The sequence below is a fragment of the Nelumbo nucifera genome, chromosome 2 (assembly GCF_055504915.1).
Source record: "Nelumbo nucifera cultivar China Antique chromosome 2, China Antique-T2T, whole genome shotgun sequence".
In the NCBI taxonomy this organism is placed as follows: Eukaryota; Viridiplantae; Streptophyta; class Magnoliopsida; order Proteales; family Nelumbonaceae; genus Nelumbo; species Nelumbo nucifera.
The window spans coordinates 32,513,929-32,772,368 of record NC_142650.1 but is presented as its reverse complement, the minus strand read 5'-3'; the positions used below and the strand labels follow the sequence as shown (position 1 = coordinate 32,772,368).

At 38.3% G+C, this 258,440-nt stretch overlaps 5 protein-coding genes and 1 pseudogene across 12 annotated transcripts; 4 read left to right on the top strand and 2 right to left on the bottom strand.

Moving 5' to 3' along the window:
• Window positions 1–37,491: 37,491 nt before the first annotated feature.
• LOC104603287 (uncharacterized) lies at window positions 37,492–43,122 on the top strand. The gene is made up of 5 exons (XM_010267282.3): window positions 37,492–38,889; window positions 41,447–41,504; window positions 41,651–41,734; window positions 41,913–42,054; window positions 42,592–43,122. Exons 1-5 carry the CDS (start codon window positions 38,415–38,417, stop codon window positions 42,973–42,975), a joined length of 1,143 nt encoding a protein of 380 aa, XP_010265584.1. The 5' UTR covers window positions 37,492–38,414; the 3' UTR covers window positions 42,976–43,122.
• A 3,785-nt stretch (window positions 43,123–46,907) lies between these two features.
• LOC104603288 (putative WRKY transcription factor 32) lies at window positions 46,908–59,471 on the bottom strand. The gene is made up of 4 exons (XM_010267283.3): window positions 58,886–59,471; window positions 49,430–50,124; window positions 49,187–49,345; window positions 46,908–47,548 (listed from the first exon to the last, which is right to left on the bottom strand). Exons 1-4 carry the CDS (start codon window positions 59,312–59,314, stop codon window positions 47,191–47,193), a joined length of 1,641 nt encoding a protein of 546 aa, XP_010265585.1. The 5' UTR covers window positions 59,315–59,471; the 3' UTR covers window positions 46,908–47,190.
• A 16,291-nt stretch (window positions 59,472–75,762) lies between these two features.
• LOC104603289 (U1 small nuclear ribonucleoprotein C-like) lies at window positions 75,763–89,419 on the top strand. 6 transcript variants are annotated; one of them, XM_010267286.2, is made up of 7 exons: window positions 75,763–75,936; window positions 76,043–76,080; window positions 78,709–78,772; window positions 78,890–78,932; window positions 82,766–82,807; window positions 82,876–83,158; window positions 88,912–89,419. In XM_010267286.2, exons 3-7 carry the CDS (start codon window positions 78,765–78,767, stop codon window positions 89,247–89,249), a joined length of 714 nt encoding a protein of 237 aa, XP_010265588.1. In that variant the 5' UTR covers window positions 75,763–75,936; window positions 76,043–76,080; window positions 78,709–78,764; the 3' UTR covers window positions 89,250–89,419. The 6 variants fall into 6 exon arrangements, with proteins under 6 accessions (XP_010265588.1, XP_088755524.1, XP_010265586.2 ...); XM_010267285.2 differs by having other exon boundaries at window positions 75,797–75,936; window positions 78,715–78,772; XM_019198757.2 differs by lacking the exon at window positions 78,890–78,932 and having other exon boundaries at window positions 75,797–75,936; window positions 78,715–78,772; window positions 82,777–82,807.
• Window positions 89,420–99,051: 9,632 nt separating this feature from the next.
• On the bottom strand, window positions 99,052–204,327 carry NRPC1 (nuclear RNA polymerase C1). The gene is made up of 28 exons (XM_010267287.3): window positions 204,104–204,327; window positions 196,799–196,871; window positions 196,564–196,693; window positions 195,612–195,761; window positions 195,046–195,223; window positions 192,247–192,449; window positions 192,002–192,114; window positions 191,751–191,850; window positions 179,148–179,363; window positions 178,905–179,053; window positions 178,674–178,815; window positions 178,436–178,576; window positions 175,076–175,264; window positions 170,070–170,265; window positions 151,597–151,690; window positions 148,125–148,359; window positions 145,567–145,758; window positions 127,421–127,519; window positions 123,481–123,684; window positions 123,111–123,386; window positions 122,377–122,524; window positions 112,885–113,036; window positions 103,506–103,661; window positions 103,298–103,411; window positions 103,079–103,149; window positions 101,298–101,502; window positions 100,956–101,158; window positions 99,052–99,624 (listed from the first exon to the last, which is right to left on the bottom strand). The coding sequence occupies exons 2-28, from the start codon at window positions 196,867–196,869 to the stop codon at window positions 99,573–99,575; spliced, it is 4,179 nt and encodes a 1,392-aa protein (XP_010265589.1). The 5' UTR covers window positions 196,870–196,871; window positions 204,104–204,327; the 3' UTR covers window positions 99,052–99,572.
• Window positions 204,328–212,293: 7,966 nt separating this feature from the next.
• Window positions 212,294–232,631, top strand: LOC104603291 (26S proteasome non-ATPase regulatory subunit 12 homolog A-like). 3 transcript variants are annotated; one of them, XM_088899111.1, is made up of 7 exons: window positions 212,294–212,825; window positions 228,225–228,406; window positions 229,207–229,300; window positions 230,260–230,363; window positions 231,767–232,051; window positions 232,158–232,311; window positions 232,411–232,631. In XM_088899111.1, exons 4-7 carry the CDS (start codon window positions 230,332–230,334, stop codon window positions 232,510–232,512), a joined length of 573 nt encoding a protein of 190 aa, XP_088755237.1. In that variant the 5' UTR covers window positions 212,294–212,825; window positions 228,225–228,406; window positions 229,207–229,300; window positions 230,260–230,331; the 3' UTR covers window positions 232,513–232,631. The 3 variants fall into 3 exon arrangements, 1 of the variants encoding a protein (XP_088755237.1); XR_016082986.1 differs by having other exon boundaries at window positions 212,295–212,825; window positions 229,207–230,363; window positions 231,767–231,870; window positions 231,993–232,051; window positions 232,158–232,504; XR_016082985.1 differs by having other exon boundaries at window positions 212,295–212,825; window positions 229,207–230,363; window positions 231,767–232,032; window positions 232,158–232,504.
• Window positions 232,632–251,539: 18,908 nt separating this feature from the next.
• LOC104603412 (putative disease resistance RPP13-like protein 1 pseudogene) lies at window positions 251,540–252,782 on the top strand (annotated as a pseudogene).
• The last annotated feature ends 5,658 nt before the right edge of the window (window positions 252,783–258,440 follow it).

The window sequence follows — 258,440 nt, the reverse complement described above, 5'->3', positions numbered from 1 at the left end:
GTCTCTCCTCATTGTAACTAACTGGTTTGTCTTCACCCTAACCCGACCCTCCAATTCTTGCATCGAATCAAATCTGATCTGACCCAACTTATGATATGCAATGTTGAAACTCGCCCGAATCGTATAGGATTCAACAAAATACTGACCCGATTTTCACCCGCAGTTTTTTAATTGTATATTTCATAAAACCGGTAAGTGTGGAAAATCTTGTTGATAATAATATATTCAAAAATTTTAATAAGTATATATATTTTTTTATTTTTTATTTTTTTATTATTAATCGAATGTAGATTGTAAAACAAAATTTAATTACATAAACACATACTCTAAATATGTGATAAATACCTCTATTCGATTTCAACATATCCATATGTATACTACGGGGTTCAACGGAAGCCTCATCACCTCCTCTCCTCCGGAAGTCGGTTCAATGACTTCCCGGTGTGGTGATCAATAACGAGCTAGCTCTGGGTCGTGAGAGCTTTCGGTTCAAAAAACACCATCAGCAGCCTCTATGTATTTGTCGTCAATTGGGGCCAAAGGTGATGGAAAAACTGACTCAACCCATGCTTATTGATGTAACCGTTTCTGGTCACGTACCAATTTTTGTGATGTATCAATTTTTTTTGACTAAGTACCTTGTCCTTTGATCTACTCCCAGGCGGCCTGTGACTCAGAGGATGATGGAGCTCCGTGGTGGCGAACTGCTTGGTGATGAGCTACTTGGTGGCGAACTGCTTGGTGGCGAACTCCCTGGTGGCGAACTGCTTGGTGGCGAACTCCCTGGTGGAGAACTGCCTGGTGGCGAGCTCCCTGGTGGCGAACTCCCTAGTGGTGAACTCCCTGGTGGCGAACTGCCTGGTGGCGAGCTCCCTGGTGGCGAACTCCCTAGTGGTGAACTCCCTGGTGGCGAACTGCCTCGTGGCGAGCTCCTTGGTGGAGAGCTACTTGGTGGTGAGCTCCCTAGTGGAGAGCTACTTGATGGCGAACTCCCTGGGGGAGAACTGCCAGGTGGACTCGTCATTTGACCTGCTCCTAGGCGGCTTGCAACTCAGAGGATGGTGGAGCTCCCTGGTGCAGCGCAACCCGACTGCCCTCTGCATGAGGTGATCTCCTCTCCTTTGTAGGCGGCGGGAGCTGAGGGACCTGCGAGAACTGAACCAGAGGACCTAGGGGTATTTTCCCAGTGGGGACTCTCCGATGCCTAAGTTAGCATTCTGATTACAGAAAGCTTGAAGAGAAATGAGAGAACTAGAGAGCAGGGGTTACCATCATTTTCCCTCCCCCCCCCACCTCGGCTTTGGGGGTCGGAGTCCTTATATAGTGGTGTCATCGCGGGTTAGGTGGGTGAAAAGCCTTCAAACGGTAAGACTTGTCACATCCCGTCAGAACCAGGGTATGGTGGTGAACTCCTCAAGGTTGTCAGGCTGGCGCTTGTGTCAGGCGGCCAAGTCGGCGCCTGTGTCAATCGGCGGGTTGGTGTCTGGGCCAGGTTGCCAGGTCGGCGCCTGTGTCAGTCGGCGGGTCGGTATCTAGGCTAGGTTGTCAGGTCGGAGATCTTCCTGCGATACGCCAAACTACTCTTCTGTACCGAGCTACCCTACAAGTGGCGAGCTGCCCGGGGGAGCTATGCCAAGCTCCTTGGGCTATGCCGAGTCTGCTTGTGGCGAGCTTTGCCGAGCTGCCTGGCTCCTTGGTGGCGAACTCCTTGGAGAGCTACCTAGCTCCTTGGTGAGCTCTTTGGTGAGCTACCGAGCTCCTTGGTGAGATCCTTGGTGAGCTACCGAGCTCGCGGGGTAGGCCGTTATGGTTCATCGGTGGGCATCTTATGGGTTGCCAGGTCGGCCAGGTCAGATCATGTGCCGGGCTGATCCAGGTCGCGCAGGCCGCGCCAGGCAGCGCACAGGCCGCGTGCAGGCCGCGCGCCAGGCCGGCCGGGACACCAACTTGGTAAGTTGTTGGCTGAGTATCGCCTAGTTGTCACGAGGTGCCACGTGTCACAATTTTACTGGAGGGCCAAATCTGCCCTCATCACCTATCGTCCATTCCTAGAAAGCCCTCATAGAGGCCGTCGATCCCCTCCATTACACTTGGACACCAAAGAGGAGCGGCAGTGAATCCAGATCTCCTTCAAATCAAAGGAGCTTCCACTGAAGTCGCAGTCGTTGCATCCCACCAATCTAATGCCAACCTATTTTGGCCAGTAAACCAAGGTCCATTAAGCAAGACCCATTCTGCCTCCTTCGACGGGAAGATGCTTCTCTCCCCCTCTCTTCTTTGGTTTATAGCACCGAAGCTTGGCTAAGCCCCAGCCGCCATCGCTTTTTTGTAAGAAAAGTTCAATCGACGACCAGCAGCCCGACCACCTCACAGGCAAGGATTAAAGTGAAAGTAGGGGGGATGATTCCTGAGAAGTGACTCGGTGTTAAGCAAAACCGTGGTTCTGGTTGATGAGGAACGGCTATAGATGTTTTTGAGTCCTAAAATAGGTTTTGTCATCTTGTCACTGTCAGTCAAGGACATTACTTTCTTTACCATATGTCGGGGATTTGTCTTAATCCCCTCTACTGCCTTTTCTTATGTCTAACATGTGCCTTCTCACATGCTCCTCCATTAGAGCTACGACCTGTGCTCTTCTTCTTCTTCTTCTTCATTTCGTTCATCTGCACTGCTGTCTCGATAGATATTTTTCTTAATCGTAGAGAATCATTTACTTTTTTTGCAAGCTTGGTGACCAAATCGATGTATCTGGGCGCACCTCAGGGGGTCTTCCTGGTGGGATGAAGGAAAGTCAAATTCGATCTATCTCTAAAATATCACCATCAAAATTGTTCATTGGTTGGGTTTTATTTTGAAATTTGAGGAATAGTGGAGAGAAAATTCAACATTTTGTTTCTTTCCATTAGCAATTAACGACAATGTCAATTTTTAGAAACAGTAAGGGTACTTTAAGAAAATATGTAAACAGTAAGGGTACAGTTTGTCAATTTTGTCAACAATAGGGGTAGTTTAAGAGATTTACCCTAAAATAATTTCATTTTTTGTCAATTCTAAATTATGTATTTCATTTTCATTATCAATAAAAGTAATTCTTGTTTATTACCCTTAATTTTTTAATTTGATTAATAAAAATATCATAAATGTGGGTCTAATTTTTTCTATATTTTTGTAATTTTTATATTTATTTCTATTTAAAAAAATTATTAACTAACTATGACTTCATAGGTTGATAAATTTAATTCGGATGGTTGAATTTCTTAACCACCACTTGGATAAATAATGGTTTTGTTTTTTATTCTATTTTAAAATATATGCATTTATATTGTTAAAAATATTGACATATATAGATCTAATTAGTAGCATTTAATAGTGAAAATAACTTAAATATAGGATTTAATAACAGAAAATGAGAATTAATACCTTAAGTATAAGAATTAATGAGAGGGATTAAATGAGATGAAAAGTAATAATTAAAGTAATATTTTCAATCCTTACAATTAGGGATGGACTAAATACATAAATACGAATGCTTAGTAGCTAGCCATTGAATCTGGCATTAAAGTTGTAATAAAATGACTTTTATACCATTTCTAAAACAAAGAAATAGAGGGTAATTTTAATCCAAAAAAAAAACTTTCACTCTCGACACTTTTATATATAGTATAGAGAGGAGGTGGTCCAATGGAGCTCATGTAGGGGAACATTCTTGACCATAGGATTGGGATCATATGGGATTAATGCTAATGGTGGGACCATGTAATGTAAATTCCAATTTTGTAACTCTTTAAATAGGCATCCTCATTATCATTGTAACCAAGGTTCAAAATATCAACACGCCTAATACGTCGGTAAGGGTGTATTGGGTGATACCGATAGCCGTTTTTTGTTTTTTTTTTGTTCAAAACCGGTTCAGGGGCCGGTTTAAGGCTCCTCTACCCCCTGAATCAATCAGAACCCCAATAAACCCCCTATAGGGGTGTATCAGGAAGCCACCAACATGATACGTATCGACCAATACGGATCGATACGTATCGATACTTTGAACCTTGATTGTAACTAACTAGTTTGTCTTCACCCTAACTTGACCTTCCAATTCTTGAATCGAACCCGAATCTAACCCAACTAATAACTTGACCTTCGGTTCGATTGTATATTCTATAACACATTTTGAAAATTAAGCAGTCAAATTTATTAATTTGAGTTGAAATTTGGTTTATGGGCTTTAAGGTGTCACTCCTCCATGGGTAAAAGAATCAAAACAAACATAAAAGGAAACCATAAACTTAATAAGATTATAGAGTTAGGGTCATATGAACAAAATTAAAAGAAAACGATATATGCAATGGAATCATAACCCATTAGGGCCACAATGGCAAAACCCAAACCTGGCTCAAGTTAAAGCACCAAAACATTGACCTGACCCTACACATGAATAAGTCCCACCCATTGGCATCCCTGCATGTAACTATAAGTGTCGGGAATTGAACCTATGTTTTAATGGAATTGGGATTTCCTTCCAACAAAAAACTATTTCAACATGATATGTGTCCGCACATGTCATACATGGTGGGTTTCATTCTTATGGCAAGATGTGCAAACATAGTTATCAGCAAAATAATCAATACATACAAATGACAAAAATGGTTGATCACACTCCATTCCAAGAGTGAGAATCCAATGCCCCATGAATGATATGGATGGTCACTAACAATTTCCAATTCTCCATCTCCCTAAGGGACTACTGAGGTTCCTCGGAGGAGGCTTTTTAATAAGATGTTCCTTTTATTGAGGTTGCTTGCATTTGCCCTTTGGTTTTCCAAGTGTTTGTTATCCCCCATGGTTGGGCTTTTCCCTAGGTTAGGTCTTGTTTGTTGTATTTTCTACTTCCCTTTAGTGGCTTTTTGTGTGATTTTTTCGTCTTTCAGCTTTCTTTTAGGGTGCTTTGTCTTATGGCTGTAGTGTAGTATTTATGTAGTTGGGTTGTTTTATTTGTTCATCTTCAGTGTCTTGTTTGTGTCTGGTGTCCTATTTTGTCTAGTTGTTTTTTGGATTTCTACTCTCATGGACAACTTCTTTGAGCCCCAACAAGCCTTTGAACACGTAGCTCGGGATGAAGTTGATCTAGGAGTGGACCTCTTAGGTGTTAAGAGAAAGCTTACACTTTCTAGCTAGATTTGAGGAATGGAGGTACTATAGGATTGGGGGACTATTTCCAAAGATGTTTTCTAATTCCAAGATCTCCATCGTGTGTTGGTGGTATTTGAAATATGACCTTGGAAGATGTTAAAATTCTTCTTTGAGAGATGTTATTTTTGAGCTCTATTCTAGGAGTTGTTTATCTTTGATAATGTGAATAGAATGAACTTTAATATGTCTTTGATCAATGGGTTTTCATCAAAAGAATGGAATGTTGGTCAAGTACCTTTCTATCTCTCTTACGAATGTTGAATTTGGGTATAAATTCATGATTTGCTTTTTGATTTTATGGATACTTATGTGGGTTTAGCCATTGTGGAGAAGATTGGCTTAGTTTGTGTAGTTCAAGATAAATATTACTTTGTATTAAGGTGCAAATTTCTCTTGATCAACCTTTGAAATTTGGGAATTTTTTGTCCCTAATGTTTGGGTTGTTTTTTGTTATGAGTGTAAGAAAGTGTATTTACATAAATACGTTAATCCAATATTATAAGTCCAAGCCAATTACCCACTTAGGCAAAGTTATTTGCACTAATTTAGGAATTAGAACTATCTAGAATAAAGTTAAAAGGGCAAAATGGGTAAAGGCTAAATATAAGAAGATTAAAAAAATAGAGGTCCAAAACACTATAAATAGGGATGGCAATTTTCTTGTAAAACCGGGGTCCCACCTCATCTTAAATGGAGTGGGTTTTCCCCAATCTTAGGCGAGGATAGGGAAATATTTTTGTCCCAAATCAGGAATGGGGCAGGCATGGGGTTTGCATATAATTCCCCAAACCTGCCTTGAACCCAATGGTTAATTATTAAAATATTCATAGGTTTAATATTAATTTTTAAAACACCCTTAAATTTCCCCCAAAGTCTAAAAAACCTAGGATCCCATAATCACATTTCTAAAATACTTTCAAATTCTTATAATCCTATTTCTAAAATACCCCTAAAATTTAATGTATTTTTAGGTAGTTTCCTCAGGGTGGAGAAAATTTGGGTTTCCCCATTCTCAATAGAGGAAGGGTACCCCGCGTTGAACCCATTCCGCCACTGGGGTGGGTGGGATGGGATAGGGGATTTTGGCTATGGGGCGGGGAGGGGAGGGGGTGCCCTGCCCCAAACTTGGCCTGTTGTCATTCCTAATTATAAGTAGGGCCTTACACCCATATGGGGACCCATTAACAATATACCCATCAAAACCCATTCGGGAGGAAACCCATATTTTCTTTTTCCTCTCTCTCTCTCTCTTGTTTGATCTCATACCACCTCTCTTTCTCCCTCTATAGACACTGCCATTCCCTTCCGAATCTTCAGAGTCAGATCGCCACCACCACCACCTCATTGGATCCAATTAGGTTATATAGAACCTTTGTTTAAGCTTCAATCTTTGTAGGAGGTTCTTTAAAAAAAATTATTTTGTCAACATCCATTCTAATTTCTCATCACGATTTTTGTCAACTTCTCAATTAGCTCTTATGAAACTCTTTGAGACTACCATAGGTAATATATCTAGTCATTGTTGATTTGATCAGATCTATTAGAGAGTCGTCAGAATTGCAACTCAACCTTATCAACAACATAGTAACCACTATTAACTCATGAGAACTTGTTGCTTGTTGAGTTTCTTGTTAAATTTTTTGACTCAATGAGAGACTTTGAAAGCAATGCATGAGAAAACATGCCATTTGCATTTGAGGTTTTCTAATCCTATTTATTTCTCATTAAATAACCTTTTTAGCAAATCTAACCCATCAAAGTTTCTTTTGTAGTTTTGATATCTGCGTGTTGAAGCTTCTTTCTGATGGAGGAACAACAAAAGAAACCTATACTCATCATTGTGGGGCTTTCATTCTTTTTGAGACATACAAATCTTTAGATTTCACTACTGGATCAGGTTCTTCAAGAAGCCAGAGCACTAGATTTCATTTCTTTTTCTTAACTACAAACTTCATTATTTTTAATATATAGATCTAGGTAAGAGAAACACCTATTTCTATTTGTCATTGGAATTTTCTTTGTCCTTTGAGATGAAAGTGTACAAATGCGTTTTGAGGCATTTGATTAGCAATTTGCAAGTAGTATGTTGCCGATCTATGAGGCATTCTGATTATTTTAAGTATTTTCATTGTTGATCTCCGAGTAACTACCTTATGTCTATTATCACTGTGGAAGGGTTGGTCACCATTTTCGGAACTATAGTTTGGGGTAGGCCTGTAAACGGATCGAATTCGAATCGAATATGTCTAGATTCGAATTCAAAATCGATTATAAAAAACAATATTCGATGAATATCAAATGTTTCAATTCGAATTCGAATTCGAATTCGATTATTCAATCAAATATTCGAATCGATTTGAATTCGACCAGCATGAGGCCTAAAATCTTAAATGTCTGAGTTTGAAAAGAAAAGTAGGTGATTAGCTTGAGAAAAGAGGCAGAGGATTGACGGCGGTAGAGTGTGTGACGGCGGCAGTCGTGGGTTCTCGACGGTGTAAATGCGATGATAGTGAGCAATGTTGGCCGGTGATGTTGGACTGCTGCAGTACAACGACCGATGATGCTGGACAGTTGAGGCCTTGAGGCGTTGAGTTTGAGTTTGAGCAGTGGCGAAGGAGGGAGATGGTTGTGGCCGGTGACCAGTGCTTGACTGCTATCAGATGCTGCCATCGGGGCTCACAGATTGCAAAGATTGGGAATAAAAAAGAGAGGAAGAGAGGAGGAGTGCGAATAGAAAAGACGGAGGGAGAGAGAGAGAGGAAGAGAAGAGGAGGAAGAAAAATGAAATTAAAACTTAAAAAAGAGGGACATGAAAGGACAAGTGAGAGAGGGGGGGGGAGAGGCCCAAGAAGGCGAGAGGGGAGGGGAAGCGTCATCGAGAAGAGAGAGAGAGAGGAGAGGCCCAAGAGGGGAGGGGAAGGGTCAATGCCTCAATGGTCATCGAGAAGAGAGAGAGAGAGAGGAGAGGCCCAAGAGGGGAGGGGAAGGGTCAATGCCTCAATGGTCATCGAGAAGAGAGAGATAGAGAGGGGAGAGGCACGAGAGGTTAGAGAGGGGAAGGGTCATCGAATGACCACTCGAGTAGGTTAGGTGTAGCCTTGTAGGTGACATCATTGCATGTCAGCTTAGGGACATGACCCCTCTTTAAACTTTAAATGTATACAATTATTATTAATATATATTAATGTATATAATTAATCAAATTCGAATTTTAATCGAATCAGATCAATCCAACGGGAATTCAAATTCAAATTCGATTCGATTACATCAAATATCGAATTTGAAGTCGAATAATGGAATACCATTTACATACACCTCTAATTTGGGGCCATGGCTAATAACTAATGATTTAAATGTCCTTCTTAGGTCAAGAATAACAAAGCTCAACCTAAGGTTGGTGGTGATGGTTTGGTCGAGGAGTCTAGGGTGGTGAGTCTAGAGTCAGTAGGTTAGACAGGAAACATAGTTTAGAGAAGGTTATTCTAATGGTAATGGCGGTGTGGAGTACTCTAGGGTCAGAGGGCAGGTTGGAGATGCTAGGAGGGAACTAATGGTAATATGCTAGATTTGGTAATGAAGGGGCTTGACAATGACATGGAAAAGTTGAAAGTTGAACTAGACTCTTACAATTGTAGACAAGGATAGATATGGCTCATAATAGGTTAAATACCCCCAAGGAAAAGGTCAAAAAGTTTTCCTCAAGAAAGAGACAACGTGTGGATTTAGGCTTTTGGGTTCAAGATGAGTGAAACTTCCGGTATTAAATTGAGTGAGGTGTTTCTGAATGAAAATGGGTTCGATTATGGAGGAACTTTTTACATAAGTATTAGACTCCTTTTTGCTTCTTGCCTTTTTTTTGTTTGTTGGTTTAATTTGTTTTTCTTGTCTTAGTTGTTGAGGGGGAGGATTTTTAGCTTTTAGAAGGGGGACCTTGACTGATAGAGTTGCTCAAGTGAGTTTATTTTGTTAATTTTTGTCTATTATAGGCGGTGGTGGCTGGCCTTGAATGGTCACAAAGAGGCCAAATGAGGATTTGTAGATGGAACTGTTAGGGGTGTAGCCGACCACCGATAGTTCATGTTCTTCAGGATTTGATTTCTATATGGAACCCAAATAATTTTTTTAAGTGAAACTAAAATCCCTAGTGATAAGGCTTCTCGCCTAAGTAGGTTGTTAAAGTATCCTCATTTGGTTATTGTTTCCCTTGAAGGTCTTATAGGTAGTCTACTTGTCTTTTGGAAAATTAGTCTCGATGTTTCAGTTGTTTTGAAGGTTAATTTTTGTCCCCCCATTTTTCTTCGTGGCACCTTCTTTGTTTGTATGGTGAACTAGATAGAAGTAAGTGGAATCTTTTTTTGGAAGTAGGTTTATGATTGGTTCTCCTGTTGAAGTCATCCCTTTGTAATTATTGGTGATTTGAATAAAGTTGGTCTTTCAAAGATGCTAGTAGGTCTAAAGTGTTGTAGTCTTTTGTTACCTTGGTTAGGAATCTTAAGCTTCAAGAGGTTTAGCCTTATAAGGGAGGGTTTATATGACGGAAGTTTGTTTGTAGTAGGGATAATTTCTTTGGATCAAGTTTTGGTGTCCCTATATTGGCTCTTCTTTTTGTTGGAATTAGGGGTGTAAGCGGATTGAATTTGAATCGGGTCAGGCAATATTTGAATTTGAATCTGATTAAAAAATTTGATATCTGACGGATATTGAAGATTAATATTCGAATTTGAATCCAATTAAATATTCGAATATTTGATTCGATTCGGAATTCGACTAGTTAATTATTTTAGGTAATTAATAAATATATAAAATAAATATTTTATTTATATAAATATATAAATTATTTATAATTCAATTATGATATATAAATTACATAAAACATTTAAAAAAATTATGTATTATATATAAGAATTAAATAATCAGTCGAATTCGGATATTTATCGAATTGAATCAAGTCATATCCGAATTCGACCGATTAGGTATTCAAATTATCCGAATTCGATTTGATTATGTCAAATCTCAAATTTGAAATCGGATTTTCGAATACCATTGACACCCCTAATTGGAATGGATGGTCTTAACCAAGAAAGGGGGTGAATCGGGTATAGCTTAAAAAATCCCTCAAAAACCAAATCTAAGCCTTCTTCAAAGAATGAAACTAAATGTAATGTAATGGAATGGAAGGCTTACAATGTGTGTGTGTGCACTATGATTAAAACAGTTGAACAATAAAATTCAATAAATAAACAAGCAGCTGCTTTAAATCAGTTACGAGAACAATGTAATGCAGTTATACAAAGTATATGAACAACAAATTCAAATAACCACAACAAATAAATGTTGCTTAATAAATTAAAAAATGTTGGGTCAATTGATCAATTGTAACAAATCTATGACTTTTTACAGCAAAAGTGTTAGTTGTAAGGGTGAAATTTGATTAGGAGACAATTGAAATAAGATTTGGAATTGAAAGTATTCTAAACAAATAATGGGGATCACTTATGGTTTTGGTTTTTAGGATGGAAGGGTAAATGGTGTCGAGTTTGGAAAATATTGGTATCATTACAAGGTCTTATTTTTTGATTTGATGTGAAATAAGGTTCTAGGTTAGAAATGTTCCATATGGAGGATTAAAATCGACTCAAGATTTGGGTTTTAGGACAGAAGGGTAAATGGTGTCAAATTCTGACGATCTTGGTATCACTAGACTTAGAATTCTGAGATCTATATATCTATGGGGTTGGATTTCAAGTTTGATGTAAAATAAGGTTTGGGATAAAAAATATTCTAAACAAAGGGTTAGGATTGGCTTTAGGTTTCAAGATGGAGAGGAAAACAATGTTAGATTTGGATGATCTTGGTATCATTGGATTTGGAATTTTGGATTCTAAGTATATAATGGATCGGGCTGGTTTAATTTAAACGTCCAAATTTTGTAAAATTCCAGGCAAGGTTTTTAAAATCGGACTGGATAGGGAACCGTTCAAGGGTCCAGTTCCCAGGTCGAACGGTTCAACCGTCTGGTTCAAATAGACAACCCACTCTGACAGAAAAAATAAAAAACAAAAAAAAATTAAAAAACCCAAAAAAACAGCCAAAAACCATTTTCAGGGTGGAAAGTTCGATGGACTAACTGCTCGGGTCATTAGTTCATTGACCAAATCGATGGTTTTTTGCCAAAACGCGGTTTTAGGGTTAAACGGAACTGGTTAGGTGACCGATTCCCGATTTTTCTGGTCCGATTGTCTGATTTTGAAAACATTGATTCTAGATATGCCTCTAGATTGATTGAGAGTTAGTTGAGTCATAGTTGAAGTTCAAAGTGCTATACAGAGATAAAAAAAATAGTAAAGGGTGCAAAAATGATATGTTTATTGGGGGTTAATGTAAGACAATGGGTTTATATAAGTGCATTAACCCAGCTGACCCGACATGAACTCAAGCTAGACCGAACTGGTTTAGATTAATGAAACATTTAATTTAAGCTTTCTAGAATAATAATTGAAGGGTAAAATAGGCAAATAACAAAATATAGAGGAGTCTAGAATATAATGGTCCAAACACTACAAATAGGGCCAGATACCCACATGGGGACCCAATTAACAATACACTCACTTTATCCATTATGGAGTGATGAGAAACCCAAATTCTCTCTCTCTCTCTCTCTCTCTTCTTTAAAGTCACTGGCTTCTCTCTCATCACTAGACTTGGCAAAAAGTTGACGCAACCCATGAACCCGACCCAATCCAACCTGAAAAAACAGGGTTAGGGTCTCATATTTAGTTACCTGAATATGAGAATGTCCCAACCTGACCCAACCCAGAAAAAACTAGGTTGGGTTGGTTGGGTCATTGGTCAACCCACTGACCCGATTGTCAAGTCTAATTGGGACTACTTATGCATTGTTAGAAGTTTCCACTCTTTATTTTTTTTTCTATTTAGTCTTTACTCTTTATTGTTTACTCTTTAAATTCTTAAATGTTCAAGTTTTTTTATTTTATATTTGGAATTTTAAGGTTATTTCTTTAAATTTTGGCATTTTCATGTAGTTTTTCTTTATTTTTTTTTAAATTTCAGTTATTTTTTTGGGATGACCCGAAGTAACCCATGGATCAACCCTAATCCGAACATTTAAAGTTAGGGTCTAGCATTTTACAACTCGACCCACAATCAACACGAAGCATCTTGACCCAACCCGAACCCGACCCACCCAACCCAATTGCCAGGTCTACTCATAACCATTTTCCTTCGAAATTTTGAAGTCAAACCATTAAACTTTTGTTTTTTGTATTGCGAGTATTAAAGTATCTTATTCATCTTTTCCAACTTTCCTAAAGTTATCTAGTTTGCTTCTCCTTTAAGGTTTTAAATTTTATAGGCATAGTCTTCCGCCCAAAATATATTTTTGGATGTGATTCATAATTTGGTTAATAAGCGAGATAGACTTGTTTCTAAGCTAGGCAGCTATTATTGTTTATCATATTTGTTGTTCAGAAATGATACTATATTTCATGGGATTAGGTGGCTTCTTGATAAGGCCTCAAGCAAAATTTTTTCTTTTTTATGAATGTATGTGTGTAGGAAAGTCCTTGACTGGTGATGTTTTTCCTATTATGGTTTCTCTGAATTCTAGTCCTAAGTTAGTAAGAGGTCTAGATAATTATGGAATTTTTTGGTAGCTGCAAGAGGATGCGAATATGCAATGGAGACTATGTTGGAGATGGAACTGAAGGCCAATATGGCTGCCATTTTGTTCGTAAGGAGTCATGATCTTTCAAGTTTTAGAATTTTGAACAGACTCTTTGCTTGTTGTAAATATGTTGAATGAAGACTTAGAATCAGTACCTTGGTCTGTGTGGCACTTGATGGACTTTATTTATTTGTATTCTCAAGATTGTAAAGTTTGTTTTTCTTCTATTCATAGGGTTATGAACAACTTGGCCCTTGAAATGGCCTCTAGGGCCAAATCTTTTGTGGAGGAGAGGTGTTGGGTGAATTCTCCTCCCCCTTTTGTGTGAACTTTCTTGTCCTCTTTTGTTCCTCTAATATAATATCTCTCTTTATTAAAAAAAAATCATGTTGGAACAATTTTTTTGGGAGGAAATCTATACTCAGATTTGAAATATAGCAGAATTTAAACTTTCAAGTCCACATCCTAATTTGGTGATGTAAAAATTGGTTTGTGCATTAGGTTGTGTTTGGTTGAAGTGCAAATTTATTTACATTCATGCAAAATTTTGATAGTATGGGTAAATTTGGTGCAAATTCTGATTTTCTTTTGTTTTAAATTTTATCTTATTTTGTTTTATTGCAGTATAAATGAAGTAAAATAAGACCCGAAGCAAAATAAAGTAAACCCCAAGACGAAATTAAACAAGAATTTGAATTATTTTCATTTGCAATCCTATGCATTTATACTAGTGCAAATAAAATTGCACTGGAAAAAAAAAAAAAAACTTAAGGTTATGATCGTTGAAGTGAGAATGATGAAATTATATCAGGTTAATTTGTGGGATTTGATATTTGAATTATTGATTTCTAACACAAAACAAATGGAAGAATTGTTCATGAGCACAAACAATCAAACCAAATAACTTCATAATTATTCCTAGCTCAGCCTAAAAATTTCCAGGGTAGGTTTTATTATTAGTCCCATTCCAGGTCTATGTCAGGCCCAGAAATTGTGGGCTAGGCCTGGGGCCAATACTTCTGGCCCATAATCACTCCATGCAGTCTAAAAATCCAAACAGAAACAAAGAGAAAGAAACTCACAGATACCCACATGACACTAGAATTGTACACTGGGAACATCTCTCCATAAATGGTAATATGTAAATATGGAAGATGTTCTCAATGTACTGCTAGAGTGAGGCATGGGTAGGAGATCCGAACTGAAGAGAAAGGTATACCACCAAATGGAAAATCACGGTAAATACGCTAGCAACTGACTTGCAATTGTGACCCAATTTCCTACTCACTTTCACTACCCATGCCCTATCCACCGTAGATTGCAACTGTACATCTCACAATACAAGATGGGGATGTGTGACTACAATTCAAGGTGGATAGAATTATGGCGAGAAATCCGGATTGCTTGCAATTGCCTTGCAACGTAAATGTAATCTACGGAAGATGGTATCTCAAAGTAACTTCTTGAAATTCTGTCTTTGATAAACCAATCTAGATCTAGAGATGGAAGTCTTGAAGTTATCGAGGAACGTTCATCTATATGTATTCTATAAAGGAAAATCTATGATATTGAAAAGACATGGTATTAGAAGAGCTTTGACCAATGAAAGCATCCCATGAATTTTGATGAATATCACCTGGTTGGTCATATCTTCTATGATACCGGTTGATTAGCTGTTAAGTTTTTCTGGTATCATGATAGAAAGAGGAGTGTGTTGTGGCCAAGGGTCACGTAACCTTCTCACCTCTCCTATCTCATACATGTGAAATATTTATTTTTTAAAATTTGTAAATGTAAATAATAGATATCTCCCATCAAAGTTTAGGGACCTTTTTGACTATCACCATCGTCATCATCTAAGCCTTGCCCCAACTATATTGATGGGCTACATGAATCCTGTTTTGTCATTCTATTTTGTTCAGTGCCACATCCATCGTTAAATTAAGGATATCAAATCATTTCTTACTATTTCTAGGGGTGAGCATTATTCAGTTAAAACCGAAAAACCAAACCGAAATTTTCGGTTTTGGTTTTTGGTTATTTCGGTTTGATTTTTTTGGTTTTGTAAAATTTTGGTTTCAGTTTCAGTTTTCAGGTTTAGAAATTCGGTTAACGAAAAAAACCAAATTATATATATAATAAATATATTATATTGTATTATATTATGTATTAAAATATATGATTTATTATATACATTGTATAATATATATTTTTAATATATAATATATATTAAAATATACATTGCAATATATATAGTGTTGAAATTTGGTTTTAACTGAAATAACCGAAAACCGAATCAGAAATTCTGGTTTCGGTTCGATTTTTCATCTAAAATTTTGGTTTATTTGGCTTGATTTTTAACCAAATAAACCATTTTCTAGGGGTGGCAACGAGCCAAGCTTTTCATGAGTTGCTTGAGCTCAGCTCGTGAAAAGCTCGGCTTGGCTCGGTTTCAGCTGAGCTCGAGCTCGAGAGGCTCGCGAATATATAAATATATATATATATAATAAAAATATTATAATTCTTAATTTTTTAAATATAAAATAAAAATTTTTATATACAATTTTTGTTTTTATAAAATATTTAAAAAATATATAATAAAATATTTTATAAAATATAAAGCAAGCCAAGCTCGAGCTCAAAGTTCGGGCTCGAACCGAGCTTGAGCCTTGTAGAATAGTCTCGATCCTGATACTATTCGGCTCATCTCGGCTCGAATCCACCCCTACCATTTGCTCACCCCTAACTACTTCTACCCAAATCTTTTTTTTTTTTGTCTGCCTCTATCTCTTTTAACCCCTTCAATTTGACCTAGCCTGTTTTAGATATTGGAATCATATCTTCCTTTGTTTAGGTAAAACCTATTAATAGGCTGCCTTGAAAAGTGACAACCATTTACTATTCATGACCCCAAATGTCTGTTGTATAGATCTACTATAAATTTCAGATTTCAGACGCTTATGTTCACTCTTGATTGGTTACATAGCATGTTGTATAGATCATTGTTTGTAGTAGATCTAAAGTGTGCAAAACTGATGCAGAATTTGGAACCTTACACAGTTGGCACTCCAACACTCTTGTATCTGAACATGTACCTCTCAAGCTCAACTTTTTCAGGTATTGATTTTGCAAATATGATGATCCGCTGCATTAACAATAAGGTGTGCAAATACACTTTCATGCCAAAGGGACTTCAACTTGAATGTTAATGGCCAGATTAAACCCATCTTAAGTTTTAGTGGGCCCAGGTTGGGCAAGGTCGTTTGTGTTTGATGATGCGCATTTTGGCAGCTCCTCGGCTGGCAGGTGACTCGGATGCTTGGTTGAACAATTCCTACCTGGAATGTGGCTTGGATGCCTAGCTAAATGGTTCTTACCTGGAAGGTGGCTTAGACGCCTAGCTGAATGGTGACGAGCTAGAGAGGTGGCTTTGATGCCTAGCTAAATGGTGATGAGCTGGAGAGGTGGCTCTGATGCCTAGCTAAATGGTGATGAGCTGGAGAGGTGGCTCTGATGCCTAACTGAATGGTGACGAGCTGGAGAGATGGCTCTGTTGCCTAGCTGAATGGTGACGAGCTGGAGATGTGGCTTTGTTGCCTAACTGAATTGTGACGAGCTGGAGAGATGGCTCTGACACCTAACTGAGTGGTGACGAGCTGGAGAGGTGGCTCTGTTGCCTAGCTTAATGGTGACGAGCTGGAGAGTTGGCTCTGTTGCCTAGCTGAATGGTGACAAGCTTAAGAGGTGGCTCTGATGCCTAACTGAGTGGTGACAAGCTGGAGAGGTAGCTCTGTTGCCTAGCTAAATGGTGACGAGCTGGAGAGGTGGCTCTGATGCCAAACTGAGTGGTGACGAGCTGGAGAGGTGACTCTGATGTTTAGTTGAGTGGTGACGAGCTGGAGAGGTGGCTCTAATGCCTAGTTTAATGGTAACGAGTTAGAGAGGTGGCTCTGATGCGACTTGCAAGAAAATAATGTCAGAATGCTCGGTTTTCTTTACCCGGGGTGGGCACTCCGATGCTTAAGTTAGCGAATTGGAGATTTTAAGATAGCCAAATGTGAGAGAGATGGAGAGCTGCGAGAACTAAATTGCACATCTACCTGGGTTTCAGGGGCTGATGCCCTTATATAGTTGGATTGCCATGGGTCTCGCGAAACGCTCCCGGAATCCTCAGCCAACGACGTAGGGGTCCGTTCCGCTTCAGAATGAGGAAAACGTGCCAATTAATAAGGCTTGTCGTTTCCCTCCGATTCGGACGGGATGAAGATAAGGCCTACGATTACGCGTCATGATCCTGAAGAGTTCGGAAACAACTGGCAAGCTTCTAGAGAGGTAGGTCGCTAGGTTGGCGACAGAGGCAGATCGCTAGGTCGGCGGTAGAGGCAGGTCACCAGGTCGGCGGCAAAAGTAGGTCACCAAGTCGAGGGCAGAGGTAGGCTGCCAGGTCAGCAACAGAAGTAGGTCGCCAGGTCAGCGGCAAAGGCAGGTCACCAGCTGAGACCCCATTTTGGCTAAGGCAAGTTGTCGCCTAGGTGATGCCGGGATGTATTCCAGCTGTTCTGATATGTAATGTGTCAATGATGTCAGTGGAGGGCCAAATCTGCCCTCATCAGTGTTGAAACCGGATTTAAGTCCAACATGAACTTGGATGGGTTTGGGTGAGCTCAACCCAGTTCTATGTGTAAGCACTAGCCAAAAATAAGGGACAAAGGCAAAAGTAGTAAGAGAGCCATGGTATGACAACTCAATATTCCGGTTGTATGCATATTTGTATGGTTGTGTGCCTTGTTCACAAAACTATGAAGCATCCTCAATTTAATCTACTTTTCACAACCCATATAAAAAGGAAAATTCTATAAAACAATTGTGAGGTCAACTATGTTGTATGAAACAGAGTGTTGAGCAGCCAAAAAAATATGTCTAGAAAATGAATGTGGCAAAATATAAATACTAAGATAGATGAGTGGAAAAACCAAAAAGGATAGAAATAGGAATTGAATTATTCATAAAAACCTAGAAGTAGCTCAATAAGTGATAACATGAAAGAGAGAGAGAGAGAGAGAGGGCAGGGAGGGAGGGAGGGAGGGAGGGAGAAAGTAGATAAGATGGTTTTGGGCACATGTATTGCATAAAAGATCACCCACTGGGTTGGTTAAAAGTGATTTATTACACATTAAAGGGATTAGAAGAAACTTGGAGTAAACCAAAAAGGATATGGGTATAAGTAGTAAAAAATGATGTAAACATTAAATAATTTAATAGTGGTTATGAGTTTAAATAGAATGTATTAACAAAACAGGATTCATGTAGTTGATCCATGTAGCTGGGATAAGGCATGGATGATGATGGTGGTATCTATCCTAAGGAATCGAATCGACCATATTGTTTTGGTTCTGAGTTTAGTTTTGTATCTTGATTAAAATAGGGTTGGGACCGGTTCATTCTGTTTTGCACCGATTAAGATTTGAACCTATTATATAATTAATAATATATAAAGGTAACCTCATTTTCTTATAATTTTTTTGTTATATTTTGATTCTTTTTTTCAGCTTTATTATATTTTGTACTGACATATAAACGGATAATTTATTATTTACTTTCATTTTTATAAGAAATGTCTCAAATTGTGTCAAGTATAATTGAGTTTAATCATTATCCCTATTAATAATGGGCTCAATTCTGATCTATTTTATAATTAATAATAGGTTCGGGGCTGATCCACCCTTTACCTAACCAGATCCGACCAATAGACAGCTGTACGTACATGCATCCATTTAATGCCGCCGGCCGCCGGGTTTCATAAAGATAAAGGACAGCGTGGATTTAGACTCGTGTACGAGCCCAAGTTAAGGGCCCAAGAAATTAATGAAGCCCACTTGTGGCCCAAAACCAATCCTAACATCTCCAATATCATTGGCTAATGCCCACTCATGCTGACACAGTGCCCCTATTCACCATAGATTTCTCACAAATAATTGTACCAAATGAGCAGAACTCCAGAGGAGAAATCCAGCCTTAGACAAAGGTGGAAAATACTTTTTTCTTGGCTTTGTACTTGAAGGCTGAAGCACTAGTAAAAAATTAGTCATCTTTTGAAGGGTTAACCAGCCAACCGACCACAGAGTCAAGTAATATGAAGGCAAGAGGGCCAGCTTTCTGGTGGGTGACAACTGAGAAGTGTCGAGAGTGGTTGGCTCTTGACAGGAGCCCTTGAGAGCCTTCTTAAATGCTAAGTGTACAATTAACGGAATTGTACTACTTTAGGTGCATTGGATTCATGGCGTGAAGGATTTGTGGGATGAGTTGATGGGTACCCATCTGCAATTGAAGTGGAAATGGACATTGAAACCAGAAAAAAAGGCAAAAGCTTGGGCTGGGGAAAGAGGACCCTTGACCACTTTGGGACTCCTCTTACTTGACCTTTGTTTTTAGGGTGATCAGATCCACCATTCAATGTATCTCAGCTTGAAGACTCACTGGGCCATAGAACGTCTCAAAATTGAAACAAATACTTAGACCTTTGAAGGCTTGAATCAGATTGTCAAGGATTACACTTAATGGGATTTATCCAAGGTTTAAAGTATCAGAAACACTAAATCTATCGATAAGACAAATTTAAGAAACATATTAGGATACGCCTTCAATAGCATAGATATGGACGAAAAGTTAAGATACACGTGGAAACATTATAAATACTCCAATAAATCATAAATATACATCAATAATACTAAATATAGGGCCTAAATGAATTATAAACAAAAAAATCACATACTTTACTGATTTTTATGAAAAAAAATATATCATAGTCAACATACGGAAAGGGTATTCTCTAATAAGGTTATAACTACAAAATATAAGCTTAATAATCATTTAATGAAACATTTTCTATAATTTTTTAAACAATTGTTTATTTCTTATTCAAACAATTATTTTGTCTTTATTACAAAAATTATAACAAATATTAAAAAATAAAATGTAATAGAAAATTAATTTAATGGATGTGATAGATCATCCATAGATTTACAACATGGTAAATATTATGGTTAGGTCACACTAAAAATTAGAAAAAAAAATAAATATTACAAAAAATAAAAAATAATAATTATTTTACAATAAATTTCAATAGATTTATGAATTAAAAATTAGAAAAAATAAATATTTATCCTTTTACAAAAATATATATTTTTATTCCAAAAATAAAAAAAATAAAAATGAATGTTTTAGAAATTTCAATAGATCTATGGATATAGTAGATCACCCATAGATCTATGACACAATTATTCTTCATGGGAAATATTACACCAAAAAATATAAAATTTTATTTTTTGTTGTTATTTTATAGTTTTCCTAAATTTTCTTCAAAAAATTAAATAGATGTATTTAAATCACAAAAATATAGGGTTTTCAACATAAGGAGAGTATTATGTTTGTGTGTGTGTGTGTATATATATATATAAAGCATTTCCAAGCATTACAAAAACACAGAACATTGTAACATACTATCAAATAAATTGAAAAAATTTTAAAAATGTTGAATTTTGGAGGTTGTTTTGGTTTTTTATTTAAAGATTTTTCAATCCAATAATGTGTATAGATGATTTGGTGAGTTTGGGAGAGAGAAAGCTTTTGGAAAGAGTTAGAAGCATGTTTTTTCAAACGTTTTTAATTCGTTTTTTGCCTATAGGGAATTGTACTGTATTGACCGATGCACCCCAATACAGCTATGGTAAAGTCTTGATACAAGTCTGATATGCCCCCGATACACCTTGATACGGTCACGATACGGGGTTGGCATGACAAATAGACACGATACAAGTGATTTTGTAACATTTCCCATGCCGACCCCTTAACGATACAATATGTATCATCCGATATGGGTCAATACATCGCAAAAATTTGAACCTTGGATTTATGTAATCATTGGTCATGATCTTTTTAATGCCTGATTATGCTTATTTGGATGTTAGAACTTGCATTTGATTAATAATAATTATGTGTATATATTAGATATTATATATAATTATATAAAGTTTATAACTGATAATTTTAATATTTTATATTTAAATGCATTTATTAGTTTTTCAGAACTTATTGTTTAAATGTGCCATTTGTTAAAATGTCCCTTGTAGTTTCATGAATTTACTAAAACCTACCCTATAATTTACGTTTTATTAAAACACCCCCTATAATTTGTAACCAATTCACTTAGTCAACCTTCCATTAGATGGAAGTGAAAAATAACAATTTTGACCTTAATATCCCCTCAAACAAATTTAATATATGGAAAACAAAAATAGAAATACCATTCTTGTCCCTAATAAAATATAAGCAACAACTTTATTCGGCAAAATTTGTTGTCTATTTGAACAAGGAAAACATGCCATTGATGACGAATAACCCTAGATGCCATTGTTCTCTCTTCTTCATTCTACTAAAGTCAAACATTTTTTGATAGATCTGAAAATCAAACCTTGTTTCTTTTTAGAAGTTTGATATGAAGTTTTAAGGGTATTTTGAGAATAAAACAAACATGGGCCCATGCCCCTTAAACATTTTCCATTTTATTTATATTGTCAAGTTACCATTTTTAGACAGAAATACAAAGAATTTTTAACAGAAGGTTGATTAAGGGTGTTTTAGTAAAACCAAAACTAGAAGACAGGTTTTAGTAAACCCATGAAACTGTTGTTATCTTAAGTACAATAAGACGGATGCAAATTAAATTCCAATCCAGTCTGAGTTTGACATATTGGCGGATGCAGATCTGATTAAATTACAGCCCTATAACGAAGCAGTAAGTCATAAGGACCCTGAACCCAATTCAAAATTTCCCATCAAAATAATACTTAGATTTTTATACACAGAAAGGGAAATAGAGTTTAGGAGAGGAATTGAGACTGAGGAGGGTAAAACTTACTGAAGTTTCCTAATTCCACAATTATATTAAGTTTTTAGGAGAGGATTCCGGATTCTAGAGGATTTTAAGCTTTCAATTTTGTGTATGCATATTTGCAAAGTTCTTTGGGGCGAGATGTCATTTCAACCCGCTGAACCGGGCTTCATCTCCACCTCGGCGATTCTGAAGGATTGCAGGTTCCCTTTTAGGACCTGGTACTCACTCAAATCGATGCAATCCACTCCCTTTAGCATCTGCCATTTTTCTCAGATTCCACCTCTTATCATGGCCGTCAAAGAACAATAATCTCTCCTTTAAGCACCCATTTCCTCATTCCATCAAAATGCTAATTGTAATCAATTGTGTCATTTTAGTTTTTAGGCTTTATTTGAGATCAAATGGGTGGAGAATTTTTGAAAGTTAGGCTCAGTTTGGTAGGAGCACATATGATTGGTGAGTGCAAAATCTTATATTTTGTATTATTTTATATGAATTTATATTGTATATATTTGCATTTGTACTCTTTTCAAACTGAGCCTTACTTTTTTATCCTTTTACAATGAAAATTTTGTTCTCTTTTCTATTTACATAAAAACAAATTAGGAGAGCCAGGTACAATAATATTTTTTTTCTCTCTCTCTCTCTCTTCGAGTTGAATTATGGTGCATCTGCATCAAGGTTTTTAAAACCCAACTGGACAACAAACCATTTAGGGTTCGGTTCTTGGGTTGAATGGTTGGACCATTCGAAGCAAATGGACGGTTCGTTATGGCAAAAGAAATAAAAAAAAAATGGCCAAAACCGCTGGGCGGTTCAAATGGTTTGAACAGTTCGACTGCCTGATTCAATAGTTTGCTGACCAAATCAACGATTTTTGGCCAAAAAGACAATTCTAGAATAAAACGAGACCGATTAGGTGACTGGTTCCCGATTTTTTCAGTCCGACCATTTGATCTAGTCCAACTTTGAAAACCATGATCTGTATAATAAATCTAGGTCTTAACCAATTAGGTGTTAAAGATTTTTACTTTTCATTGATTCACATTTTACAAATTATACTTTTACATTTAACAAAGTGTACTCACCCTTAACAAGATGTGAATCGAATATATCATTGGTCCAAGTACTTTACTGCGTGGTGCAGCAAATGCACCATAGATTTTACCTTTTTTTTTTCCTCTTTATAATTTGCAGTAATAACAATTTGAACTGTTTCAGTCTCGAAAATTTCATATCCATTTCACATAAACAGAGCAAAAACAAAACTTAGGGCTGCAGTAGTATCTGATTGTGTAATTCGAATTCTATTCTGTTAAGGGTAATTCGAATTCAACCTGCTTATAATCTAATTCGACACTTAAAATTTATACTATAACTATTAATTAAGTTGGTTTGAATGTTGTATTTTCACTAAATTGTTATAAGGTTCATGTTTCATATAAAAAAAGTTTTATATAAGTATTTTTTTTAATTTATTTTGGTCATAAAATATAATATTAAAGTCATTTTTACTTCATTTGATTTACTATAATATAACATTTTGATTATTTTTAGTCTAATTTATTTATACAATTTAATATTCAATTATAATCTAAATCCAATTCAAATTCATTAGGTATCCGATGGATATGATCTGATTCGGATTCAAATATAAACGAATCAAATATCTATCTACCTATATCGTCTGATTCAATTCGATCCATTTGCAGCCCTAACAAAACTGTTTTGGTCATTGGATCGCGTCAAATTGTGTGATTATCCAATTCGATTGTTTGACTTGCTCAAATAAACTATAATAAAAATAAAAAAATATATTAAATAATTCTAGATTGCCTTTTAAAACTATTTTATATAAAAAAAGGCTTAAGACAACTGAATGGTAGAAATTACAGTGAGTATTAAAACATATTGACCAAGTCAATATTAATGAGAATTGGGCATCCCAACAACCAATTGGGGTGGCAGTTTCTGATTCTAACAGCCCAACTGTCGATCCAATCCGAGTCTGACAACACTGATTCTGCCATTGTTGAGCTTTGTTTGGCATCGTCATTGCTAGGAGATGGGTATCAAATGTAGAGCAAACTAGAGTAATAGGATTTCAACAGCCTACCCACCCATTGATAATTATATTTATGATATTGAAGACATGTGAATGATTCTCATAAATCAATTTGCAACCAAGTAGAGCTTGGATTGGCCAACATCCATTGACCAAAAGCTGCCGATGGATGAAGGTTTTAGAAGTCAGATTAAGGGGACCAATGTAATTTGTTTATTTGCTAAGAAAGGCTATATTAGAAAATAGAAATTCCCGTAAACAATGAAAGTTATGCAGCTCTTGTATCCTTTACCCAACAAACTTGGTGGGCCCCATGATTCTAAGATAAAGTTGGGCATATGGGTCCCACCTTATCGGTAGGACAAAGAAAATTAAGTGTTCATTAACTCTTTGTTTACTAGCAAATTTTATTAGAAAAATTAAATATAGTGATAATCTAAAAATACCTCCTCATTTTTGGGTTTATTAACCAATCCGAGTACATTAAATTACAGTATAAGCTGGGTTCCGATTGAAAAGATTCAACTTAACTGATTGACCAATCGACTTTATGCATTTATCTTCCTTTTTTCAATTATTCACTAAATCACTAGTCATTTGGTGGAAACTTAGGACTTGTTCATCCCGAATTAGTCTCTGGGTACACTAACTCTCGTGTTCTTTTATGATGATTTTGTTTCTTCTATTATTATTTTCACCTTTGCCCCAATTATTTATCCATATTATTTTGTCAGGAGCATTAATCTGATTAATTTTGTACCTTTTCTCAAGTGACAAAAAAATTAACTTGAGGGAAATTAAGTTTATTTACCGTGAGACCCACACGATTTTTCAAACAAATATGGAAAGAGTGACCAACTCCACTCTTCCCCAACTAACCGATAAACAAACGAGGTCTTAAAGATAGAAATTGAGAGGTGTTATAGTTATTTCATAGAAGCTGTTAATTTCCCTGATATCTGACACCGACAGGGGTCTCTAGAGGAATCGAATTGAGGGTGAGAGTTCCAGAGAATTGGGCAAAAATGATGGAGAATTTCAGATGATAACCCAAATTATTAAAATAAAGAAAAAGAAAGAAAGAAGGTGTGGCATGCATGCATTTGTACAACCAAAAGAGTCCGATTAACAAAAAGAATTAAAAAAAATAATAAGTATGATGTTACTTTCTTTTTCATTTTATTAATATGTAGAGAAATAACTTTGACAAGTTGGTTCAACTTCATATATAAGCCATTTCTAATGCCTTTCGCATTGTTATTGTCTTATTGATGCATGGAGTTTGTATGGATTAACATGTCGGTGTCATATAAGGAGAGCCATGAGTAAACAGCACAGGCTGTCCAACATAAACAGCCAAATTCTTTCCACGTACATGTCTTTACTATTTAATGCAATTACATGCTTTGGCTTCCCATCCAATCATCCAGACCACCATAAAAAACATTAGTCCATTTAATTTTCTCTTCCCCTATTCTCTCAATTTATATTACATTTGATCAACATGGACATCTAGAAACTGCCCAATTTTGTGTCAATGGATCGGCTTTAACATGGGCTATATACTCAATCCAAACTTAACTTGATTACACTCTTAACTCAATCCCAATTAACCCAATCCCATAAATTTTGAGAGTTAATGAAATTTTGATTTTCATTTAGTAAGATATTTATATTCTTTTTTTTTAGATTTATATAGGGTTTACAAAAAAATTATTTTCCTTGGGCCATTTATATGAGTAATGATGAGGGCGGATTTGGCCCTCCAATGACATTATGACACATGGCACCTCATGACAATTAGGTGCAGTCCGGCACTTCACAGGTAGTTTGGCACCTGGTCAGCCCGGCATCTCACAGGCAGCTCGGCACCTCACAGGCAGATCGGCACCTGGTCAGCCCGACACCTCACAGGCAGCTCGACACCTGGTCATCCCGGCACCTCACAGGCAGCTCGGCACCTGGTCAGCCTAGCACCTCACAGGCAGCTCGACACCTAGTCAGCCCAGCACCTCACAGGCAGCTCGACACCTCACAGGCAGCTCGACACCTAGTCAGCCTGGCACCTCACAGACAGCCTGCCACCAGGCAGCCTGGCACCTTACGGGCAGCTCGCCTCCTAGTCAGACCGACCACCGCATGGAAACCCCGAGGATCTCATCATCGTACTCCGTGTCTTCCGAGATCGTACCTTGTAACGGCTATATTATCTCACCCACTCCCTGATTCAAGCGGAAATGGGCAACCTTACCGGTTGGTGGCATTATCCCCAACTAACACGGAAACAGATTCCATCACAGCGGGGATCCAGGAACTACTCCACCAAACCTGCGAGGAATCCAGTATATAAAGACCTCACCCCCCAGGGGCGAAGGAGATGCATAATCTCTGCTCTCTAGCTCTCTCATAATCTATTATCATCTTCAAGCTCACTACTAAGTGCTAACATAACCATCGGACTGTCCTCACCGGGTAAGCCACCCCAGGTTCTCTGATTCATCTCTTGCAGGTTCCTTAGTTCCCGTCGTTGTTGGTAGCCAGATCATCTCCTACAGGGAGCAACCGGATTGCGCTACATCATTTGGTGCCGTCTGTGGGAATCGTTACTAAAAGCCTTTTATCTCCATTTCAAAAATCTCAAGCTCAGAATCAAATCCATGGCTTCCTCTAGCAGCGCCGGACAAAACAACGAAGTGAACATCTCCGGGGGACAACCTTAGTTCCCGTCTGTCTGGATAAGTCAGTTCACCATACCGCTCTCCGCGGGTGGGATCCCTGCACTGACTATGCCTCAGGCAACTGTGCCCGTGAACACCCCACTTCCCCTTGTAATGGGTGCGACTCTTGCTGAACCAGCTATGGTTCCCCCTGGAGTCGGACAGAGCCAACTGAATGACCTGGTACACTGTGTGCGGGCTATTTAAGCCCAAATGCAGCATGTCCAATAGTTTCAACATTACCACCAACAGGTTCTGCACCACATCTACCAGTAGCAGTTCCCATCACTGTAGCAAAATCAACAGCCAACCCCGCCTCAGTGTCCGATCACACCAAGCAAGCCTCACCGTCAGAACAATCGTCCTCCTCGCCGGGGAGAGACTTCTCAGGTCTCATCCCACAGTAGGAGGGAAAGGCAAGTTGCTCCTCCCGCATAGCAGCAAGTAAACAGGTCGGGAGATACTCGATCCACCAGAGCTAGTCCACCTCGGCCCTCGCAACCTAAAGGTTCACTTGCAGGAAACCAGTTCGAGGTCCTGGTCGTGGACTCCAGACAAGGCCTTTCTGTCCACAGTAGCCAGCGTCAGCAGTCCGAATCACTTCAAGCCAAGACACTATCTGACAGCACGGAAGTCAGCATCACCGATGTGGAACCAGTCAAGAAGCAGCGAAGGCGACGTGCTAAGGCACCTCGAACAGTGGATCCGAGCCAACTCGCAGGACCTAAACGACCTGGGCAGCCTAAAGGTAAGGCAGAGGTAAGATCGGAAATCACAAAAACCGCTCCCCTCCTCTTTGCACCATCTCCTTGTCCTCCAAGCTCCTAGCCACTCCGATGCCGAAGGACTTCAGGGTGCCTCCGCTGGACAAGTATGATGGGTCGTTCGACCCAAATGATCATGTAGACTCTTTCCAGTCCCAGATGCACCTCGCTGGGGTTGACAAAACTTGCATGTGCGTTGCTTTCTCTATGACCTTCAAAGGGGTAGCTCGCACGTGGTACACAAAACTCGCGCCTGGTACAGTTAAGAGTTGGGCGCAGCTCATGCAAATGTTCACCTTGCACTTCATCACCAGCAAGAAGTGTCTGAGGTCACAAGAAAGCCTCCTCAGCATAGTCCAGAGGGAAGGAGAGTCGATTCGAAGCTACATCAAGTGCTTTTCAACGACACCTGTTTGCTGATCCCAGACTTAGATCTCGCTGTGAGGCTCGCGGCAGCAAAGAAGGGCATCACCCACAAGGAATTCAAGTGGCATGTGGTGGCAAACAAGCCTAAAGAAATCACCGAATTCCTCAAGCTCACCGATCAGTTCATCGGGACTGAAGAAGAGATGAACCAAAAGACTAAAGCCCCGACGGAGAAAAGAAAGAGGGAAGACCTTCGAACAATGGCGGCAGTAAAAGAAGGAAAGCAAGTACCTCAGGCCTGGACCATCAACAATTTAAGACGATACTACCTGTGATTGCCGAACTCGGCACCACATAAGACCCAGTCGCCTCTTCGGCATGGGCGAACTAAGTCCCAACCGCCTCTTCGGCATGGGCGAACTAAGTCCCAACCGCCTCTTCGGCATGGGCACCTAAGACCCAGTCGCCTCTTCGGCATGGGCGAACTAAGTCCCAGTCGCCTCTTTGGCATGGGCATGTAAGTCCCAGTCGCCTCTTCGGCATGGGCATGTAAGTCCCAGTCGCCTCTTCGACATGGGCATGTAAGTCCCAGTTGCCTCTTCAGCATGGGCGAGCTAAGTCCTAGTTGCCTCTTCGGCATGGGCATGTAAGTCCCAGTCGCCTCTTCGGCATGGGCGAGCTAAGTCCCAGTCGCCTCTTCGGCATGGGCACCTAAGTTCCAGTCGCCTCTTCGGCATGGGCATGTAAGTCCAGTCGCCTCTTCGGCATGGGCACCTAACTCCCAGTCGCCTCTTCGGCATGAGCACCTAAGACCCAGTCGCCTCTTCGGCATGGGCGTGCTAAGTCCCAATCGCCTCTTTTGCATGGGCACCTAAGTCCTAGTCGCCTCTTCGGCATGGGCATGTAAGTCCCAGTTGCCTCTTCGACATGGGCACCTAAGTCCAGTCGCCTCTTCGGCATGGGCATGTAAGTTGCCTCTTCGGCATGGGCGAGCTAAGTCCCAGTCGCCTCTTCGGCATGGGCATGTAAGTCCCAGTTGCCTCTTCGGCATGGGCGAGCTAAGTCCCAGTCGCTTCTTCAGCATGGGCACCTAAGTCCCAATCGCCTCTTCAGCATGAGCACCTAAGACCTAGTCGCCTCTTCGGCATGGGCGAACTAGTCCCAGTTGCCTCTTTGGCAAGGGCTAAAATACCACATAAGACCTAGTCGCCTCTTCGGCATGGGCGAACTAGTCCCAATCGCCTCCTTGGCAAGGGCTAAAATACCACATAAGACCCAGTTGCCTCTTCGGCATAGGCAAAATCCAGGAGTGGACTGCGAGTCACTCCCAAAGCCTAAGGAATTGAATCAATGCTTACGAGGTCATCGAATTCCAGACCAAAAGGAGAAATCTACTCCCTTCGTCGAGTTACTTTCAGCTCAGGAGTGGGAGGCAAATGATGAGGGCGAATTTGGCCCTCCAATGACATTATGACACATGGCACCTCATGACAACTAGGTGCAGCCCAACACTTCACAGGCAGCTCGGGCACCTGGTCAGCCCAGCACCTCACAGGCAGCTTGGCACCTAGGCAGCTCGACACCTCATAGGCAGCTTGGCACCTGGTCAACCCGGCACCTCACAGGCAGCTCGACACCTGGTCAGCCTGGCACCTCACAGGCAGTTCGCCACTAGTCAGCTCGCCACCAGGTAGCCTGGCACCTTACGGGCAGCTCGCCTCCTAGTCAGACTGACCACCGCATGGAAACCCCGAGGATCTCGTCACCGTACTCCACGTCTTCCGGGATCGTACCTTGTAACGACTATATTAGCTCACTCACTCCCCGATTCAAGCGGAAATGGGCAACCTTACCGGTTGGTGGCGTTATCCCCAACTAACACGGAAACATATCCCATCACAGCGGGGATCCAGGAACTACTCCACCAAACACGCAAGGACTCCAGTATATAAAGACCTCACCCCCAGGGACGAAGGAGATGCATAATCTCTGATCTCTAGCTCTCTCACAATCTATTATCATCTTCAAGCTCACTACTAAGTGCTAACTTAATCATCGGAGTGTCTTCGCCAAGTAAGCCACCCCGGGTTCTCTGATTCATCTCTTGTAGGTTCCTCAGTTCCCGTCGTTACTGGTAGCCAGATCATCTCCTACAGGGAGCAGCTGGATTGTGCTACATCAAGTAAGTAATACCCATCTCCCATGTGAATAATTAACTTTGTGAAAATTAATAACATTTGGTGGAGACAAAATTGTCACTTTTAATAATTTTCACAAAATGGACAATAAAGCGAAGGAAGATGGAAAAGTATTTCTCCCAAGTCCTAATCGCCCTTTTTCTATAAATCAAACCACTTTTCATTAGAATAACAAAAGCACTTCTAGAACAGACAAATACCGAATGAATACGACACACTGACAAAGTGACAATAATTGGACTGGATTCTTGTATAGATAAGGATTTAAGATGCATTTGGCACCCCTGATTTTAAAGATTTATATCCTTCTCACAGTTAAAAACTCAGTATTCGTAGGGGCATTTTAACTGAAAAAGAAGATAAATCTTTAAAATAAAGAATGCCAAATCTAGCCTTAATTTATTATCATAAAGATTATTACTAAGACAGCAAACAATGTCCATTTGTCCCAATTCAAGGGTGACCCAAATTAGATCCATCCATATTGAATTCCATTTGATTTAAATTTGGATTTTGGTGCATCCGGTTCGATGCAATCCATTTGCAGTCCTAATTTTTTTTCCAAAGAAATACCTCAAAATTGCATTCTGGGTAAAAGCTACGGTTTTTGTATGTTGAAATTGGAATAGCATATTAGGTTCCCCATATAAGATAAGAATTCCCTTTCTTAGATAATGGCCAAACAGAATTATTCTATTTCACTGTATGGAAACATTTTCTTTAAGAGTGATTCTTATTTTTCCTGAGTTCAAGATTTAAAATATTAATAATATCATTTTTGTACAATTTTAATAAATAAATATAACGAAATACCTTAAAAATAATTAAGCATTAAACAGAATGGAATGATGAAACGAGATTCATATAACCGACCCCATATGATTGGGATAAAACTTGGATGATGATGATGCTATTTTTCTCAAATACCCACTAAACTACTACCCCAGAAATTTTCATTTTTTTCATGATAAGGATTGGACGATGATTATGCTTTTCTTGCATTTTACTGAAAACAAAGGTGAAGCGTCTTGTCCATGGAATTGTTCATAAGAATAGCTTAAATGGTTATATATATAAAATTAAAGTTAAATCACTATAGGGAGACAGGTGCTCTAAATTCTTTCACTTTTGTTCTCCAAATGCAGACGAAATAAATTGGATGGCTAATAAGCCAAATGGGGATTGGACCACTGTTGCACAAGAAATCAATTTTAAGTTACAGATTTCCGCAGGAAGCTCTTTCAAGCTCTAAGACTGAGAGATTGCTTATCATGAGTTCTCCAATCACTGCCCAATTACCCAAAATAAGTAACTTCTATTAAAGAGGTTGTGTTCTCTACTAGAGCATGTGAAGTCCTTGGGCTTTATGAGATGATGACTCTGTTCTATCAATTTGTTGGGAAAATTTGTGAGGAGCTCATGAATTTCATCCCAAATATGTCAAAGTCAAAGTGAATAGAGAACCAGAAAGTTCATCAGTTAAAGTTTTATCAATAAATCAATGTTTTAAGAGTCAGCCCAGACCAGACGGCCCATAAAAATTGGGAATCGGTGGCCTTTTTGGATCCTGATTAAATGATGGTTTTGGCGGATAGACAGACAAACCGACCGATTAACCGGTAAAATCGAGAGACCGAAAGAGCATTCCATCATCCATGTTTTACTCCGGTTCGAGTCTTGAAACACTGGTAGAACTCCGGTTCGAGTAAATACTGTCAAATAACCAAAAGCTCACCGACTCAACAATTTGGTTGAATCCAATATCATTGTCATATTCATCTAATTAGTATATGAAGAGAAAAATGTTCATGGACAGTTATATACAGTCCACCCCAATTTTGATCTTATCCACTGAAAACAGCTTCAAACTTTAGACCTATAAGATTATGAATGTGAGTAATAAAAATGTAGCAAAAAATGCTATCCAGGACATGCATATTAGTGATAAAGTTGCCATCACCCAATAAGTTTGTTGTACACAAACAAAAACAAAATGAAAAAGGTGTATTTATTATCAAAATGAGCATGGCAAGGCTTATAATCATTTTTTTTTTCTAACTCAAACTTTATTTCATGTGTAAAGAGCAATATTTTTAAAACTGGATCGAACCGGATGGTTGGATTGGAAAAACCAGGAACGGTCACTTGACCAGTTCCATCTATCCTAAAATCACTATTTACCCCAAAACCATTGATTTAGTCAACAAACCACTGACTCAGGCAGTCGAATCGTTTGACCTGGGAATGGTTTTTGGCCATTTTTTAGGATTTTTTTTAAATTTTTAATTTTTTATCAGTGGGCCGTCTGTTCGGTCCAAACAATCAAACCATTTGACCTGAAAACCAGACTAGAACGAGATCCCAAGGGATGGCAGAGACCATACTAGATACATGAAATTTTTTTTTCCAGAGATCTCCAAATTGGCGAAGAGATCTACATACCTATTTCCTTCCCTTACGACATGCTTATATAATCGACTTGACTGGTCCTTCCTCCTCATTCTATATAGATTGTGCTTCACACTTTAAATCTCATTTGTCTCAACTACATGCAGGGGCGGAGCCAAGTATGGGGGGCTTGGCCTCCCCAAGATTTGAATTAAAATTGTAAAGGATCATTCTCTAAGCTCCTCCAATTCTAATTTAAAAAAAATATATTTATTTTTCCTTTAAAAAATCTTAATAAATTCAAATCTTCTCAGACCAATTTTCTCCAAACCCTAATTCTTCTCACACTGGCTGCACGCATCCACTACAATCATGAAAGTTTATCATTTGCAAGTCATCTAATTCTTTTAAACCTAAAAAGAGGACTTAGGCAAGGCCATCCTCCCCTTTCTCAACTGTGACAAGTTGTCAAAGGAAAAATGAGGTATTAGTTCATGACATTAGATTAGTTTGGAGTAAAATAACAATATGAGTAAGTAATATTTTTTTTTTCTTTTTTTTTGCTAATGTCTTACTGATTTTCTCTCTTGCTTTTCTTATCAAACCATGTCTCTCTATCTCTACAACCCCAATTTATCACATGAACATATGGTTAAACTCTAGTTACATTTATGACTCCCAAACAATATTGTTTGAGATTTCTAGTGGGGGCTTCAAGGAAACTAAACATCACAATAAGGCCTGAAAGGAGTTTTATCAATGTTTTTAAAATCGGATTGGACAGTCAGACCAGAAAAATTGGGAATTGGTCACTAGCCTGTTCATGGGCTGGGTGGCCCGATGGCCCGGTCCGGCCCAGCCCCCAGACGGGCTTGAACGAGTATATGGGCCTGCGGGCTTAACCTCGGGTTAAAAAGCCCAGCTCGCAATAAATTCGAACCGGGCTCAGGATTTGTCAAAATAGCTCGGCCCGGCCCGACCTATAATTAAACCTAAGTAAAAACCCTAGTCAGTTCGAGTACCCCTCTTTTTTTCACTTCTTTGTCTCTTTCCTTTCTTTTTTCCAGACGAACCCTTCTTCTCCAATCTCCACATCCTCCACACTCCACAGTTCTCATCCTCACACTCTCAGGCAACCACAACCGGCGAGGCGGTGAACGTTCGCCGGCGCAACAACTCCAGCGGCGGCGGTGAGCTCTCTCTCTCCCTCCCTCTCTCTCTCTCTCTCTCTTTCTCTCTCTCTCTCTGACGCGAACTGATCATTGTCAAAATCACAGGTCAGGCTCACAGCTCACAGACCACAGTCACCAACTCACCGTGAACTCTCCGGCGAATACAATCACCGGCGGCAGCGATGAGCTCTCTTTACCACTTTATTCTATTACAATGTTTAGTCGGTGGCAGCAAAAAATCCGACGGCAAGCATGTTTGTCTTCTTCCTCTTCTTCTTCTTCCACTTGTTAAACGAGAAAGACAGAGAAACAACACTAATCAGTTATCAGAAAAGCAATCCTTTTCCTCTTCTTCTTCTAATTTCTTTTATTAGGTCGGGCTTCGGGCTCGGGCTCGAGCTTCGGGCTTTTTATCAGGGCCGGGCTCGGGCCCAAGTTGTAGGCCCGTTGGTCGGACCGGGCTCGGGCTCGGGCCTAACATTTTTCCGTTAATGAAGAGTAAAAGGCCGGCCCGGCCTGGCCCATGAATAGGTCTATTGGTCACTGTTTTATCTCAGAATCGTCTTTTGGCCAAAAACCATTGATTTGGTCATTAAATCATTGACCTGCACGGTCAAACCGTCTAACAATTTTTGACCATTTTATATATATATATTTTTTTATTTTTGTCAAAAGCCGTTCGTTTGATCGGACCGTTCGACCTAAGAACCGGACCCTGAATGGTTCGTTGTCTTAAAAACCTTTACTTGTACTGTAGCAAGGAAAATTGTGAGGATTTGCCGAGTTTAAAATAGGCCATTTCTCAATGTTAGTGTCAGTTATATGTGGCCTTAAAAGGGATAGACTGGGTACAGTACTAACCTTTGGCATTTTCTTTCACATGTGTAGCTGCTGTTAAACTTGAACTTGCATTTGAACACTTGCCAACTCAAGATTTTACCATTTGCATTCCCATCATCAAATTTGGCTGAAGACTACTCAATGAACCAGAAGTATTATGGGTCAAGGTGCTAAAATCCAAATATCTTGGCACAATGACTTCTATAATGCAAGAGTAAAAGCCAAAACCACCTCTATATGTAGAAAAAGTACATTACTTTGGCTAGATTTGCTCAGAAAGAAGGCTTGCTGGATTGTTAGTAGTGGACAAAACATTGGGATGAGTCAAACCATTTTGTGAATTTTGAATTCGATTTGGCCAATTCATGCAAAAATTTAAGGATCCAGATCAATCGTTCAAATTTAGCAGGCTATGCCAGAGAGTAGAAACCATTATTGGGTCAAGTGGGGAAGCTCCATAGAGCCCGTTTAGTCAGAGAATGCGGAGCGATTATGTAGATAGAAGAAGAATACCCTTTGGCATTTTTTGGTTATTGTGAGAAACTACAATAGAATGAACGTATGGACAAAAGGCTAAGTATATATAATTAATTATAAATTTATTTTATTCTGTTATGCCTTACCATGCATTTTCTTTGCCATAGAATTGGAATATTATTGTGGGGCCCACCTATCTTCAAATTTGTATGCTTAGCATTGAAGTACAAAGAGGGAACTTCTGAAAACGACCCCACATATTTATGCAATGTGGATGGATCCTACAGCCTATCTGAACCGTTCATCAAATGGGGCGCCCTTTTGATCAGCCATATGATCACTTCCTTTTGCTTAGCTTGTGGTAAGGTGTCTAAGCCACAATTTATTTTGATAATATATTAAATAGCATTTATTACCAAAAACCAAAAGGCCCTATACTATAGGATACCCATGTGGAAGTTTCGTATAGATCATTTCTTTGCTAAAAAAAAAACCCATTTTTCTTTCCCTTATGCACTAGAATGAACCCCTGGTGACTGGGGTGCAGTTTATGTAGGAAATGTAAATCAATGGTTCAAGGAGGAATCATCACCAAAAACAAATCCATAAGGCTCTACTTTTTTTGCATTGTAATTTTATTTGTACTGGTACAAATGTATGAGTGCAAATAAAAATTATGAAAAATTTAATCAATTTATGTTTCGTTTTTTTTTTTTTTTTAATTTTACTTCATTTGTACTGCAAAAACAAAACAAGGTAAAATTTGAAACAAAAATAAATTAGAATTTGCACTCGAATCATTTGCATTCACAGGACAAAATGAATATATATATATATCATCAAGGAAGAACCCAAATTTGGATTTAATTGCAATGCTTGGGACAACTTGTGAGTCTAATTTGATTATGAAATATAGCACAGCATATTAAAGCCATTTTAGTTCATTTTTCAAGGATTTTATTTCATTCTCCTACGGAAATAAATTTCCTCCCACTGTGTAATTAAATTAGGATATTTATAAAATAAAGAAAATAGTAGGACTGCAATTGGATTGAGCTCTAATCAAATAGTTCGAGCTCAAATTCGATTAGGCTTGATTTGAGTTCGATTTTAATCGAATTCGAACTCAACCAATAAAAGGTTTGGCTGGAAAGTTCACGAGCTTAGCTCGATTAACACATACATACATATTATAAAAAATATCATACATATAAAATATATAAACATATTTGTTTTCAAGCTTTTGATCCGAATTCGAATTCATTGAATATTTAATCGAATCGAGCTTGAGCCAAAAAATATAGTTCGAATCGAACTTGAACTCAAACTCAAACTTAATAGTATTTTAGTCGAACCGAGCCAAGACATGCCAAAATTCAGCTCAGCTCAGCTCAGCTCAATTGCAGCCCTAGAAAATGATATGTCATACATGAAAACTTGCTTTGTGTTTTGAAACCCTTCGAGGAAGATTTCGTTCAACAACTCAGGTCCAACTACAAACCATTTGTCCAAGACAGGCAAGAGGAATGAGGGAGCATAATCCCAGCACCAGGGAGGATCAAGATGATCTCCAACATAAGGGATGTTTGGTATGAAGGTGTTGTGATTTTGTTCGGTGTCCACCATCAACGGCCACATCTGCATTTCAAGTAAAACACAAACCAAATATGTTTGGTTGAGGTTATAATTGCCACACTTAGCTTCACAAACACAACCAGCTGAAACATCAAAATAGATGTTTTCTCCAACAGCTATGTTGCCAATACCTAATCAACATTCATCCATGCCAAACATGTTTTAAGATGAAATAGAAATTGTGTATGGGGTATGGTGTGTCTACTTCGAACCCAGGTTTCCTACTCACTTTCATTGCATATCATTACTTTGACAATCAACGCGTGCCCTATCAACTTAATTTCGATGTTCTCCATATCCAGATTGATCTAATCAAAACTAATCTGGGTGTAGACATTTTGTTAAATGAGCCTGGTCCAATGCTGATTTTGAGATAAATAAAAAAAACGCTTTTTGTAGCATCATCCTTCACACCATTAGATTGATGATTTTTTGACCAAGTCAATGGATTTTTCTAATCCATCATCTGGTTTAGGGTAAAATGAACCATCACGGATTAATCGATACGACTGTCTGGTTCAATGCCTGGATTACAAAATTTAGATCAAAAGGCTTTGACGGTTCGATGAAAACAACTGAGTGTTAAATTTTATGTAAATGACACGTCACATGGGTATAGGTATGGGATTTGTTCTTCACGGAGTGATCCTCATACCGACCTCACAATATAGCCCAAACAAATGAATTTGGATGAATTCACCATACAGAGCATACATCATGCACCTCACAACCGTGTATTGGAAATATCTCCCCGTAAATATCAAGTGAGATATTATTCCCCATCTACAACTATAATGTCTCGCGGACGGTGATGTGGGGCGTGCTCTGCGGGGAGCCAATGTGTGAATTATGCCCAAACAGCTCAGTCCAAAGTTTTGCATCGCAGAGAGCATCATTCGATGGAAGAAAAAGCGGCGGCCTTTCCCTCCTTCCCCTCCCTTCTCAAACGTGTTAAAAATATCGCCAACGGCTAGCTTTCCGCTTTAATTAACACCAACAGGGGTATGTTCGAGAATACAAAACAACTCCTGGGGTAAAATTGGGAACATAATAGTAAAAAATTTACTCGAAGACTCTAAGGAGAGAGAGAGAGTTCAGATTCCCCGACTACAGACAGAATGGTCTTATTTCGCGTCTTCTCGGGGAAGCCATCAAGCTAAGAGATTAGAGAGACCTAACTCTCGAGTCTCGACAAGAATATTACTGTACCTTGACTGGACACAGCCGGTCGATTACCTGCTCCGTTTGTTTCTCTCGGTCACCCTGTTTATAAATTCTTTCGACCCACTCACTCTCTCTCTCTCTCTCCTTCTCTCATTTGCTTCCTTGTTTCTTCTCCACTTGCCTCTGCTGCTCTCAATCCGTAGATCGAGCATTTTCCTCACTGTTCTCTTCTTCGGGCCAGGTTCTTGATCGATCTATTCTCGTTGGTTTTGGTTTGAGGATCGGAAGGGTTTTGTTGTGTTTTGTAGCGATTTCAGTCCACTTTCGGGGTTTATTAGGGCAAACGAGGGGTTTTGCAGAAAAATGGCAGCTTTTCGCGTCGAGGACTGAAAAGAGACAGCTTTAGATGGATGTTTTCAGCTACAGAGCTTCGGTCTTGGCAATGTAGTACGATATCCCTGGGTTTCTATAGTTTTCTGAAGCTGGTTTAAATGGTTCTTTGTCAGTGAGGCGTCTCAGTGGCTTGAATTAGCTCTAGGTTTTGGTCAAAGTTGGAGGAATTTCGCTTGCTTGATATGGATGTATTTTCTAGGGTTTTGGTTTAGCGGACTTTAAGTAGCAGTGGATAATGGAGCTCTCAGGGCCGTTGATTTAATCTTAGGCTCATTTGGTCAAAGGAGCTGCAATACTGGCGATTTCTGTAGTCTGTGAGTCTAAAGTGAGGATTTTCGCTGGATTTGTGTCCGAGATGGTGAATGGTGATTTCTAGCAGTTGAATTGGACCTAAATCTCTCAAAAGTGGAGAAATCCGGAGATTTTTCAAGCGAAAAGCTGAGATCTGAGGAGAATAAGGGAGTTCTTTCCATGTCGGGAGCTCCGAGAGTCAGGTCGATGAATGTAGCAGATTCGGATGCGCGGCCGGTCCTTGGACCTACGGGAAACAAGACAGGGTCGTTGGTTACACGGAAGCCAGTTTCCAAGCCTTTAAGGAAAGTGGAGAAATCACCCGAGGTTGCAAATGGGGAGAAGAAAACTCCGTCGTCTCCTGTTGCACCTTCACCACCTAAGCTCCAGTCTGCCAGCGTTCCGTCGATTTTGCGGAGACATGAATTCTTGCACTCGAACTTGTCGCTTAATGCGTCTTGCTCTTCCGATGCTTCTTCTGATTCGGTGTATAGTCGAGCTTCTACTGGGAGGATAATTAGAACAAGTAGTACCACAAGCCGGAGGAAGCGCTCCATTTCAAGGCCAGAAAAGGTTGCTCCTGATAGCGTCTCAGATTCTTCATCTGAGAGCATACAAACCAAAAGGAGGTGTGCTTGGGTGACACCAAATACCGGTACGTGCTTGTTTCTCTGTTCCAAGGTTTTTCCAAAGTTATCTTTACTTTTAAAACTTAATCTAGTTTATATATATATAATTTGATTTTCGTTACTAAAACTATAGTGGTAAGCTTTACCAAACGGCATATAGCCCGTTATTTTCTGTTTTCGATAACGTTTTTTTCTATACCTTGAACGGGTGGTTTCTTGCAAATCAAGTTTGGGAAATGTCAAAAGTTTTTTTGACAAAGTAGCAGATTTAGCTTCTCTCAATTTTTGAATCACGAAACACAATTATAACTCCAGGAATAGTAATGGTTGATCGGCAAAGAATCTAGTAAAGTGGGAAATATAAAAGTTGAAGTTGTGTTGGTTGATTATTTCTCTCCTTACTTCTGCTATGCTTATTTATGGATGCATTATTATTTAATAGCCTAAAATTCCACTATGTTTAACTTTTTTCTGGCTTTATAGCAATGAAATAACTTTATTTTTCCAATCCACTTGACATGTGCCCACCGGGCATTACTATCAGATTGCAGTTTTAGGGCAATGCTGTTTGTCTTGCATCTGTTGTGCCATGGAAAGGCACTATATGAGAACCTAGTTCCCTGTTATCCAATAAACTAACAAAAATGAAAAAGTTGTAAGAAACTTGGGGATGAAATAAACTATTGTGCTTTCTTTTGAGCTGGAAGTTTTTTGCTTCTATATATGGTTAGGTGCCCTCTCTCATTCTCTTACAGACTCTTTTTACAAATTTGGGCTAGTGGGAACTGGGAATTGGACCTGCAGAAATCAGTGTTTCCAGAGAGAATTTGCTAGATATTAGGAAATAGAAAAAGTTTGGCCCAAAGATGTTCTTCTTTTTATCATCCTTTAGAATGATCACACTTTAGGGATATATAGGAAGTATTGGATTTCGACTTCACTTTATGTACCTTGAAGTGGAAATACCAAATTTTGGATAATTCTAATATTTTTTGGTTTCTTATTTTCATATGTTCCTTCTATTAACTATTATCTGCCAAATCTTTTCAGTAAAATTGGTACCCAAGAAACAAAAGAAACATATACCTTATGACACTCCTTTTTCACCTTCTCATGTCAATAACACACACCTTATCCTTAAATGACAAACTTTAGTAAAACAAACTGGGAGGATGCCAGCTTGCTGAGTTGGTGAAGTCTAATATACAGGGGATGGCTTTCCAATTTAATCACTACACTTTGAAGATGACTTATTAGTTACTGTATGAGGCTGCTTCCATTTTGTTTTTCATTTGTGGTTCTGCTCAACATTGGAGAAAGAAGGTTCATATACTTCTGAAATTCTTGCCTCAGTTAATTGGTATGTAATTCTTGAGGATTTTCCTTTTTCAAGTGTGGAAGTCTTTATATATTCATTACACTATAATACTTCATAGTAAGTATTAAGTAATACATTTTGATTGAAAGTTGAAACTGATTACTCATTCCTTAGCTTAATGATTTAGAAGCATCATCTGGGTGGCTGGGCCAAACAATTGTGCCATGGCAAATAAACCGCTTCATGTCTAAGAAAACCTTGGTCCATTTCTACTCCGGGGAATTGGTGTTGTTATTATATTGACCAACATATTTGGTTACTGATTTCTTACATCACTAATAGGTAAAGTGAACAAATTTTGGTAATACAATTATTCTGTCCTAATAATGTGGATTTATGATGAATTCTATGGAAAAGTTTTATTCATTCAAGAAGTAGAGGATGCTAGACCTTTGGAGGACCTGGCAAGTTTCTTCTGTATCCAGTCAAGTACAGAATCTTGTAATCATACTTTGTGTTTTTGATGTGGGATTGGAATATGTTTCTTCCCTATGAGTATCTCGTATTCATCTTATAATTATCCCTGCACAAGCTCCATCGAGAGAAACCATCCAATGTGTCAGACTCAGGTTTATAGTTGCCTGTTAATTCACCTATCCTAAACTTCTGTTGTCAGATCTTGATCTGACATTTAGTATTTTCTGTATAGTCCTAAGAAACCTGGTTTTCTGTATAGTCCCATTACCCCATCAAAACTGTTTTATTTTTTATTTTTGATCAATAACATCATCTTAATTAAATTAAGAGAAGAGAGAGAAAAGAATACAAAGGGAGATAAAATAACTTAGCTCCCCAAAAACAGAAAACACAGGGAATGCAAAGAAAATTAAAAACTAGCCCAAAAAACAGCCTCCCTATTCACTCCTTGCTTGGCCAACCCATCCGCAAATGAGTTGGCACTCCTCTTCACCCAGCTGTACTGAATCTCAATGTCCCTACCCAGCCATAAGAACTGTTTTTTCTCATTGTTAAAGTTCCATCAAAACTGTTTTATTACTTTTCATTCTTGGAAAGCTTCACTGCCTAATCCGTATTGGGGTCCTAGCTCTTTTTCTTTCTTTTTTTTTTCTGTGTTTCGTTCTCTGGGGCCATTTGATGATTTCAGTCTCTTTTGCAACTCTAATTATTCTTCTATTATTTATGAAGTTACTGATCTAATGATACAAATGTTTGTTGGCCTAATGGTTTTCATTTATCTAAAGCAGACCCTTGCTATGCTGCTTTTCATGATGAAGAATGGGGAGTTCCAGTTCATGATGACAAGTACATCACCAAAACCAACCTTCTTTTCATTATTAGGGGTTTCCTTTATCCTGAAGGAAAAACTATTTATCAACCAGTTTCTTAGGATATTTTTTTGGTAATGCAGTTTCTTGGGATATTCATGTTCTTGAGTTGACAACATGCAGGAAACTGTTTGAGTTCCTCGTCCTATCGGGTGCTTTGGCTGAACTTCCATGGCCTGTCATTTTAAGCAAGAGACACATTTTTAGGTACTGAAACTACTTGATTTGATGAAAACCTTAATGCTCACAATGATCTGATTAATGGGCTCATCTTCTGGACCATCTGCCTCATTATTTTCTGTCCGTACTTGATCATCTGGGCAGATGGTCAATGATATCACTCTGCACTTGCATCACATTTCTCTCCTAACATATGTATATGCAGGGAAGTCTTTGCAGATTTTGATCCAGTTGCTGTCTCAAAATTGAATGAGAAGAAAATCACAACACCAGGAGGTACGGCCATCTCCTTATTATCAGAGTTAAAGCTGCGTGCCATCATCGAGAATGCACGCCAAATATGCAAGGTAGACTTTCATTTTTGTTTTTCACTATTTATCCCCCCTCCCCCTCCCGAACTATAATTAAAGTAGATATGCCTTTCTGGTTTGGTGGGTTAATCCGAGAATTGTTTTGATGATAATGATGGACCGACTGATGGTGGTAGCTGTTCAAAAACCTACCCTACCCCTGCTTTTTATATGTAGATGACTTACTATTAATCATCTGCATCTCCCAAGCCAACATCAACTGTTTTGATGATTCTAAGCATCAGAACGGCAGACATGTTGTGGGACTGTTTTCCATATTTCCTTTTCCTGACCAATCAATAAAGTGATATAACTGGGATGTCCGGCTATAACTAGGTAAAGAGTTGTTAAAACTGTGGTCCTTTCTCCTTGGTACCAGCTAGACCACATGTATGACCTAGCTAGGCTAAATAGTAAGTCTGCCCTTTCCGATGTCTTCCTTACAAGTATTCCTCTTATTTCAATAGTTGGAACGGTTCCACAGTTCTAACCATCGTCACCACAGCTAACTTCAAGTGAGCTTTTCCTTTGCAGGTTATTGATGAATTTGGGTCATTCAACAACTATATCTGGAGCTTTGTCAACCACAAGCCTATAATTAGCAAGTTCCGGTACCCCCGCCAAGTTCCGGTGAAGACTCCGAAAGCAGATGTGATAAGCAAGGACCTGGTTAGACGGGGTTTCCGGAGCGTGGGACCAACTGTCATCTACTCGTTCATGCAAGTTGCAGGAATAACAAACGACCATCTCATAAATTGCTTCAGATACCAAGAATGTATCGACGCAACGGCAGCGATCGAAGACGAAGGTAGCAAAGCTAAGGCCGAAGAGAAGAAGACCGAGGACATAATAAACTTAGAATTGGGAAAGGCCATTGATGAGTTGAATGTCTCGGAAGGGGTTGCCTTGCAGGTTTAACATCGTTCTTGTACACCATACCATTAACAGGTAGTTGGGCTGCTCTTTCATGAGATGGGTGGTGGTTTGTGTATAAAGAAATTATGAATTCTTGTATGAATCTTTGTTTGTAGATTATAAAAAAGAGAATTTGGTTGTCGGTGATCACGGTGGCGTCGGGGACTTCGGAGGGGGAGAAAGCCAGAAAAGGGAAGCCCAATGAGAGCTGATGGATCATGGATGAAGGGATGTAAACTTGTTTCTTGTACAGTGAAAGGTTACCTAACGTAACCATCATATTTCGCACTTAAAAAAAGCCTTTCCCTGTTTTGGCTGGGCCAGGTTTCACTGTCCGAGGGGAGCAGGAAAAAAAATTGTCCTTGAATTTATCACCATCCGATTTATGACCAGAGAGAGTTAGTGGCCTGGTAGGGCCTCTGGGCTGGGACCATCCGATGACCTCATGTACAGGCGTTGAACAGCTAATGTTGGTTGAGTGCATCATTCCGGTCACTATTTTTATTTACTTGTTTTTTTATATATAATATAAGTTTGATGAGACCCGTCTGACTCACAACTGAGTGTCATTAGTCTCAAGCTATATTATTAGTAAACAAACCTATATGTTAGGCGCGAACTCTATTTAAACTCAGCCAAATTAAGCTTTTTATGAACCGAGCTCAAAAAAACTCGATTCATATCCACCCCAACTCATACATTGAATTGAAACAATTTATTTATTTATTTATTGAAGAACCCCAACTTTTAAGTGCAACAACCAAATACGTTGAACTTTTAAAAATCCATTCCCAATTCCAGCACCAGCACCGTTAATGTTAATGTTAACTAATATTACGATGAATGATAAAATTATCAAATTATCCATTCTAAATTTGTTAAACTGGTTTGGGGGAATGATCAAATCCCAATGCAAAGTCGGTCTAATTTGAGAGTTCGCATCTCCGTCCCACCATCTGTCGCCCCACAACGTGCCACTGCCACATATTCAGTCGCACGTGGTGGGGCGTTCCCGCGTGTGAGGCTAACGGGACGGGTGTCAACTGGTTTCGTTGCCTCAAAATGAGCCCAAAGACCTCTCTATTTCAACATTCCTGCCCCCCTAACCTCAAATCGTGCTTGACCCGTTCTACTCCCATCCGCCCGAGTTCGGATCCAACTCCCTCTCCGAAGTCCAGAAGTCTCTGAAGCTGACCGGCGGTGGTAATGGACGGGGTAGTTAAGGCTCACTAATTCCTTGATGGCTTGAGTCGCTTGACCATTGTCCCCGCTTACGTCTGAACCGAATCTGCATTGCTTCACCGTCTTCTCACCAACTCTGTCACAACTCACAAACAAGTTGAATTCATCATTGTTCAAAGAGAGACAGGGACGACCTGGTGAACATAGAAACATGGCTCGTAAGATGATGGGTTTGATGGGGTGCATGCTTGTTGTAGTAGCTTTGTTTCAGAGTGCAGCTGCACAGACAACACATACCATCGGAGGCAGCACTGGTTGTCCGTCTTCCAACAGTTTCTACACCTGGGCTGCCAACCAGAATTTCTCCGTTGGCGAAACTCTGGATAAGGATTCTTCAAAATCCAATCCTTCTATGAATTCATTCTGTGCGTGCTGGTGCTGGACAAGAGCACATGCGCAATCAATTTTTGAACCCACCTCTGTTTTCCAAAGAAATCATTTGTTTTCCATTGAATCCAGCCTGAATTTAAATCTAAAGCAGATGGGCTTTCACCGGCAACAAATTCATCTAGAATTAATCGTTATCCTAATTTATGCTTTTTATGTTCCCCAGAGTTCGATTTCTCCAGCTCGCACGACGTGGCCCAAGTGACAAAAGCTAATTATGACTCCTGCACCAAGACACCTATCGGTTCCATCATTTCAACCAGTCCACGCGAAGATTCTTCCTAATGCTTCAGGCGACCACTACATCTGCACTGTTAGCAACCACTACATCGTTAGTGCCGCTTCTACTACCACCGATGGCACCAACAACTCCACTACACCTACTGCAACCTCTTCACCGCCCCCCACCAAGCTCTGCTTCATCTCTTGCCGTAGGCGGCTTCTCTGCCGTACTATTGTCCAATGCCATCGCTTTCTTACACTAGATGCATATGCGGATGCCCATACTGCGGAGCAGATCTTCTCTGTTCTTCCTTGTGTTTCTGTTTTCATCGCTTCCGTCGGCCGGTTGTCGTGTCTGCTCTAGAGACTTCTGGATTCCGAAGAGAGAATTGGATCTGAGCTCGAGCGGAGAGGAGTAAACAGGGTTAGGCACGATTGGTTGAGGTGACCAGAGCGATCGCCGGTGCAGGAGATGGGGGCGGAGATTCGAGCTCGGGCTAGAACGGGGTCATAGACTCCGATTTGAAGTTCAGGGGGAGGGAATATGGGAGAAGCTCGAAATTTGCCCTTTTGAGATCGTTTCGGGGCTAACGGGGGCTAACGGACGGGTTAACGTCCGTCCCGTTAGCCTCACACGGGGAACGCCCCACCGCGTGCGACTGGACAAGTGTCAGACGTACGTTGTGTGGGGCGAGGCGTAGTGGGGCGGAGATGCGAACTCCTAATTTGAGTGTCGATTTTAGAATGTGTAGCAATTGTCGGTCACACTTGAACATTCAATTGGGACCCTTTTACTTTGAACTGTGGAATTTTTCTTTTTTTTTTTAATTTTTGAAAACCCGGAAATTGGTGGCGCCATCGTGTCACATGGTAGTTCTACAGTGGAAAAACCCGTGCAGCATTCAGGCCAAGGTAGGCCAGGACAAGCCTTTGAACGCTTAGAGACTAGGAGTTGCTCGATGGGATGGCTCCATCAATGTCAGTAGCATTGGATCATGACCTCAAATCTAATAACCGGGACATTCTCCTGACTCAGACCGGTCCATGGGAGGCGCCGCTTACGTGCTAAAGGGGGACAACCATAATGCAAGGCGACCATGCATCGATGAGGTGACTTGGCACCAATGTGAAGGGTCTCCTGTATGCTGATGATGATAAGCACCTATGTGTCATGATGATAGGCAACCGCTTGGGCCGAAACACACCCGTGTGCTAGGGGCAACGGGATAGCTCAATCAGCTTGGGCAAGGGGCTAACGAGGTGAAGGGTCATGTTTGAGCCAGGCCCACATGTTAAGTCTCCCTTGAGTGTCGATGGCGCAATGCCGGTCTAACACTGTCCCATGAGCAAGTGTGCACCCATGAGGAACCCAGGTAGTCGTGTTAATCGTTAACCAGGGCCGCCCCGCAAGGGGATGATGGTCTAGGAGTGCCAAGGTTAGGCACCCAAGGAGATCGACCACCCCTTCTCAAAGAGTACGTTAAGCTTTTGATGATCTGCCTGAAGATGACATCAATTCTCCTAAAAATCTTATAGGCGAAAATGACAGTGATGTCCCTAACGTAAGCCTATCAAGCATGGGCAAAGCTCTGCACCAATTTAGAGGAAAAGAAATGGCAGGTGTCTGGCACATACATGGGTGGTATAATCATGAGGATAAATGGAACAGGAATTGTGGTGGACTCTTCCTATTAATATTATTTATCTGACGGTTGTCGGTGTATGGTCTCACAGACGCCACACGCCACGGTCTCCCCTCCCGATACAAACTTACAGAGACCGGGAAAGCGGCAACACCTCATCCTCATGCCCATCGATTTGTCCTATCCTTTCTACTAGAATACATACCAATCCCCAAGAAAAGCACAATTATATAACCATGTAGGAAAAGTTCTAGTGAAAAAGAAAAAGCAGCAAAGAGCAGTAAATGAAGATTTTTTATTTTTCCCACAGCACCAGAAAATAAAATACAAAGATATCACACCGTATAAACATATTCTCCACTCTGATGAGATATTACAGGTGCTGATTATTATTGACCTGCAATATTTATAATGGCATTTATCCGGTAGCAAATCAATATGTCAACTTTCAACCTTAAGTAACTCCGTCATTATTTGAACCCTGGCAATCCTATAAATGTCATGATGCTTTTAGCTCGATTCAAACAAGCTAAGAGAATGTACAAGACCGGATATACATAATTGTTTACATAAAAGACTAAGCTAAAAGCCTAAAACAAAGATGAAAGAACACTCGTAAAAAAGAAATGGGTAAGGGAACCAAAATTTCATCAAACCAGAAAGCCATTAAGGTGACACAGGTGCAGGAGAAAGGTGCATATCTAGTTTCCCTGATTACCTGGCTTCAGCAGGGCTTCAATTCAATTCCAATGCTTAAAAGAGTTCGAGCTGATTCTAATGCTTTCTCACCCCCGAGTTCTAATGCCTTTTCTCCAATCAAATCACTGTCTATGTCCATTGACCACTGGGTTGAAGCTCTTTGATTTGGTAAAGCTTCAGACTTCTTTATTTGTGCACTATTCATGGCAGCTGCTGCAGCAATAAGAAGGGCAGCACTTGGTGGGCCATGGCGTTTCTTTGGTACTGGCATGTCGTGATCGTGTTTTCCCTCGTATGTTATTATGATAGCACTTGTGTCATCTGTAGCCCTCTCTACATGCTTCCGCACAGGGCACCCAGCAGATGTGCATTTGTAGTAGCTCCTGAAAATTTATCATAGGAAAGGGCAGTAAAAATAGAGTGAATTGCAAGATACTGTCTACTTATGTCAAAGCATGGATGTTCAAACGTCAAAAACAGTTCTCTTCTAATCAATTTCTGTAACCACCAGCCAAATAGAGTGTGGTTTGAACTTCAGGCGTGCGGAGACTTTGCCAGCAAAGAAACAACACTGGTACAGGGATAATCCGACATGAACCATTTTGTCTATTTCAGCTCTAGAATATAGATCCTAAAAAGCAAAGACTTAACAAAAATTTGCTAAAAAATGACTATATTTTATGTCATAGAGTTTACCTTTTTTTTATCAATAACTGTGGATTGAATTAATATTAAAAATATGAGAAAATTACAGGGCAAGGGGGCTAAACAATCTTAGCTCCCAAGAACCACCATTAAACATCAAAAGAACAAAAATTACAAGACAGCCCAGAAAATAGAATGTCTGTTCACCCCTTGTCTAGCTAGACCATCTGCCAAAGAATTTGCACTTCTTTTTACCCATTTGTATTGGATTTCCATGTCCTTAGTCAGCCACTTGAATTTCCACTTTTCATTACTGTAATTCCAAAGTCTAAAACTATCCTCTTTCAGCCAGTTTACCACCACTCCAGAATGTCATAGAGTTTACCTAAACCAGTGTTCTTTCTTCCCTTCCATCATAAACCAACATAAAAGCAAGGATGGTTTTTGAGGAAGGTACAGTTGCCCCTTAAACAATATATGCTCAGAAAAATATCAAAAGATCTTCAATTCATAAGAGCAATTGACTATTGCCCCTTTAACAAAATATGCTAACCAAGAGTTTGTATGTGTATACAAACAAATACAAGGGGAATGATTTGGGCACATTCCAGTGAAAAGAGAAAAACACCCCTATTTCTAGTGACAAACGTTTAAGACACAAGGGTGCTTTTCCTGATGAAAATTTAAATTGGGATGATGCACAAATCACACCCCTAATTTAAAGCACTAAGCATTATATCTATAAAAGGGTCTGTTTTTCCTTTTAGGAAAAAGGAGCTCTATGCTCTTGACAATGATAAACATGCAATAAAATTTTTCATAGAAAAGAAGAAAAAGAAAATCCAAGGTATTCAAAGACCAATTAGTATGACGCTCTTATGGTGCATAATGCATTCAAGGTTCATGCAATCCACTTTACATGATTACATCCAAGGTAATGTGCTTGGCTCCCATGCATGCGACAGATTTAAGGCACATTCCCTGGATAACTGAGTGCATGGCGCACATTTAGGTGATAGTACTATAGCACTTCTATTAATTGGCACTGATTCACATTGCAAACATGCAGGGAAGAGGGATCACCATCCAGTGGCTCCATCAAGAAACCACTGGCATGGTAGATTGATAGCACCAAATTAGGAGAGGAGTTATGTACATTCCTGACAATGGCAGTAAGTAGTTAGACCTGGCAAGGTTTAAACTGAAAACAGAAACATTTCATGACAGCATATTATATATAGTAATAATCTTAACCCCGTATTATGTGATAAGATCATTTACCCCACAATGGCAAGTAAAATTCTTGGATTTACATAAAATAGGAAAACAAACCATTAAAAATTTATTCAAAGACTAAAAAATGTATTAAAGCATACCTTGGGTAAGGATTTCCCTTTACCATTTTCTGACCATATTTGCGCCACCGGTAGCCATCGCCTGAGATCCCTACATCACCAGCTGCTTGCACAACTATCTTAGGCTCTTTCACTGTCTTAAACAGTGGAGTTGAGTATGCTGCACCAGTGTCCTTTATCCTGCTTTGACCCAAAAAATTAAACAAAAAAAGGAAAATAAAAGGTAATTAATTTGGAGGGACCAAATCTCTTGAAATTACTTGCCTCCGTTTAGCATCCTGTTCATCTACATGCTCTCCCTCAGCCTTCATGTCATCTCTTCCATTAGAAGCACTTGAAATGGGTCTTTTCTTTTCAGGTGTTGGCACTATTGCCTCTCTGAGTTCTTTTTTAGGTGTAGATGGATCCGACTCTAGTTTTTTGACTGGATTGTCTATGGTTTCACTCTCTCCAACAGGACTAGCAGATGATACAAACCTCCGTGCTTTGGTGCATCTAATCTTCCGAGGTGGATCGTGGTTATGCCGACCTTTATAAATAATTTCAGTCACAAAGCCAGTATGATCACAGCGCTCAACCTTCTTCTTAGCATGACAATTAGAATATGTGCATCTGTAATAGCTTCGAGAACTCTCAGTACTCTTCACCTGCTTCTGCCCATACTTCCGCCAATTATAGCCATCACTAGTGGGTGTCTTCGTAACCATATGAGAAGATTTAGTTTTCCGATCTGAGTTCTGGCAGTCCAGTTCCGATGTACAGATATCAGTTTCTTGCGGCAAGGGTGGAACTTTTTGTTCTTGTGGAGCTGGACTTGGTTCAGATGGCATGGACTGTGGAACAGAAGTTGGTGATAACTCTGCAGAAGATGATGGATGCACAATTTGAAGCTGCTTCTGAGCTTGAGCTTGAGCAGTTACACTTGCCAAGGCTTCTTGATGGGACATCCCAAATTGTCCCTAAGGGAAAAAGGAATAAATATGAAATGCATTAAAAACTAGAGACCAAAGACATTTCAATGTAAGAGGATTTCTTTTTTAGAGAAAGAGTAACTTCATTATATTCCCAGCAAGACGTACATGAGAGGATGTACAGATTGGCATGGTTATGTACAAGATGGCACCCAGCCCGGCATCAAAAAGTTACTCAAGCATGGCATCGTTCTTACAAAAAATACCTCTCAATCCTAGATTTGCCTAGAATGTTAGCTATGAAAATTATTTCTCCTGGTATCCATTTCACCTGGGCAATCAGCTGAGCTAATGTTTCTCTGATTTCATTAAGAAGTTTGCTAGTCTCTATGGTCCATTACCAAGTTTTTTGGCACCATTAGATTATGTTCCTAAAATTTCCTTTAACTACTATGAGATTTGAATATGCTTTGCTGCGAGGAGATCCATTAACAGAGTCTAACTTCAGCTTCTGCAGAATTTTAATATTACATATAGTCTAGTCTTGATCTCAACCATGAGTTTTACTCATTTGGACCATACTTATCCATCAAAATACAAAATAATGAGAGACAATTTGCTTGCTTCATGATTCTGAACTCATCAAAAACTTAAGATATAAATTTTCTTCTATGCTTAACAAATTACAACTACATGAACAATATATATATATATGGATATTTAAGACATAATTGTCAAGGCAATGCCTAGGTGACAAGGCACCCATGGAGGGTCACCTCGCTTAAGCACCTACCTGTTTTCTACATGGCACTATAAAATATTTTATATTTTTATTTTTTAAATTATAATTTTTTTAATTATAATAATAAAACAGACATTTTTTTGGAAAAAGGTAATGTAATTTATTCAACACATAAAAGAGAGATACAACAAGACCCAGACCACTAATACTGCCTGGGCACAAGTCAAATTACAAGCTCATCCATGATTTAGAACAAGACAAAAGAGATACATTCTGGTTTTTAAATTCCTCATTCACCGACACCCAGGAACATAGCTTGCCCACAGCACTCTGCACTACTTCATCTGGGCCTTTAAATTTACCAAAGAAGATTCTGTTATTTCTTTCAGTCCAAATGGACCATAACACAGCTGCCAGAATGGTACTCCAAACAAGCTTTCCTTTCTTGCTGAGACCCTCAACTCTCCAACACATCAGCAGCTCCTTCATAAATTTTGCAATAGTCCAGCTAATCTTCAAAACCTTAAGAAAATGCCCACAGACCAAAGAAGAAATTGGACAGTGGATACACAAGTGCTCTGTAGTGTCTGCAAGATTTCCACACATAACACAAGAGAGATCCAGAATCTAAATACCACGTCTCTCCAGGTTAGTCTTGGTCAGACATTTATCAAGAGCCATTGTCCAGACCAGGAAATTGATCTTGGAGGGACTAGTTGGATTCCAAATTTGCCTGACAGGGAAGTTCTCCTGACCTAATCTGCACAGCTTAAGAAACAGGGATTTAACTGAGAAGCTACCGTCTGCATTCCACTTCCAAACCTGTTCATCCTCTAAACTCAAATCAATCATCTAATTTTGAAGCAGCACCAACAACACCACATACTCTTCCTCCTCCCAATCAAACAAACTTCTCCTACAAAGAGGAGTCCAAATAGCAGAGTACACCAGAAATGCTACAGCTTTTAGCTACTGAAGAATCTTGATTCACAGAAATTTGGAATAGAAGGGGAAAAGCATCAGCCAAGGGACCCTCTGAACACCAGGGATCCTTCCAAAATTTGATTCTATCCCCCTTACCAACCTTAAATCTGATCTCATCCAGGAAGAAAGGAATGTTCTTCGAGATACCTGCCCGGAGAGATCTACCCCCATTTAGATTAGGCTCCTTAGGTCTCCAATCACCCCATTCCACTCCGTACTTTGCCGCAATAAGGCTTCTCCACCATGCATTCCTCTCAGAAGCAAATCTCCATAGCCATTTACTAAGAAGGGCAGAATTAAATCCCTTCAACTTTCTTATTCCCAGCCCACCAACTTCCTTAGGGAGGCACACTTGCTCCCACTTTACAATGTGAATCTTCTTTTCATCTTCCCAACCCCTCCATAAGAAATTCCTTTGGAGTTGCTCCAACCTATTTGCAATTTTGTTTGGGATGGGGAAAAGAGAAAGGAAATAAATATGGATGTTGGAAAGAGTGCTCTTAATCAATGTAACCCTACCTCCAAACGATAAATATTTTGCCTTCCAAGAGGCCAGTTTCTTCTCCATTCCCTCAATAATTGAGCACCAGGTTGAGGAGGAAGAGTATTTAGCCCCAAGAAGCAGCCCCAAATACTTTACCGGGAGGAAATTAGTTTGACAAGCCATCACTTTTGCACATTCTTCTAAATTTGAAACATGGCCCACTGGGATGATCTGACTTTTACTCAGGTTAACTTTGAGACCAGACACCACTTCAAACCAACTCAGAATCCCAAGCACTAATTCCAATTGAGTCATAGAAGCATCAACAAAACATAAGGTATCATCTGCAAATTGGAGGATATTGACTTTCTCCTTTCCAGGGGAGATTGAAAACCTATTCCATAAACCAAATTCTGCAGCCTTCTTGCTAAAAAGTGTGAGAATTTCCATGACACAGATAAACAGCAAAGGGGACAAAGGATCTCCCTGCCTCAGACCCCTAGAACTACCAAAAAACCCTGTAGAATGACCATTAATTATGATTGAAAATTTTGGGGTCTTAATACAAAATCTGATCCAATTTCTCCATTTCTATCCAAAATTCATTCTATCCAACACACGATCCAAACAATTCTAGTTGATGAAGTCATATGCTTTCTCAATATCAAGTTTACAAATCACACCCGGGGTTCCCTCTCTTCTTCTGGAATCAATTAGCTCATTGGCAATTAGAATTGAGTCTACTATCTGCCTCCCTGGAACAAATGCACTTTGGTTATTAGAGACTTCATTTTTTTGGTTTATATACTAAATTATTCATTTTTTGGGTTTATATACTAGTTTCTTTTTATTATTTCTTAGGGTTCAATCAACACACATGTTGGTGTATGTTGCTGTCTTGAACCCTTAGAGACTTCAAAACCCAAACTAATAAACAAGGAAGAACTTAAAATTTTGTCCAACCCACACTTCTTCACACTTACTCATTCTTGTAAATATATCCAGTTCTTTTTTTTTTCAATAAATTTACTTGTTACCGATCAAATAATATGTTGATTTTCTATGTTTTAACATGAAGCTCATACTTTTTAATGAAGATTATTGATAATTACTGATGAAAGGTTATTGGTTGCCATAGAACTTAGGAAATTACTATAGGATTCAAGGTTCTTATTAAAAAAAAAAACTAGGCACCCCCCCCCCCCAATTGCCTAACATTGCTTTTACGCCTTGAAAACTATGATTTCAAAAGTTATGTTTTATAATACTCACATATATGTTATAAGACATAATATATGTTATATCTTATATACAAAACAACACATATATTGTGGGCTGGGCCTAAAGTATTGAACCATGGCTGGGCTAGAAATGGTCACCCATAAGGTCAAATGTTGTAATAGGAAATGGGAGCAAAGACCCATTTTAACCCCAATGATACTCCAAATCCATACTAAAACAACCATTCTGCCTTTCTTTTTCTTTTGTTTTCTTGGTTGAGAGTGGATGGCTCCCTTTTTCTGATCAGCAAAAAATTTTAAAATTGTATTATCCAACCACCCATAGACACAGTGAACAATGATTCAAAACCCCGGATGGAGAGAATTACAATAATGCCCAAAACATCTGCTGCCTATAGACCCTTTGCTTTGCTAATGTGTTAGCCAATCCATTTGCAGTCCTTACCCAAACAAAAGTAGCATTCAAATCTTTTGACAGGTTATCTACTTCCCCAAGGCATGCCTATAAATCAAAGACACGCGGTGTCTAGAAGTAGTCCAGGATACAACCAACTTTGAATCCCCTACAACTTTCAAATTCTTGAAGTTAGACTGCTTAGCAAAACTTAGGGAAGTAGACAGTCATCACTCATCAGCTCAGCCTTGAGTGAATCTCCAACTCCTATAGGTCCCAAAAACATAGAAATCACCTTGCCTAAAGAGTCTCCGAAAACACCTCCAATACCTGCCCTCCCTGGGTTTCCCATGGAGCTTCCAACAAAATTTAGTTTTATTTGGTTACATGATGGGGCTTTCCATTCCATTACCACCTTTTCTTTCTCTTTAGAAGACTTTGACACTTCATTTCATGCCCTTGTTATATCATTCACTGAAAACATTTGGGAAAGTTCAAGTGTTTTTATCCAATGTGCAATCTTCATCTTTATAGTTTCAATGACTTCCTTGCCCTGCATTTTTCTTTGAAGATTCTTCCATTTCTTTCCTCCCAAATAGTCAATCCATACCAACTCTCTTTCTTGGCTACCTTAGGAAATTTGAATTGAAGAGGCTCACTACATGCTTGCAATATGCAATAGCCAGCCTCTTTCCAAGGGAAACCTCTAAAGCCATTTTCCTAGAGTTAAGTTCCCTACTCCAAGCCCCCCCCCCCTAGTCCTTTAGTTTACTAACTTGTTCCCATTTCACTAGATGAACTCTCTTCTCATCCCTAGGCTCCCAAAGGAAACCCCTCATGAGTTTCTCTAACTATCTTGCTATCTTAGTTGGAATCCAAAAGGTGGAGAGGAAATAGATAGACAAGTTTGCCAAAGTTGCTTTAATTAGAGTTATTCTCCCACCTTTTGTCGAATTCCCACCCAAGAGGATCCCTAGATACTCCATTTGCCATTTCCTTATCTCACACCCTATAATCCCTGCTAGTACACTCAGATCTTCCTCTTCCATATTAATCCCTCCCATTTAACCCAACTTACTTATATCACCACACCACTTGTAAATTGAAACAGCAATTTAGGGACCACACAAGTACATGAGCTGTAGTAGAAGCATTAACAAAAATCCTAACATTGCATACAGGACATAGTCTTGTAGCATGGGAGCATTGGTGCCAAATTTCAAACAGATTTTCCATCAGATTAAGGAATCCTCTGGATTGCCCATGTAGTCACTTCCCCAATCCAAAGTCAGCTCTAACCTAATTTTTGACTTTTAAGAGTCCAAAAGAAACAGGGCCTTTTATTTGTGTCATTTAGCAACATACATTTGGCTCGAATTTACCCTAATAGGTTGGAAATCTTTTTTGGGCAACCTTGGTCCCTCAAATCTACCATGCGAAAACTCTTTTGCATAGCTTCATTCACTTGTGTTGCTGTTTGAATTTTCTTATTTATATTTTTTATGTTTGTAATCAGATCCTTCCACATAAATTTCTGTTATTCATATTACTTCTGTGATCTTGTTATTGATCCAACTGCTGGGGGGGACATTCGATAATAACCAAGGTTATCATATTCAGTTATGCTTGCAATATGGGAACCATAATCGTCAAGGTGTCACCTAGGCAAAACCTTCCTCCTCTTACTCTCTTCATATTAATACAAAAGGGGCCCCAACTCTTGTTCCTTTTTTTTCTTTTCATTACTCTCTCTTAAATCTTTTATTAGTATAAAATTATAGCCTTTTTCAGCTGCTAAAAAAATATTTTGACATAAAATTCCCCTATAAAATACTAATTGTATTATAATATTGCTTTTGAGATATTAAAAGTTATCATCATCATCTAAGCCTTGTCCCAACTATATGGGGCTGGCTACACGATCCTATTTCACCAGTCCATTCTGTTCAGTGCCATTTATCAATCATTAAAATGCAATTTTACAGTTTTACTTTTTTTATCAATAATTTGCCAAGTACTTAGATGAATTCCAGGGTTATATGGTAAATAGTATTGCTACTTTTTCCAATTTATAGCATATTATTTGGTGTAATGAGTTGTTATGTATTGAGATGAGATCCATTGTTGTATAGTAAATAGCACGGCAATCTTTCCAATTTATAGCATGTTATTGGTATATAAGACTAGGGAATTAACCTAGAATTTATTTTTTTTCCTTGTCAAATTCATTACCTAGGCAAAACCTAGACCTAGGTTGGGAAGTGGGCATCTAGGCTCCTAGGTGACTAGGCACTCCTTTGTTTCCTAGAATCACATATACACCTTGCCAATTATGATGGGAACCTCCGGAAATAATAGGGGGACATATTTAATTGCACTTGCAACATCTAAGAAGTAGAAGCGTAGAGAGTTTATTTACTTACTCATACAGCCATTCTTTTGAAAAAGAAAATCCACTACTGCTTCTTTATCAAGATTTCATTGTGCCCAACAGCCACCGTACACTAGCGGTTACTAGGGGTGTAAGTGAAACGAGCCTACTTGCAAGCTACTCATGCTTAGCCGGCTAAATACTTGAACTCAACTCACAAATAATCGAGTTTGAGTCGAGATCAAGCATGTCAAGTTCAAGCTCCATACTACCCAGCTTGAGTGGCTCATAAGCCTAATAGAGTATATAATAAGACACTAATTTTTTAATGTATTTTTATTTATAATATAAATAACTAAATAGCCTTATAATTGACATTCCTGATATATTTTTATTTATAATATTTAAATATTAATTTATTTATAATCATGTGGAGTCATGTCGATACTCAAGTATGTCAAGTATCAACTCAAGTTGATTTCAAGTATGAAACTCAAAACTTTGATCGAGCTCGAGTCGAGCTGAGGTTGAGTAGCCTAATATTCGACTCAACAGCTCAATTACACCCCTAATTGCCACATCTGGAAACTTGGATTGAGACATATAAGCCATACAAAATTCAAGTTGCACTTTTTAACTCTCATGTCAAGAGTGATTAGTTGGGTTATAAGAAATTCACTTTTATAATAATAATAAAAAAAGAAATTTCATTAAATATAAAAAAGATCAAATCATTACAAATCTAATGATGATGAGAGATCACCTAAGAAGCAATACAAAGAAGAACAAAATCATACAAATATCAATACCCCTCATCTTCCAATTCTAAAACTGACCAAAAACCTGTCCCAAAGGACTCTTTTCAAACATCCATGGAATCTGGTAAAATCAAAATCCAATCCAGCAACCAATTACCAATCACTGCACAAAGATTTTCCTTGCTTTTTGCTTTTCCTTTCAATCAGTTCCTTTCCTTCCAAACCTCCCAGCATATTCCAAATGGAACAGAACTCCAAAAGATTTTTACTTCTTTACTTCCATGAAGAACTCCCAACATACCCCATAAAACTATTCTAAAAAACCTGAAGAAGATATCACAGATGAATTTTGAATGAGAACAGCCAAAACAAAGATGCAGAATATCTTGTTTGCATCAAACAAATAGCATCTATTGGAAAACAAAAACCTCTACTTTTTAAATGGTCCTGCATAAAAATACTGTTCAGAGCTACTAACCATGTGAAAGCTTCCACTCTTGGAGGAACCAGATTATCCCACACACCTTTATGTTTGACTGTTCAACCTGACTTCTTGCCAAAACCCTGTAAAATGATTTAACCGTGAACCTGTCATTCCTACTCTCTTTCCATCATCTCAAGTTTGACCCATCAATTTTGATTTCCACCAATTGAAGTTTCAAAATCAATGGCAAACATTCCTCCACCTCTCTATCTAAAAAGTATCTTCTAAAGATCAGACACCAAACAACCAACCCATTTCTCACTTCATAGCATTGGGAAATGGTAATACTTTGCTTACTTAACCTGTAAAGCCTTGGACATATCTCACACAACGCACCTGCCAAAATCAACCTCCCAGAACTTGATAAATGCCCCATCCACAACCTTAAAAGATGTTAGACTGGGAACTGCCCTATCCCTGCCTTAATTGGGTGATAAGAAATTCATTGAGTTCAATAGTCAGTCTCTACTGATTAACACCCAAAGACTAAATCATGAATGTAGTTAAACCACGTTATTGACATAATCAATGTGATCCTCAACATGTCATGATCGTGGAGCCAGTCTGGAGACACTCATCCATGTCAATGGCAACTTCATGGAACATAGCTTAGACCACTATTTAACACTGAGATCTATATGGGCAAGAAACCTCATAGCAGAAGGATTAGGCCACTATTCCATGATGAGAATAAACATTAAATTCAGAAGAAAAAGGAGAAAATCTAAACAAATACTAACATAAATCAATCAAGTTTCATTCATAACTTCCCTGCAAAAAAAAAAAAAAAAAAAAAAAAAAAACAAAACAAAACAAATTCTAAAAAACCAGAATCAATAGCTCTTTGCGTGATCCTCCCACATCATAAATAAGCAGCTTGCATAAAGACAAGACCCAATCTACAAATAAAACTAATAAAGCATTTCAGAAAGTTCAAAGCTCACTACAATCCCCATTTGTCACTCATATCATATCTCTTTAAGTCCAGAATTAACTCAACAAACTGATGAAACAAAATACTTAGCCACATCAAAGAAAAGAGATAAACTACTTTACCATCTTTCGCATGAAAATGCATAAGTTTGGAACCAATTTCATTCCTGTCCATATTTTATACGCCATCTCCAAAACCCACCATATTGTAACGACACTTACCCAGTTCAAACGAATATCTGACTAGATGAATAAACAACATAACTTTACCAACTCATGCAGAGGGTGAAAACACATAGAAACACCAACTTAGAATAAGAAAACGAATACCCAATATTAAAACGATTTATACAACTTGAATTCTCAGTAAAGTAGTGTAACAGCTAACAAGTGGTAATTCACAAGAAAATCCCACAACCTTGAACCCCGCTGGATCCAGTGACACTGGCGAGCAGACCATCGGAAACCCTGTCGGATCGACAGGAACAGTAGGAACCATTGGATTGGATGAAGCTGCCGTCGAATTCGCCGTGGGGGAAGCCATCGCACCGGCGAGCAGCTGAGAGAAAGTACGACAACCAGGGCCATGAGCCTTCTCAGACGATGGAACCGGCGGTGGTACCACTAGGGTTTCTGACTGAGAACTCTGGCCTCTGAGCTCAACTTCGAGCGAAGAAGAATCAGGAACAGATACACAAGGCAGTGACTCCTGTAACTTGGGAAGAGGCTTCTCTTCTTCTAACTCTTCGTCTTCTTCTTCTTCTTCGTCTACTTTCGATCCTTCTTCTTCTTCTTCTCTCACTCTCTTTTCTTCTTTTGGAGCTCCGAGGCTCTTATCATCCGCCATGAAAGCTCTGCGATTTGCAGGAGAACAAAACGGGTTTCGGACGGTTTCAATGTCCGAAACGAGTTTCGTGCATGGAAACCGGTTTTCGTCCTTTGTCTCGGCTTCGAGAGAAGAGATGGAAGGGGTTTTAAAAGGGAGAAAGAGATAACATCTTCTTTGACTGATATTGACCAGGTGGTTTTAGGCTTTTAGCTGCAACTGGCACCGTTACCATTTCCGTTATTTTCCGGCCGAAGATCACCGCTCTTTCACATAACGTCTCCCCTGACGGCGTAGTTAAGCCGTCTGTTAGCCGCTTTGACAAAGGCATTAGTAACTTCTTTTAAAATTTTTTTATAGGGCAAAGACATAATTAAGGCTCCATTTGTTTGCACTTTGAATTTATTTATACTAGCAGTAGCACAAGTTGTGAAAAAATACAAATAAAAAATAGTACAATATGTAATTATTCTACATTACTACTTCATCTTTAACATGAATAAAACAAATAATGTCCAAAACAAAATAAAATCATATTTTATTCTCAATTCATTTGCACTTTCATAACCTTATCCTAATACAAATAAAATTAAGATAAATTTTTTAAATTACCTCTGTTATTTAAATAATCAATTATTATACTCTTACAACGCCTCTGTTATTTTAAACAATTGATTAAATCTATCCTTAGTATTAGTATTGTTAATATTCTAACAAAACTGTACGCACTTGACACTATATGACATATATTTTTTAAAACCAATTCTACCCTTGATCACTCTCCTTTCTTCTTCTTCTCCTCCTTTGTCACCTTCCAGCAAACCGAACTAGCTCGATTCTTAACCAACGGCGACGATAACTCCCTCCATCTCTCGTCTCTCTCTTCTTCTTTCCCTTCATTCTCTCTCCCTTGTTTCAGCACCGCCGCTGCGGACACCTCCACCTCTAGTCCCTCCCTCTCTCTCTCTCCTTCTTCTTCCCCTTCATTCTCTCTCCCCTGTGTACTCCTAGTCCTTACAAGAACCAAAAGTGTCGATATTGGAATTCCTAAGGTATCTCGACCACAGGCCTCCATTGTCTCTCTCCATGTGCAACGGCGCCCATGTGCTAGAATTCTTGAGGTATCTCGAGTCTCGACCAATTCGGGAAGACCAAAGTCCACACCTAAATGTGCCCCTTCTTCGGCCACCAGAATCCCCCTGCACCGTGTCCATGCCCACTTCGTCAAGACGTCTCCAAGCTGCCTTTGAGGAGAATGGTGGAAAGCCCAAAGCCAATTCTGGCCCAAGAGGAGAATCCATTCAAGCCATAGAGGTGGTTGAAAGAACGGCGTTTTTTCACCTGAAAATTCATTCAAATACCCAGTGTTTCAGGCTGGACTCAGGGTCTGCCTTTTGAACTGCTCCATTAGATCCTCGAACATCCAATCCAGACATCTACAGCTAATTCCAGTGGCCACATCGTCCGGCAATTTTCTAATCGCATACGTCCTCTTCTGATGAACTGGATTCCTCCTCAATGTCACTATGGAGGGAAGTTGTCTCTACAGAGGAGAAATTTGTATTTCGTGTTCCATTGCAGAGGAGAAGTTGCCAAACAGAGAGGGGCCGAGATGGGAGGACCCAAGAGTTTAACCCATAAAAGAGATGGACCGATCCACAGAATTGGATCCTTTCCTTTCATTTGATTCGGCAGATGATTGTGCAATGACCGTTTCGTCTGAGATCAATATAAGTTACTAGGTAGCCGTTTAGGGTTTCTGGCTTTCCGTTGTCATTTAGGTTTCTAGGTAATCGTGAGGTTCGTGAGTTGCAAGCCAAGGCAAGGGCGATCAGCTATGAGAAGAAGAAGTGGAAGCTCCCGCAACAGAGGAGAAGAAAAAAGCCAGATGTCCAGTTTTGAGTATCTCTCAGATCTGATTTTCTTGTATATCTGAGAGACTCGAAAGTTCTAGAACTGCTCAGAGATCTCTACCCTTCTCGGCCTTTTTCTCCTCTGTCAGCTTTTTCTTTTCACTGCACAAATAAATGTCGTAGGCGAAGGGGATCTGCTCCGTTTCTATTTTCGCACGTAAATTTAAATTAAAGGGCAAAACGGACATTTTGACCCTTCCATCAATATTTAATAGTGTTAGACAATAATCAAACATTAGGAGTATACTTAGTCAATTAGCTAAATCATAAGGGTAGTTTAAGAAATTTATCCATAAAATTACATTACCATCACGATTAATAATCATCAGTTACCACACCTATAATTTTTTAATATGATCTAATAGGTGTGTATGTGCCATCACTCAAGCTGTGGAGCTTTTTTGCTTAGTGATTGGTAGAGGTGGCCACAAGTCAAGCTTTTAATGAGTGAAAAGTTCAATTTGGCTTGTTCTATGTCAAGTTTCGAGCCAATCAAACAAACAAACAAACATACATATGTGCGTACGTACGTATGTACATACATACAAACATGTGTGCATTATACATATAAAAAATATTATATATAATATTTTTATTTTTATGTATAATAATAACTAACTTTTATAATTCTTACATTTTTATATGTCAAATAAAAATTAAAATTTTATATATTATAAAATGTTTGGCTCACAATCAAGTTCAAACCAAGTCAAGCTCGAATTTAGAAGCTTTTGATTCGAGCCAAATTCAAGCTCAAGTCTCTAGCTTGAATTGAGCTCGAGCTCAAGCCTCATAATTTACTAGTGAGTCGATCTCAAATAGTCAAATATTGGGCTTAGCTCGACTTGAATCCACCCCTAGGTGTGTGGCACATGCGTTTTGACCACAAAAACACGAGGGCAATCAAGTTGGGCCTGTTGCTATTGATGCCCAAGCCAAATGGACTCCCATAACAGTTCTAGCCTCTACGAGATTAGGAGACCACTAGGTTGTATTTAAGGTCTCATTTAGGAGGGCGTTAGCATTTACTAATCCACTTTGAAAAAGCTACTAAAAAGACTACTTTCACCAAAAAGTTGATTTTTCAGCTCATAAGCTTTTTTGGCTTTATACCAAACATGGTTCAATGTATTAGTCGTATGTCCTAAACCAATCTAGTGATAATGTAAAATGCCAATCTTGCACTATTTCATAATTTCATACTTTAATATAAATTGGGCATTTTTCATTCATGTCTTTTTGCTTATAATTACATGAATAGTCCATAGTATTTTTGTTGAGTTGGTATAAGTGTGCGAGGAATTTGAGATATGTCTATCATTGGTACAAAATTCTAAAATAGTTCATAGTTATAGGATTATCAAGAGGGCTTTGATAATCGAAGATGACTAGCACATATTATGATTGCCTTAAGAGGTGACAAATCTCAAGTCGCTTGTATGGAGACACCAAAGCAAATATATGGATGCTTGTTAAAGAACAAATTTATTGAACCTGACCCACTAATAGAACAATCGCATGGAATCAATTGCCAATAATTGTTTCTATCATCACAACTATGTAGATGATCCTTAGACTTGAGGCATCATGGATATCTTGTGTATGAGATGCTATATTTTGATTGTGCATGTTGGACAATATATGCCCTTAGCTCTAATCGGACTGATATACATAAATATTTATTTATAAATGAATAAAGTACACTATTGTTTCATGTTGATATTGATATGTTTTCTGTGAATTATTCCTTAAATTAGATATTTGTGAGACCTATGTTAGTTTAGAATGTTCTTAACCATTGTATAGACTTGGGAAGTTTATTCTGTCAATACTGACACTAGTATGCTGCCAAACAGTTGGAGCAGCTTGCCTCAACTGCTAGAGTTAGACCCTAAGCACAGGCAATGTGTGTTTAGAAGAAACACTAAACGTGGACTGATTTCTAGTTGTACCCTAGACCTTGGAGATAGATGGGCAAAACTAAAAAGTTACATATAACCTCAAACTAGATTATGATACTGCACTAGGTGTTGTACTGGGTTGTCTTTGATGTGCCAATCAGTGAGACCCATCAAGGGTCAACACCTGGGCATGTTGGGGCAGTTTGGGAGTTCACCTAAGTAGGTGATCATAGTGATAGGATCGGCCCCTTTATCGGACAAAGTGAATATCAAGGTATGCACTCTCTCTTATAGAAATCTAAACTGTTGGCAGTGGATTTCAAATGTATTTGAAATCTTTTTTTTTGCAAAATGTACTTATATGTTATATACTACTATTTTATGAAAAATGTTTTAATCCTAGGATCCATCTGAGCAGAGAGTGTGGCACTACACCTTGCAGCCAGGGGAGAGGTCCTTCCCTGTCAAGTAATAATTTGATCATTATGGGCCGAAAGGTTAAGTATAAGAGACCATTATAAGGTTAATTACCTGATGGGTTTTAGCTCACTTAAGTCCATTATCCTTGGGTCTTCATACGATGGCTGAATCTAAGGATCATTTAGATGTAAATGTTGGGCCCATACTGAGCCCATGCTGATTGGCTAAAGGGTTCACTGTTCTGAATAGTGAATTTGGCCTAGCCTCTTACAGAGGTGGGGCCGAACCCTTATGGATTTGAATGAAACCTCTGTGGGATCCCATGCCATACAATATCAAGCCTAAAGTGGTCGTGCAACACCTAGGGTTGTGAGCCTTTGAAGTAAATGGGCCTAAGGCCCATGATTAATATGATTAATTAAGTTATGTCATGTGCTTTTACGATGAATCTGAGTTTGGTAATAGGTATAGAGCACCTATCCTCTTAAGAGTATAAGGCTTATCTCTTAGTAGAGTCCAATTTAGATAATCTCCTAATTTGATTAAGAGAGTGCTCCATAAGGAGATAAAAAGAAGAAGAAGGCGAGCCAAACTTGAACACCTATCTCTCTTGTCTTCTCATTTTCTCTCTTGTCTCCCAAGAAATCCTCGAATGACCTAGGTTTTTAAGAACTGATTTTGATTAGTTTTCTTCTTTGTTAAATTTCAGGCTCAATTACCCCACTCGATCCAAACAAGTTGAATAGTAGATTTGTTGAAAAATAAGTGTTGTTGAATCGGTTCTCTATACACTATGTCATCTTCAGTTGGAGAACGGTTTTGGGTTTGACATTGGGCGTGAACTACCACATTGGGAGCTACGATTTGTGGTCTCCATATCAGATATAATCTCCCTTCATTTTGGTTTAAAATCTGGTACAATTTAATGCAATAACGTCCCTGAAATTTCATATTTAAATTTACTAGAAAATCGGTTCTCGAGAAAGTTAGAAAATTTTTTGAAATTTCGGAAAGCCATCTTGCATAGTTTGGCCATCCATCTAATGGATTCTAACCCTATTCCAACAGTGCAAACACTTATGTCTCCTTAACTAAGGGATTTAAGCATGCACATGTTGACTATAGTGTCTTATACATGGAAGTGTGCAAATGCACAAAATGGAATCTATCACTCTCTATGAGGGAGAATTTCTTGTGTGACTAAAATTGATGTGACTCAATAAGTCTTTGAACAAGCAGAATGATTTATAGAAAGAGTTCCAATTGTCACCATATGAGTTGTCATCAATTTAATGGGACATATGATTGAGCCAATGGAATTTAACATATTCAGCATGATCTTTGCTATTTTGGGGCATTATATGATAAAAGGATCCAATTGCATGGTAACTGTAGATTTAAAGGTTCATTTGTTGAATTCAAATTATTAGGGTGGTCATGAAATACTATTAGGTGCCAATTATCACTTGTGATCTATGGAATGCCTATGAATAATGATCATAATTCACATCCAAGGGAGAATGAAAAGAGTTTTAATTCATGCCCCTAGGATGATTTGAAAAATCAGAAAAGCCATGAAGGTATCTTTCACAATGCCCATTTGGGAACGCTTTAATGCAGTGGTTTCTGGCATTGCAAGGTAGGCCACATGAAAAGCCATGAATCTATATTTGATGGAAAACCTAAGAAGACCAAAAATGCTTGCACTGAGTTGAGAAATTGACATTAGGGTGAAGCTAGTTTTGGTGGCTTCTTCAAAGCGTCTCAGATAATGACGTTCAATCAATGTTGACGCCCTCCCAAACAGCCCCTAAGGCTGAAAATGATATCCATTTTTCTGAATCTAGATCGAAATCAGATACGGTTCATATTTCATAGTTTATATTTGGATTGAATATGGACCAAATCCTGCCCAATCCAATATAATTTCATCCAATAATATATATGTTTACATTTTTAATTCATGTTATATAATGTCAACAATTCCTTATTTTTAGATTATTTTGTTAATTTTTAATTGAATTTATTAGCTATTCGATATCCAAATTTAATATAAATTCTAGACAAAATCTCTGGTGCATCGGTTGTACCGTGCAACAAAAGATGATGACTAATGATATCTTTGCTTCATGTGTTGTTAAAAATGAAAGTAAATTTGTATTATATAAGGCAGATATATACTTGCCTTGGGTTCCATGTTAGTGATAAAAGTTAATTTCAAATATCACATATCATACATGGTTGATATTTTTTTCTTGAAGACATGTATAACACTAGTCTTGTTAAACATAAGAGTACACTTTGTAAAACATGTATCAATGATCGAGATGTCTTTAACATGATTGGTTGAGATTTGGATTCAATATGTAGCCAATGTCAATGAAAACAAAAACAAAAAAGGTGGACATCCTATTAGAATTAAGTCTTATCCATCCACTAACAGGAAAGGAAGGTGGTCACTGCTTTGTGAAACCAGCAGTCGGGCATCTTACGTTGCCCTCTACTTTAAGAGCCACTTGGTGGGGTGGGTGAGCCAGAAGCTCTGTGAAACCAGCCTTTGCAGAACCCATGAAGCTGATCACTCCCTACTTGGACTGGGTGAGCCAGAAGTTAGCCGAAGAAACTTAACTCTATAGACCCAATACAATGTCCAACCACCTTGTTGCCCTTGCTTGGGTTATAAGTCCATACCACTGAGCTTGGTTAGAAGTAGTGTGAGTCTAACATGCATCTAAAAGTCTTCTTTCTTTCTTTCTTTCTTTCTTTCTTTCTTTCTTTCTTTCTTTTGTCAATAAAGGAGAAAGAAGATGGGACTAATTCATTCATTCTTTATTTTGTCAATAAAGGAGAAAGGAGATGGGACTAATAGCAATCTAATAGTAAAATAATTGAGCAATAAAAAAATTGTTAAAATTGCTCCTATATCTATAGATGGACCCCAAAAAATGAGGGCTATTGAACTTGCCTGTTAGGCCTAAGCCAAAAGGGACTTTTAAAACATCACAAATAAACTAATAGAAATATACTATGCAAATTGAAAATTAGATGAGTTATGAGATAATGAAGGAGCTATTTTAGATGAATACCTGAAAACCATTAACATTATTATTTCCCTAATATGAAAACTTTAAGAGAGCATTTTCCCCCTAATATAGGGTTAATATTGTTTCAACGAATCACTCACGATTTGGTGGATAATTTGAGTTCAAGCATTCAACATATGCTTGTTTTTTCATTGAAATTAAAACATAAATTTTAGTACCGAACAAGAGAAGATATACAATTGGTGTTGGGATCTATTATGGCCTTACCCAAGAAGGGTGAATTGGGTATGATTAAAAAACTAATCTTCCTTGATAAATTAAAATAAGTTGCAACAAAATGGAAGGCTTAGAGAATACAAAAGCAATCAATTAAAAGAATATACAATAAATTCAAATAACCACATAAAGTACAACTAGAAAGTAAATAATGTAAGTACAGTAGCTATGAGTGTATGTGTGTGCAAACTTGAGATTAAATGTTCAAAGATTCAATAGCTTAGATGACTGCTAAAGATAATCTCAAGAACAAGTAAATAATTGCTTGTAATGAACTTAAGAACAAATTGATGCAATTAGTTAATAAATGAAAACATTATAAACAAATAATTGCAATAGTGTAAATGTAAAATAGTTATTCTGTTGGTTATTAGCGGATAGTAAACTTAGTAAACAATTAAACACAATAAGTGTTGAAAATAAATGTTAGTAGATCAAAACCATTCTTTATCCAAGTAGCGGATAAGCAATTGAACAATTCGAATCAAGTTGATCAACCTATGAAGTCATAGTTAGGTAACAAAAGTTTTAAAATAGAAATAAATATAAAAAATTAAAAAATATATAGAAAAAAGTAGACACATTTATGATATTTTATTAATCAAATTTAAAAAATAAGTGTAATAAACAAGAAATATTTTTATTGACATGAAAAATGAAATATATAATTTACAACTAACCAAAAATGAAATTATTTTATTATTTGACAAAGTCAATAGTTCAACTTTTGGGTCAAATATGTTAACCTTTAATATCATAAATAACTAATAAAATATAAAAATACAAAAAATGAAAAATATATATAAAGTTTGCAAAAAATAAGTATAATATCATATATTTATCATATTAAACAAAAAAATAAGTGTGACGTATCAAAAATATTTTTACACAGAAATATAAAAAATATAGAAAAAATTGAACACACACACACACACACACACACACACACACATATATATATATATATATAATATACACTACTTTTAAAAATATGAATAAGATTGTGTGACGTTTTTTTACTAAAATACTTCTTTTTAAATTTAGTCATTATTTAATTATGAGGTTTAAATTGTAAATTGAACTACTACTTTTCACCTCATTCAATTCTCTTTATTTAAATCTTATATTTTTTTATAAATGAGCATAAAAAGATAAAATATTATAGAAAGAATAGTCTAGCCAAGCAGGTAGCCTATCAATGATACTTGAAACTTCACAACTTCATCCAATTATCATATATATGTATAAGGTATTTATGTAATTAGATTTGAATTTTGCAATTTGCATTAATAATAAAAATATAAATATAAAAACAGAAAAATTAAAAAATACATAAACTTTATAAAAATTTTAGATACATTATTACTATCACTATCATCATCTAGAATTTTCACATGCAAAGCATGTGCACACTTACTGGTAAAACAAAAGTAAAGATCAAGAGTTGCAAAATAGTTAGATATTCAAGTTTAGGCAGTTAGTGAGATGTTATTAATTAATTGTTAGTAACAAATTAAATGCAAAAAATTGAAAGTAAGGCAAAGATATAGAACAAGAAAAGTAAGCAAAAGTGCACACACGATTTATATAGAGGTTTGGAAACCATGTCTATGTCCTCTACCTCAAAAACTCCTTGAGGATTTTCACTAACTCAAAACTAGGGGTGGATTTGAGTCTAGCTGAGCTGAATACTTGGCTATTTGAGCTCGGCTTGCCAAAATAATGTTAGGCTCAAGCTCGAGCTCGATTTAGGCTAAAGACTTGAGCTCAAATTCGGCTTGTCTCAAAATCTCACAAGTTTGAGTTCGGCTCTACTCGAGTTCAACTATGAGCCAAGCTTCCTATAAAAAATAAAAATTATACATATGAAAATAAAATTATTATATAAATAAAAATGATTTATTATATATATATTAGGACCGATTAGGCTCACAAGCATCACGAGCTAAGCTTTATTGGGCTCGAGCTTGGCTCGATTAGCAAATGAGCCTATACATCAAGCTTGAGCTCGACCTAAAGCTCGATTTAAACTGAGTTGGATCGATCTCTTCATAAGCCAAGCTCAAATAGCTCATGAAAAGATCGATTTGTTTTCACACCTACTTAAAACTAGTTGGACTTCTGAGTGACAACAAAGCCTATACAACCAACAAGACTTTTGGGTGCTATCCCAACCTAACCTGGTAGAACTTATAGCGTCTACCTAACCTAGATTGGACTTATGGGTGTCATTTGAATCTTTAATGGTGGTCAACCCTATAACACCTTGGAACTTAGATGATATTACAATGTAGCACAGATACAACAAGATACAAAGCCTCTCAATAGGTAAATAATACAATATACAAGTCAAAATATTCAAATGCAAGAGATTAACTAACTTAGATGCTCAACTTAGTGAAGAGATTCATAATAGCTTGGGTGAGACTGTAGAGGAGGGCTTCTCAACTTTTCTCACACTTGAAACTTAGAAATCTCTTTTAAAAGTAAAAGAACTCTTGCAAACATAATTACTCTCAACTAGTTGCATGATATATACAATGTAAGCTTTCATTGATTTTGAGCTAAAACCTCTTATTTATAGAGGATGGAGAGCAAGTGACCATTATATAGGGGTTGGAAGATTTTTACCATTCATGGAAGGGCAAATCTAAAGTGCCCCTAAGTTTTTAGGAAATTGACTTACTCATCCCTATTATTTAGGAATTGCCTTAAATTATCCCCAAGTTTTCTAATTGATGACTAAATCCTCTCTTATTGTTTAGAAATTGTTATTTAAATTTTCAAAATGAAACATTTGAATGAAAAATAAGTTTTATTTTTATTTTTATTTTTTTGTCTCTCAGATCTCTTTGAACTCCAAAATTGGCTATAATGGTTCTGCTCTCTATATAGATATGGTAATAAAAGGATTAACAGTGTGAACTTCCCATTGTCAATGACATCACCTCCGTTTGCACCAAGATTCTACCATGGCTGGAACAAAAATGTCAATTTTGGTAGTGGTGTTCCAAAGCTGTATTTATTTGTGACTTTGCATAGTGGCTAATCTACTATTCTATATCGCTATTCACCACCACTAATAACAAGATTTTAGAGAGTAAGGGAGATAAAAATTATATTGCCATTATATAAAATATTATAAAAAATGACAACGAATAACATGTTTTTGTTTCATATTAAAGAGAAAAAATGAGGGAAAGAATTAGTTTCATTCTATGTAATCTTTGACATTAGTTCGCTAGTATGTACCATCCAATCCGAGGATTAAATTAATCTGAAACACCAACCTGACATCTCAACCAATTAAAACTTAAGACCTCTTTGTCTTAATTACTGCAACTCCCTTCAATAAATATATTTTTTGTGGGTATGAGGAATTATGAGACTTGAAGAATGAAGATTCATCCATCCATCCATCCAAGAGATGTGTTGTCAATATTTGGTTTGGTTTGAAAGAAAAGAAAGAGCTTCCCTTTCATCTCTACCAAGGTTCAAAATATTGATACGCCCGATAAGTCAGTAGGGGCATATCGGGCGTTTTGATACTTGTTTTTTTACTTCTTTTTTTTTTCAAAATTGGTTAAGGGGAGCCGGTCTAGGACCCCTCCATCCCCTGAACCGGTCAGACCCTCGATACACCCATTGTAGGGGCATATCGAAAAGGTCCTAGAACGATATGTATCAGCCGATACGGGCCGATATGTAACATACTTTGAATCTTGATCTCTACAGTTTACTTCTCATCTATCCCATAAAAATCAAACCATCTCTACAAAATCTACACTTGGGCTCTTAGGAAAATGATGAACATTGTAGTTTATTTGAACAAGTAGTTAGCTTTCATCTCTTTGTATTAGGGGTGGTCACGAGTCGAGCTCTTCACGAGCTACTCAATCTCAGCTCGTGAAAAACTCAATTCGTCTCAGTCTCAACCGAGCCTTGAGCTCAATTTAAAGGTTCATTTATTAATCGAGTCGAGTTCGAGCCTAATAAAGCTCCATGAGGCTCGTGAGCCGAGCTCAAATAGCTACATAATAATAATAATAATAATATAAGTATAAATATAAATATAAAATTATAGAAAACAATATATAATAAAAATATTGCATATATATATATTATTTTTATAAAACATTTTTCTCAAGTTGAGCTCGAGCTTGAGCCTTGTACTACCTTGGCAACCTGAGCTTGAGCCGTACTATTCGGTTCGACTCGGCTTGAATCCACCCCTACTTTGTATCTTGTAATAATTAGAGTATTTAGAGTATCCAATTTTTTTGAAATACCCATTTATACTCATTGTCCATGAATGACATTTCTCAAGCATTTTTGAGCTCCATAGAGATGACTCTATTAATGGCATTTCTCATCTCTCTTGAATTGTAAGCTCCCCATCCTTTCAGGACAAGAGTACTAAAGAACCAAGTATCCTGTAAATACGATTGCACTAATTCACCAAACAATTGGTAGATCTAAACCAGTTAAAACACTAACTATAAATGGTTTGGGTTAAAGTAACATGAAAGCCATAGTTCTATAAAATGATAGAATGTTGCTACACTGTTAAGTGCTTAGACTTTTCTTTAGTGCTTGCCTTGAACATCTTCCATCTTTGTTTTCATCTATTTCCCTCCCTCTTTGTTCCATTGTAAATAGTGGTTTGGTTTGGAAAATTTGAAGAATAATAGGGGTAAAATAATCCATGAAAGGGAAATATTGGATTTTAGAAAAAAATTATACATCACGTGGTGTCACGTGTGGATAGATTGTAATATAGCATTAACAAATGCTAATGGAAGGGAAGGATTTAGTCAATTGTTAGAAAAATTGAGGGTAATTTAAGATAATTTCTAATTTCCTAAAGCTTAGGGGTACTTTAAGATATTTTCCTTTCATGGAAGTGATTCAAAGTGTCTTAAACAAGTTAGAAGGAACATAAAAAATAGAACTACCATTATGCTTTCAAATAGTAAAAAATCTGGCAAGGCAGTCAACTACAATCAATTAATTATCGCTTGTCATACAAAGGAAGGAATATTTTTTCTCCTTCAGTCGATTGATTCCTCCAATTAGTCAACTGATATGAGTTTTCAAACTCTAGTTGTTTAAAGTAGTCAACTATTGCATAGTGTCAAGGAATTTCATGCCTTTGTTGTCAAGCGTAGTCAATTATGCATTTTGGGTAGTCAACTACTACTTGATAGTGGCTTTGGCTATCAAGGATGGTTGACTATACATTTTTGGGTAGTCAACTACATATACTCTAACACTTAGAAATCTTAGAAAAATTAATCCAAATATTTAGGGATTCTTTTATTGGCTTTCAAAATTATTTTCCAAAATTTCAAATCTTGTTTTTAAGTCCAATAAAGCTTAAGAACCAACCGTATTCTAGCCATTTGTCTCTAAGGTTGATTTTATCAAGTTTGGTCTTATTGAGTATCTTGTGTTATACATCTCAAGCAAATGATTATATCAAGAACCTATAAAATATGACACTTAGACCATAGATTTGATGCTTCTTTCCTCCTCGGTGAGTTGTAACATAAATCTTCTTAACCTACTCCAAAATCTTCTTAGCACTTGTAGTCCATTCATTTTTTGATTCCCATGGAGCAATCCTTAACTTTGGAGGGAGTATTAATGGTCTTGATGAAGTTTTAGCTAAATTAATCAATGATTCTACTTAGATTAGTTGCATACTTAGCATACCATTAGTATTTTCAATGAGTTTGTTATCATCAAACCACATAGGGTCAACAATTGGGACTTAGGAAGACCATACCTCCAAATACATACAGAATTTAGGTCAGAACCATTTGCGATAGTATTAACAGAAAATTACATCAAACACTTTGAATTACTTATGATAGTGTAAGACAATGTATGCTCTTAGCTCCAATTAAATTGATGTATACAAACATTTATGAGTAATAAAAGTACATTATTGTTTCATGATCATAATTGATATGTTTTTGTGAATTACTCCTGAAACCATTAACATCTATGAGACTCATGTTAGTTTAGAATATTTTTAGGCATTGAATAGATTTATAGAGTTTATCTTGACAAGACTAACATTGGTATGTTGTCGAATTGGTGGAGTAACTTGTCTCAGTTGTTTGGGTTAGACCCTAAGCATAGGTAATGAGTGTTTGGAATAAACACTAAAACTGTACCAATTTCCAGTTATGTCTTGGACATTGGAGATAGATGGGCAAAACCAGAAATTTACACTTAACCATAGACTTGATTATGATATTACACTAGGTTTTGGATTGAACTATCTTTGATATGTCAACTAGTGAGGTCCGTCGAGGTTCAAATATTTGGGCATGTTGGGGCAATCTAAGAAATTACCTAAGTGAATGATTGTAGTGATAGGATCGACCCCTTTGTCAAATGAAATGAATATTAGAGTTTATAGTCTCTTTGATAGAAACCTAAATTGTCTGTAGTGGATTTCAATTGTATTTGAAATTTGATTTGTAAAATGTATTTATATGTTATATTACTATTTATGAAAAATGTTTGAGAAATGTTTTAATCCCAATATCCATCTGAACAAAGAGTATGACATTGCACTTTGCAGTTAGGGAAGATATCATTCCCTATGAGTAGTGTTTGGATGATTATGAGTCAAGATGTTAAGTGTAAGAGATCATTATAGGTTGATTACGTGGTGGGATTCTTCTTATATAAGTCCATTGTCTTTGGGTCTTCATAGAATAGCTGAATGCAATGATCATTTACATGTAAATGTTGACTCCAACTGAACCCATGTTGATTAGGCTAGGGGTTCACTGCCCTTGAGTAGTGAATTCAGCCTAGCCTCTTCTAGAGGTGGGGCTGAACCCTTATGAACTTGTGCAAGACCTTTGTGGATCCCATGCCATACAATGTTCAGGCCTACATGACCTTTCAATGCATAAGAAAGTAAGGCATTAAAGTTAATGGGCCTAAGACCTATTACTAATACGATTAGTTAAGTAGACACCTAATAACTTAACTAATATGATTAGTTAAGTTGTCATGTGATTTGGGGTGGATTTAGGTCATGTATTTGGGTATGGAGCATCCATTCTAACAATAAGGATAAACCCTAATCCAAATTTGATTTGAATTCAGCTCCTAGTAGGACTAGGAGAATGCTCTATACAAGGGAAGAGAGAGATGGGCAAACTGGGTCGGATTTGACATTGGGCATGAATTATCACTTTGATAGATGCGTTTGTAGACTCCATAATAGGTATCATAAAAAATTAATTTAGTTTTTTAATCTAGTCTAGTTCAGTGCAAGATTGATACCAAGATTTCAGATTTCAAAATCACTAAGAAATTACTTCTTGGATTGGGTTAGAAAATTTTTAAAATTTGGCCTTCCAATTCCTTGCCTAAATCTTCCCTTTCATATTAGGATCTCCTCTTAAATGTGACATGGTGGTTGTATCCTTTGTGGTGGATGGTAATAGCTTCATTTAGTGTACTTCTTTCATTAGGAATTTCAATGATGGGAAATTAGAAATGGTAACTGAATTGCTAACCATGCTCCAGAGTCAACACCAAAATGTGGACTCCTATGATTTAAGATGTTCAAAATGGAACCACTCAAGTGGTTTCACTATCAAGTCCTTTTATAAGGGCCTAGTGGGTGAACCACAAGAGTATTTTCTTAGAAAAGCAATTTGGGGGTTTGTGATTCCTTCAAAAGTAGAGTTCACTTGGGTCATTTTATTGGAAAAATGCCTCACTAAAGACATGCTTATAAAGAAGGGCTTCAACTTTGTAGTTATGATATGCCCATTTTGTTTTCACTACAACTCTAGTGTAGTAGTGTGGAACCATTTTTTGAAGGCATTGGTGCTTTTCCAAATCAATGACAACACTTTTGGAATGGTGCAAGTTATTGGAATGACTAAAAATAGGAAAGCTTGTTGGTTGACATTCCCTTAGTAAGTATTTTGGCTATTTGGCCTCATAGAAATACCATAATTTTTGAGGATGATACATTGGATTCTTTTTTTTTTGTGTGAATTTTTTCCTCGCAACACTTGTATATATGTATATATGTGTGTGTGTTAGGATTGCGGACCTCATGAGCCGAGCTTGGCTTGAGCTTGCTCAACTAGCAAACGAGCTTATATATTGGGCTCAAGCTTGTATCGAAGGTCGGTTTGAGTTGAGTCGAATCAAGCTTTTCACAAGCCAAGTTTGAATAACTCATGAAAATCTCGATTTGTTTTCACCCTTACGTGACACTCATGTAGTTCCACACAGGGGTGAGCATGGGTCGGTTTGATTCGGTTCCATGGAAAAACCTGGAACCTACCCTGTAGGGGTCAGTTCTAGGTTTTTGGAACTAGAACCTATTCTGTGAAGGTCGGTTTTGTCCTTGGTGGTTTCGGAGAGTTCCAGGGTCTACTCGTGGAACCTATTCTTTCTTTACTCTCCCCCTTTAAGGAAAAAAAAGTAAAACATGTCCTTTAAAAACTTGATTTTCAATAGCGATAATATATAGTTTAAAACTTATATTATCTTTATTGATTAAATTGAGTAATTTAATATGTAGATTATCATAATATATTATTAAATGGTTGAAAATTTGTCATTATAATTTAAATTTTGTAAATATTACCCTTTACATTATTTATTATACACATGCAAATATTAAAATGAAAATAAATGACCAAACCACTTAAGTAAACTCGATGGTCAAGTGAAACCATGGCTTTTGCAACCTGTTTGGAGTTTATTTTAAGATAAGTTTAGTCTTAAGGCTGGTTCACCAAGGCCAATTAAGGCCGATTCATCACGGCAATTCGGGTAGGGTAAGGTCAGTTCCAAGGGTAATAGGGTCGATTCGAGTTTAGTTCTATTTGGTTCCGGGTACAACATACCCATTTGCTCACCCTTCTTTCCACATTGTCATTATGAACACGTATGCCTATTCTCAAGTCTCAACTCCCTTCTCTCGCTGCATCAGCACTCCCTCTGGAACGTTCTCCTTTCTTCTCTGTTGAGTTCTCACATATTCTCCGTCTTCCGACTATCTTCTCCGGTGAGAGCATTGCGAGATCAGTACCCAGGTACGTCCTATTTCTCTTGTTATCGTTTGTTGTTATTTCAAACGGATATCTGCGGTGAGAATATTGTTGCAATATCTTTTACTGTTTGTTGTTATTGCGTTATAAGGGGGAACCGAAGTGTGCATTCCAAAGAGGGAACCAAAGGTACGACCTCTATCTTTTACTGTTCTTCTCCACCCTCTTTTCTTGGAAGTAAACCCATATGTAAAGCAAGGTTTTAACGCTTTTGTATTGTATAACCATGTCGTTCATTTAGGTCTCCCTTTATTTCTGGGTAAATGGAGATTATATTGGAATCTTGCTTATGCTCTCTGCTTCTGTCGTCTCAGAAGTTGTCATTTTGGCGACGTAACCTTTTTGATGCAATCATCAATAGCATGTCAATTAAAAATAAATGAGCTCAAGCCACTAAAAATAGGACGATACCAATTGATAAACTCCTAAATTTTCAACAGTAGAAGAAGAATATAAATTAAGAATTAGCAATAATAAGTTCCTTAACTAAGACTCAGTTTGGAAGGAGTACAAAGCCAAATATGCAGAGTGCAAAACCTTCTAATTTGTATTATTTTGTATGTATTTGTACTGTACATATCTGTATTCGCATTCCTTCCAAATTGTGTGGACAGAGTACAAATACAAATATGTAGGGTGCAAAACCTTGTATTTTGTATGTATTTGCATTGTACATATTTGTATTTGTACTCTTTCTAAACTGAGCCAAAAGAATTTTTCCTCTCTTGTTGAACTCTTTTCTGTTATGTTATTACTTTGTTATTTTACTTGCACAAGGGTAGCTATCGTGCTATTGGTATTGGAATGCAGCTCTATAAGTTTTATTGAGATTGATTTTTAGAATTTTCACCTTGGGAATTCTTCAATGCCATTTCTTAAATCTTAATCCTTACTTGCATGCCATTATTTTTGCATAGGGAAGTAAATTAGTTGGTGTTTGAAGCCATGGTTATTATCCATGTAATCACAGAACTGGATGGGAGTAATCCTGGTATTATTGAAGTTTTGGGTGGGAACTTGGAATGCTTGTACTTTAGGACAGCCAGAAGTTCACACTCATTGACCTGAAATTAAGGGGATAACAGTAACCAATATCTCTGGCAAGAAATTGGATACAACACATTAGTAGTTAGGACATCCAAGACATTTTGAAGTTTATTGACCTGATTTGTTGTCTTTATTTGTCAATGCATTCCATGTGTTGGAAAAGAAAATGCATGACTACTACTTGCCATAATTATGGAATGGGTATTTATAACCAATTCTTGAGGACTGCTTGGCTAACACGTTCGTTATTTTTTTATTTGATTTCACTTCTAAATTTGGCATTTCAATTTTTCCATCATGTAAATAGCAGATTAATCAATGCATTCAACTACTATACCATTTAATAATGTTATTAAAACCAATCCTTCTACCAATTTGCCTAACCTGTTTACAATACTGTCTTATAGTAGTTACCACCAACTTTGATTTGTCCAGTGCCCCTGTCATGTGGTATCATTTTATAGAAGCTATACCAACATGATAGGTTACAAACATCTTTACATCTTTTGGCTCTGTTTGTTTGCAATGCAAATTCATTTGTGCTAGTACACATGGATGGGAGTGCGGGTGATAATGTTGCCATGGCTTTAGGTTAGACTATGACTTTTTAACAAATTTGTATTGGTGGTTTATGTGTGAGAGAAAGAAATGGAAGTGTTTAGTGAAAGAGATAGGGAGATGGAGAGGGGGGAAGAAATAAAGGTGGTGGTGATTAAACTATTCTATTATGCTTCTCTTGTCAATGGTTATTTTTCCTTGTTGAATTGTACGGATAGATGGCATCAAATAAGAAAGATAAGCAAGTAGCTTCAAGTCAAACTAGGGATACAAATAAGAATGAGCAATTTGATATGGCATTATGGCCAAATGGACCCAGAGGGATGAGAAGATTTTTATTGAATTGATGTGCGGTCAGGTTAAGAAGGGGAATCGATCCCACCACAACATTCAACAAACTGGGTGTTGCTATTAGAAATGCATTTTTAGCTAAGACTGGCAATGACTATCGAGACACAATTCAGAAACAACTAACAAGTTGAACAAGTTAAGGGCATATTATACAGGGAATTTGAGAAGTTGATGTCACATTCTAAGACTTATGCATGGGGATTTTGAAGACTTGATTTTATGTGGTTTGATCCAAAGAAATGGTCTTCAGAAACAGTGCAATCCAAACACCATTTCTCTACAGAAACATGTTTCAGGAACATTCTGCCAAATGTGTCCTTTGTTTCTCAGAAATTGAAAACAAGAGAAATGTTTTGGAACATTGAATTTTCTTAGGAACAGAAACAAGTAGGAACAATGCCAAATGGAGCCTTAGAGTTATTTGCGATCTGAGCATGGAGTGGGGATGAGAAGTTACACCACCTTGAAGCAGGAAAAAATTAGTCTCTTAGGAGATTCACTAGGGGTTTGGAGTCAGGGCATGATAAACTCAGCTAGGGATTGTCGCGCGCAATTTCTTAGTTACAGTCATTCATCAAGCCACAAGTTTTAATTGAATCTATTAGACCTAACTTTGGTTTCACCTAATCACTACAAGTTCATATTGTTAGATGCTTCTCTGATGAGTTATGAATGCAACTTTACCATGCTTAGTTTGCCTTTGCCGTTTAATAATCTTTATTGGAAAGTAGTATTAGATTATTACTTTATTATTTATTTGATTTCCTCCCTCGTATTAATTTCATCATTGTTTTTTTAAAGCTGCAGGTTTCAGTGGATCAATATTATCTACTAGCTATTGATTCTGGCCATACATAATGCCTAGGCACAGCATTTTCATCCCTCTTGATTTCAAAATTTTAATACTTTGATGTATTATTTCATCTTGTCTACAGAAGTTTATTGCTGTACTGATCCATCATTTGATTTCATTATTTTCTAGGTATTATTGTGATTATTGCGACACATACTTAACTCATGATTCTGTGAGTTACTAACCTCCTTTCCATACTCCCATTTATTTATTTATTTTTTTTAAACAAGCAAATGACATGGTTCTACTGATTTTCCTCTGCTCTGGAAGGTTCTCTAGAAGTGATTTAAGATTTTTTTGGTATTTTGATGCTTAAATGCAATAGTAGTGGGGATATTTGTTTTCCTTTTTACAAGGAATACTTATTATTAATTCCTTTCCATTTGGAATTAAGGGTTGGCTATGTTGATCTAGTTTCCAGATGGATATAGTTTAGGTTGATGTAACTCCTTCTAACCTCTTCTCCTATTGGGCATTCCATTCCTTACCTGCAGCTTTTTTTGATAGATAAAATAATTAAATCACAATAAAGTGAGTGTTCATAACATCCAAGAACCACGCGGGAGGGGCCTGCAACCATCTAATTTCAGACACAATTTTTAGCATCACTGGTAACCTTATGAGCAGGTCCGTTTATAGATCTATGAATATAGACAAAACTTACTTGTTCATGTTTTTAGTCATAGATTTAAATATCATCTAAAGTTCTAAAACGTGACCATGGGATAGAAGAATAGTGGGAGTTTCTAGTATTAAAATCATTCAAGGAGTCTGGTTGAATTAGAATTGAATTCTATTCCTGATAGCTGATACCTAGCAAAAAAAGAGCTACCTAAATAGCCTTCTGCTCAGCTTCAATAGTTCCATCCTGTAAATCACAACTTTCCCCTGCAGCACCACAAAAAACATTATCAGAAGTGAAACAGACAAGATTCAGCCCCATCACCTCTATTCTGTTTGTAATTTTCTTGATCAATTCTGTTCTGTCTGTAATTAATCAAGAAATCTCGAAAAACTTGGGTCTCCATCCTCTCTCATTGGATTTTCCCCGAGACAGCCAAATACTCCTTTTCTCGTTAATATAGCACCACCATCCAGCCTCTTCCTTCTTCAGCCACTAAATAATAACTTTGGATCCCCCTTAATTACTGGCTTCTGAATGTTCAGCTCTCTAGCCCTTTGAAGACTTTCCATCACAGCCATTATTTCAGCCCTCAAAGAATCTCCAACACCAATCGATCCTGAGTAGGTAGCAATGATTTTTCCTTCCTCATTTCTAAAGACACCCCCTATGCTTGAGGGACCCAGATTTCCTTCACTACTCCCATCAAAATTCAGAGGAGGGGACCAAGTTGGTCTTACAACAACCTTACTAGGAGCTGAGTCAACAACAACTTTCCAATTCCTCACCAAATCATCTACTAGGATTCTTTTGAAAAGATCAAGAGACTTCACCTAGTGGATCACCTTAATTGTAATGATTTCAATTAGGGCATTCCTACTTCTCTCCTTATCAAGAAAGATCCTCTGGTTCCTTTCTTCCCATGCTGTCCAACACATAACCGCCCTTGTAATAAATATCTTCCCCTCTTCTTCGACCAACTAACAAAGGTAGAGGCAAACAAGCTTTGCACATTTGGCGGGGGGTTCCACCTACACCCAAACAAAGAGAGAAGCCATTCCCATATTGGTGAAATAAAAGGGCAAGGGATTAATAAATGGTAGCAAGGCTCACCATCAACCTTACAAAGAGAGCACCGGTTAGGGGATAAGCACCAATTTGGTCTTTTCTTTGAAGCAAATCAAAAGTGTTGATTCTCTCCTAATAGGATTCCTAAACAAAATGCACCCACACAAGGTGGGATAGGCTTGCTCTAAACCTCCCTTACAGGAAAAGGCGTCCCTAGACTATCCCCTGGCTTAAGGCTAAAAAGAAAGAGGCACAAGAGAATGACCCAAAAGAAGTAAGAGTGCAAATTCGACAATCCCTTTTAGTAGGGTCCAAAAAACCCCAACCAACATTTGGACAATAGACACAAGAACACTCATTTCCAACTCATGAAGCCCCCTCTTGAATCCCAAGGTCCAGTCAAACCTAGATGAAGAACTAGAAGGCACAATGAAAGAAGAAATAGGCTCATCCTTACGATTGAAAATGGCATAGAGGGAAATTGCTCCTTCAAAGGAGAATTATCCAACCATGCATGTTTCCAGAATTTGACACAATTTCCAGAACAAGGATTATACTTGACAAATGGGAAGGATGGTAAAACTGCATTGATGAACTTCCAGGGAGAAGCTCTAGAGGCCCTAGCCAAAATCCGGGAATCCCAGCCATCAAGCGCAAGCCCATGAATCCTTACGATTGGAAATGGCATAAAGAGAGGGAAATTGCTCCTTCAAAGGAGAATTATCCAACCATGCATGTTTCCAGAATTTGACACAATTTCCAGAACAAGGATTATACTTGACAAATGGGAAGGATGGTAAAATTGCATTGATGAACTTCCAGGGAGAAGCTTTAGAGGCCCTAGCCAAAATCCAGGAATCCCAGCCATCAAGCGCAAGCCCATGAATACTGATGATAACTTTTGTCCACAACTTGTTTCTATCCTTAGGTAATCTCTACAACCATTTCCCTAACTGATGTAGGACTAGCTCAGTTCTAGTCCTTAGAGAATGTTGAATGGTCTTCTTTGATTAGAATTTTATGGTTGTTGATGGCTACAATGGCTTTTTGAAGGAATAAGAGAGAAAATACCTGGAATCACTCACAGGGAGCTTGGAATCACTCTAGGGCTTTGCAATCACTCACCATAGTTAGCTTAAGCTGAAGAAAACTTAATAAACTTCATTACTTTTTGTGTAAAACGTCCATACATATTTATAGACTCTAAACCAAGGTTCAAAGAACTCTTTTTTTTTTTTTTTTTTTTTCAAATCTGGTTCGTAGGGGCCGGTTTAAGGCCAGTCTTCCCCCTGAACCACCTACCGACTCGAAACACCCCCTGTAGGGACGTATTGGGAAGGCTCCGATGTGATACGTATCAGCTGATATGGGCTGATACGTATCAATACTTTGAACCTTGCTCTAAACTCATAATGAACCTAGGAGTCAAACTGTTACACTCATAATAGTCCTAGGAGTCAAATTGTTAGACTCAATAATCCTAGTAGAACTCGAACTAAGCTGTCATATTCTATTTCAATTCAAAGAAGGCTCAATAACTCTAACCCTAGTTATGCAATGACTCTGAAATTTTAAACATAAACAAACTATAAATAGACAATCAAACCTTATTATTGGACCCTACAGAAAATTTGTAAAATGACAAAAATACCCTTGGTGTCCAATTCAGTCCAAATCCCAAGTACTATCACTATGCCATATCAGGACCCTGTTGTAAGGCCTTCTTCTTTCTAGAATAAGTTTTCAGGGGTGCTGATCAATTCCTATCACTAACAAAGCAACATTCCTCTCTTGGATATTCCCTAACCCTAATCCACCAAACTTCTTGCTTCTGCTAACCACTTCCCACCTTACTCTATGGTCCTTCTCCTCACTTGGCTCCCAAGGAACGTTTCTCAACTGAGAGCATCTGATTTTGGCATTTTTAATAGAATTGCTTGCTTATTGTTGCTGATTTAATGACATTTTAAATCTCTTAGAACCTTTTTATTATCTCAGAAACCTGTCTCATTGTGATGGATTTTTTTTTTTCAAAATTTTATTGGATAAATGTGTGGGCAGTAAAGCAAAGTCGGTGCTCCCAAAGTGACCCAGATCTGCTTTATATATATCATAATAATAGATTCCTACACCTGCACCATGTCAACCCAGAAGGAAAGAAAACCACATAATTTTGCTTGTATGTACTCATTGTATTTTGTAAATCTCTTGGAATTTTCACACTGAGGTAATATCATGTTTAACTTTATCCTCATAACTCAAGTTGAAATAAATGTACCTTCTATGTCACTTACCCTTCTTTTTTTGTATTGCAGCCTTCTGTTAGAAATCAGCACAGTGCAGGCTACAAACACAAGGTAGTATATTTACTGTAAACATGACAAAGAAAACCTTTTTATTGCTGACATTCTCTATGCCACCTCAGGCAAATGTGCGTTCCTATTATCAGCAATTTGAGGAGCAACAAACACAAAGTCTGATTGACCAGAGGATCAAGGAGCATCTTGGGCAGACTGCTGCATTCCAGCAAGTTGGTGCAGCATACAATCAACATCTTGCTTCTTTCCAAGCAAATCCTCAAAGACCCCGTCTTCCTATTCTGCCAACACCTATTTTGCCAACTGGAGCTCCACAGGTACCTGGGACATCATCTTTGGTTCCAGGAATCAGGCCCCCTGTTTTACCTAGACCTGTTGCTGGTGCTCCAGGTAAATCAAAACTTCTTTAGATCTCTTTACTGCTTCATTGACTAGTGTTTCAAATTCCAAATTAGGTTGTGGCTTCCATGGTTAATGAGAGTATGGAACATTCACTAACATAGAAACTGCTGCATCAACAAGTGCCTAATCTAGGGGATGCTTGGTATCATTGTGCATATCTCATCCTTTTATTTCATTAATAAAACACTTGTTACTAATCAGAAAAAAAGAATTGATGTTCACTTGAAAATGAAGGCTTTAGCATCTCTTATATGATGGTATTAGATCAAGAGACCATAGAAATAAACCCGAGGATCACCGATCACCATCAACCTGCACATTCTCAAAGTTCAGAACGAATGTCATTTTAAGACCCTTTAAGATAGTGTCAAATTATCTATTTGGCATTGACATCCATTGGACAAGATGTTCATCCTTAAGGCCTTGGTAATTAGCTTATTTGAATTGTGCAAGTTTCCATGGGCATTACCTGGCCTGCAGCACAAATTGGTAATAGTGAAAGTTAACCCTCCATTACCAATTCTTTGAGACCAAGGAAGAGGATGGCCCAGGATGTTAAAGAAGGGCGAGTGTTCTGTTTTGATACTTTGTCTCCAATAGGACCATCAACAAGAGGTGGTTAAAATATTCTTATTTTTTTTTTTACCTTTTATGAAGAAGGTAAAATATAGAACTCATTAATGACCAAAGCAAAATGATGTACAACAACAAGCAGTACACAGGGAATATAAAACCTTCTGCCCCTACAGGATTAATTTGCCATACCCTGTTTCTTTACAAAAAGGTTCTCATAGACAAAAAAATGTATTGGGATTTTAATCTTTGAATAGATAACCATGAAAACATCATTTCCACAATCCTCTGAAATATATGGAGAATTTGGGTTGCTCCCTTTTTCTTGAATATCCTTTTTTGTTTCCTGCCAAATGCACCAAAATACCACTGCAGGTATCATATTCCAAGCCAACCTCCCCCTTACACTAAACCTTGAGGCCACCAGCCTTTTAAAAACTCCAGTACTCCCACTACTGATTCCAGGCAGCAACTGCAAACTGAGAACAATTCCGAGATCTTGGACCATACCTCCATGGTGAAGTCACTGTGTAGAAATAAGTGGCTTATAGATTCTGCATGGTTCTCACACAGACAAGTTAGGGGAACCCACCATCATACCCTTCCACACACACATACACACACACACACAAAGCAAAAAAAAAAAAAAAAAAAAAGAAAAAAAGAACAACCTTGCACCAAATTATCTTGGCAGGGATATATTAATCCTCTGATCTTGCTAGAAATTTGGAGAAAGATTTCATTTAAAAGCTGTGTTTTTAATTTTTCACTTTCAATGAATATAATTTTGTTGCTTATCGAAAACAGTTGTCTATGAGTTATTTTAACCTCAATGCAAAATTGGAAAATTATCTCAAGTCTGTCATTCAACTTGTGACTTAAATTTAAGGTATCGGGCCAGCTTCAGCTGGGCCGTCCTTGCTTGTGTCTGCTGCTTCCTTGGTTGAACCTCCCTTGATAGCTACAGATGAGGGTTGAGTGAGTCTCTTGGGCATTTGAGAATTGAGGCCTAGTAAGAAGGGTTAATATCTCTACTTTAGTTGAACTGGTATCCTCTATGGGCTATTAAAGACCCTCCAGATGCTCCCACAAGGTCTATTTACTCTGCTTGGGGTTCAAGAGCTGCCATCCTTTTTCCGTTTGATTGATAGTGTGTTAATTTGTAACTATATTTGAGTCCTTTAATTTTTTTTTATCTATTTTTGGTTGCAGTTGGTTTAGTTAATTTCACTAGGCTTAAAAGTCTGTATTTAACAATTCAAGTTAGTTTGAGTACCTGTATGAATTCTCTCTGATTTTATTCAGTTTACAGCAATTAGAAAATATTTTGTCAGTTTTGAGTTGGATATAGTGTATTAAGTATAGTCCTTGTATTTGGAACTTTTTTTTTTGTTTGAATAAGCAAGTTATACTTTAATAAATTATGTTTTGGAGATTGCTGCAGGCATCTATTGTCTGTTAGTGCTCTCCCTCCCTCCCTCCCTCCCTCCCTCCCTCTCTCTCTCTCTCTCTCTCTCAATAATTTGTTCAGTTCTGTATAACAGCTATTGTTCTTTCTTTTCTTCACTTTATTCTGATTTCATATTCCTGAAATCTCTCTTCATCATTGCCATCATGTGGTGTAGCTATCTGTATTTCATCTTTTTTTTTTTTTTTTTATAGGAAACGGTAACTTTCATTAGAGAATTGAAAAGATTACAGACTCACCACCCACAAAATGGATGAAAAAACAAAAAAAAAAAAAAACAAAAAAGCTTACAAATAAGCCCAAAACAAAGCCTCCCTAGTAACTCATTGCTTAGCTAAAGTGTCAGCCATTCCATTTGCTGACCTTCTTACCCATTTAAAATGCACCCCAATCTCCCTTGCTAAGCTAATAATCTCTCTCAGAGGCTGTCTAAGAGACCAAATTCCCAAGTTTCTAGATTGCATCCACCCTATTACCAACTTGGAGTCTCCTTCCACTACTAATTGCTACATTCCCCATTTTGTTTCGCTTGTCTCAAACCTTGAAGTAAGGCCATTACTTCTGCCCTTAATGAATCTCCCACCCCAATTGGGCCTGAGTAAAGGGCCAATACTTTTCCTTCCTCATTTCTGAACACGCTCCCAACTCCCGACTGACCTGGATTACTTAAGGAGCTTCCATCAAATTTTAGCTTCACCCTGACCTGAGGCGGTGGTACCCAACTTTCTTGTATCATAGGAGAGGAAGGAGAGGATACGGCTATAGTACTCCAATTTCTAATTAAGCCAGCTGAGGAGAAGTCCTTGAAGAGATGATGTACTTTCAGCCAATGCATAACCTTGATGGTGACAACCTCAACAAGTGCTTCCTTGGCATTATGAATCCTGAATTGCGATGTTCTGCTGCACATTATTGGGTTGCTGTCATTGTCTACAGCTGCCTCCCCTTGGAAAGCCATTCATGATTTGCTTCCGGTTTTTTCCCCTTGGATAAGGTATGATTTGAACTCTGGTAATCTCATAAAATTCTGGGAGCAGCCTTGGGTTGGGGACTCATCTCTGATGGATCAATTTCCCTCCTTATATGCCTTGTCAGATCTGAAGAATGAACCCATTTCTTCCTTCTTAGTCCCTTCTGATTCTAATTCCGGCTTTGGATGGAATCTAGGGTTGGGGAGAACAATAAGGGATACAGATTTGGTCTGCCTGTCGCTCTTACTAGCCACCCTTGAAAATGTTTTCTTGGACCCGAGTAAGGATGACTCTAGAATTTGGACCTCATCCTCCAATGGTTCCTTTTCCTGTGTGTCGTTTTTTGAGAGTTTGGTCCATCCTCCTACTCTCTTTAGCCTTTCCTTCCCTGTTAATGAGATTTGGAGTAAACCCATTCCTCCTCGGATTGACAGTTTTTGTTGGTAAACTTACCTGGAAAGATTAAACACAATTGACTTGCTTCAAAGAAAGAGACCTAATTCTTGTTTACTTCCCAATAGGTGTGTTCTTTGTAAAGCTAATGGGGAAACGACTTACCACCTTATGGTTACTTGTCCAGTTACTAAAACTATTTGGGAGTGGGCTTCATCCCTGTTTGGATGTACTTGGAATCCCCCCGTGAGTTTGCAAATCTTGTTCTCTCCTTTGTTCTCAAGATGGCCTAATAAAAGAGGGAAGATCATGTGGAGAAGCATTAGGGCGGCTGTGTGCTGGTCCATATGGGAAGAGAGGAACTCTAGAATTTTTTCAGACAAGGAAAGATCTATGGAGAACTTAACTGAATTGATACACGTAAGGGTTAGCCACTGGCTGAAATCTTTGGAGCTTTTTCAGATTTCTCCATGGCTGATCTTTTGAGAAAGTGGAAAGAAATTGCTACCTCGGCTTAGTGCAAAATGACCTCTAGACCTTCTTGGTCCCCCCTCCTTCAGGATTCATGAAACTGAATTTTAATGGTTGTTTAAGGAATCCTGGGCTTTCTGGGATTGGGGGAGTTTTCAGGAATGAGGCTGAGATTATTAATGCTATGTTCTCTGGCCCTATTGGAGAGGGTGACTCTCTTAGGGCAGAGATTTTAGCAGCTCTGGAAGGAATCAAAGGAGCTAGAGAATTAAACATTAGGTGCTTGGTCATTGAAGGGGACTCGAAGGTGGTAATTAGGTGGTTGAAGGAAGACAGCAGTGATTTGTGGAGCTACAAAAATGAAAAGAAAAAATTTAAATGGCTGAGTAGGGATATTGGGGTGAAGTACAGCTGGGTGAAGAGAAGTGCTAATTCCATGGCAGATGGGTTAGCCAAGCAAGGGGTGCTTAAGGCTTCTTTGTTTTGGGCTATTTTTTAGCTTTCTTTCTTGTTCTCTGTTGTGGGGGAGTTAAGATATTTTACCTCCCCTTTCTTGTACTTAAAGTTTCACAATTTTCATAATCTAATAAAGCATTCTGTTATTGATAAGAAAAAAAAGTTAAAAATGATGTACAACATGGATTCCCCTCCCTCTCCAACTGTTTGCAAGTCTGTAAAGATGGTCATAGGTCAAATGGCCCAAAAACTAGGTTGACCTAATGATTCGTGCCATATATAAAATATTATACATATTATAACTGTAGAAGTTGGTGGTTGGATGGGTGCTTTTCTTGTTTTTATACGGGTAACTGAGGTTTGAGTCATGTGATCCACCACATTTTTTCATTAAAATATATGCTTATTAAGTCAACATTTTTTTGAGAGAAAAGTACACAAATAATGTTGAATGGTAGGTTACATATCTAGTCCTCTCATGGCTATTTTGTAACTACAATAAAGCAGTAGCCTGGGTGGGTAAGTGGGTTGTTGAAAATTGTTTGGGTTGCTAAAACTCAGATGGTTTTCAATGGTTCTATTGAGTTGAGGGTGAGTCATCTGGTTTTAAAAATGTTTGAATATTGGGTTTATAAAACTGGAAAGGTCATTGGGTTCTTTTTTGAAGGGTCCAACTATCGAATCCGTTCTAAGTCTGACAACATTGAATACAAGGATACTCCTCTAAATGGTTCCAGCCTCAAAAACCATTGTGGATTTAAGGCAAAGAATGCAAAGAAAAATGTGGACTTACATTAATTTGAAGAGTCCTAACATCAAGATATGTGATGACTTCGAGAACACATCACAAATCTTAAACTTAGATTTGCCGAGTTATTGTGGTATTTTGATGAATTCCTAATAATAAAATAAATTCTAATATAAGTAGACGAATTACTAGAAAAACAAATCTAAAAGCCAAAGAATCGAAAAAAGGGAAGTCAATATTTCCATTTATCAAAAAAGAGTGAAACTCCAATAACCAAATTAAGATTCTTGTCTAGGCTTGTACATTGGTTTTTTTTACCTAATTTTCTGAAATCATGCACTTCACTGTTATTTTTACTCAACTTGGATATGCAGGCAAAAGCTTTCTAATGTCTAATAATTATGAAGCTTGTTCATGTTTGGACATAGAAAACTAATGCCAAAAAATTCATTTTGATTTAACAAATCATCTTTCCTCATCTTTTTTCTTCATACCTCTTGCATTAGTGATTAGTCCTTGATTTTCTCCTGAGGATTGTTTCAGTTTATGTACCATATATTGATAAACCATTTGGTTGGTACTTGTGCACAAAGAATGCACTTGTTGCTGTTTTTATGTTGATGATAATGGATTGCATTACCTTATGTGTTGGCTTTTGTAGGTTATGCAGCTGCTCCATCTATGCCATCAGTATTTGGCCCATCTGGTACACCTTTGCCTATGCAAGTTAATGGATTGCCAAGGCCTCCGACAATTAATTCTCCAACAACTGTTCCTGGGGGCACAGCAGCTCCAACTTCTAATGGTGCACCTTCTATGGTTACACCAGTGATGTATCAAGCAAACCCAACCACTGCAACAAGTGGAGGTTTTGATAGCTTTAATACCACTGCTGCTTCAGGTCTACTAAGGCCAAGTCCAAGTGGAAATTCTGCTCCTTCCTCTACTGCTTCACAAGATGGTTTTACTTACGCTCAAAATGCCGAGGCCAGTAATTAGTATGGTCAATGGATATATCTTTTAAATCCCCATCCCCCTCCATCTACTACCTCCACTTTTTAGGTAGATGTTCATGTTTTTCAATGTTTTGGTTGTACATTTAGAGGGATTGGAAAACAAGTGTTACATTACTTCGAGAAATAATATAAAACACAAAAGATTTCTCATAACCCTCTCTTGGTAAAACTTCATTCTTCTTTTGTAAGTTTGGTTGGAATTGCATTACTTTAAGCTAAAACAAAGTGAAACATGAAGGATACATCATTGATATTTGTCCTTTTTGATCAATAATAATGAGAGGGTATTGTTAAACATCAAGAAGCAAGAGGAAGTCAGGTATTCCCAAAGGGGATCCTTTTACACGTCTCAGAGAGACGACTAGAAAACAAATCCAGAAGTGAACGCAATTAACTCATTGATGAAGATCCCAGTGCAATAAAGATCTTTCGACCCTCCCTTGGCAAGGTTGTTAAGGGATAAGGTGACTTGGTGATCCCTCTGATAATATGTTCATCCAAACATCAAAATTTTCACATCTAAAAGAGTGTTAAACCTGCGAGGTCCAATAAAGCCTTCCCATGTCTAATCCATAGATGAAGTGAACGCTATTAACTCATTGAGAAGAAAAGAGGAGAAGAGAGTGAGAAGGGAAAATTCCTCTTTTACAAGAGAAGAGATTCAAGCTTCTTGCTATGTGAACAAGAGCACATTCAATCAACCATTGTGGCTGTTGTTTTACACTTATTCCATCAAGCATTTGGTGGGTGTCTTGGCACTTCAACAATGGTTTTAGAGAGAGTTTAGACAGTTTGTTTGGTGAAATCTTTCTCATGTTTTGTTGATTGAAACACTTGTTTAATGACTGTTGTTGTATATTCAAGAGGTTCTTGTCTCTTGAAGTTGATATCCTCTAGTTGGAATTAGAGAAGTTGTAACCCATTATTCTTGTTGGTAGTGGAATATTTCTGAGTTAGTGTCCCGCAGTTTTTACTCTTTACATTGGAGAGGTTTTCCATGTTAAAAATTCTAGTGTGCTATTCCTCTTGTGGTGTTTGGTTATTTTTCCCATTGGCTATTACTTGTTGTTTCTCCTTTGATAATTACATTGCTGACTTGTACATTGTTAACAAGGGGTTTTATTCCCAACAAAGTGGTATCAGAGCTTTGGTTGAAGTAATTTTGGGTGCCTAAATCATGGATGTTGGTACACGTCCTATGGTTATGCTGAATAGGAAAAACTAGACCATTTGGAAACCAAGAATGGAAGACTTGTTGTATTGTAGGGACTTGTATGGACCTATTGAAGGAGAAGAAGCCAAACCGGAAGGGATGTCCACTGAGGAATGGAAAAAAATTGACAGAAAAGCTAGAGGGATGATTAGACAATGGATAGAAAATAGTGTCTTCCACCATGTTTCTGCGGAAACTTCAACACACTTTCTTTGGAAAAAGTTAGAAAGTTTGTATGAGAGAAAAACAACGGGAAACAAAGCTTTCTTTATTAGAAAGTTTGTGAACTTGAAGTTCAAGGAAGGTATATCAATTGCGGAGCATTTAAATGAAATGCAAAGCATTGTAAATCAACTCTTCTCCATGAAAATGGTGTTAGATGATGAACTACAATCCTTGTTATTTAGTTCTTTGCTGGATAGTTGTGAGACATTGGTGTCTTTAAGTAACTCCTCACTGATGGTTTGTAACCACCAACATAGATTTTCTTTTCTTTTTTTTTTTTTTGAAAAATGAAAATGAACGACATGGAGTTCGATTATTTTTTATGCTATGTTACATCAACTTTTGTGCCATAGGCTCATGCAAGTGACGTGCCAAGGTTCTGTCCCTACTGTGATGGGTAAGGTAATTATTCCTTCCAATCTTATAGCTGCTTCGGAGAATCCGACTAAAGGCACGTCGATGGGTTGTAGTTGGTCAGTCGTCAGCTGCATTTTCTCGAATGCCTCATAGAACATGACGTCGACTGAAGAACTGTTGTCCATGAGGGTTCTTCTTACTTCGTAGTTGGCAATTACCATCAAAACCACCAGTGCGTCGTCGTGGGGTATAGACACCCCCTCTGAGGTCGTCATCCGAAAATGAGGTGAGCTCCTCTGGTCTCTGTTTCTTTGGTATCCTATGCTCAATGTTCATTTGTCGAGCATAGGCTTTTTTGGCCAAGGCAGTCTCTCCCCTGAAAGCTGATCCACCAGCTATGACTTCAATGGCCCCAAACAATGTGCGGCTAGGTTGGGGGTCGGCTAGCGTAGGTGCAGACGACGATACTAGAATTTCACTGCCAATATAGTCTTTCAAATGTCCTTGTCGAATGAGGGACTCGATCTCGTTTTTGAGATCATAGCAAACTTCAGTGTTGTGGCCCATGCTACGGTGAAACTTACAATACTTCTTTGGGTTTCCCCTTATGGGATTCCTCTTTAGCTTGGTGGGCCACTTCATATACTCTTGCTTTCCTACTTGCATAAGAATATGAGTTCAGGAGGCGTTCAAGGGAGTGTACTTGTCAAAGGATGGTGCCAATGACTTCTCATTGTTCTTGTTGCTTGGGCCATCGGTTAGTCCGTCCCTGTCTTTCCTCTTCTTTATGCTGGGGCCAGTCTCTAGGTTTTGCAAGCGCTTGTTGGTCTTGGCTTCCTTAGATGCTATGTTTTTTTTTACTTTTTTGAGAAATCCTGCCTTGTTTTTAGGCGGTGTCTTGGAAATAGACTAGTTGAGGGGTTTGGGCAGAGGCCACTAATGGGGTTAAGGTATTTAAACCTCGAACTCCTCATGATTGAACCTCTTCATATAGGCTTGAAGGCTCTCCCCAGGCTTCTACTTGATGCATTAAGGAGATGACGATCTTCTAACATCGTTGGCTTTTCACAAAGTGGGCCAAGAAAAGGTCTGCGAACTGGTCCTAAGAGCTGATGGACCGAGGGGGGGGGGGGAGAATAGAGAACCATCTGTGGGCAGCTACCTTGAAAATTGTTGAGAAGGCTTGGAACATTAGGGCGTTGGAGTAACCATGGAGGAGTATTAGGGCTCAAAATCTCTCCAAGTGATCCTCCAGATCCGTGCTTCCATCATAAGTTTCAAGAGTAGGCGCTTTGAAATTAGGTGGGAGTGGCTCCGAGGTGGAGTCAGTGAAGGCCTCGATTCGGGTGGACGAGGCAGGCTAACTAGTGGAGGCATTACCTTGGCCCTCCTTCACCCGTCTTATCTCATCTTGGATGGCATTGATTTGCGCCTGGAGGTCCTGGAGACGTCAGTCAATCTGAGGCATGGGGACCTCGGCCAGTTCCCAGGATTCTCTCACCCGAGAAAGGTCTACATGGTTTCCTGAGTTTTCGGATTCAGCCTGATCCCGGGCTCTACGAATCCGGCGATCATTTAGATGGTTGAGGGTGGACACTATTGGGGGGAGAGACACGACGTCGGCCAACTCCCGATTGATGAGGGGGGCTATAGTGGCCTGAGCGCCCGTCGTCGTCCTTATTGCGGTTGGAGGCAGTGCGATCGGTGTGATGATCCTTACAGTCTTCCGAAGTGTCATGAACACGGGGGTTGTGATGGTTTCCACCTTGACTGGGTGGAAGCTGATATGTGTTGGATCGATGCTTGACGACTATTGCTACCAGACTCCGAGGGGTCTTCAAAGATGCGCTTGCGGGCTTGCTTAGGCATTGGCTCACTGTGTTGTGAGCAGATTTCCTGTCCTATTGTTCTCGGCCTCCAACAAGGCGGCCGCCATAGTTTGTCCAGTTGTTGAACCAAACTGTCAAGTTGCTGGAGCACTGCATTAAATTGTTCGTAGGTGACCAAATTTTGGGCATTGGTGACATTATCCTAATTTCAGCCATTTTCAGAAATGTTAGGTAGTTTCTTAAAGTTCCTTGTGAAAAAGGGGGAAGATGTTAAGTCGTTCCCACATAGGACACCAATTAATGCTTCCAAATATGGAATTGAGGGCAACAAAGTAATTTTCAGGGTCCAACGGCTATTGGTCCCATATGCTAAGAGTGAAAATGCGTCTGAAGCCTTGAGAGTATCCCTAGGGGCGAGGACTCCGACAATCAAGCTAGCCGGGGGCTTAGAGAAAGTTAAGGTCACTACAAGAGTGTAAGTGATAACTCAAGTATGCATGCATAGCTTTAGTTGTAGTGTCCCTTTTATAATAGGAGTCGCCTAAGTGGGGAGTATGCACAACATGTATCTGTTCTGTATATTGTGGTCACGTAAGGGGACTCAAGAGAGGCATCAGCCGACCACGACCCCCCACATTAGTGGCTCAGGAGTAAATGCACATAGGATGTGCGCCCGCATTAAGTGCTCCATAATCGCTAAGGGCTGGAATTACCCCATTGCCCTTAGGAGATTGTCCTTTGTCGAAAATACCCTAACTGATGCCACGTGTGATGGGTTGACCAAATATACCTACATCACAACCTATTTGCATTCCCATGCATTTGCATTAATGCAAATGAAATTTGCACCATAAACAAATTGAGCCTTGAAGTATAGAATTGACCTTTTTTTAGCACTTCACTTTTTCGCGGATTCTATTGTTCAAAAAAGATTCGTAGCTAAGAGAGATATTTTTCCCCACTTGTTAGTAGAATTTGTGGAATACAATTAAAGTGTATAAGAGAGGTTGTATTTTTAAGCACATGCGCGGATATAGCTATCTAGCTATCCGCATATCTCCTCTTTTATCGCAGTTTCATTCGGGACAACGGAGGTCGTGCTATATCATAATTTCTATTTTATTTATATTCAATGAAAAAAATTGAAGCACGAGAATTCCCTATAGACATCATATATAGATAAGATACCTAAGATTAGGTATCTGTGTAATAATACCATACCAATTTCTAAGGAAAAAATAAAAAAAGAAAGAAATGAACTCTGTTTTCTGAAATCAATGTCTTTAAAAATCAACCCAAAATCAGAACCGCACTTACCTTTAATTTCTGGGTCAATGGTTCAACCATTCAGGTTGAATGGTTCAACCCATGACATCATAAAAAATATCAAAAGTATAAAATATTTAATATAATAATAATAAATACAATATTATTTAGAGAAAAATCAGACTTTGGTCTTCAGAGAGAACCAAAGCATCTTTTTTGAATGTGGGCGTGATTATGATGTATTTCAGACTCCAAAGAGAAATCAAATAACTCGGAACTGAAGCATGTTTCTGAATCAAACTGAATCAATGTTTTGATTTTTTTTTTGAATCAAACGTTTCAGAGAGAACCCAAATCTATGTCGGGAACAAGGTATTCTTTTTGAACCAAGATCAGGTTGCTGCCCGGTTGCCGCTGCGAGTATATGCCATAGCTCAAAGATAGTGTGGTTGCAGATCATTTTGTTCGCCGCTGCCCAAGAAGGTTGCCACTAGCTACAACACCTGCGGTTTGAGACATTGAGGAAAGAGACGAGAGAAGAAGAGAGAAAGGGGAGAGAAAGAGATGCTGTTCTGATTCATTTATCTCATGTTGGTAGTATGAGATGTTAATGTGAGGTATCCCATATTGGTAGTATGGGATGCTGTTGTTGTAGGGTATATATATTATTGGGTTCCCTCCTAACATCTAGCTTTTAGGGGTGCATTTTCCTAAATCACATAACAGATGCAGAAATACCTTTTTTAATTTTTTTTTGTTTTAAGTTTTTTTTTTTTAATCAAACCATGAACTGCTGCTCAGGTTGAACGGTTTGATGGTTCAACCATCTGGATTAGTAATTTTTTGACCAAATCAATGGTTTTCTACATAAAAGCAGGTTGGACCTTAAACAAAACCAGAAACCTGAGTGATTTTCAGGCCGAACGATTCAACCGCTCGGGCTAATGTCGTTTTTAAAACCAAGGCTGAAATTTTAAAATGATAACTACTTAGCAATTGGAAATGTCACCATTTTAAGGGGGTGAGGGAGGTAATTAGCTTCAATGCAATGTAAAATCCAAACTAAATAATTAATTTCCTGGCACTGATGACAGTAGGTTGTTTGGTGTTAAAAGCTTGAAATAGCTTTATTTGCCAGCATTTACTTTCCATATACAACTGAGAAGTCACATAGAATTTTGGAGTGTGTTCTCCGTAAGTGAGTATGATAAATCTTTATCTTAATGCCGATACTTACCTTGGAATTAGACAATTTAGCTTTTGCCCTTTTCCTCCTTTTTAAAAAGACTCTCTCTTTCTCTTTTCTGCAAATGCCATTCAACTACTAAAGTAAAGAAGATCCACATTTTGACACATGGTTTTAGTTTGTCAATTTGGTTGTAATTGCTAGTTAGGTGAAACTATCAAAGCCTAGCAATTAGACAATTTAGCTGCTCTGGTGGTCATGAGAAAATTTTCTCCGTCCACATTCAACAACCTGAAAGGGCTCTTCCTGTGTCACATATTAGTTCACCCAGCGCTTCTAATTACAAGTTTGTGTAAATTTGGGTGTAATTAAGGTGCTCTTCCTTTATTTTTAGATTTGTAATTCTAAATCACTGCCTATGCTTTATATATATATATATTTATGTATGTATGTATATATTCAAAGAGAACAATCTAGTTTAGTTTGGAACAGATTTCAGATTGTATAGAACTCAAACCAGATTATTTTTTGTTGAGCTTAACCTAATTAAAAAAGTCCAAATAAAGTTCAAACATCAAATTGACTTGTTTTAAGGCAAGACCAGATCAAACTGTCAATTTCAATTTGGTTCGATTTGATTTGAAAGTCTGGGCCATATAATGAACACCCCTACATAAGACATGTTTCTTCTTCATAGCCGAGTGGAAATGGAATATAATTTTGTTTCTGCACTAATTCCACAGGATTATAAAATATTATTTTAACCCAAAATCACAGAATTATAAAATATAAATGACTAGGCCCCTTGAAATTATAGAACCATATGTGGTCTTGACTAGGGCTGTCAATAGAGTTTGAAAATTTGATGTGACCTAATATTTAGGGGTCACTGTAGCACGTGGGCAGTGCCGGGCACAACATGAAGGTATGGGCTGTTCCGGGCTTGAGTTTTCAGGCTCACAAGCTGGCACGATAGTGTGGGCCATGCTGGAATGGGCCTGTAGCCCAGATCGGCTTGACACGGCCCATATATATATATATATGAATTTTTGTTTTCAAATTCATTATAATATTTTATTCCAACTGTATTGTAGTTTTTTTTTAAGTTCATTTTATTCTTGCATATATAAACAACTGTATACATCAAAATACATATATAATAAAATTCTAAGATTTTTTTTTTAATTTGTTGTCTATTTTGTTAATTTATTTTAAAATTTTCATTTTTTTTCAAAAATTTTAAAAATATACCTCTCATGGCTTGGTCTGGTCCACAACCCTCTCTGGTCTAAAGCTTGGCCTGTGGACCAGCCCAGATAGACACCTGAAGCATCCTAGAGGTAGCAAGCATGGCCCTGGCCCAGCCCGTGGGCTGACATGGCATGAGACGCCTGCTTGTCGTGCCATGACAACCTGGCCCGGCCTGGCATACACCTTTAGGTGTAAACGGATTGGGTCCTGACCTGATCCAATTTTATTGGATTTTGATATCTTCGTTGGATTTTAGAATTGGATCGGATTGTAAAATATGATTTGTTTTGAAATCAGATTGAATTCAATCACCCCTATATATATATCGAATCAATTTCTATCATTTATCATATATCTGATTATAATCCAAATTGAATTTTAATTAGGGGTTAGATGGATATACTCCAATTCAAATCTAACCCAATCTGTTTGTATCCTACATGGCTTATGTTGTAATCAAATTAGCCCAGTTTAGGGTCTGGTATCCCTTGCAGGATCATTTTCCCTTGGGTACAATCGTTCGAATTTGTATAGAACCCATATTATTTAAAATTTAAGCCAATTATTTAAAATTCCTTTCTTATAAAATAAAAGATTAATAAAATTCAATATAAAATTTAATCCGACTTAAATCTTATTGGATTTATTGGGGTCAAATCCACATCCGATCTAATTATTATAATGGATGCAAGTTTCTTTTCGGATTTTTTTGGGAGTCAATTGACAATCCTACTACTACTACTACTACTACTACTTGTATCCAGTCTTCGAATAGACTAGAGTAGGAGTTTAAGTACAAAATAACTTGCTTAAAATAGCTTCATCCAACCAACACCATCAATAATTTATATTAATGTAAATTTCCATATTGTATATAGCTTTAATATCTATAATTTTTCTTTCTTCAGTTTTAAAGTAGGTAAAATAGATTTTTTTATTAATACTTTATTAATATAAGTTCATGACTATGATTTATGTCAAATCATTGATGATTCATTTTAACCTTAAACATAAGCTTAGAAGTCATTAAATTCGAGGACAGAGGGTGTCACATTTGTTTCTATTTATCTATGGACCATTTCAATCCATCTTTGTTTTATTAGACAAGTTCAAAAATGATACTTATCCTAATAATATTCAATTTTTTGTCATTTAAATAAGTGCTTTGGTGCTAGCAGTTTTAATATAGCCTATGGTTTTGTATCCTTTTTTATTCCATATTTTAGATTCTCTTGGTATTGAGTTTGTCTTATACTGCTAGCACCAAGCACAGATAAAGAGAGTTGTCAAGCTGCAACCAGCATTGAATCTTCTGCCAAACCCTTATAAATATAAGTCCTATATCAAATTTCTTTGTGTTCAACACTAAATGGAATAGAATTGGGGAACATGATTTATGTAGCTGATTTTTTTTTTTTTTTTGCTGAAGTTGAATCGAATAACATGATTCCATATTTTAGCCAGTGATGGCACCTATTATGTTTTTGAAAACCTGTTTGATCAACTCTGATTCATCATATTGAACAAAAATAGGTTAATCCGTAAAAGATGATTCCGATACCAATGTTATGTCGTCAAGCTGATGGGTGGTCGTGGGTGTTTGGAAGGAGTGAAGTTATAGTGATAAATCTGCTTATAAATTGTTGACTCGAAATCGGTATACCGGTATAGATGCGTGTTGGAAGTTAAAATTTTATCCTCCTATCATGATTGGAATACAATTGTGTTTTAGGGTGTCAATTTAATAAAACAGCACATCATCTTTTTGGCTCCTGTTCTTACTTACCTGCTGTTTGGTTAAGTGTGTAGGTTGGAGGTCTGGAGATTCCCCTCCAATGTCTTGGTTTCAACAAGAAATAGATGGATGAGAACTGCTGACGAGGAGTCTGTTATAGGGATGCAAATCAGCCGGGCTGAGTCACGCTTTAAGTTCAACCCAGCCCGACAACCCTAAGAATTGGTCCCAAGCCTGGACAGAGAACAAGGTGAAGTCCAATCTGTCCAACCTGGGCCCAGCCCACAAGAAATTTGATTCATTCAGGTTGGGCTCAATCAGACCACGTTTATGTATCTTTGCATGTATGTATGCAAACATGTGTCTATGTAAGTGTTCAGGGAAAAGCTTGGGCTGGGCTTGGGCTACCAAAGGGGCTGGGCCTAGGCCCAACCTTAAAAAAAGGCCTAAGCTTTTGGGCCCAAACCCATCAAAAGGATTGAAAATCTGAGCTCAGCCCTGTGGTCTGAATCGGTCTCTGCTCAGATTGGACCTGCCCAAGTAAGACCCCCTAGTTTGTTAAGCATCTGTTTGTGTTATTCACAATATTTCTGCCGATTAATTAATCCATCCTTAACATTGTAATGCTTCCACTATTAACATTTAACAATACAATAGTTTTTTTAATGTTTCTTAGGTTGGAAGGATGGTTGTTTTATTAAATTCCAGAGAAACATATATACGTGAAAACATGCAACAGTTCCAAAATGCTTGAGAATAATCAGTCTATTAACATTCTCACATTGACCAAACTGCAACCTGCTGGAGAAAAAAAAAACTTTTTTGTTTGGCTATAGTTGCTTAACTGTTCAGTATCATTCAGTACATGCTTCCCTAAGATGAATCATGGATTAACTATACATTCCCTTCATTTTTTGTTTGGCTACGAAGTTGCTTCATCCTATTCCCCCCCTCCCCCTCCTCTTTCTCTCTCTTCTGGGAGGGGGTTCTGATTTTTGGATTGTGTTTCAGACGGTGGGAACCCCCAAAAATGCTTTCCTTTTTCTTTTGATAAGCACCAAAAACATATTTTTTCTTTTCTCCGCTTTTTCTCATATGCGATCATCTCCTGTGACAATAGGATACAAATCTAGTTTGAACTCAGTTCAGCTCTGTGCTCTTGCTCTGCTTGACATATGGTCACAAGAGACTAGACTCGTTCCCAAATTCTAGCTTTAAAGCATTGATAATGCCAACAATTTTTCTCAAGAAATAATTGGATCTGGCTTATAACTCAATTGTGGAACTTGAGGGTATCTGCTTATAGGAAAGTACAGTTGTTAGGACACATTTCCAGACAATCTTTGGAAAAACACAAAAAATGTATATAAAAGAAATTACAAAAATTAGTCTTCTAAATGAGTGCTTGTGCTTCATATGCATTCCCAAAGATGAATAAATATTCGCATATGATTACTTAAATAGAAAGATCTAATTTTGCCTTATTTTCTGTTGTAAAGTAAGTGCACACTGTTCAAAGTAGAGAGTCCAGGCTAATAGGAACTATTTACTTGTCTACAGGAAAATAAACATGCCACAAAGATGACTTGGAATTACAAACCATGGAAACTATATGAAAATATGAAGCATTATTAAAAGGTATGAGAGATTGTGTTTGATCAGAGAGGATAGGTTGTAGTTGTCCAAGATATTTTGTTTTTTGGATATCTATCATGATATCATTAGTTTGAATGATATCGATACAGTGTCTCTTATGCATCAATGATGTGTGTTAATGCTGGCTACTGGGAAGCATAAATGGATGAGCTTGATCATCTACATCGTTATTTTCCTACCAGGTAAACTACCTAGTCGTTAACCTAGATTTAGGTTATACTTTTTATAGGCAGCTGCTCTGCAAAAGATGCAAGGTTGATCTTTATGAAGTTGGACATTGCTTGGGCTAGCTCCATACAGGAACTTCTTTATTTTATTTTTTAATTCTTAACATGAGGGTTGACCTTTATATGAAGTTGGGGGATTCCTTGGTCTGTTTAACTTCCTCCTATTTCTAAGAAAACTGAACATTGACGTTGTTTGAAGTATTCTAAATTATCTTCAATTATGACAGCAAGGGAAGTGTATGGATACAATTATTTGCATTATGATTATTAGTTAAAATTTTATTTTCTTTTCAATTTCTTATCATAACTTCTATTTTCAAGTTTGCCCCAGTGTTTTAACTGTCGTTGACCTGATCAGTCAGACTGGTGATCTGGTTACAATCCCATTTCAGATCAACCTCTAACCTGATGAAACCCATTTACTGGGCATATGAACCATTGATCCATTAGCTATTGAGCATGTTATCAGGATTTTATATTGCTTTATATTTTCTGAAAATTTTATATTGATGAAATCAAAGTTTGAGCTATTGACCATAATGGTTGAATTGCTGTACCTCCAAGCTGGGTTTTTTAAAACACTGGTTCCAGCATGTAGTGATGCACATTCATATTCTTATTAATCCATGATGTAGAATGATAAGCATCTATACCAGTAGATTGGGAAATCATAACTAGAAAACATTGGGATAAGCACTTTATTTTTCCAAATAAATATTGAGATGAGATGTATTGCCCATATACCTTTGAATAACTTTAAGTATTCCTGTGCCTATCTGCATTGGAATGCCCAGGATGATGCATTCACTTACTCCCTCAATCTTGTCATCCCTCCCATTTACTGAAGCATTGAAAAGATGATCTGCTGTTTTCTCAAATGATGCTAACATCAACACACTTTCTTTCATCTTTTGGATGCCAGTTCTCGTGATTCCTAGCACTTCACCCTGTTAAGAACAAACATCCAGAAAAATATATACAACATCAATCCCATCAATACATATTTACATACTATAAAGTTAAACCTGCTGGGGTTAGAGGTTGGAGTACCAATTCATGCAATACAACTCAAAAAATGTAGCTCACCTTGTATGTCATTAAATCTGCTAAGAGCATCATATGGCGTATGTCTATGTCCATTCCATGCTTTCCCATGGTGTACTGTATTTCATCTATGATGCATCTTCTAGCAGCTTCAATACCAAGTGTACCTTGAACTTCTATGATATGATTACTCGTCGTTTTACACCCATCTACTCCTGGAGTTCCCATGACTCCCAGAAGATTTGTACTGAAATTAAGCAGTGTATGCATTTAGATTCATAAACAAATAGAAGGGGTAAGGATTGCATTTTCCATCCACAAATTCATATTATGTCACCTTTTTTCTGATTAAACAATTGGCATTTTCTGTTAGGTAATCATTCACATTTTCTGATATGAGCAGGAGTACTAATTTCTAGTCAAGAGAATAATAGAAGAATGATCCCTATATCTTATCATGTTTCCAATCCATGCTGATTTAGTTTGTCACCATGTCCATCCTTTTCTTTTCCTATTCCTTCATTTCGAAAGTAACAAGAATTTGCTCATTTTCTATTGCTAGAAAATATGTTCCTGCATTTATACAAGGAAACTGACCATCATAAAAACAAACTATTTCTATTAGGACCAGCCATTTCTATTATTGACAGCATTTTTTTTCCTTTTTATGCTCAAGGAATTTCTCAAGTTCTAGCAGAGAAGGTACTGTAGAGATACTATGGGCTGACTCCTTGTAACTTATGTACAGTATCATTTATTCATTCTTTGTTTACAGTTTTTTCTTTTGTATTTAAGAAGAGTAATGGTCCGTTCTCCTTTATGTAATCCTATGATATATAATACATATCATTCAGGGCATGTGGCAAGTTCACCACACCCTTTTCAGATTCACTTGTCTCTTTTGAACCGACTCTAACATGGTATCCTAGCCAATTCAATTTTTGATCTGCTGAAGGACTTCTTTCCCACTGTTGATTGCTTCTTTTGAAGGACAATAGAAGGCTGATTCTTTATCCTGTTGTTTGGAGATAACAGCTTCCTTTTAGGGACTGTTCTGATCAGTCTTTTGTTATTTTTCTGTGCAAGAACGTGGTGGCAGATCTGTACTTCGATTCAGACCTCACTTCTGCTCATTCAGACTTCTGTGAAACCTTAGATTTGGTGTTGTCCTGATCACTTCTTCCTTTCTACACTTCTGGTTTGGTGTTTGAACCATTCCCTGTAGGGTTTCTGACTTCATCTTCCAAGTTTCTATCCTGAACTTTCCTTTTCTGGACTGTTACTCAATCTGCAGTATTTTTGGGTGTTTTTCCCTCATGAAAACTGATTTCTAAGTTGCTGGTTTATAATCTCTGGTTACTCTATATGGGTTTCCTATAAAGAGAGCATTGGTGAACAATCTTTTACTTAGGTACATGTATCAAATTCTACTATAAATTTTCTTCCTCCAAATAGACTTTGCATCTTCACTCTATAAAAGTACAAAGGTAATAAAATCTGGCTCAATAAAACCATATATGCAATAAGATCCAAACTTTTTCTGGCAATAATTTTTTTTAAGAGAATGGAAACTGGAAACTTTCATTACTCAAAAGGGGGGAGGGGATATACATGAGATGATGTAGAAGAAGGCTTTAGAAACAAAAAGAACAAACCCGATCAATCAGTAGGTAATCTGTTTGCACTATACAAATATACAAAAGAACCCTATTTTATGTTATAAAGCAGTAGATATGATCTTAAAATTTAAAAGTTCCAATATTCAAGACCAAGCATATCCATCAACAATATAAATTATTACAATGTCTATTTCACCAACTTACCCTTCTACAAGTAAGTTGTACTTTCCATCTTTGCTTTTGTTAATCACTGCACGTTGGACAGTAGATATGCCCTGTGATAAAAAGACAAAAGAGAACAAACGTATCAAATTTGGACTTGTAAGAGGTTCAATCACATGGTTGGAAACTCTTTTGCAGGATGACCTTGTTTTAGATCATAATGCCAATAACTTACAGAAGTAGATAGCATTGTAATCTCACCTTTACAATGACCTGTGGGAGCACAGCTTTAAGATTGTGCAGTTCAAAGTGTAACTTGCTTCTATCACTTTCTGTAGGTATAACTATTAACTTGTACCCCTTGTCAACCACAATCTGTAATAAAATTAACAAGTGCACAAAATGCTCAAAATATGACAATAGAAAAGGAAAATATAAGAGGTGAATGATCACAATAGTAATTCCTTACCTTTGGTTTGAATTTTGGATTCAGATGCTTTAGAATTGATTCTTTTACGCTATCAGCAGAAATCTTTAATTGTGCAGCTTCAATCCTAGCCATATCCAAACTGATCACTATTGATGCTTGTCTTTGTGTCATCACAATCTTTATACTTTTGGCAACCTGCATAGAAAAAAATCAGTCAATATCCAGGTTTTCTAGAGAGGCTGATCACTATTACATCTGCCACACTGTATGCTGATCTCTCAATCTACTTGGTTAATGTTCTGAACTCTCTAATGACACATCTTACCTCTTACATTATTATATTGATACTGGCATGTGCCCAACTTTCTATTTTAAACACTTTATCATAGTTCTTGAATCCCCTTCCAATACTATGTTCTTGTAGTTTATAGTTTTCCCCAACAACGGCCCTTGGAGTATTGGTAAAAGAAATCTCCATACCTAATTGGTCCTGACTAGAGTGCCATCATGTTCCCCGAGTGGTTTCTTAGCACCCAACCAATCCTAATTTCTAATGGATTGCCCCCTACTGTATCCATCGCAATTTAGATTTATGAAATTCTAATCTGGAGGTGTCCAATGAATCAACCTCCTTCCTTTTGTAGATTAAGATGGCACCACCCCTTGCAATGCCCCGGCTGTGTCATTAATGGAAAATGGATTGAATAATTCTCAGTTTTTTTCACCCAACCTATCACTCTAATCATGATAAGCTCAATTTCTTCCTTGGTGTCAATCTCTTCCTCAAGAATCTAGCATTTTCCTCCCCACACCATCCACAAAATTGCTACTCTTGTGCACCTCCTTAAGACCTTCCATCTTATCTTTCTGAAAGAGAAGAAAACATCATAAAATAGGCCTTATGCATCACTTAGGGAAACCCACCTACAACTAAACAGAGAGAACTTTGAATTACTAGAGACAAGAGGGTAGGAGACTAGGTAACAAGTAGTCTTACCATTTGCATTACAGAAGAAACACATATAAGGTGATAGGCACCAGTTGGTTTCTCTTTTAGGTTACCTTAAAAGTATTGAACTTCATATGGAAATCCTTCCAATGGACTTTTTTTTTTATGATAAATAACAGAACCATTAACTAAAAACACATAAAGAGTACAAGGGCCACCACCACCAGTTGAACAAGCTGTTTAAATTGTTCCCAGGACCATGGGTGCTAATGGAGGAGAATCTAGCAATACTATTAGTCTTAGAAATAACATGTACCTTTGTAGAGTTAGGCTTATTGAAGTAAAAGAGGCACTGAATACTATGAAGAGAAAGGCATTAGGACCCAATGAGATTCCAATAGAAATGTGGAAAGGTATGGGAGAAGTAGGCTTGTTATTGCTAACTAAGCTATTTAGGCTGCATTTGGCATTGCTTATTTTAAGGACTTATCTCCTTTTAGTAGTTAAAATGCTCCTATGCACACTGAAGTTTTAATAACAAAAAGGAGATAAGTCCTTAAAATAAGGAATACCAAATGCAGCCTTAATAAGATAGCCAAAGAAAAGAAGATGTTTGATGACCAGAGAAACAACAGTATGGTGCCTATATTTAAGAAGGTGATATACAAAGTTGTAATAATTATCGGGGGATTAAATTCATGAGCCACACTATGAAACTTTGGGAGAGAATAATTGAACAAAGATTATGACTTGAAATAAGTGTATTAGAGAAGCAATTTTGCTTTATGCAAGAGAGATCAATTTTGGAAGCTATATTTCTTTTAAGATGATTGATAGAAAAGTTGAGAGAAATAGTCGATCAAGACTACAATCAGTCTTGAATTCAAAAGAAAAAGAAAGAAGAAATTTCAAAAGAGAAGAAATTTCTTTGTCTCACTGATGTCCGGTCATGTGAGACAAAGATAGAGGAGTTTTCCAACTAACCGTTGGAACATAGCTTTGTCTTCAAGTGGCTCTCCACTCTTTGCACTGATCTTGTGATTATGTTCAATAGGTGTATCTGCAGACTAAACACCCAACTTTCCAGTTTCTTCCAATAGATCTAGAACATACTTCCTTTAAGAAATAAAAATCCCATGTTTAGATCTAGCTACCTCAATACCCAAGAAGTATCGTAGCTCTCCCAGATCTTTCACCTCAAACTCTTGATGAAGGAGTTGTTTAAGAGACTCAATCTCACTATTATCATTCCCTGTCACTACAATATCATCCACATATACAACAAGCAAAGTCAAGGAAGAGCCCACTCTTTTAATGAACAATGTATGGTCAGATTGGGCCTATACATAGCTGAATTTTTCAAGGGCTTGTCTGAATCTATCAAACCAAGCTCTAGGGGACTGCTTTAGTTCATACAAGGCTTTTCAACCAACAAACCTTCTTTCCTATCTCTGCATCATAAAATCCAGGAGGTAACTACATGTAGACTTCTTCCTATAAGTCTCCATTGAGGAAGGCATTTTTAACATCCATCTAGAACAAGGGCCTAGAGTAACTGGCTGCAAGGGATAACAAAACTCTAATAGTGGTCATCTTTGCTATTGGAGCAAAAGTCTCCAAGTAGTCTATACCATAAGTCTGAGTAAATCCCTTTGCAACTAACCGGGCCTTATACCTTTCAATGGAACCATTAGCATTATGTTTCACAGTAAATACCAATCTACATCCAACCGGTTTCTTTTCTTTAGGCTGATCAACTAGCTCCCAAGTATTGTTCCTTAGAAGAGCATCCATTTCAACCTTCATTGCATCTTTCCACTCAAGAACTGACAAGACTTCCTACATTGTTCTGGGAATAGGAATATCAACAATGGATGTGAGAAAGGACCTGTAAGAGGGGGGCAGGCGATCATAGGACAGGAACTGGGAAATGCAATGAGCTGTGGATGTGGTGCAATGCTGTTTGCCTTTACGGACTGCAATGGGGAGGTCAAGGTCATCCAAAGGAGGTAAAGTAGCAACAGTTGAAGGTATCTCAGTGGTACCTGGATTTGATAAAGGGACTGTGGTACCTGGATCTGGATCCGCAGAAGGAACTAAGGTTGTCTTGGACTGCTGATGACCGAAATCAACCTGCCTCCACCGCCTGTGATACTCTCAAATCCTGACACCTCTGAAAACCCTCCCCATTACATCCCTCATCACTCAATGGAACTGGTAAAGGAACTTCTGATGAGTTAACCCCACTCTCACTCCCACTCTCACTACTCTCCCCCTGAGGAGAAACCCTAGGGTAATAGGGTACCTCCTCAAAGAAGTAACACCCATCGAGACAAATCTCCCCCAAGAAGTAGGTTCATAGCAGCAATAACCCTTTTGAGTTTGTGCATAACCGAGAAAAATACATTTGGAGGCCTTAGGATCAAATTTGGAACGATGAGGTCCAAGAATCTTAACAAAGCAAGTGCAACCAAAGGTTTTAAGGGAAACAGTAAACGATTCTTTATCGGGGTATAGAAGGGTAAATGGAGTCCAAACAGCAGATAGGGTGTCTAGAGGCATGCCTTTTGTGCCCGATGAGGATGCAAAATCGGGATTAACAGCCATATGAGCATTACCCCTTTTGTTCCTCAGTTTTGTTGGAACTAGATGAGGGTGCAACTTCCAACATGTGTCTTTAGTATGCTTAGGTTTCTTGCAATGTTCACACACTAGATCCCGCTTATCTTCCTTCTTTATATCCCTCTCCATATCACCCCCAAACTTAGGTTTAACTGCTATCAAGGCTGGTGGGAAGGGCTAATGCTGCATCATAACCTTTTTCCTAGTCTCTTCACTATGCACTAAAGAGTAGGCTTGAGATAAGGTCACACTGTCCCTTGTTAGTATTTGCTGTCTCACAATATCATAGTCAGGATTCAGACCAGCTAGGAATTCAAAAACCCTATTAGTCTCAACTTGCTTTCTATGAGTCTGTGCATCCTTCTGACTTTCCCACTCAAGTGTTTCTAGGTGGTCAATTTCATGCCACAGAGATTTCAAGGTAGAGAAGTAAACCGAGACTAGTTTCTCTCCTTGCTTAAGGTTGTTAACCTCACACTTCAATTCATAAGGGGTTGGGAGTAAGTCTCTTTCATGACATCCCATATTTCCTTGGCTGTTTTTGCCCACAAATGGTTCCGGCTGATATGTGGCTGCACAGAGTTGCACAACCATGTCATAACCAAATAGTTCTCCTGAACCCATTTGGTATAAGTTTGGTCCTCCTTAGTTGGTTCTTTCACATCTCCCAACAAGTAGCTGAGTTTTCCTCTAACCCCAATGGCCATCATGGCCGATTGAGCCCATTCTAAGTAGTTTGATCCATCAAACTTCACAGTTGTAACCTGAAAGGCATTCTCAGACATGTTACCAGAATTACTAGTCCCAAAAACACCTTCCCCCTGATTCTTGAACTCCATTCTCGGTCAAGAATTAATAATAAAAAACCTTTTAAACTACTGTAATAGAAAACAACACCCAAACAACTGATAACAGCCGGCCTAGGTCTTCCAAAGAACAAAGAAAACAGAATTCTGTATGAAACCAGTTCAAAATCTGATTTGAAACCAACAACAGTTCTGAATTTTAGGGTTTTCTCTCAAAATCCTAAAGGAAAAAACACAGATTTTCCAGCCGCACCTCTCAGAATAGACCAAGATGATTTTTTCCAAGGTTATTCTCAAGAAAAAAAACTTACTTTATGAAAGAAAATATTTGGCTGCCACCTTCTGTATGATGCAAAACCCTAATCTTGAGGATCCGAAGCCTTTTCTGATTCTTCCTGACTACTGGAACTCTCCCAGCCTTCTACAATCTTCTTAGTAGCAGCTGCACACTACCAGTAACCTCCAAGAATCAGCCAATCCTCCTTTGTTGAAAAACTTCTAAACCTAGGAGATTCTCATGTAGTCAATCTAATTAGACTAACATAAAAACTCCTAAGTCGGCTCTGATACCAAGTAGTCGATCAAGACTACAATCAGTCTTGAATTCAAAAGAAAAAAAAAGAAGAAATTTCAAAAGAGAAGACGAGAGGTAGAAAAGAGAAGAAGCACACAAAGAGATTTTGAAAAGAGAGAGAGGGTTGATCAGTTTATCCGCCGATCCACTCTTAATATTTATATATGTTGACTAATTGTAAAAGGGCTGAATTGCCCTTATTGCTTACATGGCAAATAAACTAATAATAAAGCTGTAATAACAAACTGAAATAACTACCAACTAACACTGACATAACTAACAAAAATATGCTGCCATACGAACACAGTGGGGACCACAGCAGTGGGGTCCACATCAGTGTTCTCTACAAGAGAGAAGAGGAAAGATCTTCATATGGTGTTCATTGATCTAGGAAGGCATATGATAGAGTTCCTAGAAAGATAATATGGTGGGCCTTGGAAAGGAAAGGGGTTCAAAATAGGTATATAGACCTAATTAAAGATATGTTTGAGGGGCAGCAACCAATATTAGAATACCAATGGGAAAGACTTCAGATTATCTATTTGCACTGATCATAGATGAATTGACTAAACATATTCAAGAGGAAGTTCCATGGTATAAACTGTTTTAATTGATGAAACTGATGAAGGATAAATGCAAAATTTATCTAATGGACAATTGCCTTAGAAAAAAGAAAAAAGAGGTTTTAAAATAAGTAGGACTAAAACAGAGTATATGTCCTGTAAATTTAGTACTAATAGGAGTGTAGATTAGGAAACACATAGGATTGGAGACCAAGAGGTAACTCAATTGAATTTCTGGTACCTTAGTTCAAGAAAATGGAGGGTGCATCTAGACTGTTATTTGATAGGCAAATAACACTTAGACTAAAAGGAAAAATCTATAAAGCAGTTTGTAAGGCAAAAATGTGAATGCTAAGATGGATGGGTGGAAAAGCTAGAAATGATAGGATCATGAAGGAAGTCAATAGGAACATAGGAGTAGCCCCAATAGGTGATAAAATGAGAAAAAAATAGACTAAGATGGTTTGGTCACATGCATAGAAGAGCATCAACAGCACTAGTTAGAAGAAGTGATTCATTACAAATTTAAGGGACTAAAAGGGCTAGGGGTAGACCAAAAATAACATGGGTACAAGTAGTAAGAAATAGAACAGATTAGCAAAACAGGATTCATATAGCCGATCCCATATAGTTGGGATAAGGCGTTTATGACGATGATGAGACTCTGTCTCCATCTTTTTGTCTTCAAAAATTGTGGTAATTCTTTCATTCCATATACCCCAAAGTGCTGCAGCCTAGTACACTGCTAAAGAATCTTCTTCCTTTTTGTATTGCAAGGCCATATATTTGAGGCAAACAAGCCCATAAGTACTTCTTGCCAATGAGAACAAGTGGTTCCAAATCTTGGCTGCATACTTACAGTTACTAGAAGATGGTTAGTTTCTTCCCCATTTTCTATGCACAAAATGTAGACATGGGGAAAGAGGCACCAGTTTGTCCACTTCTTTTGATGTTTTTCACAAGAGTAACTTGATTTGCAGCTTCCCAACAGAAGAATTTTACTTTCTGAGGAATGGGACCATGCCAAAGAGCTACACAGGGCAGAATCTGAAATGGGGTTTGGGTAAAAGGTGCTGACTCTCTTGAATCTTTCCTTAGCCCAAGGTTCGCTACCATTGGTGGTAACTAAGTCAGACACAGGCTTATTTTTTAAGGTAGAAAGGTTATAAATTCTAGGGAAAGCTTGGCTTAAAGTGGACCCCCCACCATAAATCCTTCGAAAACTTCACCTAGTTACCAGAAATTGGGTCATTCCTTATAGTTGCAGGAAGGTAGGAAGCAAAGACAAAATAGTTTTCCAAGGAGTTTTTGGCTGTGATGAGTCCCAGCCATTAGTGTCCTGTGCATAAATGCTTTTTATGACTAAATGCCACAAAGAATCAGATTCTAAAGGAAATCTCCAAAGCATTTATGCACAGCACACTTATGGCTGGGACTCAGTCATTAGATGATCCTTCCCATTATTTGAATCCCACAGAAAGTCTCTAATAATGTTCTCTAACCTTTTCAAAGCCTTCATAGGGGCCTTAAACAGTGAGAGGAAGTACACAGGCCCAAGGCTTAATCTTACAAAATGCTTAATGGCCTAAGGCTTAATGGCAGCCCCAAATACTCTCCCTAGGATTACCACCCAGTGGCAACCCCAAATGCTTAATGGCCCAAGGCTTAATATTACAATCCAATCAAGCTGCACACTCTTCCAAATCTTCCATATTAAGACCCACCAAACCACAATTGGCTAAATTAACTTTTAAACCTGTAACTCTCTCCACCAGTCCCTGAATTCTCTTAAGACTACTTAGATCCTGTGGGCCTGTATATTCCCCCAAAATTACTGTCATCAGCAAACTGCAAGTGGAACACTAATTGATTTTGTCTACCCACCCTAAAGCCTTTACCAATATTCCTTTCATCTGCTCTCCTCATCAAGTTTGAGAAAATCCTTCCAATAGAATACCTTTATTTTAGGTGGAACCCAGCCCATGGATACTGCCTCCATAGGAAAAACCAAGCATGATTTTGGGGATGCAGACAACTTATGGAAGACTGAGGCACAAGTGTAGGACCCATGGGGTCCAGAACTCAAATTCTTTTATCCCCGTAATAAGATTAAGAAAAAATCCTTCCATACAATTTGTAATATCAAAGACAGTAGACACTTCACTATCTCTTTCTAAATCCAAAATTTCAATTAATCAAACGATTAGCAAAGGACGCACAATGGCTTATAGTTTTATTTTTGTAAGCAAGTAGAGGTTTGAGAATCTAGTCATCAAAAGGGTATGGCCCCACGACACATCCTCACACAGTCTGATCTTTCCCTCAGAGGACATCATACCTGATGAAATGAGAAAAAAAAAACTGGTAAAAACCTGATGGCCTTCTAAGGGGGACTTTGGCAGATAATCCGGCTTCCTGTCCAACGGCTGCAAGTCCATGACACATCCTCACACAGTCTGATCTTCCCCCCAGAGGACACATCATACCTGATGAAATGAGAAAAAAAACTGGTAAAAACCTGATGGCCTTCTAAGGGGATGCAAGGAGGAAATTGGCAGATAATCCAGCTTCCTGTCCAATGGCTGCAAGTCCAGGTGTATTCGTAACCATGGCAAGCAACACCACCTTTTTTTTCCACATACAAAGAATGCCATTATGCCATGTTCAAGTATATTCTGATCTTCCCCTCAAACATTTTTGCACCACTTATGCCATGCATTAATTCCCTTCATAGTACCTTTTTTTTGCACTCCCCCTCTTTGTGTTTTAATAATTGATTCCACATGATAGACGATACAAAATGTTCTGCCAAGAAATATACTAAAAGTTTATTAACCAGTACAATATAATCGAACAATCATATTAAGGACTGCTATTCTTGCATTGATATTTCAAACTTAGATTCTTATTAAAATATCAAACTTTTAGATTTTTCAATCTCTTCCAATCAATTTGTTCTTTTGTGTTTCTCAGTTGGAGGTTTACCTAGATAAAAAAGTAATATTTACAGCAATGTGTGTGAAATACTTATGTAACATGATAGGAAAATATAGAAAGGTTCTGACATAATTTAATCCTCTATTTTTATCAGTGACAGTTCAACAAGATTTAAATCCATACCTCTAACTGCAGTTACTATTTTGGCTTTAGAAAACTGAAAGATTCAAATGGGAGATCAAAGAGTTCACAAGGACAGATGGTACTAAACTGGTTTCAGAGTTAACAAGGACAAATGCTAGTAAACTGGGTAAAACAATGTCTGGAATAGAATTTCTTTTAGGTGGCCTTGGTTCAATACAGTATCAAATTCAGGGGAAGGTGGATAGCCTTCCAGTTAATAAAGGCAACAGCATTCAAAAAGGGGGCAGAGTCAGCGAAAGAAGAAAAAGGTCTTGAGGTGGCTTGAGAGCACCTTCTCCTTTCTTCTGTGCTCTGCTTTTACTTTTCTTTTATAGATAGGTTTTTGGCTTTGGTGATGCAATATTCATGTACTTTTTCTGGTTGTTATTATTATCATTATTTTTCCTGGGAGACTTGCCTGTTGGCTGTTTATCTTTTTATCTCTGTTGATTGTTAACGGGATTTGGGCTTTGTAACTTGTATGTTCTGGGAATTTAGTTAAGACTTGGCATAGCTAAGTGGTGCTAGCCTTGTTTTTTGATGTTTCTGGGAATTTGTTACTTGCTTCTATTCCTTTGTCATCCCTCTTCTATAAGGTATGAATATTATACTTGCTGAAAAAAAAACTCAAGTATTTGACACATCCATTAAAATAATATTACAGTATTAGGACTTAATAGTACAATTCCATGCTTCTCCTATCATCTTTCCATAATATTCAATTGTACAAAGTAAAAAAAAAAAAGCATGCAATACCGTCTTCTTCAAAAGATGAAATGCATACCTCCCCCAATACCGTCTTCTCAATACAGCCTTTTACTATTCTCGCAGATTTCACATTGTCATCACACTCAAGTGTGGCAGTGATAATGGGTGTACTGATATTTTTGGCTCCATTTATTATTTCCTTGATGCGAGGAACCCCAAGTGTGACATCTGATGCCAGGTTAATGGATCACATTGAAATTATTGGAAAACATTCACATTGAAATTTTTGGCTCTATTTATTATTTCCTTCTCAGAGCTAGACATAAAATTCACAAGAAAATGATTTAACAAGTAAAAAGGTCTTTACCATCATTTTTCTGTAACCAATGAATTTTCAGGATATAAAACAATAAATGTCTGAATTTAGCTATCCACTATGATGAGTTCGCAGATGGTGCACCGTGCACATGCACAGGCTTGTTTTTTATCAGTATCAGATCTATTAGAATCCAACCTGCCTTTGAATTCTGTTAAAATGGTAACAGTAGAAATAAGAGAAAGAGAAGAGAAGGAAGAAGAAGAGAAGAGAATAGAGAGGGAGAAAAGTCTGGTTTGAACAAGAGAGAAAATCAGTCTCTCCATTCGGCCAGAACTGTTTTATATTTCTATTAATCAGGAAATGACACCTTTGCCCCTACTTAAGTGAGGGACACAAGAACTAACATAACTTTACACATCAGCAACTTAAACATAAGCATAAAGACAAAATTACCCCTACAAAGTCGACATTAACACTCCTCCCTCAAGCTGGTGATTATATATCATATAGTCCCAGCTTGTTACATATGTAGTCCACTCTTCCCCGACTCAACCCTTTGGTAAGCAAGTCTGCCCATTGATTTCCTGTGTTAACATATGCAGTATCTATCACTCCATTCAGCACCTTCTCTCTCACAAAGTGACAATCAACTTCTATGTGCTTGGTTCTCTCATGAAACACCAGATTAGAAGAGATATGGACTCAGCCTAATTGTCACAGTTCATTGGAGTGTCAACAGTGTATCTCATCTCCTGTAGAAGGTTCCTTAGCCACACTAATTCAAAAGTAGTATGTGCCATAGCTCTATATTCTGCCTCTGCACTGCTTCTTGCCACAATTGTCTACTTCTTACTTTTCCATGTCACCAGATTACCCCCAAGAAAAGTACAATAGCCTGTAGTGGATCTCCTATCAGATATAGAACTAGCCCAATCAGCATCAGTATATCCTTCTATTTCAAGTTTTCCTCCACTTCTATATATCAGATCACGACCAGGAGCCCCCTTTAAATACCTCACAATCCTTAGAATTGCATCCCAATGTGGAACACGAGGTTTCTGCATGAAATGACTTATCACACTAACCGCGAATGAAATGTCTGGCCGAGTAATGGTTAAATAGTTCAGTTTACCTACTAGCCGCCGGTACCTGCCAGGGTCTTCAAAATCTTCACCTATATCGCTGCACAACTTAGTGTTTGCTTCCATATGTGTTTCAGCTGGTTTAGCACCTAACAATCCTGTTTCTTCCAACAAATCAAGAACATATTTCCTCTGACACAAGTTAATACCATGCTTAGACCTTGCTACTTCTATCCCCAAGAAATACTTTAGTTTACCAAGGTCCTTTGTCTGGAAGTGTTCTTGCAGAAAGGTTTTCAACTTATCAATTCCCACTTTATCATTCCCGCTAATAACAATATCATTTACATACACCACCAATAGGATCTTTCCAGCCTAAGAGTCATGACTGAAGGTTGAATGGTCAACTTGGCACTGTTTCATACCAAACTTCTTTACCACTTCGCTGAACCTACCAAACCATGCTCGAGGAGACTGTTTAAGTCCATAAATGGCCTTCTTTAGTCAGCACACCTTACCATCCTCTCCCTGAGCAACAAACCCCGGTGGTTGCTCCATATAGACCTCCTCAAGTAGATCACCATGTAAGAAAGCATTCTTGAAATCAAGCTGATAGAGAGGCCAATCATACATAGCAACAAGAGATATCACAACACAAACTGAACCAATCTTAGCAACCAGGGATAAGGTCTCTGTGTAGTCAATGCCATAGGTTTGGGAGTACCCTTTGGCAACTAGTCTAGCTTTCAGCCACTCTACACTACCATTAGGTAAGTACTTAACAGTGTAAACCCACTTACAATCGACAGCCTACTTACTAGGAGGAAGTGTTGGTGGGGTCCCATGTATGATTATGAGTTAGAGCGGAGAGTTCTTCCATTGCACGACGCCACCCTAGAGAGGCAAGAGCTTCCTGGACATCCTTAGGGACAACGGAGGATAACAAGGAGATAAACAGGCTATGGGAAGCAGAAAGGTGAGTGAGAGAAACATAAATAGAAATAGGATGAAGGGTACAACTGCGTTTACATTTTCACAAGGCAATGGGAAGATCAGGTTCAGCCACTGGGGTTGGGGCTGGTAATGGGTACAACTGTCGGATCTGTCAACGATGATGGAGTTGGAGGAGCTGGTACATGTTGGCGATGTGTATACACATGACGAATAGGTGGTCGTTCAACAGGTGGTGGCATCGGAAGCAAAGACTTGGTCACAACTGGAACAAGTGAAACGGAATCCTCAACTGGAAGGGAAGAGGAGGAGGTGGTGAGGAGGAAGAAACATCACCAGACCCCAAGAAAACGGAGTGAACTCAAAGAAAGTAACATCAACACACACAAAGGAACGTCGAGAACTATGATGATAACACTTATACCCTTTCTGAGTTTGGGAATAGCCAAGGAAGATGCACTTAATGGATCACTCATCTAACTTGTCCCTTCCCGGTCCCAGATTATGAACAAAACAAACACACGCAAAAACCCAAGGAAAAAGAGGAAATGGAGACAAGGTAGGAAACAAAGTGGTGAATGGAGAATGACCATCAAGGATAGACGTGGGCATCTGGCTAATCAGGAAGCAAGAAGTAAGCACAACATCACTCCAAAAAGGTTTGAGTACATTCATGTGGTGCATGAGGGATCGAGCAATTTCCAAAAGATGACGATTCTCTCTCAACCACCCCGTTTTGTTGTGGAGTGTAGGTACATGAAGTTTGATGGATAATGCCATGTTGGTCCAAATATTCTTGAAATGATGTAGAAAAATATTCACGACCATTATCGGAAAGAAAAATTTTAATGTGAACACCAAATTGGTTGCAAATTTTAGCATAAAGTTTTTGGAAAATGGCAAACAATTCACTTCTTTCTTTCATTAAATAAAGCCACGTCATCCTTGAATAATCATCAACAAAAATAACAAAGTATTTATACCCATTGTATGACATTACTTTATAAGGACCCCAAACATCTGAATGAACTAAAGAAAAATGACTCAACATACGTTTATCAACCCTAGGACTAAAGGGAACACGATGATGTTTCCCCAATTGACACGACTCGCAATCCAAAACAGAAAGATGACTCAACGAAGGAACAAGAGACTTCAAAACTTTCAACGAAGGATGACCAAATCGATAGTGCCACTGGAGAGGAGAAAGAGATGACTGGAGAGTTGTTGTCGTACTTCCACCACCGTCAAGATAATACAATCCACCATGTGATAATCTGTGCATCTTCTTGTTCCCAGTCGTCATACACATGAGAGCCAGTAGAGGGTTTTTCGTCCCTTATGTGTTTCACTTTCTTCTTTGCCTTAAGAAAAACTTCTACTGATTTTGCCCAAGGTACATAATTTTCTCCATTCAGCTTAATAGAGGTCATCTGAACATTCAGGTAGTCAGTAAGGACCATCACACTAGTTTTACTGTCATTGTTGTCTCCCATTGCTGAATTTAGTTATTGCTGAATTCTGCACATTGCACACTAAACCACACTGCACACTGAACCACACTGTTCTCAGCACTTGTTATTGCTGAATACTGCCCTCTCTACACCACACGACTACCTGAAAACTCACCACACTGTTTGAGGATCACTCCCCCTTCAAATCACACTGAAATTTGCATAAACCCTAACACACTACAATCTGAATTCCCACCATATGATCTGAAACAGACACATCATTTGATTCACAAAAAAAAAAAAAAAAAAACTGCATGAAAAACTTTTTACCTAATCACCAGAAAATCATACTATACTCGACACCCACTGCATCACACGAATCAGCCCTCTTCTCTTCATCGATTAGGGGAGGGTTTCCTACAAACCACAACAACCAACCACGAACTGCACGACTGGAGGAATAGAAACCACCAAGGGAAGAGGGCGATCACTCCTTTTCAGTCCCTTCCCTTATCTCCAACTGATGGCGAAGAAAACAAGAGAAAACCCTAGACTGGGTGCGTGAGGAACAGAATTCTGGGCAGTTTCGATTTGCTCAGTTAGGCTCTGATACCATATTAGAACCCAACCTGCCTTTGAATTCTGTTAGAATGGTAACAGTAGAAATAAGAGAGAGGAGAAGAGAAAGAAGAAGAAGAGAAGAGAATAGAGAGGGAGAAAAGTCTAGTTCGAACAAGAGAGAAAATCAGTCTCTCTCCATTCGGCCGGAACTGTTTTATATTTCTATTAATCAGGAAATGACACCTTTGCCCCTACTTAAGTGAGGGATACAAGAACTAACATAACTTTACACATCAGCAACTTAAACATAAGCATAAAGACAAAATTACCCCTACGCAGTCGACATTAACAAGATCCAATGAGAATTTTATTGCTGAAAAAAGAGGACAAAAAGTTGTTTATCTGAAACAATTAGCAAGACTGAAAGTACAATCTTGAAAACCCAAACAAAGCCCAGATTACACTTTCAATGCCCATGGAATCATTGAGGATGCATTTGGGAGTGCTTTTCCTTTCTAAACAGGCTAAAAGGTCACATGCATACACTCAATATTGATTTACCCAAAACATACAAGATATGAGCATTTTATTTTAGGGTTTTACTATTTAAGCATAGAAGAACTGAGGGGGTTTTTTAGTAATAAATACAAAAAGAAAATATATTAAGAAAGAGAGCAGAAAGATGCAATGAGCACATCACCCAGGAAGAAAACCCATCTACCAGCCACACTCCCAAAACCCTCAAAATACAACAAAAAACATTGATAACACCTCTTCAACTGAAAATAGAAGGAAAAAACACACAACCAACCCTAACACAATACTTTTCAATACACTACTAACAACATCATTACAACCACTCAACATTAGGCTCTGTTCCCCCAATAGTTGATAGAAAACCAGCATAAATTTCAGAATCAAGGGTTTTGAGTGATTGCAATTTAACTCTCTCTCTCTCTCTCTCTCTCTCTCTGCGTATCTGCATATACACTTTCTCTTCTATCATAATTTTTTCTTCTCTTTTCTTTTTCCTGTAACTAACAAGACAAGGGTTCTGCTCCATACATTTTCCTTATTTTTGTTATTAATCTATCATTCTCTTAATAGATTTACGGGATTTGCTTTTTATTTTTTTTTTATTTTTTGTTATTACTCTCTCTGCCCCTTCTTTGCATTCCCTTACACTCAATACCTGAAAGTTAAGCACTTAAGCTTCACACTTTTTGTAATAAATGATGGTATGGAGCATTGCACTAGCAATGGCATATAAAATTACAATTATATGTGCAATTGCATGTAAGATGATCAGTCTCAACATTCTACAAATTAAATCTTTTGTTTCTTCTATTGAGCTCGAGTCAAGAGCTCCATCTAGATATAAAAACTCCCATGGTTTAAGATGCCCCTAATTTCCCTAATATTTCCATGACATATTTCCATTCCATAGTTAGCGACATGAAATTTTACCAGAATTGACATTTCCCCAATGAACACAACCAACATTATGTGGAGATAGTTTCCACAACATATTTCCATTTCCACTTCCACTTCCATGGGTACATGAAATTTTATTGGGATCCAGTGTTTTAAAAGGCATGGGAGGCGTACACTTGGAGGCGCGCCTCTAGGCGAGGCGCTCCCAAAATGCCCTGAGGCGTATGCTAGAGGCGCTAACACCTCTGAGGCGTAGCCTCTTGCGCTTTTTTCATGAGGCATGCTAGAGGCATACGCCTCATGCGCCTCATGCACATCTGATATAAAAAGACAGAAAAAAAAAGAAAAAAGAAAAAAAAAAGGAAAGGAAAAGAAAGGGAAGGGAAAGAAAAAGAAAGAGAAGAAAAAATGAGAAAAGGAAAGAAAAGGAAAGGAAAGGGAAGGGAAGAAAAGATAAGGGGAAAGAAAGTGGTTTGCCCCCTTCCACTTAAGGAGGCTTACACCTCCTTGTGTTCGGGAGGCTTATGCCTCTTGCGTTCTAAACTACGCCTCATGCCTCTAGGTAGTGGAATGCCTCGCGTCACACCTTCGCGTTTTAAAACATTGTTGGGATCAACATATTCCTCAATGAACACTACCAGTACTTTGTGGAGTAATAATGTTATAACATAAGTTGGCGACAATATTCCAGATTTGTGAAGTAATAATGTTATTTTACGCCTAACTTACATGATAACCACCTTGAGCTAGCTCAATACTCATTTCAGACATGAAGTTAAATATTAATTTTTTGTTTGTGTAATAGATTATATGGTTGATCTATTACAATCATTTACCTTTTCTATGAGTTTAAATTTTGCTTTAACGCATTCTATTATGAAACTCTGAATCTTAAGATTTTCAGGGCAACTTCAGAATGTATTCTTTTGTCCATAACCTTAGTTTCTTAACTTTGATTAATGATTTAGAACAAGATAGTGATTTAAAAAGGTGTGCCTATGCTTGTTTTATCATTTCATAAAATGATTATATGTTTTGCATATTTTACACAGTTTCCACTATGTCTATGATTTTTACAATATTTCCAATATGATATTTCTGACATTTCAAATATGTTCTTATATTTGGATGGCCGACATTTCCACTGACATCGACATTTTAAACCCCGAAAACTCCTACCTTAGTGTATTTAATAAACTCATATTATATTAATTCCATTGACATTTTATTTCAGAAAGCTTGAGCCCGAGCCCATGGGCCTAAAATTTTGTCCAAGCCCGATAAAGAACGGTTAGGCTAGGTTTATTTTTTCCTACCTACAATGTAATTTAATAAACTAATATTATATTAATTTGGTAATAATTTAGTACTCATATATATTGATAAATTTTATTATATGCAATATTATCGAGGCAGGCATATTTGAGAAAGCCTGAGCTTGCCCCAAAAACTAGTCAGGCCTAGTGCTTAGAGCCTGAGCCCTAGCCCATGGGCCAGCCCATATGGAGATCAAAATCTTAATCTCAGAATTGGATTTCTTTAAATTGTATCAAAGGAATATCTAGGTGGTGAGCTAAAGAGGGGGATTATGTTTGAAAGCAAGGTTCAAAGTATCAGAAATTTTAAGAGACGTAATGGGATATGCCTTGGATACACGCGTATCAAAGAAAAATTAAGATATGCATGGAAACACTAATAAATACTTAAATAAATCATAAAAATACATCAATAACACTAAATATAAGCCCTCGATGAGGTAAACATACATTAAATTAATATATTTTAATGGGTTTTATGAGGAAATACATCATAATCAATTATAATTTCCATTAAAAACCCTATGCTTAACTATAATTTATAAACTATAAATCTTATGTTTTAAGGGGTGGGAAAAGCCCACCTATCCTATCCAACCATAAGATATGCTTTAGAACAACTTTTAATTAAAAATGATTTCTCATTTAAATAATTACTGTCTATTTTTTAATTCAAAAAATTACAAAAAATCAAATATAAATATACATTGTATTTTAATTGCTCTATTAGATATGATAGATCATCCATAGGTCTACAATATATTCAATTTTTATGATTAGGTCATAAAATTATAATAATCATTACTTATTTTTGAATTCTGAAAAATATAAAAAATCGTAAGAATAATTATTGAAGAAGAAATTACAATTGCTCTATGGGTACCATACATCATTCATAGATCTACAACATACATAATCTTTAGGGGCTAACCACAAGAAAAAAAAAATAATATTTTTTATTTAATTCCAAAAATCAAAGAAAATTATGGTACAAGAAATTTCAGTTGCTCTAAGTATATGATAGATCATCCATATATCTACAACATATTAAGTCTTTATAGAATGATAAAAAATATATGTTTCAATTTTTTGTTTTTTTTTTTTATATTTTCCCAAAAAATAAGGTAGATCAACATAGATTTAAACATTTTCAAGCACTCAATCAAAAAAATAAACAAGAAATCACATGAAATTATGAGAAAAATTGAAAAAAATCACATAGTTTTGCAATATTTTCCAAAACTTGAAAAATCTTCAAAAACCTTGATGGTTCACACTAGTTTCTTGCATTTGTTGGAGATATAGCACTCTAGGAATGAGGTTTGGAGTTTTAGAATCATTTGGGGGGTGAAAGAAGCCTTCTTCCCATCCCCTATTTTTTTCGTTTTCTGCTTGTATGTTTTTCACAACATATTGTCTGATACGCCCAATACATTGTTGATACTGGAAAACACAGGTACAATACGGTGGAAAAAAGACAATACCACCAGTTTCCCACCATATCTCGTATTGAGCATTCAAATATAAGATGTGACAAGCCCTATATTGGGCGTATCATGTCGAACTTCTAAACCATGTTTGGAAGTGCTTTGAGTGGCTTGGTATGAAAGGATGCAGGTTCCTAAAATTAGAAAATCTTGAAAACTAGGATTTTAGTGGGAATTTTTTAAGGCTGTGTTAATGGGATGAAAATGATCAAAATATGGGAAGTTTTTCTCTTTAGAGAAAATGTGTTAAATCAAACCCTTATTGGATATTGAATGATGTCTCTTCATTGTTTCTAGGTTTTTGGAGGTTGTTGGTGGATGAACTAAGAAAACTTGGAAGAAAAGATAATAGAGAAGAAAAATCTAAGAAGCAGAAGATAATCTCCACAATTCATAGCCATGTTTTTAAATTTCACACATATTTATTTGTCTTTGACAATATCTTTGAAATTTTAAATACAACTAATATGACTAAACAAGCTAAACTCTTAGGCTGGGCCAAGGCATGCAAATGACCAAAATAACCCTATTAATAAAAAATGTCTATAAAGTTCCGATTTTGATTCTTTGGCTTTTGCATCACACATTCTCCTCTCAGACTCTTTAGCCTGCTCTCCTATATTTTCCCCATCAACATTTCCAATGATTTGTTCCCCATCAACTCCAAACAATATGTCCAAACCATAAGGTTTTCATAATCATACCTACATAATGATTGCAAGCTTGTACTATGGTATGAAGGATTGTATATGAAAATAATTGGCTTCATTGAAAGAGGAGCTAAAATCAACAGTGCAGGGAAAAAAGAGCTGCTTCTTGTACCATATGGTTTAGAGTTAGCGTTAATTTTGTAAAAAACATTTATTATTAATTTTGACAAGCATTAGTCAACAAATTGGCAGCATAACAATAACGAAATAGAAGAAAAACAGAATATGATGATCAATCAATGAATAAAGGATACTCATGCTAGCAACTCCAGCAAAGTGGAAAGTCTTTAATGTCATTTGTGTCCCAGGTTCTCCTATACTTTGAGCTCCAATTGCTCCAATTGCAGCTCCAGCTTCAATTCTTTTTAAATGGTAACGTGAAATGCATGTCTCTAAGAAAACCTTCCATATAAAAAAAGGCATTTGGTATTAAATGCAAGCCACTAGAGTGCTACTGAAAATTAGACATTATGCAATTATTTTTTAAAGAGTTGCAAATAGAATGAAAATACAATGTACAAAGGTTCATGGTTAGCATTTACTTGTTATACATTCCAAATTGTATAATCTTTAGGAATAAAAAATGCTGTTTTTGATAATAAGAAAATTATGCAAAAACAGAAGAAAATAAAATACTTGTATGGAAGCACAGAGGCCCAAACAAGAGTTAAACAAATATTGAGAGATGATTTGAAGTGCTGATACATGGTAGTCAGACTGCAGTTATCTTTTGCACCCATAAGAAGAAGCAATCTGTTGCAAGGGGCTAGAGGGACTAGGGGCAGACTGAAGGATATTGGTTGTAGTAAGAAATGATTTAAGCAGTCGGAGTTTAACAATGACATGGCACTAAGCAGAACAGAGTGGCGAAACAGGATTCATGTAGCGAACAGAATGTTGATGATTGCTGTTATTAGATTTGTCTGTTAATAATTTTTCATTACAGATAACACAAAGTTGAAGGAAAAAAATGAATATTAGATTTTACCTTTAGCTGTTGGGTGGTAATGCCAGATATATTTGCAGCAATATGTTCTAGAATGTCAGAATTATCCTTCTTGGCATACTCTTCATCAAGTCCAAGTGCTTTCCTTGTGTTCCTCAAAATACTAATGCGATTTTGAATGAAATCCACTAGTAGTTTCTTGAAGGCACTTGAGCAACCCCCATCAGGGGTCATATCATATCTCGAGATCCTATCATCAAGAATTTTTACGATTTCTGAAGGACACAAGCTAGCATTTGTGCCACTAGGGCAAGTAGCCTGAAAGAGTCAAATAACATATCCTTGAGGTGGCTTCTTACAGAAGTTCCTGATTTAACCAAACAAAAAGAAGAGAGTGAGGGAGAGACGTGACCTTGGTTTTCAAGTACACTCGCTCCAAATTTAGAGGAATCCCCTTTTTTCCTTCCATGTTTGCTGGATCCAAGCCATCATCTCCATAAAGAAATTGTACTACCCCTCCACTAGCATTTCTTACTGTGTCATCATAATAAACAGCTAGGTCCTCCAAGGCTTTAATCAATCTACGAGACATATAGCCAGTGTCTGCTGTTTTCACCTGCATTAACAAAACAATCCATTAATCACAGAATTTAAGGTCAAATTTTGATATTGAATTTCCTCACTATCAGGTCCCAATGCAAGAGTCAAACATAAGCTTATGGTTGGAGAAAGAACACCAGTGTTGAATTGAAAGCAGAAGTGAGAGCACTATAAGGATATAACAAATGAATTCTTTGAGTTCGACTCAACACAATACTTAAGTAATGTGATCAACCCTATGGAAGATGAATATGGAGAATTCTATTTGAATGAACCATGTTGTATTGCCTAGATTTCCTCATTCTTTACCAAAACACTTCAATCTTTCTTTTAAGGGTTTGGAATATATTCTGTTGGATTTTAATCTCATTAGAGATTAAATCAAATGGGGTTTGATTGATTAATTATATGGTGTGATTGACTAATCACACTAGAACCAGTTCTTGAAAGCCTTGTCCCACATTGGAAATCATTAAACAAGTTTTGAGTTTTTAAATAGTAGTTTGTTTACACTCCTTATAATTATAAGAGGAGAGTATGGAGGCTTGCTACTGTTCCCGTTTGAAATTGTGACTGTACAAAGAGCCTTTTTTGAACCAGCACCTTCCTCTTCAAGGTGACTCTTCAGAAATTATACAAGGAGTGTGAATCAAGCAAATGAATACACAAGTTTTTCAAAAAGTCACTCGTCTCTCTCAGTTCAATATGCTACTGTCTCACATAAGGTTTCTTCAAAGAAACGTCAACTTTGCTGGTTGTAGATTCTCGCCCAAAGCTCTATTCTATCCAAGGAACAAATTTTCTTGTAGCCCAACAGCAAACTCAGTAAAACTGAGTGGGGGCAAATAACGTTTTAAAGACAATGTCTTTAGGCACACCTCAGAGCTTCTCCTCTAAATTTCTGTGACCCCAATTCCCAACATATTGTCAATTATTTTTGATAGCAAAGGGAAAGCATTATAAAAATGAAAATAAAGAGAGATACAAACTGAGGTGATGGGGCCATAGTTTTCAAGGCGCCAAGGCAAGACTAGGTGACAGGGGGTGCCTTGTCACCTCGGTGATGGATTTTTTTTTATGTTAAAAATATAGATCCTAGGGTAGTTCCTTGGGATAAAGTTCATAAGAAAACTTTATTCATAAGAAAAGAATAAAGTTCATATTAAAGTATAGAAAATCAACATATACATGAGAAGAAAAAGAAGAAGGAAAGTAAAATTAAAAAAAATATATATAGGGGCTGAACCTTTTTTGTTATAGGAGAAATAACAAAACACCCTGAGGCGTAGGCTCCAGGCGAGGCGCTTCCAAAATACCCTGAGGCATAGGCTAGAGACGCTGACACTTCTGAGGCATATGCCTCAGGTGCAAGAGGCATACGCTTCATGCACGTATTTCATGAAGCATGCTAGAGGCATATGCCTCATGTGCTTCATGCACACCTCATTTTTTTTTTTGAAAAAAGGTAAAGTAATTTATTCAGAATAAAAGAGGATTACAACAAGGCCCATACCACTAGATCTACCTGAGCCAAAAACAGATTACAAGTACATCCATGATTTAGTGCAAAACAAATGAGATACATTCTGATTTTTAAATTCCTCATTCACCGACACCCAGGAACAAATCTTACCCACCGCTTTCTGCACTACTGGGCTTTTGGGTTGATCACAGAAGATTCTGTTGTTTCTTTCAGTCCAAATGGACCAAAGAACAGCTTGCAGAATGGTATTCCAAACAAGTTTTCCTTTCTTACTGAGACCCTCCACTCTCCAACACATTAGCAGCTCCTTCACACCTCATATAAAAAGACTAAAAAAACAAAAAGAAAAAAGGAAAAAAGGAAAGGAAAAGAAAAGAAAGGGAAGGGAAAGAAAAAGAAAGAAAGAGAAAAAAAAGAAAAGAGAAAAGGAAAGGGAAGGGAAGAAAAGATAAGAGGAAAGACACTAGTGCTATGCATCTTTATTCTTCTTAATATAAAAAACTTATTAAAAATAAAGAAAAACTGAGATCCCCCCTTAAGGAGGCTTACACGTCCTTGTGTTCAAGAGGCTTATGCCTCTTATGTTCTGAACTATGTCTCATGCCTCTAGGTAGTGGAACGCCTCGCATCACGCCTCCACGTTTTAAAACATTGAGTAGTACTACTACTTATTGGTTCAGGTTTTGAAGTGTTTGAGGGTTCAATACAGAATTTAGCAATGTTTGTGTTGATTAAACCCTAATAAATAAGAAAATAATAAAAAGAAATTAGTATATAAACATAAAAAATGATTATTTTAGTTTAATAATGTTAATTTTATAATTATAATCTCAAAAAAGAATGAACAAAAAAGTATTTTATAATAGAAAGTAAAAAATTGCTTGGCAATTAGGCAAAGCGAGCCTCAAAGAGCACCTCATCGCCTAAGGCGCCGCCTTGAAAACTATGGATGGGACATCACCAAAGAAAACACAAAAACTGACATCCCATTCCACAACTGTTAAAAACATAGACATCACTCATCAAGACCCATAACTAAAAAGATCCTCCAAAGAGAAACCCCCACCCAATACAAATTGCAAGAACATACTGCCAACTATTTTCAAGACTAAACAAAAAATCAACCTGCAAAATCCAAAAATATCCAAGACATTGCCGATATAACATAAAATACTCAAAAGACAAACCTTTTTGATCAATACTTCCTGCTCCACCATCTTCAAGACACCTTAATACACTTCAAAAAAGCTCCACCCTATCACCCCAATATTGTAAATTTTATATTAGATGCATTCCCATTTTTCTTGGGATCATGCATATCCGCCAATGTGTCTTCATGCAAATAATTTTGTAACATCTTCTCTTTTCTTCTTTGAAGGCTTTTCAGCAGGAGAAATTATCAAGAATTGGAAAGAAGCTGCTTATTCAGCTCCTCTTAAATGTGACTATTCCACTTTGGTCCCCTCCAGCTATTTGGGTTCATAAATTGAATTTTGATGGAAGTAGTCAAGGCAACCCAGGCCTTTAAGTATAGGAGGAGTTTTATAGATGTGGAAGGAAAACTTCTTGCTATGTTTTTCAGTCCCATTGGAGTAGGTGATTCCTTAAGAGCTTTTTGTGGTTCTGGAAGGGATAAGGAGGGCGAAGGAATTAAATATTAGAAAACTGGTTGTAGAAGGTGACTCAATGTTGGTCATTTTTGGCTTGCTACAAAAGGAAGAGAATGGGCTCTGGAAGTTTACAAATGAGAAAAAAATATGCAAAAGGCTAACTCAGGACGTGGAAATGAAAATTAAGCTTCAGTGGATTAAGAGAAATGCAAACTCCCTTGCAGATGCACTTGCGATACAAGGGGAGGAAAGAGCTAATATTTTTTTTGGCAATGTTGTAATATAAGTTCTATTCTTGGGGAGGGTTAAGAGATTTTACCCCTCCCCTTCCTCTATTGTAATTGTTGCTCTTAAATCTTCAGTTATTTATCCAAAGAAAGTATCTTCCCATTTCTTCTATGGTGTGTTGGTGGCATGCTATCTTTGGCATTGGGGTTGTTTATGATAATTGTACATCTTAGGAGTCTAAGCATCTTTGGGCTGGGGAAAGCAGGTGAGCTTTATTATTTTTTACCATCCCCCTAGCCTTGAGTATCTCTCCTTACTCCTGCCTATAAGCTTTTTACACCACATATGAGAAAAAAAGCTAAAAAACAGAAATGACAAACCAAATGATTGGTAATGCACATGACTATTTAAACAGACAAAATCAACCATACCGCTGTATCTACAAGACCTTCACGCCCTCCCATTGTATGGAAGAAAAACTCAGTTGCTGTCAAACCAGTGTAGAAAGAATTAGCAACAAAGCCTTTAGCCTGCAACAAGGAAATCATATCCCCCCTTCAGTTCTCCATGGCTATATAACATGCAAGTTTAGTGGACATTCAGGATTAACAATATTTGGAATATGAGCTGTGGTCGTTTTGTTAAATGATAAAGAAACGTTGCATTACGCACATTCAGATCAACAGAATAACTGAGGAATCTTCTACAATAACAAAGAAAAATAAGAGTACATGTATTTCTCATATCATATTCAAAATACAGATCACATGCCTATCTCTGATAATTAAGTACTATTGTCACATAAATACATCATTCTGTGATATAAGGTCCTGTTTTTCTAGACATTTCTATTCTCATTATAAATAAGCTTACTATTTAAAGTGCAAAATGATGTAACGTAAGGGGCCATTATGTAACAATGGATATAGCATTAAATAGAGTGAAATGGCAAAAGTGCAAAATAGGATTCGTTCTGTCACCTACAAACAAAATACAATCAGCTAAAAACTGAGAACTAACCAACAAAGTCTTGAAACTATACCGAACAATCCAAATTAGAATACAGCCAAAGCCCCTGACTTAAGCCCCCCGCCCCCACCTCCCCAAAGACCAAAACCTGGCAATCTACCCCACCTGAGCAGCCTCCTTCACAAAAAAACAAAAAATAAATAAAAAAACAAAAATAGACACCCCAAGCCTTCCACAGTTGAATTAAGAAACCACTTTCTTTTTGCTTGAAAGCTCTTTTTGTCTTCTTAATCCTCTTGCTAACTCCCAAGGTTTGAAATGTCGGAAATATTGTAAAAGTTATAGATATGGTGGAAACATTGTAAAATGTGCAAAATATAGAATGTTATTTTATGAAATGATAAAAGAAGCATAGACACACCTTTTTAAATTATTATCTTATTCTAAATCATTAAACAAAGCTAAGAAACTAAGGTTATACATAAAAGAATATATTCTAAAGTCTTTTTGAGAAGATCTTCTTGTAGCTTTAACAGTCAAAAGACGCATTGAGTTTTTGACATAAGATCTGGGCAGCCCGAAACTGTTTGGCAGACGCGTGTCTTTCCGTGCATCGCTTTGGGTCTTTCTGCACAAGATTAATACACGAAAGACGCGAGAAGCTTCATTTGGAGCTTCCCAAAAATCAGCCAGAAATGGGCTTCGGGTGTCTTTTCGGCACCTTGTCTTTTGGTGGCTAGATCTTCCACATGCCAAATGGAAATAGACCGATTTTCAGTCTTCCTGACTTGTAAACAGCTGAAAGACCGCATGGAAAGACGCGCCAAATGGGCCCTAAGTTAAAGCAAAATTTGAACTCATAGAAAATGTAAATGGTTGTAATATAGATTAACCAAATAATCTATTACACAAACAAAAACTAATATTTAACTTTATATTTGAAATGAATATTGAGTTAGCTCAAAGTGGTAACCATACAAGTTAGGTGGACAATAACTTGCAAATTCACATACCTACAATATTGTTACCAAATTATGTTATAATACTTTCTCTTGTACTCCACATAGTATCGGTAGTGTTCAATGGAGAATATATCAATTCTAGTAAAACTTCATGTTGTTACCCATGGAAGTGGAAATGGAAGTATGTCGTGGAAACTCTCTCTTGCACTCCACATACTGTTGGTAGTGTTCATTGGGGAAATGTTGATTCCAGTAAAATTTCGTGTCACTACCCATGGAAATGGAAATATGTTGTGGAACTATTAGGGAAATTAAGGACATTTTAAACCATGCTAACTCCAACCCCAAATAAACCCCCGTTCAGTCTAGCAAACACCTTCGAAACTGTTTCAGACCTGTTAAACTTTTGGTGCCTAAATCTTTTTTTTTTTTGGCCTTCGGTAGTGCTTAAATCCTTTAACAGCGTTAGGAGGACCTTCACAATTCTTCCTTTCCCCATGAAACTCATTAATCCTTTCAAGCTCTAAGACTTCATTCTTCTCAAACATTCGCAAAGGCCTTGCTTCACTCTGAAGTCTGTCATTCTTCTCCACCTCTACCTCTGCAGAGGCAACACCAGAACTCAAAATGACCTTCTTGCTAATCTTCAATAAATCCACCATAGTTTTCTTTCACTTCAATAAATGCTTTCCTTGCAAAATCCTCTCCACCCAAGAAAAATAAGCCCAGCACTATACTTACCTCCACCTCTTTGTTAATAACCATTTCCAGTTCCAGACAGCTTTCCTTTCAACTTCATGATTCTCACCCAGCATAAACGCTTCTTCCTTCTCTTCATTTCCCATCTCCAAACCTTCCTTGAGAGGTTTCGTTCTATATTTCTTTTTCTTTGGTAGACCTTTGTACCATTAATCCCATTCCCTTCATTTCCCCTCCCTCCGCTCATCCTTTTCCTGCTCCTCCCCTGAACTATCCTCATCACGATTTGCTACCTTCTTTTGAAATCCTCTCCTCCCCTTCCCTTTCCTTGCCTTCCAATCAGTGTTTTAAAAGGTGTGGGACACATACACCTCGTCTAGGTGAGGTGTTCCAAAAATGCTCTGAGTACACCTCAGGTGCAAGAGGTGTGTTAGTGGTGTTAGTGAAGGGGTATTTCGGTCTTTGTACTTGTTGAGAATGTCGATGTGTACTGTTATGTTAGTTTGAGTGCCTCTTACTTAAATAAGGGCACTTACGTCTTTTCCAATAAATTAATAATATAATAACAGGTCTGGCTGAATCTAGGGATAACTTTTTTCTCTAATTCGAACCAAACCTTCTCTCTTTTCTTCCTTCTTCTTTCCTCTCCTACTTCTTGCTGTTTACTTTACTTTACAGTCAACGAACAAGACAGAATTCTAGGGCAGGTCGAACTTCAACATGGTATCAGAGCAACATTAAACAAATCAGACTTGCTAGAATTCTGTTTTCTGTGCATTCGAACTAGGGTTTCTCTTGGGTTTCTCAGCTGTGAGTTGGAGACTGGGAAAATGACTGAAAAGGAGTGATCGCCCTCTTCCCTTGGAGGTTCCTATGCCTCCGGTTGTGTCGGTGGTGATTGGTTGCTGTGGTTTCTAAGCCCTAATTAGAGCTGGTATGTGTGGTGCACGGGTGTCTCATTCCTTCGTGTGGTTGGCCTTCAGGGGATGAGGTAAAGTTTTTTTTATGCATATTTTCTGTTATGGAATACATGAGAGGTGTAGTACAGTTCGTATGATGGGTTTTCAGATTGCAGTATGCTAGGGTTTATTCTGGTTTGTGTGTGATTCGAAGGGCAATAGTGTCTACTTAATGGTGAAACTTCCGGTAGCTGTGGATTAGGGTTTGTGGTGTTACAAGTGTGGTTTTCAGCATTTAATATTGCTGAAATCAGTGTGCAGATTTCGGTGAGTAGGGTTTGTGGTGTTGCAGTTGTCAGCATTTAATATTGCTGAAATCAGTGTGCAGATTTCGGTGAGTAGGGTTTGTGGTGTTGCAGTTTTCAGCATTTATTATTGTTGAAATCAGTGTGCAGATTTCGGTGAAGTGTCTGTGTGTAGTGCTCAGAATTCAGTGATAAGGGAGTTCGGCAATGGCAGATAACAATGATAGTAAACCTAGTGTCATGATATCTACTGACTACCTGAATGTCCAAATGACCTCCATTAAACTAAATGGAGAGAATTATGTCCCTTGGGCCAAGTCTATAGAGGTTTTTCTGAAGGTGAAGAAGAAAGTGAAGCACATAAGAGAGGAGAAACCCCCCGCTAACTCTCAGGAGTATGAAGACTAGGAACAGGAAGATGCACAGATCATCACATGGTTGTGGAACAGTATGGAACCCAGAATCAGTGTGAACTTCATGTTTCTTGACACAGCCAAAGAGGTGTGGGATCATGCTAAGAAACTGTATTCAGGTCAGGATAATACCACTAGGGTATATCAACTGTATCAGGAATACTTCAATCTACAACAGGGAAATCGGAGCCTCGAGGAGTACTATGCCAGTGTGAGAAATATCTGTAATGAGTTAAATGTCTATCATCCTCTCACTTCTGATGTCAAAGTTCAACAGCAACAGCGAGAGCAGCTTGATGTGACACGGTTTTTGGTGGGGCTGAAGTCTGAGTATGAACCAGTACGAGCCCAGATACTAGGGGGATCTGCTCTTCCATCTTTAGAGGAGGTGTTTGCTCGTCTTCGGAGGGCTTCCATTGGATCTATGGATTCTAATGTCTCAGATAAATCAGCATTTGCAGTGTCGAGAGGTCGAGGTGGCAGAAGTGGGGCTCGAGGAGCCCAGCCTGGCAGGGGTGGTAGTGGTGGATCTACACATATCCGTGGTGGTGGTCGTATTGGAGGCAGAGATTCAGGGGGAGCTCGTGGTAGAGGACATGGCTCGGGTCCACGGAAGTGTACTCATTGTGGTTTGGATGGACATACTATTAACTACTGCTATGACTTACATGGTCCTCCCTCGACGTGGGCCAACCATGCCATGACTAGTGACACCAATTTCACCTCTTGACAGGAGAACCGGTCAGCTGACCCGATGCCTTCTACTCCCTCAGATGGTCCAGGCAAGGAGATGGTGAGTGTTCCTCGGGATAAGTATGAAAGGTTTGTTCAATCCAAGTCGCAGCAGAACACAGCTACCTTTGCACACTCGGGTATGGCTTGTTTGGCATCCACACCCAACCCCTGGATTATTGACTCTGGAGCCTCCGATCACATGACGGAAACTCCAGGTGTGTTTTCATCTCTCACTCATTGCTCAACATCACAATCTGTTACACTTGCTAATGGCTCCACATCATCTATCTGTGGTGTTGGTAATGTTGACCTAGACCATGTATCCCTATCCTCTGTTTTATATGTACCTAAGCTTCCATTTAATCTTATGTCCGTTAGTAAGCTGACCAAGTCCCTTAAGTGCTCCATCACATTTTACCCCTCTATGTGTGTTTTTCAGGATCTCAAGACGGGGATGAAGATTGGTAGAGGGCATGAAGCCGGTGGACAGTATTATCTTGATGGTGGTGGACGAATGTCAACGGCCCTTCAGTCATCCATTTCTCCTCTCCAGTGGCATTGTAGATTTGGTCATCCTTCGCTGAAAGTGTTGCAGTCCTTAGTCCCTTCATTGAGTCAACTTTCTGTTTTAGATTGTGAGTCATGTCAATTTGGGAAACACCATCGTGTTCCCTTTCGTTCTAGGGTCGATAACCATGTGTCGAGTCTTTTTTCTTTAATTCATTCAAATGTTTGGGGTCCTTATAAAGTGATGTCATATAATGGATACATATATTTTGTTATTTTTGTTGATGACTGTTCAAGAATGACGTGGCTCTATTTAATGAAAGAAAGAAGTGAATTATTTGCCATCTTCCAGAAATTTTATGCTGAGATCCGCAATCAATTTGGCGTTCACATCAAAATTTTCCATTCTGATAATGGTCGTGAATACTTGTCTTCATCTTTTCAAGAATACTTGGACCAACATGGCATTATACACCAAACTTCATGTACCTACACTCCACAACAAAATGGGGTTGCTGAGAGAAAGAACCGACATCTTGTAGAAACGGCACGCTCCCTCATGCACCACATGAATGTTCCCAAAACCTTTTGGAGCGATGCAATGCTCACCTCTTGTTTCTTAATTAATTGGATGCCCACGTCTATTCTTGATGGTCGTTCTCCTTTTAGTGTCTTATTCCCCAACATGTCTCCGTTTCCGCTTTCTCCTCGAGTATTTGGGTGTGTCTGCTTCGTTCATAATCTGGGTCCCGGGACTGACAAGTTAGATGCACGTTCCCTGAAGTGTATCTTCCTTGGCTATTCCCGAACTCAGAAAGGGTACAAGTATTATCATCCCAGTTCTCGTCGTTCCTTGGTATGTGCTGATGTTACATTCTTCGAGTCTACTCCGTTCTTCGTGGGGTCCGGTGATGCTGCTTCCTCCACATCACCACCTCCTCTTCCTCTTCCTATGGCTGATCCACCTCCTCTGGTTCCAGTCATGCCTACGTCCTTGCCTCCGGTGCCACCGTCTGTTGACCGTCCACCCATCCGTCATGTGTATACACATCGCCCGCGTGTACCGGCTGCGGCTCCTCCGACTTCATCACCGTCGACAGATCTAGCTCCAGCTCTGACACCAGCCTCCGACCTAGATCTTCCTATTGCCTTCCAGAAAGGTAAACATACCTGCACCCTTCACCCTATTTCCAATTTTGTTTCACTTACTCACCTCTCCGCCTCCCATCGCCAGTTCATCTCTTTGTTATCCTCCGTGGTTGTTCCTAAGGATGTCCAGGAAGCCCTTACCTCTCCAGAGTGGTGTCGTGCTATGGAAGAAGAGCTCTCTGCTCTGCATCATAATCACACTTGGGACCTCACCGCTCTTCCTCCTAGGAAGCAAGCTGTCGGTTGTAAGTGGGTGTATAGTGTTAAGTACTTGCCAGATGGTCGTGTTGAGCGCCTGAAGGCGTGGCTGGTTGCTAAAGGGTACTCTCAAACCTATGGCATTGACTAAACAGAGACATTCTCCCCGGTTGCTAAGATCGGGTCAGTTCGTGTCGTCATCTCCCTTGCAGCTATGTATGATTGGCCTCTACATCAGCTAGATATCAAAAATGCCTTTTTGCATGGTGATTTGCTCGAGGAGGTCTACATGGAGCAACCACCAGGGTTTGTTGCTCAGGGGGAGGATGGTAAGGTATGCAGACTTAAGAAGGCTATATATGGACTTAAACAATCCCCTCGAGCATGGTTTGGTAGGTTCGGTGAGGTGGTCAAGAAGTTTGGTATGAAACAGTGCCAAGTTGATCACTCTGTCTTCAGTCTTAACTCTTCGGTAGGCAAAATAATATTGGTGGTGGATGTGGATGATATCGTTGTGACTGGGAATGATAAAATGGGCATTGACAGATTGAAGGCATTCCTACAGGAACACCTTCAGACAAAGTAACTAGTGTGATTAGTCAATTAGAGGGCATAGAGGTAGCAAGATCTAAGCATGGCATTAATCTGTGTCAGAGGAAATATGTGCTTGATTTACTGGAAGAAACAGGGTTGTTGGGTACTAAACCGACCGAGTCACCTATGGAAACAAATACGAGGCTGAGCAGTGATATAGGTGAAGTATTTGAAGACCCTGGCAGATACCAACGAGTTGTAGGCAAACTAAACTATCTAACCATTACTCGGCCGGATATTTCATTTGCAGTTAGTGTGGTGAGTCAGTTCATGCAGAAACCTTTGGTCCCACATTGGAATGCAGTGCTAAGGATTGTGAGGTATCTGAAATGAGCTCCTGGTCGTGGTTTGCTGTATAGGAGTGGTGGAAAACTGGTAGTAGAAGGGTACACCGATGCTGATTGGGCAGGTTCTATGTTTGATAGACGATCTACCACAGGCTATTGCACCTTTCTGGGGGGTAACCTGGTAATGTGGAAAAGTAAGAAGCAAACAGTTGTGGCAAGAAGCAGTGCAGAAGCAGAATATAGGGCCATGGCACATACTGCTTGTGAATTAGTGTGGCTAAGGAACCTTCTACGGGAGATAGGATATGACATCAGTACTCCAATGAAGCTCTATTGTGACAATCAGGCAACGGTTCATATCTCTTCCGATCTGGTGTTTCATGAAAGAACCAAGCACATCGAAGTTGACTGTCATTTTGTGAGAGAGAAGGTGCTGAATGGAGTGATAGAAACTGCATATGTTAGTACGGGAAACCAGTGAGCAGACTTGTTTACAAAAGGTTTGAGTCGGGGGAGAGTGGACTACATATGTAACAAGCTGGGATTATATGATATATACTCACCAGCTTGAGGGGGAGTGTTGGTGGTGTTAGTGAAGGGGTATTTCGGTCTTTGTACTTGCTGAGAATGTTGATGTGTACTGTTATGTTAGTTCGAGTGCCTCTTACTTAAATAAGGGCACTTAAGTCTTTTCCAATAAGTTAATATAATAACAAGTCTGGCCGAATCTAGGGATAACTTTTTTCTCTAATTCGAACCAGACCTTCTCTCTTTTCTTCCTTCTTCTTTCCTCTCCTACTTCTTGCTGTTTACTTTACTTTACAGTCAACGAACAAGACAGAATTCTAGGGCAGGTCGAACTTCAACAAGGTGTATTCCTCGTATGCCTTTTTCATGAGGCATGCTAGAGGCATATGCCTCATGCACCTCACCCACACACCAAACAAAAAGAGAGAATAAAAAAAGAAAGAAAAAATAAGTGTTAGTGTCAACTGTACAGGGGTAGTTTAGTCTTTCTATTTATGTTTAAGCCAATGAGTAATGTTTATGTCAAGTGATGTGTCCCATACTAAAGTAGGGGCATAATAGTCTTTTGATTTATTTAATAGAAACATATAAAAATAACCTGGCCGACTAGAGAGAGTGACTTTTCTCTCTTGCTCAAACCAGTTTTCTCCTTCTCCTTTCTTTTCTTCTCTTCTTCTCTTCTTCTCTTCTCTCTTCTATCTCCTCTAATCTTCCTCTAATTCTAACAGAATTTTAGTGCAGGTCTGAACGTTATCGTGGTATCAGAGCCACTGTGACAAAATCAGATCTGCCCGGAATTCTGTTCTATTGCCATTCAGCCTAGGGTTTTATAGTTTTCTTCATCATCCGTTGGAGATAAGGAAAAGGGCTGAAAAGGAGTGATCGCCCTTTTCCTTTGGAGGTTTTCAGGCCTCCTGTCAGTGGTTTAGTGGGTGTTTGTGGTGGTTTCTAGGAAGCCCTCTAATTGATGGTACGAAGGGGGCTGTTTCAGGTGGTGCAGTGGACAGTCGAGTGTCAGGTTGGTTTTTAGTGATCAAATAGGTGGGGACATATGTTTGCTTCAGTGTAAATCGAGCGGTTGGTGAGTTGCTAGTGCTATGGTATGTATTCAGGTAGTTGTGCGGTAGTTTTGTGGTGCTGAAAGTGAACAAATCAGCGACAGGTATTGCTGAAAAATGTGACTGTAGGTGGTTTCATTAGTGTGCAGTGTGGTGAAAAGTGAATTAGAAGTTTGATATACGAAAAAAAGGAAGTCAGATATGGGGGACAGTAGTGAACACAAATCTAGTGTTATGGTTCCTACCGACTACCTAAATGTTCAGATGACTTCTATCAAGTTGAATGGAGAGAATTATGTGCCTTGGGCAAAATCTGTAGAGGTCTTTCTTAGAGCTAAGAAGAAAGTGAAGCATGCAAGAGCCTCCTGCTGACTCTCAGGAGTATAGTGATTGGGAACAAGAAGATGTACAGATTATGACCTAGTTATGGAATAGTATGGAACCCAAGATCAGTGTGAATTTTATATTCCTAGATACCGCCAAGGAGATTTGGGACCATGCCAAGAAATTGTACTCAGGAGTACGTTAATTTACAACAGGGTAAACAGTCTTGAGGAGTACTATGCTAGCATGAGGAACTTTCGTAATGAGTTGAATGTGTACCATCCCCTCATTTCTGATGTTAAGATTCAACAACAACAAAGAGAACAACTAGATGTGACCAAAATTTTAGTAGGGCTGAAATCTGAATATGAACTAGTGAGAACACAAGTATTAGGAGGGTCAGCTCTTCTATCTCTAGAAGAGGTGTTTGCCCATCTTTGGAGGATTTTTGTTGGGCCCACAGAGAATTCTAATATCTCTGACAGGTTTTCCTTTTGCAGTGACGAGAGGGGGAGGTCATGGTGTTAGAGGTGGAGCTTGGGGAGTTCAGCCCGGTCGTAGAGTTAGTAGTGGACCCATGTAAAGTCGTGGTAGTGGACGTGTTGAAGGTCGAGATTCAGGGGGAGCTCCTGGCAGAGGACGTAGTAATGGCCCGAGGAGGTGTGAAAATTGTGGTATGGAAGGGTAGTTCAAGACAAGATATCCAACAAGATGATCAGAAGCCTTCTACATCTACGGATGTCTTTAGGAAGGAGATGATGACTGTCCCACGTGATGAGTACGAGCAGTTTATCTAGGTCACCTCTCAACAGAATACAACTACTCTCGCACATTCAGGTATGGATTGTCTAGCATCCAAACCCATCTCCTGGATTATCAACTCTAGAGCTTACTGGGACTCTAGGTATGTTTTCCTCCCTTTCACAATGCTTCGCATCACATTTTGTTACCCTTGCTAATGGTTCCACATCCTCCATTTGTGGTGTTGGTAACATTGGCATAGACCCTTTATCCCTGTCCTCACTTTTGTATGCTCCCAAATTACGTTTTAATCTTATGTCTGTTAGTAAGCTACCCAAGTCTCTTAATTGCTCTATCACCTTTTACCCCTCTTCTTGTGTTTTTTAGGATCTCAAGACGAGGATGAAGATTGGTGGAGGGCATGAAGTTGGTGGATTGTATTATCTTGATAGTGGTGGTGGTTCGTCAACAGCTCTTCAAACATCTCTTTCTCCTCTTCAGTGGCATTGTAGACTTGGTCATCCATTGCTTAAAGCACTGAAGTCACTTATTTCGTCGTTGAGTCGTCCTTTTGTTTTGGATTGTAAGTCGTGTCAGTTGGGGAAACATCATCTTGTACCCTTTAGTCTTAGGGTTGATAATCGTACGCCGAGTCCTTTTTCTTTAGTTCATTTAGATATTTGGGGTCCAAATAAAAGTGTCATACAATGGTTACAAATACTTTGTTATTTTTGTTGATAATTATTCAAGGATCGCATGGCTTTACCTAATGAAAAGAGTGAATTGTTTTCCATTTTCCAAAAATTTAATGCTGAAATTAGCAACCAATTTGGTGTACACATTAAGATTCTTTGTTTTGATAATGGCCATGAATACTTTTATACACCATTTCAAAAGTATTTGGAACAACATGGCATTATCCATCAAACTCCATGTACCTATACACCTCATCAAAATGGGATGGCTAAGAGAAAGAATCGCCATCTTTTGGAAACTGCTCAGTCCCTTTTGCATCATATGAATGTACCCAAACGTTTTTTGAGTGATGTTGTACTTACATCTTGTTTCCTCATTAGCCGGATGCTCACGCCCATCCTTGAAGGTCATTCTCCTTTCACCACTTTGTTTCCCACCTTGTCTCCTTTTCCACTTACTCCCAAGGTTTTTGGGTGCGTATGTTTTGTTCATAATCTTCGACCTAGAGTGGACAATTTAGATGCACAACCCACCAAGTATATCTTCCTTGGCTATTCCCGAACCTAGAAAGGGTATAATTTCATTCATAATTTGTTTCGTTTTTCCTAGGTCTAGTGATGTCTCTTCTTCTTCCTCACCTCCTACCTCCAGTGCAACTTCCTATTGAACGGCCACCCATCCACCAAGTGTATACGGATCAATGACATGTACTAGCTCCTCCAACTTCTTCACCATCGATGGATCCAGAAGTTGTCCTCCCACCAGCTCCACCTCTTATTTCTGACCTTGATCTTCCTATTGCCTTGTGGAAAAGTAAACGCAGTTGTACACTTCATCCTATTTCCAATTATGTTTCTGTATCTCACCTTTCTACTTCCCATCGTCAATTTGTTTCTCTATTGTCTTCTATTTTGGTCCCTACAGATGTCCAAGAAGCCCTTGCCTCTCCAAGGTGGCGCCATGCAAAGGAAGAAGAACTCTCAGCTTTAACTCATAATCACACATGGGATCTCACCACGCTCCCTCCTGGAAAGCTCGATTGGTTGCAAAAGGTTATTCCCAAACATATGGTATTGACTACACAGAGACATTCTCTCCTGTTGCTAAAATTGGTCCCGTTTGTGTTTTGATATCTCTAGCTACTATGTATGATTGGCCTCTGTTTCAATTTGACATCAAGAATGTCTTTTAAAATGGTGAACTCCTTGAGGAGGTCTATATGGAGCAACCACCGTGGTTTGTTGCTTAGGAGGAGGATGGTAAGGTGTACAGACTAAAGAAGGCCATTTACGGACTTAAGTGGTCCCCTCGTGTGTGGTTTGGTAGATTCAGTGAAGTGATAAAGAAGTTTGGTATGAAACAGTGTAAGGTTGATCACTCAGTATTCAGCCATGATTCACATGCTAGGAAGATCTTACTAGTGGCATATGTAGATGATATTGTCATTACTAGCAGCGATAGATTAGGGATTGATAGGCTAAAGACCTTTCTGCAAGAGCACTTTCAAACAAAGGACCTTGGTAAATGAAAATATTTCTTGGGGATAGAAGTAGCAAGGTCTAATCAATGGTATTAATTTGTGCCAGAGGAAGTATGTTCTTGATTTGTTGGAGACATGATTGTTAGGTGCCAAACCGGTTGAAACACCTATGGAACCAAATACCAAGTTGAGCAGTGATATGGATGAAGAGTTTGAAGATCCTGGAAGGTACAGGCAGTTGGTGGATAAGCTAAACTACCTAACCATTACTCGGCCAGATATATTTCATTTGTAGTTAGTGTGGTGGGCTCCAGTTTATGCAGAAACCTCAGGTTTCACATTGGGATGCAGTTCTAAGGATTATAAGGTATTTGAAGGGAGCTCCTCGTCGTAGCTTGATATACAAGAGTGGAGGAAATCTTGAAATAGAAGGATACACCAATGCTGATTGGGCTGGTTCTGTATCTGATAGAAGGTCCACTACAGGTTATTGTACTTTCCTTGGGGGTAATTTGGTAACATGGAAAAGTAAGAAGTAGACAGTTGTGGCAAAAAGCAGTGCAGAAGCTAAATATAGAGTCATGGCACATACCACTTGTGAAGTGTGGTTGAAAAATCTTCTACAAGAGATGGGATATTCGATTGACACTCCAATGAAGCTTTATTGTGACAACCGAACTGCAGTCCACATCTCTTCTAATCCAGTGTTTCATGAGAGAGCAAAGCATATAGAAGTTGGTTGTCACTTTGAGAGAGAGAAAGTGCTTAATGGAGTTTTGGATACTGCATATGTTAACATAGGAAGTCGAGTTGGGGAAGAGTGGACTACATATGTAACAAGCGGGGACTATATGATATATATTCACTAGCTTGAGAGAGAGTGTTAGTGTCAACTGTATAGAGCTAGTTTAGTCTTTCTATTTATGTTTAAGCTGATGGGTAATGTTTATGTTAAGCGATGTGTCCCATACTTAAGTAGGGACATAATAGTCTTTTGTTTTATTTAATAGAAACATATAAATATAACCTGGCCGACTAGAGAGAGTGAATTTTCTCTCTTGTTCGAACCAGTTTTCTCCTCCTTTCATTTCTTCTCTTCTCTTCTTCTCTCTTCTATCTCCTCTAATCTTCCTCTAATTCTAACAGAATTCTAGTGAAGGTCTGAACTTTATCAGAAAGGAATGGAAAAGAAAGGGAAGGGAAAGACAAAGAAAGAAAGAGAAAAAAGAAGAGAAGGGAATAAAAGAGCAGGGGAAAGAAAAAGTAAAAAAGATTTCTATTAAAAATAGAGAAAAAAGAGATCACCCCTCCTCCTCTGTCACCTCCTCCTTTCTCCCCATTCCCCTCCTCTAAAGGAGGCTTATGCCTCATTGCGTTCGGGAGGCTTATGCCTCTTACACTCTGAACAACACTGCCTATAGGTAGTGGAACACCTTGTTTCATGCCTCCACATTTTAAAACATTGCTTCTAATTTTTCCGTATCTTCCTCCCTTTCGTCTACAAGGACCAAACCAGATCCTTCCTTGTTTTCTTTACCAAACCAGTGACTCATCAAACCCTTCAACTACTTCCCTTTTGTTCTCATCCTCCTCCACTCCTTGAAGACCAGCTATGAAATTCTTTTCGGAATTAAGTCCCACTTCCACCCATCAAGCTCTGATCGAAGAAGAAAATGATGGACCAAAAGTAATGTCTATCATTGCCCCTCCCTTACCATCATCTTTGGGCTTCATCATAAATGGCCCAATCGAACCAAATGACTTATCTCCCATATGTGCACTAAGAGTATCACACACAATGTCTTGATCCAGTTCCACAGCCCAACTTGACTCATTAACCCAACCCAGCCTTTTCTACTCCACTGCTCTCTTAGAGGGACAGAGATGAACAGAGAGAGACAGAGAGAGGATCGAGTACCTCTCTTCCTCCTCCCTTTTCTTCCATTCTCTTCTCTTCCTTCTAATCTTTTTCGGAATTCCTCTTTCTTCTTTTCTTTCTTTTTTATTCTAATTTTCAGAAATAGTGCTGGTGTGATTTGAAACTTAGTATTAGAGCAGGTTCCCATCTTCTTCAATTTCTTCTTTTAGGCCCATACATAATGTGTATGGAGAACTGATTGGATGATTGATTAGTAGCTTATACATCCCAGCTTGGGACTTGAAGGGAAGTTTTTTTATCCTCTTTGAGATCGATCCAAATTGGAAAGGGTTTTGGAATCCCTGGTAGGATGGCAGGACTTTCTCTCCTTCCCACAGGTTGCTGGTCCTATAAAACCCTAGTTTTGGGTGGTTGAGGAGCAATTTTAGCTTCAAGTCGGTGATTCTTGATTAGTAGTGTCCTATTTTGATTTTCATTGGCTTTCGTCCAGTCAATGAAGCAAATTGGAGGTGAGAAAAAATACCCCACATGCTTTGGGTATGGCCATGGAGGGTCTAGGAAAACACTGCTAGTAACCACAGTAAGTTGGATGGAACAAATTATTTGCCATGGTCTCAGTCTATAAAGATTCAAGTATGCAGTAGAGGGAAATGAGAGTACATCACTAGGAGCAAGAAGAAACCTACGAAGATGACCCTACCTATGAGAAGTGGGTGTAGGAAAATTACACAATAGTAGGCTGGTTAGTAAATTCCATGCAACCTCATATTAGACAACACCACCTGTGGATGGATAGTGTGAACGAGGTGTAGGATAGTGTCATGGAGACCTATTCCCAAAATTGAATGTTGCTAGAGCCTACAAACTAAAGAATGATGTAAACAATCTAAGACAAGGGGAGAAGAAATTAATTGTTTAACTCCACGCTAAAATCTCTTTGGCAGGAGATTGACTTGCTGGAGACTGTTGTGTGGGGGAACATCTTGCAGCCACCAAGGCTGAATATGGTCGAACAATCACTTACTTGGATCTACAGCTATAACAACTACTCCTTCAGAGACCAGTTCCTCTTCTGCTTATCCGCATACAGGTATTTATGACACTACAAATCATGCTACTATTTCAGGTAATTAAAATATCCCTTGGATAATAGACTCCAGTGCTTTTCAACATATGACCAATGGTTTACATTTATTCACTACCTACCAACTTCTATTTAGTCGAGACAAAATATCCCTTGCAAATGACTCTCTTGCCCCTACCATAGACAAGGGAGACATGAAATCTCAAAAGGTGTACCTAAGCTTAATAGTGTAGTGTAACCTTTTTCCCTTCTAATTGTATTTTTCAGGACATGAAATCTCGAAAGGTGACCGAGAGTGGGCATGAGGCGAATGGGATATACCTGTTAGACATGTCTAAGTAGAGGCAAATACAGCCTCAAAGAACAACCTTTGTTTCAGACTCAACTAGTTACATTATGTTATATCATTATCGTTTGGGTCATTTGTCTTTTTCTTCATTGAATCTATTATTTCGAACATTATTTAAAGGAATAAATATGTCGGGTCTACATTGTGAGTCTTGCGAGTTCTCAAAGCATTGTAAGAATTCTTATCCTACAAGTAAAAAAAGATCTACTATTCCTTTTAATATTGTTCACTCTGATGTGTGGAGGCCCTACCATTTGCCTTGTATGGATGGCTATAAATATTGCATTCTGTTTATTGATGACTTTTCATGGTATACCTGATCTATCTTAAGCACTCTCGTGTTGAGGTACCTAAACTTGTGCAAAAGTTACATGAATATATTATACTCACCTAATTTGATACCCGGATAAAAATAATCCAATCAAACAATGTTAATGAATATTTTGAGGCACAAGGTGCAAATTTTCAAAAAATGCAAAAACAATGCCCAAATTTTCAAAAAATGCAAAAAATTAAAAAGATACACTAATTATAATATAAATAAAAATATAAACTTTAAATTAAAATAAAAATCTTATAAAACCCATTATGTAAAATTAAAATACATAAACATAACATATAAAGTGTATTTGTTAGAGGCACAAGGGGGCAGGAACTACAAGTATATTCTAGAAGGAGAAGAAGGCCACCTCAGCATAAGGAAGACAGTACAAAGACAGCTGGAGTTAACCGAATCAAACAAGTTCGCAAGCTGTTATAATTCTGTTGTAAATCAGTTACATTAAAGGCATGATTGAATAAAAATACAGAGGTGTACTTACAATAAAGGAATAATAAGAAGATTTGATCTCTTTCTCTTTTCACTCTCACTTTCCCCTTTCTGGAGGTTATCCTCCCTCGAAGAGGATCTAAGTTGGGCAGTTATCCAACAGTATTGAAATGAAATGTATTACTTCAAATAGCTAATGTGATGTAAAACACCCTGCATTCTTAAGACCCTAACATAGATTTGTAGTGGGCCTTCTTTATGGGCCTTGATACTTATTCTTTTTTATGTTCTTTGAGACAGACGCCCAACTAGGGCCTTGATACTTATTCAGCACATATTTAATCAAATAGAGGGGCAGAGAGAGGATTGATTAGCTCTCTTCCTTTTCCCCTTTCTTCCATTCTCTTCTCTTCTTTGTCCTAATTTTCAGAATTAGTGCTGGTGTGATTTGCAAGTAGCACCATTGCCAAACCATTCTCCCTAATCTTCACAATAATCTTACTTTTGGTTCTGAACTCCTCAAACCACAAGCTCTTGGCTTAGATTAGTTGACTATTTATAATAAACTTTTGTCCTAGTTAGAGTCTAATTGTTGAAGTCTGCATACAAGTAGGAGTTCAAGTCTAGTAGGAATTTATTTGTGTGTTTTATTGTTCCTATAAATGGAGCCAAATATTCTTGCTTCCTCTACTATTTTCTCTTTTTTATTTCCTTATTAATACTTGTTGCTGGATCCTACGTAGTGTATGGGGATTTTTTGTTTTGCTAATTCTTCTTTCTCTTTGAATGCAGGTGGATAGAAATGGTTTTCATTACTATGAGATGGAACAAATGCAAAGATTTTTAAAGAAAGAGCCAAACCTTCGATGCGGTAATTGAAAGCATAACAATTAAAATGGTAATTGGATAAAAACTTCAGATTGCTTTTCAATATGCTCAAAAAAATAATATTATTAGAAATATGATAAAATACCATGGCCTCAACCACGGTGAGAAACATTATTCATGTGGAATGGTCCCTCCCCCCCCCAGCCTCCTAATTTTATCAAGTTAAACTCTAAATGAGTGTAGCATGGGGAACCCCAAGGAATCATGGTTATTGGAATTTTAGGAAGAGCACTTAGAGTTTCTCAGGCCTGACCTCGCCTGCACCCAGGGCTTGATAATATATGTCTGGGTCCAAGCCAAGCATCAGGGCTTATCTGCAAAAGTAATATAAAAAAAAAACTATTTTTTTTTAAAAGATAAAAATTTTTAAGTCTAAGTATATATTCAAAACTATATATACATGGGCCAGGCCAGACCGAGCAATACAGGCCTGGGCAGGTGGTATGACATGAGGGGCATTTGGGCCAAATCAAGACCACTTGTTCACTGAATATGCAAAAAAGGATACTTGTTCATTTTAGACTAATTGATAATATTGAAATAATTCAATGACACTAGAATAATTGACTTCAACAGCCATTTAGAGGAGATTAAGAGGCATTGAGGCACTTGATACTTCTTTGTTTTATTATTTGTCGGGAGATGGGTTTACATTGTAATTTTCTACCTGATGAAAATCTTTCTATTTTAGGTGGTCTGTAGGTGGACCACTTTTTCAAGTGGATGGTGTTTAACATTGCATATGTCAACTAAACAGGATAGAATACAGAACAGCATTCATGTAGCTGATCCTATAAAGTTGGGACAAGGCTTAGATGATTTTGATGATGATTTGTAGGTGGGCAACTTCCATACCACACGTCAACATTTTTTCTAGTTTAATAGAGTTTTCATTCTACCAATCAAAAAGATAAGAACTGGTAATATAACATATCTTTTATCTTCTGAGATTCCTAGGCTATGACTAAATCGAAGTATCATGAAAAGGTGCACGTGAGTATGTACTTCACAAGCATGAGTGAAATTTGAAATAGAAAGAAATATACAACACAAATTTAACTTACAGCAGGTGTTTTTGATTTTCTAGGGAAGTGAGGAAGACTTCGATCTATAAATCCATTAGGAGCACGGCGACCCCCAACTGACTGCTGACCGACACATGCAATCATCTGACTAATATTGATAGGAGAACCTTTCGATCCACACTGTGACATAATCAAAGGGCTATTCCTCCAATGAAGCTCTTGCATGCAAACCTGATAAGCAAAGAAAAATAAAGCAAAGTAATATTGTGCCAGAGTGCAATGCACCCCAATTACTAATAAAGTAGATTTGTTAATAACTGATTCGTTCTTAAGGAGGAAATTAATTAAAAAAAGGATAGCCATTATTGTAGAGGAGCAAAGTGTGTATAACTAACTTCTTATCAAAATAACTAAAAAAAATTGGAGTATAAATTAGATTTAACACGCAGAGGCAAAAGATAAAGGGGCCAGTTAGAGTTATTTCCCACATGATCTCTCTTGTCATATGGAAGATTGTCGTGGTCACTGGAGATGATAGGACTGATCATCACTTGAATATCAGTGGAGAGATGTGGAATCAACTAAAATGGTAGTAATCTCTTCACTCCCATGTTTTACACAAAGACCATTACCCAATTAATGCCATCTGTATAAAGTAACAAACTTTGATTAGTGAAAGATTTTTCTTTCTTTTCTTTTCCTTATTATCCAAGACACTGATGTCCATTCAGTTGATAAAATTATGTAGAGGAGACCTACTACTCTTTAGTAATCTTTGGGTGTACCTTTTTATTACCAAAATAGTAGGGGTATTTTGGTTATTTTACATGTTGCATGTGGAATCCACCCTTACATGTCTCTTCCTATCTTTGCATTTTCATCAATATTTCCCAGTGTAAAATGTATGTAGATGTAGATATACCCTGTAGATTCGTTCTGCTTCAGCCTCAAAGATCACCCCACTCCTTTTCTTCCACAAGACCAAAACACTAACAAAGGGGGTTACCTTCCATTAAGTTATCCTTCTATTCTAGGCCATTGCTGTATCATCTGAAAGGGACATAGGTGAGTTGCAATCAACCATGAAAAAGGAAAAAAGGAACTGGCAACCCAGCACTCAACAAACAAATGGAAGCAGTCTTTCCCTAGATCCACAACATGAACATGTTTTTCCCCTCTTTTCTTTATGGTAAAGTTTTAACATTTACAAATGGGAAAAATAATAAATCAGGCAAAAAGAAAGGGCCCCATTAAGGACCCTACCTAAAACCAAAACATATAACCAACATCCCAAAAACACAAAAATACAAAACCAAAACCTAAGCGGCTTGCTTTCTGCTCCTGCCACCCTCCCTTTTCCCCCATTCTCCTTGTCAACCTGCAAGCTCATTTGGATTGCAGAGATTTATTCTCTGGTCACTGATAGAACTTCCCCTTTGGAACTCTCAAATTCCACTTTCGAACTACTAGTGAGATTGCAGAGATTTTTCTTCCTCTCTCTTTCTCTAGTCACTGATAGAACTTCCCCTCTGGAACTCTCGAATTCCCTCTGGATACTATACATCTCTCCATCCCTATCTTCCAGACACTGAAAATATCACCCTGGCAAACTCCTCCACACTCAAAAAGAAAACGCCGAATGCTTTTCTAGTTTCTACTTGGATCTCACATTCCACCAACTGCTCTAGGGTAATAGATTTATTATCATATAAACATTGTTGATCCTGAAATCATCAGGCCCACATTCTTCAACTTCAGCTCCCACACCCCGGATTCCTCATAACCTTCAATCCAGGAGCATCGACTCTGTCCTCCCCCACCAGAACCTGCTTTCCAACCTGAAGTCATGCCTATCCTAAGGACCATGCCTCTGCATCAAATTCCCAGATCTACAACCTCACTATCTAAGCTATCTAGAAGTGCTCCAGTTCTGCTGATCCAGAGACCCATCAAAATGAACCGTTCATCCTGAATGCCAATGATCTAGCCTCTCTTATTTAGTTTAACCATTGGCATTTGTAGGACTAAACTTGCATAAATACCAGGGTTTCAGCATATTTCAAAAACATATGTTTACTAAAACCATCAAAAAGTTGTTTAAATCAACTCTATAAATTAGATAAATTCAGAAGCCAATGCTCAATCTATTTACATTTCTTCCAACCAACCAAAAGGTTCTAGAGAATGTCATAGGCGGTGGCAGACTATGAAGCAATAAATACATTACAACCTACCATTTACAAGGTGACCCAGGGAATATAATGCCATAAATCATTTGAAATATAACTTACCAGCACAAGCCAATATCTAGAAAGAAAGATTTCTGCCCTTTTATAAAGGCATTTAGTAGCATCAAATCATAGGTCATTTTTTAGCAAATTGTTCCATTAATCTCCCATGACAAACATTTTCATGCTTACTCACTTGCAAAGTTAAAAAAAGGCAAAAAGAGGAGGGAGGGAGGCAGAACAGAAGTTCAATCATCATTACAACTGTATTCAAACTGAGCAAGATTTACAACAAAAAAAAAAAAATATTAGTAATAATTGCTGATTGATTAAATATTAAGAAAACACAATCAATAATGAACCCCCTACCGCTGCAGTTTCTTCTCGAATTTCATTCAATTTGCGAGTTATTTGTGCTTCCAATGTTTGAGCAGCATCACAGCCAGGTTCAAGTTCAAGATTGCCTTTGTTGTAAGAATGTATTAACTCATCACAAGCTTTATAGCCATCCTCAATTGTTTCTTTTTTCTTATCTTTGAGAAGTTCTCCTGGTTGGACATCATCAATGCCAATTGAGAACCCATGATTCCCTATCCACCGAGCACTGTAAATAATACAACACTATGGTTAAATTAGAGAATTTTTAACAGGAAAAATGGTTCTCCAAGAAAAAAATACGATAATTATCATAACCACTCAGGAATAAAGAGATGACCTACAGATAAACAATCATAAAATAGTGTAACAAGTTCAATGCTTGCAAAATTTGATATGTTAGAGCTTCAGTTTGGAAATAGTGACTACACCAGGCACCTAACCAAAATGCACCACTTACATGAGTAGAAAGTGTAAAGCTGCAATCTGATTTGAAACCTGGTTGGCCAAGCAAGGAGTGAATAGGGAGGCTGTTTTCTGGGCTAGTTTTTAATTTTCTTTGCTTTCCCTCAGTTTTCTGATTTTTGGGGAGCTAAGTTATTTTATCTCCCTTTGTATTCCTTTCCCTCTATTCTCTTAATTTAATGAAATTGATGTTATTGATCAAAAAAAAAGAGAGAGAAGAAGAGAGAAATTGAAAAGAATGGGAGAATGCCAAAAAATAGATCTGGCCACCCCTATCATTATCTTATATACTCAAGCATGTTTCTTGCAACACCTTTTGTGGGAACATCGGCTAGTTGTAAGTCAGATGCAACATATGGTAGGCACACTTCTCCGGATGTCGCCCTTTCCCTTATAACATGTCTATCCACTTCTATTATTCTATATGCTCCGTCCTATCATACTGAACTAGATTATGGGCAATCTTAAATGCTGCATAATTATCACAATTTAGTATCATAGGTTCTTTTGCCTCAATTTCAATCTCTCTAACATTGACCGAACCCAGAGGAGCCTCGAAACACTATGTTCCATAACATTGCAGCACTTGCCTTTGCTATAAATACTTGTTTTTACTCTTCCATGAAATCAGATTACCTCCAACAAGAGTGCAAATTCCTAATGTAGATCTCCTATCATCTAGGCACCCAGCCCAATCAGCATCTATGTAAGATTCTAACATCAAATGTCCATGGTCAGCAAATAGTATGCCTCTACCTGGGTGTCCCTTCAGATACGCAAGTATCCTGTCAATAGCCTCCTAGTGCTGAACTCATGGGGCATGCATATACTGACTTACCACACTAACTGTATAAGAGATATCCAGTCGTGTCATGCATAGGTATAGCAATCAGCCCACCAATCTTTTGATACCTTCCAACATCCTTCACTAGCTCACCATCTGAAGAATTCATTTTGTGGTTTTGATCAATAGGTGTATCAGCTAGCATTGCCCCAAGTTTTCTTGTCTCTTATAGTAGGTCCAAAACATACTTCCTCTGTGAAATGAAGATCTCATGCTTCAACCTTACCACCTCAATGCTCAAAAAATACTTCAGCTCCCCAAGATCCTTAATCTCAAACTCCTGGTGTAGGTTCGTTTTCAAGGTATCAATCTCACTCAGGTCATTTCCTATGACTACAATATCATCCACATACACTATCAACACCAACACTAATGATCCCCTTCTCTTCAAACAAAGTACGGCCACATTGATTTTGTGTATAGTTAAATATAGTCAATGCACTCCTAAACCTATCAAACTAAGCTCTAGGTGATTGCCTCAAACCATATAAAGACATATTAAATCTACATACCTTTCTTTTGGCCACATAACTATAAAAACCAGCTGGAACCTCCACCAGGCTTCCTAAATGGTGACCTTCATGAAGTGGTATTTATGGAACCTCCACCAGGCTATGACTTTGGTAGAAAGGTTTGTAAACTGAGGAAAGCATTATATGGTTTGAAGCAGTCTCCTCGTGCATGGTTTGAGAGGCTTTGTGGGGCCATGAAGAAAGTGGGGTACACTCAGAGCGGTGCAGACCATACCTTGTTCATAAGGAGACAGGATAGCAAACTTACGGCACTCATTGTTTATGTGGATGATATGGTGATTACCGGGAATGACTTGGAAGAGATAAAAAGACTTAAGGAGTTTTTAGCTTCGGAATTTGAGATCAAAGACTTGGGCCATTTGAGATATTTTCTTGGGATTGAAGTTGCTAGGTCAAGAGAAAGAATCTACATATGTCAACGGAAGTATGTTCTTGACCTCCTAGAGGAAGCAGGCATGATAGGGTGTAGGCCAGCAGATACTCCAATAGAACAGAATCATGGCCTACAGGAATCAGTAGGGGAGGACTACTGTGATAGAGAGAGATACCAAAAACTGGTAGGGAAGCTGATATACTTATCTCTCACTCGGCCAGATATTGCTTATGTTGTGCATGTTGTCAGTCAATTCATGCACTCTCCAAAGATCCCTCATATGAAAGCAGTTGAAAGGATTCTCAGGCAGTTGAAGACTTGCCCAGGAAAGGGAATTCTATTCAGGAAAAACAATAGAATTGAAATTGAAGCTTATACTAATGCAGATTGGGCTGGTTCTGTTGAAGACAGAAAATCAACTTCAGGATATTGTACATTTGTGGGAGGAAACCTGGTCACATGGCGCAGTAAGAAGCAGAATGTAGTTGCTAGATCAAGTGCGGAAGCAGAATATCGAGCTATGGCTCACGGGGTTGCTGAACTCCTTTGGCTCAGGACCCTTCTTAATGAGCTTGGCATTAAAGCTGAGGGTCCTCTCAGACTGTATTGTGACAACAAGGCTGCCATCAACATTGCAAATAACCCTATGCAACACGACAGGACAAAACATATTGAGATTGATCGACGTTTAGTTAGAGAGAGAATAGTCTCGGGAGAACTCCGCATTCCTTATACTCCATCCGAGATGCAAATTGCAAATGTATTGACTAAAGGGATGGCTGCAGCAAAGTTCATGGACCTTCTTGGCAAGCTAAACATGATTGACATCCATGCTTAGCTTGAGGGGGAATGTTAGGTTGAAGGTTTTCATCTATTGATGGTTCGGCTGATAAGAGTTCTTATTAGCCTGTATTTGAGTTTAAGTTGTTATGTACTAGGCCTGTGTTAATGGGCCTAAGTTTGTTTGGTGTTTTAAATTGGCTGGGTGTCCCATCACTAATCAGGGGAATTCCAGTCATTTCCTGTAACATTGTACTGTACTCTAATATAAATAATAGCATTGTCGACTGGGTCATTCAGTTCGACATTCTCAGTATCTCTAGGTCTTCTCCTCTCTTCTACTGCTTCGGCTACAGAATTTCAGCTTTCATTTACAAATAAGTACATTAAGTTCCATCAACAAAGTATAATTTGGCATACATCAATGCTAACGGAACACAAAATTATCACCAAAAGAGCCTAGAAATATACCTTAATTTTGCAATACGGTTCATACAAGAAGCAGCAGCATGTGCATTATAATCCCTAAGAAGAACAGAGAAAAGTCCATCTTTATTGCCATTTCCTGAGGTAAAGAAAACAAACAAATAAACACTCATGTTATGAAGGTCATAAATAACAAAGGCATATTCCTGAAAAGATCACATAGGACATCCATTTGTGTGCTGAAAATGCCAATATGTTTAGTTGATGAGGGAAATGAAAATTTTTAGTCTTTTTTTTACCAAAATAATCTCCACTGGTGTTTTATACGAGGTAAGCTTAACTTTTGTACTGTAAAAGAAGAGAAGATAATTCAACTGCTATTCCGTTAAGAAAAGAAACGGATTTAGTAACTAATAATATCCAATACCCATTTTGCTTAATTGATCAGAGAAGTCGAACTCACTGGTTTCCAACTGGAATAATCACTTCTTGCAGTTTTTCAAATTCCATGGAGAAAGGAAAAAGCAAGAGTTTGGATCAAAAAGTTGTGTTGTTTGTGTTGATTAGAATAACTGGCATTGTTGCTTTGAGTGCTCTCGATGATCTTGCAATATATCATGGGTGTAGCAGGTATGTTGCACTATAATGGGTATTTTAAAGTTTTTATAGATACAGATTGGACTTGTTCACTTGAATCATTCTATGTCAAGGTATTATCTTTGTATGTCATATTCTAATATCCCCATGGAGAAAAAAACATTTAATTGTCGCTAGATCAAGTAGTGAGGCTAAATACAGATTAATGTCTAATGGAGTTTCTGAGGTAATTGTTTAAAAATTCTTATAGGTGACGAGAATCAGATTTGAAGTACTTACAAGGCTGTGTTGTGATAACCAGATAACAGTAAATGTAGAGAAACTGATGTGGGCCCCACAGCTGTGGGGCCACTCTGCCCGTAGGGTAGAATATACCTAGTCTATCTGTTATGTTATTCTGATATTCTAGTTCTGTTATTTACGTTTCAGTTTTTTATATTGTTAAGTGTTATGATGTAAACACCAAGGGCAGATATGTCCTTTCATGTAACTAGCATAACATATAAATATTAAATTGAAGTGGCGGCAGCAGATCATTTAGAATCTGTCCTTCCTTTCAAACCTGTGTTCTACTGCTCTCTCACTAATCTTTCTCCTCTTTCTTCTTCACTTTCTCTTCTGTTCGAACCTGAAATTCCTTAGTGCCCAAGACTGATAGCAGTCTTGATCATCTTCAGTAAACATTGAATCTCTGCAGGCCTTTTTTAATCAGCAACATGAAATGGGCTGGTCCAAGGAAATCACAGTCGAAGCAAAGAAATTTAGACTGGAAGAGACTAGATATGAAGGTTTGGAATCTTTGGAGTTCATTGAGAAAAAGTGGGCCTCAATTTCCCTGACGAAAGATGTGGTGGTTCAAGGGCTTTCTGGATGTGGCTCTTAATACTGTGATAATACAAGAATGGAGGAATAGTTTTCAGAAGACAAGGTTTATGATGCAGTGAAGAGAAACGACAAGGGTTGGTTCATTTCCTTTACAGAGAGGTTAGAAAATAGAAGGATGAAGAAGATTTGTGACCCAATAGGCATTCAGATAAGGGGCTGGGCCATGACAGCAGAGGTGTTACAGGAGTTTCACTCGAGGATGGAATAAGCTAAGGTTGAGGGGGAAGGGATGAAAAGAGTGGATTCAGAAATGCGTGAAGACGAAGAAGAGAATAACAGTTGCCACGACTGTGCTTAGACCAATTGTGTCTCTTAAGGTGGTTTTAACTGGCGAAAAAGAAAGCTGGAAAAAAAAAATTGTGTTAACAGCAGAAGAGGAGGTTTGTGATTGGAAGCCGGACTTGGAAGCATTTAGGACTAAGATTAACAGTCATGTTCCTGTGTTCATTAGGCCTTTTGATAGCAAAAAGGCAATCGCTGATGTTGAGGAAGAAATAGTCAACCTGCAGACAGTAGAGACTTGCGGCAGTTCAGTTTCAGTAGAATAATGGTTTCCAAGCTGCAAAAGTATGAACTTCACAGATGTTACCGATCTCATTGAAGCTTCTGGACCTCCCATCCAATCTCTGGGTGGGTCAAGTGTTTGAGTATATTGCAAATGCCATCAGACAAATGTTGGTTGATCTTGATATCCATTATCTTTGTGCTGCAAAATGGAATTACAGGGGTGAATCCAGAAGTCATCCCACAATTTGTGGAGTTGCAGGTGGACGGCCTTTGTTACAGGGTATGGATTGAGTTAGAAGTTGAAGTGACACTGTGGAGGAGCAAGCAAGAGTCTGAGGAAGATGAGATGACATGTCAGGTTGGAAGCCAGGTGGAAGATGAGGAGAGGGAATGAAAAGAACTCAAGAGAAGGGAAGAGAAATAGACTTAGAACATGGGAAAACGACAAATGAGGTTGGGATGCTTCAAAGTTGTTATAAGGAAGATGAAGCAGCGGGGCTAATCAAGGGCAATCTAGTAAGTTTGGAAGGAAAGGTATGAAGAAAGGAGGTGTTAAAATTGATAATACTAGGTGGTGCTAAGTGAGCCGGGTGGCCCAATTGGACTTGAGCCAAAGTCAGCTAATCCACATAACTTTTCTAATCATCACATGACTTCTAAGAAACTGTGGATTATGGACAATGAGTCTTGTCCATCTTCTTCCTCTTCAAGTCCTATTCATGCTTCTCATTTGAACCTAAGACTAGGAAGGAAAATTCAAGGGGTTTGATCACCTAGTGATTTAAAAGACACGCCTAGGCGCACAGGTGAGGTGCATTTTAGGGTATGCGCCTCGCCTAGGTCCTAGGTGCAGTTTTTTAGGGTATGCGCCTCGCCTAGGTCCTGATGCGCCTAGCCATGCGCCTTTTAAAAATTTGACACTTTTTTGCTTTTTTTTTAACCTAGCAGCTGGGTTAGGGGCTCTGCCTAGAACCCCCTATTTGCTAATGTTGTTCATTCACTCATCCTAATAAAATGTCTTCTTAAAAAGCAATTAAAATTATAAAATCATTATTTTTGTGTCGTAGCTAAGAATTTAAGACCCTAACATGGACTTGTTTGGGCTTGCCTCGAGGGGTGTGGCACAAAGGTGGCCCGTAGAATCAAAATGTAATATGTTTTACATCACATTAGCTACTTGAAGTAATGCAATTGAGGAAAAAAGAGAGTGTGGATTTTACATTCTTGAAAATGTTTATATGTTTGGTTTTATTTTTAAATTCTCATTTGAATATGCATTACATGTTATGTTTATGTATTTTAACTTTAGATAATAGGTTTTGTAAAACATTTATTTTAAAACACCAGGTCATCCAAAGGAGGGAAACTAGTGAAGACGGATGTGACTAAGCGACTGAGGGCAAAGAAGGTAACAGGCTTTAAATACCACTCCTCAAGCTCTCTTGACAATTTAAGAGGAAGGAGATTTGGCAATGGGCAACTATGAAGTACGTGCGCACTAACGATTTGAGTTTTTTTTTATTGGAAACGGTAACTTCATTAATATAACTTAAGAATAACTTTCCAGATTTAAGTACAGCTGTCAACCCCTAAGTAGGTGTTGAGCCCTAATAATCTTTCTTACAAAACTGCCCAGAACATTCTCTCCCTCACAGTCCCTTGTTTAGCCAATGTGTCAGCTAAACCATTAGCTGATTTCCTTGTCCATTTGAAGCATGCACCAATCTCCCTTGTTATGTTGAGGATTTCCCTTATGGGCTGTCTATAAATCCAAGCTCCCAACTTACTAGATTGCAGCCACTCAATCAACAATTTAGAGCCTCCCTCTATCTCAATTTGGTGTAACCCCAATTGTTTGGCATATCTTACACCTTGAAGCAAGGCCATCACCTCCAGTCTCAATGAGTCCCCCACTCCTATTGGTCCCGAAAACAAAGCCACAATTCAGTCATTTTCATCTCTGAATAGTCCTCCTATACCTGAAGGGCCTGGGTTACCTCTTGAACTCCCATCGAAGTTCAATTTCACTCTTTGTTGTGTTGGTGATGACCACAATTCCTGCACAATCGGTTTCATGGAAGTTGTAGATGTCACCACTTCCCAATTCCTATAAATGTCTTCAGCTAAGAAGTCTTTAAACAAATCCAAAGTTTTGAACCATTGAATAGTCAAAATAATGATCCTTTCTACAATTGCCTCCTTGGATTTCTCCACTCCTTTAAGATTATATTGTTCATTTCTTCCCAAACTGACCATAAGATAGCTGCTCTTGTGGCTCTCCACATTAATCTTCCACGTCTCTTCGGTTGCCTGAAAAAGCTTGGGTCAAAAAGGCTTGCCACATCTAGGGGAGGTGTCCACCTACAACCAAAGATAGAAGAGAACTAGGTCCAAATAAAGCACACAAATGGACAAGAAATTAATGGGTGTGTGATCGCCTCACCAGATCCCAAGCAGAGGCTACAAACATGGGGTGATAGGCATACATTTGGCCTTTTTTTTTGCAACATATCTAGGGTATTGATTTTTTTGGAGAACCACCTCCCAACAAAAAACCCGAATTTTTGAGGGTACAAACTGACACCAAATCTCCTTTGAAGGAAAGCTCCTTACAGAGCTTGATGATTGAATGAGGACATCAAAAAAGGAGGAACAAGTGAACACACCAGATGGGGAAGGTTTCCAAAATCTACTGTCCAAACAAGATTGATCCAGGTAGGTTGACCCTAGAAGGTTAATTAATTCAATGATTTGAGTTATTCTAAATGTTTGATGGTCAAAGCAGGCCAAGAGAAGTTTGTTTCCCAAGCACACTATTATTGGCTACCAAAGAAGTTATTCCACAGGGCAGGGATATTGTCAAGGACATAGCTTTGCACTCTGAAAATGATTTTTTTCACTATATCAGGTAGGATAAAGGATGGTGGTGAAAATGTTCCAACTAAATAGAGACTATCAGTTGAAGAGGTGATGGATCAACATCGTATGATAAGTGGTAATGCGGCGTTGGAGGAAAGGATGGAAAAAGCTGATGTGGAAGAAAATTCTGATGAGGAAGGCAATACATGGAATGACATGTACTTCACTACTTCGAAGAGTACGGTCCTTTCCTATGAGACTAGCAGTAAGAAGCTGGGTCAAGACCCCACTAGGGCGGATTCTAGAATTTGGACACCTACCCCCAATGGCATCTTTTCTTGTGCTTCTCTTTCTTCAAAGTCTTAAGTCAGTCCACTAGTCCTACTTTCCCCCCTTTCCCTGTTGATGAGGTTTGGTGCAGAGCACTACCTCCTAGAGTTGGTAGTTTTTGTTGGGAAGCCTATCTAGAAAAAATCAACACTGGTGATCTACTCCAAAAGAAGAAACCCAATACTTGCTTGCCACCTCAGTGGTGTGTTCTTTGTAAAGTGGATGGGGAGACTGGTTTTCACCAACTAGTGTCTTGCCATTTTGTGAGGTCAATTTGGGATTGGGCTTTCTCCCTATTTGGATGTAGCTGGAATCCTCCATCAGACTTGCAGTGCCTTTTTTCCCCTTCTTTTTCCAGGTGGCGGATAAAAAGGGGAAGGACATGCAGAGAGGACTAAGGGCTGAAGTATGTTGGACACTTTGGAAAGAAAGAAACTCCAGGATATTCTCAGAAGCTGAGAGAGGAGCAGCAGATCTGAGGTCTATCATACATATTAAGGCGGTACAATGGCTGAAATCTTTGGAGCTATTCACAGATTACACTGTGGATGACATGTTGAGGAAGTGGGGTGAAATTGCAAATTGCACACAGACCAAGTCAGTAATGAGTGTGGCTTGGACCCCTCCACCTGGTGGATTCTTGAAATTAAACTTTGATGGGTGTAGTCGGGGAAATCCGGGACAATCGAGGATTGGGGGTGTTTTTAGGGATGAAAATGGGGTCATTTCTGCCATGTTCTCAGGCCCAATTGGAGTGGGTGACTCCCTTAGAGCTGAGATCTTTGCAGTTATGGAAGGAGTTCGGAAAGCTAAGGAGTTGAACATCAGGAAACTCATAATTGAAGGGGATTCAGAGGTGGTGATAGGGTGGCTGATTAAAGATCACAATGGCTTTTGGAAGTACAACAATGAGAGGAGGAAATTCAAGTGGCTGGTGCGGGAGATGGAAGTTAAGACATGTTGGGTTAAAAGATCGGCTAATTCCCTAGCTGACGGTTTAGGGCTAAGCTGTAACTTTAGTGTTTTTTTTCTTATTTTTCCTTTCCTTGAGGTTCTTTCTTGCTCTTGGAAGATAAGTGTGTTTGTCTTCCTCTTGTAAATCTTCTATTGATGATTTAATGAGTGTTATTGATCAAAAAAAAAAGAAGCTGGGTTAAGACTTGGGGGGAGTTGTAAGTGACATGAACCTGAAGAAGATGTGCGAGGAAATATTGACAACATCGGTCTTACTAGGAAAACAAGGGGTGGATTTAGGTAGGAAAAGAAGTGAAGGTGTTCTGAAGATGCCTAATATTGAGAATTTCACTGTAGGGGAGTTGAGAAAATTAAGAGGAACTGGCAATGGGCAGCTTGTTCATGTAACCAAAGTTATTCATCGTCTGAAGGAAGGACTTGTCAGGGACGGTCGTTGCTGCAGATTTAAGAGAATCTACAATAGGAAGGGGTCTAAAGTCAAGGCTAAAGGTCAGAATTGTTTGAATGACATAGGCGAAGCAATTTGTTTGGAAGCAGACTCAGCCAAGAAGGCACTGGAGTTAGATTCAATTAATCGAAACTGTGAAGTCTCATCAAGGAGAGGGGGGAAAGGAATAGGATAAAGGTTACTAAAAGGAATGAAGAGCAAGAGAGTGAAGATGGGAAGGAGAATGTGGAGGATATTATTGTTGATAGAAAGGGGAAAGGTGAGAGGAAGGAAGTTTAAAAAAAAAATAATGGAAACAGAAGTTCAGGTTGAAGTTGAAGAGGAAACAAGAGAGGGGGGAGTGATAGTGGGGAGCAGAGCTGAACAGGTCCGAAAGGAAAATATCACTGAGAAGGAGATAGTGGATATCGATCAAGTGGTGGACAAACAGGTGGCAATTGGGAAGTCTCTTGGCCTTTATTTTTTGGGGGGGAAGCCATGGTGAGGGAGGCAATTGAACACTTTGAATAAAACAGGAGGGAGGAATACAACAAGAAGAAAGCAGTTGGGGAAGAGGGTGAGATTTGGGGGGAAGCTGAAGGGAGGGAAGTAGAATTTGTTGATGAAGAGTGAGAAGAGGTTGGTTGTAGTTGGTTGAAAGTTTGGATGAAGTTTTCCGTGTTGACGTTTGGGTTTCGCCTATTTTTTTATAAATAATTTAAGATTTCATTGAGAAAAGAACTAGAGATACAAGCTTCCTGTGAGGAGTTGCGATCTGCATCCTCTCCAAAGAACAAGAAGAAACAGAAAACAGAAAAGCAAATTGAGACTACAAATGAGCCCTATACAATTGTTCCTTGTTTGCCCCTTGCTTTTGCTAGACAATCAGCCAAAGCATTTGCTGATCTCCCCACCAATTTAATACTAACAGCCAAGCTCCTCATCAGCCACTTAAAGTTATTAATTTCATTCTTAAAGCTCCATACAATAGCCTCAGGGTTCTAGCCAGCCCACTACCACCTTGGAATCCCCTTCAATTAGTAGTTGTTGCACACCTACCTGAATTGCAACCTGTACACCCAAGATGGCAACTAGCAATTCTGCCCTAGTAGAGTTCCCAATCCCCAGGGGACCAAAGTAAAGGAGGACCACATTGCCAAATTCATTCATCAGCACCCCTCCCATTCCAGAGGGGCCTGGATTACCTTTTTTTATCAATAACAAAGGATTTCATTAATCAACTAAAAGAGTACAAAGGGAGGAGAGATAACCTCTCTTATCTCCCCCAAACAAGAAAAAACAGAAAGATTACAATTAAGCCCAAAGCAAATTCTTCCTATTCACCCCTTGCTTTTCTAGCCCATCAGCAATGGAATTAGCACATCTCTTAACCCAAACGACCTTAACTTCCATGTCTTTTATCAGCCATTGGAATTTCTTCTTCTCATTGTTGTACATCAAAAACCATTTTTATCTCCTTTCAGCCATTCTACCACCAGCTTTGAGTCTCCTTCAATGATCAGCTTCCTCAACTTTAAATCCTTAGCTCTATGAACACCTTCATAGCCACCAAAATCTCAGCTCTAAGAGAATTATCCTCTTCAATTGCGCCTGAGAACAAAGCAATTATAATCCTATTCTCACCCCTTAAAACACCCCCAATACCCGAAGGTCTTGGGTTGCCAATACTACTCCCATCAAAATTCATTTTGTAAAAACCACTTGCGGGAGGGGACCAAACTGGAGCTACAACCTCCTAAACTGGGGCTTAAAAGGTAATCTCTTTCCACTTTCTAAACCGGGGCTGAACTAAGGCCTGGATTACTTTGACTGCTACCATCGAATTTCAGCTTCAAAAAACCTTTAGGAAGGGGTTCCCAACTCATACTGATCCTAGTCTTTAAAGAGGAGCAGCTTGCTACTTCTGACCAATTCCTCCATATATCATTAAAAGAGAATAGGTGCAATGAATCCAGGGATTTTAACCACTATATCACCCTATGCAAAATGCACTCCTTTTTCCTCTCTCCTTCTCCTGGAAGATTCTAGCATTTCTTTCTTCCCACACTATCCATATCAGCACAACTCTAGCACACCTCCACATGATTTTTCCTCTTTTTTGACACTATAGAAAGGTAAATGGATCAAAAAGCAAGTTTACTTCTGCTGGCCTATTCCACCTGCACCCAAACATCAAGAACTACTGCTCCCATAACTCTGCAGCAGTAAATGAATAAGATATTAGTATGTGGTAACAGTCCTCACCATGAGATCTGCAAAGGATACACTAGTTCGGTGATATACAAAGGAAAGGATCCTAAGAAACAGAGAACATCAAACCTAAGTTTCCCAAGTATCCTCCTAAAAAAGAACGGAGTTACCATCACAAACATCAAATCTAACAAATCTGAGAAATTTAGGATGAGTACCATGAATCGCTTTCCACAGTGTTGCCGATACAGCTCGCCGAGATACTCCAACATCCCACCCATTTTTTGAACAACCATGAATACTTCCTACCACCCCATGCCATAATCTCTCTCCAGGGACCATATCCACAACCACTTCCCTAGTAATGTTGTGTTCTTTTGACTTAAGTTTCCCAAACCCAACCCCCCCCCCTTGTTCCAACAAACCACTTCCCACTTTATCAGATGATCCTTCCTGCTTTCCCCCAGATCCCACAGAAAGTCCCTCATCAATTTCTTCAGTTTGTTGGCTTCCCTAGGTGGAATTCTAAAGATAGACAGAAAGTAGGTTGGTAGATTAGCAAGTGTAGCTCTTATTAAAATTACTCTACCCCCAAAAAAGATGTAATTCTTCTTCCATGAGGCGAGCATTTTTTTAAACATTTGTACCACTGGACACCAAAAGCTACTCTCCCTAGGGTTTGCCCCTAACAGAAGCCCCAAACATGACATGGGCCAAGAAGAGATAGAACACTTTAGGCATCTAGCAATAGCCTCCACCTCGCTAATCTCCAGGTTGACACTAGCTACACACCTGTTTCCAAGGTTGACTCTCAAGTTAGACAAACTCTCAAAGTGTTTTACCAACTCCTTGAGATTGTTTACCTTCTCAAACTCACCCCCTCCCCCTCATCACAGAAAATCAACAACATCCGCAAATTAGAGGTGGGTGACTGGGTGCCATCTCTGCCTACTCTCCATTCTTGTACTATACCCTACCTATCAGCCTTTGAGATCATTATGCTAAGCACATCTGCAATTAATATGAAGAGGAAAGGTGAGAGAGGACCCCTTGTCAAATACCTCACACGCTAGGAAGAAATCTTTCACCACTCCAATGACCAAGATAAAGTAGTGACAGGAGCTAACACAACCAAAGATCCACTTACACCAATTGCCCCAAAGCCACAATTTCTCAAAACTTGTATGAGAAAATGCCAATCCACCAAATCATATGCCTTCTCCAACTCCAGCTTAACACACAAAGCCTTTTTTTGGATCTTCTCATACCTTCCACACTCTCATTAGCAATCAGAATCAGGTATGTTATTTGTCTCCCTTATACAAAAGCCCCTTGGGCTTGACTGATTAAGCATAGGAGAACTGCTGTGAGCCTGAAGGACAAAACATTAGCTAAGATTTAGTAAATGCTAGTCATCAAACTAATTGACCTAAAATCCTTAGGGTTAACTGCATCGGGTCTCTAAGGGCCTAAGGCTAAGAATGTGGCATTGACTCCAGGGCTCACTATATGATTATCTGCAAATTCCTTATGGGCATCACATAGATCATCTTTCAAAACATCCCAATAGTCTTGGTAGAAAGCCATTGTAAAACCATCTGGGCCCAGCGCCTTATCTATCCATCACGAATATTGTTCTCTCAATCTCCTCTTCAACATTCCTTTCTGCCCAACTTGCTTTCTCCTCTCCCAAGCTCGGCCACTCAAACCCTTCCGAAGATGACCTCTCATTCAACAGTCTTCTAAATATAGATTTGAAATGATCCATAAATAATTTAACAATTTCTTACTGGTTGGTAATCACATGTCCATCTAACTCTAGTTTGGCCACTAAATTCTTGCTCTTCGATTTGCCAAATCATGGAAGAACCTAGTATGTCCATCTCTCACCCTTCCTACCTTCAAGTATGCATAGACTGCATACAAGTTGTCTTTTATTGTTACAAAAGTATTCAGTAAGCATTAAGAACCGTCCTCTATTGTTTATTCTATTCTAACTCTCCACTACATATTTCTTACCTTCCAATCCCCACTCATTGTTCCATTCTGGTGTCTTCATGGAGAAAAGTTCAACATCCATAAAACCCTTGGACCAGTCTATTGAATATCCCACCAACAGTACCATTGCTCTCTTTATCATTTCTTACCTTCAAAATGACACTTCCTTTATTTTTCGTCTCCTCGGACAGAAATTGTTTCTTCTATTGTAATCTCCTTCCTCCATCTCATAGAAGGCTCAAAACCACCTTCTTCCATCTCATGGATGCCATCAAAATACAAGACAACGCATAGGGAGAGAAGGATTAAACTAGAGCACAAATAAGTATAAAAGTACAAACAAAAGAAAAGCATCTAACTATTGGGGACATACAACATATTCAAGTCCCTATGCATCATAAAAATAAATCAGACCATAGATCTGAACCAAAAAGAGGATCTTTTGACTTCTTCAAATTCAGGATGCAGCATAAACCTGTCTACAATAAGAGATCCTATACCAGCAATAATTTTTCCATTATATCCTGTTTCCTTCAAAAGTTTTTTCCATTCTTTCATAAGCCTCAAGATTATAAAAGGAGTAATTCCGGTCCTCCTTTTCAACCTCTCAGCCTTCTTCTAAGGATTGGTCAAGAATAGATAAAAACCATGTGCATGAGTGCATCAGTTACTCAGTTCCTCTTCTTTGAAAGCACTCAACCCCCACCCCACCCCAATTGAATAGAGTAAAAAACTTCAAGGGTAAGAAGACCTAACTGTTCCACAGAATCGCAGCAATCTGCGGTGGAGTTTTGGAATCATACTGTGTGCAAGACCTTCGAGCAGCAAAGTTAAAAGTGGTTGGAACAAAGGCGAAAAAAAATTCCTCAGACTGGAAATTTTTGCAGATGATAGCTGGAGGATGTTCTGGTTAGCGACAAACAGAGAAGGAGAACTCTAGAACTGTAAGTCGAAGACTGGAGAAGATGATGACATGGACAGTTGGGTGGATGGTCAAAAGGGTCAAAGCAAATTGAAAAGTCAAGAAACTGAAACTTCGGGTGAAGATAGCAGATTGGACCAGTTCCCTTTTAAAGAATAGGTTTCAAATTTTTTTGAATCTGATCGAAAAATCCAAAATAAATCCTACCTGGAGGCGCTAAAATCGAATACCAATATGGGGGGTTCAAACCAGACCGTTGAACCAGATGTCCGACCCTCTAACTTAGTCCCCGAGCCGATCATCGCGGAACCCAGAATGAATCACGTAAGAACTCAAAAACTCATGGAATGGAGCTGGGCCATTCTTTAGGGGACGATAATTTCTGTCTATCACTGTCCCCTTCAACCCAGTTTCGCAATCCCCTCGACCCTTCAGTTGCCACTGCAACTGGAATGGCTCTCATCTCCTCTCCCTCAGCGAAAAAATCCCCCAATCCACAGCGGAAAGGTTGGAAGTGGCAGTTTAATAGCGTTGGGAACTCGACGACACCAAAGAAGCCCAATCCAAGATACAACAGGGAATCTCAGTGGGAGGACTCAGAAGAATACACAGATTGGGAAGATCTCAGAGATATCGAAGATGTTGAAATCGATCAGCCTCCTAGTGTAGGCAGCCTTGACTCAATGAAAGCTTGTAGGGTGGAAAACTCAGATTTCTTTGGGACTGATTTGCTCTTTGAAGAACAATTTAGAACTAAAGATCTGGAACAATTGCAAAGGGAGGTTGATGAATCCATAGTGTTTTTTGGGGGTGTTACAGAAGCATCTCAAGCCGCAAAGACTATAGGAACAAAAGAGAATCAAAAGTAGTATCACTATAATGAGTCTTTGGGCACCCACCCTAGGCCGAACAAAAACGCACCTGAGGAACAGATTCCTTCAGCTGTTTGGGATGTTTCTGAAATGGAGATCGACCTAGCAACTCAAACCAGGGAGTTTCTATCCCCTCCCCCTCTTTGCCTGTCTCACTGTCAAATCCACTTTCTCCTCTTACAGTTACAACTTCTGTTGAACCCTACTCTAATGCTCCTGTTTGTGGTAATGCAAGCCCAACCACTGAATTTGGGTCGGATGTAACAGAAATAGAAGGGGAATGGTAACTAGGGAAGAGGAGTTAATGAAACCGATCCTAGGAAACCTTGAAACCTTAGTCGATCTGGAGGAAAAAAATGAGGTGACAAGGGAGGGGCAGGGGAACATACCAGATTTGGTAGAAAAAGAAAAAGAAGATAGTAATGGGGGGAAAGATGATGAGAGCAAGGAATTGTCACAGATGAAGAGACAGAAACAAAAGAATTCAAGAAAAGAACCTTCCAAGATGAAAGTCTATCTTAGGAAAAAGGTGGGAGAGGAGAAAAAAAAAAAGGAAGAGAAAATTGAGCAAAGTGGAGAAATTAGCTAGCGGAGTCTCATATGGTAAGGTAGAAAACCAGAAAAGGGAGAAAATGAGGGAAGACTAGTAGTCGGGGTTTGGGATAGGGCCACCTAAAACTGAATCAAATAAAGATTATTTGTTGGAACGTGAGAGGTCTTGGAAGTACTAAAAAAAGGAGAGTGATTAGGAACATGCTGAGGAAAGAAAGACCAGATATTGTGATGTTGCAAGAAACAAAACTTCAAGATGTGGGCGGGCGATGGATAAGAAGCATTTGGAGTAGTAGAGGACTAAGTTGGCCCTTTGCCCCATCATGGGGTGCCTCAGGGGGAATACTAACAATTTGGAAGAATGAGGAAGTGGATTGCCAAGAAGAATTGCTTGGCCAATTATTTGTTTCAATAAAAGCACGGAATGTAAGTGATGGCAGAGATTGGGTGCTGCCAAACATGTATTATCTCAAGTGTGGTGAGTGAAGGTCGGATTTTAAATTCAAAGAAGGAAATTGAAAAGTGCTTTGTGGATCATTTTATATCTATCTTTGCCACCCTAGACGAAAGATCTATTGATTTCGGGGACTTGAGTTGGGACAAGGTGCTGGTTCATAAAGCTGCATTAAGAGCCATCAGTGAGGATGAGGTCCATGAAGTAGTCTTCAATATAGAAAGGTCAAAAGCCCCGGGGCCTGATGGTTTCTCAATAGCTTTCTATTAGGATTGTTGGGAAATCATAAGGATAACTTAATGGCTGTATTCACAGAATTTCATCATAGAGGGAAAATCTCACCGGGAGCAAATGCTACTTTCCTAGCATTAAATCCCAAGAAAACTAGAACCCCCAAGGATTACAGACCTATAAGTCTTATTGGTAGCCTTTACAAAACCATTGCAAAAGTGTTGGCCGAAAGGCTAGAGGATGTTTTACCCTTGGTCATTTCCCAAAACCAAGGGGCCTTTGTTGCAGGAAGACAAATTGTGGACCAAATCGTAATTGCAAATGAGTGTGTGGCATCAACAACAAAGCAGGGAGGGCAGGGCATTATCTGTAAATTGGACTTGGAGAAGGCATGTGATATGGAGGACTGGCCTTTCTTCTTATGTTTGTTAGAGAAAAGTGGTTTGGAAGAAAGATGGAGAAAATGGATCAAAGGCTGTCTTAGTTCGGTGCATTTCTCTATCCTAATTAATGGAGTGGCAAATGATTTCTTTCCAGCAAAAAGAGGAATTAGGCAAGGAGATCCTCTCTCTCCCTTCTTATTCACTTTTGTGGCTGAGGTTCTAAGCAAGCAAATCATAAAGGCTGATCTAGAAGGTCTTATCAAAGGTTGGAGGGTAGGGAAATTTGAGATGATGGTAACTCACCTGCAATTTGCAAATGATATTATCATCTTCTGTGAGGAGGCTGATGATTATAGCTTGAGGAATTTGAAAATGCTAGTGGAAGAATTTCAAAGGACCTTGAAATTAAAGGTAAATTGGGGAAAAAGTTGTGTGGTAAGAGTTAATATAGAGGAGGATGAAATCCAACCAGTGGCACAACTACTTGGGTGTGAGGTGAAAAAGTGGCCATTGGAGTACCTTGGTTTGCCTTTGGGTGGCAACCCAAACCATTGAGGGCTTTTGGAAACCTGTCATAGAAAGATTCACCAAGAAATTAGCCATGTGGAAAAGAAATTCGATCTCTTTGGGGAGAAGGATTACCTTGATCCACCATAGAAAACTTGCCTACTTACTTCCTATCCACCTTTAGGATCCCGGCAAAAGTAGCTAAGTAGCTAGAGAAGATAATGAGCGACTTCTTATGGGATCCAGGAGAGGAGAAAAAGGACCATTTAGTAAACTGGGAACAAGTTTGTAGAACCAAAGAGTAAGAAAGACTAGGGGTTGGGAACTTAGTGAAGAGGAATACAGCCCTACTAGGAAAATGGTTATGGAGGTTCCCTCGTGAGGAAGATAGCTATGGCACAAGGTCATTGAAAGCATTGATCGCACGGCAGCTAAGGGTTGGGATGCAAAAGTAGCAGCTAATGCAACTTCCAACACCCCTTGGAAAGCAATCTATGAAATCTTACCTTTGTTTTCCAACTTCATTCATCTTGATCTTGGGTGTGGGAATAAAGCTTTATTCTGGGAAGACCTTTGGCTTGGAGACCAACCTCTTAGCTTGCAATTCCCTAATCTCTACGCTCTGTCAAGCCTAAAGGCTAAACCTATAGCAAGTGTAGCTACACCCTCAGAATCTAGGTTAAACTGGGATTTAGGGTTTAGAAGGGGGTTGAGAGATAATGAGTTTGACTCTCTCCTTGTCCTGTTCTTTCTTCAACTTACTTGCTCAATTGGCCAGCAGGGGGGTATACTTTCCTATAAGAGAAATTTGGTGTAAACCAATTCCTCATAAAGTACAAGCTCTTTGCTGAGAAATGTTTCTAGGGAAGGTAAACACCTACGACGTGCTACAGAAAAAAAAAGGCCAAACATGTGCCTTTCTCCTCATATGTGTGTTCTCTAAAAGGCTTGCAGTGAAACCCAGTCTCATTTACTGCTTTCCTGCTTATTTGTTTCTTCTATTTGGGACTATTTCAGTTCTCTCTTTGGATGTAGATGGACCCCCCCCCACCTCCCCCACAAGACATAGTGAGTCTTTCAACCCAACCTTCCTAAGGCAGCAGAAGAAAAGGGGAAGATGCAGAGAAGACTGTACAGGCTTCTGTGGTTTGGTCAATTTGGGAAGAGAAATCAGAGGATCGTCCATGGAAAAAGTAAATCCTTAGCAGAGGTGATTGAAGCCATCAAAATCAGATCAGTACATTGGGTCAAAACCTTGGATTTGTTCAAAGGTATTCCCACGGATGACTTCTGCTGTGGTTTGGTCAATTTGGAAAGAGAAATCAGAGGATCTTCCATGGAAAAAGTAAATCCTTAGCAGAGGTGATTGAAGCCATCAAGATCAGATCAGTACATTGGGTCAAAACCTTGGATTTGTTCAAAGGTATTCCCACGGATGACTTCTTAAGAAATTGGATAGAAGTGGCACTCTCAGAACCACATAGAGAAACTATAAGAGTGGAGTGGAAACCACCAGGGGCAAATAAACTGAAACTGAACTTCGATGGGAGTTCCTTTCGCAACCCAAGAAGAGCAGGAGTAGTGGGAGTCATTCGAAACCATCATGGAGTAGTGTTGGCCTTGTTCTTGGGACCAATCGGGTTTCCAGACTCGATCCAAGCTGAACCAAAGGCTCTATGGCAAGGACTGAAGCTTGCAGAACAGCTGGGGGCAAGAGAGATAGAAATTGAAGGAGATTCACTTCTGACTATAACATGCGCAAAGAAAATTGAGTCAGCACCTTGGAAGCTAAGATTCACCACCTTTAGACAGATTGACCAACTTGCAAAGAGATTCAACTCTTCTTTCAATTGGGTTAAAAGGGAAGCTAATGGGTTTGCGAATGTATTAGCCAAACAGGGAGCTAATAGACCATACTTATTTTGGGCAGTATTGTAATATACTTTGCTATGGAAAGTATTGGTGTATCTTAATTTCAGATTTAAATCAATAAATGATTTTCTTTGCTTATCACAAAAAAGGAAGACCTAACTGTAACAATTATTCTTTTGAAACCCAGAGACCATCATCTGCCTTCTATCCGAACAAATATTTAGCAAGCATCTTATCATCAAAACAAAGTACCCTGCTGTCTACAATGTTCTCAATCTCATCTTCACCTTCCTTGTGATGATGAGTAGAGAGACCAACATTAAAAGTAGAATCAATGCCCAAATCAATTGATAAGTCAACTTCATAAGCATTGTCCTTGATCTTCTTCAAAATCTTGAAAGGCACAATCTTTTTCTTGCTAAGCTTTGAATAGGTACTACCTGAAAATATTTCTTTTCATAGGTAGACCATTATTAAGGTGTCATTCCGTACCACTGAATTGAACACTGATCACTGACTTGACCATTGGTTTGTTCATAATGAGATGAACTACATTGCAAATCAGTCTCAAATTTCCCCAATAAACTACTTTGAAAGTGAGAAAGAAACTTGGAGTCTGGCCTAAAGTAATGGACTGAGGAACCCATGTAGACGAGCCATTTCCAGAAAGTACAAATGAGCAATACTAGATGCATCAATTGTCCTTTTACAGCTCATAAGTTTTACTATTTTAGAGAACTGATCAACTACACAAAGCTATACCTCACTGAGAATGTGGCAACATAACCACAAAATCCATACTCATACCTTCCGAAGGTGTTTTTTGGACTGTATGTGTAGTGTACTAGTGTATCAACCCATATTTATAAATGTCCCTTGATGGTTTGGAAAATCATACACCTATTATGAAACTTTTCATATCCTTCCGCATCTTTAGTCAGTAATATTTGTGCTCCACAAGTGCATATGTTTTATCTTTCAAAAATGTGCACCTACACGGCTACACCACCATCATGCAAATCTGAAACAATGGTTTCCTTTAGTCAAATTGGGGAATGCACAATAACCAAGAAAAAGAAAGCCATTTTCCAACACATACTCCCTTTGCTGCCCCTCATTACATTCCTTCCATATGTGGCTGAAATAAGGGCCTGTAGAATACAACTCCTTGAGACAATCAAGCCAATCACTTGTATAGTTGTTGGCCAGAAACAAAACTCTTCTGCTTAATGCATCAGCCACATTATTGTTTGGTCCTGACCTGTATTTTGGTACAAAGCACTACTCTTAAATGAAACCAATCCCATGGCCAGGTCTACCACCAGGCTGGCCAATTCCTATGTTAAACCTTTTATAGTGAAAGAAAATCAAATCCACTGGCATGTTCCAAAGCAATTTATCTGATAGTCATGATGCTATCGAAAACCAGGTTCCCAGTTTCAAAACAATGCACTCATTTTTTAGTCCCAAATAGCCCAAGTTTTATGCAACCACAGAATTTTAGAAGTCAGAACTATAGAAGTTGAAGGGGTAGAGCAAAATGGACAAGGGTCGAAAAGTAGTTAGAAATGATTCAAGTACCCATAGCATAACAACGGTAAGGCACTAACCAGAATGGAATGGCCAAACAGGATTCATGTTGCAGACCTAATATATTTGGGATAAGGCTTGGACAATGATGATGATGATGATCTATAGAACTTGGTAATAAAAAAAATAACACTTAAAGCTAACTAGGCCACTTGAAGGACTTTATAAACCCCAGTTGTTTTTACAAGAGGTCTACAGATTTTTACCTTATTAGAAGAAAACAGAAAATCCACTCAACCAAAGAATGCAATTAACAAATAATGGTATCTACCAAAGTACAAAGCAATTGGTTCTTGAACAATAAAAATAATTATCAAAAAAAAGAACTGAAAGGGAAATAACATACCTAATGTAGCCTTGCCAAGTTGCCCGCATATAAGTTCGCTATTCCGGAAATAGACAAATCCATCATTTGGACACATTGTTTCTTTTTGCTTTACACAATTTTTCTCCAGCACAGTAAGATTGAGATACACCCTCATATGGGCATGTGGACGTACCAAAACACTAAATAACTGTTTTCCAGTCCAAAGCTCTATTGGCTGCAAGATGCACCAACTGAATGTGATTAAAATTCCAAAGCATTTTGGTGATGGGGCTCTAATTTGAATACAGAGCTACATATGTATATAAGTTGCTTTTGTGTGGATTGCTAGTCAGGTTGCTTGAGCAAACAAGTCTAAATGACCCTGGAATCACCATGAGAAGATGGTTAGGGGCTTAAAGGGCTTGATGTATTTCTCTGTATCCTCTATTCATGAGACAAATTCAGCCCTAAAACCCTTGCCAGATGTCCAGAATATTCCCTTCTATGGGCAATATCTAAACTGAAAAAAAAAATAAAAATAAAACTCTGTATAGATGACATCAACAAGGAAGAGCACCAGCACAAAGTGGAGAAGAGGGCACATATTAACAGGAGATTTGAACATGTGACTGATCCAAATCTTCTACCCTGATGGATGGTTCGAATCAGCTTTGTCATCCCCCCACATGCATATCCATAAATAGACACATATAAACATAGGGAGTGACCCTGCTAATGCCACTGTTTAAATTTCATAAATTACCCAGAATTCTTTGACAAGGCAATTTAGTTGGGAATTTGGAGACCAAAAGATCCCCACATGATTGTGTTGCTGGCTTTTATTTGCAGGGAAAATTTCAGCGCCCATGCACTTAGTCACATGTCAAAAGTAAGCCTCTCTTTAGAGGTGCAAGTCAGGTGGCCTGGCTCAGGTTTAAACTCAACTCAAGCCCAACCTAAGAATTGGGTCAGAAGGCCCTAGCTCAAGCCTGAACTGTCCAACCTACGCCCAGATCACACTGGAATTTGATGCACTCAGGTTGGGCTCAGGCCCAGGCTGGGCTCTGGCTCAGGTTTAAACTCAACTCAAGCCCAACCTAAGAATTGGGTCATAAGGCCCTAGTTCAAGCCTGAACTGTCCAACCTACGCCTAGATCACACTGAAATTTGATGCACTCAGGTTGGGCTCAGGCCCAGGCTGGGCTCTGGTTGGTCAATCAACCCACACTGAAATTTGACATCAATTTTTTTTTGGATAAATAACAAAGACTTTTATTAAGAGATTTTAATATAGAAAAATACAAAGGGAGGGGTAAAAACTCTTAACCCTCCCAAGAGAACAGTTCAGATTACAATGTTGCCCAGAACAAATTATCTCTTCCCACCCCTTGTTTAGCCAATGAATCTGCCAAGGAATTGGCGCACCTCTTAGTCCACTGAAACTTGACTTCCATATGTTCTATGAGATATCTAATTTTCTTCTTTTCATTCAGAAACTTCCACAAACTAGAATCATCTTTCATCAACCAGTTGATAGTCAATTTAGAATCACCTTCCACTATCAGGTTTCTGATATTTAACTCTTGAGTTCTTTTTGACCCTTCTATAACAGCAAATATTTCAGCTCTAAGAGTCCCCCCAACCAATAGGACCCAAATACAATGCAATAATTCGACCTTCATCATCCCTGAAAGACCCCCCTATACCCGACAGACCTGGATTTCCGTCGCTGCTTCCATCAAATTTTAATTTAATGAACCCTGAAGCTGGAGGGGACCAAACTGGGTGAAATACATTCAATGTCTGTGTACATGTATGGCAGTATGCATATATGTATGCCTTGCCAAAAAATTAGTACGCATATATGCCTGCATGCATGCAAATGTGTCTATGTATGCATATATGCATATATGTAGTCAGACTGGGCTCAGAATAGGATGAGGTCAGATGGGGCTCGAGCCAGGATCAGGCTACCTAAGGGCAACGCCCGAGCTCAACCCAAAAAATTAAAAAAGAAACAACCTTTTGTGCCCAGGCCCTGCTCAAGGACTGAAAATCCAAGCCCAGTCCGTATAGAATTGCGGGCTGGGTCAGCTCGGGCTCAGGTTAGGCCCAATTTCACCCCCACTCTTTATGGGTAATATTTTTTTAGGATGGCATTGGATTGGAAAGTTTTTTTTGTGTAAGCATCTCTACCAAGTAACTTCATCAATATCACGTTGTACCATGGTTGAGCCTACCCTTTAGGGAAGGGGTTGTATCTTGCTTGATAATAGGTCCGAATTATTGTTCTTTCATATGTTTTATTCTTCGGAGATAATAAAGCTCCTTTTCATCCTTTAAAAGATCAAAGAATCTTATTTCAAGAAACCACCAATAAAAAGTGGGATACACTCATGTAGACTGGTGGTTCATTGACTAGAAATGGTCTCCTATATACCAGATGGTTTAGATGGGCCATGTCACCACTCCATTTAGCAGAAGTAGGATAGGTTTTTATATCCTTTTGGACCTGTTCAATATTTATTTGGTAAAGTTATCTCAACTATGACTTTAGTTAGTCTTGACTAACTCTTTAGCACATCTTAAAACCCTTTTGAGGATCCATCTACATTAAGAGCATTTCTAATTGTAGTTTTCTCCATAGCATACTTCATTTCTCCTAGTTAGAATTGGAGTCTACCTATATAAATCCAGTTAGAGACCTATTTATTTATTTTTAAATGTGATTTCTTTTTTCTCCTTTTTAAGAATTCATGGATATGGTTTCTAGTTAGTTATAAATAACACCTTGTTTAGTAAAACCCTTTTCTACAAAATTAAAATAAAAAGAAAGCACAAGAAACGGTGATAAGAAATCACCAAAAAGAAAGTAAACAAACAAAATATCACCCCACCTTATGGCTAAAATTTCAGCAGATTCTATGAACTTCTATAATTGCATCATATTCTGCAATGAATGTGATTTGTAGAAAATTCCCTTTAAGGATTTCATTTTTGCTCTTTTCGCTACACAATTGATCTATAACCATTCCAAACATTTACATATACAGAATGTAACCTTCCTAGCCCTAGTACCATAAAAGAAAGAGGCTAAAATCCATACGAACATTAGACCCATAAGTTTTGTGGGTACTCATTACAAAATCATCACAGAAGTCTTGACAGGAAGGTTGAAGATTATTTTGCCTTCATTTATTTCACAGTTTCAAGGAGCTTTCTGGAGGGTAGGTAAACTGTGGACCAAATCCTAGTGGAAAATGAATGTTGGGAAAAAAGAAAAATAAGGGAGGTAAAGGTTTAATATGAAAATTAGATTTGGAAAAGGCATATCGTATGGTAGACTAGCCTTTCCTTCTTGGCTTAATGAAGAAGATTGGATTGGAAGATCATTGGAGAAAATGGATCAAGGGATGTATTAGTTCAATACATTTATCAGTTTTGATAAAAGGAATTGCTAGAATTTTCTTCCATGCTAAAAGTGGTTTGACCGTTTGAGACAGGGAGACCTTATCTCCCCCTTCCTGTCCACGTTGATTACAGAAGTCTTAAGCAGAGTGATCATCAGGGAAGATTTGGTTAATTTCATTAGGGGTTGGAGGGTTTGTAGAAATTAGGTGGTTGTAACTCATTTACGATTTGCAATTGATATAATCATTTTCTAAGAAGGACATGAAAAAAATAGTATGAGGAACTTAAAAGATTTAATCAAAGTCTTCCCCAAGGATATCAAATTTAAAAGTGAATTGGAGAAAAGTTGTGTGGCGGGAACCAATATGGGAGTGGAAAATATTCAGTTATTAGCAAGAATCCTAGGCTGTGAGGTCAAAGAATGGCCACTAGAATACTTTGGCCTTCCTTTGGAGGGCAACTCAAGAGCAAAAAGATTCTGGAAACCAGCCTTAGAAAGATTTCCTAAGAAGTTAGGCTATGTGGAAAAGGAATTACTTATCAATGGGTGGGGAATCAAGTGATGAAAGGAAGGTCCACTTGGTCAAATGGGAACAGGTGTGTAAGTCTAAGGAACAGAGTGGGCTAAGCATTGGAAACTAGTTAAGAGAAATACAGCTTTGTTAGGAAAGTGATTGTGAAGATTCCTCCTTGAAGATGATAGGATATGACACAAGGTCATTGGAAGAATTCATGGTTTAACGGAAAATGGGTGGGATGCAAAAATGGCTCCTCAAAATTCTTCAAACTCCCTGTGGAAAGAAATAAATGAGGTACTCCCAACTTTTATAAACTTCACCATTTTGATGTGGGTTATGGGAATAGTCTTGTTTTGGGATGATCTGTAGATTGTTGAGTTGTCCCTCAAATTGCAATTTCCTATTCTTTATTGTTTGTCCAACTACTAATTTGGATCTATTTCAAATTTGGTGTGACCTCCCCACATGGGATAATTTGGGATTTGGGGTTCAGGAGGGGACTAAGAGAAAATGAATGTCATTCCCTTGCTCTCCTTTTGCCAAAGTTCAAAACAGTTTTCTTGGATCAAAGTATCAAACATCAAAGTTTGAATGATGGCAGAATTTGGTCTCCCTCCCCCAATGGCTTATTTTCTTGTGCTACCTTTTTCAATCTCCTTATCCACTCTAACTCCTTGGGGGTGAACTTCCTAATGAAGGAAATATAGTGTAAGACTATCCCTCTAAAAGTGCAAGCTGTGTTGGGAAATGAAAGATTAACACTTATTGATCTTTAATAAAAATTCTTGCTACTTGTCAAAACAAAAACAAATGATTCCAGAAATGCATCCAGTTAGGCTTAAAAGACAGGATTTGGTCCTTCGAGGATTGTCCATCTTTTACACGAAATATATGATATTTCAAACTCTCTGCACCACAGCTTCAGATGGAAATTCTCTTCCAATGCATTTTTAGAACAGTGCAAATTAAATTATCTTCCAATATCCTGAGTGGGTTTTAGAATTTTTGTTGTTAGGCCCCTGTTTGTACATCTTCTCATGTACTTTTTGGAATGAAAATTACTTTTTCTTAAAAATAAATTACACACTTGTTATCAAGATAGTTTCTGTATCTCACCTTAATTAAAGCTGGTGTGGGCAAATCAACAGGATCCATCCCATCCCCCATATAAGAGCACATAAGTGAAAAAGCAGCACGATCATAAAAGGTGTCTTTCCTTGTAATCAGAAAGGCTGATGTCAGAAAGTCTTGAGTAGAAGCAACCAAAATGGCTCCATTTTTTGGTGTGCATAAGTTGTTTTGAACCTGTTGAACGATGACAGACACTTCTTAACACAATAATTACAAAGTAAAAGAATAAAGGCAACCTTTGAAGATACATGTAAGGCATCTCATCCAATAACAATGAAGAATCAAAGTGAAGAAGCGCCAGGATTTACGATGGAACTTTTAAGGAGATTAACAAATCCATGTACTTCTGTGTAAGCCCAGTACTTCCCCCTTTTTCTTTATCTTGTTGGCTAATGTCCACTGGAATCTAATGTAAAAGGTTGAAGTAGCAGAGACATTGACTATTGGATGTGGAAGATAAAGGTCCATGGTTTCTCACCTACAGTTTACTGATGATGCTCCTCTTTTCAGAGGCATAAGATTTTCATCTCTTAAATTTCAAGGGAGTCTTACAATGCTTTAACAGGTAGGGATTAAGGAATTGACACAAATTGACTGTAAAATATAGAAGCCTAGGATTTGTACAACTACACTGAGGACCCGTTTGGTTTGAGGGAATAGAGGTCTGGAATCAGAATCGAAATTTCCAACTGTTTGGTTGGGCGGAATCGGAATCCCATTCCCATTCTCAATCCTGATGGAATGGCATTCCCCCATTAGAGGGAATGGCCATTCCCTCCCCCTCCCTTGGGAATGAAATCTCATTCCAGCTAACTCCAATTCCCATTCCGATTTCTGTCTGAACCTAACATACTATGGGAATAGATCATTCCAATTCCGATTCCAAAGGATTTTGATTCCCATTCCGATTCCAACTGTGAACCAAACGGACCTTGAGTTCGTTTTTTTTATCGGCAACAGAGATATTATTAAGAGATATAAAGAACAATTATGTACAAATGGTGCAAAACACCACTGTTTAAGGTTGGTACCTGCTACCTGACCCCTAATCTTTTACTCTTATATCATGCATTCCTCACCTGACCCCAATAAAACTGCATTCTGCTGACCCCTTGTTTGGCCAATGCAATCCATTGGCAAATATGTGTACCCAACTGAAAATAATGACTGCATCCCATACAAAACATCTAATCTCCGGCGTGAAGTTTCAGTATTGCCATAGTGTTTCAGTTCTCATTTTTAAGCCAACCCACTACCTTTGAATCTCCTTCACTCTCAAGCTCCTTTAAAAAATCTTAAACCTCAAAGTGATGCTATTAGTTCAAACATTTTGTAGAGTTAACATTGCCTATGGCACCGGTGTTTTAAAAGCGCAAGGCACAAGGCGAGGCACACGCCTTTTCGAAGCAAGGTGCAAAAATACAAAAAATGCCAAAAAAAATTAAAGATTACCAAAAAATCAAAATAAATGCAAAAAAAATACTAATCATAATATAAATAAAAATATAAACTTTAATTTCAAAATAAATATTTTAAAAAACATATTATCTAAAATTAAAATACATAAACATAACATGTAAACCATATTCAAATAAAAATTTAAAAATAAAATCAAACATACAAAACATTTTCAAGCATATAAAACCCACAATTTCTTTTTTTCCTCAATTGCATTACTTTAAATAATTAATGTAATGTAAAACATCTTGCATTCTTGATTCTATATGCCGCCCAATCCCCTCGAGACAAGCCCAAACAAATCCATGTTAGGGTCTTAAATTCCCAATCCTTAGACAAAAATAAATCACTTTATAATATTAATTGTCTTTTACAAACATATTCTTCTAAGATGAATGAATGAACAACATTAGCAAATAGGGGATTATCGGAGCTTTGTTCGCCTAGGTCCTAGGTTCAAAAAAGAACAAAAGGTGCAAAAAATTAGAAAGGCACACGCCTGGGTCCTAGGCACATTATGCAAGCACCTTCTGAAACTGCTGTGCCTAGGACCTAGGTGAGGTGCATACCTTAAAATGTGCCTCACCTGAGCGCCTAAGGTACGCCTTTTAAATCACTGTATGGCACCATAGTATTATGCTGAAATTGACCTATGGGGGCCTAAATGTCCCACCTATGTAAGGACCTGGATAACCCACCGCATCCAAACTACACTGAGTTAATGGAAAGATACCCTTAATGGTCATTCTTTAACCAACCTTCCAGCATCTTTTAAATATTTCTGGATTCGAATCTAATGTTTTCAAAAACAATTATGTAGTTCTAATGGCATTTTTAAATCTAGAATTCCCTGGGAAACTGAAAGAGCTTGACATTTAGGAATTTTACTCTTTACTGGATTAGTTTATTGGATATATGTGCTTTGGGTAGATGGAACCCTTTGGTTGGACTGCCAGAAACATGGGAATCACAAACTTGGTTTGGATCCATATTTTTGGCATCCCTCTGCGTGTGTAGTGTTTACAGATGTTTCATGCAGTGTGCAAAGCACGAGGAAAATTCAGAAAAATCAATCCTAGAGAAATCCACTTGATTCCATCTTCTCTATAACTCTCTTTTACTAGAGAATGTTTTGATTTAAGGCATGTTGTTGAAGGGTGGCAAACTGTTAAGATAACTCGAAAGTTCATTCATTGTGGGGTGGGGAGGAGATTAGTTGGGATACTCAAATGTCTGTTCCAGAAGGAGCGTCAAAGGTTGAAGATGAGGGTATTTTGGGAATTAAAGATAAAGAAAATGATAGTAGGGGGGGTTAATAGAACAATGTGGAACTCAATAATTTAAGAATATGAAGAGGCGAGGGAAGATAATGGGCTAGTCAAAGAGTCTCAAGGAAGATGGATCTAGAATGAGTCTAAAACTGGGTCATAGCAGTTAAATAATGAGCATGGTCTTGGGCTGGGGCCAAGATGGTTATCTATCAAGGCTGAACTTGGGACAGGATTTATTAGTGGGGGGAACATTGCTAATGACAATGCATATGGAAGGCTATAGCATTGTCTGGCAGAGGGAACATCTCATTCCACTGGTTTATGATAAAAGTGAATCAGTAGCTGACTCCACAGCCACAAGAGGGTAGGCAGGAGTTTTGTATTGGGCCTCTGCCCCTACAGAGTGGTTTGTGTTGGGGGTGTATGGGGCCTCAACACCAAGGTTTTCTCTTTCTACTAGAGCTTCCATTTTAGGAGATGCATGTACCCTGTACTCTTTTCCCTGCTTTTTGGTCAGGAAATCTCTTGATCTTGCTAACAATCAAAAAAAGTACATAATATTACAAAACATGAACAGGCAAACAAATATACAAAAATGAAAGTTTACAGCACTTACCCCCATCAGCATAAGAGCCTCTGTGCGAGCCTCTTCTGTTTGAGGAACATGCATATTCATTTCATCACCATCAAAGTCTGCATTATATGGATTGCAAACAGATTCATTGAATCTCAATGTTCTCCAAGGCATTATTCTTGCCTACAAGCAAGGAATTAAAAGAAGTAAATAGAAAAGGTAGAAAAGGAAAAGTAGAGGACATCATAAAAGGAATACAAATTGTACTGACTGAAGTTACCCTGTGGGACATGATAGACATCCTGTGCAAGCTAGGTTGTCGGTTGAAAAGAACAATGTCACCATCTTCCAAATGGCGCTCAACTATGTAACCATACTTGAGCTCATCAGCTGCACGCTTTCTGGCGGAAAACCTCAAGTTCCTGTAGAATCACATAGGCAAACAACTATTGTAATTCAAAAAGACAACAACAGGGGAACAAGGGAACAGACAGAATGTACTATAACTTACATAATGCTACCATCAGGGTATCTAATAAAATTTGCCCCAGGGTACTTCTGAGACCCATTGCGAACACATTGCCTCAATTTCTCTATATTATGATGGGAAACACGTTCAGGATATGTTAAGATTTGAGCCATTAATATGGGAATTGCTACCTAAAATGATGAAACACCCATTTAAGAAACCAAACAGTGGCAGGAAAGAATTGACAAAATGAAATTCAACCATATCTTTCAAGCAGTAGCCAACCTCTGTGATTTTCAGATTAGGGTCGGGGGAGATAACTGTTCTGCCAGTATATTCAACACGTTTCCCAGATAAGTTCCCACGAAAGCGCCCCTGCTTCCCTTTCAGCCGCTGAACAAACCCACGCAATGGCTTGGAAGGCTGCATGCTTGTTGGAATACCACGTACATCACTATTTATATATTGTGCAACCTCAATCTGAAGTTGATCCCAGTCCAGCTGGAAAGAAAATTTCACCATGAGCACCACATGACCAAGCAGATGGATTCTTCTTGGGTAGGAAAACACATGGAATAAAACTACTAGAATTCAATTTATAAATTGAGACTCTTTCAAAATAAGAATTCCAGTGAGATTTCTACTTTAATGGCAGCCAGTTCCTCTTTTTCCCTCTTTTGGCACAAAAAGAACAAAAATTTATTCATCAAAAAAATAAAAGATTACAAAGCATAAGCTATGAGTGATGAGATATCACTCAAAACGAGAAACAAAAAACATAGCAATACAGAAAATGCATAACAAACAAAATACATCACCAATTCCCCCCAAATTCAATGTCCATTACATTCCAAAACCCAGAGCCAAAAAATTCTTCGTTGTTCCCCTCAAAATCTAGGAGAATCAATCCCGTTCCATAATCCTATTGCAAATTCAAGAAGCTAATCAGTCATGATTAGTACTTAGAAAACCAGATCAGACCAGTTCAACCATGGCCCAGGCCCCTGGCCGGTTCAGTCATACCCTAAAAGCAAGATCTCATAAAAAACTGTTTGACTAGCCGATTTAACCGAAACACCAGTGAAATAGTTCCAGTTTCATAAAACCACCTAGGTCACTAAATGAATGGAAATTCCAAATGCTAGTGCCAAGACTTGAAGCCATGACCTTTTATTTATGTGTAACATCCTGTTACCATTAGTCCATATCTTTATTTGTGTTCATTTTTGCCTCTTTAATGTATATGCTGCTTTCATACGCACGTATTTTAAAGAAAATGTGAGCTGAGAGGCTTGAACCCTAGTCATTTGCTTTAAAAATTAAGGAACTAACCATCTATCCACCATATTCAATTGTGATATCATTTGTAAAATATATTTATATATAGTATTTATGTCACCCACAATATATATGTATATAAAGGTTACATCATTATGGTTTGACCTCGGCTGAACCTCTAACCCACGAACCTCTCCCTTTTCCGGTTATAAGTCTGGTATGGTTCTATGAACATTGGTCATGAGCCTTTTTTTACTGGAAATGGCAACTTTTATTGAATTAGTAAAAGGAAACATACAATGTCAACCACTCACAGCATGAGTGTTGACCCCATATTTTATCTCAAGATTTACAGTACAACCCAAAAAAGATTTTCCTTTAAGTCCCCTACTTGAATTAGTAAAAGGAAACATACAATGTCAACCACTCACAGCATGAGTGTTGACCCCATATTTTATCCCAAGATTTACAGTACAGGCCAAAAAAGATTTTCCTTTAAGTCCCCTGCTTTGCCAAAGCATCGGCCACACTATTGGCTGACCTCCTTGTCCAAATAAATATTACTCCAACTTCCATTGCTAAGCAAAAAATCTCCCTCATTTGCTGTCTAAAAGTCCACCCCCAGACTTTTTGCCTGCAGCCATCCTATTAATAGCTTAGAGTCTCCCACCACCTCATAGTTTTGGAAACCCCATTGCTTAGCCAGCCTCAAACCTTGGAAGTAGGGCCATAGTTGCCAATGCGACACCTAGGCAACTAGGCACTTTTCAAAGATCACCTTGCCCAAACACCAGGAAAAAATGTGAGGTGCATGCTTAGGGGGCTGAAATAAATATATAATATATAATATTTATTAAATAAAAACAAATATATAATATATAATATTTTATTGGTTGTTTTAGTTTTTATAATAGAACCTGTTGCATGTTATCATTTTTTTGTTGTGAGAAAAGTAAAAACAAAATTAATCCTCGAGGGATTCACTTTGACAAAAGAATCAAACCAAGGAAGAGGAGAGAACAACAGCCCTCCATCGTTCCCCCACAGTCCTCTAAGTCAAGGTGAGCTAATCAGCTTCTTCTTCATTTTGTTCTCTGTTTCCTGGTTTAAAACAGTGGTTACACCCCATTTTTCTCCTCTTCCATTTTGTATCTTTTCCCCAAGTTTTTTTAATCATTTTATTAGACTAAAACTGGGCCTCTGCCCCTTCTTTTGTTCTTAAATTTCTTGTATGTTTTTGGCTTTTTTTCTCATTACTGGTGTCTGAAACAAGGGTGGAACAGGGGCTCCACCCCCATCTTTTGTTCTTAATTTCTTGCTTTTGTTCAGCTTTTCTTTCTCATAATTGGTGTCTGAAACAGGGGGTCCACCCCTTCTTTTCTTCTTCATATTTCTTCTTTAATTTAATATTTTTTCACCAGCTTTTCTGGGTCTAGAACAGAGGCTCTGCCCCCTACTTTTCTTCTTTATTTTCTTGTTTTATTTTAGTATTTGTTCCCTATGTTCTGTTGATCAAAAATAGGGGTTCCGCTCCCTTCAGTTCTTTTAAGTTCTAACTTCTAATTTGTAAGTTGCAACTCTAATATATTGTTTTGCCTACTTGAAGACACTTTTAGAAACACAAGCATAAAAGTGCATAATACATAAAACCAAAACAAACTAGCCCAGAAGGGGTAGAAATCCATCAGCTTCTTATTTTTAAATTCCATCGCCTAGGCAAGGGCTAGGCACCTAGGCGCCCCATGGTTGCCTAGCATCACCTTGACGCCTTGAAAACTATGAGTAGGGCCGTACTCTCAGCTCTTAAAGAATCCCTGACACCTATTGGGCCAGAGCACAGTGCTATCAGCCTGCCTCCCAGTCTCTGAATACTCCCCCAACTCCTGAGGGTCCCAGATTGCCCAAAGAACTTCCACCAAAGTTCAATTTTATCCTTTGATGTGCTGCTGGTAACCATTGAAGCTGAACCACATCCTTAGTAGTTGAAAGGTTTGTCACTGTCCAGCCTCTAAAAATGTCCTCACCTGAATAATCTTTGAATAATTCAGCTGATTTCAGCCAATGTATGACTTTTATAAGTATGCTATCAATGACTTGTTCCTTGGGCCTTTCTTTCCCTTGGAAAATTCTGTTATTTCTCTCTTCCCAAAATGACCAAAAGACAGCAGATCTCATGGCTCTCCACATCAACCTACCTCTATTCTCTGGTAATCTAAAGAAGCTTGGTTCAAAAAGGGTTGCCACATCAGGAGGGGTCCACTTACAGGCAAACAGAGAAGAAAACCAATTCCAAACAAAAGAAGAAAAAGGACAAGATAATAAAAGATGTGTAATTGTCTCACAACTCTCACCACAGCCCAAACAAAGACAACAAACATGAGGGTAAAGGCAGCAAATGTGGTCTTTTTTTATAGTTTATCCAAAGTGTTGATTTTCTGGAGTATCACCTCCCAACAAAAAGCTCTTATCCTTTTTTTTGGGAAAAGGTAAAGTAAATTTATTCAGACAGAAAAGGAGAACAATACAACAAAACCCAGGCCAAAAAGACTGCCTGAGCACAAATCAGATTACAGACTCATCCAAGACTGAGAACCAAACGAGTGATCCAAATTCTGATGCTTAAACTCCTTAGTAACCGACCCCCAAGAGATCAACTTCTCAACAGCTCTCTGCACTAACACTTCAGGGATTTTAGCTCTAGTACAGAAAATTCTATCATTTCTCTCAGCCCAAATAGACCACAAAACAGCTGCAGGAATGGTCTTCCACACTAATTTTCCTTTCTTGTTGAGGCCTTCAACTCTCCAACAGTACAGCAGATCCTTGACTGATCTTGGCATAACCCAGCTAATACCTAAAGCTTTCAGAAATGTCCCCATACCACGGAGGAAGTGGGGCAGTGAATGCACAGGTCTTTAGTTTCTGAAAAAGAATTAAAGAACCACACAGACCACAGGAGGGGTCCAGAATCTGAATGTCACGTCTCTCCAGATTGGCTCTAGTCAAACATTTATCAAGAGCCACTGTCCAAACAAGGAAGTTAGCCTTGGAGGGGCTAATTGGATTCCAAGTTTGATTTGCAGGAAAATCCAATTGACCTGAATTGTTCAGCTTGAGGACCAAGGATTTAACAGAGAACCAACCATCTGAATTCCATTTCCAGCTCCATTCATCCTCCAGATTCATATCTATCTTCTGATTTTGAAGAAGCCCCAACAGCTCCACAAACTCCTCCAGTTCCCAATCAAACAGACTTCTTCTGCAAAGGGGGGTCCAAATAAGGGTACCTCCAGAAAAATTATAATTCTCAGCTATTGATGAGTCTTGATTAACAGAGCATTGGAAAAGAAGAGGGAAAGCGTCTGCCAAAGGGCCCTCCATGCACCAGGGGTCCTTCCAGAACTTTATTCTATCTCCTTTACCCACCTTAAGACTGATCCCTTCAAAGAGGGCAGGAAGATTCTTCGTTATGCCTGTCCAAAAATCCCTTATCTTTACAGGTACAGGGTTACACCAAACTTCCGGTGGAAAAAGAGCCTGTAATGTTAGAAGACTGAAGAATGGCTGAGAAGAAGGAAGAACATGTAAAATAGCCAAAGGATGACACCGACCAAATTCTACTGTCCAAACAAGAATGATCCAGGAACACTATATTGAGAAGGGAAATGAGTTCATCTACTAACCCCATTTCAGACTACCTTAACCCTATCCTTGGGGAAAGGGAATAGATAGACGGAAATCTACCTTTAAGAGAAGAATCCCCAAACCAAACATCTTCCCAAAATGGCACTTTATTATCTACACAAGCAACATACCTGATATATGGAAGAAAGGAAGGCAATAAACCATGGGTCGCTTTCCAAGGAGAAGACCAAGATGCCCTAGTGTCAAGCCCAACATCCAAACCAAACATCTTCACAATCACCTTATGCCATAGATTATCTTGTTCCAGGGGGAATCCCCACAACCATTTTCCCAACAGTGTTATGTTACTTAGTTTACTATTCCCTATCCCTAGGCCCTGGCTATCCCTACTTCTAGACACTATCTCCCACTTCACTAGGTGATCTTTCTTTGTATCCCCCCGTTCCCACAAGAAGCCCCTCATTAATTTCTCTTATTGGTTGCCACTTAACACTTTATGGGGATCCTGAAAGTATATAAATAGTAGACTGGCAGATTAGTCAAAGTTGACTTTATAAGTGTTATCCTTCCCCCTAAAGAGATGTAATTTCTTTTCCACCCTGCCAGTCTTTTGTGAATCTTTCCACAACTAGATACCAAAAGCTATCGGAGTTTGGGTCCCCACACCCCCAAAGGTAGTCCCAAGTATAGTATCATCCTGTCCCTACCTCACACCCCAACAACCTAGCAAGGTTTTCTACCTCCTCTCTCTCTCTTTATTTATTCCCACTATGCAGCTCTTGCCCCAATTCACCTTAAGGTTAGAAACCCTCTCAAAGTGAGTCATTAGCCTCTGTAGATGAGTTAGTTCTTCCCTTTCCCCTTCACAAAAAATAACAATATCATCTGCAAATTGTAAATGTGTAAGCACCACCTCTTCCCTTCCAACTATCCATCTTTTTATTAGATTAGAAACATCAGCCCTTGAGATCAAATCACTCAAACTCAACACATATAAAACTATAAGTAAAAAGGAAAGGGGATCACCTTGTCAAAGGCCCCTTCTAGTCGGAAAGAAGTCTCTAGCTACTCCATTGACTAGTATGGAATATTGACAAGAGGACATATAACCCTTTATCCACTTACATCATTTCACTCAAAACTCTCAACCTTAAAACTTCTACCAAAAAGTCCTAATCCACCAAGTTGTAGGTTTTTTTCCAAATCCAATTTGCAGACCAAGCCTTTTTCCTTTCCCCTCTTCTTAAAATCTACACATTCATTAGCAATGAGAATCTGATCAATTATTTGTCTCCCAAAAACAAAGGCCCCTTGGTTTGGAGAGATCAATGAGGGAATCACTCTTTTGATCCTCTCAGCCAAAACCTTAGAGATGATTTTATACAAGCTTCGAACAGGGCTTATGGGTCTAAAATCCCTTGGATGTATTGCATATGCTTTCATAGAGATCAAGGCTATAAAAGTTGCATTTGCCCCCAATTGAATTTTCCCCTTTCAAAATATTCTTCAAAACCTACCAAGGGCACAGCACCTACAATCTCCCAACAATCTTGGTAGGAAGCCATTATGAAATTATCTGAGCCCAGGGAGAAAACTGCCTCTTTTTATTTCTTGGACTTCAAAATTCTTCTCCAAAGCATCCAGTCCCTAGGCCCTCTCCTCCACTCAAGATTATCTAAACTATTTCTAACTCTGCCTGGCAAAGCAAAGATGGCTTTGAAATGATCCACAAAGGCTTGTGCTATATCCATTTCCTTGGTTAGGAGTTGTCCATTCCACTCAATCTAAGAGATAATAATTCTTCTTTTCCTCCCATTTGCTACCAAGTGGAAAAAACCTATATTTCCATCACCTACCTATAACGATTGACATCTAGATTTCTGTCTCTAGCTGATTTGCTCTTTTTTCAAAATCTCTTCTAAGTCTTGTTTAAAGCTCCATCTTTCAGCTCTTTCTTCCACTCTTAATCCTCTCTCCCTTTCAGAACATCTAACTCCTCAATTATGTGTACTTCACCTCCTTATTCCACTCCTTAATTCTAGCCTTCAGTCATTGCAATTTCTTATAAAATTTGTACCCCTTCTAGCCTCAATTATGTACCTTTCATTGCTGCTAGTTCCTCCCAAAGACCTTCCCTCTCCCTATAATATGTGGGCTCGTACACATTTATTAGAACCCAGACTAGGCCATCTTCCTTTCTCTTCAATTTAATCAAAACTGAGAAATTTCCAATCAATTCTTCCAAGCACTCCAGGTCTTCATTTTTCCACAAATGATAATTTCCCCAGAAGATCCCCAAGATTGTGAATAGGCTCAGCTTATTCCCCTAACTGTCCAAATCATCCTTACCCACCTTCTATCCACTTCTGTCAATTTTGATTCCTGAAGCAACACTATATGTCTATATTTGGCTTCTCCTTTCTCAAAAACTCTCTTATAACTCTTCTTTTTCTTGCATTTCCCAACCCCCTTACATTCCAACTTATTATCTTAATGTAAATTACCTTAAACTTGGCCCCTTACACTATCACCCCCCATACCTTACTTCTTTCTTTCCTTTCTTCCACAACTCCCTTTGTCATAATCTAATTCACACCTAAGCCTCCCCACCTCACTTAAACTTCTTTCCTTTCTTAATTGAACCTTCTATCTTCTTACTTGAGCCCTTCATTTTACTCAAGTATTCACTCCTTTTTTACTCTTTCCTTTCTTTTTGCACTTCCATGAGACTTTTCATGAGATTTATTCTTCTGTTTTTTTTTATCAGCAAAGGAAGTTTTATAAAATCATGAGTTTAAAGTTAATACAATCAGGTTGAAGCTTTCCAACCAACCCCAATTACAAGGTGTTTACAAACTTGCCCAAAACAGTTGTTGTTTATAGACCCCTGTTTTACTAGTACATCTGCCATCCCATTAGCAATTCTTCTAACCCAGTCAAAAGGTGCATTGAACTCTCTTGCCAAGTATTCTATCTCCCTGAGTGCATGTCTGTAGATCCAAGGTGCCAAGTTAACTAGTTTCAAGTCTCATTCTGCTTCCAGGTGCTGAAATCCAAACTCTTTTGCCAATCTTAAACCTTGAAGCAGTGCCATTAATTTTGCTCTAATCAAATCTTCACATCCACTTGGTCCTGAGTACATTGCATCGCCTTACCTGAGGACTCTCTAAATACACTTCTTGTGCCTTCCAATCTCAGATTCCCCATCAAAATTCAGTTTTATTCTATTAGCTGCTGGAGGCTGAGGCATTCCATACCATGCTTACTAAAGTCTCTCTGAGCCTCTTTTTTGTCCAACTCCTCAATCCTTTTTAAAATCCTCTCCTTAGACTCCACTAACCACCCAAATTCCTATTTATTCCAAACTTTGATCCTCTACTTCAACTCTTCAATTTCTTGGTGAACTACACTCCCTTTCTCCCAGCATCAACTGTGCCCTCTACCCAACACATCTTTACCTTTTCCACAAAGGAAACCTCCAGCCACATGTTTTCAAATTTGAATGGAGCAGGACCTCCAATAGCAGCTTTCCTCTTAAGCTAATAGGGCAATGGTCAGAAATTACTCTAGGAAGTGCTCTAGAGACCAAGTTTCCCCAGTCAACCAAAAAAAGAAACCTATCCAATTTTGAACAAATAGGGTTTCCCTGGAAATTTGACCACGTGTAATCAACTTGCAACAAGGGATGTTATTGTAGCTCAAAGGAATCCACCAGAGCATAAAATTTCTTCATACTAGTGGTTAAGCCTTGGTTTAGATTATTTGTCTTACTCACGCATTAATTTTCCATAACTCCTAGCAAACTGAAAAAGGCACATAGCTCCACATTGTCTTTGCTTTTCTATTTCCATTTAAATCTGGCAAAGAAGCAAAGATTTTTGAGAAAATCTAACCAGAATTTATTAAGAAAAAAGGGGGGGATCAAGGGGAGATATACAAAGCAGGGGAAGAACCCCTACAAGTTACAAAGGAGGAAGATTGTCGCTATATGAAAGCTCCAAATACACACCAAATTTAGCTAGGCCATCGGCAGTACGATTGTGTTCCCTAGGAATCCAAACTAAATTAACATTCAAACCATCCAAAGAATCCCAAGCTTCAGTCAGATAACGATTCAGTCTCCAAGGGCCCCCCTCTTTGTCTCTTAACCGCTTTATCGTATTTGCTGAATCACCTGCATTGATCAAATTCTGAATTCCCAAATTCTTTATTATCCTGATTCCGGTGAGAGCAGCCATCACTTCAGCCTTTGTGGAGTCAGCCCAGCCGATTGGACCACTAAAAGTCCAGCAAATGTTGCCCCTTTCGTCCCTTACTGTACCTCCAATACCAGCAAAGCCAGGATTACCTAATGCACAACCGTCAAAATTAAGGGTAATCACTCCTTCACTGATGGGTACGGGATGCCTCAAGGATGTTTGCTGGGGATGAGGGAGAAACAGAAAGGGGTGAAATATCTCTGATAAGATCATTGACTGAAAGTCCTTTGAACAGAGCTGAATTCACCTTCCAAAGGATGCAAATGTAGGTAATATCTGAGATTAATTCCTCCAAGGTTCTGCTTTTATTGTCAAAGATGTGGTTGTTTCTTTCGTCTCAAGCACCCCATAACACTGCATGTAGCACTGATTGCCAAAAGACTTTACCCCTTTTGCTTAGCCCTGTTCCTTGCCATTGATTGAATATGTCCATAATGTGTTTTGGAAAAGCCCAGCTATAACCTGCCATATTCAAGAAGTGGGACCATAACACTTTGAGTGAAACTACAGTGAAGAAGGATGTGATCTACTTTATCCAAAAGAAAAAGGATGTGATCTGCAGATTCACCCTCGTTGAGACATAAAATACAAACATGAGAAGAAATGGAGCGTCTTCCCAAAAGCTTTTCTGTAGGAGATCACAAGTATTAACTTTCTAGAGATAAGCTTCCCAAACAAAGAAGCAAATCCTTGAAGGGATGTGGCTACACCAAATTTTCTTGTAAGGAAAAGAGGAATGCTGATCATCAACAATCAAACCCCTGAACATAGACTTAGAAGAGAATTCGCCATTTGGGTGAAGGGTCCATATTCAGGTGTCAGAATGAGAGGGAGATATGTAGGCATCTTTGAGGGTTTGGATTAAGGCTATTAAATCAGAAATCTTCGAGTCCCTTAGGGGTCTTCTGAGGTGGAGGTTTAAAGAATTCTTGGCAGTTTGGTTTGGGAGGCAAGAAGAAATAGTGGCTTCTTGACCTAGGTTAAGGTTAAACAGCCTAGAGAAAGAGGCTTCCAGGGTAGATTCCCCCCACCAAAGATCTTTCCAGAATTTAATTTTAGAACCATTTCCCACTTTATACCTTATAAAAGGAAAGAAAGAAGTATGAATGGAACAGATACCTTTCCAAGGATTTATGGCCTTTATCCTGTTCAAATGGAGATTGCAATCCCACCCATTTGTATTTCGTCCATATTTATTTGAGATGACAGTTGTCCAAAGAGCATTGGGTTCTTTCGAAAATCTCCAAAGCCATTTGCCTAGGAGAGAAGATTTTTTCTCTTTAAGCAGCCCAATACCCAAACCGCCTCCCTCTTTTGGTCTGCATACTTGTTTCCAACTGACTAAATGATTTCTCTTATCTCCACCACCTTCCCAAAGAAAGTTCCTTTGAAGCTTCTTAATCTGATTTCTAACTTTGGTCGGAATCTAGAAGACAGAAAGAAAGTAGACGGGCAGATCTGATGAGGCCTTTAAGAGAGTAAGCCTACCCCCTTTTGAGAGAACACTTTTTCCAAGTCGATAGTTTCTTCTCGCATTTCTCCATCACTAGTCTCCAGAAGTTAAGGGATTTTGAATTCCCTCCAAGAGGCATCCCAAGGTAGGTAATGGGGAGGTTCTCCTCTTTGCACCCCAACAAAGATTTGAAATTTTCTCGAAGTTCCACTTCCACCGAGTTAATAGCAATAATACTACTTTTGCAAAAATTAACTCTCAAACCAGTGAGAAGCTCGAAACATTCGACTACCATTTTAGTGTTTGTGATGTTGGTTGTGAAGGCATCCAAGAATAGGATTATGTCATCGGCGAACTGTAAGTGAGAGATGTGAATCTTATCTCTACCCACTTCAAAACTTTTCACCAAGTTGAGAAAAATTGACTTGTCAAAAAGATAGTTAAATATATCCATCACCAAAGTGAATAGTAATGGGGAAAGAGGGCAACCTTGTCTTAGACCCCTACTAGCCTTGAAATAACCTTTCGCTTCAGCATTTATCAATACTGAAAACTAAGGAGAACCAATACAACCCTTAATCCACCCGATCCATTTTCTCCCAAAGCCTCTTAGCCTTAAGCAATCAAGAATGCAGTCCCAATCCACTTTGTTGTACGCCTTCTCTAGATCAAGTCTCACAAGGACCCCTGGGATCCCAGAAGATTTTCTGTCTTCCACACACTCATTTGCAATAAGAAACCAGCAAAGATTTCACTTGATGATCTTGGGCTCCACATTTCCATTTTAAATACTAAGAAAATGAAACCCCAAATAATCTCTGCATAGCAGCAAACAAAACATAGATGAAACACACTCTCATCCTCTAGAAGGCAAAGATAGCATCTTCTTGCCAATTAAAACCTCTACTCTTGATATGATCTTGTGAAACAATGCTGTCCAATGTCATTAAGTGGTTGAAATTTATTGGAGGTGATCAACTATGGGAAATTTGTAGGTGGTTTGGAACAAAACAAAAACTGTGAAAACAAGAAATTTTAGAATCTGATGTCAACTAAAAAAATGTACTGGATCAATTCCAACACTTTCAGGCTGGAATTGCACATAACATATAAAATTACCAAAATATCCCTATTGTCGTGTCCCAGCCATATGGGGTCAACTACATGCATCTATCATGTTCTGCCATTCAACTCTATTCTGAAATGACTGATGCAGTAGGGCTGGAACAAACTATCACAAGACAGAGAGAGAGAGAGAGGAGAAAGGGTAGAGGAACAGAAAAGAGAGAGAAAGCCCAAGGAATCACTCTAGGGTTTGTAGGAACCACTCCATACAGCAAATGTGCAAGAGAGCTCTAAAGAAATCTTCATTCATTCATTTTTTTTGAGCAAACATTAATTCATTCATTAGCTTCAAAAGGAAGAGAATACATCTATTTACAGAGTGACTTGTATGGCCCGGAATATTGTTCACCATGGTTACAAAAATGCCACTCCTTGTCTTGTGCATCAAGAAACACAATAACTTTCTATCTAATAATGCAAATAAACTGAAAATTGAAAGATAAGCCCTACTAAATTAAAGGAACAAGATGTTATAGCCCAGGCCCCACACAGGACTAGTTAAAATGACAAAAATATCCATACTGTCCAAATATACGAAAATACAGAAAATTCCAAATTTCATTCTTTAGCTCCTGCATTAATGACAATTCAAGATCCATGTTCATAAGAGTTGGGCAAAATTACTTAATGATAACTGCTTAATATGAGACATCCCTGCTTTATTCAGGCTTGAGACTGGAAAACAAACCCAACAATGATGGAGAACCTCTAATTCTCTCCATGAGTTTGATGTCGCTGGTCTTTTGGAAGCTTCCCATGATAAGCCAAAGGATATTGATTCAATGAAGAATTTGTGAGGTTTCAAGGTGTGAAGAAGGAAGATAGGTCAAAGACAAGGAAGATAGAGTAAAACAAAGGATGAGAAGAAAGCAGCTCAGAATTAAGATTAGAGCTGCCACTTGGGCCCATCCAAAACATGCTTTTGCTGGAATTGAGTCTTGATTTTTGGGCTTTTATCTGGGATTAGGTCTAAAAATCAGGCTTGACCGCAAAACTCAGAAAACTTCCGCTTTTGACTCTCTCTTCTACATTGCTTCAGGAAAAGATGTCCACATTACTATATAGGCCACAAAATTCAATAGCAAGATAAGTTAAAGGAGGAAACATGGTCAGAACACCCAATAGTACCAAGCATTTTGACTTCGGGTTGGCTCCTTGTAAGTCCTGTCGAAGAGGAGCATTTGCCCTGATAATAGCACTTAACTTAGAAGTAATGTCATCTTCATTGCTGCAAACAGAGGGAAATGGAAACTCTGTCACTCAATGTTATATGAGAATATCATCTTTGAACATTAATGTTGTGCATTTGTAATTTAATAATTGACATAACGAAGAAAAACATTTATCAAAAAAAAAATATGAAGATATGCCATGCCAACCTCATTGTTCCAGCATCCATAAAAACAGAGGGACGGATGGCTATAGGTGGTACTGCAATGTCTGTTATAATGAGTTTCTCAGGTCTATCATATAGATAAAGCAGTTCACAGTCCTGTGGCACAAGGCAAAAATAAATGAATATGAAAGGAAGGAAAATTAGGCCTGTAGTAATTCACAAGTCTTTAACATTTAAGGTATAAACAAAGCACTGTGGTCCCCAAAATCTAGTGTTACTAAGACCTACCTCATCCACCATTCTTTTGAAAAGTGCAAGAATTCTAACAGGGTTAAGAACGTGAACTACACGAAAAGATGCCTTTGACTCCTTTTTGTGGGAAATTGCAGAACTACATTCCTCCAAACTCTCGTCATTAACTTTTGAACGGTCATGAACAATACCCAATGTAGACCCAGTGCCTGAAATAGAGGCTCCTTTTTTAACAAAACCTGCAATACAACAAGTCAGATAAGTACAAAATAACTAAAAACTTCACATGACCGATTAAAAACTTCCTCCACTACAATGCACATTGCAGATACAGACATTGTCACTAGTTCCATGTGTTTTATGGGTAGCACAAAATTGCTTTAAAAGTTCTTGCTTCCAAATCATGGGCATTCCAAGCAACCACTGATATCACAATTCACAAAGTAGAAGAAGGAGGAAGAGGAAGAGGAGAAGAAGAAGAATGGCCATGACATAGAACAGGTAAGGGGCATTATGTCCTAGAATTTTTAGATTTGGTAGTAAGCTTTGTGCGATGAAAGGTGATTGAAGTGATTAATGATGAAGAATAGAGATTGAAAGCAAGTAAACAATTTGTTGCCGCCAAAGAATGAGCAATAGATCAAAAGAAAAAGAAGAACTTTTGCTATCAAAGTAAACAGCAAAGAGATAGATCACTTACAATAAGAAATAGGTGAGAAAAAGGAGAAACAATTCCTGGAAACAACTAAAACTTACAAAACCAAACTATATTTTATAAAATCAACTCTTCTGAATTGCAATTACAATCACAATTTATATACTAAACATAAGAACTCTAATGTCTCTAACCCAAAACAACTTCTAACCACCATAAAAGAAATGCAAACCCATAGGTAAACCCATAAGGACACTTAAAATGGGGACTCTGACTCCTAAAACAACTCTAATAATACTTTACTAATCCTACTAAAACTAACTGAATATAGAGAAACTGTAAATTACAAAACATAGCAAATGACATTTTACTATAAACAGTAATTATGTGAATTACCACAAATAGTAAGTCTGAAAGTTCCGCAAATAGTAATTTAAAAATAAGAGTAAATTTCGAAAAAACTAAAAACCCTATTACTAAGGCCCTGTTTGAGAACACTTAAAAAAAGTACTTCTTTTAACAAGTACTTCTTTTAAGACATGGGACCACACATTAAGTGGTTTTTAAGTACTTATGGGTGTTTGGTAAAAAAGTGGGGAAGAAGTACTTATTTGAAAAAGTGACTTCAAGTTGGCTTTTTTTAAGTACTTCTTGAAGTACTTCTCCAAAAAAATAGTACGAACCAGTCCCTGATAAATTTTTATAATGCCTAAAATACCCTCGTGCCCAAAAAGCACTGCTCATCATCTTCTTCCCCTCGATCTTCCGTTTATCAGCTCCCCCTCTATCTCGGCCCCTCCACTTTGTCTCCAACCGCCCATCTTTCTCCCTTTCTCTCTACCCCCTAGTATATAATTTTTTCTTTGTTTTGGTTTTCACGCAGATTTTCTTATCGGTTCTCAGCACTCTCCATTAGCCAGAGTTAGGTTTTCGGCTGATTTTCTCTTGTAAAACATGGGTGGTAGAGCTGTCGTGTCCGACGACGAAGGTAGAGATCTTCGGAGTGTTTTCGTCTGTTGCTTTCTTTAAATATGGTGATTCATTTCATTTGTTTTTCCCGTGTTTGTCTCATTTCTCTCTTTGTTTATTTTTTCAGAGGAGGTCGAAGAGGAGGAAGACAAGAGGGAAGTTGGGAATGTAGAAGCAGTCGATGACGAAGAGAGGGGAGACGTTGATGAAGATGACGAGGAAGAAGACGGTAAGTTGGTTTTATTTAACATTTCGAAGTTTATCCTTGTTCACTTCACTTGGTTTCAAATGGGATTTTAGGGTTTCTGTTTTGATTAGTAGATTTTTTGTGCATATATGGTTTACCTTCCGTTTTTTCGTTTTTTCCTCTTTGAATGCCAGTTTGGTTCATAAGTTCGGTGTATAGCTTCAGTTGGTTTATATTTGTTCCATGTCTGTTTTTGTTTGTTTATCTTATAATTATAATTATAATAATTAGTATTAGTATTATTATGTGAAAAGTATAGTATTATATGTGAAAAGCATTGTATATATGTATGAGTGAAGTGAGGGCTAAAATTGTCATTTGTATAAATATAAGCACTTGTGGGGAAAGTAACTTACCAAACATTCCCACCCCAATAAGTACTTAAAAACATAATAAGTGATTTGAAAAAGTGGGTTACCAAACAGTCTAAAGGGTTGTTAAAATAAGTACTTCTAAGAAGTACTTGTAAAACAAATACTTCTTTTAACAAGTACTTAATTATCAAACAGGGTCTAAGACACATACAACCTCAATAAAAGAACTGCATCTTAAGTGGAACCCGATTGCCAATTTTTCTCCTGTAAAATTCCTACAAAATGAGAATAAGGCCATGAGGCTTTTCAAGCCATTTCTTCCATCCTTTCAGATCCATTAGTTCTTTTTGGGCTTCCAAAGAGCCTCAAACTGATCTAACCAAGCACATGCTATGCATCAGGTTATTTTTCAAATATCCTAAAATCTGCACTACTATCTACTAATAATACCAAGCTTACCATGACAAGGAACATATTTTGTTTATCGATAAACATAAATTAATTTACAAAAGGCTCTTTTTTTCAATATGACAAGGAGAATAAATTTTTTTAGTTGATCTCTGTGATGTTTCCACATCTTCTACAATAAATGCAAAATCCTCTGCCCCTTTATGAAAAAGCAAATGCAGTCAAAAAGAAATAAGTCAAACCATTTATGTATCCACATCGAGTGCACTTTAAGGCTTTCTTGCTAGACAGCATGGTTGTACACTTTTTTACTATTTGCTTCATTAAGTTATTCTTCTGCAGTGCATCTGCCTTGGAACTTCGCATCTTCTTCAAATAGTCTTTACGTTTTTCCTCCTCAAGAAGTATTCGAGCACAAGACTGCAAAATAACCTTAACAATTGAGTAATAATAGTAGGCATATAGAAAAACCAATCGATGGTAACAACTCCCACCAGATGCCAAATGGTTTTTGAATGGATAGAAGTATGCCAAACAAAACATATGATAAAACAGATTTTTTTTTGATAAATCGATGCATCTTTAACCACTTAGCCAACTTTTGTTTCATATTAACTAGCCATGGTATCTGCATATAAATAATGAAAAGCACCTCTAAATAATAACTTGCAACTACTAAATAATAATTAGCCATGATATCTTTAACCTCATACTTTATTGTTGCCAATCAAAAAAGTGATAACTTGCAACTACTAAATAATGAAAAGTACCTCTAACAAAAGCCATTGAAACCATTCTATAGAATTACCTTGCAAATACACTTCAGAATATCCAGAATAGTACTGAAGTATCCAACATTAAAAACAGGGAGGGCAAGATTCAAATATCCAAAATGACCTGGACAATCTGTAAAACTCCCATCACATGTTGTGCATATTCCACTCTTGCTTGCAGGACCCTGAAATATAAAAGCGGATCTTTCCTCAATGCAGTGGCACGCCAAAAGGAAAACATAACCAAAAATAAGCTAAAAGGCAATGTACATTGAAGATGCACAGTTAAGTGTAATGTGAAGTAATAGGTAAATAACAGAAGTATGGCATTAGGAAGCAAGAACTAGGGTACATTTTTTATCAGCAAGGGAAATTTTATTTGATAAAGAAATTAGCTTTAGTACAATACACACAAGGTTCAAACTAGCCTTCAGAGAGCTATCAAACCAACAACTGAAGGTAGAATAAAAACCTCTTGAAACACTCTTCTAAACCAATGATTAAAACTACTTCCACTGCTGATTGAATCACCTACTCTGATACCATGTCTACTTAGTAATTCGAACAAGGAAAACACACACAATTTCAGGAGTGTCAATAGAATGAGTTGATTAAGACCACCAATACTTTCACTGATAGTCTCACTAAGCAAGGAGTGAATAGGGATCAACTGGATAAGGATGTAATTGTATTTTTCTTCTTTATGATGGGAGAGGTCACATCTCTTACCTCTCTTAGGGATGCTTATATTTAGTATACTTATGCTGTTGTTTACTTGTAATGTTAATGTTGTCAATTATTGATTACTAAAACTCATTTACTTATCAAAAAACAGAATGATAAAGACAAGTGTGGATGACCCATAAGAAGCAATGATTTTTTTTTATAATAAAGAAGCAATAATTTCCACACATATCACTATCTACACTAAGAAATAATAACTATGACAGTTTATATTTAATGAAAAAATACAAAGAAGAAAATAACCATGCGAGAATCCAGCAATCCATCATCAATAGGCTTTCTGTTGACATCATAGTATACACTACGCCACACTTGAACCTCAGCCGCTTTCCTTATTTCATCTCCCGAAAACATTGAGAACCTAATGCTTTTTCTGCCAATATAGCACCGGAAAATTACCATGTTGAACACATTTGAAGCTTAAACAAGTTAATCAAACCAAATAAAAGAAAAGAACACTAAAATAGAATACACTTACATCTTCCGTGGCCCAACATCCTCAATATAAGGTTCCTTTGTGAAAAGCATCCGATCTTGGGTATTTGCCATTGCTACAATAAGATGCAGTCCAACCCAAACAACAAGAAAACAATTAATTAAAACACAATGACAATCCAATCGAATAGAAATGATAATGGCAAATAACTTACTACAATGGAAGAGATTGTACAAATTACAAAGTCAAGCCACAAAACGATGTGGTACGTTGGAGAACCGCCGAAAATAAAAGGTGATCGTTGAAACAGAAAGAGAATGCAAAAACTGAAAAATTGATGCAAACAACCAACACTCATGTCCTACCTCTATGATCTAGGATTTCTCACAAAGAATATCCCAGTTTACACTTGAGAACAATCTATATGGGGTTATCATTTTTGGCTCTAGACTCAGGCTTTCGATGCGGTTGCCAACCTTCAAATTTCCATTCATGGACTAATGAACTTCTCAGGTTGGTGATTGGCTTGAAGATTTCAACTGGGCCAAAAGGACCAAGGTTTCCCAAGTGTCCTAGTGGCTGCACATCTACTAGCCTCCACCTAATTGAATGACAGGTTGCTAGATCTAATGTAAATGAGTGTGTGACATTGTGACCAATCATGCAAAAGCAAGTAAGTTCAGGAAAAAAAATGTGTATAACATGACCACATGTTCGAAGTTTCAAACCCTAGAACTACTACACACATCCCAATTGATTTCTAGGTGGCCATGCTTGTGGGGATGACAATAAAGTTGTTTACGGTAGAACTACTACACACATCTTAATTGATTTCAAGCACAAGGAATTACAATAAACATGAAAATACATGACGTTGAAAAGCTTTGATTATTCCTTGATTTTTTTTATGGTAAAACCAAAAGGGTGATTTGTAGGCTTGGGTCAGTTTGGAAAGGTTTCTTTGCCCTTGTGAGTCTAAAGTTTGTTGATTTGGTTTAGATGGTGGCATTTAGTTTGAGTAGATCTAGATGGACTGGTTTAGTTTTGACATCCGAGTTGGAGGTTGGTTTGGATTGACTTGAATAGAACAGGTTAAAGGATGTGGTTTTGAGGCTGGTTTTCTGCTGAAAATTGCAGTAGTTGAATGGGATACATGGAGTGGGTTCAAGCTGGCTTTCCATTGCAAAAATTACAGCAGGTATAAAGGTTAAAAGATGTGGTTTTGGGGCTGGTTTTCTGCTGCAAATTGCAGCAGTTGTATTGGATACATGGAATGGGTTCAGGGCTGGCCTTCTGCTATAAAAATTACAGCGGGTATAAGGGTTAAATGATGTGGTTTTGGGGCTGGTTTTATGCTGAATTTCTGCCACAAATTGCAGCATTGGTATGGGATACATGGAGTGGGTTCGGGGCAGGTTTCCTGCTGTAAAATTACAGCAGATAGAAGGGTCAAAGGAAATGGGTTTGGGCCTGGTTTTATGCTAGCTTTCTGCTGCAAATTGCTGCACTTGGATGGGTTAAAGGAAGTGAATTTGGGACTGGTTTTATGCTGGTTTTCTGCTGCAAACCACAGCAGTTGGATGGGGTAAAGGAAGTGGGTTTAGGGCTGGCTTATACGCTGTAAATTACAGCAGCTAGAGAGGTTAGAGGGGATAGTTTTTGGGAGTGGTTTGGTGCTAGTTTTCTGTTGCAAGTTGCAGTTGCTGGATGAAGGGAGTGGGTTTAGGGCTGGCTTATATGCTGTAAATTAAAGCAGCTGGAGAGGTTAATTTTTGGGACTGGTTTGGTGCTAGTAAATTGCAGTAGTTGGAGGGGATCTGGGTTGGTCTACTGCTATAAATTACAGCAGTCTGAAGGGCTGATAATGATGGGTTCAAGGGGAAGGTCACCTGCACCAGTGTTTTAAAAGCACAAGGCGAGGCGCACGCCTTTTTGAGGCAAGGCGCACAATTTAAAAAAAAATGCAAAAATTTCAAAAAAAATCAAAAAATTATAAAACATAATATTAATAAAAATATTAACTTAAGTTTTAAAATAAATGTTTTAAAAAACCTATTATCTAAAATTAAAATACATAAATATAATATGTAAAGCATATTCAAATGAGAATTTAAAAATGAAATCAAACATATAAAACATTTTCAAGCATATAAAACCCACAATCTCTATTTTTTTCTCAAATGCATCAAGTAGCTAATGTGATATATTACATTCCTAATTCTACAAGCCGCCTTTGTGCCACGCCCCTCGAGGCCAGCCCAAACAAGTCCATGTTAGGGTCTTAAATTCTTTGATTTCACACAAAAAATAATAATTTTACAGTTTTAATTGCTTTTAAGAAGATATTTTATTAAGATGAATGAATGGACTTGTTTGGGTGAAGCTAAAAGCAATTAAAAGCAATGTACACAACTATTTTTGTGTATATTAAGATATGATCCCAATCAAATAGGTAGATTTGATTTAACTGCTTAGAGAAAAATGCAGTTAAAAACAATTAAAACTATAAAATTTTTATTTTTTTGTGTGAAATCAAAGAATTTAAGACCCTAACATGGACTTGTTTGGGCTGGCCTTGAGGGGCGTGGCACGGGGGTCCAGGGGCGGAGCCCCCGGCCCAGCGGCCAGACTCAAAAAAAGGGAAAAAAGCAGCAAATTTTCAAAAGGTGAATGCCTGGGCTAAGGCGCAAGGCGCACCAGGTGCACGCCTGAATGGGCTGCGCCTAGGACCTGGGCGAGGCGCCTACCCTAAAATGCGCCTCCTTTTAAATCACTGACCTGCACAGAAAAAACACTTCAATATATGCATCCATTATTCCATCCCATACCCTAAAAGCCCCGAGAGTTCTTCCTCACATCATCCATCAACTCTAAAACCACCATTCAAGATTCAAATTTTTGATACAATACGCCCCGTATCGGGTGTATCGTATCTTATCTCTAGGGGTCCAATACACCTGTTTACAGGTGTTTCGGGACCCCACTCTTTTTTAATAAAAATATGCTTAAATATCTTCCCAAGAACCAAATTTTGAAAAAAAAAAACTAAAAAAAAAAAGGTATTTCCACTTGTATCTAAGTACCGATACACCTCTGCTGATACACAAGTGTATCGATACTTTGAACCATGCCATCATTCAACATAAGACCCATTCAAGCAAGAATCATCACAACCACCATAAGAGACATGACAAAACTTATCAAGCACTACTGTTAGAAAATCAAACCCAATCCAATTTGACCTATAACCTCAGTCACGGAAGGTAGGTCCCCAACTGTTGCAACCTAAACATTAAAGACAAAGTGACTGATTTCTGTACCATAGACTTCCAAGAATCCTGCTAGGGGCTGTTATGCCAGTCCCTATGTCACTAGGCTTCCAACAATAAGGCATAAGTCAGCCACACAGCAAAGAGATTAACCAGACTCCTAGAGTCTGTGTCCAATGCAAGCATATCAGATCAGAACAATAAGTTCTAAGTCAAGAAGATCGTTTTTACTGAGAATTCAGCACACGGAGACAATATTATTCTATTGTTCAAATCCAAGCCCATTAGATTCATGCAATGATTATGCATAAAGGAAAAAAAGGGATTCTAAAAAGAAAGGCTAAGTAGAAATAGTGTAAAGCTCTCAAAAACTTTATTAATAGCAGAAAAGCAATCTTAACTTGTTATGTTGAAAAAATAAAACAAAATATGGAAATAGACTTCAAGGGGTAAAAAGGGGTAAAAATTCATGAGACAGTGCTGGAAACAAATTCGACTATTAATTTGTGCAGGTGCAGCCTTCACTACCTTGGCTAAAGATTCATGAGACAGTGCTGGAAACAAATTCGACTATTAACATGGCATTCTTGTAAATCCAAAGTCCAAGCTAAGATCCATTAGGACTGTTACTTAAATAGAGCACAGCATTTTAGCATGCACAATGGAACATGTTCTATTATGACAGGATTCCTACTTAATCCAATGGTTTCATGCAGTTTACACATTCTGTCCTAAAAAGAATTCATCCACAAGTTGTATACATGAGACTCAAATAATCCACTTAAATGGTGATCAAACCACTTTGTCCCAAATTAAGCACACCCAGAAATTTGCAAAGGGGAACTTAAATAGAAAAATTAAAATCAAGATTCAATCTGAAAGCAATCCGAATACCCAATTATTGGAATAAAAGGAAAACAGCCTAGCTTTTTTTTCTTTTTTTAATGAAATTAATATACCAAAGAAAAAAAAAAAAACAGAAAACAAATGGAAGAAAAGTGGCACCTACACAGTCCTCACTTACTCCCCAGTGAAGTCACCAATCTGTGGGCATTGGGAGATGGCCCACTTCATGGACAATTGTTGTAACCACCACCCATCATTGAAGAGAGAAGGGAGTGACAGGACTCCCAGCCGGAGAAAAGAAGAGCTCTTTTTTCTTTTTTTTTTTTACTTGTAATGACTCCAATGCCCGGGAAAAGATTATCCGGGTAAGTTGGGGAAGAGAGCAGGAAGGGGCTAGGCACCTCTCTCTCTTTTCAATGTGGATGACACTCTCACAATGATGAAGAGGGTAAGTGGCTGATTAGTGGAGCACGTGTTTTAACATGAAAATGGGCAAGGGACTAAAAAACATATTACGATGAAACATTATATACAAGAGTATGAGCTAGCAACATGTTTTGATTAACTACTAAAAATGAAGAAAAAGGTAATAGTCAATTTTTTTCATGAGAGGGAAAAACTATATCCATTCAATAACAATGCTTGAAAGCCACTAACAGTCCCCACGCCATCCGGCAAATAATTATTTCTTATTCTTTCAAGCAAGGATTAAAGTATCAGTATCCGGTACCGTATCAGAGAATTTCGATACAGATTCGCTTTGGAAACGCATGGATACAGGCGAAAAATATAAAAACAAATGGATACGTTAGGGAAATACATACAAATTCCACAAATATATTAAATTTAAGACCAAAATAGTCACAAATAGTATATAAATACATAGAAAATGTATATTTTAATGGTGTATATGAAAAAATATATTACAATCAATATATCCGGATGTCTAGATATTATATAATTTTATTTGCAATGCATCAATCAAGAATCCAAGACACTAAACACATGTGCATATTATAATTTAATTATTATATCAGTTATTTTTTAATTTTACTATTTTAATTTTTTAACATTAACAAAAAATCAACTAAATATTAAATTCCTAAATGCAAATTAAAATACCAATTAATAATTCACAAAAATATAATATTAAATTAAAGTATACCAAATTTGTTAAAATTTCTAAGATACATATCCTATACAAATTCATAATTTTTAATTACTAAAATAATTATTCCATTGTTAATACTTTTATTTCTATAAATAATTTGAAATAAAAAATCATTTTTTGAAATAAATTTAGATTAGTGGCTTTGATAGATTTAATCTAATATCATACTCTTCAATATTTTGTAAACAATATTTTTATTTTTTTATAAATAATAAATATGCTGTTATTGCTTATTAATGTAAATTAAAATATTAATTAATAATTTGTAAAAATATATAAAAAAATTAAGCATATCATGTGCAATTTAAATATTAAAATAATTATTTTATTATTAATATTTTATTTCTATAATTTTATTGATATTAAAAATCATCTTTTTATATAAATATGGACTTGATATATTATTTTTTATATTACTTTATAAAATACTGTTTTTGAATATTATTGTTTGGAATAGTTAGAATTGTTAAATATAAATACATGTTTTTTGTTTAAATTGTATGTCGACACAAAAAAGCAATAAAATTTATTTTATTCTATTTAATATCGCAAGATGAAGCTTGGCTTGATGGTTTAGAGTGTGGCAAAAGATAGGCGCGATCGGATGGCCTGGGAATCGTGATAAGTGCATTTTTCATGAAGTATGGAAAGACGCGGCATTTCGCGCATATCACTTTGTATCAATGCGTATCAACCGATACAATACGATACAGGCCGATACGCATCCATAACGGTGTGATACAAATGACTTACGAGATACATTTCTATTCGTAGCATATCCAGTACCGTTGTCAATCGATACCAATACGGTACGCCCCATATCAGGCATATCGTGTCGATGTTTAAATCCTTGCTTTCACATGATTCATGCTCCCAGAGTTAACAACTTAGTCATTGACTTAAACATTTACTGCAATACAGAATCTAGATATTCAAGAATGTTTTGGAATTTGAAAAGGTAGTGTGTTGATAATCTGGAAAATGCACCCAAAAAAAACAGTCACTTATTATAACACTTGAGAGCCATTGACAGTCCAAGTGGGAGATGATATCAAGAATAAATAAATGAATAGACAAGATAGCAGTCCATTTATTTGAAAAACAATACAAAATAAAACAAAGCAAAACAAAAACAAAAAAAAAAAAAAACATACAAGAATATTTTAGAAGTTGAGAGTCATTGCAAATCATAAGATAGTAGGCAATCTACGAGAAGTTCAAAAAATGTAAACGATATTGTCAGTTTCCCATTGGGCTATTTAATTTATTTCACCAGATCAAGAATACTTTGGAGGATTAACTGTCATTCCACGCGAATTGTTTTGGTAAAGCAATTACTTGTTGGGCCACTTAGGGATTTAAACTAACACTTGGCTGGCAACCAAGATAAATGGTTAGAAGCCATTCCAATATAACATATTCAGCAACTTAAAACAACACATTTTTAAGACTTCTAATTCAAAGGTTCATTTAAATGATTATTGCCATTCCTCTTGCAATGACACCTCAAGCTTGTCTCATAAAAGCAACATACACGTGAGTGGAACCTAAAAGATCATATGAACATATTGTATCGTTAAACCCATTCAAATGTAATGTTTAATAACTCAGAAAATAGTTGTACAGAAATAAGACAAAAACAGTTGTGGGATAGAGAGCAAAGGACAATGTCTAGAAATTAAACTATCACATGCTATCTACAAATGTCAAACAAAATAAAGATGGTTCAGGTTCAGATTCATCAATTTGTTCAGTCCATGTAAGCTAGGGGGCTTCCAACTCCCTCATATGCTTAGACGCAAGTTTGGCCAGACACCGATTGGGATTTCAACTACCTGAACTCTACCCTCTTCAAACCGAAGTCCAATGAGCCAATGAGTGCGAGTGGTACTGGGGTCCCCGCCCCCCCCCCCCCCCCCTTCACACCTCTCTTGGAATCGGAATGCCTACTTAGGAAAGTGAGAGTACAGACGTGAAAGGCTAATCCGTTGTGGGAAGTTCAATCGAAACTGGCCGACCTTTAGGAAGACGAAGAACACCAATATCAGTAAGAGGGCTTACCTGCTCTTGAGGCAAAATGCAAAACTAGTTGACGTCTCCTTCGGTAGAGCCTGTAACTGCTATGCCGATTCGATTGGGAGCAAAGAAGGTCTTCAATCAAGCTGCTCAAACTAGATTACGGCACCATCGTTGTCTTCAAATGTTTGAAGGCCCTCTACTCCTGGAATACGATGAAAAGGAAAAAAAAAATAGGGAAAGAAAGGAGAAACGAGGGACTGAGGAATGAGAAACGTAAGGGACTAAACTTTGGCCGTTAGACAAAGATCCCTCCGTTAGTCAGTTAACTTCGGAAAAGACTCTCATTTCACTTTTTAAAGTTTTCTAAATGTCCAAACTACTCTATCCTTATTTAATTATTAATCGGGACCCGTGCGAGAAAATTCAATACCCAATTTCATAATAAAAAAACTAAAAATGATCAAAAGGACATAAGTGTCAGTCACATGGATAACCCAACATCCAAAAAAAATAATAGATTATTGAAAATTAAACAAATTTTCAATACTTGTTTACTGTAAAAATTAAACAAATTTTCAATATTTTTCATAATTGCACAAATCTAATAAATTTTATTAAATTTTCCAAATTTTTGAAAAGTACATTAATTTATATTTTATTTTTCAACATACGATTTTCCAAAAAATCAAAAATGTAATAATTTACTGAAAATAACAAAATTTCAGAAAACTTTTGAAAATGCAATAATTTTCAATGAAAATACAAAAAATAAATTTCAACAACTATTTACAACATTTTGAGGAAATTTTCCAAAAGTACACTAATAAATAATAAATTTTGAAAAGTACACTGAATTTATAATTTAATTTAATTTCCTAAAAATTAATTTTGTGAAGTTGGATTTTTGTTGATTCTTTGAATATTAATTTATTCTAATTTAATAACATATTCAAAGAAAATTAAATTTAAATTTACTCTGATTTAATTATGATATTCAATAATTTTATAATGAAATCTACACAATTTTTCAATAATTTTCCAATTTTGCACAAATTTTCATTATTACTATTATCGTTAATGAATAAAAAAACGTGTCTATTATATGGTTCAGACCTTTATGATTCAATTGGTGTAATAAAAGGTTGCTAACATATTTTACAAAATTTTTTGGTAATTTTGAAAAATGTATACTAATAAATAATAAATTTGAAAAGTACACTAGATTTATGATTTAATTTCCTAAAGGACTTTTTGCAAAACATAAAAGACCAAGTTTGGTCAATTGACAATTTCAGTTATGTTTTAAAAATAATAGCAACTTGAGTGAGCAGGAGAAAACATTAAGTTTTTAGGACAAAGTTACCCTTTTGTTTTTCTCCAAGTTCGAGTTCGACTTCGTTCATTCAAATTGTGGATGGCTGGAACCATCGACTTCATCCATTAAAGCGACTTTTGATTGGGAAGCGACAATTCCATCTACTTGGAAGACTCCATATTCAAGGCAATATCCCTCTTAGTTCAAGTTCGAGTGATTTTGGGTCCCATTATTCATCCAAATTCAAGTTCAAAGCGATTTGGGATCTCATTCTCCATTTAAGTTCGAGTTCGAACAATTTTGGGTCCCATTCTCCAAGTTCGAGTTCAAAGTTATTGTTTAATTGTTTGTCTTCTCGTAAACTTCAGAGTTAACAGGAAGGGGCTTCTTCTTCTAAACTCGATTCGGGGTCCCATTCCCTTTACTTTTTTTTTTCTTGTTTCCTGTTTCTTGCTTCTCCAACTCTTTTTAATTATTTTTTGTTTGTTATTTCTTTGTATTTGTACTTTATTGTCCAAGTAATTGTTGTGATTCATTGGTTTCTAAGTCTATAAATACGATAATCATATAGAATCAAGAGGTTCATTGAGTTCTAAATGGTTTTGATGGTGTAGCTACCTACAGAGGGATAGATGTTCAAAACTGTAATCTATATATCAAAATTGCAAACAATTATATGGTCTATTTAGTGATGGATTATTTCTAAGTCTGTAAACATATAAGAATCATACAAAACAATGAAGTTTAGTGGGTTCTAAATGATTTTGATGGTGTAACTATGATACAGAGGGATAAATGTTTGCAACTATAATTTATGTTTCAAAAAACATTAAAAAAATTATGCTTCAAAATTGCAAACAATAATTCAGTTTGTGTAATGTCGGGTGGTATCCAACTATTTGATGGTTTCTAACTTTATAATAAAACATCATATATTCTCCATGTTGGATGGTTTATACACTTGTGAGAATCATATACTACCTTATGAAATGTTGGGCTTTTGATGATTTAGAGGGTGTAAACACTATTGTATCACATGAGGGGCTGAAATTTACAACTGCAATAAACAATATAGTTTGTGTAATGTTGGATGGTTTCCAGCTTTGCAAAACATTATCCGGTCTGTGTAAGGTTGGATGGTTTCCAATTATGTAAAACACTATCCAGCCTATGTGATGCAAGATGGTTTCCAACTATATAATAAACCACTCGGTTTGTAATGCCGGATGGTTTCCAACTCTATAATAAACCATCTGGTCTTCCCCATGCCGTATGGTGCCTAAATCTATTAAACACCACCTAGGTTGCTCCATACTAGATAGTTTAGGCACAAAATCTGGTATTATTGTTGATCATATAAGTAGATATGTAGTTTGGGTATTAATCACAGAGATAAGCATTATGAGCTTTATTCAATTGTCCTACTGTTTGAATGGATGAAGTCGTTTGAATGGTTGGAGTCGATGCTTTTCAATCTGAAGTCGTTTGAATGGCTGGAGTCGATGCCTCTAACCAGCCGCAATTTGAATGGATGGAGTCGAATTCGAACTTGAGAATGCTTATAGCTGAATGAATGGAGTAAAATTTGAACTCGAAGAAGACGAATGAGACATGAATACTTTTTGGATTCGGTGGATTCTGCTTTTAACAAAAGGATAATTTTGTCCTAAAAACTTTATGTGTTCTCCCACTCACTCAATGTGCTATTATTTCTAAAACATAACTAAAATTGTCAATTGACCAAACTTAGCCTTTTTTTTTGCAAAAAAGTCCATAAAAAAATTATAATTTACTATTAAATGTAATAATAACATCATCTTGTAGTGCTATAAACTTGTCTGCAAGCTCATTGGAGACAAGAAACACGTCACAGTACTTAATCGGCTCCTGCTTACTATGGCGCCCTTGTTATTGAGACTACAAATGGGTCTCTGAGACTATTCCTAGCTCGTATTTGGTTATTTGTGTGAAATTCGTGTTGATGGGTAAGACATAAAAGGCATTGTTACAACTTACTAACAAAAACTCGTAACAAATTTTGATGGTATAGCTAGGAGTGCAGATTTGATGCTTTTGAACTCGAAGAAGGTGAAGGATGTCTAGCTGTTAGCATATTGACTTCTGTAATTGTTTTTGAACATGAATATTTTATAAGGCCTTGGGAGGGACTAGAGGACAACTCGGAGAGGTATGCGCTACAATAGGAGTCTAAGAATCTGATTACAGTGAGCACCACAATCCAAGATTGGATAACTTCAAAAATCACAATGGAATTGATGAAACGAGGTGCCATGATGACTGTATTGAGCTCACTTATAACAGCACCAGCATGGAACAACCTTGCTTGCAGCATAGACAACAAATGGACAATCACAGTGGACAGATCAAACAAAGTAGGAAAACTGCTTGATGAAGTTTTAGTAAAAGGATTATAGGGGAATATACCAGTGACACTTATAGCTTTTTCAATGGGGACCCGTGTAGTTTTTAAATGTCTCCACTGTTTGGCTGAGATGGAATATAATGAAGCAGTTGGAATTGTGGAAATTCGTGAATGCTTAATCCAAGAACGATTGGACCCCTTGAATCGCTTTCTGTGCAAGTCTTGTTAGTGAAGGATAACTGAAATTCAACGTATGGAATTTCAAGGGATAGAGAATGTTGATGTAACAGAGCTGATTAAAGGTCACTCCTCATACATCTGGATAACACAAGAAATACGGGAATGTCTTGAACTAGATACATATTACCTATCTTCAGGCGTTCCGATAAATCTGATGAAGAAAAAAGTGAACAAATTTAGTTACCCCTGCTTTGACCTGCAACAAGTTTGCTCAATCTTCCTAAAGCATCATGCAGCACAAAGAATGAATGGGAATCACTTATTGGAAGGGTTTAGAATTCATCATATGGATGGCTAAACCATACTAGATGTCTAAACAAAATTTTAAAATTTTTTCTAACTCTTTCGAAAACTGATTTTTCTTTCAAATGGATTGGGATTTGGGATAGGGTTTGGAGATCACATATGCGCCCCACATGTAAGGCTACAACTTGGGCTAGGTTGGCCCTAACCCAACCCACAAAAGTTGGGTTGAGTCAGGTCGGGTTGAAGTTCGGGTTAGGTTTAGGGTTGAAATTCATGAACCTGACTTTACTTCGGGTTGGGTTAGGGTTGACCCCTTAGCCAACCCAACTCTAGTACATGTCATATATAAATATAAGTTATGTGTAATATATAACATACACCGATTTATTGAGATGCATGATATTTGTATAGCCCCCACCACATAATATAATGTGTTTCTTTTAAGATAATCACTTCACTTAATCCTAACCAAAAAGACTAAAACCTTGATAACATTATTTTATGTTTTTTGAAAATTTTATTCTTCATCTTCTCTATGTTGTTTGCCACCCAAGAAAGATCTATCATAAGTCATAACTCGTAATAAACTATAGTCATTTCTAACACTTGTTTTTTTCTGAATTTTGTACTAAAAGAACAAAAAAATAATGTCAACAAACAAATACTAATGAAACATAGGATTAATATATGTAGTGAAAGTTGAGTTAAGATCTAAAATTGAGAAATTCTATAAGGTTTTAAAGGATGGGAAGAAGGTTGGGTTGGCTTAGGGTTAGGATTGGCCTCAACCCGACCTAACCCGGCCCGACTTGCAACCCTACACACATGCACATCTCAGCGTGCATTGGGGACATCCAAGATTCAAAAAATTGTTACGTATCGACTCATATTGGCTGATACGTATCGTATCGGGTCCTTCCCGATACGCCCCTACAGGGGTTGTATCGGGTTTGCACCTAGTTCAAAGGGTAATTGGGACTTAAACCGGCCCCAAACCAAAACCGTAAAAAAAGTCAAACTAAAAAAAAGGTTGATACTGGCCGATACACCGGTAATATCGATACTTTGAACCTTGGGGACATCTCCCAAAGTTATCAATGGAAGATATACCCAATACACGGTTAGGGTATGCTGTGGGGCGTTTATGGAGGCACAAATGTGAATTATAGGGTTTGTGAAGTTTGAATTTTAAGTTTTCTAACAAATTTACCATTAGGAGGGAAATTATTGTAAAGTTTGAATAATCAAAATATGATTGGTGTGTTTGATTTTGATTGGAATTCACATATGCGCCCCGTTGAGCCTTGAGTGTGCCCCACATGCACATCCCAATGTGCACCAAAACATCTCTAGTAAGTACGGGTTTGACGGAAAATATATGATATCTGAAAATCATAAATGTGTAGCCAATCAGGTGTTATTTATTAAAATTCATGGGGGGTTTTGATTGATCAGAACTTCTCCTATGTCATATATTTTTTGTACCATAGATTTTTCCTCGGGTCTTTTGTTTTTAATTTCAACATGCGAACTGTTGCTTAGGTCAAATGGTTTGATGGTTCAACTGTCCAGTTAGCATTTTTTTCACTTTTTTTTACCAAGGTTTTAAAAACTGACCCATAAATGGAACCATTTTAGCTACTGGTTTCCGGGTCAGCAGTTCGACCATCCAGTTTGAATGGTTCAGACGATTTGCATTAGGGAAAATATTTTATGAGTTATGAGATTTGAGAAATGAGAGAAAGTGATGTTGTCGGCTGAGAAAGAAAAAAAAAAGAAAGAATAAAAGAAAGAAAGGAAGGAGAGGAAAAAAATAAAAGAAGATAAAGGAAAGGAAGGAGGGAAGAAGAAGGAAGAGGAGGGTGGTTCTACGCTCACCAGCGACAATAATGGTGACGGCGACGACAATAGCGAAGCGGCGGCAACAAACTCTAAGTTCTTTGATCTTCTTCTTCTTCTCTCTCCTTTTTCTTCTTCCTCAGATCTGACACAAATTCTCTCCTGCAACTTTATACTGCGAACAGTTGTCGAGTCAAACGAGTCGACGGTTCGACTGTCTGGGTCAGCAATTTTTGATAGAGTCAACGGTTTTTGACCCAGGAACGGGTTAGGGGTAAAACGAAACCAGTTGCTTGGACGGTTTCCAGGTTGAGCGGTTCGACCGTCCGGGTCAATGATGGTTAAAAAACATTGCTTTTTAGTGCTGCGAACATTTTGTTAGTGTATGGGCCATTTGATAATGGTTGAAGTGATTGAATTGAGTGCCTTGTTACATTTATCTTTTAGTGAATAAGTCATCAAGTGGGGTTTGAGTTCTTTAATGACTAAATGTTGTTGGATTGATAGTTATACCCCTAGGTATTTTATTTGCATGTTTTTTTTACATTTTTGCATTATCTACAATTTTTTAAAAATTTCTATAATTTTTTATTTTTTTTACAATTTGTTTGGTACTTTAATGCATTTTTCTGAATTTTATGGAAAACATTCAGCAATTGTTTTGATATTTTCATGCATTTTCTGCAAATTCCTAGTACTTTACTACATAATTTTTGTTTTTTTTGCATTGTTTTGTATTTTCTGCACTTTTCTAAATTTTTTGCAAAATTTATGCTTGTTTGCATTTTTTTTGCAAATTTTATAGTATTTTTCTGCATAATTTCTGTTTTTTTTTCATTTCTACAAATTTCTAGTATTTCATGTATTTCCTACAATTTTCTGGTATTTCATGCATTTTCTGTTTTTTTTTGCATTTTCGGAAATTTTCTAGTGTTTTTCTTTAATTTTCTTGTTTTTTCATGCATCTTTTTGAATTTTTCCAATATTTTCATGCATTTTCTATAATTTTTTGGTATTATCTACATTTATTTGAAATTTTTGGTATTTTCTCATGGAAGTGGGACATTTCTTTTAAAATTGTTTTTCGGGGTATATGGGTCGACCCAGCCTGTATTTGTCACATCGTAGTTTTGGGAGAAATCGTTCTCTAAAGAAATTTCCAGGTATATAGATCAACCCGACCCATATCTACAATATGACAGTCTTGAGAGATGATCTCTTAAAAATGTTGTTTTTTGGGTATACGAGTTGACCCAATCCGTTTATACATTTTATAAGTAAGGGTAGGTGGGTTAGTATGGGTGTGGGTAAAATTATGGATGGGTCAGGGTTAGGATTAGGGGGTTGTGACCCATTAGGAAGGTTTGATGATGAGTCATGGTGAGTTGGTGGGTCAGGGTAAGGGTTAGGGGGTTGTGACCCATTAGGAAGGTTTGATGATGAGTTGGTGGATCAATATGGATGGATTGGTATTCATCCCTTACCCAATCCAACCCAACACACCCATTTGCCACCAGGATTTCGAATAAGAATAGGAATTTGATGCTTAAATGTTGTTTATTCAAATATTACCATTTTAAAAAATTAAAGAAAATATATAAATAGTAAAATAGTATTTTCCATCTTTCCAAAGAGTAAGCTTTAATCTATTAGCTAAAACATATGAATAGTTTAAGTATTTTACCCTTATAAAGTTGTAATTTCCTTAATCCTCGCCAATATTCCATTTGGTGGTTATAAATAGATCAAACTCAGGCATCGCTTCTTAATTAGATCAGATTCTTAGATCCAAAATCTGACAAACTACTGAAGGATAAAATGAACAAAAAAAATAAAAACCAATAGTAGATTTTTGTTTATAATCATAAGGACATAAATGTATCAGGAATAACAATCTGGTTCCAGGCCCCAACAACATAACACTCCAGTGGCTACGATACATGATAGATGGCATTGTTTAAATTGATCCATGTAAGAAGAAAATAGCGAAAAAGGAGTTCTTGACCAGCTATTTTGACTCCAAGAAAAACAGTCCAGCCGGCGGTCTTTCTGACCGCCGCCATAGGGACATCTGAGGTGGCTGTCATTTACATTCATTTTAAAACCTGCTGCAGTAGTCTATTCCCCAGATTATATAATAAATCGAAATCAAACCGGTATTAAATCGGTTTAATCTTACCCAACCGGTATTAAACCGGTTTAATCTTGAGAAACGCGGTTACGCGGGGAGGGAAAAATATTTTCTCCCAATTAATCTCCCGCGCGAAGACGAAGGCTATTAACAAGAACTCGACAGCCAATTTCTCATTTGGAAGAAGACTTGGAGATTATTGCAGACAAAATTCTGCTCTCCTGCGCGAATACAAAGTTCTGTCGACAAGAAATTCCTCTTTTGGAAGAAGACAAACTTGGGGAGTATTGCAGAGGATTGTAGAGAAAACTCTTTTCTCCCGCGCGAAAAGAGTTCTTCACGAGAAGACAAACTTGAAGAAGACAAGGTTCTGTCGACAAACTTGCATAGTTCTTCACGAGAAAGAAAAATGGTTAGGGTTCGTGCAAGGTAGCTACAAAAGCTTTTGTTCTTCTAAGGGAGGACGAGAAAGAAATTCCATAGTTAGGGTTCGTGCAAGGTAGCTAGCAGAGATTTTATTCTTCGAAGAAAGGAAAATCCCTTTGTGTTTGAGGAGGAAATTTCAAGCAAGCACCACTGATCTTTGTTCGTTCGAGCAAGAGAGGAGAAGGTAGCATTCCTACTGTCGTTCTCTCCATTTTCCCTCCTATCTTTTTTTTTTTTTTTTCTCATTCGTTTGTAGTTAGTGAGTCCTAAATGCTATTAGATTTCCCCTTTGATCATTTCATTACATTAGTATGATTATGTTTGCTCACAAGATATGCTATGCTTTCTTAGTTGGTGTCTAGCATAAGAACTAACGTGGTAAGATTAATTTGTTGGACTGGTTTAACTAACATTAAAAAAAATAATATCATGAAAATAAATAAAAAAAGAGAAATGAAAAAGAAAAGTAGAGAATGATGAAAAATACTTAGCAAAACAGAGATGATCTTTCCATTTGAGAAAATAATAGTTCAGTATACAATACAAGTATGTGGGCTATATGACTAGTTAAGCTTTGATACTAGTTAGGTATGGACAATGTGCTTTGATACTAGTTAAGCTTACATTATCTGATAAGAATAGTACAGTATACAATCCAGAAAGCTAGCTAGCTGGTTAACACTTGGAGTGCGCAGTAGGTGAAATTTTAAATTACAGAAGATGCAAGAGTCACAATAACATAACCAGCTAGTTTTCCTGCAATTAATCGTAGAGGTGAAAAAGCTGCAGCAAGTGTTGCACAACAAAAAAATAAATAAATTAATCTAGAATAAGAGAAGAAATACTTGAATCAAGAATTAAAAGAGTAATACATCCTATATGCACAGTTATAAATGGCAACATGGAACATATATACAGGGGATTTTGCCAGAGCAGTATTCTGCCCATCTTGAGATCATTTTGGCCAAAAGAGCAATATGGGGTTTAGGACCATTACCTAATGTTGGTCCCAGATATTTAGAGTCTTGGGAGGGGTAGACTTGATATGGACCTTACCCACAACAACTTTCACACAAAGTGGCTTCTCTGAGAGCCTAAGGCCTAAGTTATGTTCCCGTGATCGTGAACCAGGGATTTTCCCACTTACCCTTAAAAAAAGGTGATACAAGGTTTGATGATTAAAAAATAAAAATGCCGTTCAGCCTTCTAATGGACAATCAAGAAATCATGGTGGATCCTCTAGTAAGGAAATTTGATTGGGTGGTCATTGTCATCCAAACAGGTCTGGTGATTAAAAAATAAAAATGTCATCCTACCACTATCAAGTGGTTAGGAGAAAAGAGGGAGGTCCCTCGAGATTACCTGGCTGAAGCTAGAGACTTTTTATCTTCTATGAATGCAAACCTGTGTTGGATTCCTAGGGAACTTAATTCTCTTGTTGATGGTCTAGCTAAATCTGGTGCTCATTTGGATTGCTTGTATAGTGAGAGTTCTCTGTCTGTATAGTTCTATGAGGCTTTTAATTTTTTTTCGTTTCTAAGCTGAACATTATCTCATGTACTTCCTTTTTTCTGAATGAAATATAAGTCATCCTTTCTCTCAAAAAATTGAAATCCAAATGGATTAATTTTGGACCTATATTCCATAGGTTTGCAACACTAACTGGTGAGTTTGGCTTCTATGACATGTATGATTGTGTAGAGAAAAATTGGAAGTACAGATTTTGTCTGTTTTGTTATATGTCTTTTTTTTTGATAATTGAAATGATTTTATAAAACAACAATAGACAATAGTACAAAGTCCCCAAGGAAAGGTACGAGTTGCAACCTCTTCGGGCTAGTTAAGTACAGATTTCCAAATTAATAACAACTTACATAGAAGCACAAAAAAGATCTTCCCTAAAAACCCCCTGTTTGGCTAAAGCATCAGCCAAAGAATTAGCAGACCTACTAACCCATTTTACCTCAACTCTCATATTACTGGTTAACCACTTTGCTTTTTTGATGAGATCTTTGTAGCCCCAAATGGTGGTATCCAAGTTTAGGAGCCACCTGGTTACCACCTGAGAGTCCCCTTCAACTAGGAGATGCCCCACCCCAAGCTGGTTGGCGATCTGAATTCCTTGTACTGCAGCAAGGATTTCTGCCCTTGTGGAATCCCTCACTCCCACCGATCCTGAGAATAGGGAAATTATGTTGCTGTCCTTATTTCTTAGGATACCCCCTATACCTGAAGGCCGGGGTTGCCTTGGCTACTTCCATCAAAGTTCAGCTTGATGACACCTTCCAGAGGTGGAATTCATTCTGACAGAATTCTATCCTTCTTTGTTGAAGTGTTAACTATTACTAGCCAATTTCTCCACAAATCATCAAAGATATCCATAGTTTTCAGCCAATGGATTGCTCTTGTTAGGATACAATCCTTCATTTCATCTAACCCTCTTTCCTTCTCTAAAAAAATTCTTGCATTCCTTTCCTCCCAAAGAGTCCACAGAGTGGATGCCCTGACACATTTCCACATGACCTTACCTCTTCTAGTGTGCCAAACAAAGACAGATGGGTTGAATAACAAGCTTAAATCAGAAGGCAAAGACCACCTACCTCCAAATAAACAAAAGCTCTACCTCCATATAGCTGTAGCAAAGGAACAAGAGATCAGCAAATGGACACAGTCCTCATTCTCGGCCTTACACAAGGAACACCAATTTGGGGAAAGACAAAGCGAGGGTCTCTTTTTCTGTAAGTTTTCCAAAGTATTGATCTTCCCATAGAAGACTTCCCAACAGAATACAACAATTTTTGGGGGAATAGGTCGCGTCTAGACTTCTTTGACAGGGAATCCTTGGGAAAAGGGGTTAGAACTGAGGGATTTTAGAAAAGAAGAGCGAGTAAAAGTACCTTTTGGAAGGAGTCCAAACCCTTTGATAAGAAGAAGTGTGGTCCAAGCAAACAGATTCTAGTAAATGATTTAGCTCAATAACACAATTTGACTCACCATCCCTTAACCCTCTACGAAATCCAAAGTCCCAGTTTAAAGATAAGGGGTTTAACGGGTTCGGGAGAAAAGTTGCAATTGGCTCATGTTTGTGAAGGGAAATGGAATAGAGCGAGGGGAAACAATCTTTGAGGGGTTGAGTACCCACCCAAATATCCTTCCAGAACAGAATATCATTACTAGAACAAGCATCATACTTGATGAATCTGAGGAAGTGAGGGAGAATACCATGTATAGCCTTCCAAGGTGTAGTAAGAGTAGCTCGGCGAGATGTCCTGGAATCCCAACCATTTCCTGCACAACCATGAATGCTTGCCACCACCTCATGCCATAATCTCTCTCTCTCTCTCTCGGGGCCGTCTCCATAGCCACTTTCCAAGAAGGGCTACATTCTTCAGCACTATGTTCCCTATCCTTAAACCCCCTTCTTCCTTTGGTTTGTTAATTATCTCCCATATGATCAAGTGATCATTTTTCACCTCTCCTGGTTCCCATAGAAAGTCCCTCATTCTCTTCTCTAGTTTCTTAGCCTCCCTTGGAGGAATCCTGAACACAGAAAGGAAGTAGGTTGGAAGGTTGGCAAGTGTAGCCTTAATTAAAGTTAGCCTACCCCCTATTGAAATGTAATTCTTTTTCCAAGCCGCCAAGCACTTATCAAATTTCTCCACAATAGGGGCCCAGAAACTACTTTCTTTAGGGCTGGCTCCTAAGGGTAGCCCTAAGTATGTCAAAGGCCAAGAAGAAATATTGCAACCTAAGCATTCTGCAATGGATTCAATCTCCCTATTCTCCAAGTTTACTCCAGCCATACAACTTTTATCAAAATTTACCTTCAAGTTGGAGACTCTCTCAAAGGTACTTATTAAAATCTTAAGGTTCTCCACTTTGCTCAACTCAATCCCTTCACAGAAAATAACAATATCATCAGCAAACTGAAGGTGAGTTACTGGAATGCCTCTGCTCTCTATTCTCCATCCCTTTATTTGGCTCTCCTCATTTGCTTTGGAGATCATCCTACTAAAGACATCAGCAACAAGTGTAAAGAGGAAAGGAGAGAGTGGATCCCCTTGTCTTAAGCCTCTATTGGCTGGAAAAAAGTCCTTAACCACCCCATTCACCAACACTGAATAACAACAAGAGTTTAAGCATCCTCTTATCCAATTACACCATTAATCCCCAAATCCATGGCTTCTCGACATCTCCAGCAGGAAATTTCAATCCACTAAGTCATAGGCTTTCTCCAAGTCCAGTTTGCAAACAAATCCTTTCCTGCCCGATCTCCTTATCTCTTCCACACTCTCGTTTGCAATAAGGATCTGATCTGTAATTTGTCTATCCTGTATAAAGGCTCCTTGTGCTTGGCTAACGAGAGAGGGGAGAACTACTTTGATCCTCCTAGAGAGCACTTTTGCCAGAATCTTATAGATGCTTGTCACCAGGCTAATTGGCCGAAAATCTTTGGGGTGTCTGGCATCATTCCTTTTGGGAATTAAGGCTATAAAGGTGGCATTGATTCTAGGACTCACAAAATTTTTATCCTCAAATTCTCTAAATACTCCAATTAAGTCTTCTTTGACTATGTCCCAATAGTCCTGATAAAATGCCATTGTAAATCTGTCAGGACCCGGTGCCTTAGCTTTATCCATAGAAAAAATAGCTTGTTTAATTTCCTCTTCCTCAATCATTCTTTCCAACCATCCCTTATCTGTTTGGTTCAAAGTTGGCCAATTCTTCTCCCCTACTATTAACCGATTCTCTAAGGGTCTTTGAAAGATGGATTTGAAGTGATCCACAATCCTACTAGCAATCTCCTCTTGAGAGGTTATCTCCACACCATCAACCTCAAGCTTTAGTATCAAAATTTTCCTCCTCCCATTAGCCAAATCATGAAAAAATTTGGTAATCCCATCCCCTTCCTTGATCCACTTATGTCGGGATTTTTATCTCCAAGAGATCTCCTCCCTCAACAAAGTCTCCTCAACTCCTTTTTCAGTTTCCTCCTCATTTCTCTGTCTTGCTCATCCATCATCCCTTGGGATTCTTTTGCATCTAACTCCTCAATCTGAACCAATAATCTATAGCTTTTACCTCCTCCACTCTTCCAAATTGAACCTTATTCCATTCTTTTATTTTGCCTCCCAACCTTTTTAATTTTTTGTGGAATTTAACCCCATCCCATTTCACTTCTCTCAACTCTTCACTCCACCATTCCTTAACCTTAGGCAAGAAGTCCAGGTGTGTCAGCCACATATTTTCAAACCTGAATGGTCTAGGTCCATTACTAAGAGGTTCTTGTCCTACTTCTATAGGGTAGTGATCAGAGGTTATCCTAGGTAGGGCCTTAGCCACCGAACCTCTCTAGTGGCTCTCCCAACCCTCATTAAATAGGAATCTGTCAAGCTTTGAGCAGATTGGGTTTTCTTGGAAGTTGGACCAAGTGTAGGTAGATTGTAGTAGAGGAAGCTCCCATAACTCACAGGAATTTATGAAATCATTGAACTTCCTCATACTAGTTGTAATGGCCTGCCTAGGATTATTTGACTCATTTGTGAATCTTATTGCATTAAAATCACCCACAAACACCAAGGACCTTCCCACAAACCTTGAATCCCATGAAGCTCCTCCCAGAACTCATTCCTCTCTCTGTGATTATTTGGACCATACACATTTGTTAGCACCCAAGTAAATCCATCTTCCACCATTCTGAATTTTAGGGATACAATGAAGTTTCTTATTAGCTCTTCTATTGGTTCTCCGAAGTCCTCCCTCCACAAAGTTACTATTCCCCTCGAGGCTCCCCATGACGGAGCTGAGCACCATCTTACCCCTCTTATTTTCCAGATCTCCCTGACCCACCTTCTATCTAGTTTAGCTAATTTTGTCTCCTGTAACGTCACAACATCAAGTCTTTCTTTTCTAAGTAGCTCCTTAATTGATCTCCTTTTTCTGGCACTACCCAAACCCCTTACATTCCAGCTTATTATCTTCATTACCTCTCAAGAATTTAGCCCTCCAGTAAAGTGTTCCTTCATTTAGAACCCTTCTTTCTTTCCCTTCAACCACTGAACTCGATATTCCCTTCGATGTCCATTATTAGTCTCTCTACTTGAGACTGTTTCTTCTTTTTCCTACCCTTGTTTCCCACTAACTTCCTATTCTGCCCTTTATTTCCTAATTCCTGCCCCAATCTATTGGTTCTTGCCTTTGATTCAGGGTTTTTTGGAGCCACCTCTATCATTTCCTCCTTCTATTTATATTCCTCTAGCAGGGCACAAATCTGCTCCCAAATCCATTCTAACTCCTCTTGTTTCATTTCTAACAACCCAACTTTCTTCTCTGATCGGACTCCATCATTATCAATGGCCACTTCCCTACTACTAGTTGGTTGGTCTGGTTGGGATTCCAGGACATCTGTTACAGGCAAAGAACCCAAGTTAGTATCTAAAACTAAATGGACAGGCTTACCTGGAATTAGCATAGATGGTTGCATGTGGACCAACGACTGGTTTTCAATTCTTGGATTCAATACTAGGCCCTTTCCCTTTTTTAGACTTAGCTGTGGAAGCGGACTAGGTACAACCAATACTTCCTCACCCTCTACAGTCAAAGAATCTTCACTTCTCTTTCCCTCTACGTGAATCCTTAGGTAAGGCTCCAAGTTTGATTCCTGTCTCTCTGGCCTGATGTCTTGACTAGGCTGCACATATGAGATGGACTCGTTTATTAGATGGGATGCACTCTGCCTTACTGTTGAAGTTTGACCTGCCATAGAATTCTGTCTTGTTCGTTGACTGTAGAGTAAAGTAGACAGCAAGAAGTAGGAGAGGAAAGAAGAAAAGAGAGAAGAGAGAAAAGAGAGAAAGGCTGGTTCGAATTAGGGAAAAAAGTTAATCCCTTGATTCGGCCAGACCTATTATTATATTATTGACTTATTGAAAAAGACTTGAGTGCCCTTCTTTAAGTAAGAGGCACTCGAACTAACATAACAGTACACATCAGCATTCTCAACAAGTACAAAGACTGAAATACCCCTTCACTAACACCACTAACACTCCCCCTCAAGCTGGTGAGTATATATCATATAATCCCAGCTTGTTACATATGTAGTCCACTCTCCCCCGACTCAAGCCTTTTGTAAACAAGTCTGCCCACTGGTTTCCCGTACTAACATATGCAGTTTCTATCACCCCATTCAGCACCTTCTCTCTCACAAAATGACAGTCAACTTCGATGTGCTTGGTTCTTTCATGAAACACTGGATTGGAAGAGATATGAACCGCTGCCTGATTGTCACAGTAGAGCTTCATTGGAGTACTGATGTCATATCCTATCTCCTGTAGAAGGTTCCTCAGCCACACTAGTTCACAAGCAGTATGTGCCATGGCCCTATATTCCGCTTCTGCACTGCTTCTTGCCACAACTGTTTGCTTCTTACTTTTCCATGTTACCAGGTTACCCCCCAGAAAGGTGCAATAGCCTGTGGTAGATCGTCTATCAGACATAGAACCTGCCCAATCAGCATCGGTGTATCCTTCTACTACCAGTTTTCCACCACTTCTGTACAGCAAACCACGACCAGGAGCTCCTTTCAGATACCTCACAATCCTTAGCACTGCATTCCAATGTGGGACCAAAGGTTTCTGCATGAACTGACTCACCACACTAACTGCAAATGAAATATCTGGCCGAGTAATGGTTAGATAGTTTAGTTTGCCTACAAGTCGTCGGTATCTTCCAGGCTCTTCAAACACTTCACCTATATCACTGCTCAGCCTCGTATTTGTTTCCATAGGTGTCTCAGCCGGTTTAGTACCCAACAATCCTGTTTCTTCCAGTAAATCAAGCACATATTTCCTCTGGCACAAATTAATGCCATGCTTAGATCTTGCTACCTCTATGCCCAAAAAGTATTTCAACTTGCCAAGGTCCTTTGTCTGAAAGTGTTCCTGTAGGAATGCCTTCAATCTGTCAATGCCCATTTTATCATTCCCAGTCACAACGATATCATCCACATACACCACCAATATTATTTTACCTGCCGAAGAGTCAAGACTGAAGACAGAGTGATCAACTTGGCACTGTTTCAGACCAAACTTCTTGACCACCTCACTGAACCTACCAAACCATGCTCGAGGGGACTGTTTAAGTCCATAAATAGCCTTCTTAAGTCTACATACCTTACCATCCTCCCCCTGAGCAACAAACCCAGGTGGTTGCTCCATGTAGACCTCCTCGAGCAAATCCCCATGCAAAAAGGCATTTTTGATATCGAGCTGATGGAGAGGCCAACCAGACATAGCTGCAAGAGAGATGACGACACGAACTGACCCTATCTTAGCAACCGGGGAGAACGTCTCCGTGTAGTCAATGCCATAGGTTTGGGAGTACCCTTTGGCAACCAGCCGCGCCTTCAGGCGCTCAACACGACCATCTGGCAAGTACTTAACACTATACACCCACTTACAACCGACAGCCTGCTTCCCAGGAGGAAGAGCGGTGAGATCCCAAGTGTGATTATGATGCAAAGCAGAGAGCTCTTCTTCCATAGCACGGCACCACTCTGGAGAGGTAAGGGCTTCCTGGACATCCTTAGGAACAACCACGGAGGATAACAAAGATATGAACTGGCGATGGGAAGCGGAGAGGTGGGTAAGTGAAACAAAATTGGAAATAGGGTGAAGGGTGCAAGTACGCTTACCTTTCCGTAAGGCAATAGGAAGATCTAGGTCGAAGGCTGGTGTCGAAGCTGGAGCTGGATCTGTCGACGGTGATGAAGCTGGAGGAGCTGCAGCCGGTACACGTGGGCGATGTGTATACACGTGACGGATGGGTGGACGGTCAACCAATGGTGGCACCGGAGGCAAGGACGTAGGCATGACTGGAACCAAAGGAGGTGGATCAGCCACAGGAAGAGGAAGAGGAGGTGGTGATGTGGGGGAAGCAGCAGCACCGGACCCCACGAAGAACGGAGTAGACTCAAAGAATGTAACATCAGCACATACCAAGGAACGACGAGAACTAGGATGATAACACTTGTACCCTTTCTGAGTTCGGGAATAACCAAGGAAGATACACTTCATGGAACGTGCATCTAACTTGTCAGTCCCGGGACTCAGATTATGAACGAAGCAGACACACCCAAATACCCGAGGAGAAAGCGGAAACGGAGACATGTTGGGGAATAAGACACTAAAAGGAGAACGACCATCAAGGATAGACGTGGGCATCCGATTAATTAAGAAACAAGAGGTGAGCATTGCATCGCTCCAAAAAGTTTTGGGAACATTCATGTGGTGCATGAGGGAGCGTGCCGTTTCTACAAGATGGCGGTTCTTTCTCTCAGCAACCCCATTTTGTTGCGGAGTATAGGTACATGAAGTTTGGTGTATAATGCCATGTTGGTCCAAGTATTCTCGAAAAGATGAAGACAAGTATTCACGACCATTATCAGAACGGAAAATTTTGATGTGAACACCAAATTGATTACGGATCTCAGCATAAAATTTCTGGAAGATGGAAAATAATTCACTTCTTTCTTTCATTAAATAGAGCCACGTCATTCTTGAACAGTCATCAACAAAAATAACAAAATATCGGTATCCATTATATGACATCACTTTATAAGGACCCCAAACATCTGAATGAATTAAAGAAAAAAGACTCGACACACGGTTATCGACCCTAGAACGAAAGGGAACACGATGGTGTTTCCCAAATTGACAAGACTCACAATCTAAAACAGAAAGTTGACTCAATGAAGGGACTAAGGACTGCAACACTTTCAGCGAAGGATGACCAAATCTACAGTGCCACTGGAGAGGAGAAATGGATGACTGAAGAGCCGTTGACGTTCGTCCACCACCATCAAGATAATACAGTCCACCGGCTTCATGCCCTCCACCAATCTTCATCCCCGTCTTGAGATCCTGAAAAACACACAGAGAAGGGTAAAAAGTGATGGAGCACTTAAGTGACTTGGTCAGCTTACTAACAGACATAAGATTAAATGGAAGCTTAGGTACATATAAAACAGAGGATAGGGATACAGGGTCTAGGTCAACATTACCAACACCACAGATAGATGACGTGGAGCCATTAGCAAGGGTAACAGATTGTGATGTTGAGCAATGAGTGAGAGATGAAAACACACCTGGAGTTCCCGTCATGTGATCGGAGGCTCCAGAGTCAATAATCCAGGGGTTGGGTGTGGATGCCAAACAAGCCATACCTGAGTGTGCAAAGGAAGCTGTGTTCTGCTGCGACTTGGATTGAACAAACCTCTCATACTCATCACGAGGAACACTCACCATCTCCTTGCCTGGACCATCTGAGGGAGTAGAAGGCATCGGGTCAGCTGACCGTTTCTCCTGTGTAGGGCTGAAACTGGTGTCACTAGTCATGGCATGGTTGGCCCACGTCGAGGGAGGACCATGTAAGTCATAGCAGTAGTTAATGGTATGTCCATCCAAACCACAGTGAGTACACTTCCGTGGACCCGAGCCACGTCCTCTACCACGAGCTCCCCCTGAATCTCTGCCTCCAGTACGACCACCACCACGGATATGTGTAGATCCACCACTACCACTCCTGCCAGGCTGGGTTCCTCGAGTCCCACTTCTGCCACCTCGGCCTCTTGACACTGCAAATGCTGATTTATCGGAGACATTAGAGTCCATAGATCCAATGGAAGCCCTCCGAAGACGAGCAAACACCTCCTCTAAAGATGGAAGAGCAGATCCCCCTAGTATCTGGGCTCGTACTGGTTCATACTCAGACTTCAGCCCCACCAGAAACCGTGTTACATCAAGCTGCTCTCGCTGTTGCTGTTGAACTTTGACATCTGAAGTGAGAGGATGATAGACATTTAACTCATTACGGATATTCCTCACATTGGCATAGTACTCCTCAAGGCTCTGATTTCCCTGTTGCAGATTGAAGTATTCCTGATACAGTTGATATACCCTAGTGGTATTATCCTGACCTGAATACAGTTTCTTGGCATGATCCCACACCTCTTTGGCTGTGTCAAGAAACATGAAGTTCACACTGATTTTGGGTTCCATACTGTTCCACAACCATGTAATGATCTGTGCATCTTCCTGTTCCCAGTCTTCATACTCCTGAGAATTAGCGGGGGGTTTCTCCTCTCTTATATACTTCACTTTCTTCTTCGCCTTCAGAAAAACCTCTACAGACTTGGCCCAAGGGACATAATTCTCTCCATTCAGTTTAATGGAGGTCATTTGGACATTCAGGTAGTCAGTAGATATCATGACACTAGGTTTACTATCACTGTTATCTGCCATTGCCGAACTCCCTTAATTCTGAGCACTGAATTAGGAGCACTACACACTGCACACTACACACAGACACTTCATCGAAATCTGCACACTGATTTCAACAGCTGAGAACTGCAACACCACAAACCCTACTCACCGAAGTCTGTACACTGATTTCAGCAGTATTAAATGTTGAAAACTACAACACCACAACCCCTACTCACCGAGGTCTACACACTGATTTCAGCGATATCAAAAGCTGAAAACCACACTTGTAACACCACCAACATTAATCCACACTTGTAACACTATTGCCATTCGAATCACACACAAACCAGAATAAACCCTAGCATAAACCCTAGCATACTGCAATCTGAAAACCCATCATGCGAACTGTACTACACCTCTCATGTATTCCATAACAAAAAAAAATATATAAAAAAACTTTACCTCATCGCCTGAAGGCCAACCATACGAAGGGCTGAGACACCACTGCACCACACGTACCAGCCCTAACTAGGGCTTAGAAACCACAGCAACCAATCACCAACGACACAATCGGAGGCATAGAGACCTCCTAGGGAAGAGGGCGATCACTCCTTTTCAGCCCTTTTCCCAGTCTCCAACTCACAACTGAGAACCCCAAGTGAAACCCTAATTCGAATGCGCAGAAGGCAGAATTCTAGCAAGTCTGATTTGGTGAACCTAGCTCTGATACCATGTTGAAGTTTGACCTGCCATAGAATTCTGTCTTGTTCGTTGACTGTAGAGTAAAGTAGACAGCAAGAAGTAGGAGAGGAAAGAAGAAAAGAGAGAAGAGAGAAAAGAGAGAAAGGCTGGTTCGAATTAGGGAAAAAAGTTAATCCCTTGATTCGGCCAGACCTATTATTATATTATTGACTTATTGAAAAAGACTTGAGTGCCCTTCTTTAAGTAAGAGGCACTCGAACTAACATAACAGTACACATCAGCATTCTCAACAAGTACAAAGACTGAAATACCCCTTCACTAACACCACTAACACTTACCTCTTTCAGTGTTCCCAACTCCACCTGTCTTTTGTATAGCATACCCAGTTTAGGAAAGATATGTTCTCCATTGCTAAGGCTCACTCTTCTTTGCGTTTTGATAGTACCTGAATCTTGCGGATCCGTCTCCTCCTCTAGGAATAACAGTTCAGTGTTTATTCTACCCTCTTCCAATATATCTCTTGGCTTTTAGAGGTCGATACTTCCCAAGCTAGCGGTTTCTTCAAAATTTGAAACGGAATCAACAAGTTCTTCATCGTTTGTCAATCTTTCCGAATCAGAGTCGAAGACCTCACTACTCTTCACACTTCTGGGGTTACGGCGATCCTGTTCCTTATGCGGCAACTTCTTCGAGGGTTTCCACTGTAACGAGCTGGAGACCTTCGCTGAACTATCTTCTTCATCTAAGTAATCACTGTCTTCAACAAGGTCTAGATCCCGCCGTTTTATGCTTCTGGGGTTTCGCCTATCCAGGGATAAATGGTTTACCTTCTTGGACGGAATCCATTATAGTGACGAAGTGGCCGAATCTGCAACTGGCGCACAGATATGAGAGGAGGAGCTAAAAGGAGAAGAAAATAGATGGTTTTTACCATCTATTGGAGGCTTCCCCTTCCCAAACACGTGTAACTTAAGTGAGTCATGTGCCCTCTTTAAGTGAGGCTTGATTTGGGCCGACTTAAGTTGAGGACACAGCCCACCCTTGGTTTCTTTAACATGCCCAACAATTTTCTGAGGCCCACGCGTGCTTACTTGCATTGGCACGTGAGGCTTTACCACTTCACACTCAGTACCTGGGACACTCGGCTCAAGTTCACCCTTTTTTGATTCCAACTGGTCTGAAACCTTTAATCTTCCTTCATAACTTGATTTAAAACCTCCTTCTTGCCGCCTTTAACCATCTGAGCATAAGATTTACTGCACTCCCTTTTGATATTTTGCACTCCACGTAGTTGACCACCCATCTGCCCCTTCTCTTTTAAAGTCTCCAGTTTTTGCTTACCCAAATCGGTGAAAGACTGATCAACCTTTGAGATTACCAATCTCCTTGTTCCATGTAGGGCCTCTTCTTCTACCTTCTCATCCCCTTCCTTGCGAGCCTCCCTCCACAGTGTAGCTTCTATGGAGGAGGCCAGCCAAACTGAGTAGAAGCAACCTTCCACGTTTATCTCCAATTTTCTGGGTATGTCTTCTGGTTTCACTCCGTTCAATAGAAGAGCTGCTGATCGAAGGTCCCCCCAAAAGGCTCTGGCAAGATTACCACCACATAACAGTGCAATGGATGCGGCCACTTCCTGTTTCCACAAATGAAGGGGCAGACCAAGAACTCGTACCACCACCCCGTCCTCAGTGAAGAACTCTTTAGAGTTAGATGAAAAGTTCCACTTAGAGATTGTAATCACACCATATTTAGATTGAAAACTGATAGCTGAGAGCTCTAACTTATCTTCAGTCAGATCAAGCACCGCTTTACTGTTCTCAAAAGGTGTTAGAATAAACATCCCTTTTAACTTCAGCTGTAATACGAGCAGGTCTGCAACTCTCCTCCAGTTGCTAACTGGATTTCTAACTTGAACCACATATTTATCTTCCCACTCTTCTCTCCTGGAATAGCCAACCAGCCTGTTCTGTCCAAAGGCTAGTAGCTCTTGGACCTGGTCTTCATCTTCAGTTGAAAGTTTGATGGTTTTACCATTCTCCTTCAGTAGATCCAAACGCAAGGTTTCCAGGTGTGGTTAAACTCTTCCAGTATTCCATTGATTTTCTTCCATCCAAGTCCCTGTCTACCTTCAGGAAAGCAGACTAGTTGCCTCCTTCCTTTCCCGAAATATTCAGAAAGAGCCAAGTAACCCCCTTTACTGTTTCTTCTGCATTCTACAACATACCTCTTCCCTTCTTGAGTTCTCCATTCCTTCCAGTTTCTTTGTTTACCTTTGAGGCATGCTTCATTCACATACTCCCTGAACCATTTAATCACTTCCATACCTTGCAACAGCACTGTGGCCTTCTTCCCTTCCCTAATCTTCAAGCTTGCCCCTCCTTTGTTTTTCAGCTCTTCAAGCAGAAACTCCTTGGCTTCAAACTTCAGCATTCTCCTCCATCGTCCTGCAGCCACAAACCCATCCATAGTCGAATCTTCTTTTTTACAGCTCTTTAAACTTCTTTTTTACAGCCACAAACCCATCCATAGTCGAATCTTCTTTTTACCTCGTCAACAGATCTCTGTCTTGTAGATGAGGATGCAGCAATAACACCCCAAGCTCTGAAAAATCCTCAATTGAAGTCTGAGAACAGCTTCATGCTCTTTGCCCGTTTTGTTATATGTCTTTAGGCCATAACTTCTGACCAAAATCTATATTGAAGATTTATCTGTATGGAAGAGCTCTCAAAAACTTTGCAGGTATTTTGATCCGCTGGGCTTTTGAAAGATCTATTAGAAAGACTTGCCAAACAGTGTCTAAGTTAGTGAACAACGAGAAGCTGTAAGGCTTACCTACTGTAGATAAAATTAATTTGTCACTCCATTCAGCAATAAAAACAAGTTATAAAAGTTCTAATTACAGTATTAGTAGAAACAATACCAGCACCATTTCCTGAACTGCCAGTTATGATTGGTACATAAAATACAATCCTGTCAGTAATTAAATGTGCCAACTGATATACCATGACTCTGGGTTGGAGAGGATCAACTAGTGTGTGGATATAACACAACTAAAGGGGGTTTGGATGTGTATAAAAAACCAACTATGGACTAATGTGAAGAAGTGATCTTATGCAAGTTGAAGGATCAAGAAGAGCGACGGGGAGGCTAAAACGAACACAAATTGAGGTAGTAAAAAATGATTTATGATTCACAAGTTAACTATGGATATGGCAATAAATATCTGACCCCATATACCATATAGTTGGGTTAAGGCTTTGTTGAGTTGAGTATATGGCATTAAATGAAGTGGAAAGGCAAAACAGCATTTGTGCAGCCAACCCCATATACCATATAGTTGCTTGCATTGTGATTTTCCTTTGGTAGCCTCTGTTTTGATGAAATAGGACAATCGTGATGACTCCTTCTGTTATATGAGACGCTAATTGTGTTTAATCTTTTAAGAAAACTCAATCAGTACATCATGGTCTAACCATTTGACCCTTATCATATGTTCCTTGTTTTTGCAACTTGGGACTTGATGTTGATTGTTATTGCTTTGAAATCTTTCTATTATATGGTTGTATCTTGAAAAATGTTATTCCTGAAGTTAACTTTGCTATTGTTTCACTTATTGTCAGGTTTCATGTTCTTCAAGAGTTTGATGAAGGGAAGAGAAGTTGTTGGAGACGTCTGGCAAGCCATAATAGGCGGAGGCAGAAAACCCATCCTGATGCAGCTGCTAATGGAAGCTCCCTGACTGATGATCGGGCTAGTAGTTACCTATTAATAAGTCTACTAAGAATCCTTTCAAATATGCATTGTAAGCATCCTCTTTGCAATAGTCATATGTGCTATTCTCTTTGCTTGTGACACTTGTATATTGACCTTTATTTATTGTGCTTTTATCTCTGCTAATCTCATCAAGTGTTACTGAGAATTGTCTTTCAATATATCTACCAAAATTGTGTTTGCCTTTTGGGCTACTGGAGAAGTTTGTAAGGGTAGAGCATTGATATCTGCTTGGAGGAAGCATGGTGGATGAGACTAAGTTAGACTGATCATAATAAATCCCTGAAGAAATAAGTTAATATTTAGGTCCAATGCATAAGTGCACTAGGCTTGGACTTGTAACAAGTCCAAAGTGCACATACTTCAGATGATGACAGGGATGTTATGGCTATTACATTCAGCTGCTGATGGTCCTAATGCTAGAATTGGCGTAGGAGCAAATAATAACTACAAAACAAGTTTCCATCAGTCTCAGATGAATGATGATAGAAATAGGAAAGCAAGAACCTAGAATTTCAGACCATTTATGGCATCATGATCTAGTCTGAGGTATGCTACAGACTATGGTTTATGTAAATTCTGATGAGTATTGTTTCCCCATAAACATGCTTGGTGGTAGCTTCTATGCAAAAGGATCTAAATACCAAGGGGTCAATCACCTAAGTACTCCCATGAGTTTTATGAAAGTAAATAGATCAGATAAAAACATAGATTACATTTGCTTGGTTGGATCTTCATTTCGCTTCTTGAAAGGCACCTTCAACTTCCCAAACAAGTACTGAATTATTTCCCTTTTTTTATAAGTACTAAACTATTTCCCTTTACTGACAGGCAAAAAAGTATTATTTGATGGCATAAAGATCCATGTTCTAAAACAAAGCCAGCCCAAATCTGAAAGTGAGGATCCAAGAAAAATGTGGACAAGGTAATGGACCCCATGTATGTATATTCCTTCAGCACAAGTCATATCTAAAATACTCTTGTCAGTCATATATAGTTCATATGAACTCAATCACATCTTTTTTTCTTGTACATGTGCAACATGTGCATGCCTTTTACTTTTCGGAAGTTGGTCATGTTTTTCCATTTTAACCAAGGAGACATCATCTGCAACTCCTCGTACAAGATTTGTTATGGATGCTTTTACAGCCGCTAACAGCAGCAGTGATGGACAGCAGCAGTAATGGGCGATTAACTCAGTGTTCTCATCTTATCTAATTCAGTGTACTCGTCTTATCTAGCTAGATACAGTTCTATCTTATCTAGTAGGGAGTCTTATCTTATCTAGTAGGGAGTCTTATCTGTTCAGTGTTCTTATCTAAATTCAGTAGTATAGATCAGTAGGGAGTCCTCCTAAAAGTGGGATTCTTATCTTCTTGTAATCTCCTATTTAAAGGAGCTAATGATATTCAATAGAGGCATCAAAATTCTCAGTCAAGACAGAGTAGAGGAGAGTTGGTGATCTCTTGAACAAATCACCATTAAGGCGCCAAGATAGGTTCCTCAAGACAAGGGAGGAACAAGGGAAAACAGGAGGTTTTCCCCGTGGACTGACCCGTAACGAGATCCTATTCGCGGACCTGTAACAAGATTCTTCACTATTCCATGTAAACTCTTTTAAGGACTTTGCAGTTTTATGGGTACTTTGTTTTTACAGTTTGCAATCTACATTAAGCACTTTTGTATATAGTGTACCAAATGAGGAAACCTATCTTCAGTTGGCAACAAGTATCTGACTGGTTGACTTTGTCTTTAGGTGACAGTGGCACAAACTCTTTTTGGGGTCATAAACAATGACTATTCCTCTGAAAATTTTATTATAATTTGTTTTTTTTTTTTTTAAATTTTATCTCTTGTATCCACCAAGTAATACGGGATTTGCAGGATATTCTAGTTCTAGGGAGATTCACTTTCTTATCTCAGGCTTCATTACTTTCACTTCTGCCAAACCACTTAATGAGGATAGCAGAATACATCTTGTCAATTGGGTATGTGCTATTTCCATTTGAAAATCTTGTTAATTTCACTTTCAGTTTGTTGATGTTATTCCTGTAGATTATTTTGACTCCTTATGGATGCTTATGTTTATATGCAGTTCCATGATAACTTCCATCTTAAAGGCCCAAGTAGTTCAGATTCAGATAGATCCTTTGAGTCTGCCCTTGCCCATGCTCTTGAAACACATACATATTAAATTATTGAATTTTATAGTTTATCTACTTGGTTATTAACTCACTTAAAACATATGTAATTTGTGTAAACCCTCATCATCATTTCATTAGCATTTGCTAGATCGTTCCCCATTAGAAATTATCGTAAAAACCTACCCAGGAAGTTCTTTGCATCATGACATCTGTCATTATTTCCCATCCATCTTGGGCATAGGTCACTCATCTAGTCCTAATTCCTTAATTTACTAGTTTCAATTAGGATTTGGTTTTATCATTTTGTCATTTGGCGTTTTATCATATCAGTGGTTTATCTGTTCTTTTCTTATGCTCCTTGCACCACCACTTAATCCACTGATAGCTTTAACACTTCCATGTTAGATTATCTCTGCGTACTATTCTGTATTTAGTTAATTTCAGCTCTGCATTAAAAATTTTGTTTGGAAACTCCGTTTGATTCAATATTGGGAAGCAGCCATTAACATCATAGTCAAATTTGTCAAACTGCTATTTGGTCCCCTGTGGGCCATTTGATATAACAGTGGTTGAACCGAGAAGCTTATTGCTGTCCTTTAGTAGTTGAAGCTGAAGTTGGGAGGTATTTAATGGCTGAACTGAGAAGCCATTAACATCATAGTCATGGTGTTGGGAGGTTTTTAATGGCTGAAGCTATACTTGGATAGACTACTATACCCTTGAGTACTTTATTATTTAAATATTTTATCCACTAAAAATAAAGCAATAAATCATTCAGTTCAACTAAATTAAGGAAGGTTGATCCCCCCAAATAACCGCTATTAGATGCATAACTAGATGGACACCATGGCTGGTTAGGAGCCAAAAACATAAACTACTTGACTTGTATTGTGGTCTTTATGTGGGGTATGAGAGTTAAATGAATTCAAACTGATAAACAATAGCAGTCATCATGGATAAGCCTATCAGTCGATCAAGTAATTCACTCTTTAATTAATTAATTGCAGAAGTTGTGCTGCACTTTAGCTACCAGCAGCCACGATCAAAGTCTTGCTTGCAGATATTTACAAGCTAGATGATAGATACTATTGTAACTTATATACCTTGAAAACTGAAGAATGAGAACCCAATCCATGATCCTTTTCCCACTAAGTAGAATGATTTGGGTCGTTATGTATTGAATGGGGTTCTTTTCCTGTCATTCTTCTCATAATAAAGCCCAAATTGGATTCTTTTCCTTTATGTAGGTACCACTCCCATAACAATGATTACCTTGAGATCTGTCGTAGCTACAAGGCAATCTATGAGATTCCATCTGTCAAAGAAGATCCGGCACAATGGATACCAATAAGTACTGTTTTTGAATTCATGTCTTCCCTATTTACCTTGGTTTTTCCTGGCAATTATTCCCACTTGCAGGTCCTACGGAAAATTTGTTGGTATTTAGTGCTGTCTCCACATGATCCATTGCAGTCAAGCCTTCTTAGCTCTATTTTGGAGGATAAGAATCTAGGTGAAATTCCAACATTTAGGTATATATTTGGCCACATTGGTGCTTTTTTAATACCAATTTCTTCTTTATTCCAAGAAATCATCCAATTTTTATTCATCTATTGTTTTACATGCCTGCCCGCTCAGGTTGTTGTTGAAACAGCTGACCACAATGGAGGTGATCCAGTGGAATACTCTTTGGGAGACATATCGGGATGAGTTTGAGAATGAAAAGAAGATGCTTGGGGGTCATTTGGGTGAGAAAGCAGCAGAGGATCTAAAACAGAGAATTATTGAGCATGTAATTGGCTTGTGCACATCCAGTTATATGGCATATTATTTTTCAAGATTTTATGATTTTAGATATTCAAATTAATTTAGTTGACATATATGCTTTCAGAACATATTAGTCGTGTCAAAATATTACTCTAGGATCACATTGAAGAGACTTGGAGAGCTGCTGTGTCTCACTCTCCAGGTTTGTTACCCACATACCTCTTAAGTTTTTTTTTGGTAGATTCAATTTCTTTAATTTTGTAGATTTTCTTTCATTTATCGAAAAGGTGTCTTCAGGTTCTGTATTCTCATCTTATACATTCATCTTGAGGTCATTTTGGTAAATATGCTTCATTGTGAAGAGCTCTTTTCCGAGGTGCCCTTCTGGCTGTATATACTTCATTGGGTACATGAAAAAAAAAGATAGACTTGTGGTGTAGGTTGTGAAGGAGAAAAGTCCCTATAGGGTATAGGTTCTATTGTAAAGAAGAAAATGATTCAATCTTGATATAGGGGAAATAGAAGGATTTCATATCTGAAATATTAAAGAAAGAGTGGTGAAATAGAAAAAAAACTCCATGAACACCAGTTTGTTGACATCACATAAGCTTTTTTTATATTGGCAACTGGTAAACTTCTATTGATGATAGTGAAATATGTAAATAGGGTCATATAAGCACAAGGATACAGATAGCACCACTTTTAAATGGGTAGATTGGGTTCATTATTTGAATTATTTTACATTGTTGGACTAAACGAAAGGTGGCGCTCAATTAGGATCAAAATCGACGGTCCGAACTGCCGCCTAAGGAAACCAACAATTTTTGACAAAACCTAAGCTGGCGATTAAAAACGCTGCCTTTAATGACATTAAGTTGGCGGTCTTGACATACCGCCGCGTTAATGAAATTTGGACTGCCCCGAACCGGCCACCAAAGGCAGCGGTCTTGATCTAGGTCGGCAGCTACTTAGACGATGGACCTATGACGGCCGCCTTAGATCTAAGCCGGCGGTCCAAACTGTTTTTCTTGTAGTGTCTGTTTAGGCCTAAACTCAATTCCTTGAATGATGACACCAGACTTCCACCAAAGAGAGGAAACTCAATTCTTTACACAGCATGAGAATCATCTTTACATGTCCCTAAAGTCACATATCAGTTTGGATTCAAGAAACCCCCTTGGTTGTGTACACATCAAAGAGACGAAACTGAAAGTATTCCTGAAACAACAACAGTGCAACATATATAAGAGTATACAAGCTTCCATCATCATTTTCTCATTCCTTGGGCTACATGAAAAGCATTTTTTACTTTCCTTGGGCCAAACTTATCAACTGCTAAACTGTATATCTTTTTCTTTCAGATAATATTCAAGGTAAGTTCACTAATTAGGATCCATTTGTTTGATTCTCTCATTGTTGCTAGTAGTTGCTATCGGTATTATTTGATAGCATTTTGCATCTCTTAGCTTTTTTCGTAGTGGTAGTGATTTAGTTCCCTTGACAGTGACACGGTAGTTATTTTCCTATTTGGATAGTACATGCTCTCATTTTGATGCCTTTAGTTGTCTTATCTTTGCTAGTTTCCTATTTTATTTCACTTAACATATACAACATTCTTTTATTGTTATTTGATTAGAATGGAAATCAAGTCCATTCATTCTTTTATTCAACACCCATTTTGGAATTGATGATGCGCATTTTGGCAGCTCCTCGGCTGGCAAGTGACTTGAATGCCTGGCTGAATAATTCCTACTTGGAATGTGGCTTGGATGCCTAGTTGAATTGTTCCTACCTGTAAGGTGGCTCTGACGCCTAAGTGGTGACGAGCTGGAGAGATGGTTTTGTTGCCTAACTGAATGGTGATGAGCTGGAGAGGTGGCTCTGATGCGATCTGCAAGGACAATGTCAGAGTGCCTGGGTTGCTTTACTCGGGGTGGGCATTCCGATGCTTAAGTTGGCGAATCAAAGATTTTAAGATAGCTAAATGTGAGAGAGCTGGAGAGTTGTGAGAACTAAATTGCACATCTACCCCCTAGAGTTGGAGGTAAGGCCTTTATATAGGCATTGTTTAGCGTAAGAATCACACAACATGTTCGGGATCTCCGGGAGGGCGTGCCTAATTGCTCCGAAGTCTTCGAAGGTAGTCGTGCACGTAGGCCAATCTTTGCGCCTTACTCGGTTTCTCCCAAAACATTCGGTGCGAGAGCCGATTTCCGAGAGACCCGAGAGATGGGATGTATGCAGAAATCGAGGGAGAGCACGTCTCGTAGGTCGCCAGGTCGGCACTAGATGTAGGTCGCCAAGTCGGCAGTGGAGGCAGGTCGCCAGGTCGGCAACAGGGGCATGACGCTAGGTCACCAGGTCGGCACCAGGGGCAGGTCGCCAGGTTGGCGCTAGGGGTAGGTCGCCAGGTTGGCGCTAGAGGCAGGTTGCCAGGTCGGCACTAGGTCAGCGCTAGAGGTAGGTCGCCAGGTCGACACCAGGGGCAGGTTGCCAGGTCGACACTAGGGGCAGGTTGCTAGGTCGGCGACATTGCCAGGTTGCTAGCTGGGACTCCACGATTTTGTCTAAGGCAAGTTGTCGCCTAGGTGGTTCTGGGTGTCACCTAGTTGTTTCGAGATGCCATGTGTCATGATGTTAGTAGAGGGCCAAATCTGCCCTCATCAATTGCCCCCCACTCCCGAGTTGAGTTCAACTCAGCGTAGGGAGTAGATTTGTACTTCGTTGTAGGTCCTTAGGCCTGTTACCAACATATTTTGAGGTCGACTTAGGGGTCCTTGATGCTGAAGGCAGTTTGGCTTCCCCTTGTGATATGTGCATTGATGTTGGAATTTAAATAGCGGGTCGGTGCCACGGTTGTGCTGTATCAGTCTTTTAAGGTGCTGGTCGTCTATTCCTACGATAAGCCACAAGGATCTCAACCTGCGGGGGCAGATTTATAAACTGCAAGTTGCCAGCTCGCGTGGGAACCTTGAAAGGCTCAACCCACAAGTGCGATTGTAGTATGTTGGCTGCCAACTCCTGCGGGAGCCACAAAGGGCTCGACCTGTAGGGGTGACCTTGCAAATAGGGCTGACAAGGCTCGTCCAGGCTGATTACGTGTCGCCAGGTTGGCGGAAGCATGTCGCCAATTTAGAGGCAAGTCTCTAGGTTGCCAAGTTGTCAGAATTTTGACATTCTAGTTTTGCTCTCAGCACCCCAGCCTACAAACACCTCGTCACCTCGGCAGGACTGACTTGCGAGAGCGGCTCCACAACCTGTCGGCCATCAACTCCCATGTAAAGCATGGAGGGCTCGATTTGCGGCACGAACTCATAGTTTGTTGGCTATCAACTCCCACGGGAACAACGGAGGGCTCAACCTGTGGGGTGGCCTCACATTCTATTGGTTGTCAACTCTCGCAGAGAGCACGTAGAGCTCGACATATGGGGGTGGCCTCATAGTTAGGGAGATTCTGTCAGGGAAAGACTATGAGAACGTGTCTGGGCTAATCATTTTGCTTCTACCCCCCTAGGGGGTTCTTTCGATCGAGTGCTATTGTTGTTGCTTGAAGATGCTATTATTTGAGGCTCAGAGAATCGGGTGAGAAAATAGGCTTTTGTAGTGTATCCCATAGACGACGCCAATTGATGATGCGCATTTTGGCAGCTCCCAGGCTGACAGGTGACTCGGATGCTTGGCTGAATAATTCCTACCTGGAATGTGGCTTGGATGCTTAGCTGAATGGTTCCTACCTGGAAGGTGGCTCTGATGCCTAATTGAGTGGTGACGAGCTAGAGAGATGGCTTTGTTGCCTAGTTGAATGGTGATGAGCTGGAGAGGTGGCTTTGATGCGACTTGCAAGGACACAGTGTCAGAGTGCCCGGGTTGCTTTACCCGGGGTGGGCACTCTGATGCTTAAGTTAGCGAATAAGAGATTTTAAGATAGCTAAATGTGAGAGAGCTGGAGAGTTACGAATTGCGCATTTACCCCCTGGAGTTGGATGTAAGGCCTTTATATAGGCCTTGTTTGGATGAGCATCATGCAATACGTAACACGTTCGGGATCTCCGGGAGGATGTGCCTAACTGCTTCGAAGTCCGTGGAGGTAGTCGTGCACGCAGGCCAATCGTTGCGCCTTACTCGATTTCTCCCAAAACATTCGGTGTGAGAGCTGACTTCCGAGAGACCCGGGAGTGATGGGATGCATGCAGAAATCAATGACGAGCACGTCTTGTAGGTCGCCAGGTCGCCAAGTTGGCGGTGGAGGCAGGTCGCCAGGTCGGCAACAAGGACATGTCGCTATGTCACTAGGTCGGCACTAGGGGCAGGCTGCCAAGTCGGCGCTAGAAGCAGGTCGCCAGGTCGACACCAGGGGTAGGTTGCACATCATTTATATCCATATTCAGGTATTGTAATCATGTAGTTAAAGTCATATGAGTTCTCAGCCCCACCATTTTAATTATTCGCTTCATAGTTTTGGTCATTACACCATTTATCAATTATCACTTAGTTGCATATTTTAATTTCTTCTTATCTCTTAATGTGTCAGCCTTCATCGATGTCAGATGCATCTTACTTCCCAAGGGAACATCATTTGATAGGAATAGGTATCACGGTTTAGTATCCCCTAGAACACCTAAGTCATTTTGATTGTAATAAAGTTGTTGACATGTAATACTAGCTTAGTCTTCACATTAACCAACCCCATGCATGTTTTGTATCATCATATCAGAATAGTTTCACCTTTAGTGTATCAAGAACAAGCATCATGCATTATAGGAAAATAGTGTATGCATCGAGCAATACAAGATTTTTTTATCCCCCAAAAAACCTAAAGCACACATTTACATATTCGTCTAGGGTTCATTAATTATAATTCTTCGCATTCCCTTCTTTGTTTTATCATAGATCTTTGCTATGCTCATTTAATTCATTGGAACTCCATACTTCACTTATATTTTTTTTAGTTGTTTAAATATTTCCACTTTATTTTTTTTAGCAAAAAGATTTCTTTCTTGTTGATTTAGAAAGTTATTATTCATTCCTCTCTTGTAATTTAGTGGGTAGTACTTTTAGTTTCTTCCTAAGCCAAAAAAAAAAAAGAATCATCCTTGGATATTAGTGTAGTATAAGACAGTTTAATTGGGTGCGTGTGGGGTGGCTAACACCTTTCTACACCGTATTTTGGTCTTTGAACCCTAAGAATCTCTATTCCAATTAGGCCACTTCCACATCGCATACAACTTCTATTTGATGATGCGTTGTTGCTTCCTAGAATTCGTTGTAAATAGGTTTTGGGGCAGGATATTTATTTTTATTGTGAGCTTTTTGCTTTGTTTTAGGTTTGAGGCAAGGCGGGCTATGTCCTCCTCAGGATATGTTGTTTTTATTGCCATCTTAATAAAATCTTAAGGTGGCCCCCCTCCACTTGGAGTAAAGTTTGGGGTTAAATAAACAGAAAAGTTTTGCCCTTTGAATACAAGGGAAATAGGATTGAGTATCATGAATTGCTTTTTAATTGGCCTAGAAACATTTTTTATGCAAATAATGGCTCTAGTAGGTGCCTTGTCCACAGATGAAGAGTAGTCACCCATATATTAGGTTAGAAAACTTAGTTTTTGATAATAAAAAAAAAGTTACCACTTAGATATAATAGAAAATGGTTAAGTACCTATATATTCCTTTCAAATTAAGAGCTTAAGGTCATTGACAAACACATCAGCCAAGGATGGACAATGATCATCCATATATTGTAATGTAAAATTTTTCTTAGTTTTCAAAAACAAAAACAAAAACAAAATTACACCCTAAATACAATAGAAAAATGGTCAGGTACCCGTGTATTGCTTTTAAGTTGGCTTAATTTTCTTTAGTGTATATATGGGCCCAAATAGGCACCTCAACCAATGATGAAGGTGATCATCACCTATATTTTGTGTGGTAAATTTTTCCTTGGTTTTCAAAACCCAAGAGTAACTTTACCCTTAAATACAATAGAGAAATGGTTGAGTGCCAATATATATTGTTAATATGGCTTAAAAATCCTTTTTAGCCTTGATAAGCAAATTTGTCCAAAAATTGATAGTGGTCACCCATGTATTGTAATATTGTGTTGGAAAAAAAATTCTTAGTTTTCAAAAACCAAGAAAAAATTGACACACTAAATACAATAGAAAAAAAAGATCAAGCACCTACAAATTGCTATTAAATTGGCCTAATTTTTTTTTTAAAACAAATACCTCAATAGTCACCTTGACCAAAATGAAGGTGGTCACCCATATCTTGTGGTAGAAAAGTTTTCATAATCATCATGAACTCAAAAAAAATTTACCTTAAATTCAATAGAAAAATGGTTGAGTACCCATGTATTGTTTTCAAACTGGCCTAAACATTTTTTTTTAAATAGAACCACCATATTTTCTATTGGATTTTTTTCTTCATTTTCAAAACCAAAAAAAAGCTTTACCCCCTTTAAATAGGATAGAAAAAGGTTTGACCATTTGGATAAGGGCCCTTGTTTACTATGGCATTTTCTTTTTTTCTGACAAAAGAAGTCAAAATATACCTCGGATAGGCACATTAAATAACAAATAACAAAAACTATAAGGAAACATTAATAGCAACATTAGCTAGGAATGGAAACAAACTAAAAATGTAATCATAAACATCAAACAATAGCCAATCTACTTAGGAGAGATGAAAATCTGTATGGTTCACTTTCCCTAAAGATGGTAACAAAGATGACAATAAAACAAAAGAAAGAATATGATATAAGGCATCAATGGGAAAAAATATAAGAATCTATTCTCATATATACTCTATACTTACCTTATCAATGAAAAAGAGTATCGTCTCTGGTTAGGGCTTGAGAACTGGTTGACCACAATGGAGAAGCAAGGAGTGAGAAACCAATCATCTAAATTCAGTAGCAAGAGAAAGAGAGAGGAACTAATTGCCCAAACGCAAGGAAAACATAGAAAATGAAAGAATCGAGGTTGGTGAATAAAACATTTCTTTGATGAGTTGATAGAAGAGAACAAGATACCTGATAGAGAGAGAGAGAGAACGTTTTGAATGAGAAGGGTAACTTTGTCCTAAAATATATGAAGACAATTGGTATCCCATACCGTAGAGAGGCCTCGTATGTCAATGCTCTTAGGTGATATTTTTCGGCAAAAGTTAACTTAAAATTGTAATTCTTTCAAAATTGTTATTTTTATTGCAGTTCAGATCTACGCCCCACAACAACGTCCCACAGCACATCCTCATTGTGTATTGGGAACATCTCCTGATGATGACATCATCAATTTTAGTACTATCATTTGGAGGTGTTTCCAATACATGCGGGATGTACTATAGGACTCGTGTGATGCCCCCTTGTGAATTCTTTTTATTGGTATTAGAGGCAAAAAGTTGCCTTTATGCTTGAATCCCTAAATTTGGGGTTATAGGGAATATGATTCCCACCCTGTTGCCATTACTACTAGAGTCATCAGTCATGTCTTCACATGCAATATACGTGGTCCAACCTGGGATCAGCTTGTCAAATTGTCAATGCAAATCAATTTCCAAACTTTTTTATTGGGGAATGACGGTTCAGCCCAGAGCCAGAAATTTTTAGGTTCAAAATACGGTTGAGATAGTACAAGTTGGAAATTGATGCTATTCACGAGCAGACATTGATGCATAAATTGAAGGTATTTGAAATTATGAATCTTTATAGATTTGCAGTGGAATTTGGAAATATACATTGAGTGTCCGTAATTTTCCATTTTTTATTTATCATCAGTCATGCAATACGTGGTACAACCCGGAACCAGCTTGCCAAATTGCCAACGCAAATCAAGTCGTACGTCCCAAGTTTTTTCTTTTTTTTTTATTATTTTTTATTGTCCTGAAGCCCTTTGGCCAAGTCCCAAGACAAAAAATACCGATTGTTTCATTTGGATAGTATAATAATACTTAATAATAGTTTGGCATTAGTAATCCCTCCGTCCACGGCATCACATCATGCAGGCACATGCTAAGACATGCATGTGTGAGCGAGGAGTGCCTTTTCTATTTTTTTTCCTCCGTGTTGAAGAGTTCTTGATCATCTTAAAATCCATTCTTAAATCGCACTTGTTCGTGTAAAGAGTCAAGCAATCAACTGGAAGAGTATTAATTTTAGAAAAAGAATCTGCTCTATTTTAGAGTTCACTGGGGCTTTGATATAGATTACCTAACCGATTTTATTAAGTTTACTTGCTTTCCTTCTCCATGTGGGTTAGCATCTGTTACAACATCCCGTGTTAATTAAATCCTTATTTATTTGACATGTTAGTTTTCATGGATGGATTACCTAATCAATGTATTTTGTATTTTTCCCTTTTTTTTCTTCATTTTGATGGATGAATAATTATTTTTAAATTCCTTCTCTAAATCCCCATTTTCTTATAGCAGTGTGTAAAGAATCAGCCCATATATGAAAATTAAAAAAAGTCATTGACTAAAATATCCCTTATAGTTTCACAGATTTACTAAAACTTACATTATAGTTTATGTTTTACTAAAATTCTCCTTATAGTTTGCAACTAGACTTGTTCATGGGCCGGGTCGGGCTTTTACTCATCATTAATGGAAATATGCTAGGCCTGAGCCCGACCCACGGACCTATAACTTGGGCTCGAGCTCGGCCCTGATAAAAAGCCTGAAGCCTGACCTAATAAAAAAAATTATTATTTTCCCTATTCAAATTAGAATAAAAAATTCAGATGTTTTTTTTTTCCTATTTAAATGAACAATGGGCCTACAAGATGGTTTTTTTTCCCTTTCCTTTACGTTTTAAAACACAGTTTTACATACTTAAATAAAAAAATGTATTCAAATGGACATAATCACATAACCCATTTTAAGTCTAATTTTAGGTCGGGCTGGGCCATTTTGACAAAACTCGAGCCTGACTTGAATTTATTGCCGGCCGGGCTTTTTGGCTTGTGTTTAAGCCCGCGGGCCTATAAACATGTTCAAGCTTGTCCGAGGGCTGGGCCGGGCGGGTCCATCGGGCCACCCGGCCCATGAACAGGTCTATTTGCAACCAGTTGAGTGAAAAATGTTCAAGGGCATGGGCTTATGCTATTTTATTCCAAAATTGCCCCTAACACATCACATTGAGCTTTTAAAATAAATCATTGTTAGATTTGCAGATCTACCACATGATGTTTGATTTAGTAGGATGAAATTAAGAAAACAATGCATACCAGATTTAATAAGAATGAAACTTTCCATGTTTTACTAGGAACAAGAGTGACATTTCCATTTATATTTTCTGCAGATTATATTGGCTCAAATAGATTCTAAGGTCAAAACTGTCATTTTGCACTTCAACCTAATAGAAAGTCGATGAAGTAAATCAGTTTCAAAATATAGGAGATGTTTTAGTAAAAACAAACTATAGAGTAGGTTTTAGTAAATCCATAAAACTAAAAGGGGTGTTTTAGTAAATGATCCAATTAAAAATCGTGAATTGGTCCACTAACCAATTCAGTCAAGCTCTAAAAACTGGAGGGGTGATACAAACCAGCCAAGTGGCCAATCCAACCATGGAACCAATGAATTGGTCCCAGTTTCACAAAACACATCCAGTTTTTATTCATATGAATTCCAATGTATATAAAGACTTTTAGTGGCCATAACTTTGCATTGGGTTGCTGGATTATTTTTCATTTGATTTTGAGTAACCTTTCATGATCTACGTATTGACTGGTTCGAGCCAATTGGTAGAACGTTGATCCACGATCTAGAGGTAAAAATGATCCAGCCTCTAGGTTGACTCTCTAATTGGTTATAAGACTTGGATCGGAGTAGATAGTTAACCAATGATCTGATGACCCAATTACCTTTCCGACCGAGTCCTAGCCAAATAATAGTTTTGACAATTTGAACAAGCTAACCATCTAATTAGCTAGTAAAATTGTGACATAGTGAATATTCCAGTTTTATGTTCGATTTTAGTCTGATGTGTTGTTCTTTTGGGTTTGGGATGGGTTTAGGTTTTAACCCTAGGGTACCCGATACCCGAATATCCAATTCTATCTATCTATCTATCTATCTAAACATATTGCATCCTGTAGCACAAGCGTAGCATACTATTTCTTTTTATGAGGGATCGCATTTTACTTATGTGATGTAAAATCGGGTGCAAGGTTCAAAGTATTGAAAAATGCAAAAAACATTAAAATGTATTTGGATTTTGCACATTCTTTCGATATGTATAGATACAATGGAAAATTTAAGATACACATGAATACACCATAAAAATTCAAATATATATTAAAAATGGGATGTATAAACTATTAGAATGTCCCAAGAAAACATTGATATGCGCATAGCTTAACAAACTTATACTATAAATCTTATTAATAATCTCATTGTCTTATAAAAGGCTACAAAATTTAAAATAAGCAAAGTTTAGTAAATGACGGTGCTATGTGTAGTAGAAATTACATTCTTCTAAGAAATTAGTCATCTAAAAAAAGTCTCTTGAGATTATAGAGGCAAAAGCATTCAAAGCTGATTTGATCATGGGATTTATAGCTTAAGATCAAGGTATTTGCAAATGAATAATCTTTTGTACCTAAATACGCATGGTTATAATATGATTGCTTTTTCAATGCTAGTTTAACAAGATATCATAAAGTGGCTTAGTGTTTAAAGTATTTATGTTTCAGGTAAGCAACCTAGTTTCTTTTTTTTTTGAAGCCTAACGAGGCAAAATCTATTAACTACTCAAAGAGATGTCATTACAAATATAACTATTTTATTCATGCACGGCACCATTCGCCTCCCTAAGCATAAAGTAAACTAAGCTGAGAGGAAACCAACACATATAAGCCCTTCAACCTTCAAGTCATATTAATTCTCAACCTTTTCCTCTCAGGGTTAATAGGAATGGGGTTAGTAGGAAATCCGGAAGGCTACCTTTTCCTCTGTCTCACTGTCTGCTAAAAGCCTAAAACTCGATATGAATTTTCATGGTTGCTTCTCTGCTCAATCCCCCAAACCCTAAACGTCACCGCCTATTACTTTAAACCCCATAGATTTTGCACTTTGTTCTCCGGCGCTTCAAGAACACAATTTAGATTCTGGCCGAGGTGATCCCATTCTCCGACCTCAACAGTGCCATTATTTGTTCGTCTTAACATCTAGGTCGTCTCTTACCTCAACATCCTAGTTTTGCGCTTTATTCTCCGGCCTCGAGATACCGGCGAACACAGCCTCAAAAAAGCACTGTTCGGCAACCTCAAGATCCAGGCGAAGAAATCTTATTTTACCGGTGAGTTGTTATGCGACCTCAAGATATACTTTGTAAGCATATTGACATCCATGCCATAGTCATATACTGGTCTTTACTAGAGTTTTAAGGATATTAGCAAAAATGGTCATGGAAGCAATGGCATTCTCTAATTAAGGCGATGCAGCTATGTCAACTCTGGGTTATGCGTGATCGAGAATAGCTTTTTGGGGTATGGCATTCTCTAATTAAGGCGATGCAGCTATGTCAACTCTGGGTTATGCGTGATCGAGAATAGCTTTTTGGGGTATTATGAGAAGAGGTAGTCCTGCGAAGTACTGAGGTCTGAGGGTGTATAGAGTTGTAGTCTTGCAGATGAGTCACTGCTTTATGTTCGGGTAAGTTGATTTCTGGGGTGAGGTGATGGATCATGGTAGTTGTGGATCATGGAATGTTTCTTTTGTTGGATCTGTATGAGTAGGGGTGGCAACTAGCTGAACTTTTCACCAACTACTTGAGTTCGGCTCGGATTGGTTTCAGCCGAGCTCGAGCCCAATTCAGTGACTCGATTATTAAACGAGCCGAGTTCGAGCCTACTAGAGCTAGGCTCGTGAGACTCGTGAGCCGGCTCGAATATATATATATATATATATATATATATATATATATATATATATATATATAATAATATATAGAAAATAATATATAATAAAAATATTATAATTATTAAATTTTAAAATATAAAATAAAAAAATTATATATAGTTTTTATTTTTATAAAACATTTTTTCTAAATATTTTTATAATAAAATATTTATAAAATATAAAATGAGCCAAGCTCGAGCTTATGAACTTTTGACTCGAGCCGAACTCAAGCTCAAGGTTCTAGCTCGAGCCTGGTACTATTTGGCTCGGCTCGGCTCGACTCGGCTTGAATCCACCCCTATGTATGAGTATAAAGCTCTTTTTTTTTTTTTTTTCCTTAATTCAGCCACCTGTTGAATATGAATGAAAGAGGAAGAAGAAATATCGGTAAAGAAAAAAACAGAAATGAAAAGCAAGATAAAGTGGCTTGTGGTGCATTCCTTGAAACCTTTGTCTATTAGTTCCTTCTATGTTTGTCCTCTTCAAACCAGAAAAACTGAAAGTAGGATAAGAAAAGAGGGTAAAGAGGTGGATGGGATAGGGAAAGATGACAATATGTTGACGGGTGTATTTTAATAAAAATAGATGTAAATTAATTTATAAAAGGGTAAAATAGGTATTTGGAAAGATAGGCATATTTTAATAAAAACAGATGCGAATTAATTTGTAGAAGGGTAAAATAGGTATTTAGAAAGATTTGATCATCAGTTTAACGTTTTTCGTCATCATCATTGACGGAAGAGAGGTTTTTGCTGAAGCAAAATTATAGGGGAGGTTTTTATGATTGTCCGAAAGATCAAGGGAGGTTTTTTGTATTTTACCCTAAAAATAATAACAATTATTAAAATTACTATAAATTATTAATAGAACTAAATTTATTAAAAAATATTTGTTTAGATTAAATTAACAACAATTTTCTATAAATCAACATTAAATGAAAATACAATTAAAAATTTAGATATTAACAATAACTTTGAATACTTTTAGCTAATTAACAATAAATTTTCATTATTAATTAATAGTAAATAAAATTATTAAATCTTTCAGATTTTTCCGTGCATCGCACAGATCCTTGCTAGTCATAGAAAAAAGCCATCTCTAATAGGATTCAACCAAGTCTTGCAAAAAGGATGTTAAGAAGGAATACCTAGAAATTGTAAAAAAAAAAAAATCTTAAGAAGGAATTCTTGTAAAAGTGATAAAAAATATGAAAGTTTTCCCTCCAATATTTTCGAGAATCGAAATACTCCACTAGACGATACTGTTTACAAAAGAATGGATGATGGGCAAAGAAATTACATCGGGATTAAGTCGAGAACCTGCAAGTTTATGAACTTCATGAATGGAAAAACTGTGAGTTGCCAGATTAATACGGTTAATGAATCATCAGCGACTTGGTGTCAAAACATTAGTAGTAGGATTTAAGATTCAAATAGAGGAAAAAAGAAAAGGCATTTCTGAAATTGGGATTAATCCAAAGGAGTTAAACAGCAGCACCCGCCCCTCGAATGGGTTGCGGTGTGGAGCGAGAGACTCCATCATGTCAAATAATTACGCCCGTGCTAAGAAGCCTCGTGAAGTTGCTAGGGTAACCACATATAAACGGCCAAATCATGAGTTAATTTGTAACAGACCGTCAAGTTCACCTACTGCGGCTGAAATTAAAAGGAAGAGTAAAATGGCTCATATGACTGTTCATTGACGGTTGAGATTGAGAAGCCGTGCGTTCCTTTGCATTAATTTTAAGGGCCGGTCCGAATTCAGAGTATGTGTAGGGTTTGGTTACATTTTTGCATTCAATATTTATTGTGAAAGTTTTAAAAAATAACTTTTTCAAACCATAGACATGTACAAAAATTAAAGTCTACTTTTGCCATTCTAGATACATATGAAAGAGCATGTGAGGGAAACTGTTGAAATAATGCCTATATGGTAGCGTTTATTGAATAAATGCCCATTGCTTGTATGCTAAAATTCTAAGGGAACCTGAACCCCTCAAGGCTATTCCTGACAAAGCTAAGGAATGGAAGGTTGAAAACAAAGTTGATACACAGATGAAAGCAAACAACTTCTTAATCACATTCACTTCGGTGAATGATAATGCTAAGGTTATCAAAAATGGGCCCTGCCTTGTTAATGGTAAGTATCTAGTATTAGTCCCCTGGAAGTCGGGCTTTAACCTCGTTAGAGCTAAACTTGAAGAGGCGGATATCTGGCTGGATACGTCTGTCGGGCTTACCAATTGAGTTTTGGTCAAGAGACGACCTTGAAATAATTCTCACAGACGTTGGTAAGGTGCGATGATGCGATTAAATTGTCTCGAACTGTTTACCCAAGAATTTGTACTAGAATAAATAATCATACCAAGCCTTTTATTCTTGAAATTTCGTTAACATCTGATGAGGATGAAAAAAACAAAGTGAAGGTGTTCTTTGAAATCGAAACATCTTTGATCTGTGCATTAACTGGGGATGGAGGGGTCATAAGGCCCCAGAGTGCGTGAAGAATATCCAGATTAATCGTGAGGAAGGCTCGAGACTGTCACTAGAAGGAAGAATCAAATTGTCCACAAAACCTTATTCAATGGCAAGCAAGGCCAGATTTTCAAGCACTCGGAGCGTTTCAAGGATAAAATATGGTAGAACAAGAAAAGCCACTGGACTCAAAGGAGATTTAGACAACCCCTAATAAGAATCGAGTCACAAAGAGCAAGGTTTATCATTGCGGGACATGCTACAATTGAGCTGGTGGTTCCAACTCAACCCAATAAACAGTGGGTCCGCAAGCCTTTAATAGAGGAGAATAAGAAAGGTAACGGCAACCCTTCCTCGACAAATTTGAAAGGTTTTATCAACATTAACGGGGAGGATGGAAATGACGAATTCAACGAAGAAGAGGATGATGAAGAGGGAATGGAGGAAGACTGGAATGACTAACAGCTCCAAGACACTGATGCGAATTCCATGGAGTTGATGGCCGATCCAAATTTCAACGTGACTAGTAATGATAATGCCGTCCAACAAGAAAACGATTATGACTGGGAGATAGCCCTTCTGGAAGAAGACAACATGGGTCTGAAGTCCAAGGCTGTGAATGATGAGGCTCATTATTAACTAGAACGTGAGAGGGGCAGGGAGACCATCTCTATAAAGACAGGTCAAGGAACTTATCAAAGTCCATAAACCTGGTATTTGTTTCCTAATGGAAACTAGAACAAATCTTGATAGATCCAAAAAGATTGCTAAATCCTTTTGTTTTTGTTGATTTTATAGGGTTTTCTAAAGGCCTCTGGGTCTTTTGGAACAAAAGCTTTTGTAACCCTCTAAGTTGTTTTCTCTAATGAAAGAATAATTCATGATTTAGTGACTGAAATTGTTTTCAACAAATCTTGTTTTATCACCTTTGTGTATGCTCTTCCTAGTAGGATTGATCAAAGAAATGTTTGGAACTGGTTGAGAGAAGTTTCTAATACCATCAATGGTGCTTGGTGCATGAATGGTGATTTTAATTCTTTGAGAAATAGCGTAAATAAGAAAGGTGGTAGAGAGGTTCGTGCTAGCCAAACTCAGGTTTTTAATGATCTAATTGATGACTGCAGTAATCTTATGGGCTTGGAGATAAAAAGTCTTCAATTCATGTGGAAAAATAAAACCACTTGGGAGTGCTTAGATTGGGCTCTTGTTAATGAGGAATGGAGGGCTTTATTTCCTAATACTTGTCTTATGAATCTTTCCTTCCTAGACTCCGATCATACTCCCCTCTTACTTAATACTAACTTGATGGCTTCCTTTGGGCCCAAACCTTTCAGATTCGAGTCTATGTGGTGTTTAGACCCAAAGTTAGAGAAAACAATCAAACAAACTTGGAATTTTGAAACTACCATGCAATTTGTAAGGAAAAAGAATAATCTTGTTCAAATTCTCAAAGAATGGAATAAAAACAAATTTGGTAATATTTTTAAAAGAAAATCAGAAATTATCAAACACCTTGAGGAGAGGTCCAACAACAACTAATTAATTGGAAATGACTAAAAATCCCTTTGTCCAACTTAGAAAGGGCCCTTCAAAAGCAATTGAATTTTGAAAGAAAGCCCACTAGAAGAGCTAGGAACAAGATAATTAGCATTAAAGATGATGAGGGGAATTGGATAAATGATCAACATGAAATTTCAAAACATTTTCTCTATAAATTTATTCATCGATTTCAAACAGAGGGTACAAGAAACATTGAGAAGGCCATTAGTAGTATTGAAACATGCATAAGTGAAGACCATAATCGTGAGATTTGTAGGGATGTTTTGGAAGAAGAAATCCTTATTGCCCTATAGTCAACGAAAGAACTCAAAGATCTTGGGTCGGATGGTCTTAATGCATTATTTTCAAAAAAATTCTGGTCCATTATTAGAGAATCAGTTTGTAAGGTTGTGAAAGCTTTCTTTCACTCAAAAAAGTTGTGTATGATTCTCAATAAAACCTTTATTGCTCTTATCCCAAAAAAGAAAAATCTAGAAACATTGAACAACTATAGGCCCATAAATCTATACAATGTTATTTATAAAATCATCTCTAAGATTCTTGTCAATAGAATTAAACCTCTACTAGGTAATATAATATGATATCTCCATTTCAAGAGGTGTGCCTTTCACTACTTGCTAAAAGGTGTGATTTAATTGCCATGTAGATGGATAGAAGTAAGGATTGTGGTTTAAGATATTCTGATATGGGAGGAAAGCATCTGTATGGGAAGAGAGGTGTTGTGCCCAAGAACTCATTACTTAGCTCTTTGTCAAAAAGTTTGGCGAGTGGCATCATCTGGGCTTACCATTTACTTGGACATTCATTTTTTTCTTTCTAGATTTACCCCTTATGCTAATTGTATCCATTTTAAACATGTTTTAGGCAGAGCTAGAGGAGATCATAAAGAAAGACCACCTATACAAAAGGAATTGACTCTAAGGAAATTAGAGAAATGGACTATCTTTCCAAAGTATGCTCTCTTTGACCTGAATTTTAAGCAGTGTTGACCAAATATTTGGACTATAACTGATTACAAAAATGTTTTGCTCTTGAATGTGATTGATGAAAACACTGTGCCTCATTAATGTTCATTGGTAGCTTTCCAAGAAGCAAGAAAGGTGGTTAATATCAGTGGTCAATTTCTCTTCTCTATCTTCTACTTCTTCATTTTGCTTTCCTCCTAAGTAATCTCTCTCTCTCTCTATTTATTGAAATAAAATGGTCATTTTCTTAGGTTACACCATGCCAAAGGATGGAAAGAATGGTGAAGGAGGCTAAACATTTTGAAAAGGAGGATTAGGAGAAGAAGAGGAATACCATAGACACCAAGAACCATGCAGATTTTGTGTACAATAGAAACAACTAAATTTGACCCATGCTGGCAGTCACCCACTGCAAAGGCGCAAAAAAAATATATTTTTTTTTGTATAAAGCTGGCCTGTGCCGGCAGTCATGACTGCCAACACAGGGAAAAAATAGTGTAATAGACCTATCCCGACGGTCATGACCGCAGGCATAAGGAAAAAGTTTTAAATATAATAGATCTTTCTACCATTTTCCATAGTTTTTCCTGGCGGTTCTGGCTGCCGCATTTGAAGATCAGAACCGCCGGTTGTCTCCCTAAGCCAGCGTTTTCGTTAGAACTGCCAGCAATGAGCGGGTACTAAACTGCCAGCTTAAGGGCCTGTTTGACAAGTTTTTTTTTTTTTTTGAGAAGATCTTCTCATAGCTCTGATAGTCAATAAATCCATTGAGCTTTTGACTTCCGGCTTAGAATATTGTTGTGACTGTCTTGTAGGCGGTCTAAAAAGCTAAGCTGCCGGTTTTGTGACCGCCGTCTTAGGCTGTTTTTCTTATGATATATACATTGAAGTCTTGCAAAGTGAACTAGAAAACCTTGAAAATTAAAGATCAAAGGGATCGGATATGAGATTCACCTATATTCTTTCAAATTAAATACACGTGCCCTTCAGCTAGCCTTTTTAAATCACGCATAAAAATATATTTAAAAGCACAGCATGTAGTCTATTATCACTTATTACTAATATTAATACTTTGGCATCATGTGTGGCAATTTCCATTTGGCATCTCGCATCACCCTGTTGGGCATCACGTGCTGGCACATGTGAACATGCATGCGTGAAGGGAAAAAACCACAGAAAAAAAAAAAACATGGATTACGAGAGTATCTGTTCTTGAAATCCCTTCATAAATCCAAATTGTTCCTCGAAAGAATCCAGCCCTCCTTCACCACCACTTCGAGGATTATTTTATAAGAGTAATCGGCTTTGTTTTATACCAGTGGGAAGTGGGATTTTCACGAATGAAATTTTACCTAACCAATTTACTATGAAGTTATCTTGCTTTCCTTCTTTCCTTCTCCTGTGGGTAGATGTGGACAGATAGTAAATAGTAAATACCTGTTATAATATTGTGTGTTAAATCCTTGTTTGTTTTAATTTGTAGGCCACTTGTTCTACTTATGATGAATGAATACCTACTTTAAAAATCCTTCCTTAAATCCGCAATTGTTAATGGTAGTGTTATAGGATTTGGACCGGACCAGACAGGTAAACCAGTGACCCGATGATCCAGTGGCCTTTTTGTGTCTCGGTTAAGTGTGGACGAATGGACGATTTTGATGGTCTGAACAGCTTAACCGTCAGAGTTGCCATAAAACTTGACCCAGTGATCATTCCGGTTTTTTGTCTGAATCCACTCCGAATCTCGAGGCCACTACGAGGAATATTTTACAATGGGATGCTATCTACTTTGTGCTAGAGGTCACGTGAATGTGACTCAGTCGCATGGAACTTCAATCGTAAATATTTGATTATTGCAGCTTGTATCGTGATTGATGGTAATAGCTCTGTGACTGAATAAGTAGGCACAAAAAGAGAAAGAGGAGATATAAAGGGCGCCGGATAGTTCTTTCAGATCTATTCATACATTGTCCGGTGCGGGAAGTGCTAATCCGAGAGAGATTCTTTGCTTTCTTTACTACACAAACCTTACGTTTGGCTTCTGCATATTAATTTCCTTTTGCTGCTCTACCTGAAACAAGACAAGATCATGTCTTTTGTGGGAGAACCAATTGTAGCAGCTTCTTTTCAAGTGCTCTTGGACAAGTTGGCCAGCCCGACAATTGAAGAGTCTTCATCCAAAATGGGGCATCGATGAAGATCTCGCAGAAATAGAAACAACGTTGCAGATGATAAAGGCCGTGCTCATAGATGCCGAGCAAAAGCAGGAAACGAACAAGGAAGTGAAGAAATGGTTAGACAAACTCAATCATCTGGCTTATGATGCAGAAGACATATTGGACATCTATGAAACCCAGCCAGGTACGCCCTTCCATTCCCTCTGAAATATTACATTCAATAAAAACAGGGATAGAGGATATAAACAAGAGACTAAAGAAACTGAAAAATGGAATAGCTGCATTTAGTTTAAAAGAGGTTGGCATAAAAAAAGAAGGCACTCATGATCAACCAAATCAATAAGAAGCGGCAGACGACTTCCTTGAAAATATCACGTGTTTTTGGTCGAGAGACTGATAAAGGCAATATCGTTGAACTGTTGATGAAGACCGATGAACCCAAGGAAGAAAATTTTGGAGTACTAACCATAGTCGGTATGGGTGGGCTAGGTAAAACTACCCTTGCTCAACTTGTATACAACGATGAGAAGGTAAAGGTGCATTTCGACCTAAAAGCATGGTTTTGTAAGTCTGAAGAATTTGATGTTGCAAAGATAACCAACGGTATTATTGAGTCTGTTAGTAGGGAACCACATGATCTCACGAGCTTAGATGCGCTCCAAGGAAAACTTAAGGAGATATTTGATTGTTCTAGACGATGGTTGGAATGAGAACTGCAGGTATTGGGAAGACGTTCGCCTACCTTTCAATTCATGTATGGGAAAAAAGGAAGTAAAATTATTGTGACAACAAGAAGCCAACGAGTTTCAAAAATCGTGGGAAATGCCCCTCCTTACTTTCTAGGTGGTTTGGCAGATGAAGATTGCTTGTCTTTATTATGGCAGAGTGCATGTGTAGACGACAACCATTTGAATGTACATCCAGAGCTAGAAGCAATTGGTATGGGAATCGTGGAAAAATGTAAAGGTCTGCCTCTTGCAGTAAAGTCACTTGGAGGCCTCTTACACTCTAAATATGAGATAGAAGAGTGGATGAATGTGTTGGACAGTGAAATATGGGAATTACAAGAAGATGAAAGTGGTATATTTCCAGCCCTGAGATTGAGCTACCAACATCTCCCGGTGCATCTAAAGAGATGTTCCATCTTGCCAAAAGATTATGAATTCAAGAAAGAGGAACTGGTTTTGTTGTGGGTGGGGGAAGGATTTATAGTACATTCTAACCAAGGGAAAATAGGAAGGGCATATTTTGGTGAACTATATTCTAGGTCATTTTTCATCCAAATGCCAAAAGACAGCTTATTTTCAAGATTATCATGAATCAACCTCAGTATTTGTAATGCACGACGACCTCATTCATGATTTAGCACAGTCTGTTATAAAGAATATACATACATACATACATACATACATACATTTTAGAATAGAAAACGACGACCACTTGGAGAAAGTTCCCAATAATGCTCGTCATTTATGCTCATCTCTTTATTGGATAAATGACCAGAACCTAGCAAAATGTGATGCCTTGAACCAGGCCAAGAGTTTACGCACATTAATTCCATTTTCTTCAACCTTTTGGACAATCCCAGTTCCTTGGCCTTTCCTTGATAAATTATTCAATACATGGACATGTTTGCCTGTTTTGTCCTTGCGCCGTATTGACCTCTCAAAATCTGGTTTCCCAGATTCCATTGGGAATTTGAAACTTGTACGATATCTAGACCTTTCCTTCACTAATATTCCAACTCCACCGACATCAATTTGTAGCCTCTACAATTTGCAAATATTGACGAATTTGTTAAGCATACAGCGTTATGTGATGTCCTTGAAAGCCTTGTCAATATTCGACTTGTTAGGATGAATACCTATCCGTGTAATTTCAGACATCCACGGGGATATCTCAAGTTATATGGTAAGTGCATCAAGGCACAATGCATTTCCTTATCAGGGTTAGAGGTTGTGAACATGGCAGATATCAAAGAAGTTAATTTCAAGAAGAATCAATTTATCGAGGAGTTGACGTTTGAATGGGATGGCGGGATAGAAAGAGCTGTGTCCGAGGAAGAAGTAATAGAGTATTTACAACCTCATAGCAACTTAAGGAAGCTCAACATCTGCAATTATTCGGGTACAAGATATCCTAATTGGATGCTAACTATGCCCAATCTGGTTGCAGTGCATATTAAAAGTTGTAATGTCCTCTCTACAGCTGGTCTAGGACAGTTAGTAGTTACCTTTCCTCAAGATTATGAAAATAAGTGAAATGAATAGTATACAGCGTGTGGGTTGTGAATTGTTTGCACCACCGGATGGTATTATTGTACATGTTGTAAAGCCATTATTTCCATCACTAAGGAAACTTGAGTTTTGGGCGAGGCCCAACTGGGAAGAATGGAACGTAGAGAAGGTGGAAGGTGATGAAGAAAAATCATTATTTCCTTGCCTTGATACCCTTGTAATTAAGAAATGTGCCAAACTTAGAGGGCTCCAAATCCCAATCCCTTGCTTACCTGTGCTAGAGGTGTTGAGTATAATTGACTGCGAGGAGTTGGATGCTGTTACGAGGCTCGGTAATCAGGCAATCATAGAATCATCACCATCATCGTCATCGTCATCGTCATCGACACCCACTTCCTTCGTGAGCTTTGGATATCCTCCTGTCCCAAGCTAACAGCATTGATGGTGATGTTGAAAATAAAAGGCTGTCAACACTACTATTGAACTTGGGGAACAAAGTCATGTTTATGGTAGATCCGTTACGGCACAAGGATTGACAGTATTACAGCAAATCTGTGATGTACGATGTTTGGAACTTCACGAAATGAATGGTGATGTTGACATCTTGCATTCGTTGCAAAGCTTCACTTCTCTTACCTCTTTCACAATACGGGATTCTACAATAACAACATTGGCGTCGAATCTACCCCCTCTGTTGAAAAAGTTGAAAATAGAAAATTGCCCAGAATTGGGTAGTGGGTACTAGTATTGAACTTATGGGACACGGTTATTTTTATGGTAGATTGATTAGGGTTCAAGGTAGGAGAGTAATACAGCGATTCTGTGGTATACATAGTTTGGAGCTTCACGACATATTGTTTGATGATGTTGAGATCTTGTATTCTTTGCAAGGCTATACTTCTCTTGCCTCTTTAATGTTGCGATATTCTCCAAATTTCACATCGTGTTCAGAAATAAGATTGCCCACCAGCCTACGACAACTTTAGATCACGGGATTTAAGAAACTCGAATCCCTACCCGAAAGCTTGTACACCCTCACATCTCTTCTAAAGTTGAGTATCAGCGGCTGTCCTCAATTAACGGCCTTTCCTGAAAGGGGTTTGCCGACCTCGTTGAAGAGACTTGAGATCTGTGGATGCGGTGAGAAAAATAGAGAAATCCTACCCAGAGGTGTTGGACTTCATATGCTTACATCTCTTCAATCATTGACTTTCACGGGTTGTGGTGGCCTCAGGTCCTTTCCAGAAGATGAGGAGTGGCTGTTGCCTATTTCTCTTAAAGAATTGAAGTTCTATAATTTTCAGAGCCTCGAATTCTTACCATCTATTTGCAAACTCACTTCTCTAAAATTTTTGGAAATCTGGTTAATTCCTAAAGTCGTATCTCTCCCTGATGAGAAACTACCCCCGCAGCTTCAAAGTTTGATATTTTGTCACTGTTCTTTCCTAGAAAAGACATGCCAAAAGGGAGGGAGAGATTGGCCTAAGATATCCCACATCTCCAAGATAAGAATTTATTAGTTGAAGACTTTTGGCGATTGAGGAAGGATTCTAATGAGTGCTTGAAACACTCCAAGTTGGTCACCAAAACATGGATCTTAAGACCAGATCTACTGCAACGTAAGAGAGAGATTCTTTTTCCTCTTTTACTATAACGAGAAAATCTCAGTCAAATTGTATTGATTTCTCCATTTTTCAATGAGAATCTATGACCTATGGTGTTGTGAGGCATCCTCTGGCGAAGTTTGCTGGATCATCATTTACTCATTCGCTAATTTAGCAGTTCCGGATCCAGCATTATTTTGGAAAGAATGGTTTATATCATTTCGTTTGCTTAAGATACTGCACAAGGATAATTTCCAACTTCAACAATGGCTTCATTGCAAGGGCGATATTTTCTGAAAGGGTATGTATATTCATTTTTTCCCGTTTTTTAGTTGGAATACTGTCCTGTGTATCTTCATCTAGACTCAATTCAATCAAGCATTTGGTATATACTTCTTAATTTCTTGTCTCGATTTTAACTCCATACATGCATGGGATGTCCATGTTATTATTATTTTTTTTTGTAAAAATGAATTTTCTACTTTTTTGTTTGGATTGAATAAAAGAATGCTTTTTTTATTTCTTGTTTTGCTGCAAGAAAAAAATGCATTAAAGGAGAGAAAGCTGATTTGTAGGAGCTCTAGTTCTTTATCGTAAGCATTTCCGAAGTATGTTATTATTAGAATCAGAAAGATAAACCCATTAGTATATATAGGAAATCTAATTTTCATTCATAAGTTCATTTTCATTTACCACATTAATCTTATCTTGTCCCATTCTTCTACATGCAGCAACAACTAAGAAAAATCAATACTTAGTGATCAACAGATTTAATCTGTTTCATTCAAGGCAAAACGCATTTTTCTTTGCCACATATAAATGAGAAGAGCATGTCCAATCATTAATAGATTGTGAATGTGAGTGAATTTTCTACTTTTCTTAGCTATGAAGGTCTTGCTGTCTTTGTTGTGCTCTTTCAGAATTTTCTGTTTCCTCTTATAATTCTACTATCTTTCTATGTCCATGCCAATTATATTAACTAATTAAGAAATGTTTCTGGGAGTATAACATGCTATAGTTTTTTTTTTCCCTTTTGATTTGTTGTTTCTCCTTCCACATCTGATTAATCATTTCAACCTTAGCCAACTTTGTAATTGCTTGAAGTAATTCTGTAATGCAAATATCAAATTTAAAAATGAAAATCAATAGTTTGTTCCCATTTTCAATTTGGGAAAAGGGAAATTCAAGCCAAAACAAGTCATCATTGTAAACCAACGAACAGTGATTGAATGCTTCTATTCTCTTATTTCTAACATGGCTTCCGGACCCATAAAGCCTTCAGAGATGTCAGGTAGGTGGGTGAGACACAATGGGTGGGCATTACTAAGTACTAACGCACTACAAGAAAAATGGTCTGAGCCAGCGGTCTTTATAACCGCCACTAAAGTGATATTTGAGGAGGTCTAAGATAATATACTCAATGGATTTTATAATTAGGCCACATTTAAATCAGTCTAATCTTACAGAGAGTCGGTCCAAATGAGAAATGCGGGGAGGCAAAAAAATTCTTTCTCCCGCGCAAAGGCCTGCTTCCTGTTCAACAAGACAAAAGGTTCTTTGCAAAGAGAACCTTACAGAGAAATTTTGACAAAGACGACGAGCTTTTTTCCCGAACAAGAAAAATTGTAGAGAGAGAATCATTGTTCGAATAGCCACTGGGAAGGACATCTAGGGTTACAAGTGGTGTGCAACTCCATACCATCAGACTTTGTTTTTTCTTCGCTTGAGAAGGGGGGAAGATACCTTTATTCGTTCTTCTCTTGAGAAGGGGAAAATTTCTTCAAGCTAGCGCATCGACCCTTGTTCGTTCGAGCAAGAGAAGAGAAGGTAATGCCATTATAAACACTTCATGCTTTAACCATTATATTCTAGAAGTATGATGCCGACAGGTATAAGGGGTTCTGGATAGGATGTCGAAGGGTTGTGGATAGGATGTAGAAGATTAGTCGATACTAAGTAGTTTCTCTACTTGAATTTAGGAAAGAAAAAAGAAACATGTGAAGACAAGTACCGATTATGGGGTTGTTTGTTATAATGGTGCGGTTGAGAGGCTTTTGCTTCTTGTTTCTTGATAATGTGGGTTTGGATCTTTTTGGTATTAGGATATGGGTTTCTCTCTTTGCTTTGTTGTTTGTTGGTCATTCCTTTGATGCTTTTAAACTCTTCATAGCACATTATCTGTGATTTGATTACTGGTCTCCTGTTGGTTGCTTTATGGTTTCTAGATCTTTTTTTTTTGTTTTTTCTTTTTTGCTTTTCTAAGAATCTCATTTTCATTATTTTTTAATAATAAAGAGATGGTTACAATTGATTGGCGTGCTTGTTTTGTAATTATTTTCTCCCTATAAATGGTTTAAGTGCTAATGACACATAAGAACCCTTCTATATTTAGCACTTACTCAGGTTCTAAACTAGATATGGAGCCTTTTATGTCTTGTTTTTCTTTTATAAGAAACTAACCTGAGGAGATTAGAGGACGGGAATGAATCTTAACTGGTTGGCTAAGAAAAACATCTGTTACCAACATTTCAGAGATATTGGGAAAAACATTTTTGTTGACAAGGATTAATATTTTGTGCAGTTCCATTTCTTGTTTATTTAACCATGAATTATGATCAAGGAGACAGATTCATGAAATATGACTGCAATATCACATATATGCTTAATCTTTTGTACAAGGATTTAATTTTGAAGTGAAATTTATTTTATTTTTTCATCAAAGTTCCACCTCTTATCTTTAACTATTTTCTTACAAAGATGTACATTCAAACTGCAGTTAAATTTTGTTACCTGCTCTTTGTACCCAGGCAAGCTCACCCCCACGTGATTGGCTAGATCCATCATTACAATTAAATGTTCCATTGGTGGATGTTGACAAGGTATCTTATTTTTTTCTTATTCAACTATAAGTCCACTAGGTTCATGCTTCTTAGTTTCACAGTAATTAACCTTCAAACTAGGATCATCTTGTGAAAACTCTAGATTGAGATTTTGTGTATTGCTGCTGTCAAGGATACCTGGTACATAAAGAGAGTTGCATATGCTTATTGTACAATTTTGTGAGGGCTGTGGCTGTGTTACTGTTATTGATTTTAGGTGAACTAATAAGTGGAAAAAATTAGTTTCACCCGTAGTTCACAGTATCAATACTATTGTACAATACATATTTGTTTTCAGGGTCACTGAAATGTAAATTACTGAGAGTCAGGGCCCTTTAATAGGTCAACACTAATACCACT

Bases quoted from the DNA above. Each gene is read 5' to 3' on its own strand.
- LOC104603287 (XM_010267282.3), top strand. From the start codon at position 38,415: ATGTCGGGAGCTCCGAGAGTCAGGTCGATGAATGTAGCAGATTCGGAT. The intron at 41,735-41,912 runs GTACTGAAACTA...ATGTATATGCAG, and splicing joins AGCAAGAGACACATTTTTAG to GGAAGTCTTTGCAGATTTTG. The intron at 42,055-42,591 runs GTAGACTTTCAT...TTTCCTTTGCAG, and splicing joins ATGCACGCCAAATATGCAAG to GTTATTGATGAATTTGGGTC.
- LOC104603288 (XM_010267283.3), bottom strand. From the start codon at position 59,314: ATGGCGGATGATAAGAGCCTCGGAGCTCCAAAAGAAGAAAAGAGAGTG. The intron at 49,346-49,429 runs GCAAGTAATTTC...GGGTCAAAGCAG, and splicing joins GAACAGGATGCTAAACGGAG to GATAAAGGACACTGGTGCAG. The intron at 47,549-49,186 runs GTATGCTTTAAT...ATAAATTTTCAG, and splicing joins AAGGGAAATCCTTACCCAAG to GAGCTACTACAAATGCACAT.
- LOC104603289 (XM_088899398.1), top strand. From the start codon at position 75,791: ATGCCTATTCTCAAGTCTCAACTCCCTTCTCTCGCTGCATCAGCACTC. The intron at 78,933-82,765 runs GTGAGTTACTAA...TTTGTATTGCAG, and splicing joins CATACTTAACTCATGATTCT to CCTTCTGTTAGAAATCAGCA. The intron at 82,808-82,875 runs GTAGTATATTTA...ATGCCACCTCAG, and splicing joins GTGCAGGCTACAAACACAAG to GCAAATGTGCGTTCCTATTA.
- NRPC1 (XM_010267287.3), bottom strand. From the start codon at position 196,869: ATGGCAAATACCCAAGATCGGATGCTTTTCACAAAGGAACCTTATATT. The intron at 123,685-127,420 runs GTATGGTTGATT...TTGTTAATGCAG, and splicing joins AAGGTCTTGTAGATACAGCG to GTGAAAACAGCAGACACTGG. The intron at 101,503-103,078 runs GTAAGTTGGTGA...GCTTAATTTCAG, and splicing joins TACAACTTACTTGTAGAAGG to TACAAATCTTCTGGGAGTCA.
- LOC104603291 (XM_088899111.1), top strand. From the start codon at position 230,332: ATGAGGATAGCAGAATACATCTTGTCAATTGG. The intron at 230,364-231,766 runs GTATGTGCTATT...TCCTTTATGTAG, and splicing joins GAATACATCTTGTCAATTGG to GTACCACTCCCATAACAATG. The intron at 232,052-232,157 runs GTATATATTTGG...CTGCCCGCTCAG, and splicing joins GGTGAAATTCCAACATTTAG to GTTGTTGTTGAAACAGCTGA.